The 248,615-nt window shown below is 36.1% G+C and overlaps 10 protein-coding genes, 2 long non-coding RNA genes and 2 other non-coding genes across 24 annotated transcripts; 4 read left to right on the forward strand and 10 right to left on the reverse strand.

Moving 5' to 3' along the window:
* The first annotated feature begins 12,149 nt into the window (after positions 1 to 12,149).
* LOC117329307 lies at positions 12,150 to 32,276 on the forward strand. Its single transcript, XM_033887201.1, has 13 exons — positions 12,150 to 12,485; positions 15,155 to 15,257; positions 16,479 to 16,577; positions 22,692 to 22,838; positions 23,849 to 23,976; positions 24,262 to 24,370; positions 24,845 to 25,119; positions 25,565 to 25,694; positions 26,157 to 26,310; positions 26,621 to 26,750; positions 27,849 to 27,941; positions 31,327 to 31,474; positions 31,783 to 32,276. The coding sequence occupies exons 1-13, from the start codon at positions 12,355 to 12,357 to the stop codon at positions 31,978 to 31,980; spliced, it is 1,845 nt and encodes a 614-aa protein (XP_033743092.1). The 5' UTR covers positions 12,150 to 12,354; the 3' UTR covers positions 31,981 to 32,276.
* Positions 32,277 to 36,444: 4,168 nt separating this feature from the next.
* LOC117329308 (mitochondrial import inner membrane translocase subunit TIM9-like) lies at positions 36,445 to 45,645 on the reverse strand. The gene is made up of 3 exons (XM_033887202.1): positions 45,452 to 45,645; positions 42,019 to 42,114; positions 36,445 to 36,932 (listed from the first exon to the last, which is right to left on the reverse strand). The coding sequence occupies exons 1-3, from the start codon at positions 45,512 to 45,514 to the stop codon at positions 36,753 to 36,755; spliced, it is 339 nt and encodes a 112-aa protein (XP_033743093.1). The 5' UTR covers positions 45,515 to 45,645; the 3' UTR covers positions 36,445 to 36,752.
* Positions 45,646 to 45,923: 278 nt separating this feature from the next.
* Positions 45,924 to 61,688, forward strand: LOC117329309 (arfaptin-2-like). Of its 2 annotated transcripts, none has more exons than XM_033887203.1 (6): positions 45,924 to 46,003; positions 47,217 to 47,482; positions 50,921 to 51,334; positions 53,073 to 53,166; positions 54,619 to 54,793; positions 55,704 to 61,688. In XM_033887203.1, the coding sequence occupies exons 2-6, from the start codon at positions 47,245 to 47,247 to the stop codon at positions 55,854 to 55,856; spliced, it is 1,074 nt and encodes a 357-aa protein (XP_033743094.1). In that variant the 5' UTR covers positions 45,924 to 46,003; positions 47,217 to 47,244; the 3' UTR covers positions 55,857 to 61,688. The 2 variants fall into 2 exon arrangements, with proteins under 2 accessions (XP_033743094.1, XP_033743095.1); XM_033887204.1 differs by having other exon boundaries at positions 47,217 to 47,395.
* A 20,670-nt stretch (positions 61,689 to 82,358) lies between these two features.
* Positions 82,359 to 112,475, reverse strand: LOC117329311 (amyloid-beta A4 protein-like). Of its 3 annotated transcripts, none has more exons than XM_033887207.1 (4): positions 112,264 to 112,475; positions 86,060 to 86,272; positions 85,663 to 85,779; positions 82,359 to 84,944 (listed from the first exon to the last, which is right to left on the reverse strand). In XM_033887207.1, exons 1-4 carry the CDS (start codon positions 112,424 to 112,426, stop codon positions 84,604 to 84,606), a joined length of 834 nt encoding a protein of 277 aa, XP_033743098.1. In that variant the 5' UTR covers positions 112,427 to 112,475; the 3' UTR covers positions 82,359 to 84,603. The 3 variants fall into 3 exon arrangements, with proteins under 3 accessions (XP_033743098.1, XP_033743100.1, XP_033743099.1); XM_033887208.1 differs by lacking the exon at positions 112,264 to 112,475 and adding an exon at positions 98,757 to 98,927 and having other exon boundaries at positions 84,532 to 84,944; XM_033887209.1 differs by lacking the exon at positions 86,060 to 86,272 and having other exon boundaries at positions 112,264 to 112,474.
* A 165-nt stretch (positions 112,476 to 112,640) lies between these two features.
* On the forward strand, positions 112,641 to 116,979 carry LOC117329312 (ubiquitin-fold modifier 1). 2 transcript variants are annotated; one of them, XM_033887211.1, is made up of 5 exons: positions 112,641 to 112,743; positions 112,849 to 112,905; positions 113,575 to 113,632; positions 114,075 to 114,147; positions 114,733 to 116,979. In XM_033887211.1, coding segments are annotated over exons 1-5 (264 nt in total). In that variant the 5' UTR covers positions 112,641 to 112,741; the 3' UTR covers positions 114,807 to 116,979. The 2 variants fall into 2 exon arrangements, with proteins under 2 accessions (XP_033743102.1, XP_033743101.1); XM_033887210.1 differs by lacking the exon at positions 112,641 to 112,743 and having other exon boundaries at positions 112,826 to 112,905.
* A 12,339-nt stretch (positions 116,980 to 129,318) lies between these two features.
* Positions 129,319 to 136,648, reverse strand: LOC117329310 (lysosomal Pro-X carboxypeptidase-like). The gene is made up of 9 exons (XM_033887205.1): positions 136,480 to 136,648; positions 135,683 to 135,823; positions 135,064 to 135,165; positions 134,482 to 134,663; positions 133,082 to 133,239; positions 132,578 to 132,750; positions 132,104 to 132,268; positions 131,462 to 131,649; positions 129,319 to 130,783 (listed from the first exon to the last, which is right to left on the reverse strand). Exons 1-9 carry the CDS (start codon positions 136,639 to 136,641, stop codon positions 130,585 to 130,587), a joined length of 1,470 nt encoding a protein of 489 aa, XP_033743096.1. The 5' UTR covers positions 136,642 to 136,648; the 3' UTR covers positions 129,319 to 130,584.
* Positions 136,649 to 136,889: 241 nt separating this feature from the next.
* On the forward strand, positions 136,890 to 144,146 carry LOC117329313 (signal peptidase complex subunit 3-like). Its single transcript, XM_033887212.1, has 5 exons — positions 136,890 to 137,065; positions 138,506 to 138,579; positions 138,765 to 138,841; positions 140,278 to 140,393; positions 140,976 to 144,146. The coding sequence occupies exons 1-5, from the start codon at positions 136,923 to 136,925 to the stop codon at positions 141,103 to 141,105; spliced, it is 540 nt and encodes a 179-aa protein (XP_033743103.1). The 5' UTR covers positions 136,890 to 136,922; the 3' UTR covers positions 141,106 to 144,146.
* Positions 144,147 to 146,143: 1,997 nt separating this feature from the next.
* LOC117329314 (leucine-rich repeat-containing protein 74B-like) lies at positions 146,144 to 161,082 on the reverse strand. Its single transcript, XM_033887213.1, has 13 exons — positions 160,698 to 161,082; positions 157,834 to 158,165; positions 157,468 to 157,679; positions 155,335 to 155,442; positions 154,237 to 154,330; positions 152,832 to 152,881; positions 152,312 to 152,393; positions 152,007 to 152,092; positions 151,509 to 151,703; positions 149,328 to 149,420; positions 148,572 to 148,835; positions 147,949 to 148,034; positions 146,144 to 147,212 (listed from the first exon to the last, which is right to left on the reverse strand). The coding sequence occupies exons 2-13, from the start codon at positions 158,090 to 158,092 to the stop codon at positions 147,041 to 147,043; spliced, it is 1,701 nt and encodes a 566-aa protein (XP_033743104.1). The 5' UTR covers positions 158,093 to 158,165; positions 160,698 to 161,082; the 3' UTR covers positions 146,144 to 147,040.
* Positions 161,083 to 166,700: 5,618 nt separating this feature from the next.
* On the reverse strand, positions 166,701 to 200,463 carry LOC117329315 (leucine-rich repeat-containing protein 74A-like). Of its 6 annotated transcripts, none has more exons than XM_033887217.1 (15): positions 200,264 to 200,463; positions 198,240 to 198,298; positions 185,463 to 185,837; positions 180,124 to 180,335; positions 179,824 to 179,931; positions 176,780 to 176,873; positions 175,394 to 175,443; positions 175,071 to 175,149; positions 174,246 to 174,331; positions 173,563 to 173,757; positions 172,752 to 172,847; positions 172,135 to 172,404; positions 171,833 to 171,918; positions 170,955 to 171,111; positions 166,701 to 168,112 (listed from the first exon to the last, which is right to left on the reverse strand). In XM_033887217.1, the coding sequence occupies exons 3-15, from the start codon at positions 185,728 to 185,730 to the stop codon at positions 167,915 to 167,917; spliced, it is 1,899 nt and encodes a 632-aa protein (XP_033743108.1). In that variant the 5' UTR covers positions 185,731 to 185,837; positions 198,240 to 198,298; positions 200,264 to 200,463; the 3' UTR covers positions 166,701 to 167,914. The 6 variants fall into 6 exon arrangements, with proteins under 6 accessions (XP_033743108.1, XP_033743109.1, XP_033743105.1 ...); XM_033887218.1 differs by lacking the exon at positions 200,264 to 200,463 and adding an exon at positions 198,818 to 198,837; XM_033887214.1 differs by lacking the exons at positions 198,240 to 198,298; positions 200,264 to 200,463 and adding exons at positions 189,175 to 189,213; positions 189,475 to 189,499.
* An 11,475-nt stretch (positions 200,464 to 211,938) lies between these two features.
* LOC117329317 lies at positions 211,939 to 214,196 on the reverse strand. The gene is made up of 3 exons (XM_033887222.1): positions 213,159 to 214,196; positions 212,890 to 213,016; positions 211,939 to 212,631 (listed from the first exon to the last, which is right to left on the reverse strand). The coding sequence occupies exons 1-3, from the start codon at positions 213,330 to 213,332 to the stop codon at positions 212,363 to 212,365; spliced, it is 570 nt and encodes a 189-aa protein (XP_033743113.1). The 5' UTR covers positions 213,333 to 214,196; the 3' UTR covers positions 211,939 to 212,362.
* A 623-nt stretch (positions 214,197 to 214,819) lies between these two features.
* On the reverse strand, positions 214,820 to 220,053 carry LOC117329318. The gene is made up of 4 exons (XR_004533148.1): positions 217,065 to 220,053; positions 216,517 to 216,676; positions 215,941 to 216,140; positions 214,820 to 215,509 (listed from the first exon to the last, which is right to left on the reverse strand). It is a non-coding gene; the product is annotated as an uncharacterized LOC117329318 (long non-coding RNA).
* A 12,163-nt stretch (positions 220,054 to 232,216) lies between these two features.
* LOC117329319 lies at positions 232,217 to 234,852 on the reverse strand. 2 transcript variants are annotated; one of them, XR_004533149.1, is made up of 3 exons: positions 234,459 to 234,850; positions 234,135 to 234,312; positions 232,217 to 232,351 (listed from the first exon to the last, which is right to left on the reverse strand). It is a non-coding gene; the product is annotated as an uncharacterized LOC117329319 (long non-coding RNA). The 2 variants fall into 2 exon arrangements; XR_004533150.1 differs by lacking the exon at positions 232,217 to 232,351 and adding an exon at positions 232,887 to 233,911 and having other exon boundaries at positions 234,459 to 234,852.
* Positions 234,853 to 238,980: 4,128 nt separating this feature from the next.
* On the reverse strand, positions 238,981 to 239,099 carry LOC117330235. Its single transcript, XR_004533309.1, has one exon. It is a non-coding gene; the product is annotated as a 5S ribosomal RNA (ribosomal RNA).
* An 8,822-nt stretch (positions 239,100 to 247,921) lies between these two features.
* Positions 247,922 to 248,040, reverse strand: LOC117330240. The gene has a single exon (XR_004533313.1). It is a non-coding gene; the product is annotated as a 5S ribosomal RNA (ribosomal RNA).
* Between the last annotated feature and the right edge of the window lie 575 nt (positions 248,041 to 248,615).

Genomic DNA, 248,615 nt, shown 5'->3' on the forward strand with positions numbered 1-248,615 from the left:
CACCACATTTTGTGACCATTGTATGATATGTGAAAACCTCGTGACGTCAATAATACTGTATTAGGTGTAATGGGATGGTATTAAAAGCGTAATACATGTACTTTATATTATTGTAGGATAGTAATGGATGGGTAGTGTCGGTAAGTATATGATTTTATGGTGAATGCAAGGGTGTATATTATACCATTGTATGATAGTGAAAAACGTGTGACGTCAAAAATACTGCATGTGTATGTGTACGGTATTAATACTGGAAGGGAAGTGCAGTAGTGTCTATGTCAGTGTATGATAAATGTTATAGTGTATATGATACCCTTGTATACGTTATAAAGCGTAAATTACAATGGATCATACTGTATGTGACACACACCAGTATCGTCATTGAGAAGGAATCTTGTATATCGTGTAATGCAACAACTATGTTTACTAAGAAATACTTTCTAGTACAGACAGACTTACAATGTATATAGCCTAACTATTGTAGGTCACTGGCAGTATTTTCTACAATAGGGATAAACAAATTGAGTTTCTCTTTATTACAAGACCTATAATGGAATAAAAAGGTCTCTAGCTGCTTGTAGATAAGTAAATATGACTTGTGTTCTTACCTGTATGTAACAAGGGCCCAATGGGCCCGAATCGCTCACCTGCAATGCAGTGATCTTTTCATATATGGATCCTGCAAATATTTGAAAGTATGCTACAGGACCAATATAATGTCTCTCGGCACTTTGTCTATTCAGAAGTCATTTAAGATTTAAGCATACTTGACCGACGTGACCTTGAATGTGAGTCAGGATCATTCATTTGAACAAACTTGGTAGCCCTTCACCCCAGCATGCTACCGACTCAATATCAATCCCCTGGGACTCTTGGTTATTGAGAAGAAGTTGTTTAAAGATTTTAGCATTTTTGTCCCGTGACCTTAAATGAAGGTCAAAGTAATTCATTTGAACAAACTTGGTAGCCCTTCACCCGAGCATACTACAGACCCAATATCAACTCCCGGGGACTCTTGATTATTGAGAAGAAGTAATTTAAAGATTTCAGCCTATTTGATCCCTGTGACCTTGAATGAAGGTCAACGTCATTCATTTGAACAAATTTTGTAGCCCTTCATCCCAGCATGCTACAGACCCAATATCAACTCCCTGGGACTCTGGTTATTGAGAAGAAGTCGTTTAAAGTGTTCAGCCTATTTGATCCCTTTGACCTTGAATGAAGGTCAAGGTCATTCAACTGAACAAACTTGGTAGCTCTTCACCCCAGCATGCTACAGACCAAATATCAACTCCCTGGGACTCTTGGTTATTAAGAAGAAGTTGTTTAAAGGTTTTAGCCTTTTTGACCCCTGTGACCTTGAATGAAGGTCAACGTCATTCATTTGAACAAACTTGGTAGCCCTTTATCCCAGCATGCTACAGACCCAATATCAAGTCCCTTGGTCATTTGGTTAAAGAGAAGAACTCGTTTAATTTTTTTTTAACATATTTGAGCCCTGTGACCTTGAATGAAGGTCAAGGTCATTCAATTGAACAAACTTGGTAGCGCTTCACCCCAGCATGCTACACACCTAATATCAACTTCCTGGGACTCTTGGTTATTGAGAAGAAGTTGTTTAAAGATTTTAGCCTTTTTGACCCCTGTGGATTTGAATGAAGGTCAACTTTATTCATTTGAACAAACTTAGTAGCCTTTCACCCCAGCATGCTACAGTCCCAATATTAGGTCTCTGGGCCTTTTGGTTATTGAGAGGAAGTTGTTTAAATGGAAAAGTTGACGCCAGACGGCCGGATGACGGCCGCTGCGCCACGGCATAAGCTCACTTGCCCTTTGGGCAGGTGAGCTAAAAATGTTTAATTTGTGTTCTTACCTGTATGTCAAACAAGATTGTTTTTTTATGGTATATATCAATATATTTATATTCAACATAATCAGTACTAAATGGCAAGCCGGGGTGTCACTTAATAGATTTGGCAATGTTGATCCAATATTTAACCAAATTAAAAAATACATTGTATTATTACATTTTCAATTTTGTATCAGGCGCTGATTGTCTTCATCCGATCAAGTGCTGTTTCATTTAACATCAAATTTCACTCTGCGTCAGTGATAAATAGCGGTTATCTAACAGTGCCTTCAGCAATACCAATTATATTTCACCCGTGGCTAATATTTTGATATTTTTCGCGAGTGCCTAGCAGGAGAGAAAAATATCAAAATATTAGCCACACGAATAACATATATTTCGTATTACTGAATATACTTGAAGATAATCTGTTTATTACATTTCATAGCAAAATATACCGAGGCAGCTCAATCTCTCCCAGAATTCATTGCGGTCCCATTGTTTGCTGGGTTTATCGCACTGTGAACTGCCAGGGTCATTTTGAGACAGGTTCTCCTTTCAGTAGTTAGTGACTACCTCACTGAGCAACACACACTAACGTCAGTAGTTAGTGACTACCTCACTGAGCAACACACACTAACGTCAGTAGTTAGTGACTACCTCACTGAGCAACACACACTAACGTCAGTAGTTAGTGACTACCTCACTGAGCAACACACACTAACCACAACACAGACCGGTCGTTTCTCAGCTTCCTGAGAAATACAAACCAACAGGGGTAGGGGGAAAATGTTAATCCTCACTATAACACATGTACATGAATTTACTCTGAAGATCTACACATAGCCAGAGACATATATCTATGTATGTCTCTGACATAGCACATCCCTGTGATGAATATTACTTAGCTGTTTTTATTTTTCCCAAATCAAAACAGTAAATAATGGTCAATTTTTTCATTTTATTTTAATCATTCAATGGATTACCAAGTACAAAATGTAACAGAAAAAAACACATTCCAAGACCATTATATTGCTCAGTTCCGGTTACTCTATTCTTGAAAGAGTTATCTCCCATCAATCTCAGGTCTCTCAAATTTTTTGTCATTTTCATCCCAGAGCTCCCTAAACTTTTTGACACTGGACCAGGTCTTATCATAACATTTATCTGCACATTCTTTCTGAAAAAATAGAGAAAAGAAACAATTCCTTAAAAATTATCATGTTATGTCTCATTTTAATTTTGCACATACCGGTATATATATTTTGATTACTATATATATAATTTCTTCATATTATCTTGTAATTAAACTATTAGAATTAACATATGGTATTATAACTCGTCAAATGAGACATTATATATATAATTTCACCTGTATGGAATGGAATCCTCAGTTGACATACCTCTCTCTTTGTTAATCTGTCATCATCCAAACGAACCACACATTTAGCAAAGCACTGTTCTGATATATTGTTGAAAAGCAAACATGATTGACGTACCTGCAAAAAGGAACATTACCAGGTATCATAAAATAAGATGCAAATCAATCTGACAGCTAGATTTTCCCCTTCATTTTTATTGAATTTTTTTAAATATTTGTTTGAAAACATGGATATTTTATATGATGACAGACTGCTACCAGTCCACTAGTCCAAAGTGAAACAATTCTATATTTAATACATACCGTACATGTGCATCTATAATGGATCATTCACTACCCATATTAAAGAGTTAGAATAATCAGTTGAAACCTCATTTTACTGTCAGGACGACAACAAAGATACAGCCAGGTACCAATCTGTATGATATATTCTAGGGATAATGTACTAATATCTTTTGCAATGAACTGTCAATTATATAGACACATACATCAAACCTGTCTTCTCCTAGTGGGTAATACATGTAATATTGCAAGATTGTAGCCATATAGTGGATTTGATCTGAAGAAATATTACCTCAATGATATCAAGATATCTTTCTTGTTGTTCCAGTTGGCTCTAAAATGTTCTTGGACACATTTTTCAGACATTGACAGGTTGGGAACATACATGTATTTGGATTTGCGATCACGAGGATGCACTGGAACTCCAATGCGTCCTCTCCATCATTACAGTGGACAGGTGTATAGGTATACGTAAGTAATAAATTAAAGTGCTTTTTAAAAATAACCAGATAAAATATGACATTTCTCATTCACATATATGTACAGTGGAGTGTAAGCTAACATTTACACCTAGTGCACTAGTAGTGCACCACATTTAAACTACAGGTAAACTAGTAGTGCAGAGGTGCAAGAGGTGATGAACAGCAAAACCCGGCCCCATACAGGTAATGGGCAGTACCCAAGCTTAAGGCTACCTGTGATTTTTACCTGTATTGTATATATTTAAGGCCTTGAGTTATTAAAAAGGTTTTGGAAGTTTAGTTAGATGTTATATTTCAACCTTTCTATTCTTGTTAATTATACACTGTAACTAAGTTAAGACATATTTACTTTATAAATCCTTTAACTAAGTTAAATTGTTCAAGCCAAGTTTTATTTATCTTTTGGTACTTTATATTTTGTATTGATTAATCAGTTATATATTTCACATGTTTAATTCCAGTAATTTTGTGTTCATCACACGAAAGTATATAATAAAACATATGCAAAACAATGATCGTTAGCTTGAATATTTTCAATTTGATACATTTAATTTATATTGTAGTATCTTAATTTCAGATTAAATTAAGCAGCATATTCATAATTTCATTTTTGATGTGATATTATGCCTATTAAAACCTAATTCAGCCCATAATATATGTTGTACATTCTATGTGTATACATCCAATGCTTAGTCAGAGACCTAAACACACATAAAGAAATTAATTAAACATTGATTTAACATGTAAAGAAAGAGATTATTTGAATGTACTGGTAATTAAGTGATCATAACAGTTCTACATTTCAAAATTTTAAGTTTTTAAGGTATATGTTACTTGTAATACACCTTCCAGCTTCCCTTACTGAAATAGTGAAATTTCTGTACATGTACCCATGTGCAGGTATCTAATACTTTGAAGATCTAACATATTGGATCTGATTCCAGGTACATGTATCAGTTACAGGTAACACAGAATGAGATAATGGCCCGAGGAAACAATTAATGTCATTTTTGATATGAACTACATATACTGGCAAACTTGAGGAGGGGGAGCTCGAGGGCAACAGTTTTAAGCTTATATAACACACATACATGTTCATGTATCTGGAGCTGTACTTGTCTTACAACACTTGAATTATACAACACTTGTATTTGTTATTTCATAATTTTCTTCTATAAAGTTACCTGCTAACAGATATATTATATACACATATGGATCATGTGGACCTTAATTAGCCAAAGTGTTGTTTTTTTTACAGTTCACGCTAACTAACATATGTTTTTTGCAATATTGTTTAAAAACAAAATTTTGGGATACATTTTGATCAGCATTAAAGTGTTTCCTTATTGAATTAAGAAAATGATTAATTATTAAATGTATAACTGATGGGGATTTTACCTCTTCTTGTAATTAAAGAAAATCAGCATATTAACTATATTTATTGAATATCTTTATTGTGAAGAAAATGTATATAAAAATTAATTATTTTTTGATGATTCACAAAAAAAAACTAATAATTTTTTGAAAAACATCCACAGGTAGATATTATATATGGGTAGTGTTAGATGCTAATTACAGGTAGGTAAGGCAGAGAAGAAGCCTGGCACAGCATGCTATAAATGGACCCCTGGGGGTAATTGGGAACTTGACAAAACTATAGCCAGGTGTTAAAACAGGCACACCTTAAGACTGATCCTCATATGATACATATTAGGTAAGGTGTTATGGAGGTCCACAAAACGATACGATAGTGAAGTGGCCCTGTGACTCAACTGTATACAATGTATGATAAGATACGTATACATTTGCCTAATTTTTACACAAATAGAAAAAACCATACAAGTGACTATTCATTAAATCTGATGCCCTTTTCGTTATAAATGTACAAAAGAAACTTGTGTTTCTACAGTGTATTTCAAATAACCCTACATTCGAGTAACTTTTTTATTAATTAAGTGCTCAAAGTGTAGCGGAACTGGACCGGGTCGATCATCGGCGACCAGGTAGCTCAATCGGTAGCCCGAGTTTTCTCTGGCCCTGTCACCATGTCTGGTGTAGGGCCAGAGCGCACTACTATATGAAAACGTGGAATTATCCGACACCGTTTGGTGTCGCTAAGAATTTGATGCAAAAACAATAAAATCGGGTGTGACATAACACCTACCTTACATATATGGATAAATGAGATATTTATGTACCCCAAAACACCCATTTAGTCTCATATAGGTGTTTTATTCCGTCCGTATAGACCCTCGCTTTACGCTAGTCAAAATTTCATACTTGACTCGACGCCATATTGCTAACTATGTAGGTCGCGGTCCGCCTAATTACCCTAATCTGTGCGCGATGGAGCGAAAAGAAAAAAAAATACAACATTTATTTTTATATATTTTACCGCTTATAATTTATAAATAATGATTTTTTTAATGGAATATAACATCTTTTGGGAAATAATCAACTTAGTTTTCATAATTTAAACTTTGTAAGAAGAAAAACACAATAAATCATATGTGGTCTTTTCGGTCCATTGCGTTCCGATTTGGGTGGTTAGTCGTACTGTCACTTACAAAATGGCGGGTCAACAGTATGAAATTTTGACTAGCGTAAAGCGAGGGCCTGTACGGACGGAATAAAACACCTATATGAGACTAAATGGGTGTTTTGGGGTACATAAATATCTCATTTATCCATATATGTAAGGTAGGTGTTATGTCACACCCGATTTTATTGTTTTTGCATCAAATTCTTAGCGACACCAAACGGTGTCGGATAATTCCACGTTTTCATATAGTAGGGCGCTCTGGCCCTACACCAGACATGGTGACAGGGCCAGAGAAAACTCGGGCTACTCAATCGGCTAATGTTCGGAGGTCCCGGGTTCGAACCCCGGTCTGGCCATGCATTTTTCCACTCCTACTATATTTGGTGCCTGTGACCAAACCTTGTTTCAAGTGAGGTGAATACTTGACAAGGAGATACCCGAACCTGGGTTGTGAGTTGCCAAAGACTTAAAAAAAATAGGAGGGAAGAGTGTAGCGGAACTGGTAGCTCAATCGGTAGAGTGTTGGTCCCGCGTTCGAACCCCGGTCTGGCCGTGCATTTTTCCACTCCTACTACATTTGGTGCCTGTGACCAAACCTTGTTTCAAGTGAGGTGAATACTTGACAAGGAGATACCCGAACCTGGGTTGTCAGTTGTGAAGTCTTCGGGGTTCGAAGACTTAAAAAAAATAGGAGGGAAGAGTGTAGCGGAACTGGTAGCTCAACCGGTAGAACTGGTAGCTCAATCGGTAGAGTGTTGGTCCCGCGTTCGAACCCCGGTCTGGCCGTGCATTTTTCCACTCCTATTACAAAACCTGTTGAAAATGTAGTTTATCATATAAATATCTGTCTGTGAATGAGAAAATGCCATTTTGTCCACTTGAAAAAAAAAATCAAACAAAAACGAAAAAAACGCTATTACTAACATGTACACCAATGTGTCCGGGTTTAAAAACACGTTACTAACTAGCGGGTCCCTCTAATCAGGCCGCACTTTTTTTCTATCGAGAAATACCTTCATGCTCTAATTTTGATTCTCGTGTCAACTGGCTATCCATTTGAACAATAAACTAGGGATATATACTGATCAATAATATTTATCAACTACCGCTAATCACCAATGTTTATATGCATAAACCTTGTCACAACTAAAGAATATAATGTGTACCTGGTGAGTTAGGATCTCGTTGGCCTCCATCTTGGAATATCACTATCGATTGAATGCTTGAATTCAAAATCATAGTCCGATGCAAACATTTCAATGACCACATAATCTTTAGTCTAAATAAAGGTACTGAGTCGGTCTCAATATCCGATTTCACAGAGAAAATAAGAAATATCTTAAGATAAACGGCATAGTTTTAATCCTGGTGGTTATAATGTAAAAAACTACTGGTGAAATAAGTTAACGAACTACATTGTAAATAATAAATGCGCAGTTTCAGCACGGAAACAAAATTATATCAGTTTGAATCAGTTTTGGCGATAATAAGACTTATTCAGCTTGCATTCAATTTAAAAAGGACATCACGGTAAAAACGTTGCAATTTTCACTGAATGTACGCGTTTTGTTCCTTTCCAGTTATGTTTCTGTGCTGTCCCAATGTTCGCAGTCAATCCCTATGTCCAGCTTGACCACTCGATTTAGTTGGGAATCCCCCTCTAAATTTAGCCAGAGACCTATATACTAGTATATAGGTCTCTGATTTAGCGCGGAAATTATTTTTAAATCATTACGTTACTGTTTTGAAATCGTGGCAGCACAAACACACGATAGTTTACAAGGCGATATCTATATTCCATCTGGGTTATTTGGATAACGATATTATACAGTGGTTTAAATGTTAAATAACACGTTAAATTCTGTATATATTACGGCACACATATTTAAGTGTAAATAAGTGTAAACATTGTTCATATAGTATAGTGACAGTAGCGATGTACTGGTACAGACTGTATAAATATTACCGAGTTTGTGGAACTATTACCGAGTTTGTGTTAATATTACCGAGTTTGTGTAAATATTACCGAGATTGTGGAAATCTTACCGAGTTTGTGTAAATATTACCGAGATTGTCATGACCTACTATCAAACAATCAAGCAGAATACGAGCGGCGTCCGTATTACTGCTGTTTTCATGTTTGAACTGTTACAGTTTATTGTACTGCTTCCAAGTTTAATTCTAGGATTGTGTTTGACCCATTTTCCTATTATTCTCTTCATTGCGGAAGCTGTTATCGTTTTCAACCGCAGTCGATTCACATTGGAAGCAATTTTTGTTTCCATGTGTTTTAGTTTGTTGTGCGCATACGTTTATCGTATATGTCACAAAATGTTTGCATATTCAGATTGTTGATCAGCGAATTGTGACAGAGACCTAGATTGTGATAACCTTTTAATAATTGATAATTGATGTTTTTATGTACATACATCATCGAATTCGAATGGTTATTGTTCAGAAGTTGTTTTTTTTTTTAAAGATATACCTAATAATATGATAAAAAATATAAAATAAATATTGGTTTACCGTGAGGTCCCTTTAACTTTGTTTCGTTTTTAACTGTATATCTGCATTTTGCATTGACCGCTACATTGACCAATCACATACTTCATCTTGACCAGTAACGCCACCTGTCGCGTCATATCCGGGGCCAAAACAAAATTAGACGGCTATGCCGAAAAATGTCTACATTATGTATATGTAGTGCATACATGTCGGTTTCTGATTGCCGTAGTCGTCACAGGGCATCATATTATTTTCAAAAACCTATAGGAGATAATTCAAAGGGAATTTAGATGAGCAAATCAAAACTAAGCTATAATGGAATGTGTGTCATTTCATAATGACAGATGCAGTAATCTGTGCATTCATATGCATTCTATAATCATCGCCTAATTAGCTACCCCTTTAGAAACTTATTCTGTGAAAGACGGACAATCGTCCCATCGAAAGGTTATTGGTCCTGCTTATGTACACTTCTAATAAATAAGATATGAATAAATAAATAAATGTATAAGTAAATAAATAAATAAATAAATAAATAAATAAATAAATGACTGAGACACTTTTAAAGTGCGGGGTTCGTGCGTTTTCCGAATGATTTATAAGCCATAATAACTTTTTTTTCGGCAATCGGAAACATGTTTTGACGTTAAGTTGTTTTTTTTTTGCATTTACTAATTGCTACATTTTCAAGATTACTTTTGTTCTGGTTGCTATAAGTTTCAAAACCTGTTCGGAGTAGATACATCAGTTCTGAGACAACAAGAGAATAAACAGCAAGATATTGAAATCAAAGCGCAATCCACATGCTCTTGAAACTCCGACCTGACAATGTATCTATAAATACAATTAAAACATGTCTGCGTGTATTTCCTAAGAGAAATGATAGAATCTTACAAATATAGTCAATAATGCATTTCCTCCGACCATTTCTGATGGCCACACAGATAAAAGGATCCCAGATGAAGAAAACAATCTACAATAGGTTGTGTACCGAATGATAAGTTCAAACTTCGGTTCTTTCGATAAGCATGCATGCGTAGTCTAAGGCGCGCCGTTTTACTATTTGTTCTCATTTGGTGATATCACCTATTCGAATAGGTGATATCACCAAATGGGAATAAATAGTAAAACGGCGCCCCATATACTCACACAAAGCGATGTTGCCTATCAACTGCATTGGAAATTAGGAAGCGATTGGGCGAGTGGTGGAGGTAAATGGTGGCGTCGTTGCCAAACTTATAGGATTACATCCTACGTTACAGCGTATACATAATGTACATTGTTGGATGATACACTAATTATGAAGGTATAATTTTACCCAAGGACGATTTTGCTTTTATCCTGATTGTATTTAATTACCACATCGATTTATGTATTTTCTTTATACATTCATAAACAATCACAAAGCCACAGCATATATAAGTTAACATAACCAAGCATGGTAATGGTCACACAGAAGTTCGTGAAATACAATTAATCATATAGCTGATCACACAGAAATCGTGAAATACCATTAATCATATATAACTGATCACACAGAAATCGTGAAATACAATTAATCATATAACTGATCACACAGAAATCGTGAAATGCCATTAATCATTTATCTTATCACACAGTAATGGTGAAATACCATTAATCATATAACTGATCACACATAAATCGTGAAATGCCATTAATCATTTATCTTATCACACAGTAATGGTGAAATACCATTACAATGTAATCATTTATCTTATCACACAGAAATCGTGAAATACCATTAATCATATACATTTTGTATATCTGATCACACAGAAATCATGAAATACCATTAATCATTTATCTTATCACAAATAAATAGTGAAATACCATTAATTATATATCTGATCACACATAAATCATGAAATACAATTAATCATATATCTAATCACACAGAAATCGTGAAATACCATTAATCTATATCTGATCACACAGAAATCGTGAAATACCATTAATCATATATATCTGATCACACAGAAATCGTGAAATACAATTAATCATATATCTGATCACACAGAAATCGTGAAATACCATTAATCATTTATCTTATCACAAAGAAATAGTGAAATACCATTAATTATATATCTGATCACACATAAATCATGAAATACAATTAATAATATATCTAATCACACAGAAATCGTGAAATACCATTAATCATATATATCTGATCACACAGAAATCGTGAAATACAATTAATCATATATCTGATCACACAGAAATCGTGAAATACCATTAATCATTTATCTTATCACACAGAAATACAATAATCAGATACCGTGTCTGATCAAGCAAGAACAGATGTAAATTCTTATCATCAAATTAAATATTTTCCGCAAAGTGTCCCAGATTGTTTTTGTCGCCCCTTTTCCATATATAGGTACCACAACAGCTTTGTATCACAGTTTATGCCAAGGAAAATGCGTGTAGTTTATAACGTATTAAAACCTTCGATGATGTGCGCCAAATTCTCTCTGGGATCTCATGTACATGTATCTGTCCCCAACATCTCTATAATAATGACTTCCCCGATAAAAAGTAGTTCTTATTCTTTATATCCAAACATTTTTTACCTACTAAAGTATTTCCCTATACATAGCGATTTGATGAATCTTTCCTAAAACGATTTTTTTCTATAAGTTTGTGTTTACTACCGAAACGAATTTTGATGTACTTTATGCAAATTATGAACATTAAAACGTAACTGTGAATATATGTATGCATTGGACATAACCTCATCCTTAATGTAAACAGGTTTGGCGTCAGCTAATTGATAACGGGTACGTGACATTATTAACAAACTTGTTAAAACCAAACACATCTTTTATTCTCCAAGTGATTATACAAACATTTGAAATACATTAATTGGTTTCCATGCATGACGAGCTCTCTTTGAATGTGATATAAGTAAGAAATTCATGGTGTTGTCAAGGTATAATCTTATGTATATATACATGTATATTTAACTGTTTGCAATCACTGAAACGTACTGAACGTTTAATTTCGTTTTCACTTACAATGCAGTGGTAATGTAGAAAAACTTTATATATCTACACTGTAAACCTGTAAAGAACACAGAGCGACAATACGTTCCCTTTAATACCTGTGTGGGTTTACAATCATACATGGAAGTAAAATTTGAATCGCTGAGTGATCATTTTATCCTCCATACCCGTATACTCGCACGCTCTGGTGCACTACAATACAGGAGTGTGGCTGTCATCCTTCAAGGTTACCCGGTCCTTGTAACTCGCCATTTTTGTACGTAATGCTATATTTGGGATAAAACAACATGACCGACTGGGCCATACCAATTGTAATCTGGCCCGTGATTGGAACTTTTCTAGGAGCTGTCCTTTCCTGGCTGTTTTACAGGAAGCTCACACGGAAAGCCATTCCTATCAAAGAGGGCTGCCTTAACAGGTGAGTATATACACTCCTGTCAATATGTCTTAAGTGACTATATATAGTATAAGTGTGTACTAGATGATTCCTGTACCTCAAACAGGCACTTCAGTAAACAGGTATATAAAACGTAAACACGGATTAAAAGTCCATACTATAGGTTGTATTAGCTTGGTAATTACTTCGTTTGTAAAGGAAGGATTAATACAAATATACTTTAGATAATATGTATGTCAAATCATTGCACTCATTCTCGTTATATTGGCGTTGATGTAAATAACTTTACATTTGACTTATCATGTGGTATTGTAGCCAATACTACAATATGTAAGAATTGCTTACTGTCATAGCGATGGAACTGCATGGAATCAAAACATTAATATGACATTAAGCATTAAATCGACTAGGTACTTAATTGTTATATGATGTATGATGCATATAATGACATTGTCCAACCCCAGGGATCTATTGCTATTGTACATAATAATTAGAGTAATAGTTTTAACCAACCAAACTCCTACACACTAGAAATCTAACACATGATCAGCTAGGATTGATATAAACCACAGGGGCTTGGCACGATTTTCCAAATGATAGTCCATATATATACATATATATATGGACTATCATTTGGAAAATCGTGCCAAACCCCTGTGATATAAACGGGTCTCAAAAACGACACAATGTATCCCACCTCCAATTTCTACTGTACTCCTAACAGGAGCATGCCAACCTGTGCCCCATCGTTTAAAGAGGCTTACCCGCAGACGGACCGGTAAACGGCACATCTCCGATTTCTAAATAAACTTCAGTACACGTTTCTATGTGACAAAATTAGAGGCTTTCCGACTTTATTTCTTGAAAACAATTACAGAATATGTATTTAAAAGACGTTTTAAAACTCAACCTAAGAGAGAAATGTTGGAATATAACGGCAAATCTTCTTTGTAAATCGCCGCTGCCTTTGAAGTTATCACTGTGCGGCACTGTGCACGTGCTTGTTTCTTTGATGTGTCAATCAAATTAGACTTATTGCGGGTTGCGATTAAATAAATAATATTTAAAAATGAGGTTTTAATATCACTTTTCAGCGTTTTATAAGGACAATAAAATGAAAAACTCAACAATTCCAACAACCTGTCATGTGTAAAAAATCTTTTTCTATTAGCCAACTTTTCTGATCTCTCTGCGGGCAAGCCTCTTTAATTGATATTATGATAGGTGTAAATATGCAGGCGCGTAAAACGTCATAAGTATTTACAACAACGCTATTTCATTGGAATTCAAATAATGTTATATTGCATTGAAATTCTAATGGTTTTCATAGTACGACGCCAGCAATAGTCATGGGCACATATGATTATGTAACTATATAGTATCGCCGATACCTCAGGCGACCCCGAAATAAAGCGTTTGCCATTTGTTGGTGTACTAGATCAAGTGTTTCACAGGAAAACAAAATGACACACTAATGTTCCATTGTGTGGTCAGGTGGACTGACTGACCACCTGATAGAGTAATTGTTCCACATATCTTTAAGTTATCAATTGTATCCCAGAGTCAACACACTTACAAACTGTACTTCGGGGAGAGGGTTCGGCGTCAATACAACACCAGAACAACACCAGTACCCAAATCAGACGTAAATCATATCAACAGAGGAGAAATAACAATCTTTTATGATAGTATATTATGTATCATTAATCTACAAATACTAGATGAGAAACTATGGGAGTTTTCCATGCATTGTAGGGGGTATTAGCTAGATATGATATGATTAATACAGGAAAGTGTTGAGGTGAGGATAAAATGATATCAAAGAGGATTGTACAAACATTTGAATGAATGAAGCCTTTAAATATGAATTTAGTATGGAGATAGAGGATATGCTGACACATGAAAAATACTGCAACCAACGATCTTCTTGAACTCCAATAGATGGCCAATTGTGTGAAAATTAACAGCAGAATTAGCATGAACAAATATCAAAATATGTTTCCCAAACAAGTTAAACAAATATCACACGTTAATATATTGACATCGAAGGCGAGAGCTATTTCTCTCTCAATAGAGAAATAAAAACGTTCTGATATACTAAAACGAAACATTATCAAATTTATCTGTAATTTACGTGTTAGTTTTGACAAATGATGAATTTCAAAAGCTCCATAGTGATAAAGCAAAACTGTTAATAAATTCTGCTACGTGATGTGTATATAGATCTCGGCTTTCAAATGGTGGATGGTGTATCATGCATACGAAGATCTTTCGGTGGTAGGTTAGAGTTGGTGTATTATGTATACAAAAATAAAGACTTTCCTGCGGTAGGTTTGAGTTGGTTGACGGTTAGCTGCGATAACGTAGCTCTGGACGACGGACGGACAATTTCTGACAGATGGTCGTCGTCAGAGCTACGATTCCCTCCCATTGCTCGTAATGTAGCAAAACAGTGAACCTCGAAAATGCTACAAATAGCGGATATCGTTTAACCTATTAACTTTGAAGTAATAGATCGTATAATTAAACATTTCTGATACAATTTTGCAATGCCGGAGAGCAGTGTAGGCAGGGTATGAATATTCGTTCTAGTGGACGGTGTATTACGTAAACAAAAGACCTTTCTGTGGTAGGTTTGAGTTGGTGATTGGTGTATGATGTATACAAATTAAAAGACCTTTCTGTGGTAGGTTTGAGCTGGTGGATGGTGTGACCTTGTTTGACAACGACCACAGTGAATGTTGCCGCCGGGTCAGGATCGCCCTTCTCGAGAAACACATAACGTTCACTAAGGTAAGACGGCAAAAGTGTAAACATAATTTATGATTCAAATAATTTACTGCAGTGTCACAAATCTCATGTAATGACCGTTAACATATACATGTATTGCATGTGCTATGTCTGCAATGGCGTAGGAAGTTGAAACAATGTGAGGGAGACTTTCTTTTTCCTTTTTCTTTTTGCAAATTTAAATCTAACACTTGTATGTCATGCAGGTGTGTAACAATTGCTTTATTTCTTTATACATATGTACATTGTAGTATGTGTGATTGTCAAATAAATCTTGTCTTCCTTAAGTGATTTTTTCTTCTTCTTCTTTTTTTTTTCTGATTCATTTTTGAATCGGTCGTTATAACTAGAGAATTAAAAATTACAATTTTGCAGAGCAATTTTGATGTGTGAGTAGGATTTTTTTATTATGTTGTTTTGTTTTTAAACCTGTTCACGCATATTGAACGCCAGATAATATAAAATGTGAAATAACCATATGTTATACATCTGTCAAACATGCAAAATTTCATAAACACTTTTCAACGTAATTTAAAGATGTGTAATCATCTGCCTCTTCAATCAAACCAATTGAATGCAACTCTTTTCAAATCTGGAAAACAATGGATGAACATGTTGTTAAATAACTGGAATTAACTTCACTGTTATAGTCTTTTGTTACGTTTTAAGTTTTTTTTATTTCTTAATTACCCTAGATATTTACTAAAAAAACTAATCATTTGGTAGGTTTTTACTTCCCGATATCAGCTCATGCAGCCGATTTACAGGTCCGAGGATTGATATACATAGTACACTAAAGTAACGTTATATGTTATTGTATAAACGCCGGGGTATTCCCCAAGTTCTGAACACCGGTAGACATGATTCATTGATATAAACGATTGAATTAATAACCATACGAGATGATAATGAATTCATCTTAAATTTTACCTTTATTTTAACTGACTGTAAGTAATTAGGCGTATATTAGTGGTAACACAGGCACAACGATACATGTACCGTCAGGTCAAGTTACCATTACGAACATAATGTTGCTCAGATCGAAAATTTACAGATATTTTACCGAAGTAAATGTTATAATTCTTTGTTAAACAAGGACAAAGCACTGGTCTGGCAAGAATGGTAATTTTCTATTTTTTCCTCCAATATTAGGACTAGACTTGAGTATTTTTTATCAGGAGATTACTGCGTCTTAAATGATAATAACCTTTGTTACATTTGTAGATAAATATAGACCTTGCTATTGGGGAACAATATACAGAGGAGTATCTTGCAATCAACCCCAACGGAAAAGTACCTGCTGTATGTATAAGGAACGTTCAGGTGAGGATATCGGTCGAGTTTGCTACTGATTCTCTCATATCATCAACTATAGTGGTGTTTAGTTTCAGGAAGACAGACATTGTCCGTTATGAATAACAGTGACGCAATATATAATCTTACATATCAGACAATTTATGATTAAATCCACAAAACTCAAATATATGTTTAAGAGACGATAGCTGTTATATAGTTCCGTTAGGGCCAAACTTCCAATATCGCTCCTTCTCTCATTCGACCTAAACGCAAAGGAGCAAAGGGGCGAAAACACGATGGCGAAGGAGCGATGGAACTTCGCTCATTCGTTCTTCGCTCCTTCGCTCCTTCGCCATAGTGTTTTCGCTCCTTCCCTCCTTCGCTCCTTCGCCATCGTGTTTTCGCTCCTTCGCTCCTTCGCGTTTAGGTCGAAGGAGCGAAGGAGAGATATTGGAAAGGACCTGTTGCAGGATGGCCCACGAAGGAATTCTTTGTAAAACATTTTATTTTGATAAAAGATGTCAAAATACACATGGAATGGCCTATTATTTTTAATTTTTATATTTGGTGCGATTACAGCGCCACCTTTTACTGATTTCGATCGAAAATTTTACCAAGAGATTTCAAATGCCGATAGTATCTTAATGAAAAAATATTTTCTGCCTTACCATAAACACACTCTACCAAAATGAACTATTTTTTAATATTGTATGCCCGACTTGTGAATTTATTTTGCATAATTTACATAATACATGAAAATGGGTGGCAGACAGGGATCCTTTTTCGTCATTTTGATTTCAGTAATTCAGAAAAATATCAACAGATGTATCTAAAACCCCGAGTGCAGACAGTGAAAGTGTTTTAAAAACATCTTTGATATCCTTGTAAAACATTACAAAAATATCAAGATATTAGGTCCCTGGCAAGTAAGAGAAATATCATGTTTATCTACCCTACCCCCAAAAATCACAAAAACCGGGGAAAATATTCAATGACCGCTAACACCTAAGTGAGAACATATTTTTTACCAAAGATGGACTATAATAAACCTGAATGAACTAGCTTTGAGTATCATACGCCCGACTTGTGAATTTATTTTGCAGAATTCACAATATACAGGAAAATGGTGGCAGACAGGGATACTTTTTTCGTCATTTTGATTTCAGTAATTCAGAAAAATATCAAAAGATGTATCCCAAAACCCCGAGTGCAGACAGTGAAAGTGTTTTAAAAACATCTTTGATATCCTTGTGAAACATTACAAAAATATCAAGATAGTAGGTTCCTGGCAAGTAAGAGAAATATCATGTTTATCTCCCCTACCCCCAAAAATCAACAAAACCCGGACAAAAAATTCAAAAGCTACTAGTACCTTAATGAGAGATTATTTGTTCCCAAAGCATGACTTTCTTCAGCCAAAATGAACTAGTTTTGAAGAAAATATGACAAAATTATGATTTTCTTTTGCATAATTTATGTTTTATTTGAAACTTTTCTTCGTTAAATCTGTGGAATGACTAAAAACGATTCAAGTACATGTATTAAACCCCAAGTACAATTTTTCTACGTGTTTCAAACTTTTCTGTCGTGTTATTGTGACAGAATATGATAGCATGAACAAAGTAAATGACTTTCCAGTGAGAGTTTTCACTAGTTATTTATTTATATGTTTACTTTATATAGTACAAGAGTTCTTAGTGTTGTATAAAATATGTAGGCATTCCATATGCATATTTGTCTTTTTTTCTGATACATACTGGTGAAAATTTCAATAATTAGTTAATAATAATAATAAAGAAAAACAATTTCACTGCCTTTCATAACACATATGTTTCAACACCTCTATTGTCGGGATACTCAAAGTGTATTTAAATTCTAATTTTGTTCCTTGCGTTTTGTCAAGCAATCTCTGTGTTTCTACTGTATGAATGAAACAGAAGATCGGTTATTGGATCTTGATTAATGTTCCTTAAAACATTGAGACGAAAATATGTTTTATATACTATATTTGTGTGGCCATTTTTCGTCCAATCCTTTAACAGAATGTGTATAGGGAATTATACATTTTACAAAAAAAGAAATTTAAATGTACTTTCATGTATCAGTAAACAATAACAAACACTTACACGGTGAAAAACTGATAGGGTGATGTCAAACCATTGACGAATACCGAATTGGTTGTAATACTATAAAGGGTAATGGATTGTACTTTATGTAGTAGAACAGTATCACTACTGCCTTATCACAATGCCTTATTCGCAATGGAAGCTAAATGCATTGGTTTAAACTGCAAAACCTCATTGAAATACAAATATGCAGTTGGCGATAAAAGATATTCTCGATATGTACAAGAATGGATGAAACCCCTGTTGGAAGCTGATGGTATTGCAACAACTGATGTTGGGGAGGCAAAGATGTGCCCAAAGTGTTATACTTGATATTTAAGGAAGCGTCCAAGGTCAGAGCCCATGGTAGATGACTCAAATACATATGAGTCTAAGAAGAGCAACTGCAATCATGTTGAGGAAGAAAGTGTCTCAATCTGTCCTACGGTTGATGACCTCTTTTTCACTCCATCCTCTCACAGGAAATGTTGCCTTTGCCTTTCATATACTAAACAAACTGCCACAATTCCTGAAAAGGCTAGGTTCCAATGGATCTTGTTTCACAGGATATGGGTCTCTAAGTCTGCGAGATCATGCGCATACCACTTTATTGGGAAAGACTTGGATCCTAATTTTCCAATTACTGCTGCTGGAAGGGGAAAGTTGTCACTCTATCTTCCAGATAAACATGAAGAGGTGATCAATGATCTTCAGAGATTATCGTACCAACTTGGTAGTGGAAAGACATCCTTTTCTTTCAATCTGAAAAATATGGATGACCAAGACTGTCTGGCTTGGACTGGGTGGAACATGGAGCAGCTGCAAGAGCTTCATAGCCGATGTGCACATCTAATATCTTCCCAGTGTTTGTCAACAGAAGATTGTCTCCTCTTGTTTTGGGTCAAACTCAAAACGGACATATCCTATACACAGTTGGCATCCCTATTCAACCTGCATAAATCCAGTGTCAGTAGAATATTCCACAATGTTGCTCAATCTCTCGAGGCGACAGTTGTTTCCTTGTATCTGGGATCTGAACATATTTCTAGAGAAAACGCCATCAACCATAACACTGCATTCACCAAGACTTTCTTTAGTGATAATGTTACAGTTGTTTTAGATCTATATTGGAAAGAGTGGCGATCACGAGTTTCAAAGAAAAAGTTATTGCGGGTAGAAAAAAAGAAACTATATTAAATGTATGAGTGTAGTTTTCCCAGATGGATACGTCTTGGACACGGTTGGGCCATTTTTTGGGAGTGAAAATGACGCCACAATAACCAAGAAAATCCTTGACGGAATTGAAAGCCTGAATCCCTCTCCTGCAGCCAGAGGACCATATCATCGTAGATCGTGGATTCAGGGATGTTCTGAAAGACATCTCTGAAGTGGGATATGGACATCACATGCCATCCTTTCTCCAGCCAGGAAAGAGCCAGCATGATTCTCTTGAAGGCAACACTGATAGATGCATCACAAAAACGAGATGGGTTGTTGAGAGCTATCACGCAAGATTTAAGGAATTTAAATTCTTTCAGACAGAACTCTCATCTAATCACTTCATTGACATCATTGCAACACTCGTAAAGGTTGTAACCGCTTCCCTGAACTTCCTCCGTGGTTCTATATATGAACCTTATTCTGAACAGGTGCTGAAAGGCAATGGCTGAACAAATGAAAGGGTTATCAATTAAGGTTAAAGAGCTTGCACAAAGGGTGAAGAATGAACCGGAGTTATCCAAACGTGCCCAATCTTACTGGAAAAAGCTTGAGGCGACTAATGTTACCTTTCCAAAACTCTCTGAGGATTACTTGGAAACATTGGCGTGTGGAACATACCAGCTGAAGTTGGCAAACGGTTATATAACCGAGCATCTCAGTGATGACGGAGACTATCAGGTCATGGTATACCAGCACTCCGATGACCTATTACGCTGTCAGCTAAGGTCACGTCATAGATCACAAACCAAATATAACATCTGGATTTTATATCATGATGCACCAAATCCGATACAGGCATACTACTGCACATGTCCTTCTGGTCAGAGGACGGTAGGCATGTGTGCACACACCGCAAGTGTCCTCTACTACCTCGGAGTTTATAAGCATTCTTCGACCAATCTAAGGAAATCCAGTTTTAAAGAATACATGCTATAGACAGAATTTGATGGGAAACCTTCAATAAACAAAGAACACACAAAACACATAACAGATCAATGAAAAATTCAAAAACAACAAACATTTGTTTCTGCGGATCCAGTACATATATTTGACCATATTGTCGTTATTACTTATAAATATAAATATATATGCACTATGTGTTGTTGATCCAAAGGTCTAGATTTGAATTACCTGTCGTAATTGTACTATGAGAACTGTTTATATATAATATATATGTATATATACACAAAGGTGTCTCTATATTCCAAATCATTCGGCTACTTGGCTTTGGACGAGGAAAAGGGAATACATATCACTACTCAACTCGCCATCTTTGCTACAGTTCAAATCATATGTTTTTCCTTCAAAAGTCATAATTCTGAGCACCACCAACATGAAATTTAACCTGTACTGACGTTATCTTTTTATCATACTGCTTTTTAGTAAAATGGGTATGGTGTTCATGGTGTTTGTAAAGAGAAGAGAGGTATAATGTGGTGTGCAATGTGTACATTGTTTGCATTTGTACTTAAAAGTGAACGGAGATATATCATAGACACCTGATATCTGATGTTAAGAACGCGTACATAATAAAATAATTCATAAATCAACAAAACATCATTCAAGAGGCACTTTATATGCAATAAAAGTAGACATTTTCACTCGAAACTGTAGCATGAGAAAAATCCCGTATTGACTCTCAGTACTTCCAGTACTTTGATATACTCAAAAAAAAATAGGGGTAATGCATCTTTGAATTGAAAAATGGCTCAATGGCCAGGGGTTTAGCTATACAAAATTTTGGCATTTGTTTATGTGATTGGTAAAGATGTTTTTAAAAGTAAAAAGTTGTCTGCACTCAAATATGAACATTGTTGAATAAATGGATTTTAGTATAGGTCTAATTCGCAAAAAGAGCTGTCTTTATATTTTGAATTGTTCTCACATAAAAATGAAATACACTTTTTATATAGTTGTTACGTGTTCGTAAGTGCACAAGATCAGGCTTCAAAAAGAGAGTATAGTTGTCAACATTTTGTCTGAATTTATATATTTTTTTAGCTGTTATTGACGGGTCATGCTGCCATCTGGTATATGCTATTGACTGAAGCGCCACCTGTTGGCCAAATGAGAAAATGGTTTCCAAATGTCAAAAAGTTATGAGGAATTGATCATATTTGATGAATCAATCATTTTTATTGAAAAAGCTCTGTGGGCCAAAATCACTATATAGCTGCAACAGGTCCTTTGGCCCTAACTTAACACCATAGTTATAACATATAATAAACTTACCTGTTGGCGGCAGTACTACTAAAGCGCTTGGAGTCATTATTGTACTAATTACAGTTTTTAGTTATTAGTTTTGTATGTGGACCGGTACATAGCTATATTAAATTAAATGCAGTTATGCACCGAACTTCGTACGTTTATAACAATGTGATTTTACACAGACCGTGCTCCGTTATTATCTTCCCTGTCAGTTTGATATGGTAGATATGCACTTCAATTCTAATTGATTCAGTTTTGCTTTTTGAATGTTCGTTTGATCGTACAAGGACGACTGCCACTGTGTGTTATTTAAGCAATGAATAGTGGTTTAAATGTTGTTATAGTCGATATGGCAGCAGGATGTATGGTGGGCAAATGGCTGGGAACCCGTTAAAACCACTGTTCAATACTTATATTTACGTTGTCTTACCATTTTCGTCAACTTTGAAAAAAACCTAAACCAACACCTTTTTAATGTCACATGACCCACAAGGTGTTACAGCTTGAGGCACTGGGTGTTACAAGAGTATGGTGGCAACTGCCTCTTAGCATTGTGTCAATGAGGAAATGCGGAGCAAATGTATATACATGTATATGTTTTATTAAGGATGTTCCCGACTGTACATTGTACGAGTCCAACGTCATCATCGAGTTTCTGGACACGATGTTCCCAGGAACGAGCCTGTTCCCAAATGATCCTTGGAAGCGCACCTGTGTTCGGATGTGGCAGGAATGGGAACAGCAAATGGTGCAGGTATATCAGTTTATCCACGTACCAACTGTCTCAATCACGTGAAACTATCTCTCCATGCTATATGTTACGTGATGGGACTGACAATATAGTTTATACATTTAATTCAATTCTTTTATTGCCATTACCAACATAGGCGCGCAGTCATATATACACAAAGCATGTAAGTATACAATGTAAACATATTGGCTATAAACATACATGTAGAAACTAGTATCATATATTAATTACGGCAATTAATACTAGTACATGTCTTATATAATGGTCTAAGAGAGACATGAAAGTTACTGTGATAATACCCGATGCATAATTATTTACTTTGATAGAACTGTTTGGAGAAAATATCACATGGATTTAAAATTACTTAATAATGGATATTGCGTACGTTTATTCTTAGGGGGCCGCGGTGGCCGAGTGGTTAAGGTGTACCGACACTTTATCACTAGCCCTCCACCACTGGGTTGCGAGTTCGAAACCTACGTGGGGCAGTTGCCAGGTACTGACCGTTGGCCGGTGGTTTTTCTCCGGGTACTCCGGCTTTCCTCCACCTCCAAAACCTGGCACGTCCTTAAATGACCCTGGCTGTTAATAGGACGTTAAACAAAAACAAACAAATTCTTACGTTACGTGTGGTTCAACTACAAACAACCGACTGTGCATGCACTGTATTGTGTATAGATATTAAAGTCAGTAAGTAATATTAAAAGTGCCCACGACTTATTTTCCATGTACATTTGTACAAGTAAGCATGTCTATAGGCGATGCATGGATATACAGCCATGAACAAGGGAGGTAGCTATTAAAGACAACCTATTTGATATGTGCGAAAATCATCTTTTATCCCGGTACGGTTAATATCGTGTGATTGTACATACAGTAACACCATGATTCGCAGGATAACTAGGCTCTTTTTCTGCTAATTAAGGTTTGCCAGTTGGTTGACGACATTTTCTTTATATGAATATATACATGTATTAGATGTAAATATATTAAGATGATATTGTATTATTCAGGACTACCTGGCGTTGTTCAATCAGAACCTGTTCGGTTTCCTCACAAGACTGCTATTCGGATCAGTCAAAGTATTGGAAGCATCTTTCTGTCAGTCAATCACCACGGAAACAAAAACAGTATACATGAGGTACAAACATTTATACCTGACGAGACAGTGTGTGAAGTATCCCTGGTGCCAGGAACATAGTGAATATCAAAATAGATTATTGTTTTGGCTCCTCTGACCGTTATCAAAAAGCTAACTGCAACGGTAATTATTTTCAAATCGGAAAGATGGCTTTAAAATAAACATAATGCAGAAGGAAGATAAAGCTGTTTGTGAGTCTTAAATCTGTAAATTTCATAAGCATAATTTTTTTATAACATACTAGTACGTATATTTGTCTATTGGTATTTTTGCTTCATATTTCAGGTCCTGTGATGGCACATACAAGACATCCGCCGAACTAGAACACCATGCATTCGCTTGTTATAAAATGTTATTCATGCTCGAGAAAGAGTTGGATGGCAGGCAATATTTGGTAAGTCATGGGTTTTATCGTTTCCTATCTTCATGTTACTTACTGTTTTATCACGTAAGCTATCAGCTAGTACCCCAGAGGGTACGTTGAACACTAAAAGTTTGAATATCCTGGACATTTTTGGTTACTTATGAAAAGTTCGCAATTAAGTATATATGGTATTATTTTGATATAAATATTTGATAATATTTATATATGATTCATATTATACACCATTAAGATGACATTTCTTTATAATGAGAGTGTTTATAAAACAATTAAAAAAATGTATCTGTTAGGCTATAATGGCCCTTATTGAATATCTTCGCTTTTAAATTGTAAAACTGAAACTTAGTTTTACATCAAAGAAATAAAGGATCCTTTATGATGATTTTCATAATTTTTTTTGGATTAAGACTTGATTAAGATTGATATAGTTATTGCAGACTTCGAAATACATCGTGGTCAATGTAAACCCCTAATGATTGTTCACAGGTCGGGGATAGCTTATCAGCAGCAGACCTCGCCGTGTTTCCACGGATAAGTATGCTTCCTTTGATTGGCCTTCCTGTTCCACAAGATACATTTCCAAACGTCACTAGGTACGTACAGGAACTTAAGACAAGAGAGGCCTTTGCCAAGAGCGAGGAAGTGGATACCCAGCGCTTCAGTTACTTCTTTGCAAACTTTGAGCGTTTGTTCGTTTGGATCAGTAACATTCGGAGTGGTGGCAAACATTCCCGTTTTAATGGAGGTGCTGCTCTGTCCAGGTAACTTGGGGAGGTGTTTGATGTGATTTTAATGCAGACTATGTGTGACCACGTATATATGTTACTGGTTTACTGGTACATTCAATCAAACATCATGAACATTTAACTGTAAACAATAATTGTAAATAACAGAATAGATTCGAGCTTTTGCGTCAGCTGCAGTAAGCGGTATTCTGAACACAGTGTTGAATTTTATTTGATACATAATTTATGTTCGTTTGAACTGGTGAATTAGAACATAACAGAATAGGTGTATTGGAAAAAAGAATCAAAGCTACATTTTCCCTTAAATTATCATTTGCCATCAGTACATCTTCTAGGACATGTTCAATTGTGTTCAATTATATCTTGTATGCCATGTCATTTCTTGTCGGTTTGGTAAAAAGACATACTGTCTAACTAACACCATCTTATACATACATTTTGTTGTGTTTTGACCTCACAGAGCATCATCATTGTACAAGGATGTGTCTGAGTATGACGAAGTGTTGGATAGGACAACTAACGTTAGAACACTCACGGAGGTTTCCTTCTCAGCCGAAAACTGGCAGAGCACTCTACTGATGATGGAGAAGGTAGTGTTGTCTAATTGTCAGGTTTTGTTTTAGCGTGTACATGTATATTTCGTTATTACGACATTCATGTAACCCTCGTGTAATAGATAACCTGATACTGATATCCCTACAATACGTTATCTACTTGACATACCTCTTTCAGAAATCCATGTACCTCCTCTACATAAGCATACTACATTCGAGTACCACATACAAATCTACCAGTAAATATATCATTGAAACATTTATATCATCCGCATTAGTGGTTTTTTGGAAACATTCTTGGAAAGACCATTCCCTAATGGGTACACGACAGTGGATATGCTTCTTTGTTGTTTCATACATATAAGGGAGAAGAAACTACAAAGAATTACAATGTAGCTTTATTCGTAAAGTCCTAGACAATGTCCCTGTATATCTGATTACTGGAGTTGTTGCGAGGCTGTGTCCCCTCCCATTCATTCTTTATGCATTCATTTCCAGGAGATGTCGTTTCGACTAGCACATGGTGATGTACTCGACCTGATAGGACGTTCCAGTGGCTGTAATAGGCTACAATGCCTGAATGAGGGCAACTGGACAGTGTATGGACAGATGTCTACACTCGAATATATCGACTGGACTGGTTCGGGACAAAGTAGGAATGGTTGCTAATATCTCTCATTATATGTTTGATGAAATCATACTGATCTTGTGTGTGCATGTAGTTCAAACCATTATTCAATTAATTAATTATATAGACAAATTGCGTAATTCCATTGATATCGAATGACAGGTATGCATATTTTTAAATAGTCGTAGATACAAAAATGTCAATGAAATTGAATTATTTTGTTTTATTATGCAGTAATTTATATAAGCAACACACACGTTTTGTTTCCTTATTTTCAAAATGGTTTTGATGTTTGTGGTCTACCAGATTTTGATCAAGTGTTTTTTTCTTCCAGGTTTTGTGCCAACAGATCCGTTGAAGAAGGCATACGTTCAGTGTTGGCAGGCCTGGGAACAGGCTATATATGTGTCCGATATATATCCCCTCATTGAAAACAAAATTCTGTCTCAAGTACTGGTAACAAGGTATGTCTAGCTGGTATATTATCACATGCAACAGGTTTTTTAAAAATATGTACGTAGTTCTTCAATATAAGGACTCATTTGTGAACGTTACCTATCACACTTCCTCGATCTTACAGATTGGGTGGTCGAGTGGCAACACATTTGCCTTTCACCTAAGCGTACTGGGCTCGATTCCCGGACGTGGAAAGGTTGTTCACCTGGCCGAACATATGGGCTTTCGCCAACAAGCGAAATTAATATAAGTTGGTATAACTTGGTCGCAATTGTTGTACAATAAATAAAGATTAGATAGATCTTAAAAATTACGTAATTTTTTAATGGATTCTAAACTCTTGTATTACACAAACATTTGATGAATAATCGCCTAATTACAGTAGATTAATGCATCAATTGATTAATGTCATATAAATCAAATGCTTAAAACAAGTCAGGCTAATCAATGTGTTTCTATATCAATAAGATGTGATATAAGGACCAAAAATGATTTAACCTGAATCTTTGCTGGCCTCAACAATGAATGTTTGACATTGCATTTGTGTTCACTTACCTTAAACATTTAGTATCAAACCACGTCGACACGAAATTCAGTTTTTTCATATTTTGTTTTACCAAGATTCATGCATAGCCAACCGTATGAATATCCTTGTGAAGAGTAGGACACAATGAATGATACTTTCATTAAGGTTACAATCGTTATATCGTTAGTACTTGTGGCGTTACAACAGATCATTTATATTATTGATGTTTATTTCATACCTGTGCCGTAACAACAGATCATTTATATAATTGATGTTAATTTCATACTTCTGACGTTATAACATATTATTTATATCATTGATGTTAATTTAATACTTCTGACGTTACTACATACCATTTATATCATTGACGCTAATTTAATACTTGTGACGTTACAACTGATCATTTATGTCAAAACATAAACTTATCAAAAGTATTTCTTACCTTATAATCCAATGAAGGTGATGCAGGTTAATCTGGAAATATAACAAACGATTGCTTTATGGGGAAATGGAAAAAGACGATGACAACAAAGATTAAAAGAAGTGATATTTTTACTCTTTATTTCCATTTCCCTGTTAGGTACAAGGATCATATCGATTCGTTAATGCAGTTGGAGTGTTCCCCTACCCACGCCGACAGATTTCCGGTTATAGTCAAGTGCTTCTTATCGGGGTAAGCGTGCGTCCCCCCCCCCCCCCCCCCCCCCCCCCCCCCCCAAAGTGGTGTTTTATATAGCTCTTATGGTATAATTTTATAGTTTCCAACACTTGTTTTTTCAATAAGCGAGAAGTTACAATCCTTTCATATCAGCATTGTGCGTGTGTACTACATACTGTATGTGAATCTTAAACTAGGTTCTTATTATTTTGCTTAAATCATTGTGATTAATAATGAATGCAATAATTGGAGCTTGTTTTGTAGAAATCATTTTGTGAGCGTCATTTCATCATAGCGCTTACCTGTTTAGATTCGACATTGCACTAACTTTGAATACGTTAGAAAGTGTATGATCACAGTATGGACGGTGCAGACGAAGTCTTGTAATACCCTACTGTATGGTATCTGTCTCTCTGTCACAACTTGTAATACCCTACTGTATGATATCTGTCTCTCTGTCACAACTTGTAATACCCTACTGTATGATATCTGTCTCTCTGTCACAACTTGTAATACCCTACTGTATGATATCTGTCTCTCTGTCACAACTTGTAATATCCTACTGTATGATATTTGTCTCTGTCACAACTTGTAATACCCTACTGTATGATATCTGTCTCTGTCACAACTTGTAATACCCTACTGTATGATATCTGTCTCTGTCACAACTTGTAATACCCTACTGTATGATATCTGTCTCTCTGTCACAACTTGTAATACCCTACTGTATGATATCTGTCTCTGTCACAACTTGTAATACCCTACTGTATGATATCTGTCTCTCTGTCACAACTTGTAATACCCTACTGTATGATATCTGTCTCTGTCACAACTTGTAATACCCTACTGTATGATATCTGTCTCTGTCACAACTTGTAATACCCTACTGTATGATATCTGTCTCTGTCACAACTTGTAATACCCTACTGTATGATATCTGTCTCTCTGTCACAACTTGTAATACCCTACTGTATGATATCTGTCTCTCTGTCACAACTTGTAATACCCTACTGTATGATATCTGTCTCTCTGTCACAACTTGTAATACCCTACTGTATGATATCTGTCTCTCTGTCACAACTTGTAATACCCTACTGTATGATATCTGTCTCTGTCACAACTTGTAATACCCTACTGTATGATATCTGTCTGTCACAACTTGTAATACCCTACTGTATGATATCTGTCTCTGTCACAACTTGTAATACCCTACTGTATGATATCTGTCTCTCTGTCACAACCTGTAATACCCTACTGTATGATATCTGTCTCTCTGTCACAACTTGTAATACCCTACTGTATGATATCTGTCTCTGTCACAACTTGTAATACCCTACTGTATGATATCTGTCTGTCACAACTTGTAATATCCTACTGTATGCTATTTGTCTCTGTCACAACTTGTAATACCCTACTGTATGATATCTGTCTGTCACAACTTGTAATACCCTACTGTATGATATCTGTCTCTCTGTCAAAACTTGTAATACCCTACTGTATGATATCTGTCTCTCTGTCACAACTTGTAATACCCTACTGTATGATATCTGTCTCTCTGTCACAACTTGTAATACCCTACTGTATGATATCTGTCTGTCACAACTTGTAATACCCTACTGTATGATATCTGTCTCTCTATCACAACTTGTAATACCCTACTGTATGATATCTGTCTGTCACAACTTGTAATACCCTACTGTATGATATCTGTCTGTCACAACTTGTAATACCCTACTGTATGATATCTGTCTCTCTGTCACAACTTGTAATACCCTACTGTATGATATCTGTCTGTCACAACTTGTAATACCCTACTGTATGATATCTGTCTGTCACAACTTGTAATACCCTACTGTATGATATCTGTCTCTGTCACAATTTGTAATACCCTACTGTATGATATCTGTCTCTCTGTCACAACTTGTAATACCCTACTGTATGATATCTGTCTCTCTGTCACAACTTGTAATACCCTACTGTATGATATCTGTCTGTCACAACTTGTAATACCCTACTGTATGATATCTGTCTCTCTGTCACAACTTGTAATACCCTACTGTATGATATCTGTCTGTCACAACTTGTAATACCCTACTGTATGATATCTGTCTGTCACAACTTGTAATACCCTACTGTATGATATCTGTCTCTGTCACAATTTGTAATACCCTACTGTATGATATCTGTCTCTCTGTCACAACTTGTAATACCCTACTGTATGATATCTTGCTCTCTGTCACAACTTGTAATACCCTACTGTATGATATATGTCTCTGTCACAACTTGTAATACCCTACTGTATGATATCTGTCTCTCTGTCACAACTTGTAATACCCTACTGTATGATATCTGTCTCTCTGTCACAACTTGTAATACCCTACTGTATGATATCTGTCTCTGTCACAACTTGTAATACCCTACTGTATGATATCTGTCTGTCACAACTTGTAATACCCTACTGTATGATATCTGTCTCTGTCACAACTTGTAATACCCTACTGTATGATATCTGTCTGTCACAACTTGTAATACCCTACTGTATGATATCTGTCTCTGTCACAACTTGTAATACCCTACTGTATGATATCTGTCTCTCTGTCACAACTTGTAATACCCTACTGTATGATATCTGTCTCTCTGTCACAACTTGTAATACCCTACTGTATGATATCTGTCTCTCTGTCACAACTTGTAATACCCTACTGTATGATATCTGTCTCTGTCACAACTTGTAATACCCTACTGTATGATATCTGTCTCTGTCACAACTTGTAATACCCTACTGTATGATATCTGTCTGTCACAACTTGTAATACCCTACTGTATGATATCTGTCTCTCTGTCACAACTTGTAATACCCTACTGTATGATATCTGTCTCTCTGTCACAACTTGTAATACCCTACTGTATGATATCTGTCTCTGTCACAACTTGTAATACCCTACTGTATGATATCTGTCTCTGTCACAACTTGTAATACCCTACTGTATGATATCTGTCTGTCACAACTTGTAATACCCTACTGTATGATATCTGTCTCTCTGTCACAACTTGTAATACCCTACTGTATGATATCTGTCTCTGTCACAACTTGTAATACCCTACTGTATGATATCTGTCTATGTCACAACTTGTAATACCCTACTGTATGATATGTCTCTCTATCACAACTTGTAATACCCTACTGTATGATATCTGTCTCTCTGTCACAACTTGTAATACCCTACTGTATGATATCTGTCTCTCTGTCACAACTTGTAATACCCTACTGTATGATATCTGTCTCTGTCACAACTTGTAATTCTCTAATGTATGATATCTGTCTCTCTGTCACAAATTGTAATACTCTAATGTATGATTTGTCTCCCAATTTGTGCCACTTTCAATCATTTTGTACTAGAATGAGGACCTCGGATCACCAGGTGACCGACATGTTAACTAAATACAGTTCCTCAGGAATTCCATCTCCGGAGGAGCAGGGGGAATCAAACGAGAGCCACCGGGAGAATATCTTTAAACGAATAGATTATCTAGAAAACATGTTAAAGGTGTGTACAGCTTGATGTTGTTTTGATAAATTTTCTTATTGTAAGAAAACAGTGAAAATGTGAAGGAACTCAGTCTCAAATACATATATGTGTTACTTTTATGAAAATGATTTGTCAATGAGAGACACTGATCAGTGACAGTTTTCGCAGTAGTAATTCTCTCGGGACCATAAAGTCCCAAATTTCGGTCCATAAAAAATATGTATACAGTAAGTTTAATAATATCATAATAAAGATCGTGGGTTTGGGGTTTGTACAGAGTCCCTGTGATTGGCTATCAGTAATAATACTATACTTGTTTGTTTCAGACACGTGTGTACCTGATTGGGGACGAGGTGACACTAGCGGATATGTGCGTGTTCTGTAGGCTCCAACACTTGACTCTCCTTCATATAGACATAACTGTCGAGAGGTATCCGTCTGTCTCTAAATGGATGGCCAAACTGACGGAGAGGCCGGGGTTTTTCGCCATAGCTGCATCCGCCAAATTACCTCCTCAACTGTAAAACGTGAGCGCTTCCGGGCTTCGTGGAACAGCTGGATGAAGTCATTGTTATTTACGATGATATATTAATGTGTATCTAATGTAATGTGCTCAAAATTTATATTAACAGTTATTTTATCACTTTACAAATCTGCAATATTTATACACCGGTCCTATGTATTTTCTATTATAAAAACACATTAAATGTGTAAAAACATTACTCCTTGATGTGGGTTCCGCCAAGATTTGGAGATTGAATGAACGAGTGAATGATTCCATATGTTTGTATGTACTAATTATTAAAATATGCCAAAGTGATTTTGTTTTTTTCATTTATGAATGTCTCCTGTTTTATTTAATCTGTTCGTGTTTTCATCAAAATGATATCCTAGAATTCTGGTGAACTATAACTTCAATCCATATAAAGCTTCATTAAAACAAAGTTGTCAAGTACAGCAATACATGTATATATTTTATATCTACATCGTTTGCAAAAACATACATTGTTTACGTAGTATCACTTATAAACGGAATTCAAAGAGAAATTCGGGCAGTTTTACCGGTACACGTACTTATTTTAGCACAGTCAAATTATTAGCACACACATAAGGGCAGTCGGAAGGTTCAAATCCGGAAAAAATTCATCTCTTAAATTAGGCACTAGGTCAACATACGATACAACGAACATTGTACAAATATATAAGTTATTAAATGTCTTTATTTGTTAAGATTTACGTCGCGATGCCGTTGTGCTCACAAGTGTCTATATAGCAAGTAGTGCGAGCGTTTGTTTGAAGCGCAAATGTCGGCTGTGGATAAGATAAATCAATTATGGCATATAGGGAGGCATTTCAATCTCCAAAGACGCTCTTCTTAGACACTTTGAAGATCTCTAATCATAGCAAGAGTTAAGCCCGTCTTGAGGAAAAATAGTTCTGCAGAGTTTGGGGTAAAATATGAAGATTTCTGAAATAGCCCAAAACTCCACTGTTTAACTATTTGTCATTCCTCTTACGGTGCTCAGATGTCATAGTTTCATCTTACATTATGTATAATGGGATTTTAAGTATTTGAAATACCTCCCTTTATGTCATATCTGTGCAATATAATTCTCAGACGCCATTTGAATTTCAAGGTCAAAAGAGAATCGACGTTTATGTTTGATAGAGTCAAATCTGGTAAAACAAACGCTCGCACTACCTGCTATAAAGACAGTTGCGAGCATAGCAGCATGCATATGGTTACAGTATTAATATTTAAACGTATTTGAGAGTTTTAAATGTCGCGCGAATAAATTAAGTGCAAGTGAGAAAATTAAGTGAAAGTGAGGAAATTAAGAGCAAGTGAAGGTATTTATGCTAAAGGAAAGGAAATAAAGGTTTTTTTGGGTTACCAGTGTTATAAGATAACCAATAATCTATTTAGTGCCCAACTTAAAAAAAAAATTGACACAAATGTTCTTCAATGTCATGGGGTTTGCAACTGATCTTTTATTTTCCGATCGGTCAGCCAACATGGCCGCCACAGACTTATTTGCCTCTGACTGGTGAAAATTTAGATATTGTTTGATTTCGATTCCCATTGGTATATGGTATATACATTGTATTGGTATTAGGGGACTGCGAATTCCATTGCATGGGTATCATTGCCATATCAAGGCTTCTGATTTGTCGAAGTTTAGACAATGGATTTGGATGCAAAATGGTACATTTTTGTAAATAGGGGAATTCGAATTCAACCACATGGGATTCATTGCCATAGCAACCACATTGAGGAATTCAATCGGTCAATTTTTAGATGCAAATTCAACCTCACGGATTTTCTTGCCATATAACCACGCTGATGCTTATTATTGGTCGAAATATTGACATTGAACGATTTTGATGTAAACCAGGACTCGTGCATGGAACCTCTGAACTCAAGACGGACATTTCTGTATCACCCTCAGGATTTATTTTTTTCTGGCTTTCGTGCTCATCCAGAGTTATCTTCCCTAACTACACTTCATTCTTTCTGTGACACTCCTTTAGGTGTCACCCCACTAGTATGGTTATTTTGTGCAATATGTCTAATCCACGTGAGCTTTCTTTGTAATATGTTCTCCTGAAACTTGCAGCTTACGCATGTTTTGCCGAAATTTACAGGTAGCTTAACAGACTAAATTTCAAAATCAAGACCCATTGATAGCCGTGATAAATATCGACAATTGGTCATGTTATTTCTGTTCCTTTGCACTAGAATAGTGATTTTTATGTATCACTGGATTTTCTATATATAAACGTTAAGGGACATGTTTCTTGTGAGTAGCGGAACTGAACTGGGTCGATCATTGTCGACCAGGTAGTTCAGTAGTAGAGTGTTCGTCTAGAGTTCGGAGGGTCCAGCGTTCGAACTCCGGTCTGGCTGCTACATTTTCTCCTTCTCCTCTTACACTGTGTATTGATAGACGTGGGTATATCGGTTGGGGACACAAAGTATCCTGTGTGTGTGTTTGACAGTTTATGGTTTGTCTCGGTTAGTGCACAGAAAGTATCCGTGGTGTCGATTTGATAAACTTTGGGTTTTCTCCGTCAAGGGACACATTGCATCCGGTGTGTGGATTTTATATACTTAATTTGATTTGTCTCCTGAGAATGCATCCGGTGTGTGGATTTGATAGATTTTGGTTTGTCCCGGATAAGGGACAAAATGCATCCGGTGTGTGGATTTGATAGACTTGATTTGGTTTGTCACCGTCAAGGGACACATTGCATCCTGTGTGTGGATTTGATAGAGTTTGGTTTGTCTCCGTTGAGGGACATTAAGCATCCTGTGTGTGGATTTAATAGACGTAAGTTTGTCCTGGTTTGGCGACAGACAGTCTCCTTGTGTGGGTTTGTCTTTGTCAAGTTGACATAACCATTTCCGTTTAGGACTATGTAAGTAATTTCGGTCTTTCTACTATAGTCACATCTTCGCTAACCAAGTCGTTCGTGGAGTGAAACGTAATCAGAAGCCGTGGCTAGCGAAGATGCTATAGTCATCATACAGAAGAGTTGGATTTATGATCGACGCCTTGTTTTGAAATAGAAGAGCTTCGTAAGCACAATCATCTCGGCAGAGTATGTCAAATATACACTTCAAAGACCAGTGCCAAATGGTCAATAGCTCGTCCATTTCAGGATCACTCTCCAGTTAAATTGGTGAACAAAGATTGCTTCTGTCAAGAATCCCTCATGATCATTGAAGCGTTTATGGGATGGATGTACTCCTATAACATAAGAGGCCGCTGGTCGGCTCTTTTTCTATCGGATATTATTTTGCCGACTGCGTTACACGGCGCTAGTCAAAAGTATCTCGCCGTGTAAAACCTCTAACATTATTGGAGTAGGGATGGATGGTGTTTTCTCAGAGTCTTTTCTTCAATTATATCTATAGACATATTCCAAACCACTTTTCATCGACATTTTGGTCCTGCAGGATTAGAAGAATACTTAAATGTTCCCACGTTTCGCTAGAACGGCTCGTGCTACTCGCTCCGTACGTGTAATAGATCACGTGATACAGGTGAAATAGGGTATCGTAGTAAGTCGAAATATCATTATCTAGCTGCCCACAGTACGTTAACACCAAAACTTGACAAGTTTTGCAATGCACTTGTATTCGTTTTATATATATATAAATTTTTTTATTGTGTACATGTACTAGTATAATTTCCTAATATTTTTTATATGTGCTGTACATCTTGGTGATTAGGGGTAAAACATTTGTTTCCATAATTTTGTCCATCCCGGATTAGTCCAAGGTTTTCCAGAGTTTTTTATATACATATTTCAAAAAGAAAACGATTTATTCTGAAACATACTATTGAGAAAAATATGTTTTTATCTCTGGTTTTTAGCCCAGGACTCGATCTTTAATTTCAATCTCTACAATAAACGTCACATATGAGGATAGGAGTGCAAGTGAGGGACGGGTATATATATAGGTGCGAGGTCATGTTACATTTGTAATTTGCTCAAAATGCAAAATTAAAATAAACTCTGGCTACCGTACTCTACGCGGCAGGCTAGTCGGCAAATGAAGTATTTGTGTCGGAGTTGTTTATAATGGAGTAGATAGAGAAGTTTTATACATTCTCAAACATTGTGTGCATGCAGGTATCTACTATCAAAGAGTCGATTTGACCCATTTTGCCCCGCCCCTCAGGACCCTAGGGGTTGGGGACCATACAGTTCACAATCTTGGTTGACCTATGGCCATGGAAGGTTTCAGCAAAATTTTATTGAAATTAGGCCAGGAGTTTCTGAGAAATCGAACATGTGAAGTGGTTACGGACAGACGATGGATGACGCACAATGCCTAACAAAAGGTTATTAAAATATGTCACTTAATTAGATGATCACTTGATACTTCATCACAGGCGACATAATAAATGACTTTTGAAAAGTGGCATTCTCAGGGAAAACCCTCATCTACTCAAATTACAAATCACTGCAGACATTCATTTGATTTTTACATGAATTTATTGCTTGTTAAAACAATTGTACACATGATATGTAAACAAAACAAATGTACATACAATTTGATAAAACACTCTAACATTCAATCACAATACATCCTAGAAATAAAACAAGCAAGCCTCAAATCTACTTATTTCATTTTGTTTTTACTACATTCGAGTCCCATTTTCATCAATCCTGAACTTACAACAAAATGATATCATGACCCCTTATGTGATAATAAGTTAAAATGTGGTTAGAAAAGGAAGGTGATAAGATCTAAATTTTTCGACTTTTCTATCAAGTGTTTCAGTTAGGTTGGAGTTGTCTGCTCTTTAGATTTAGCTGCCTCCTCCTGTTTCACTTTTTCCATTTGTTCTAAAGCTGCTTTCTCAGCCTCCTTCATTTTCGCCTGGTAGTGCTCTGCGAATGTTGGCATCAGTCTTTGATTATATGATATATATCTATCGGTGCAGTTTTCTACACATGCTTTCTGCAAAAAGGAAAAAGGAAAGAACAATAGGATAAATTCTATCAACATACAAAGAATGAGGATAAAAAAGTTTGTGTCCTTCATGAAAGCTACTTATTTAATTAACTATTAATTATTTTTCAACAACTGCAAAAAAGGGTATGGGTTTTATATAAATCACCCCAATGATGGCAGACATCAAACTTTCTGTGGGAGGAAATTGAGTACCAAGAGAAAATCTGTTACTATATACCGTACACCATATTTAGGGAATCAAACCACTCGGTATAACACTGTGCTACACAGCCATCGCACAGCTACAGCTATGTAGTTTGGTAATGAAGAAATGATATTTAATTGGTTGTACAATATAACTAGCTATACAACATCTGGGGTCTTATGTTGATGGTATTAGTGCATGAATACTCATCTTTCCTAGCCAAGGCTTCTGATTGCATTACATTCCACAAACCCTTGGCAGATATAGTTATGTTCAAACTGTCACATCATGGAATTCCAGGGCATCCAATCAAATTGTGTCTCATATTCAGGCATGGTTTCGCAGTAAACAAAAATTGCGGCGCCCAGTACAAAGCTACCTTGTAACCAATGTCATGCCAGTTTACCAAAAAACCAAGACCTAAATATTTGAAGAAACATTCATGGTGCTCGATCTTTTGATAGAAGTTATTGATCTCATGCCTCATAAAAATTGCACAAGCATCCACAGGTGTATGTAAACATCACTGATGAAGTATATATGTAACGCTTGTTGTGATTGGGTAAAACTTTCAAGTCTTAAGGGCAGAATTTCATGTGTAAAGGGCAAAAATTTTGAATCTCCGCCAGAGGGCGAGAGCTAATGACTATATCTGTAAAGGGTTCGTGGAGTGTAACACAAACAGAAGCCTTGGCTAGCAAAAATGATGAATACAGTGTGATGCAACTTTAACAATAAATGAAATTTCACACCAGCATCGAGCTTGAACTGCAATCTATCATTCATGAAAAAGCCATGCTTGCAAGTGGTAGTGGAAAAGGATAAGTTAATGATAATAATCAGAAATTCCTATGTGCAAAGGGCTATCCAAATCATGATTCTTGTCTCTGGCCTCCAGCACATAGTCCAATATCTAATTAGATGGGACTACAGAAAGGGAAGTTGATATAAGTTAACGATAATAATAAGAATCTCTTAATTGCAAAGGGCAATAACTGCACAAAAAAAACAAGCAAATTTGTTAAATTAAAAAAATATATCTAATACGTTATAAAATTATTTTTTTATTTGTATGTATTAAAAAGGCATTCATATATGGACTAAAAATGTCATTTATTGTCAAAATATTAACAATTTCTTACACTCTGTCGGAGGTGTAGCGTCTTTAAAGGCATTTAACCTTGTTAACAAGTTTGAAGAAAATCCATTAATATTTGTTGCAGTAATTGCTTGAACTGCAATCATTTATGACAAATCCACACACCAAGGTACAAAATGATATGGCAAACGAAGCAAAACAAAACAAGAGCCTAGAGGGCCTGTATCGCTCACCTGGTTGATTTGATTAAACTTCAAAATAATGTTGTTAACAGCTTTATTTGATGATGTCTTACAATGCTATATATGGTTATGGGGTGGGGATCTCAATGGTTTCAAAAGATATAACAAAGAATCCAAGTCCCTAGGGGTGGGGAAAGACCCTAGAGCCTATTTTTCCATCATTGTTTTGTTTATCTCTTGATGACCAAGAATGCTATATATGGTTATGGGGTGGGGATCTCAATGGTTTCAAAGATATAACAAAGTAACTAAGTCTTTAGGGGTGGGGAAAGACCTCAGGCCCCCGGGGGTAAGCCAAACTATTTGTACAATTTTGAATCCCCATTTCATAGTGATGCTACCTGGCAAAAATGACCAATATCAACTTCTTGGTTTCAGAAGTCTTTTATATCATTAGACAAATTAACCCCTTTTGCCCCCCCCTCCTCTGGCCCCTAGGGGGTTAGGTCTCCACCATTTGCACAATTTGGAATACTATCCCCATAGTGATGCTATCATGAAAATATGAGTGATATCCATTGCTCAGTTTCAGAGAAGTCATTTACATCAGTACAGCTATATTTGCCCATTTTGGTCACGCCCCTCTGGCTCCCAAGGGGTTAGGTCCCCACCATTTGTACAATTTTGAATACTATCCCCATAGTGATGCTATCATGGAAATATGAGTGATATCCATTGCTAGGTTTCAGAGAAGAAGTCGTTTATAACAATATAGCTAAATTGACCACATTTGGCCCCGCCCCTCAGGCTGGGGGTCAGCCCAATCATTTGTACAATTTTGAATTCCCAACCAATAGTGATGCTACCAGGCAAATATGAAAGATATCCATTACTTGGTTTCAGAGAAGAAGTCGTTTAGATCAATATAGCCCAATTGACTCCTTTTGGCCCCGCCCCCTCAGGCCCCTGGGGGGTCAGCCCCATCATTTGTACAATTTTGAATCCTCACCCCATAGTGATGCTACCAGGCAAATATGAGCGATATCCATTGCTTGGTTTCAGAGAAAAAGTCGTTAATATCAATATAGCCCAATTGACTCCTTTTGGACCTGCCCCCCAGGCTCCTGGGGGGTCAGCCTCATCATTTGTACAATTTTGAATCCTCACCCCATAGTGATGCTACCAGGCAAATATGAGCGATATCCATTGCTCGGTTTCAGAGAAGAAGTCTTCAGAGAAGAAGTCATTTATATCAACAAAGCCAAATTGACCCCTTTTGGCCCCGCGCCAGAGGCCCCCAGGGGGGTCAGCCACATCATTTGTATAATTTTGAATCCCCTACCCATAGGGATGCTTCTGACCAAATTTGTTCAAATTCTGACCAGCGGTTAAGAAGAAGAAGTCTATTGTTGACGGACGGACAACAGACGATGGACGGCGGACGCCACGGTATGGCATATGCTCACCTTGGTCCTTCAGACTAGGTGAGCTAAAAATACAAGTAAATTATGAGAATTTCCAAGGCCCATAACTCTAGCAAAATCTTGAATATTAACAAGACAATTTCGTCAAGTTAGCTTTTTATAATTCAAGTAGAATCATTGAAACAAGAGGCCCATGGGCCTTAACGGTCATCTGACAAACACTTACAGCAGGGACATGACCCTCAATCCAGCATTATTACCATAAATCATCTATACGAAGCCAGTTATGTTTCAGATCAAATTTGGTTTTTATCCATTTAGCTTATCCAGGAAGAGCAGCATCTTAAAGCAAAATTTTAGCCAAGTTCCCATTTTTGGGGCATGCCCCTCTGTCCCAATGGGTCAGGCAAGACTCATTTATATTAATTAGGATTGCCCTTCCCCAATGATATTTCATACTAAATATGGTTGTAGTCAATTAAGGCATTAAGGAGGAATAGCATTTTAAAGAAATGTTTAACCTAAGCGCTCCTTTTGCCCCATCTTTCTTTCCCCAGGGGTCAGACCTGTCTCATTGTAAAATATGATTGCCGTCACCTTATGTTTCATTTGGTTGTAATCCACCAAAAGGTTAAGGAGGATTAGGATTTAATAGGAAATATTCACCAGCGTTCTCCTTTACTGGGTCCCTGCCCCTCAGGCCCCAGGGGTCATACTAGCCTCGCTTATATAAAATATGACCACCCTTCCCAAAGGATGTTTCACACCATATTTTGTATTAATCCACCAAAGGGTTAGAGAGAAGTAGGATTTTATAGCGAAATTTCATCAAAGTTCCCCTTTTGGGGCCCTGCCCCTCAGACCCCAGGGGTCACACCAGCCTCGTAGGATTTTATAGCAAAAATTCACAAAAGTTCCCTTTTTGGGGCCCCACCCCTCTGGCCCCAGGGGTCAGACCAGCCTCATTTATATAAAATATGACCGCCCTCCCCAAATGATGTTTCACACCATATCTGGTTGAAATCCACCAAAGGGTTAAGGAAGAGTAGGATTTTATAGCAAAATTTCATCAAAGTTCCCCTTTTGGGACCCTGCCCCTCAGGCCCCAGGGGTCACACCAGCCTCATTTATATAAAATATGATCGCCCTCCCCCAATGATGTTTCACACCAAATTTAGTTGTAATCCACCCAATGGTAAAGGAGGAGTAGGATTTTATAGCAAATATTCACCAAAGTTCCCTTTTTGGGGCCCTGTCCCTCGGGCCCCAGGGGTTAGACCAGCCTCATTTATATAAAATATGACAGCCCTCCCCAAATGATATTTCACAACAAATTTAGTTGTAATCCACCCAAGGATTAAGGAGGAGTAGCGTTTTGAATGAAAAAGTTTACGGACGGCGGATGGTGCACGGCGGACGACGACGGACGAAGCATGATGGCTATAGGTCATCCTGACCCTTTGGGTCATATGACCTAATAAATAACCAAACAAAAGAATCTGCAGTCGTTAGTTATCTGCTACACAGCAAACGTCCAGTATGGTCAGTTTAAGTTAAAATCTCCGCTAATGGCTTCAAATGTAAATCCATGCTGTTTACAGTGAGATCATGAGATTGGTTTAATTTGCACTTGCTGATAAGTCAAAGTGGCTTTCTCATTTGCATATGGATAAATGATTAAGATCCCCATTATAATTAATTAAAAAACAGATGGAAAACAAAAGCTTGTATCAATATATAACCAAGGATAGTTCAAAAGGAGTACTGAAGAGCACTTTCATGAAATAATTTGTGAAATGATAAAAAAGTAAACACAGGGCTCAAATTTGAACTCGGACTGTAACCTATTTTAATGAGGCCATGTACAAAGTGATGAAGTGATGTACCGAGAGAAAGCGAAAAAATGTAAGGTAAAGAGTAAGTTATGAGAACTTCCTATGTGGAAAGGTCTGTATCTCCAGCAAAAAAAAGGAATATTGAAACAAAAATGAAATTTGATCTGTTCTTTATCATGATCAAGCCACATTTCCTGTTACAAATTGATAAGGCAAACAGTAGTGAAAAAAGTTTAGGAAAACTGAAGTGTGTCACAACACATGACTACGGACAAAGTAATTCTGAACTGTCCTCCACGCTTCACAGGTGATACAAAAACTCTGAAAATAATTATTGATGACATTACCTCCTGTGCTGACAATTTACTGTCATGTTGTAAAACTGCACAGTTGCAGAAACATCGCTCAGTCAGGCTCGCATACAATGTCAGGAACTCTCGTAACTGTAAAGACAAACACAACAAATTTAATGAAAGATAATGTTTCTACTACAACACTGACCTGTAATGAAGAGTTCTGGCAAAAATATGAAATAAGCCATGTGCATAATCTATACAATGGTTAAGGTACGTTTAAAGGTATCATTAAAGTCACATTGTATGACACATGATTATGAGGACAACAATTAAACATCACAAGAGGCCCAATTCACCTGTATTGGTGACCTTTTATTGAAGTACATGTGTTACTTTTGTTCACTTCACAAAGTTAGGGTATAGATTTAAAAGAAAAGGTCCACGTGCCTTAACGGTCACTTGAGTTCTGAAATATTTCAATCAATTTGTCCCTTTCTGGCCCTGCCCCTCAGACCACTGGAGAAATAGAACCATATAATTCACAATTTTGGTTTACCTTTCCAAAATTTCATTTTAAAAAAAAGGTTCAGGTGTTTCTGAGAAGTTGAAAATGTTAACCGGACGAGGCACAACAGATAAAAATGGATGTCAACTCATATCTCACACTAAACTTGAAATTTGATCAACATCATTTGATTGAATAAAATAAAAAGCACTTCTCAATACAGAAGGCTTATTGTATTTGCCCATATCATCACTCCAGGTCTAATGGTTATATCGTTTTTGACACTGTGATCTTTTAATTATGTCAAGGTCATTAATTTGAACAAACATAATAGACCATTATCCAAATACACTTCTGGATATAAATCATGACAGGCTTTTCATTTATTCAGAAGAGATCAGTTAAAGAACATACCCAGTATTACAATTCATCCATGTAACCTTGAATGTCAAACAAGGCCATTCATTTGAACAAATTTGGTTGTACTTCATATTTGCATGCTACTTTAGCTTACCATATAAAGCTGTATCATGACCTTGACCCTCTCAGTTATTAGAAGGATATTTAGAGGAACAAGAGATCCCAGAGGGATCTTGGCGCCCACCATTGAATGATCTTCATAGGTTCCATGTCAGATTGATCTTTTCTCTACTTTTCCCTTCATTTTACTAATCTGTGCAAATTGAGACATCCCTCCAGTACTTTTCAAACAAGGGAATCCTAGCTATATAAGAAATTTGAGATTTCCTAGCTATATAAGAAATTTGAGATTTAACGATAATGGCTGTTTGTTTGCCAGGTTGTTTTCAGGACAGACTGGTCCAAAAATGCAATACAAGGGACCAAGGGGAACCTACTTATGAAATTTGAGAAAGATCCATTCAGCACTTTGAGAAACAAACTTCAATTGTCAAAATCCAAGATGGCGGTCTGTCGGCCATATTGTTTTCCAATTGATCTCAAAATGCAATAAGCATAACAAGGCACCGAGGAGAACCTCCATTTGAAATTTGAGAAAGATCCCTTCAGTACTTTCTCAGAAATAGTGATAACAAACTTCAATTGTCAAAATCCAAGATGGCTGCCTGTCGGCCATGTTATTTTCAGATTGGTCTCAAAATGCAATATGCATAACAAGGCACCAAGGGAAACTTACATATGAAATTTCAGAAAGATCCCTTAAATACTTTCTCAGAAATAGTGATAACAAACTTCAATTGTCAAAATCCAAGATGGCTGCCTGTCGGCCATGTTGTTTTCAGATTGGTCTCAAAACGCAATATGCATAACTAGGAACCAAGGGAAACTTACATATGAAATTCAGAAAGATCCATTCAGTACTTTCTCAGAAATAGTGATAACAAACTTCAATTGTCAAAATCCAAGATGGCTGCCTGTCAGCCATGTTGTTTTCTGATTGGTCTCAAAACGCAATATGCATAACTACGCACCAAGGGAAACTTACATATGAAATTTGAGAAAGATCTCTTAAATACTTTCTCAGAAATAGTGATAACAAACTTCAATTGTCAAAATCCAAGATGGCTGCCTGTCGGCCATGTTGTTTTCAGATTGGTCTCAAAACGCAATATGCATAACTAGGCACCAAGGGAAACCTACATATGAAATTTGAGAAAGATCCCTTAAATACTTTCTCAGAAATAGTGATAACAAACTTCAATTGTCAAAATCCAAGATGGCTGCCTGTCGGCCATGTTGTTTTCAGATTGGTCTCAAAACGCAATATGCATAACTAGGCACCAAGGGAAACCTACATATGAAATTTCAGAAAGATCCATTCAGTACATTCTCAGAAATAGCGATAACAAACTTCAATTGTCAAAATCCAAGATGGCTGCCTGTCGGCCATGTTGTTTTCTGATTGGTCTCAAAATGCAATATGCATAACTAGGCACCAAGGGGAGCCTACATATGAAATTTGAGAAAGATCCCTTCAGTACTTTCTCAGAAATAGCGATAAGAAACATCAATTGTCAAAATCCAAGATGGCTGCCTGTCGGCCATGTTGTTTTCCGATTGGTCTCAAAATGCAATATGCATAACTAGGCACCAAGGGGAACCCACATATGAAATTTGAGAAAGATCCCTTCAGTACTTTCTGAGGATTAGCGATAACAAGAATTGTTTACGGGCGGACGGACGGCCGGACGGACGGATTGAGGGAGGGAGGACGGACGGACGGACGGAGGCAGGGCGATTTGAATAATAAAATTAAAGCACATCATTGGATCTGGGTGATGATTTCAAATAGAAATTATTGATAATTATGTGTCCGGTTTTCAAGTTTTCTCCAATATGGCGTCAGGTGAAGACTGAACCGAGCGACCGAAAAGGATTGTGGGAAGGTCAGGGACCATCACGTAGACATAGGGGCAAATAGAGAGTAGCCAATCTCTCTATATATCTCTTAGAAACATAATTAACATGAGTAAAATAAATAATGATTATATCAAATGACGTAAATTTAAGCCAACATGTTAGACCAAAACATGAGTTTTAGGGTGGGTTTTGAAACAACTGAAAGGATCCTGTCTGTTCAGGGACAAATACAAAACTAAACTGATCCAGGTGTATGGTGAATAACACCTACTGTACAGTAAGGAGAGATCACAGGAGAATTTGACCAATGGAATTGATATGTAAATCAGATGACTATTCACCAGAAATCTTATCCAGGGAACCAACAGGATTTGACAGTACTCCAACAATGTTTGAGGTTCAACACGGCGAGAAACTTTTGACAGGCGCCGTTCGCCAATGCAATCAGGCGGACTAAGACCTCTTATACGTATAGGAGTAGTTTGACAGGTGAACACATTTACCTGGTCAGTTACAGCTACTGGTCACAACCCACTGGACATGAATACAGTATAGATATTCAATATACATGTACAGGGTATAATCAATCATTTTCGAACATAATGTAAACATTAACAAAGAAACGAAATGCGTCATTACATTTTGCATATTCATGTCAAATGCCTCTTTCTGGGCATTTTCCATCTCTTGTTTTCGGTTCATGATTCGTTCGATACTGTCATCCCTCCGTCGGAACTTCTCCTTCAATAAACGTGCACATCAGTGTCACCGAATTCAATGTTACTAACAGAATTACACACAAAACCACTTGTCCTCAAATCACTGTGATGACCACGATGCAATATTCAGACAAAACTAAACATTAAAACCAATAATTGGCGCGGAGTCAGATATCCGGAAGTAGGTAATTGTCGGTCTGTAGATTGTTAATATTTCGTTAAATTAGGCATATCAATTTTATTTAAGTAAAAACATCATTAATAAGACTCAATCAAACGCTGATACAATACACATAAGTTGGTCTATTGTTATTAATTCGAAAATAATCCGGAGTTTTAGTGTTTATTCACTCCTCTTTGCACTTATATTATCCTAATAGTGTGTCGGTGACGTCAGAATCGACAACTTGTCAGGACACACAGACAGACAAGTAGCAGAAAGTAAATGTCCCGGAGGAATTTAGTACGAAAGGTCTGTTATCTCGTTACAGTTTTATAGTTGTCAAGGAACTAAAGCACTTGCATGAGTATAGTTTTGCTATATTTCCTCTTAAATCAATGACCACATATTCGGCAAGTTTAGATACAAAAAATGCTCAATGTTGACACGACTGCACATGCCGACGTCACATGCTTCTTATTTATTTTTGCATTCGTGGCTGCTGGACCAAGTTTTTGTGTGTGTCTTTGTTTAGAATAAAATGGAATAATTGTTCATGCTGAATCAAACCACCATCCTGTCATTAAGTCAATTTTGCTTTTCATTGCAATAATATTATCCGTTGTAATTGATGTTTTTGCTGATTATTTACTGATGTATATATAGTACACGTCGATAAACGTAAAATAAACAATGCAGTCGTTTTGGCATCGTCAGCATTTCAATTAAAGTTTGACTCTGCAAATGATATAAGAGGAGTTGCACATATAATCTTCTGACGTTCAATATTGACCAGAGACTGAATTAATATATACATAATAAAGTATATAAATCAATAATAACAATCCCTAAAATCTAGAGAAATCCAGATGTGGTTCGTTGATTACTGTATACTTTATGAACATGTACCACAGTGACAACTGTTGGGTGATAATAGTTTGCCTTAATGTAATATAAACTAATGTCAAATTGAATGTTAGTAGACTTCTGACACCAATGCACGGTTCTTCCATTAATTAGGCTCATCCAGAGGTGACTGAATTTGGGATCTCATATATTTATTATAATTAGTAATTATCCTTTATAAATTCTCTTTGTGACATCACTGCACCAATTATTATAATTAGTAATTATCCTTTATAAATTCTCTTTGTGACATCACTGCACCAATTTTGGCCTTTGAGTTGATAATATAAGTTTTGTCTAAAGGCAGTGAATTTATATATATACAAAAGGTGCATGGCAAGTTAATTTTATAAACTCAAAATAAAAAGGAAAAGTATAAATACCAAAATTCAAATAGACTGAATCATGACAACTACGTACGGTACAGTCAGTCCTAATAAAGTTACATCATTAGTACTTCTGGAAAAAATTCAAGGATGAGGAATATGTAGTGGCAGTTTTCATAATTTTACATATTTTTGTAAAATTCTTTAAATTTATTACTTGTTTAAATTTGTCAGTTGGAAATTTTTATTACATAATGTGTAGTTTGAATTAACACAATATTTGCTATTTTCAGTCTATCAATACAACATACTGCGTGAACAATGGCTGACCAGAATGCAGTGCCAAATGGAGGTGGGGACCCTATACAAGATGACACATTCGAGATGGACCTGAAAGAAATTCTTGAGGATGGTCCAAACCTCAATGACATGAGCAACACTGTTCAGAGTGGCTCGCCCAAAAAAATTATCAGTAGGTCTTACAGTGGAAGCTCTATGTCTGCTGCTAGCTTTGGATCCACTGAACCACGACTAACTCGGTCATTTACTATGCCTCCTGGTGTGTTCTTCTCACTTTTTACACTTTCTAAATGAAAATATTTAGTCCTACGCAACAAATAATATATTTGGCAAACATTAAATATTGCAATGCAAGTGTTGTGACTGATTATAACAAGTATTAAATTGGAAGTAAAGCAATTTCATTAACTGAAATATAATTGAAGGAATTATTCCTCAATAAATATTTATGTAGTTAATTAATAAATTCACAAGACTATTAATAGTTCGCAGTTGTCCCAGTTTGACCTTGTGGACTCAATTACATTTCCTAGCTATTGTATTTATTTTCTAGCTTGTTCATATTTTAAGGTGCTTATTTGAAATTATTGAAGTTTAGTTTCATTTGAAATTCGTAATCAGATATTGAATTTGTTTAAAAGGCAAATCTGTCTACAAAATGATTTCATCTTTATTGTTATTTGCTTGGTTATTGTAAAACAAGTTTATTTCTTTAAATATTAGGAGCAGGTGTATAGTTATGGTAATTTCAGCAGATGCTTCTCTTTGTTTGAGTTTGTTGTTTAATCAGTTTAATCATACTACATTTATAATTTATTCATCTGATCTCTTTGTAGTTTGTATATTAACAAAACTTACAAGTATTTTTCTTCATGTTTTTTTCTTAATATTAAACGTTACATTTGTGAAAATCGGAATACCTCTTTGTGGAAAAACTTACATCATTATTGAACATCAATTTAGCATATTATTTCAATGTTTTGAACATTTAGTTTATTTTTACACAGACATGACAAAAAGAAAATACCGGTAGAGCAATTCTGCACCATGGTTTCTTTTGTGTTAATCTTTACTTTGAGCACCATCTGATTTGTATTCATTTTCTGTGCATTGCATTATATTTAGTCGCCTTATAATAATCTCTTCCCTAGACTTGCCTATCTTTGTATATGTACACCCTGTCGCTAGTTTTTGTACCCCTTTACCTGATGGAGGAGGGATATTTATACTCATTACTGTAATCAGTGATTTTTATATGCCCATCAAATTTGACAGGAATATAATAGTATGGCATTGTCCTTTAGTCCATCTGGTCGGCATAAACTTTCCACTGATCTCTTTCAAACTTGGTATACATAATGATCCTGATATGAAATTGTTTCCCTGAAAAGAACTCTGATTTGACTGTTTTTACAAGTTATTGCACTTTGTTTATTTCACTATTTATTTTTTTTGTTTTGTTCAAAGATCTACATTTTTCAACCAAATTCTTTGAAACTAAGAAGGTTTTATAATCATTATATGTTGGTGTGTTTTCCTGAAAAGAATTTTCCTTCGTCAACTTTTTTTTATTTCAGTATTTTTGTCTTGGATTTCCTCCTATATTTTTCGATTGATTACTTTAAACCTTAGATTGCATAATATTAGAGTCATGATATAAAGTCACGTTTCCTCAAAAACAATTCTGATTCAACTGTTTTTCCAAAAGTTATTGCTGTCAATCAATATCTGATGTTGAAGACTTAAATGCTTGTTTTCCTCAAACTTTCAGAAAATTAATATTGACTTCGTAGTGAAAAGTGAGATTGATGGCATGCCAGGTACCCACTCTTATGTGATGCAAATCTTATTTTAATACAAGATACTACATTCGACAAACTTATATTGTTCTACCCTGGCCATGGGGTATCTTGTTGAGACTTGGATATTTGATTCCTGGCTTTCTGTGAAGGGCTCAGTCATGTGGTGTACATGTGCACTCATATTTTGAGGACCCACTCTAGCTATATTTCTTTTACCAGTGGTACTTTGGAAATGATGTTTAGGATTTTCCTGAGAAATTGTGCAAAATTACTGGCAACTGCATGTATATGTATCTATACAAGTAAAAAGCTTAAGCTTGATAGTATTCAGGATACTCCAATGGCTCCTCTACAGATTTAGTAATGATATAATATAGTATCACTTTCGATATTCTACACCAGAGAAATTTTGGTGGTCACTGGTTATGGAATCATTTCTTTTAATGCTTTTGATGGAAAAAAACTTGTTCAGAAAATATACCAGTTACCTCACAAGTATCATTTAACATACATGTATATTTATATGTACATGTATATTTTTTGTTGTTCAATTCAAGGTTATAACATTTCATCCCTTAGACTACTAGTGTGTCACTGTGTAGAGGATAGGGGTTTGGGCTGGGTATAGTATTATCTTTGTGAGCCCTCCTAAATTTGTTTTCATTTTGACATAGCCACCATATCTTTATACCACTCCATATTAGAACTTTTAATTGGTAAACAATCTAATTTCCTGACTAATCGAAATGTCAAGTTATGCATAATGCTGAACTTTACAAGAATGTCCCAACACAGTGCATGTAGATCATTTGACTAATTATTGTAATGTCCCAAATTACAGACTCTGCTAGTATCATCACCTATTATGACTAGTACCATGCATATGTTTTATTCACACTTAGACTAGAATATTGGTAATTTTAATTTTTCTGTTTTGTAATTTATGTTCAAAGTATCTGATGTTGATAAATATATAAAATTTAAAGAGAAAAAGAGATATAAAGTTCACACATGTGCTGTTTTTAGTTGTATCATGTAACAGCTTTTGTCTAAAATGATAAAAAATATTTGATAAATTAGCTATGCTGATTATTGTTACAATGTACACCTACACCAATTCTTGTATATTCCTAAAATGGAGGTTAGGAATCGTTATTAATAACACCTGTTGCAGCAGTGGCATGGAATACTATTACTAATTGTATATCAAATTATAGGGGTCTCTATCATTGTTCAGAAACAAGAGAAGTGAGAGTGACAGTATATGCTGGTACAGGGATATAGATAGTGCTCTTTAAGGCTTTTATCTGTATTTGTATAAAATGTATGACTATGAGCCCAACCTATCTATCTGTTTTATTAGTCAACTTTTTCAATCCTGCTAAATATTTCATTATAAACAAAATAATACAAACAAATCAATTCATGTTTAATGAAGGAAAATCAAGGATATTATATTTACATTGGTGAATAATACTTATTTTTAATATTGATTTAATTTTATTTAATTTTCCTACATGAGGTTAATTATTTAAAAAAAAAATCAACAAAATGGCTGGCACCATGCTATAAGATTTACTTTGAACATTACATTTACATCCAGTTTTGATACTTTTCACCTTATTTATTTATAGAGAAACTTAAACAGTGTTCGTTTTCCTACTTTATTCATGTACAAGTTAGATACATGTAATAGAAATACAATAATTCTGCTGATGGAAAGGTCAACAAAGTTGAAATGGCATCACTTAATTGTAACAAAAACTGGTAAATTTTGTTATATACTGTACTTTATGTGCTAATTTTACAGTCATTAATTTATTGCATTTATGTCATCCGCATAAAAATTGATTTAGGTTGTAGTCCTATTTAACAAAATGTTCATTACTTTACAGCTACCAGCAATGTTCCATTATCTACTCAAACACCAGCCCAAAGTAATGGGGACTTTATTCCGAAGACGGTGTCTGCGGCACAATCCAAACTGGAATCTATACGACACTGGAGTGTGAACACTTTCAAGTGTACAAAGCAGTACTTGGCTGAGAGATTAGGAAAGGGTTCTAAGACTGTAGATCTGGAGCTTGAGACACAAATTGAGGTTCTTAGGGACATGCAGCGCAAATATGCCAACATTTTACGTTTGGCACGTACTCTTACCAATCATTTCTACCAAGTAGTACAGACCCAACGAGCACTTGGGGAAGCATTCGGAGAACAGGGGCAGCGAAGTCCTGAACTACAAGAAGAATTCTTCTACAACTGTGAGACGCAGCGTGCACTGGTCAAGAATGGGGAAACATTGCTAGGTTTGTACTCTGTTACTACTATAGCTAGGATTAATATAAATGGACGATTTTGTTTACCAATGTATGTTTCCCTAATGATATTTTACATATTGTAGATTTCAATTAGAAATCTACCTGTATAGATGATGTCCACAGTGGTAAGGTTTTCCGAAGGCAGGTAAAATTAAATACCTCAACAGTCAGGCCCTCATTGGTAACTTTTTATCCCCACTTTCACTGAAACGTGGGACATTAATTCGGGTTTTTCAATCATGCTTCATTTCCATGCAATAAATGCAACAAATGTTAACGGATTTTTTTAAAACTTGGTATCAAGGTTTAAAACCTTAAGGATCTGGCCAATTTGGATTACCACTTAAAGTTTTGTCTGAATTTATTTGAGTTATGGCCCCTTGATTAACTAAAAAAAAATAATTTGCCATTTCCATGAAATAACTGGAACAGATTAACAAGGTTAAATGACTTATGGGCTCTGCCAAGTTTGATTGGCAGTTAAGTTTTGCCTGACTTTATTTCACAGAGTTACAGAGAACCAAAACATTGTTTTCTGTCATTTCTGTGAAATAATTGGAAAATTTGTGAAAAGATTTTCTTAAACTTGATAACAAGGATGACTTGGCCAGGTTTGATTGCCACGTGCACTTTTGCCTGACTTTATTTGGCAGAGTTATGCCTCTTGTTTAACGAAAAAAAATGTTTCTGTTTCCTTGCAATTAAAATTACTCCCACCAGATTTTCATCAAACTGAGTAAGAGAGTTATCATCTCCTAATTTATGAATAAGCATTGTTATTTGCTGTTGAATTAAACTCCAAAATACTTCTAAAAGTCTGCAAACTTGGGAACACAATTCTGTACATGTGTATAATATTTGGGGCTTAGTGAAATTTATGATAGGGTTTAGTAATGGCAGATGAGAAGAGAATTTTTGCAATGGTGTAATATGGCAGTTGGGGATATAAATTCCACGAATTTGCTTGTTATTTTTACAAAGAAAAAAATCCTAGTATTTTTTCTTTTACAAAGAACAAATTCCTAGTACTTCTTTACAAAATATATTGGCAGATACATGTATAACTCAAGTCAGAGAAAATATTTTGCATGAATATGAGTAAAAGAGTTGCTCTCATGTGGAAATCAAAGTCTGTAAATAACATGTTAACAGCCAACAAACTGTTAAATTTTAAGGTTTTTTGTCATTAATAGCAATTGCAATGCATGAACCAAAAAGAGCTCACTTTGGTCCTTGTTGATATCTTGACATAGTTGTCTGTAAGGATATTGAACATCAATTTAAAATTTCATGTTAATGTCACATGATTATCGGTAATCCATAAAATATCATAACTACTTGATATTTATGAAGAAAACAATAATGAAGTAGAATTTCAGTATTTTTGATTTACTTGTCTGGTTAAGAATAAAAAATGTACCACTCGTGACATGTCACTAAGTCACAACAAAATGAAGTTACATTACATACAGCTGCAACAAAACACACATTTATATTCACTTGACAAAAATGATGTATTTGATACTGATCATGATAGCTAATTAATAGTCTGATGATTCATGATACCCGACACGAAAGATTTAGACATACTCTAATTTCACATACATGTATATGTAAATTATTTTGTTTTGAAGTCTATGTCTTTAAAAACACAAAAATGGTAGTGTAATGCATGCTTATACATGTCAAGTTATAATTAATTTCTCATTATGCTGTTGTCATGTAGGTGCCATGAATTTCTTCACATCGAGTGTCAACACATTGTGTAACAAAACCATGGAAGATTCACTAATGACTGTCCGCCAATACGAACATGCAAGGTGAGACTCTCCCCAAAACAATATTTAATCACTGCCAATTTATGTATAAATTCAGAATTTGAAATGGTGACAAATGTATAGACGTGCTGTCCAAATGATTGATTGTAAATCAAAGCTAGAGGAAAAGGTAGTGGGTTGCCAACATTACAATGGGCCAGAAGACCGATGCATTTTAAGGGAATCCCTGACTCGAAGTAGGGGACGAGCTTATATGTTTTTTTCTGATATAACTGGTACATGTTTGTTAAGTCCATGGAGCCCAGATTACATGAGGTGGCAGGCATAGACAAGAGAGAGTGGACTGTGTGCCATTTTTGAAAAGTCCTATTATAAAATCAGTTCACAGGTCTCTGTACTTTTCAATGAACTACATGGGTATGTTTGATTTTTAGCCCACCATCATCAGATGGTGGACTATTCAAATAGCCCTGCATCTGTGGTCCGTCATCCGTCAGTCTGTAAATAATTTTTCTTGTCGCTATTTCTCAGAAAGTACCAAAGGGATCTTTCTAAAATTTCATATATATGTAGGCTCCCCTTGGTGCCTTGTTATGCATATTGCATTTTGAGACCTGTCGGAATACAACATGGCCGACAGGCAGCCATCTTGGATTTTGACAATTGAAGTTTGTTATCGCTATTTCTCAGAAAGTACTGAAGGAATCTTTCTCAAATTTCATATGTAGGTTCCCCTTGGTGCCTAGTTATGCATATTGCATTTTGAGACCAATCGAAAAACAACATGGCTGACAGGCAGCCATCTTGGATTTTGACAATTGAAGTTTGTTTTTGCTATTTCTCAGAAAGTACTAAAGGGATCTTTCTCAAAATTCCACTGTAGGTTCCCCTTGGTCCCTAGAAATACATATTGCATTTTGGGACTAGTTGGAAAACAACATGGCCCACAGGCAGCCATCTTGTATTTTGACAATTGAAGTTTGTTATCCCTATTTCTTAGAAAGTACTGAAGGGATCTTTCTAAAAGTTAATATGTAGGTTCCCCTTGGTCCCTTGTTATGAATATTGCATTTTAGAACCATTCTGAAAACAACACGGCCAACAGACAGCCATCTAGGATTTTGACAATTGATGTTTGTTATCGCTATTTTACAGAAGGTACTGAAGGGATCTTTCTCAAATTTCATATGTAGGTTACCCTTGGTCCCTCGTATTTTGCATTTTGGGACCAATCTGAAAACAACATGGCCAACAGACAGCCATTATCACTAAATCTCAAATTTCATATATATGTATAGGTTCCTCTTGTTTGAAAAGTACTGGATGGATGTCTCTCAATTTACACAGATTAATAAGAGTAAGGTAAAAATAGAGAGAAGATTAATCTGACATGGACCTATAAAGATCATTCAATGGTGGGCGCCAAGATCCCCCTTGGATCTCTTGTTCATCTGTATTATTTCATATGTTTTCCTTTCTTTTCTTTCTCGTCAGGTTGGAGTATGATGCCTACAGAAATGACCTTGAAGTACTACAACTTGGTCCAAGAGATGGCAGTACTGTGGCCAAGATTGAAGAATCCAAGCACAAGTTTGATGACTACAAAGTGAAATTTGAACAACTAAGAGCAGATGTTACTATCAAACTGAAATTCCTAGATGAAAATAGGGTATGTTAATTTGGCCAATGTATGACAACTATTTACCCTTAACAAAAGAACTCATTTATACTTAGACTGTAAGAATACTATTTAGCCTGTAAGAAGACCTAAATTTATTTGTCTCTCATCCCCAAAAAACTGTCCAACAGTACAGGGGAAGTAACTCTATTAAACCTAAATCTACAAATTAATGATGCAATGGTACCTTTTATCTTGATATAGTATATGATAGTATATGATTCTTAAGATAACATTTATCAGTATATTTTTAAATAACTTTCTGTGATATATTTATGTCAAAATACTGTTTGTCTCTTTGGTAGCAGAATCTATTTCAGAATCAAATTATGCAAAAAAACAAAACAAAATCCTGTAATCCTTTCGTAAACTGGAACAGGCATTTTATCTCAGTCATTTTTAGCAATTACATTTATGAAGCAGTATAAAAAAACTGTTTTAATAAACAACACCAGGAGGAGAAGTTAAGAATACAAAATCCAACAGCAAAGTTAATTAGGTATATTAACAAATTTATTTAAAATTTACGGGAACAACAATGAGGAACTCATGCTGGTCTCCCTAACACATTTTTCCTAGCCATAGGTTTATCTGAGGCCAGCCATATAAAGTCAACTCCATTGAGGAACTATGCTTTTTTGTTTGGCTCCCCTTCCTGTCATCATTTAAAGCCTGCACTGAATACATGCCATATCATCCTTAATCCATTACTCTAAAACATAATGTACATGATTAAGGAAATACAAACACCAATTGTCACATTTTGAAAGTTTGGTCGAAATAATATGTGTTGTATCATAAATTAGGTAGGTTGACGTCCTCCCTCCAGAAATGTAATGACAGGACTTATTACAAGATGCTTAATGGAAGAAACAAGAATGTTTTAACTTTGTCATTTTAGGTAAAGGTGATGCACAAACAACTTCTACTGTTCCACAATGCTGTGTCTGCGTATTTTACTGGTAACGATGCCGCCCTTGAAGCCACCCTGAAGCAGTTCAACATCAAACTAAAAGGAGCTAATACGGAAAAACCATCTTGGTTAGAGCAGTGAAAATGACTCCTAGAGCATGCCTATATACAGCCTCATATCATCACACTTCGTAGTCAACTTCATTGGTTCAGTTGATTTTATTTATCAAGTCTAAATAGTAGTCATAATCATTGAAGATGTCACATATTGTGTTAATGACAAATGTTCTGAATTTAAGTAATTTAATATGACTTTTACCTTATGGTACTTATCTATCAAATAGTTACTTTCGAGGAAAAAAATCTTCATACGTAGTGTTTTCAACAGTTTAACCAGTTTAATATCTTAATATAGAAGGATTTTCATTGAAAAATCAGAAAAGGTTGCACAAATCAAATTAGACTGGTTATTCTTGATATTTTACTCCCATGAGAAGACATAATGTACACCTGTTAAGAAACCAAATGTATAATTTAATATTGTTGTTGCAAGGACAAGAGCAGTTAGTAAACTGTACATGTATTATCAAAGGAGATGAATCACTAGTTTTTTAATTGAATGATCATAATTAACCAAATATTTGATAAGAAGACTTTCCATCAATCTGGTTAGTCGGATCTTTCACTTCAAAAGAGATAACAGGTATCCTGAATTTTTTGGTTTTTGGAAATTTCAATGGGAATAAATGTATTTGGTTCTAGGGGAAAAAATTGAAAAATCATTTAGACTATCATCAAATGTAATACAATTTATACACATGTACTGGGGTAGTAGAATTTTTCGAAAAGGATTTTGCCTTTTTTTTTTGGTATGGGAATCTAATGCATTGTATTCTAGCTTGTTTCTTATATAACTTGCTTGGCTATGTTGAAGTGAGGGAAAGCAGAATGAATGTTGAAATAGGCAAGGAACATGACTTGACTTACTAATAATTAGAGTTTTTGATGTACAGATGACAATATCATATTAATTCACAACAGATATGGGTGATGAATGTTGCTTTTAAATTACTAGCACTTATCAATCAAATATTTGTGAACGATTGATATAAGAAGATATTTTTGATGGGGGTATTGGTTAAAATCAAGTCTCTTTAGTTGTATTAAAGTATAGCAGGGCTAAAACCCTATTGAAAGTGCAGCCTTTATCCGATGAATTCAAGTTTATCATATGTGATAAATATGGTAGAGCCATAATTGTAAAGTTAAGAACAAATTAATCTAAAATGGTGACCTTTATTGTGTGCCATGTTTGTATACATATGATGTCTTTAACGAAACACCATAGGGACCAAACTCAGAACAGGCAGTCACATTTAATTTGTATAAACAATGTGTATTGGTATCTTCCTGAATGTTTAGTTTTCATGATTAAGCAGGTTTTTTAATGCATATTTGAATCTGTTAAATTGGACATATTGTTTTGAACATGAAATCAGAAAGTGATAAAAGATAGTTGCACTTCCTATACTACTTGGTACCAGTTTGTATTTATGAGTGTATAAAAAGGCCTAATATACAAGTAATATATGACACATATCTGTTATATTTGTTCGCCAGTATCAGAATGACTGCTTTCGTCCAGTTTTGTGGATCTCATAATATTGAATTCAAAGCTTTGCACCTCAGGATTTTTGCATAATCAACTTTTAAATTGCGTCCATTTCTGCTGCATTAGAAGAAACATCAGTGTTGAAATACTGTATAACATTAAATGTTTTTCTTTTTTTTTCATAGTTTGGTTCAAATTATTTCGTGGATACAAACTGTTGTAGTTTAATAGCCCATTCCAAGATACTATAACTATAATACATACAACAATATTTGTTGTATTTTTAATTTGTAGCTCTATATAGTAACCATGAAAACTTAAAAAGTTTATACACAATGAACATTTCATGTTATATAGTATTGAGTGATTGTCTTTTTTAACACAATTAGCAGAGCTATTAATTTGATGTTTCATATTTTGTAAAGATCTCCTTTTGGTATGAAATTTAAAGTCTTATTATGGCTGGACAATCTTTCTATTATAGCTTTTGAAATATCCTTTCTGTTCTTTTCAAATATGTCGTGAAATATTTTAAATATCTTTGATACAGTAGATTAAATGAGTTAAAGATCTTCCTGTTAGGTACTTTTCAGTAATAATTAATAAATTAATGTTTTGTTATCATTTTTTATACTGTTTTTTTTTTGTTCTGCAATAAACTTTATCGAAAATATTATTTTAATGTTGCTAAGATACTGCCGAGAAAAAAAAGACAGACAGTACCATGTGTTACTGTTTTCAGACAGTACCAGTAATGAATTAATGTGTTGCTGTTTTCAGAGAGTACCATGTGTTACTGTTTTCAGACAGTAACATAATGAATTAATGTGTTACTGTTTTCAGACAGTACCAGGAATGAATTAATGTGTTGCTGTTTTCAGACAGTACCAGGAATGAATTAATGTGTTACTGTTTTCAGACAGTACTAGTACTGAACTTTCATCCTAATGTGAATTGAAATCTACATCAGGCATCAATTCACAATCTGGTTGTGAGTTTCTTTTTGTGATACTTGTATTCATTAATGTATCCATATACTTGTGTGTTTATGTAAATATTTTTTTAACACATGGTAAAGCTGTAAATTTATTGTCAGGAGTACAGGCCATTATGGCCCATTTTAAGTGCATTTTATATACATATTTGTGACATTGAAATCCTCTGTATATAATGAATCTGTGCTACATGTGCAAGTCTTGTTTTGGTTGAGATTTTAAGATTTCCTCAGTGTGTGAGGGAGAGAGCGAGTGAGGTGATTAAAGTTGTTACTGAGATTTTTGTTTTTCCTTGTCCAAGTGTTTGAGATAATCATTTGTATACTTGAATTAATGCAACACTTTTTATGTTCAGCATTGTCTTTGGTTTGTGTACATTTGGCTGTTTTTGTTGAATTTTATGTTTCAATTAATTTCTTCCTAAAATATGTTATTTAATATAAGTACACCATTTAGTCACTGGCAGTGTGTTGCCTTATGCCCAGATCCTTACAGTGGGCTTCCTATTTTCACTTTGCTTGCTAATTATCACTATGTTATTTAATATTGTTTAATATACACATATTCTCAAATATTAACATGCTAATGCATGTCTCGAATGGCTCACTTCTGATCATCAATAATTGTCAACAGATTCTGAAGAAGAAAAAACTAGAATTTATGAAGTTAGTAGTCAATAAACACTTAAAATGAAGAAAAAAAAAATGACTGAGAAAAATACGATGGGTTGAAAAAAATGACTGAGAAAAATACGATAGGTTGTCATATTGTGAAAGGAACATATTATCCACTTTGTAAAACATCTCTACATGAAGATATTTTGACTTTTGTTTCCTTGTTTGCATTGTGACTTCGGATTATTTAACCAAAAACCCAATACTTGTGGACTTTTTCTGATCATTCAAAGTACATGTATTGGTTTAAATTATTAGAGCTGAATAAAGAGTATGCATCACCCAACAGTAGAGTAGACTATCTGTGTAGCAAACCTCCCATACAATTCTGTGCAATATTTAATGGTGATGTTTATTTCGTCCAACAGATTTTCTAGAAATTGCTGGGTAGGTTGTATCCATTATCTACCATTTACAGCTAGATAATGACTGTTTGTGTTGTCCTCTATTTGGTATCCACTGAAGGTGACGGTTATACTCATTTAATTATCAATTATTTTGTTCTTCCTTTGTCTATATTGTTAACTACAAAATACTGACACTTAGGATACTGTGTGTGATCATTGTCTTTCAAGATGCCTTGTCAAAATGGCTTTCTTTACATGTAATAAAACTTACTGTATCTTTGAATTTCAAAATAAAATGAATACAACAGTTATGTCATTAATACTATGTAAATATCAAGCAAGTGTATTTCTTGTCATTTATTCTATAGAAGTCTAGTTTCATTTATGTTTGTTTTGTGTACATTTTACATATTGAAAATATCAAAGCTTATTTATTTAATGGATTTTTTTTTTAGCATAGACCATGTCAACTAGGTTTAAATTAATTCTCTATTGGTAACCTTTAATACATGTGTTAAGTGTATGTACATTTCTCTGTGGATGTGTATCCAAGATACTATGTAATTCACCTTTTGTAACGTGTCATTAATCAACACATAAATTCATATCGTCGGATTATAATCATTGCTGTGTTGGCAAGTCATATATGGGACCACTGGATATGTTAATCAAGTAATATAATTATATCTTCACATTTTCCTTTTAAAAAGGAATTTGTTTTCATATTTATGCGTGTATATATACATGTACATGAATTTATAATTCCATTGATTTATGCAGCCAACTCCCCTTTCCCTTATATTCTATTTACCTGCTCTTGATATCTGTCACAAGTTGAATTGGTGCCAGTAATTAGGTAACATTCTCTCAACATGATTTTCTTCTACACTTCATTAATCTTTTTCCTTATTTGGCTGTTGCATCAACTCTTAAGGCGCCAACAAACTAAGTACATTTTCTTGTGATGTGAAAATCAGTTTTTTTTTTATAAAATTTCCATGAAAACTATGAGTGGTGTCTCTTTATGTATGATGTGTTATTATTAACAGTTAATCAGGATAGAAAGTATATGCTGTACTATTTTTTTAGTGGTAATGTACTCTACAGAAATTATCCTGTACACTGACAGTCTAACAATTCAACTTCAGATAGCCTCTACAAAACAGATATTTAATCTATTGAGTAAATACGACAATGTGTGGCCATTTTATGTGTTAATGTGGTATTGTATGGCCAATTGTTCAAAGATATATGCGAAATGTATTTTTGATAATTTCTCAGTGGATTAAGAACTTTTCTTTTGTTTTTATAAACCAGACAATGTTTAAGAGTGATTTAATGGTATATACAATGTACCTGCATTCGATAGCTTAGGTATACCTATTTGTCATGGTGTTGGTTGAATATGTATCGGAGGAAATAGCATATATATGTGTTCTAGTCCAGATTTTAAGTGTGTTTAGTCTTGGTTTCATCAGACTGACAATAGTGGTTAGATTAGTGTATGCTTATTATCCACAATAATACCATGTAAATGTGGCAAAGGAAAGTAAATTAATGGTTTGATTTCACTTGTTAATCGTCTTGTTTGTGTTATTATAATTACTACAGGATGAGGTTACATTACTTGGATTTCTAATTGAACTTATTGCACTAGTGTCTAGATCATAGCAAATATATCGTGTTCAATGTAGCATTGTTCAACTATGTATACACGCGGTGATACATTGACATGTAACTGCATTAAAATAAACAGATGTAGACCATTGTAAATGATTTAGTATCAAATTGGCTGGAATTTTTAAAAGGCAAGATTACTTTTAGTTTAAATAGTTTGGTACACTCAGTTCTGAAATAACATGAACAATGCAAGTAATTTCAGAAGGCTACAACAACATGGATGTTGAATGAGGTTGAACCATTTGCAACAACTGTGCAATACTGGCACCATATGACTATCATTTATCAACCCTTTTATCAACATTACATTGGTTACCTGATTTACGATAGCACAAGGTATCCACCTATGAACATTTAACACTATTTGATATGACAGGATGGTTGGCTCTCCTATCTTTAATAGTTTGACTTACTATGTGCCCATTTCTGATAGTCATCAATCGTCCTGACTAAGTTACTTGTGTGCATACATACATTCAATGTATTTGGCCATGGGGTTCTCCGGCTCTGCTGGTACACAAAAATCACTTTGCTGTGCTGTACTGTACATGTATTTATAGATGCTTGTGAACTATTGCTAATATCACACTTTCCATATGTATAAACCATCCATGTTATTTAAGGTCTGTGAAATACACCAAATGAATAAAAATTATGAAAAGAAAACATTTTGTGTTTTAGTTAAAATAGTATGTGTACTCTAATCTCGACATATTTTCCATTCAATTGGGTAAGATACATGTGGTCATGAAAGGACAGGTGTCATGCATGTTACTGTTTTTGGTAAATTATGTATATATGCACGTACAATTCAATGTATCCATGGTCGTTAGAATATTTGATTATACACAGAACAAGAGGCCAATCGGGCCATGACAGTATTTTTTTTTGGAATCTTTTCAGGCGAGTCCAAAACACCATTTCCAAAAAATTTGCCAAGTCAAAATTATTATGGTAAGAGATGGAGCAAAGTGGGAACTTAAAATGTCTGAAAAAAAATCAAAGAGTCCACCACTCAAATATCTGGATCCCTAAAATCACTGGCCAAGGGGTATTTTTTTGACATCATAAACTAGTCTACATGTACACCAAGATCTAGACTTGGCCTTCTTGGTACATACTTTGATTATTGTAGAGAAAACTGGTGTAGGGTTCTCACCAGCCTTCTCTAGAAGACTAATGAATGCTCCCGTATCCCAAAACCCATACAATACAGTGACGAGTACTCACGTTTAGTGGCTGTATGTGTGCATTGCAGGGTTCAGGATCAAAGAGACCGCTCTCTGACACCCCGCGGGATTTTATACTAGCTCACGTGCGGAATGAGCTCCAACCAAGGGAGATAACTCCCCCGATTTTCACTACACTCCTCCCTGTTTTATGAAGGCCCCCTCCTGGACTCTGTACACTCCCTGGGAAGAATTGGTGGGTGTCCTAGCATTCATGGATCCAATGGCATGGAGGGCTCCAGATTCTAGGGTTGATGATCTTCCGAGGGACGACGAGGGTGTGGGCCTCCTTAAGCTAGATCTAATCCTATGTCTGTTGTCTAACTCCCATGACTGGAAACGGTGCACTTTGGAACCGTTACTCACATGGGAGATTCTTTCAGAATAGCCGAGATCCTAATTTCTGAAATTCTATTTTTGTTTTACTAATAGCAGCTATGTATATAACTGCTGTGTTAGACGACGGTCAGAGGGTTTTTATCCTCAGACTTCCTAACTAACATTTAACTCTGAGTATATATTTAAATATCCAAACTTAAGGGAGTTGGGGTTGTTCCGAAGGCCCCAGCCTGAGAAAACCCAGGGGTTCCTTGAACAACCATTTACTGTTTTATGTGGAGGGATTTTATTGAGGGTTAATGCAACTTACTTCATGAAATTATACCTGCTGAGATGAAGAATAACTATTTGTGCAACTGATATATGTACAATATTTACATTCCCCTATGTGAGGAAAGGCTTTAAGTTGCTTGTTAAGTCCCAGCCCTACTCGGATGAGGGTTCCACTACTAAGTGGTAGGTCCCAGTACCCGACGGTTCTATGGGCAACACTTAAGCCATAACTGATCCTATATACATTAGATGTATTTTGACCAATTAAACCAAAACTGATAGTTTCATAGGATAAAAATACTAGGAGTGTAGTCACTCCATTCCCTCCCCCCTTTTATTGGAGAGCACTCTTGATAAAAAACTACTTATACTAGAAGTGTACTCCATTCCTTACCCCCTCTCTTAAGAAGAGGTGTGGTCTCTGTGACCAATGGCTATCTGATAACCGGATTGATTTTTAATTATGTATTAGTTCTCAGGGGAGGGTCTCTCAGGTAAGCTATATACCTGTCTCCACAGATTCCTCCCTCTCCACCTGAATACTCAAGGGGGGAGCCTGCGGTGACCTTGAGAACTTGTGCCGGAGGTATAGAACCTCACAACTTATCAATATCTGTTGGTGTTGTGGCAGCGTGCACACCCTCCGAGGCTCTCGGACCCACAAATTGGGGAGAGATTTCTGGCTGACTGCACGCCCCCCTTGAGGGACTTAAAGTTCCATCAGCACCAGAGTGCCTTGAACTCTAAACCCTCCTTCCGAGAATTCCGATATTTCATCAAGTATATAAATATCAATTGGGATGCTGCCTGCTGAGGTTCCACTGGAACCCCGCGGTGCACATTACTGGTTACGTAGACTTTTAAGACTTGCCCCCTTGAGGTTCTACAAATAATTTGGAACCCTAGGAGGCATTTCTCTATTTTGGATATTTAGGGGCTCCACCGTCACCTCCCGCTCCTATAAAGCGGTGGCAAGGTGGCTATCGGGTTTGGTGTTTTAGTGGGCATCCCCCCCGAACGTTTCAGGGGGAATGTTGTCGCCCTCAAGGTCCGTCTTCTCTGGCTCTGCCAGGGGAGCACTGACGGGCCCTGGGGGCGAGGAAGTCTCCGACTCCAATTGAGGAGTCGGATTTGCTTACGTTTTGGACTCCTCCGTCCCTGTGGACGGTGGAGTCCCTGAGGGAGAAGTCCCACCCACCGGCCCTTTGGGGGTCGATGGCCATGGGGCTTCGGGTTCTAATAACCCTTGGACCTCCCTAAGGAGGTCCTCGAGCCCATCTTCCCGGTGGTGCAATTCCAGAATGTCCATTTATAATCCTGCAACGGAATTGACTGAGAGTTGCATTGTATGGATCGGAATAGTAGCATTTCCTATCTATATACTCCTATACACCACCTGCATTTGTGCCTACACACACCACCTGTATTCGCTTGCCTAACTTACCTTCCCCCCTCCCGTAGTGTAACCTAGGGTAGGAAGTAGTTGTCAAATCTACGGGGTTGTCTGGTTTGTCTCCCCGTACGCGTTACTGGTTTATTCTGGTCCCCCCTCAAAATGCTATCGGGAGAGCCAACGGTATTCGAGCGGTTCGAGACCCCGGGGCCTGTTGATGGTTTATTCGGGGACACCACACTTGGCGGTGTGTTACTACCGCTTCCGGGGTGTTCCCCCCCACGACTCGCCGTCGGAGCGTCACTGTCCTCCCCTGAACTCGCGTTACACGGGTCTATGTCCTCCTCGTCCGAGGGTACTTCGGTCCGCGAGGAATCATCGTACGCGGCCCCCGGTAGGAGGTTGCGTCTTAGGCGACGTAGCCATATGGGAAATGTATCCCCCGCGTAGAGCTTTAAGCTATCGTGGTGACAATACTTGGCCCCTAGTCCTGTATCAGCACCTTCCCAATGGACCTTAATGTCCAACTTATGGGGATTTTTTGTCTCCCTGTATAGGAGAGTGATATAGGGTCCCCATTCTTCCCCTAGACTGCATGAGTAGGTACCCCCGGACATCCTCAGCGGATCCTGGTTCTGTTGGCGCGAAATCCCACGACACTGCGGATAGCGGCCCTTCAGCGCGTTCTCGGGTACTCCCGACATGTTTGTAAGAAGCTCTGATCCACCTCCTGGGTTCGGATCATTCTGGGTCTTCCATGACACGTTTCTGTTGGAATGGGCTTCTCCTGGCGGCTCAGTGTGTGGTTCCCTGACAGGAAAGGGCATATTGGGCTCCACTGTCTCTATTCTCATGACGTCCTTCCCCCTTGCAATTTTGAAGTCACTGACCACCTTCATAATGGCATGATCCACCCCAGAGGATACCGATGTGTTGCCAAATAATGGCCCCACCGCACTGGAGTTGGGCTGGACCATGACCGGCTGCCGGGTGGTCTCGTTCCAGCTGACATCACAAAATCCTATGGAGTTTGAGGGAATAGTGGTGGTCTGAGTCGCCGACACCTTAGCGGTATTCTGTTTGTTCTCCCTATACGGGGTGAAGGGAATTATCTGATCTGCCATCAGGAACCTCCCAGAGTTCATATCCAGAACGCAGTTGTTTTTGGCTAAAAAGTCTACCCCCAGCAACATGTCGTCGGTAATCGGTGCTTCACATACCGTCCAGGGGGTTACTATGTCTCCCACGCCGATGAGTAGATCTTTTATTTCCCACACGTTCTCCACGTTGCCGGTGAACCCTCGGAGCTGTACGGGCTTTCCAAGTATTAACGGCCCGTTCAGATGGTCCAATAATCCTCTCCGGATCAGTGTCATGGTGGCGGCTGTATCTACGACTGCCCTTATGGTTGTCCCATTCAAGGTCACGGGTATGGTTAGACTACTCCCTTCCGAGACTACTAACTTTATTTCCCTATGAGGGGATGAATCCCTTGATCCCTTGTTCGTGGGTGACGCTGAGCTGGACCGCGTAGGAAAGCTTTTCTGGCGTTCTGGAGACATGGAATTGTTTACCGGGACGCGGCTGTCTTCCGTGTTGCCCTGGCTCCTACCATTACTCCATCCCGGTGGCGTAGAGTTACGTCCTCGGTCCCACGTCTTCCGGTCAGCAGTAGGGGAACGATCCCGGTCCCTAGGCAGAAATTGACGGCTGTCATTATCCGTTGACCGTTGGAAGCGCCGCGGGGAAATGTCGTACCCGGGAGATCGAGGTCTTCGGTCGGGATTTTGATTCCCTTCGCGATACGGAGGATACCAACGTGGATCCCCCGCCGGCGGGTAATACGGAGATACCACCTCACCTCCACCCTGATTATGGTATGGAGGTGGGGGCCGAGGCTGGTAGTACAGTGAGTTAGCTGTCCCACCACGCGTAAGCGACCGTTTGAGATCATTTACCTCATCGCGTAGCATTTTAATAATCTCCTGCTGTGTCTCACCGTCCCCGGGTTTGGTGCCTTCAGCGAACTCCACCTGTCTACTCGGAAAATGTGATGAGCGTGTGCCAAATAAAGCGCGCTGGTTCGCTACCGAGGCCTTTATATATTTAAGGGCCTTATGAACCGTCTTGGGGTTCTTTTCCATAGCTTTTTGAGCCGCCACCTTCTCCCGGCATCCCTTTAAGAAGGATTCTGTCGCGATTTGATCTTGGGTGGTCTCATCAGCATAAGCATACCCGTCATTGGTAAGCGTTTGGATACGCTGAGCGTACTCAGCAAGGGTCTCCGTTTCTTCCTGCTTGGCATACTGGAGCTCGCGCCTAGCTACTACAGGTACATCCTTGTCACTAAACCTCTCCTTCATCTTCTTTTTTAGCCGATGAAAGGAGAGCGCGCCGGGTAGTTTATCTGCATATTCTAGCGCGTCCCCGCTTAGACAATCAAAGAACCGGTTAATTGTCTTACGCTCTGACCATGCGTTGTCGGCTACTATGCGGTCAAATTTTAGGATGAAGGGTTCCCATCTATCCTTACCAGTAAATGTTGGCATCTTGTGGCGCTGCGGGCTTTTACTGCGATGTCGGTGGTGGCGGTGTCCATCTCTCCGATGTCGGTTGAAGTTGTCACTGGATGACTCCACATTAGGCTCCTCCTGACTCGAGAAATCTAAGTCAGATGGTTCACTGTCCGATGAGTCGGCACGGCGGTTTTCCACTCGGGCACGACGCGGATTGCGGGCACGCCTATTGTCAGCGGCCCCTCGATCGGTTGAGCCGCGCCGAGAACCGTGGTCGTCCCGATTATGCCTATCATATGTGTGCCTCCCCCCCCCTGGGTCTCTATGGTATATTGACTGTCTACTGAACCTCTACGGGTATACTTAACAGCTGTATTCCCCACGTGGGTCTCTGTTCCCATATTGGGAGGAGGTTTACTATCCCCCGAGTTATCCGGTTTAATACGGTTTGGTATACTGAGGCCATCTATGTACCCTAATAAGGGAGTTTCTGCATTGGGCCTACATACAGGGGCTGTGGGCACGTCATGTATCTGTGGGTGTGGTATGGGTGTAGACCCCCCATAATCATTTGGTGGTAAATTGGTAGTAATGTTACCACCATAACCACCCAGGTCCCTGGAACATAAAGGGTCTAAGTCAGCAAATGTCTGGACTCCAGCAGATACTGGGTGCCTGCCTGTTACCTGGGGACCTGGTTGAAATCCATAACCTTGACATGGTAGATGGTCCCCAACATAGGATCTGGTAATGCCCATAGATACCGGTGGCTGATCCACAGAACTGTTCATGTTGTTCTGAGGTTCTGGAAAACCCCAAGATGTTTTAATTTCTTTTTGTTGAGGCGATATCTGTATCCCCCATGTATTGGCTTTAGATTGGGGAGGGTATGAGGTAACTTGATCCCTTATGTATTGACCATCCCTAGGTAGTACATTTATGATGCTGTCCAGATAAGGGTTACCTGTGGAAGGGTCCCCGACATGACCAACCCCCTGGTGCCTCCCGTTGTTGGGTGGGTTCCCCCATACTGGGCCCTTCTATTCTCATGACGTCCTTCCCCCTTGAATTTGAAGCCCTGACCACCTCAATGGCATGATCCACCCCAGAGGATACCGATGTGTTGCCAATAAGGGCCCCACCGCATGGAGTTGGGCTGGACCATGACCGGCTGCCGGGTGGTCTCGTTCCAGCTGACATCACAAAATCCTATGGAGTTTGAGGGAATAGTGGTGGTCTGAGTCGCCGACACCTTAGCGGTATTCTGTTTGTTCTCCCTATACGGGGTGAAGGGAATTATCTGATCTGCCATCAGGAACCTCCCAGAGTTCATATCCAGAACGCAGTTGTTTTTGGCTAAAAAGTCTACCCCCAGCAACATGTCGTCGGTAATCGGTGCTTCACATACCGTCCAGGGGGTTACTATGTCTCCCACGCCGATGAGTAGATCTTTTATTTCCCACACGTTCTCCACGTTGCCGGTGAACCCTCGGAGCTGTACGGGCTTTCCAAGTATTAACGGCCCGTTCAGATGGTCCAATAATCCTCTCCGGATCAGTGTCATGGTGGCGGCTGTATCTACGACTGCCCTTATGGTTGTCCCATTCAAGGTCACGGGTATGGTTAGACTACTCCCTTCCGAGACTACTAACTTTATTTCCCTATGAGGGGATGAATCCCTTGATCCCTTGTTCGTGGGTGACGCTGAGCTGGACCGCGTAGGAAAGCTTTTCTGGCGTTCTGGAGACATGGAATTGTTTACCGGGACGCGGCTGTCTTCCGTGTTGCCCTGGCTCCTACCATTACTCCATCCCGGTGGCGTAGAGTTACGTCCTCGGTCCCACGTCTTCCGGTCAGCAGTAGGGGAACGATCCCGGTCCCTAGGCAGAAATTGACGGCTGTCATTATCCGTTGACCGTTGGAAGCGCCGCGGGGAACTGTCGTACCCGGGAGATCGAGGTCTTCGGTCGGGATTTTGATTCCCTTCGCGATACGGAGGATACCAACGTGGATCCCCCGCCGGCGGGTAATACGGAGATACCACCTCACCTCCACCCTGATTATGGTATGGAGGTGGGGGCCGAGGCTGGTAGTACGGTGAGTTAGCTGTCCCACCACGCGTAAGCGACCGTTTGAGATCATTTACCTCATCGCGTAGCATTTTAATAATCTCCTGCTGTGTCTCACCGTCCCCGGGTTTGGTGCCTTCAGCGAACTCCACCTGTCTACTCGGAAAATGTGATGAGCGTGTGCCAAATAAAGCGCGCTGGTTCGCTACCGAGGCCTTTATATATTTAAGGGCCTTATGAACCGTCTTGGGGTTCTTTTCCATAGCTTTTTGAGCCGCCACCTTCTCCCGGCATCCCTTTAAGAAGGATTCTGTCGCGATTTGATCTTGGGTGGTCTCATCAGCATAAGCATACCCGTCATTGGTCAGCGTTTGGATACGCTGAGCGTACTCAGCAAGGGTCTCCGTTTCTTCCTGCTTGGCATACTGGAGCTCGCGCCTAGCTACTACAGGTACATCCTTGTCACTAAACCTCTCCTTCATCTTCTTTTTTAGCCGATGAAAGGAGAGCGCGCTGGGTAGTTTATCTGCATATTCTAGCGCGTCCCCGCTTAGACAATCAAAGAACCGGTTAATTGTCTTACGCTCTGACCATGCGTTGTCGGCTACTATGCGGTCAAATTTTAGGATGAAGGGTTCCCATCTATCCTTACCAGTAAATGTTGGCATCTTGTGGCGCTGCGGGCTTTTACTGCGATGTCGGTGGTGGCGGTGTCCATCTCTCCGATGTCGGTTGAAGTTGTCACTGGATGACTCCACATTAGGCTCCTCCTGACTCGAGAAATCTAAGTCAGATGGTTCACTGTCCGATGAGTCGGCACGGCGGTTTTCCACTCGGGCACGACGCGGATTGCGGGCACGCCTATTGTCAGCGGCCCCTCGATCGGTTGAGCCGCGCCGAGAACCGTGGTCGTCCCGATTATGCCTATCATATGTGTGCCTCCCCCCCCCTGGGTCTCTATGGTATATTGACTGTCTACTGAACCTCTACGGGTATACTTAACAGCTGTATTCCCCACGTGGGTCTCTGTTCCCATATTGGGAGGAGGTTTACTATCCCCCGAGTTATCCGGTTTAATACGGTTTGGTATACTGAGGCCATCTATGTACCCTAATAAGGGAGTTTCTGCATTGGGCCTACATACAGGGGCTGTGGGCACGTCATGTATCTGTGGGTGTGGTATGGGTGTAGACCCCCCATAATCATTTGGTGGTAAATTGGTAGTAATGTTACCACCATAACCACCCAGGTCCCTGGAACATAAAGGGTCTAAGTCAGCAAATGTCTGGACTCCAGCAGATACTGGGTGCCTGCCTGTTACCTGGGGACCTGGTTGAAATCCATAACCTTGACATGGTAGATGGTCCCCAACATAGGATCTGGTAATGCCCATAGATACCGGTGGCTGATCCACAGAACTGTTCATGTTGTTCTGAGGTTCTGGAAAACCCCAAGATGTTTTAATTTCTTTTTGTTGAGGCGATATCTGTATCCCCCATGTATTGGCTTTAGATTGGGGAGGGTATGAGGTAACTTGATCCCTTATGTATTGACCATCCCTAGGTAGTACATTTATGATGCTGTCCAGATAAGGGTTACCCTGTGGAAGGGTCCCCGACATGACCAACCCCCCTGGTGCCTCCCGTTGTTGGGTGGGTTCCCCCCATACTGGCGGAAAGTCAGGAACTGTGGGTTCTAAGGGCTGGGGGTCTAGTGGTACCTGGTCATGGGTGTACTGCGCCCCACTAGGGGTGGTTAGTTGAATTGTTCCCGGTTGTACCACCTTACCAGGAATTGACCTGGTAACAGCGGACTCCTCCTTCAAGAGTTCCGCTGTCCCCCTGTCTACCATAAATTTATCTAATTTTCCCCATAACTCTGTAAACTTGAGGTTCATGTCCCTCATTGCATCGTCCTGTTTATCCAGGCGACTTTCTAAATGTTTCCCAGGGGAATGGGACCCTCTCAAGGAACTGGGTGAATGGGGTGGTGAGGTTGGTCTCAGGTTCATACCTGTAATCCTCCCCTGGCATATCCAATCTAGCCAAGTGTCTTTACTAATTCTTAATTCCTTTAGGGAAGACAATGTTAATTCTTCCCTCCCCCTGATTTCTATTATCTTCCCTGCATAGACTTCCCCTATACCTGGAAGGGAACAGAGTTCCTCCTCTGTTGCTTCCCTTAAATTAATACAAGGCATGGTTATATCACAGGAAAAATAAAGAAGGCAACACAGGTGGTGTAAATAAAGAACACAACACAGTTTTTGTATGCAAAAGGGGTGGTGTAAATAAAGAACACAACACAGTTTTTACATGTGTTTGTAAGCTACTGTTGTGTGGTGCTATGTAAAATAACACCAATAATACATATAATTATATCTAATCTATGATATCCTAATACTAACTTAACACTAATTTCCTATAACTAAAAATAAGTTTCCTAACACTAACTACTCTAACCTAAAATACGTGCGATTATAACACACCTCCTCCGTACGCCGCCAAAATATAATGGGCGGCCCACAGCACAGGTGCGTAGCCGTATAAAAATAACTACCCTAACTAATTTCTAATTAAAAAAAACCTATGTCACTGTATAATTGTACACTCGGCCTTTGTATGCCGCCGATATGGGCGGCCCACACGATCAAGTGTACCAGCAAAAACACGAAAAAACAAAAAATGTTTGTTGGAACGACAATTAAATCGTTCCAACCTACCCTAACCTACAAATAGTTAGCAAAAAAAACCCCTAATAGTCCGACAGAGTGTCGTTCTGCTCCGTAGGCAACATGTGCAGGTCAAAACAAAATGGCGCTGACACGTGCTGTCCGGAACAGGACGACACTAAGTTGAACAAACATGTAGAAAAAAATAGAATTTGGCGTGAAATTCTCACACACTCTGACACCAGTGTAGAGAAAACTGGTGTAGGGTTCTCACCAGCCTTCTCTAGAAGACTAATGAATGCTCCCGTATCCCAAAACCCATACAATACAGTGACGAGTACTCACGTTTAGTGGCTGTATGTGTGCATTGCAGGGTTCAGGATCAAAGAGACCGCTCTCTGACACCCCGCGGGATTTTATACTAGCTCACGTGCGGAATGAGCTCCAACCAAGGGAGATAACTCCCCCGATTTTCACTACATTATTATGTGCTCAGCTTTTAATATATGGAAGGCATCACCCACCACTTGTATATTGAAGACAAGTGGATAGATACATTTCAAGTCTTATGATATGCATGTTGGAGTTGTAGCGTAAAAACATTTCAACTACAACAGTAGCTTATGTTATATGGTCTTCCTAATACCATGTTACGAAGTTGTCAAAGGACTCAAATTGATCCATAATTGGTCGCAAATAAAAAACAGCAAAATTGATGTGCACAACATAGTATAACATATTTATTTGTAGTTGTGAAACAAAATTAGCTACTTCGACAGGAAATTAATTCAAACAGTTATCGCTGTTTGAAATGATGTGCGATGATCAGCTCCTAGATGTTGCTGTTCAAAATGAGAATTTTTTATCTGTTCATAATCAACATTTTCAGTCCTGTGTAACATCAGGTTCGGGTATTTCAGTGACATTACAACTTGTATGTCAAATTTCAAACATATCTGATCCCGATAGATAACATTCGTTCATCCAAATTAATCATCTATATGCTGTAACATATTGCATACACTCGACACAACTAGATTCGAATTGGGCCGTTCCTTTGCTTCGCTTAAAAACAGTCGATTATATACTAGGCTAGTTCAATCCAAAGTCATCTCGCTGTCTTGCAGGAAACCAGTACTTGGAGCTCTAGCATTCGCCATAGTCCGGTTATTTACAAAATTTGCTGTGTCCAGAAATCGCTCTACACAATTCACCAGGCAGTTGTTTGTACGGGAGTCCAGTTTGTTGCTTGGTTTGTCGACACATTTGTCCCAACATTTCTCCGTCAGTTCGTGAACAAGTTGGTTAAATCTTTGTCGCTGTTGTTCTTTCATTACAAACCGTTGAAGTGACGGATCCACCATACCTTGATTTGCCATTTTTCTGTTTAATATTCCAGCTACTGCAGCTGAAAAAGCACAACGATCTTGTGGCAATCACGCAAGATGACACATGTGTTGCTGGCAAACGACCTTGACCTTTTGAAGTCATAGTTAATCAAACGCTTCCCCTTTAAAGTATAATTTTAGTTCCAAAGTAGTAATTAGAATCAGGATAGATCGTCGTTTTACAAAGAAATTCGATGACAAGCAACAAAACTGGACAATAACACAAATGATAGTTAAAAGATATCAGTTTCCGGTGTTACGTGCTTTACCTCTAATGTAGCTGATGCTTTTTTATACATTGTACGAGAGTTGACTCCCTTACACCATTCTCAAAAGGAAAACCGGTGTTGTCTTTAACAACCTTTAATGGTTGAGGAAACAGTTAACGAAAACAGACAACACGTGTATAAAGTCACATGGTAATTTTGTATCGTAGAAGAAACAAACAATTCCGTATCTACCTCCTGTTTCCGATATGGTCTGTAATTAAGTAATGCGCAAAAATAAGGTCTCTTAATTATGACCGAAGAACAGTATATTTCGATGTATAACAAAGTGCTGAAAACTATGGGGCGCCGTTTTACTATTTATTCCCATTTGGTGATATCACCTATTCAATCAGTGATATCACCTATACGAATAGGTGATATCACCAAGTCATTTTTCAAATAAGTGATATCACCCATTCGAATAGGTGATATCACTTAATGAAACGAATAGGTGATATCACTTATTCGAATAGGTGATATCACTCATTCGAATAGGTGATATCACCACTTGGAATAGGTGATATCACTTAAAAATATTCTTAAGGGATATCACCTATTCGAATAGGTGATATCACTTATAAAATTCTTAAGTTATATCACCTATTGGAATTGGTGATATCACCTATACGAATAGGTGATATCACTTATGAAATTTTATAAGTGATATCACCTTTTCGAATTGGTGATATCACCTATTCGAATGTGTGATATCACCTATTCGTTTCATTAAGTATATCACCTATTCGAATAGGTGATATCACCTATTCGTTTCATTTAGTGATTGCACCTATTCGAATGAGTGATATCACCTATTCGAATTGTTGATATCACCTATTCGTTTCAATAAGTGATATCACCTCTTCGAATGAGTGATATCACCTATTCGAATGGGTGATATCACTTAATGAAACGAATAGGTGATATCACTTATTCGAATAGGTGATATCACTTATTCGAATAGGTGATATCACTTAAAAAAGTTCTTAAGTGATATCACCTATTCGAATAGGTGATATCACTCATTTGAATAGGTGATATCACCTATTTGAAAAGGTGATATCACCAAATGGGAACAAATAGTAAAACGGCGCCCCATAGAAAACAACCCCGAATCATCACTTTCATATACCTGTAGTATTATTTTGACAAAGCAAATCATGTTTACAAATCTAATTATGGATATGAGATGGTCTATTAGCTCACATTTATTGAGATATCGTACATTTGTATCTCTGAAGTTGAAAAAAAATATTGTCAGCACAAATATTTAGCAAATCCATAGTGTTTTGGATATATAATTTGGTGACACGAAAACTACACTCTCAAGTACATAGCGAATCATGACCTTCACACATTCTTCTTCTTAATGGTTAACTAATTCCGTCAGAAATGACGATTACATTAGCATTGATGTCTTGGAGAAATATTGTAAAATCAATATCTAGGCCCGCACTGTGAGAAAGTTTATCCTAAATTACTTGAAATGTTGATGAATTGCAATACACCAACGCAAAACTCATCCCGAAATGAGAACAGGTTAATGGCAACGAAACCGACTGGCATATATATCAACGAACACACAGAAATGCATAGATCACACCAGGAAATGTAATATTTCCCAATTAGGTCACGATCGCTGTCATAAAACATTAACATTGCCCTAATCAATTACATCTCTCAGAACTCGAAGTTGTTAAATTACGTATTCTGATAATATACGTCAATACTTTCATCCTCATATAAAACAAAAGAATCTGGCAAGAGAGCGATATTATGCAATAATGCACTGGAAAAAAAACTTGCCACCAAGATAAGTTTTTTTTATTTTTTTTTTTAAAGAAAATGTTCTGTTAAGACGACGCTCATAAAGCTTGGAATGCAACATACCAATGTACCGGAAGAGATTGTTTTTGTTTCAGAAGTGGATGTTAAATGTAACTGACCAATAGTCCTAAACAGTTATTCAAAACTCAGATTCAACGAATTCAAGTTCTGGGGTAGGCATTGCTACAAAACGACTGTGACCAAGATTTAAAACAATTATGAAACATTACTGTGAATTGCAGAAATAATTTCTGAAGATAGTGTAGATAGAGCTAGAATTAAAACAACTGTTTAGAAGGATTTTTCTGAAGTTTCGAAATCATGTATATATATATATATATATATAAACGAAGGAGGTCCGTATCTTTCCAATAAAACGGTAACCTGAAAGACTATGACACTTTTCAAAAAATGGCTGATGACTGTCTAGTATTTCCTTATAAAAATAGTAGTTAAAACATGAGAATCGAAGTATTTCGAAAGGATTGTGCATATGCGAATTCAGTAATAGACACGTGCATTCAAAAGATAAATATAAACCTTTATCATACAGCTGTTTCGTGCTTCTAGGACTCGTAAGGGACGCTAGGGACATCATACAGCTGTTTCGTGCTTCTAGGACTCGTCAGGGACGCTAGGGGCATCATACAGCTGTTTCGTCATTCTAGGACTCGTCAGGGATGCTAGGGGCATCATACAGCTGTTTCGTCATTCTAGGACTCGTCAGGGATGCTAGGGGCATCATACAGCTGTTTCGTCATTCTAGGACTCGTCAGGGATGCTAGGGGAGTCATACAGCTGTTTCGTCCTTCTATGACTCGTCAGGGATGCTAGGGGCATCATACAGCTCTTTCGTCCTTCTAGGACTCGTCAGGGACGCTAGGGGCATCATACAGCTGTTTCGTCCTTCTAGGAGTCGTCAGGGATGCTAGGGGCATCATACATGTATGACACGTCAGTGATGCTAGGGTAACAGCTGTTTCGTCCTTCTAGGACTTGCCAGGGATGTTAGGACATGATACAACTATGACTCGTCAGGGATATTTGGAACACCATACAGCTGTTTCGCTCTTCTAGGACTCGTCGGGGATGTTAGTAGCATCATACATGCAGCTGTTTCGTCCTCGTAGGATTCGTCAGTGATACTAGGGACATCGTACAGCTGTTTTGCCCTTCTAGGAGTCGTCAGGGATGTTTGGAACACCATGCAGCTGTTTTACACTTCTAGGACTCGTCAGTAATGTAGGGACATCGTACAATTGTTTTGCCTTTCTAGTCATCGTCAGTGATGCTTTGGGCCAAATAATTGAGTCTGTCTCAATTTAACAAACTGTTACTAATACACTGTATCTACCCAATACAAGTCTCTCTCTATGTTAACAAACTGTTACTAATACACTGTATCTACCCAACACAAGTCCCTCTCTATGTTAACAAACTGTTACTATAAATAGTATCTACCTGACACAAGTCTCTCTCAATGTTAACAAACTGTTCCTAATACATTGTATCTACCTAACACAAGTATCTCTCAATGTTAACAAACTGTTCCTAATACATTGTATCTACCTAACACAAGAATCTCTCAATGTTAACAAACTGTTACTAATTCATTGTATCTACCCAACACAAGTCCCTCTCAATGTTTTGAAACCGTTACTATAAAAAGTATCTACATGTATCTAACACAAGTCCCTCTCAATGTTAACACGCTGTTACTATAAATTGGATCCAACTAATAATATAAGTAACACAATTCCCTATATTACACTTTCACTAATATTAGTGCATGGCATTTGTCGTTTACACGTATCATATCATGCCAGTTTATGAATAATCTTAAACAAATTTATAAAATTTGTGTAAAACGGAATACTTCAATAATTGAGCATATACCACGTACTTAATACTATGTAATTGTTTTGCAATTAAAGTAGAAATGTTGATGACAAATGACATTATAAGTAGGAAAGATCATCACGCTAATCATATATTTATATAGGGCCTATATGTGTTCAGTGGTAAACAAACATGTTCTCAGTCCTGTTGGTAAATACAGAAGTTACATATTTATCTGGGATCCCCAAAAGATACAATGCACTACACTAGAGATCTTCAAGGCACATATACACAATGCAGCCCTTGATGATCTCAAACACACACCATAAACACACCCTCATAATGTTTTATCTTATAGTTTCCACAAAAAAAAATAATTTAGAAAAAAAAACCCCTCTCACTGGTCCCAAATCCCTGCACTTTTTTAATTCTTTTAAAAGCATACAACGATCCTTCCCGCAACCGTAATCGTCATTTCTGACGGAGGTTTGTCAATCAAAGAAGAAGACGAAGAGACATGGCGCTTTCATAGTGTAATTGTATTTTTTCTGCATTACAGCCTGCTTGTTTAACAATAAAGCGTCATAATTACTGTCAGTAAACAATTTAGCTTGCTTATGACTTGGTCCGAGAGACACCAATGTTAAAATCAGCTGACACCATTAACCTTCGGGCTATGTCCGTTGATAGTCTCTGTCAGTAGGTAATAATTTATGTAGTGTTTGGGGACAGTACCGATTGACCGATACTTATTTACAATAATGATCGTTCTGCTGAATTGTACTTAGGCTTGTGTTCTACGTTTTCGATTTTATCTTCTACTGTTTTCCTTTCTGTGTTAGTGTCAATGTTCACTGCTCTTTATTCCGTGTCTATAGATGGTCATTTGTAAGGTAGATTTGTGTCTAGAGGTACCTATCGCTGCTGTCCCCGGGTTTAAATAAACAAGTAGTACCTGTAGTATGATACACTCCATTATAGCCCTGTGTAAACTCTGTGTGTTTTACTGTTTCTAATTAGGTAAAATGACACGGTGTATAAACAGTCACACCGACCAAACAATAACAGGAACTTTATGCCAGTGGTAAGAACAGCAAATCTATAGAATAGTTTAATACATGTGAATATTTGCAATTTTTATCATATTCCTGACTTTCAGAATCTTGCTGTTTATTTGTTAAACCAGTAAAGAATCTATCAAAATCCCCACTCCTTCAAAAACGTAAGGTGAAAACTTGTTCCAAATGACTGTTTCATTTTTATCTTATTTTTTTTTAGCCAGTCGTAGTTCCATGTATTGCCCCAATCACACTTTAACTTAACAAAGAGCAAAGTCACACCTGTATGTGTTAAATTAGTGTACGTCCCCATATATATACATTTAGTTACAGTTGTTTAGGCCGAGTATGATTTCCTAATGGACATCCAAACAGTTGGCTCCTTGCATCAAAGACGAAGCTAAGGTCGAAACAGTTTATATGACACAGTGTTAATCATTCCTCGACATATCTTTCTTCTACTAATTCCATATTAAAACAATATTTACTGCTACATCTTCTACAAATCACTTAAATATATATTCAAATGCTTTTTTTTTAGTTTTAGTCTTTGTGCAATTGTTCTTATCTTAATGAATGACTGACTACAATAATAATTAAAATACTTCATGCAAACCTCCTTCAGGTCATTTCTCTTTATATGTAGAGAGTTATACATGTGTTGGATTAGTACAAGAATCACAAAGTAACAAGAAGTATCCAGGTTTAATGAAATAACCGTTACATGTACAAGCTATATAGGTAACGGGAATTTCACCGTAAGATACTGGTTTTATCAACATATTGTATTTATATTTACATTTACTTAACTATTTGTGTATATGTAGTACATGCACCAAAGGTTTGACCTGTTTCTACTGTAATCTGGAAATATGTTATCTATGGCCAGGTAGATACAGAAATGAGCGTTGGGAGATATCGTATCCTGCACCAGGCGTCCCCATATCTCTAAGTAATGGGCTCGAATTATACACATGTAGCGGTAGCCGCCGGTACCATTGTGCGTGCATACAAACCTTGATAGCATTCACGGTGATCTATTGAGAAAATTTATGAATTACTATACAGCTATTTGTTTTTGGACTTCGGTTTTTAAATTTAAAGTGTCTTCCCGCAGAGCTTTGTATTTTAACATCCAATTCCTAAGTAGAATGATCCGTTTCCTATTATATAATGTGTACCTAAGGGGTTCTCGATTTTAATTCCAAGTGATATACCAAGATAAAAATAACAAACGACACTATGATATTTAAATGTTGCCGATTGATTTACTTTCTGGTAGATTCAATGATATACGATTTTATATTATGTTACTATGTCAGCATTTATAAACTTGATGGATAGCTGTATAACCCGTCTGACAAAGATAACGATTACAGATAACTACGGGACTAGATCGTTTATCATGGATACGAGATGTATGCTGTATCATGATATCATTATTACTTTTGCATCATTTGTTTTGTCTTGGTAGGTATACAATAAAAATATTGAATATTGTGCTATGTATCAGCAAGGAAAAGGTAAGTAATTATTGGAAATTGAGATCAAGACTAATGTAACGATATGCATTTCCGATAGTCTGGTGATAGCGTCACGTTCGCTCTCTGACTGTAATCCATAAAGTGTTGAGGGTGCGATATACTAGTACACAATATTTACCAATTCAATCTTTCTTCTCATTTCCTCCTTAACAGTACAACAACACATTACTATAAACAACACTCACTTATAACGTAATATACATAAATCAAAAGGCAAGAACACTAGTAAGGTTTTATTTCGATAAACGTATATTTAGATGTGTTTTATACAACTGTACAATGTTAGGAAGCTTCCAAAGAGTCTAATACAAATTTTCTACAGTTGTATGGTAATGTTAACAAGCTTCAGCTGATTACAATACGTTTATCAAGTGTATATATCAACGTCATAATTATCTGCGTTCAATGTAACGTTCTACCTTTTCACATTAAAAACCAACAAGTTTTACGAAAACGTCCAACATTATTACGATAACGTCAAAAATCTTAACGTTTATAAATCTAAAGATTATATCGTAAAACAGTAACATGAACATGCCGAAGCATAATTCACTTCACCTGCATCGTTCTTTTTACAAAAACAATAGGGCGTGAATGAGTGCCTTTCTGTGGACTATCTGTCGTCAGTAGGTATATGTGGCGTACAACTGTACTTGTATACATCGACAAAGTAAACAGAATTTTGTTAAATGTTTTCGAATGTTTCTTTGGCATTAATTCAATTATATATACCAGGCACGATGTATTATATCAAATCAAAAGCTAGAGAGATTTGTTATAATATGTCATCCCTTCATTAATCTGACTCGTTCAATAGTAATTATGTATTTTGATAGAAATTACAATACAATATCACGGAATTGTGTTTTTCGTTTGAACAAGGTTCAAAAATAATTTGTTAAATGTTGTCGCAGTTACAAAGGGGAGATAACCTATTTCTATACTATAATGCCGCTTGCACAGAAAAAAGAGTATATTACACCATCTGTTATTTCACTGGTCAGCAAAATTCATTATGTGACACAAACAAGGCACTATACAGATTTATATGTCCCAAATAAATCCTTCACACGAAGATCACCTCACCTTATCAGCCAATTTATTTCGTTAAATTTTGTATGGCAGAATACATATCAATAAAAAATTACATAATGTATAATGATACGAAATATCTATCATTAACAGAGGCCGTAATTTCACCCTCTTCTATATGGCTAATTGATGTCGATATATTTATTCGAAGTAAAACAAGTACATCTTATTCTATATTAAGTTTTACTGCCAAGTGATTTAAAACAAACAAGGAAACAAAGATATCGACTTCCCTTAACATTTCCCAGTACGTGACTGTCTCCCTTAGTATTCCCCCGAACGTGACTGTCTCCATTAGTATTTCCCCCGAAAGTCACCGTCTCTTTTAGTATTTCCCCAGAACGTCACTGTCTCCTTTAATATTTTTCCGAATGTCACTGTCTCCCTTAGTATTCCCTCGAACGTGACTGTCTCCCTTAGTATTTCCCTTGAACGTGACTGTCTCCCTTAGTATTCCCTCGAACGTCACTGTCTCCCTTAGTATTCGCTTGAACGTGAGTGTCTCCCTTAGTATTCCCTTGAACGTGACTGCCTCCCTTAGTATTTCCCCCGAACGTGACTGTCTCCCTTAGTATTCCCCCGAAAGTCATCGTCTCTTTTAGTATTTCCCCAGAACGTCACTGTCTCCTTTAATATTTTTCCGAATGTCACTGTCTCCCTTAGTATTCCCCCGAACACCACTGTCTCCCTTAGTATTTCCCCGAACGTGACTGTCTCCATTAAATGTAGTATTTCCCCGAACACCACTGTCTCCCTTAGTATTCCCCGAATGTCACTGTCTCCCTTAGTATTCCCCCGAACGTAACTGTCTCCCTTAATATTTCCCTTGAACGTGAATGTCTCTCTTAGTATTTCCCCGAACGTGAATGTCTCTCTCAGTATTTCCCCGAACGTCACCGTCTCCCTTAGTATTCCCTCGAACGTCACAGTCTCCTTTAGTATTCCCTCGAACGTCACTGTCTCCCTTAGTATTTCCCCGAACGTGACTGTCTCCATTAGTATTTCCCCGAACACCACTGTCTCTCTTAGTATTTCCCCGAACGTCACTGTCTCTCTTAGTATTTCCCCGAACGTGACTGTCTCCTTTAATATTTCCCCGAACGTGACTGTCTCCCTTAGTATTCCCTCGAACGTCACCGTCTCCTTTAGTATTCCCCCGAACGTGACTGTCTCCATTAGTATTTCCCCGAACGTCACTGTCTCCCTTAATATTTCCCAGGACGTCAATGTCTCCCTTAGTATTTCCCAGAATATCAATGTCTCCCTTAGTATTTCCTCGAACGTCACTGTCTCCCTTAGTATTTCCCCGAACGTCACTGTCTTCCTTAGTATTCCCCCGAACGTCACCGTCTCCCTCAGTATTCCCCCGAACGTCACTGTCTCCCTTAGTATTTCCCCGAACGTGACTGTCTCCCTTAGTATTGCCCCGAACGTGAGTGTCTCCCTTAGTATTGCCCCGAACGTCAGTCTCCCTTAGTATTCCCCCCAAATTCACTGACTCCCTTAATATTTCCCGAACGTCACCGTCTCACTTAGCATTTCCCCGAACGTATGAAATCAAATTTTTGAAGTTTTTGTGGCTATATGCTATCGCAAAGAAACAAGATAGCATATTTTGATTATTAACCGACATCTTATTACCTTATGTTTATGAAAAAATCACAAACAATGTGAATTGACGTAATTATAAAGAAATCATATGTCTAACGTTAGCGAAAAGCAATTTTGCCCTTCGATAGATATTAATCAAAGAAAGTTCACGATTGAATGAGTCGTGTTCAATGATATAGAAGAATTACACGGAATAGAAAAAAATAAGAAGAATTGACAAATTCAATAAAAACGACTTTTTAATTTCAAATAATGAAAAACAATATGCCCTTTTGACGGCTGAATTAAATAATCACAAGGTTCCAGTCAGGGATAAGGATAATAATATTTCCAAGAAACACGATAGAAACAGAATACGTATTTGCTATAACACGAAACCATTTTAGAACTGATGAAAATTATTGAGATAAATGATGAAGTTGAACACTGTTTCAAATATACATTTTTTGTATACATCAACTTATTACAAATCATTAATTGTGCATTGTCGTAGATAATGCATTGCATATAGGGTTACATTCATTAGAAGAATGAATGGAATATAACAATGGAATGGTAGTTTGGCACAGGCAGTTCCATATAGATATAAACATATAAAGAACAATAAGATACCCGACAAAGATATCAAGACATAAAATTACCCTATATCCGAGGTTAAGTACACTTATCAGCGATACTCCAGGGGCTAAGTTCACTTCCGCTCTCTGTACAATTGGAAAGTGGCTTGCACATTTGCACATCATACCATATTGTGGTTAAAACAAAAATGCTGATTTGTCGAGGTCACCATACCTTTGAATTGACTGGCTATGAAGTTCGTTGTAGCTGCTCTGTAATCCTAAATATTAAAAAAGCACCAGCTTAGCGATTGTTCGTGGTTTATTCCTGACACCATTTAAACATATAGTCCTGTTCCTTCAACCTAGCCACGACGTATTCCAGGGGTGCAGAGAGTGAAAGTGAACTAAGCCCACGAGTATCGAGGATAAAGCTCAATGTACAATATTGATCACACGTAATTACTAACATTATCAGGGCGTGTAGTCAAATTTACAGAAAATGCAATTATGAAAGCGTTACAACAAAAAGGAAACCAGTAACCGTATAAAACATACACCTTGGTAGTAATATTTCCAGTGAATATGACCATGCATTTTTGTACATAATGATTCTGCTGGACACACGCTCTCTATAAAATGCAGATGACACTACAATGCAATTTGCGTTGTTAAAAGCCACATATCCAAGTCACTAATAAAATGAGGATATCCTTTTGAAGTGCCATATCCACAACTATGAAAACGGAATAGCTTTTGAGATCTTAATTAACAATGAACCACTGTTGAACAGAATTTGGGACTTTTAAAACAAGCGAGTTTTAAGTATTTATGACATAATTGGTATTGCACTTAGTTTAATCAGTCAAGAAGATTCGGTTCGTATTTACAGGCAATAGAATAACAGTTTCTTTTCTATAAAAGTGGATTGGCGCTCTCAATATTGAAACAAAATATATACTATGCCCTATTTCAAGAAATTATTTTCAGTCAAAGTCTCACACTGCAATAAATATATATTACTGACGCTTAATTTTAGCTAAAACGAACTGTGAAAATCCCAGTGATTTATTACAGTGACGTCAATTATACACCATACCAGAAGAGTTTACTTGTTTGAGAATGGATATTGAACGACAATCAATATATTTACAGCAAGTGTCACCTTATCAGGAAACCGTTTCTAATATCAACGAAACTAATTTTATACATGCTGACACACTCACCAAATCTCTCGGGCTCGCATTAACTATTCCTAGTCGAACACAAGATGATCGAACAGAATAATTGCTCATATGTCGATTTGACAACGTATGGCTCTGTATCTCCTATTAGAGTTAGACCTATGCCTCAATTCACTCTCAGATGAAACCGAAACTGATATATTGTTTACTGATAAATACTATATTACGTTGAAGTCCCGTACTACATCAATGTATCGTTTGAAGAATCAAGGTTAAAATTAATTGGCCTTTTGTCGAAAGAGATGAATCTCTGTACTAACCACAACAAGAAACATCTTAACGTAAGAATAACAGCAATACATTAGCACCAGTTTGAAAATATATAAACTATGTAAGTAAAGTAGTTCTTTTAACAAAACTATATCATCATTTCGAATAAATATGCTAAAGGGGACAGACTTTTTTACCATTTCGTTTGTGTTTATGGTTTATCCACATCATATCAAACCGTTCAATAAATTCTGTGATGATGTTGATTGCTGCAATAGAATACGCCTATAAGAATAGCAGCATGTGTGGCATCACATTGATGCATCCAGTTTTATCAATTGAACATTCAAAATCCGCCACCTGATATATGATAACAGCATCAGTATCATTTTCACTTTAATTTCAATGAATGACATCGAAATCGTCATTAAATCGAAACATGAACTTCGAGTGTGTTACTTCGCGCATGCATCCTCACAATCTGCCTTTGACAGGAAGTTGTTACCGTTTCCGCGACAGCCACCGTATATAAATTCCTCACACTCTTCCGTTCTGATGTTGTAAAAGTATCTGGTCTTTCTGGATCGGCATGGTCCGGTGAATTTGTCAAGTGAGCACGCCGCCTTTCCTTTCTTGAGGTGAAATGTGTGTGATTTATACTTGAGTGGTGTAATTACGAAGTCTTCGATTTTGCTTTTCTTGCGATCTTTCAATTCGTTAGCATACACGAGTTTGGTGTTCATGGTAGATACTGCCTCCCGTTCTGGTTCCTTTTCAAAGATGTCGGCAAAGTCATCTGCATTGTACAAACGTAAAGGATATCAGTATAATAGGTAATTGAATGTAAAAATGAATAATAAATAAATGAAAAATAACTAAAACAAGCGACAATAACGAGATTCGCAATTAACATGGTCATATAAGTCCTGAATACAAGTTTGAGAATCATGTAGTTCTAACTAAATGTAAACAAACTATACAAAAATGTGATATTCCTATGCAGTATAATCTACCATAAACATCACATCTTTGCTATTTTCATTACGCTCCCGAATCAGCCCTCCATCAACGACGAGTATTTCAAATCAGCATATCTAGGTTGTAGCCAGTATGACCTATTTGTCCACGGAATGTTTTTTTCTTATTAAAATCGGTTTAAGTATTTTTTTAAGAAATCGTAATTTTAAATTGTTTATGAACGCATGATACTCGACAGATTACAACGGACAAAATTCAAGAGGTCGCTATTATGTATGAATTTACATAAAAGTAAACCTTGAGTACGTTTACAAGCGTATGATTTCAACTAGATCTTCGCATGCTACCAACAGTTTACATGGCTACAGATTAGGAATTATTTCATCTCTCTAACTTATTATATTAAAAATCTAATTATGTCTACAGTATTATATACAACGTAAAATGATACATTTCAATGTATATTGACCAAACCAATTGAAGAAATGCACAGATGGGCAACATTTATATAAGGTGAAGAATGATATTAAACTGACCTTTGAGCATCTTGGGTTCACCCATGTCTACTAGAAGATCTGGAGAACGATTCTGCCGGTCATGCATTTTTCTGATACTAAGGTTATCACGCTTTGGTTGATCAGTGGGTGACATTGCTGAAAAACAGAAAGTTTGCTATTGTGAACAATTTTTCATAATGTTCAACATAATCTGTAGACTTTGCGAATAGATTATTTTGCAACTACATAACGTTATTATAAATGCTATACATATATGAAGTTTTATATCTTGCAATAAATCATTAACTATGAAGCCATATCACATTAAGAAACCAATATATATTCGAGCGTAACATTTGAAGACAGTTTGCATTTGTAACATTTGTCACTCAAAGAACAGAAATAATGATTTAAATAAAGTCAGTGTAATACGTACGATGACATTCTGGGTTTTGCCCAACAACATTTTCCCACCCTGCCATTTTTTTAAAAGGGTTGGGTAAAGCCACACAGTAAATCTTCATCATTCCTGTAAGGAAATACCCAGGATCGCATTGGACTATTATGTAGGAGCCCATTTCGTAATCCGTGCCTTCAATAGTGGCGTGAGCGGGTTCCCCTGGGGTGGGACAAAAGTAACGTTCCTCATCTGCAGTAGAATGATGTTAGACAAGTATGAATAAGACGAAGCAATAAAGATACAACGATTAAATTGTATCATAGTTACTTATAAAATGAATTGTCAATAAGCCATTATATTACAATGAGTGATAAAGAAGTAGTTATTATGTTAAATCTGTTCTTAGATATACACTAGACAAAGGAGTTCTTTTTCACATGTAAATCCAATGTTTGTTTTGTTTTTAGGTTTCTAATGTCCTCGAAACAGCCAGGGTCATATGGTTATAGGCTACAAAAAAACAAAGTACAGAAAGACATTAACGAGGAAAGAGAGATCCCAAGTAATGCAATGGGGGCAGAAGATCTGTTTTGGTCTCTATCAATGTCCCCTAAGTTAAAGACATGGGAGAAAATTCCCGATTCTTACAGGGGCCTACAATAAGTCGCCTCTGACTACATGCAGTGTGATACCGCGGACATATTCTTTGCTGCTACACGGGGATACATCCTGTGTACCGAGGCTCCCTATGATCACTCTTTATGGCATATGTTCAGAATGTGTCAAACTTGTATGGAAGTATAACACAAATCCTTATTGGATACACTGTACAATGTTTACAACCGATACACACGGGATAAACAAACACTGGCAACAGCAGAATGTTAAGTTAAATGGGGTGGACATCATCACAGGAAACCTAGAAACTTAAAAGAAAAGAGCGCCTGGTATATCTTTAAGTTAACAGTCGACGAGAAGTTTTTATTACATCTACTATGGAAATAGTATTCTTAAGATTTAACATAAAGGTCGGTATGAAACCTTTGGTAAGTGGGGGTATACATCAACCCAGGAAACCCAGAAACCGAAAGGAAAAGAGAACCTGTTATATCTTTTAGTTAACAGTCTATCTATTATGAAATACATGTATAGTATTCTGAAGATTTGATAAAAAGATCGGTATGAAAAACTTTGGTGTTACAGTGTCGGAACCACACAATCCTCACATGTATAAAACAAGCAGCCGTTCCGAGTAAATAATTTTATATCGACATTTCATGACAGTTTTAGTGACAGGTGTATAAGCTTCTTTGTGGTAATGAGTAATAATGAAAATATGGGTGTGATAGTTGTACCAGGCCCGAACTTACAGCGGACGGACGGACAGGGAGATGGCTGACACTTTAACGACTCTAGTGACAAAATTATACGACTTTGTCTGACCTGGATTGGCAACGCTCTTCACACAATACCCAGCTGTTGAAGTGTATGGCTGTGGCTCAGGTAGACATGTCTTGTTTGATTTAAAGCTTATAAAGCATTGACGGACTGTTTTTATACAGGATGGGCATCTGTTACATGTATTTTTACAAGGAGGGATTCGTTCGCAGTACTGGGGTATATCAAATGAGGATCCCTGAAAGACAATGGGGAGGGTATCATTCACATTTGTCAAGATAGATAGATGTTGTATCTTCATTAAAACAAAGATTATCTGGACGATACATTGAATTCGATAGTCTAGCAAGAACTATGAACTTCTTAAGATTTAAAACGTTTTTTTTTTCTATTACGATGTGACAATGATGATGATGAGAGTTATATTTCACCTATCCTTTGCTACACCTTGTCAACTCTTAGCCAATTGTATGCTTTAATATACTCAACCAAGCGATCAACAACGCGTCGCTGTGCATGGTACAACACCGTACTGCATTCTAGTAGCCCGGTATATAATAAAAAAGAAACCAAATACATTTAATATTTTTACGAATATTTTAATATCTTTATTATTCTTTATTCATAACAAGCCATTTGATTCTACATTCTTTTCACGTTATGGCATCTATGAAATACTCTTCAGATACCCCGCAACTGTAAACTTATGACTGAATGATGCGAGTCCGTACAATGAATGTCTTTACAAATGCCTCATCACAATCGCCTTAAACGTCAGAAAGCGCTATTTATGCATAAACCAATTTACACACTGCATTATGTAACGAGACCAACGTTTAAAATGTTTTCAGCTTTCATCAAATAGCCGCCAGCCCTACCTAATTGAAAATCACATTCATCTAAGGTTGCAGAACCCCTCACTGTCAAACTTATAAATGAGGTATTAAAATATTGAATTTTATATTGATAAATCCTAGTGCGAACCACTCACTTATAAATATATTCAACAGTACTCAATCTATAAAGTTGACAATTTGCAAGTTGAGATGAATGTTTATAGAAAACAAAATAGCCAGGAGTTACATGGGTGGCCAATCAGAATAAAATAGCTTGTGTTTATATGCACTTATTATATCATTATGTTTATCGACTATTAATGGCTAAGCGAAGTTTTCTATGTCGTACGCCACCGGAGCATGGGTCATGTACTAGATGACCCGCTCGGCCTGAATAGCCTATCGGCTAATGACTGACACCTAGAAGTATTATATATTTGCTTTCTTGAATATCAGATTGTATTCGAAAATGAGATGGGCGGGTATATTTATTTTTGACAAAACATTAGGGGCACTTAAGTCAATTGATTTTTCTTTAGCTTTTTATACTAAAGTGTCGAAAGGAAGAGTGTATTATACCTCCGACTGTCAACAGAACTACAATACGTGTGTTTTGGTCGATAAATATTACAAAACTAAACAGATAATCACTCAAGCCGATTCACATTACACTTGGTATCATTAACGATCATTTAACGAATATTTAATATACAAATATGTATATGCTTTTCCAGTACTGTACTATTTAAAGCAAATTCTTCCATATTCTGTATTATTTCATAGCAAATTATTCAATTTTATTGAATGATTTATAAGACTACCATTTTAAAGCAAAGCTTTCCATTTTATCGAACTATGTACAGGACATTTTATGTACACGAAATACAGTAAATGCAAATTAGTGGAAACGAGAAAGTAAATCATTTTCAAAGAACATTTTCCCTTATTTGAATAGGAAAACGTTAATTATGCAATTTACATCTTTAATAGGAAAAACATTACGAACACTTTTGGCATGGTATATTGTTTTGAATTAAACCTAATAATATACTATGGCAAACCAATGAGTAAAAGCTACACATTTGTGTATTCGTATAGACCATATCAGCATCACATTACCTGACGTTTTACCAACATTTTGTCATTGTTGCGATCGACACTGTACAAACATTGCATGATTAAATGATTTTAAAGTCTTGACATATGTTGCCGTGTTAGGTCTTACATCAAGTTTTTTTTTATTATTTATTATATTTTTGAGTTGGAGTGATTTTATTTTCTGACTAAAATGGCTTATAAAAACAAACCACTCTGTCTAATTTTATCAAATATTGACGGTTTCCCATGGTAGTAATATCATTAAATCGCGATTCAGCAAGATATACCTACACACCACAAGGTATTTCATAGTAGCCGTTCGTTCGTTCATATGCATTTTAAGAACGTAATCATAACAAATTCCTATACAAAAAACAATAATATTGCAAGTATATGTTTACATTTCTTTTTTATTAGTATAATCACATATAATCAGAGCAAAGTCTAACGGCAATGTTAGCATACATTAATCGTATACATGTATGTACGTAAACAGACGTATTGGCCAGGGAACACCGGAAAGAGGGGTCAAGCATAATTCAAGTGTTGAAAGTTCAAGGTACCTCAACAGTAATTATAATTTAGGTTTTTACTGTCGCCGACTTGGGCAGACATCACGATCAGGCACAGGGAATTCAAATTTCATGAATGATAAACTTTTTGTGTTGCAGTTCAATTGCGCCAAGTGTAACGTGATAACAATTGAGACCTTTGAAGATAATTTAATCAGTAATTTTCACCGATTCAGTACCAACACCGACAAACAGGGTATCTTGAGCCACAAGGCACCATTAGGTGTAGACACAACAAAAACCTTTCCGAATTGAAATCGGATCGCACAGATCTGGGCCCTGACTCCATACATATACACGACCAGTGCCTGTCACAGACGGACCATCACACGTCCCCAAGACCCTTCTGACCAAACGAATACTCACATTCTTCATACAACTCTACTTTAACAATGAAGTATTAGATATACAGCTAAAAGTGTTGTTCGTTCAATTACGATGAGTGTTAAGTCAATACTACTCAGTACTAGATAGGGGTAGACACCACCTGTTGATAGGGCGCTTTTACTTGACCTCATAAATAATTCAAGTTATTTTCGTAAAATAAAACGATTCCCAGACCTAACCTGTACTAGGTTTCCTTTTGTAAAACGATACATTATAGAAGTTCATTGTCACCGTTAAATTAAACTGTTCATTGGTATAAAGAAAAGCGTTCTTACATCGCAATGTGTCTGCATATTTATAAGGGTACTTGATTACCAAACAATAAAGGGAACCTAATTGCTGGATGATAATTTGAAAACAATTTACAACATGCTTTTATCACGTCAATCACTGATTTTCATAAAAAGCATTTTTTGTTTGTTATTATAGGTGATCACATACGACAAAGGGTGATATCGGTCCTATATTGTAAACATGTATGTACATCATTTCAGGAAGTTATTCTTTATCTTTCGAGGAAGCTACAGATGGTACACAAACCTACAATTTGAAGGGGACAGGATAATGTTATGGATGGTCTATTGTTTCCTGCTTGTTATAGATTATTATTTTTCTTGATTTTTTGCCAATTCTGATTGAATGAAAAGAGGTCACGCGACCACCTGTAAAAAGCTATATTGACCCCTGTCTCCGGGAAAAGTTTATATAAAAAAAACTATATTGCACGGTTATTTTTTAGAAAGCATCTATATCACACGAGCGCTTAGCGTTTTGTACGTACATTATTTATAAAAGCGTTTGAGCGACCTGAATAGAGTGTTAACAATCAAAGATGGCAGACGACAACCGTTTCCCCAATCTGTCTGAAGACGATGTCAACAATATTCTTGAAAATGCCGACGCTCTTAACACAAAGCGAGCTACCAATACAGCTGTGAAGCTTTTTCGACAGTACCTTGCAGCCAGGAGCATGCAGGACAACTTCGAGGCATATTCTGATCTTTATGGAACTGATATCTAGAAACCAAATGGTAATTACTTTGAACTAACTTTTAAGTCGATATCGACCGATATAAAGTTTTTTCATCAAATCAAGAAAAATAATAAAGCAATTATAGCATTTAAAATTCAGTCGATACATGGTTATATCGACCAAAGAAAAAATATTGACCTCGGACTACGATATAACAATGTTTCGACCTCATTAAAATGCTATATTTGTATATTATCATAATCACAATATTATAATAACATATATGTATTTCAAATTCATGAATAAGTGTTTATGTTCGAGAGATGCTGGTTTATGAAGATCACAGGGAAGGCTTATAGTCGATATCACGATCCCATTTGGAAGTATCATGTATCGTTGTGCGATGTAAAGTCACACGTTTTCGATGCATGTCGAAATTGTGGTTCCGTTATCACCACCGTAGTTCTCATTTTGAGAATGCGACTTAACTCGGATTTGACCTAGGTTAGAAGACGCTTATTACCCGGAACATCTGGTCCTATTATCTTTGTACTGTTTATGGTCTTTATGTAAATCTTTTTTTTTTTGCTCATAAGTTACCCTTGTTTTTTTTACCTGAGTTTCTTATCATGCTGATATTTTCTGTTATTTTAACAACTGAATGACTTACTTTACGCCGAACCCTGCTAATATCGTAATTTGTACGTAAGCCACATGCATATCCGGAAACCAAACAAGGCATAATTACGAATTTTCATTATGACACATATAATAATTGCGTTTAACCGAGTTGCCATACAATGATGAAAAGTCATTGTAAATCGTCGTTGCGGTTGGTGCGTACATACCATCGACCTTCCTAAGAAATAAAACGAACCGTTATGGGCATTTAAAACACACTATGTCATTATTGATTATGTAAATTCTCATTAAGAGTGAAGATATCCTTTCAATACCTTACTGATTTTAATTCGTTAGTTAACTCCCCCCCCCCCCCCTTAAGTTATATGAGGTGCCAATTATTGAGTATCATTATGATCTATGATCCTGATGGTCATGAAGTTTAATTGATATCTAACCAATAGAGTAATAGTCTAAGATGTAATTGTTTACCTATAACAGACACCCAACGGACAAAAAGTGACCACAATAGAGACACATGTGACTTTAAATATAACATGATTCAAGGAAGTTGCTATACTGGTAACCATATACAGTGTATAATGCAATTATAGGCACAACTAGACTAGTCCTAGACATCAAGTGCAACATATTCTTAAGTATTTGGTCACACCCAAACAGGCAGTGCAAACCATATATATTCTTTGGGATAAGTTTGATAACGTCATCAATCTGCTTCACAATGACCGACTATAGTTGTACTCACAGCATGGAAATATAACCAATTATCACCAACTGAGCTCAAGACCGAAAAGTAAACAGCACCACTCTGATAATTACTTCATCAAACAAGGGGAGAAGGGCCGACTAGACGCCGATATATGCACGACTCCTCAGTGTCGGTCCACACCAGGCCTCTACCTCCCTCCTAATATTTACCAGGGTTTAAAATCGACGAAAACAACCCGGTGCCAAGTAATCCTTGATTGAATCATTAATGTTTCAAACTAGGACTTACATTTTCATGTCAGCATGCAAAGTGAACGGTACCAGTTTCGGATAACTGTATACATCTCACTGTTTAAAGTAAACGTCTGGTGACATTGCTAAACATGCACAGTCTTATCAAGGAATCATCATTAAACAGCACCATCATGATTTAAATGAGTGTGTTTAAAAAAGTCAGAAGTGGTCAGAAAGAAAGTTTATTGATTGCATAGCGTGCGTTCTGGTATATCTAAATAAGTAGCAACAACGGAACATCTTGAATGTATCCTACCAATAAACTGCATGACTCTACACAGTCATGGATGTTTACTTGTCAAGAACAGGTGGTTGTCACGGCCATGTGACACTCACTGATCATAAGGATTGGCAGACTACTGCAGGCCAGTTTTGATATTCCTAGCGTCCCTTCCGGATTTCCGAACGCTTGTTCCTAGAAGGATGAAACAGCTGTATGATGTAGTTTGTGTTCATTATTCGGTATATTTTGTAATAATTACTAAATTCATACTTAATCTTTTATTTGCGAATGTGTCTTTCATACAATACTTTTGATGGTTCAAATGCACGTGTGTTTGAAAATGAGCCTCATAAGGCCTGTATCGCTCACATGAATATTTCAATGGGAAAATAAACCTGCCACTCCGTAAAATACTCATTTGTTAACGTTGCTTCAATTTAGTTTAACCTTAACCTTATCCACAAGCAGCCAGGATCATTGTCACAGATTCACCTTGACCTTTGGACCCAAATGACCCTGACCTTTGACTTATGGATCTTGATATTTGGTGAGTTGACTCCATGTTTAATTAACTTTGCTTCATAGTGTCATAACAAAATATTCATCAGTGAAAAAATACAAAATTTGACCTTGGCCGTTTGACATAATGACCTTGATTTTTGGCATCAGTATGTATTTTTGTGAAATGACATCTCGACCATCTCATGGAAATATGTCAATAAATACTGAAGTTAAAAGCTTAGATCTAGATTTGTTGATGGACAGCCAAACGAACGGCCGGACAGACAGAGTGATTAATATATGACACCCGTATCTCCGACATGGGGATTTAATTAATACAAAAACCTGTCATTCCTATAAAAGAAAGATTTTAATGAATTAGCTAGATTTTCCCTATTATGCCCCACCCCTCAGACCTCATCGAATCGAAACAGACTGATTTAAAAAACAAATTGCAATATTTTCAATATTGGGCCACACCCCTTTAACCCTTGGTGGGCCAGCCTCATCGCTTATAAAAATAGATTCAGACCAAATAGGGGAAATCCATTCATTCCTATAGAAGTAGCATTTTAAAAAATGTTCTATATTTCCCCATTGGGACCAGCCATCAGTTCCCTGGGGGCACAGCCCAATAAATTTCATACATTCAGATCCCGATGTACCTCGTGATATTCCATGTCGAATTTAGTCAATATTGACCCAGTTAATTCGAAGATTAAGATGTATAAATACTATAACATAACAAGTAACAATATTGACCAATCTCCACTACCTTGACCCCCAGGACCCTTACTTCATTAAATTCAAAAAGCTCGTTGATAATTATAATGAAATGTGCTATTACCCCTCTGCTACTTAGGAGAAGAGAAGATGATCCCATTTTTTTACATGTTTGGTCCATCCCTCAACTCTCTTGGGCATAATCCAATAAAATTCATCAATTCAGATCCCCACGTCATTTTCTAGTGATATTCAATCTCGAATTTGGTCAAAATTGACCCAGTAGTTTCTCAGAAGATTAAAATGCATCAATAAATAATTACATAACAAGCACACAATAGTGAACCCTCCCTACAAATTGACTTCTTGACACAGGGCAAAAAATTCCATAAATTCAAAATCGGGCTAGTACCAATGTCAGGATTAAAGGACGACAGACGACGGGCACGTTGGTATGCCGTAAGCTGACATGACCCTTCGGACCGGGTGAAATAAAAAAGAAATCAAGCTGGTTAATTCTATTTGCGTTGTACATATTTCATTTTATGTACAGGTAAAGCCACATTCAAGATGCGTTTCATACTAGGCATCGATTTGCAAAATCAAAAGTACAAGTATCAAAACTTGTAACCATATGTCTCTGTTGTAACTAAATCAAATTTTAATTGAAATATTAGTAAGACTTGATCCAGTAAGTAAAGGTCAAAATGCAACGCATAAACAATGAGTTTATAATACTATTGTTATTCTCACCGCTCCAGTACAATTTAACTAGCGGTATCCGACTGCATATTATGCACACAACACTTTGATCATATAAATCCGTACCAGTTCACGACAACTGATAAAATCTTCAACAGGATATTTTTAAACGGCGAACATATGGCTTTACTTTGAAAAGAATTTAAAGATTCATAAAAACAGATTAAAGTATAAAAGTACAAGAGATACCTTTGAGCTGGCATGTGCACTATTCACATCTGTTAATTCGCTTGGTGTTTCACCAGTGGGGCGAACACAGACAATAACAAACAATCTTTTACACAACTGCAATACTTGCCTATTTTCGCATTAGTCTGAATATGTACTTCGTGGAGACGAACCCGAAAACCGTAGGAGATATCGAAAAACATAAATGGCCATTTCATAGGTATTTCTTTTTTTTCTGTGGAAACAAAAGGGGGTATGTAGAATGGTGGCGATTGGGTGGCCCGGGATCAGAACGCGCGTGGCACTGACTTCTGCCTGATTAACTCTGTAAGTATCGTCTACACTCGATCTGTATAGTTGAGTAATGGTCACTGTTTCCTACACCATCAAGTGGCACTGTTTGACATGTATTAGGTGACGCGGGGATTTGCTAAATCAAATTAGACAACAAATAACGCTTAACACCGCCGGTATCTAGGATGAAAGACACCCTTGTAGTGGAAACCGCTGGGTTTGGTTGGTGACAGCCGGTGGACAATGCGTTCCAATACATACGCTCCCTACAAGTGTTACATTTCCTTCTTTCAACTACCAATAAATATTATATGCACCACCTCCGTTTTCAACACTAAAACGAAGAAAAGTTATAACCATCTAAGAGACATTAATTGTGTGAAATATTACACATCTTCAAAGAACTTAATGTTTCTCCTGAAATCCTCTAAACTAAATTATGGTTGGTTTGGGTTTTAAAATTTATTTGATAGGTGGCACAACTAGGTGTGCTGTCAGATAATACACATGTGGTAGCGCGGTGGAATGAAGTGAAGCAATGGGCGTGATTGAAATATGTTATAAAGTGTAAACAAGAAACAAAGTATCATTCCGAATGTTAAGTATTGCCATAATTGATAAAATAAACCTTCCTAGAAATACCTGAATTATGAATTATAACCAAGAGATCGTTCAGTGTCATTTGTATTCGATATGATTACTTAACTGCAAAACATGAGTTTCCGGTCTAAATTAGCAAATTAGTTCAATCGTTTATTTTCAAATCAGACATTTGTTGTACAAGAATGTTTTTTTATTGATCTTATATACTGTTGCGTACTCGCCTATAATGTATATCTCTCCTGTATCTAACTTCACATTTCATTTTACTTCAATTAACGATACACTCTATGTAAGCATTTATCTGATCACACCTATTTGCTAAGCTGATAATGATGACCTATTTAACAAGGGTCAATATGAATGATCCAACCCGGTACCGGTCTACCACTCATGCACAGCAGGATAGAAATCACAGCATCAAAACTAAAGGTCGTATCGAAATGGTAAATTATTTCCGGACGTACAATACAGGACAAGGGACGCTCCGTCAACTGATGTCATATAAAAAAAGGAATGTCGCAGTGTCTGGCCCGGCAAGTCCGACACAAACACTAGGGCTGGGGTGTCATATATACCAATGTGTATTATACTGGAAGGTAGTTGAAAATCATAATGTGTTATTGTGTACGGAATATATATGTATTAGTAGTTGGTGCCCTTTAAAGATCCGTCACAATTGCCTGGGATAGAGTTACCCGTATTGTGTCATACAAAACGTACGTGTGACATGGAAGCAGCAGGATTTGTCTAGAATAGTGATAGATCACTTTCCTCCCTGGGGAATGATTAAGCAGAAAAATAGCATACAGGTGACATTCCAACAACTGAGAAAATAAAGTTTAATGATTAAAGTTATGAATGTCTTCAAGGTATTTTGCTTCACTTGAATTAAGCATGATAATTATGAAATTATATTAAAACAAATTCTTCAAAGTATGTTTTTAATCTGCAGAGCTTTTATGAGACCAGTGACAGTAAAGTGACACCAAGTAATCTTTGTCGCAGGATGTGTTCGTCTGTACAACTTTCTACACAGTTATTACGTCCGTATCAAAACTCTCTATAATCCGTCAAGGGAGCTTTCGTTAATTGAAAATACGAGAATAATACGAAATACAGAAGTTCATATAATATGATTTGCATTTACAAATTTTCTGGAATATATAATGATAAAATAATCAGTTCACAGTACTTCCGTTAGCCAATAGGATTAGCTCATTTATTTATATCAACATCGATATTAACTCCCTGCGAAAATAACCAAGTTTACAGTATTCAGTGTATTTCACATTCATCTGTGTTCTGACACTATATCGCTAAAACACTTTTATGAAACGCTATGTACTGAACGGTTTGTCAAAACAAAAAACAGAAAGTGCCTCTGACCTCATCAATCTACACATGTCCACCATTTTCGATCCAGATACCATCTTTATCTTTTCGGCTGACCCATTGGTGTACGTGTATATCATTTCCTTTAAGAACTCACTAATCCAAATTTTTTAAGTGTACACAACCTCTGGAAGATAGGGGAATGCTTAACCTAAAAGTTGAGAAGAAATATACTTGTGGTAAAATTTATTTTACTGGAGCCACTTTATTTCTTTATTTCCCTTGATTTTGACATATAACTGTTATTAAGGTCTGAATAGTCCAACCATGAACTATTAGTGTTATCTGATAGAAATGATTTATATAGTTTAAACGTATCACCCACTACGAAGACAGATATGCTCCCCTAAACATATCTCAGTACTGACAATGTACAGCTTTATATCTACATCTATTAGAGGTCTGTCCGTTCAATAGGTACAAGGCACATCCCATATCGCACCTTAAACAAACTTTATGAACAATCTTCCCCTTTATGATGAAACAACCACTAAGTTATGGTATGGGAGTAACTTCGTTCTCTGTCTCTAGAAAGATAGATGATGTGGGTTGACTGAAATGAGACCTTTAATGTCATTCATTGATTGTAATAAAAACCGATATAACGTTCTATTTTAAGTGTGATAAATGTTGGTGTTTTATCGGTATTTGGTGACGTTTTAATACTGGAATCTAATATGGCAACATTTCTCCATGGCCCAGTCTTTTATATACAGAATTTGAACAGTTATCTTGTTTATGTACTCCCTCGCAATTTCCCATGTCCGTTTTCAGGATAATTATTATCAATTTTGATTACATGATAGTCTCTGAAATGTCAGTTTAAAGAATATAAAAATGATATATTATTTGATGATTGTTTCCAGGACGTAAATATTTAGTTTAAAGGGATTCCAGCACTTCTCAGGGAAACAGGTTCTATTGGCACTGACCTTCCATTATCCAGTGTCGGTTCTTTAATTAATTCCAAACTATTACATGTATATTTATATTATATGATGCTATTCCCTGACATTAGTAAAACGTGAAAGGTCAATTGATTTGTTCTGACGCAGTTAAATGAAAATTAAATATCAAGAAGGATTTCAAACTATCACCTGATTCACAATATGGTCAACAGTCAATATATCCGGCCTCTACCTCTATAATCAATACGTACCTTGTACTTGTACTGCTGGACACACTGCAGTCTGCAGTAGACATGCAAAAATGACCACTCGGAAAAACATGATAAAATACCCACTAACAAGTCAGAAGTATTATAAGAAGGACGGTCTTAGAATATCTTAAAGTCTTTCACGTCAATGACGAAATGCTGATAAGTAAGACTGAACGTGACGTCTTGGGAGACAACAGGTGTTTAGAGCCCTGTAAACAAGTCTAAATGTGTTGTGCAATTTGTTATCACTTGAATGTTATGCATACCTACAAAACTTTTAGTATTCAAAACGTTAAATATGTTTTCTTTAACAAAAATAATATATAACCCTTTTAGAGATGTTATCGTATAATAATGTAGGTAGATTTCATTGTTTATTCGTAACAACAGATATCTTGTATGTTTATTCATAAGGAAAATATATACATATTACGTTTTCTTGAAGTGTTCTTTTCTGAGTCAAATAAACACTTATATGAATTATGATTTAAGCATTAATATTCACAATGCTAACTCATTGACTTCTGGAATGCAATCTATTTTCTTTTACAGATGAAAAACCCCGTTCATTCCTAACATATAGTTTTCAACAAATGTACATAGAGGATATCTAACAGTGTCTTCTGTAATACCAAATAATTTCATTAGAAAAAAATAAATCTTTTATAAAATAAACAATTTTCGATAATTCATTTATGAAAACGTAATAAAATTTACTTAATTTTGTATACATTGCAATGGATAATCATCAATAAAATATATGAGCATCAACTCTTTATAGAATCAAGGTATAACTGCGTAATTCAAATGATTTGAAATGTGTTTTGATCCGCTTCAAAATATATCAAGACTTAATGACACGAAAATAGAGATCATCAAGATATTATTTTACCCAGGGTGATGCGTGTCCTGCTTGAACCCACCACAACTATATATATGTCTACCCGGTCAGGTCAGAAATTTGTCATGTGAATGCAGTAGAAGTTTCGTAAATGTAAGTACAGCATGATACTTACCATTTCAATTTAAAGTTTTCTTACTAAATTTCTCATTAATGATAATTCGAAATAATCGTGTTTTCGGAGTATTTACAATATAATATATATTCAATATAAAGGAACAAATATGCTTGAATGTGTCACTAATTCTTCGCGAAACAACTGTATGATGTCCCTAACATCACTGACGAGTCCTAGACGGACGAAACAACTGTATGATGTCTTTAACATCATTGCCGAGTCCTAGACGGACGAAACAACTGTGTACGTGATGTCTCTCACATTACTGACGAGTCCTAACGGACGAAACATCTGTATGATGTCCTTAACATCACTAACGAGCCTAAACGGACGAAACAACTGTATAATTCCCTAACATCACTGACAAGTCCTAGACGGATGAAACAACTGTATGGTGTCCCTAGTATCTGTAGCTTTATGATGCAATACTATATCCATCATTCGACATGCAATATATCTATCTATTACCTCATTCATATTTAAAGGTGCTATTCACTTCTGCGTTTTGTAAAAATCCTCTGCTTACATGCTTACACAATAAGACCCTTCTCCAGTTATATGGGGGACAACTTAGTGACAGACCACTGCACACCGAGTGTTGACTGCATTTGATTGACCACAACAATACCCTAGTACACTTTCGCATTAGTATAGTGTTGCAACTTGAGCAATCAATTGTTGCATCTGGTAAATGTTTTCAACTCACACTGGTTTATGAATTGGAGTAAGGTCCAGTCTGGTACAGCGTTTCAGAAATCAATTACGGTTTTAAAACACATAATCGTTCTTTTTCTAGCAGCCCCGCCTACTTTTTAATGTGACCATAGGTTTATGTTAGATGTTCTGTAAACTTGTCGGGTGTGTTCAGTCAACTCTGGGGGTTATGTCAACATTGACTGAGTATAACTTCCAACATCTAGCTATTTCAAGATATCCGCGTCATTTTAAAGTGAAGACATTGCCATCCAGTTAGGAACCTCTCAAAACCTCTTTATCGACGCATTAATTTACTATGACAATGTAACTGGGTATAAGTACGACTATATTGATAAAGGGGAGTCTTTTGCACTAACCTAAAACGTCAGTATTGCTCTTATTACAATAGCATTTCATTTCTAATCCAAACTTAATATCACACACCTCTTTGATTACAATTAAGTCACCCTATGCTCATATAAGCATATACTTGAACAGGGGCGTAACTGCTCCTTCCCGTGAACATTTTCATTTCAACATTTGACTTTGTCCATTGTCATTTCCTTAAACTTTTTTTTCCAGATTTTTTTTTTTTTTTTTTTTTACATTTTTGGCAAGACAACTCAGTATTCATCGTTTACTGTATCAATGACTGTATCTGCATGTAAAGGTGGTATTCACGTGTATGTCTTCCTTGTTCAGTACTTATAATCTTTTTAATATAAAATGTACATATGATCAGTACTTACAAACAGTAGCAGCGGATTAGGTCATGGAGATATTAAACATAGTTTAAACGTATTTATGCATATCTGATTTGTCTTTACAACAGCGGGGAACGTTTACAAACGAGACTCGTAACTCTCTCATGCGTACATGATATAATGACGTGTTGCACAATGACCAGCAGCTCAGCTAGCATACAGAAGTAGAGATATAATCGGGTACAAGGTCTGACCCTCTATCACCTTCAGTGGTGTACACGGCACGTGTAGCTATTATGAGATAAAGTTCTCATTGAAAATATACACCTCCATATCACAGTTTTCTAATATTCTCATTCAGCGAAGTCCTGTAGTCAGTGGGTTAAGGGTTATCCTTACCTTCATATCAGCAAAGTAGATCACAACAAAATCAACTTTAAATGGGAAATGTGATTGTATTTCGTAGCATTACCGAGGTATTGACAAAGAGAGCAATAGTGTGTCGGAGTTATGTTGCTACTAGAGTATGCTTTATGCTGATATGGTTGTTATTGAGATAAAACATTGTCATTCTACAAACTTTTGCAGCAACTCTGCATGCAACGTTTATATATATAACACCTGAAGTATGATTAATCATACAGTGTGTATTCATTGCTAGAAATTACCGTTTACACACCGTGATGTTCACGCGTTGTAACAACATATATAACATCAAAACTAATGACACGAACTCATATGATTTGCAGAATTGAATTTCGCATAAATAATCAGTGATAATTCTAAAGTCGAATGTTGATGATAGTTATTCGAAAATACATAATATAATTGAACTGAAATAAGTATCACATTTCAACGACTCTAATTATGGCTGTAGTATTTCTAATTGTACAAAAACTGAAACATAAACTCATATTAAATATAATATGATATAAATTGATGGCTTATGTGTGTAAAAATAATTCACACCAATGAATCAGGGAGATTCCAATGAAGGACATGATGCATGAGTAACTTCTTATGCGTTGCAGTTACAAATAGCATTGTATAAAGTAAATTGTGGTTTGATGGAAACATTCAAAAGAAGACACTTATTACGACATAAGTAAACATCATTCTATCATGTAGAGAGATTTATAGCGTTACTCATCCTCATTTTAAAACAGTCAACGATACTGAATGGTATGAAATAGTCAAAGGTGATATTTTTGGGGTTTCAAGGTATAGTTGCATGATACAAACATTCGAAGGCATCAAGTACAAACTATTATCAAACTAAAATCGGTGACCTTTTTCTTGGTCCCTTACCAATCAGGCAAACCGCTAAATAGTATACAAAGCGAACATTCTCTGTTATACAATTCGCTGTAAAGTCTATATTTGAGAATGTAACAACGTAGCATATATAATCACTGAACAATAAAAACAGGACTATTTTTCTACATGTTATACTATTTGATTTTCCATAATTTATGTTTCGCATATGACTAGTAAATCGACCAAGGACAATACGTTCTTCTTTATCCATGATATTTCGTCAAAAAAGACACCAAGAGTATTCGGATCGAAATATGAAACATCCACCTATGACACAATGCAATTTAAACAATCAAACACACGTATGTTTCTTGGCTTTACCTTAAAACATCAGTAAACATATATACAATGTACTTATATACTGCAACTTTGATTGTATCACATAGACAGAGGAATCTCTTACATAAAATATGCTCTTTCCATAAGAATGAACGCGTTAATCAAGCAGCTAAAACTACCTATAAAAATGTATCTAGAGTACATCAAAAGACCCATCGTAAATGTACCCAATTAAACCACAGGAATGTGACTGCGGTAACCAACAGGCTCAATGTCATTCCGTGAATATAACGGGTAAACTTGCGCATTCAGGAGAACATGTTAGAAATATCACAGAAATCGTGTACACGTATTTACAAAATTAAAACCTATATTAGTGGATGGATTCCTGAAGCACATTGTTTGCTTAGTAAACAGAACAAACTGACTTTACAGTTGTGGTAGCTTATCTTGATAAGAGACCATGTAGTATGTATAAGACGTCGGATCGAAGTACCACGCCCAAAATTTAACAATTATTTATAGCGATGAGAGCAAGCCGGCGTGGTAGATCATTTTCGGTTGAAAAACAATGGCAATTTTAATCATTTTTCATGAAATTTATGGAATTACAGGGCTATTGCTTCTCAACGTCCAGGTTTGGAATTTCCTTCGGCCTATTTTGAGTTTACTTTTTCACTTCCTAGGTATCAACACATTAGGCCATAAACATCAATGTCGAGAACCAGAATGATAACAGTCGTATGGCATTTTGATTATACAGCATCTAATTCTTAATATGTCGAATCTTTTACACTTTAGGAGCTGATAATCCCGAGTTCTTATGTACATATATTATTTGGTTCCCCGTGTGAAAGCGATCTGCTACAATATATCGTATTTGTCTCGCTCTGAGACCATTGCATAACACGTATATCACAGTTCACATTTAACTACGGGTAATTCTAAACCCAGATCGTTTGACAAAGCAATGGACGGCATTAACTAACCAAATTTCTCTTTTCAAAATTTTCTTTACGACCATAATAAAAATGTTAAAAGACCGATTTTTGAAGATAGGTTTGTTCAGTCGCGAGGAGAGGTCACAGAGCCGATTTTCAATTGCCTTCAGTTTAACAGTCAACTGAAAAAATGAAAAAAATAAATCCGGGTGATATTCTGTTTCATTTAAATTTTGTAGTGTAGCGAGAACGGGGACGGGTAGAGATGTCTCCGTGTACCGCTCTCCTGTCACCGCGCGGACTCAATTGGTCATTAGCATTTTTCACTTTGTGGTTTTGCACAAAAACGTCCGGTTTGGCGCTGTGACATTGTAGTGGCTCCGTGTGGACCCTAGGATACCCTGACACAAACTGTATAGTCATCGGCTAGGGTGTCCGGACGCTACAGTGGTGGCACTATAATATGGACCCACATTTTCTCTTCGATTATATTCACCAGAATTTTATAGTCTAGATTTTTTGTTTGAAATATGAGGCGCGATTGTTAGTTATATTCACTGAACAAGGACACAAAATAATGTATTCGAAAATAAACCCCTTATCATATTACTGATAATGCAAAAGCTCTTCGTATCAGAGAAATATATGGAGCAATATGACAACAAATGTACAGTTTGATACACTTCACATCTCCTATAGTATGGATTTTAATCCGTAAATAGGTGAATAATCGGTGGGTTAACATTAAGTTCATTGTTGCACGTGTTTAAATTTTTTTACAATGATGTTGAAATAACCATAAGCAATATTGAAACATTATCAAACATCTACGAGGACGAATCATTAAACATAACTAATCAGACCGCATGGCATTACCTCACTTTCCTCTGCGAACGATGGCAATTTACCCTTGTATATAACCCTATGATTACAGCTGTATTACCTATGTCATATCTTTGAAACAGGTCATTGTGTCAAGTAGGCTTAACTAATGTCTTTGTAGTGTTAACATAAGCAATTAACCTTAGGCTCCAGACACAAATGCGTTGAACCTTGCATTTTTTTCAGTGAGTTTCTTTCGGATGACCGAATTCAATTACGTGGTTAAATATCGAACAATCAAAACAACACTTGAAACAGCAGCTTAATATAGGATATAGTTCAGTTAGCTTTTTTTCTCAGAGAACCCTTTCTAATATATTTAAGTAAAAAATAATATTAACAAAAATCTACACCGCTACTGGACTAAATAAACATCTCAATAGCTCAAAAGTTTAATAGACTTCTATACTGAAAGTAAACGATGGTATGGAAAAAGATTTGTAAGCTTACATCATAGCATTACATCTTAGAATGATATGGATTATATATGGATATATTATGATATGGATATGGATTTACTTGATAAGTTGAATGGTTTATAGTTTACTTCGGAATATTATTATACACGTGTAACTTTTATAACCATGTTAGCGATTTTTTTTTCAAATTTGTAGAAGTTATCAGCACTACAGATATTCTTTATTGATATAAACCTAAGTTAACAAAGATTAAGAAAACAGGTATAATTTCAATTAAAGTTAGCAATTACATAAACAAGTTTAAAGTTATTTACATCAATGAGAACAAACGCATATAATATTGATTAACCCTATTCTGCGTGTGTCTTTAATTAGAATATGCACGATATGACCGATTCAGAAAAGTAAAAAAGTAAAGCCCACATGAAGAATCATAAACAGGGAAATGTAATATCTTATGCACCATTCTGAGATCAACATGCATATTGTCTTTCGCTTTCTTTTTTTTTATCTCTGGAAAAACTACCATGGATAAAATGAAACTTTAAATGACATTCGATTCAATACAAATTAATGTTTTATTGCATTAAGCTTTACAGCTCATCTGCATACAAATTCATGTGGTGTACGTGACACTGTAATTAATGGAGAATGGACATCATTATTTAATGATTTTTCTCAATTACTTGTATTATAAACAAACTTACTCAACAGATTTAACTCTTTTACATTTGTAGTATTTAAGAGCTGGACTAGTTCAAATACAGATGACTTTTCCCCAATAGTATCTTTTCATACACTTCGTTCTTATACCTTGGTAAACTGGACACACAAGACAAAATGAAATTCGTCCTCAATACTTAGTATCATGATGAGGATCACAAAATTAGCATAGACGTTCACACCTTTCTATACTTGATTCCTGATTCAATACACAAATTATGTTCTGATAACTTCATTTTTTTCAATACAATAGGGTTTTACTTTGGTATATACATGTACTTGGTCAAATACTGTAGTAAAACAACATCCATTCCCATCCTTGAACATAATTCTCGCACAGAGCAGTTAGAGCTCTTAACGGATTGCACAAACACACACCAGTGGTTAGCATATCTAAATATATTTAGCTATGCATCAAATATATAAGGATGTGCTCTGTTTGTATAAAGGTTAAAATATAACAGACACCGAGATTGAAAGTGAAACAATGTCATTTATTTAAGATATAAAGTTCCTCTTTACTTTTTTTTGTAGTAATTGTAAATTAGAGTACGTCGCGTACGGTAAATGAAACCACACTATACAGCTGTTCCATCCCTACAGGTCCTTTCGCCGATATGAATGAGGAACTATTATAGATTATATATTTAAAATCAATAGTGCGTTGTAGATAATCGTGCCATAATGTATATATCGTTCGACAGGTTGTTATATCAGGAGCAAACGGACGTCTAAAGATTACACCCTCTCACGGCTCTTACGATTACACATCGTTTATCTTCATCGTAAGATATGTGCATTTTTAATGTTGTGTTTAAACGTGTGCCAGATTATCTAGCAAACGTATGGTAATACATTGCTAACTAGTCGATGTCTTCATTTTTACAGTTTAGTATACAGCTTCTATAAATACTCTAAAACGTCGTTTCGAAGCATTTTATACGTTGCATCACCTCAAATGATAGCTCCGCATCAATTGTTGCTACTAAAAAGTAGATTAACATGTCTTTGTATTTCAATATACACCAACAGCTTAACAGCTTATTTTTTATACTATTTATACTGTACAAAAGTACTTTAATATGCTTGCGGGGTTTCCTGATTTAATCAAATTCAGTAAATTTACATATTTAAACGCCTATGCACTCTTTCGTTTCTGCTGTGTCACTGACACAGCTAGGGCCGTTTTACACTTCTGACATGAAGATCGAAGCATGTCACCATTTAGGAATTCAATTACACTTTAATGCATTTTTTTGTATTTTTACAATTAAACAACATCCTATAGACTGATATGTTAATAACATAATACAAAGCACAAGAGGAAAACGCAAACACAATTGCATATATTATAAAACACACTTGTCTGCAAGTTTCAAGCCCCTAGTTCTTCCTTAGGTCAATCGAATTTAATGGAGAGACCCACGTCAGGAACCCCCGTTAACAATTAAGAAGACTGGTATTTCGTACAAATACTAGTATAATCCGTTGCCTTTATAAAAGGTTTATCAATGACCACGAGTAAGAAACTCTCAAGTATAACTAGTCCGACTCTTTCTTATCATCATTGAATGTATCTAAATACAAATTATGAAAACTCCATTATCTCGGTTTCTATAGTAACTGTCGTATTATTGACTATCAATTGAAGATTCCACAAAAGTTCAAATTCAGCAGCCTCTGACTAATTCTTTTTTTACATTGTGACACATTTGGAAAAAATAAACTGAACAAAAAACTTTGTTATATAATCATGCTATGCACTTCCAACAGGAAAAATGAGGGAGATAAATCTGTACTAAGAGACAATAACTCAGTATTTTTTTGGACATCTACACAACAACACCCTTCCATCTACCGTGGAAAACATGTGGAAAACATCCAGCTTGTAGCTTTCAGTGAAGCTACAGCTTATAGCTGGATGTTAGCAGAAAGGAAAAAACTGGCATATCTGTATGACCATATTAAAATAGTCAAAAATTCAAAGTATGCGGAAGGAAAGGTTGCAAGGTGATATCTCGCTTTCCAAACTTCATGTAAATGTAGGAAATAAAGACATCTACCAAATCAATTCCGTACAGTACTAGTCTACATCGTTGTTGTTATTGTTCTAAGTCTTATCAAAAATCATGAGAAAGAAACACCGAAATATAATGAGTCCGACTTTTTCTAATATAATCACTGAATGCATAAATTTTAATTACAAATTATGAAAACTCCGTTTATTTTAGTTTCTTTAGTAACTGCTGTCATATTGCCTATCAATTTGAGATGTCTTTTGATCCGAATTAGTACATTATATAACTGGCCTAATATCTGACCCTAAACACAGTATCTGTAACAAGCGGAGTCACTATCGTCCGTTAACATCAGTAGGAGATAAAACTCTCGATACGAACATGCAGCTGCGACAGGATATCTCTAGATTGTTTTACTTCCTATATTGGTCACTTTAACATATACTCTACGAGCACAATATCTCCAGATTGGTCATGTTTACACATACTTTAAGAGCACAATATCTCCAGATTGGTCACTTTAACATATACGTTACGAGCACAATATCTCCAGATTGGTCACTTTAACATATACTCTACGAGCACAATATCTCCAGATTGGTCACTTTAACATATACTCTACGAGCACAATATCTCCAGATTGGTCACTTTAACATATACGTTACGAGCACAATATATCCTAGATTGGTCACTTTAACATATACGTTACGAGCACAATATATCCTAGATTGGTCACTATAACATATACGTTACGAGCACAATACCTCCAGATTGGTCACTTTAACACAAACTTTACGAGCACAATATGTCGTAGATTGGTCACTTTAGCATATACGTTACGAGAACAATATATCGTAGATTGGTCACTTTAACATATACGTTACGAGCAAAATATCTCCAAGATTTGTCCATACAACAAATAATCTACGATCACAAAATATCCTAGATTTGTCACTATAACAAATACTTTTATACTCTACGAGTACAATATCTCCTAGATTGGTTAATATAACATACTTTACGAGTATAATATCTCCTACATTGGTCACTATATTATACTCTACGAGCAGAATATCTTCTTGAATAGTCATTATAACATACTCTACGAGCATAATATATATCTCATAGATCGGTCACTATAACATACTCTACTCAATTGATTGTTAATATGTTCAGGGGGTGTATCGAATACACAAGTATCTTGATTGTTTTACTATAACGAACAGACTAAACGTCTCAGAGTTTTTTCACTGCAATTAACGAACAGAATGCATTAAACGTAATCTAGAACAGAGTATAGCCTAAATTGTTTCACAATAAAGTACGTGTTTTATGATACATATAATTAATGTGCGAAATTTTAACGTTCACAAATTACTCGGCAGTCCGCAAATGATCTCTACAACATGTCACTGTTAATACAAATAACGAAATTCAGTTTTCTTATACACCTATACTACCCAACACGAGATTAGATTGATAAGAGATTAGGTGATGACCTGCTAACTTGTTCGACTGATGAAAATGTCTTTATATCAGGACAACGGCGGATATCCTATGAAAGAGGCCAATGTATATTCCACACCTTGAAATTGAAGATGGGTCAGTTCTTTTAGCAATATAAAGTAGACGATTATAGATACCAAGGGTGTAAATGATCATTATTAAACAATGACAACTGTCAACTCACTATTGTTGTTTGTCTGTTTGTTTGTTTTGTTGTTGTTTTTTTTTGTTTTTTTTTCATTAGTAACATACCAAACTTCCCTCTAATGCTACTTATTCAATGAACTACTAAATCGAGGTTTTCGATCAGTTTAAATCCAACCTGGAAACTGTTTACGAATGGTGTTCCGACTTTCATTATAGTTAAGTGTTAAATCATGAATGCGTTGAACTGGGTTTAATTTCGATTAATTTGTCTTCGTTGCTCATTTATGATTTAAAAAATATATAATTTGACGTCAAGTAGACGTACAAAGATGCATAACATTGAACAAAATACATTGGATGACTTAATGAATTGATGCTTTATACTGATAATTGTCAGTTTAAATATTGGCTCGTATTCACTTGGACATTGCTTGCTTGTGATATATTGTCACCAATAATTTAAGTGATCTAGGGGCCAGACTCTGGGGTTAATTTGTCATGTTTGTCCGTAGGAAAGTCCATGTGTGTTTGATGGGGGTGTAGTTGAATGGTGTATGTTACGTTGTGGTGGTACGCGAACAGTAATAGCAGTAATACTTCCGGATAACTGTTTTCACCTTCGGTGTACAGATGTGTGTAGGGATTATAGTGATAATTCTGCTTTGACGGCCTTTTGATACTGAAGTGGGTTTCCCCCTAAACAAACACCTACCATGTACTTCTATCAGAACCATCCATCAGGTCGTTACACTTCCGAATTGGACAATCTTTTAGATTTTGTTTTTTCGTCGATGTCTTTGAATTTATCGTTCTATATCAATCGCACATGAAACAAATATGGGGAACAGCCATGACAATATTATGTGACTCTCCGTCTTTCATTAACCTTACTCCATAGGTGATACATGTAACTTCGTGTAAATATATACACATTTAAACGGATGATTATCCACCTCTTATGATGTTTCCTTTTAGGTTAAAGCTTAAATAAAATTCCACACAAGTTAAAGAGAACATTACACACGATATATTAACAGATTTATTTGACAATATGGTTTCATTTATAAAAGGCAGTAAAAATCTCGTATATCATACAGAAAGTGTAGCATATTCGTTACCTGGCCAGATGGATCGGTGGCGAGCACACCTCGTCAATAGGTGTTATGTTCACCCGGTGAATATCTATATAGCTAGTGATAGACACGACCTTATATAATTACTGTTTCTTGTAGGTAATATTGGGTAGGGTCTCAAGGAACTCTGCTGATGGACATTTTTTGGTAGGGTCGCGAATTCTCAGGTCATTGTGACTGAACGAATGAAAGGGGTATGCAATGCGTGGTAATTAGTTTACCTTAACAGGCCTATACATTAAAAATCATTCAGCAATACCCATAGTAATTCTAACGCAATAAAGATTTCTCTTATTATCTTACCAACTTCCCTGTGGTTAATTAGCTGTTTTTCTTACAATCAACGAAGTATTGATATTTTTTATTCATTTATTTATTTATTTTTATCTGCTGATATGTTAATTACTAAAACCATTTTTGGAGCAGCTGTTTTTTTATATGTCTTGGTCTACAGGAGCATTTTTTGTTTAACAGGCCGAATATACGGTAATATTCAGCGGAAACTTACAGGGTAGATCGTATCAGAAAAAATGAACGTGAAAAAATGACGTGAAAACAGAGAATGATATAAACGTATTATGTATATGTTGTTAAAATCGAACCAAACTAAGGCAATATACCACATGGACTATAAGAACTTAAGTAATCACGCCGCATTAAGATATATATCTAATTGAAACATTTTGAGCGAAGTTACCACCGCTTCACAATTGAATAGTTCCAGTTATCTAAAAGAGCAAGAAAAACATGGAAAGCAAGGAGAAACTAATGTGTGTTGATGTGTGGATTTTAAAAGCAAGACCCCGCCAGATATATTGATATTATTGTTATGTTAGGACTCCCGTCATTATCCGCACTGATAATGGTTGAACAAGTCCTGGTAACTGTAAAGTGTTTCTTACTATTTCCCCCTTTCATTAACATACTACACACTATTGTTATTGTTGATTTCCCCTTCAAACCACAGCCGGTGTACGGAGATCGAACTTTCATTTTAAGATAAAGTATACTTCAGACAATATTATGATATGTAATAGAAAAACACTTGAACAGATCAATATGTAATCAAATGAAACGAAAAGAGCCGATACTATCCGATAGACTCCGATGGTGTTTCCGATAGTTATCAGCACAGGCAGATAGTACCGACGGGTGACATTTCTGGGGATCAGAGGTGGCTTCTCACCCTTGTACACATATATAACTGATCCATATATTTCATAACAAGTGTTACAAATGCAAACTCTATAAACAAGGTCTATCTAAGTTTTAAGAACATTGATTAATTATTTATTGATTAATATTGTACATGTATTCGTCCATCATACTACAATTACATGACAACGTAGCCTGTATATTTTTTTACTCTTTAAAATCTACATCTTGATTATTATTAAAAGCTATGACTGCAAAATGCCAAAACATTTTTTTCGTTATCCTGTATTTCCTTGCAAGCTCAGCATTAAACATTTCGTATAAACCAATTCAATTTAATACTGCACAACCTTTTCACGTTTAATTTAGATTATAAATAAAACTTTCTGATTCGACTAGTTTAAATTAAGACATATGTGTATAATATTCTCCAAGCCATTAACTTATGTTTTCTAAACATGTTATAAACAAATTTTAAAACTCTTGAAAGCTACACACTGATAGACTTTGAATGAGCAGCTTTACAACGTGTGACACACCTCCCCGTGTGAAATAAATAGACTTGTACCTTTGAGTTCACTCTGTTGGAGTCCTTCTTCCTCGTCTGCTTGTCTAGTTTCTTCTGCAGTCCCTGTGAAAGTTGGTAATTTGTTATTACTTAGATTGTCTGATGCATAAATCACAGATATTAACAAATAACACACAATCGCTAACACTCGGTATTTTGCCATTTCGGACCGTCTGCTCTTCGCGGTATAGAAAATCCAACTAGCACCTGTCACATGATCCGGGCATTAAATATAGAATCATAACGTGGTGTTCCCGATAGGTGGCGCCACAGTATCATTTGTTTATCGGGTGTCAATAAAATGCGACTTGAAATTGATTAGGTGTCTACAATTCAACGTTAGAGAAACATTCTAGTTGAATATTCAATGAGAAACTAAAATCCATCACCGCCTTTCCTTTTCACATGTTGATTTTTACGTCATTTTAGGGAATTCCACTTCCGGTATTGCGTGTCAGGAAAGCCGGTGTAGTTCAAGATGTAAGCATGCTAAACAATATTGGTTTTTGATTTTTTCCCCTTCGTTGCTGTTAACATATTTGTATGATGACATTATATACGTATGTGTTTTTCTAAATATTTCAGGTCTAAAGTTACATTCAAGATAATTCTGACCTCGGATCCAAAACTGCCGTATAAAGTGTAAGTTACTGTCAAACAGAATATGCTGACTCCATATGGTGATTTAGGTCATTCAACAGTTCCAGCACAGGGACATATCTAGTCTCATATTTAAAAAAAATAGCCAGAAATGTCAGTATATATAGGTAACTCTGGCTATTTGTAATGTCCCTGTACCAGTGTGGTTAAAGTGATGGTTCAATCCACCGTGCTTTCTTATATACAATATCTCGATCGTCTATCATTTACACAGAATACACACACAGTACAGCTGCAGTACTAGTACATTCTTAGTGACTATTCGAATTCATTGCTTTTATAAACGTGAATATCAACATATCGTGGCTAGATTCTTCATTCTAATATGGACGGGAAAGCTATATATTTATGTCGAACTTGCTTGTTGATAAATTCAATTAGAGTGAAATATGTGCACGGTTGTACTTGGTCAAGTTCCCTCTGCCTCTGCGCCTGACATGATGATGGTCATCATGCTACTGTAGATTTTCCGATATATCAGACATACATATTCAAATGTCATATAAAAGCAGGTGTTGGACCAGAAAACTTTGGTTTGGTTACCATATAAACATAAGTTAATTAAGTTGAATCATATTCATAATTAAATTTGATATGTGAAAAATATAAACCACAAGAATGTTTAAATTAGTTTTACAATTTGTGTTGCAGCCTAAGTGTACCAGAAGGAACGCCTTTCACTGCAGTACTCAAGTTTGCTGCAGAGGAGGTATTATAATCATCAGATAGGTGACCCCCACCCCCCAACCCCACAGTCCTCCCTCCAAATCAGCAACTGTAATACATTAGTTCAGGATTTCTTCTGGTCCCACCACTAGAAATAACACATTTTGATGAACGATGTTCTAATGTGGAGCCAGAGCATATTTTATCATACTCTACTCTCTGTAAAAGATTTTGATGCAGACAAATTAAATTTCATATTATAATCAAGAAATGATTTAGAAGTTATTATACATATGCACCATCCTTTTTCGAGATTTACCCTGTTCATGATTTTAATAAACTGGCTAGTTTGCTTATTAGGTCAAATAAGGTAATGGATAAACATGTATTTCCCTGTACTGTTGTATGATGATATTTTTTTTTATAACTTATATTTTTATTCAGTTTTGTATGACAATATTTAATAATCTGTTAATATTTTTCAGTTCAAGGTACCAGCAGCCACTAGTGCTATTATAACAAATGATGGAATCGGGATCAACCCAGCACAGAGTGCTGGTAAGGCTTCTGTTTAATGTCCCATTAACATCCTGGTTATTTAAGGATGTTCTTTAACAGCTGTTGACTCATTATTAATAATACCTTCTAAGAAATAGTGTGATGACAAAGCATCAAATTTACATTATTGGTAAAATATATACAAGTGGTAAATATCCCATCATAGCTTTTATATTTAATGCTGTTGATACCAGGACCTGTTATAAAACTATACAACATTATTATATCAATAACAGAGTTGATATCTTCTTAGAATGCTTCGTCCTCCATGATTCAAAAACAACTTGTGTTCCCTTAAAAGTGCTTCAGAATTCATAACATGACCTCTTTTGATGGCTTCATCTTCCATGTAAAATTAGTTTGTTGTACATTACACATTATTAATATTGAAATTATCTTTTACAAAAGAATGCCAATGTAAGGACATATTTTTCGGTTTTATCATTAGAAACAATCTCATTCACCATTCATTCAACTGTCATCAGCTTTGATAAATCAAGTGAAGTTTTCATATTTTACTTATATAAAGAAATTAATAAAAGAATGTGTGAAAGTTGATTTCTAATGTGCATTCCTTTTTTTCAGGAAATGTGTTTTTGAAGCATGGATCAGAATTGAGACTTATACCCAGAGACAGAGTTGGATCTATAGAAAAATGAAATCATCTCCTTAACTTTAGATTTATTAGAATTTGACAATTGGATATCCCCAGAGTAAACAAGTGAAGATAAACATGATGATGGAGGATAGATCTAGACAGTTATCTGGCGTCTTATACTCTTTTCATCTCTTCAAACCTACCAGGTTTTGGCCAGAACAGATCAGTCAATTAAAAAATCTTGTTTTCCAAGGAACTGTACAATTTGTCACAGGATTTCTCGTCCAAAAGGATTTATTTTTTATTCTTTTGAAAGAATTTGCAAATATTTCAATGATTTATTGAAATTTAAAATTATGCATATTTTAAATTTTGGGGATGAGAACAAACAGTCAATATTTAATGTTTTTGTATTGTAAATTGTAAATGAAGCTAGCACAACTGAAAGTGGACATGTACATAAACATTTATGTATGGTTTGAGCAGGTATTCTACACACCATTCCCTGAAGTTTGACACTGCAGATGTCTTGAAGTTGTAAATTAACATTATATTGACATTTTATGTGAAGAGCTCATATAAAATGATGTAAATGGCAAATGTCAGGTAGTATAGATAAAGATGTAGATTTAATAAGTTAAACCAACAGAAATGTATGTGTATATTGAGAAAAAAAACTGTAATCATATTGAAAATATCTGGAAGTATTGGTGAAAATAGGTTTGTATGCTCTCAAAAGAAAATAGTAGAACTCTAGCTGGGATAGATTTTACTATTCAGGGGAGATAACTGTAAAACCTTTTAACTGTTTTTAATTTATTCCATTTCCATGTGATTATGTCTGTTAAATCACACAAGTGCAATCATAGTATGTATGTTCACAATGATATTACACCAACAAAATCAATTTGCCTTTCATTTGTGTCTATTTTGTTTGGCAAGGGAATTCAATCAATTTCATCATGGAGTTCTGTAGCTGGAAAAAATTGATGTCAAGCTCTTGACCACAGAGACTTAACATATAGTGATTAATTACATCTACGGTATATATTTGCCATCTGTGGGCTAGGAGTTTGTGTCAAGACCCTGTGATTTGGACATTATAAGACTGCTAATGTTAACATTATTATATAAAGTTTGCAAATTGTATATCCTCAGATGTACATGTATGACAGTTTAAGCAGTAGGTTGACCCCTACCCCTTAAATAACTCAATGTTGAGGACAACATACACTGGTACCAAATAGCCTAATATATGTTCAGAAGTATTTTGGTTAATGTAATCATGTAATGCTATTTCTTATCTTTGAGAGTTCCTGCCAAGGGATATCAATCAATTCAAGCATTTGCAATTTGAGACCATTGTTTTTGAATTTTGTACACTGTAGTTGCTTTGATTCTAGTCTATACTTTTGATGCCTTCTCCATATATGCGATTACCTGGGAATGGGAGGAGGTTACATTCATTATCAAATCAATTTTTATACTTTGTAAAATGCTTTCTGACATTTAACACAACTCATTTCTGTCATTTTTATCAGATACTTTTTTCAACACTTTTTTCTGTTGTAAATTTATTTGCTAAAACTTCGAGACTAAAACAATAAAAAAAAACAAAAAACAGTAACATTGTTCATTGATACTGTTTGTTCTGTGTTAATGATAATGCAAGGCATATGGTCTCGTTGCTATTAAGGTGTATTCTTTCATTATCACAAAAAAACAATCTGGATTAAAAAAGAACATTCTTTCAATGTCAGCAGCACTACAGTATTTCAAATAGTTTTCTAAATTTTACATATTGGTTGTTTAAGTACTTTAGATTTTCTTCAGTAATTTTTTAGTATATAAATGATTTCATTATGTCAATAAAAGGAGAAAATACCATGCATGTATGGTAAACTTATAATGATAGCAAATCTCACAGAGACTTGGTATAAATTCCCATCCCTTCAGTTCATATTTATATATAACTATGTATTATTAGGATCATTAGATATAAACCATTGGATTGGGATATTTGTGTCAAGTCCCTGTGATGTACTTCAAATTTTCGAAATACAATGTACATGTATCTGATTGAAATGCCACATGTATGTAATGATATAAGTGATCTGTTATTGAATCATGGCTAAAGTGTTTAAACATGATTAATATGTAATTATGGAATATTAATACAATTCTTAAAAAAAATTGTCTTCTTATTATATTGAATAAAATAAATTGGTAATGTACCCTCTATGTTGAGATTAGTTTGTTGACGTTGAACTTGTGGAGACAAAGACTGTTTATATGTACAGTATAACCATGTTTGACATAAGCTCACAATGAGCATGGATAAACTAAACTGCTCTGCTTGTGTTTATCACTTTTCAGTATATTGACATATACCTTTTTTTATTAAAATGACCTTTCTTCTCAAATTTGGTGTGAAACTTCATTTGGGGAGGGCAATCATATTTTATATAATGAGGCTGGTCCGACCCCTAGGGCCAGAGGAGCAGGGCCCAAAAAGGGGAACTTTGCCAAAATTTTGCTTTAAAATCCTACTCCTCTTTAACCCTTTAGTGGATTTCATCCAAATCTGGTGTGGAACATCATTAGGGGGAAGGCAGTCATATTTTATATAAATGAGGCTGTTCCGACCCTAGGGGCAGGGGCTCAAAAAGGGGAACTTTGCTGAAATTTTGCTTTAAAACCCTACTCCTCTTTAACCCGATAGTAGATACATGTACCATCAAAATTTGGTGTGAAACATCATTTGGGGAGGGCAGCCATATTTTATATAAATGAGGCTGGTCCGAACCCTAGAGCCAGAGGGGCAGGGGCTCAAAAAGGGGAACTTTACTGAAATTTTGCTTTAAAACCAAACTCCTCCTTAACCCTTGGGTGGATTACATCCAAATTTGTTGTGAAACATCATTGGGGGAGGGCAATTATATTTTACATAAATGAGGCTGATGTGACCCAAGAGGCCCAAGTGGTGGTCCCCAAAGGGGGAAATTGAGTGATTTATTGCTTTAAAATCCTACTCCTTTTTAACCCTTGGGTGGATTACATCCGAATTAGGTTTGAAACATCATTAGAGGAGGGCAATCTTATTTTATATGAATGAGGCTAGTGTGACCCCTGGGGACACAGGGGCGAGGCCTCAAAAGGGGAACTTAATCAAAATTTTGCTTTAAAACGCTACTCCTGAATGGATTACAAGCAAATTTGGTTGGAAACATCATAAGGGGACAGCAATCATAATTTATATAAATGAGGCTTGTGGGGCCCCTGGGGACAGAGGGGTGAGGCCCCAAAAGGGGAACTTAGCCAAAATTTTGCTTAAAAATGCTTCTCCTTCTTAATTAATGCCTTAATTGATTACAACCGTATTTAGTATGAAACATCATCAGGGAAGGGCAATCCCAATTGATATAAATGAGGCTTGTCTGACCGATGGGGACAGAGGGACGTTGCCAAAATTGGGAACTTGTCTGAAATGTTGCTTTTAAGATGTTGCTCCTCCTTTTTCCGACATACCGGGTAGACAAAAACCAAATTTGATCCGAAACATAATTGGCTGCGTATAGAAAATTTATGGTAATGATGCTTGATTGAGGGGTGTGTCCCTGCTGTAAGTGTTTGTCAGATGACCGTTAAGGCCCGTGAGCCTCTTGTTAATTTCACTTTCAGATACATACATTTTATATGTTAACATAGAATAGCAGTTGATATGTTGACCCTAATAATAAGATATATATAAATGATACATGTTATTGACCATTATAAACTTGAACACTAAAGCAGGGAGACACCACGTTTTTCGATACCTGACCCATAGGGATAATATATTATTGTATGATAACCGTGTAGATTTAGATTTCCCTTGTGAAAACCTTCCCTATCTTGATAGTAACATCCCTTCTACAAACAACGAAGTTAAATGTCGCAGTAAATTCTCTTTGCAATTAAAAGGTTGCGTACGATATTCGCGAATAATTGTTTGAGAACGTAACCCTTCAAAGATGAAGATCAATATGGCGATTTCTGTTGTGAATGTCGTCTACTGACTAACCCGAGTTTTCAAATACGCGGATTGATAAAGACCGTGAATAGGTGTTATGACCGCCATTATCAGTTCATTGGGTAAAAATCTACTTCCTTATGAATGTAGAGATTGACGATTGTGGTGCTCTGATATACATCCTCTGTTTTCCACATCATTTCCTTGGACCCCTCTTTGAGGGCGTGACATTCCTGTCTTACCTGAAGAGCGTATTATGTTGAAGCAGAAGAATCTGTTCTCATTGTACTTCTTGAATTGTTTTCTATACAAATGTGTTTATTTCGGTAATGATTTGCTCTTGTTTTACTCCGATCTCAAGTTCTAATATTTTGCCGTTATTTACGCGTCGTTATACTTTTCTTTTTATAAACTTCAAACACTATTTACATAAATACAAGTTTAAAGCGAGATATGGCATTTAGCAAACTTACTTATTTTGTGACAAAATTTACTAGGTTCTCAATACATGCCCGTGTGGACAATATCAGCGTTTCAGTTCTTAATAACATCAAAAAGCCTTTCTTTTTTACACAAAATTAATAATACAAAGCATGAAGATGTGAACGGGCACGTTGGTATTTTTATTACTTCCACAAACATTTCGATATATTTAATTTGAAATAAAACGAGTTGTTACCGAAAGCAATATAGTAGGAACCATTATGTCTGAGCAAATGACTACATTATAAATCAAATCTCACGTCTGTTTTCCTTCATTTTCTTTTTGAATTGATATTCCACAAACATTAAATGTCGGAAAATAAACACATATAAATTGGATATCTAAGTGCACATTTAATAGCTTAATCTCTTCGGCAATAACAAATCATACTTTAAACCAAACAGTTGGGCGGCGTAACTGTATCTCTGTCGTAAATCTGGCCAATAAAAATATCTACAATAGCCATGGGACCCCAGGTTTAACCTAGGGTGACACTTTATTATTTGTAGTTTATACACGTTTTCGAAAGTTTACAAACAATATCACTGGCAGTGCGAGCGAGTGTTTAATTAAGTATCTGTGACATGCTGAAAATATGAATATGAATGGTATTTTATGATATAACTGAACTTGGAGAAAAACACGATTTTTTTCGTTGGGGGCATTACAAGAATATAGTATATCTTAATTAATAAATCAATTAATGATTAATAAAACAAGAGAATCACGAGCCTAAATGCTCAGCCAGACTCCTTTATTTATGAAATATTGGACCTCCTCAATGATGTTTCAAACAAAGTTTTGTTGAAATCCGCATTGGTAAAGTGTCTTGCCCAAGGCCACAACCACGACAGCACAGACCGGCCCGTTTCTCAGCTTCTCGAGACACACATGCCGCCCCGGGTAGGAAGTGTCGTACTATGAACCTCGGATCTCCACCTGAGGTTACGTCCGCGGCCCCGACGGTCAGATGACCTTATGATATATCGTGTACGTATTGTAAGATGTCTTGGAATGAAGACTGGGTCGACGTTGCTCATTAATAAATGACAATTTGAATTGCCATCTTCATTGCATTTGGTATACGTGTATTTTATGCTTGAGAAATTTTCAAAGTGCTGTAATGATTTAAATTAATAAATGTAGTATAAAAGTGTAATGAATAGTCATAGCAAACTCTTCTGTATCGACACAAAACAAAATAATCATATTGATCATGTAACAATCGATTTCAACAACCAACAATATGATGAAGGTAGGCCAGAATCTGAGGAAGTTAGTAATGTTATTGACACATGTATATCTCTGTAAGTGTGTTTAGGAACTCAATGGACAACAATTTGGTCAGCATTTGTTTACCAATTATGATCTCAAACTAGAAATATTAAGACAGATATATCCAGTGTTTTACATATTTATGAAAAATGTTCAATGATGGAATCGGCTGATATAAGAAATTTCCGAGGAACCTTTTAAAAGATTAAATGTCAACCACTATATTTCAAAGAAGACGCATACCCTTTCTGAACACTTGGTCTCGTGCTTTTTCTGGTCTCCGTGCATATTGATTGATTCTCTTTTCGTATGTTACCATCCTTAATCGATATTGAGTTATATGCTACAACTATTATAACCACGATATCAAACGCCGATGGCGTAGTAAAAGATCACCCATTTATGTAAAAATATATTTATTCAATCTCTCTCATGATTTAAAATTGTGGAATTTTGTGAAATTTATAATTATTCTCTAAATCACAGGTTTTATAGATACAGGTTTACAAACAATTCCGAATTGGTGATTTTAAGTTCCAAATGTCCATGAGAAAGATGACACGTTATCAAATGTTAACAAAGCTATAAATAATCCCATATATCAAATAGATCAAAATGGTGTTTTCTTTACACGAAACTTATTTGAAATTAAAGGAAATAAAACCGAAAACGGAAGAAAGAAAAAGAGGGCGTTTTTCATTTACAAAACTGGCACCGTTGTGATATATTGCGATACTTAAAACGAAGGTACAATGGAGAAACAGGCACGTGATATAAATAATGTAAACAGACGTAATCGGCAGACTGTTAATACGATCATACCAAGAACACGGACATCAAAGGACTGGCACAAACATGGATAGAGTTTAACATATATACGCAATAAAATCTCTTAATAATTCACCTGGAAATAGATAATTTGTCAAAATGAAACTCCTTCTATATTTTCGGCGTCTACAATGAAGTATATATAAAGACATATATCGTACATGTATATAGAAAGACTACCAGTATATTAAAGGCATTTCGAAAACGAGCCAAAACTGGGGATTATGCTAAATAAAAATGTTTTACTTCAACAGACGGAAGGTTGAAGATAAAATAATGTACCCTTTTCTGGTAGAGTTTAGGAGAAACTATATATTTCTCTGTGTCAACCCATCAAACCTGTCCATTCGTATGATTTGCTTCCTTTAATTGGTATGACGAATTGCCTGAAGTACATGCATTATTAGATGTACATGAACTCATAACATTTCCATAGGAATATTATTTCTTAGACGATAAGATACAAATACTCCTGTTGTCTGAGGTTTGTTTTATAAGGTGTTGACTAATGTGAGGAACTGCTGTGCATAGACGGGACAACAAATAAAGTTGAGTCAAGAAGGCGATGAAGAACACCGAACCAAGAGAATACTAGAACGTAGTTGTACAACCTGTGACATCTCTTGGGTCGTACCTGCTGAATCAGGGCACGATTAGTGAACATATGAGCTCGTCTTACTCTGCATGGATCTACAGGTCTGTTTGTGTTCTAGCCCATATTTAACTATTACAGGTTTAATTATCTCCGAATTGATTCGGGTAAAAACTCTGCAGAGGAAATATGGAGTACCTGTCCGTACCTGGGACCCTGGTGTTCGCGTGAATGGCACTGCACAGTTTACCTGGCAGGTGTGCTCAGGTGTGTTGAGAAGTGCTACCTCACACCAGGCAGGGATGGAACGTCCAGGCGAGCTAAGACCGGCCATATCACATATGTTGACACTTTGATGAATGGAACCACTAGAAATGACATGATAGTTATACTATAAACCTGATCAGTTGTGATTTAAGTCGGTGATATTTATTTTTGTAGTCGGTCACAGGCATTTATTTATGTATCAAATGTGTTTCTTTGAAATGAACACCAAACAATCACGATCATCTCTAGCAATTAATTCAGTATTAAAAACGCACCTGCTTTCTATCACGGGTTTCGCCTAAAGTGTTTCTAAATTTCTCATTGATAAATGCTTTTATATTCATATTTATATTGTTTTCCTTTCAAACTATGGATCAGAATTTGGTGCTTCATATTAAAGAAATTTATATTCCTTATGTGCTGTTCAATTAATCAAATCCATGGTCAAAATAGAAGCTTTTTCACGAGTTTCCTCATCATAGTAGCTTTAGGAAACGAGTCAATACATTTTAATTCTACTTTTTCGAGCCTCTAGCGATAAACACAAAAGATAAATATACATGTATAATAATTAACAGGTCCCTTGAAAAAATGATATTCAATAAATTTAACAGGTCCCATGACAAATTAATATTCAATAAATTTAACAGGTCCCGTGACAAATTAATATTCAATCTGGGAAGTTTTCAAGACTTTGAACATCTACTACAAACAATATATTATTATAAGGGGGGGGGGGGGGGGGGGGGGGGGGGGACAAAGCACACCAATTAAGAACCAATTCAGGGATCCATGAACATTGTAGCCACTCTTGTCAAACCATCATTCCCACTTACACTAAAATCTTGACATCGGAAGAACAACACATAAAAAGACAAGTCAAAGAAGCCATCGCTATCAAACAGAGACAACCATCACTTGACAGAGGCGAGGGGCTGGACCTACCACCCAATTCTCTACTAGTGTCACGTGATTGTCAATCTGCACGTGACACTCCGCAGAGCTGATCACTTATCAGCGGCACAAAGACGAAATATCCAAATAAGTAAAAGAAATATTCTCTGAGTAATGGAAAATTCTCACAATACAGGTCATCCTCTTGTTTTTTTAATTTACCAGCACCACGCACGTCTTCATATGATGCACTTTATAAGTCATAAGTGTTTGTGTTTAAAAGTTCAGATTGGTTTTGATTTTTTTAGGTCATCTGACCCGATACTCATCATGCTTCGTCCGTCGTCGTGCGCCGTCGTGCGCCGTCCGCCGTGCGTAAACTTTTCACATTTCAAACATCTTTTCAAATTCCAATTGTGGGATTGAGCTGAAACTTGCCTGAAATGATCTTGAGATGGTCCTGACCAAGTGTTGTTATTTTTCAGGTCGGTCAGAAATCCAAGATGGCCGCCATGGCAGCCATCTTGAAAAACACATTTTAAACTTCTTCTCTAGTTCCACTGGTGCCATTGAGCTGGAAATTGGTGAGGATGTTAAGGAAGGAGAGCCAACCGCCATGGCAGCCATCTTGAAAAACACATTTTAAACTTCTTCTCTAGTTCCACTGGTGCCATTGAGCTGGAAATTGGTGAGGATGTTAAGGAAGGAGAGCCAACAAAGTGTTGTTATTTTTTCGGCATCGTAAGAACTTTGATATGGCAGCCACGGCGGCCATTTTGCAACATGATTTTCCTGAACATCACTTATTTCAAACTTCTTCTCAAATTCCACCAGTAAGATTCAGTTCTAACTTACCAGAAATGATCCTGAGATAGTCTTGATGAAGTGTTGTTATTTTTCGTGTTGATCCTAATGCCAAGATGGCCACCATGGCAAACTGGTTACAGAGAATGCATACTACAATAGTATAAGGGTCTTTAATTTAGAGTCAGAGGACCGTTAAGGCCCTTGGGCCTCTTGATTTTGTACATACAAAGTGAACGGCTTTGTCAAATGTGTAACTCTTAGTTCTTTATATTGGTACATGTAGTTCCCAGTCAGTTGTAAGCATTTCGTTATTGTGGCATTGATCTGTTTTCTAGCAATTTGGCAGTAATGGCAACATTTTAACATCAATGATCAAGTCGTCTGAAATATGTTTGTTACGTCACTGTCGACATGACCTTCACGTCTTTCAAGTATATATTTATAACTTTGAATGACCTCTATTTGGTAACCTTACAATATTGTCTTTCTAGTTTTAGACTCGAGGCCGAAAATGTTTTATAGGATAGTGTTTTTCTATTTCCTACAAGTGACATCATAAGAATTAGTAATGGGCTATTAAACCAGAAATGGTCGTAAAACGGTGTCTCTGGACCATAGCCAGTAAAACAAGATCCACAGCTCTGTATAGTAGTCAGAATACAGAAAGCATTATTTAGACAAATGTACAGTGTTTATTGCATAAAATAATTGCATGTCTGATCACGTGTTTAATACAATACTTAGCACTTGTCTTTTATCAAACATCATGTATACTACACACAATAAAACAGTTAAGGGTATGGAATCACGTACAGAAATAAATAATAGGAATGTGTCGGAGGTTTCTGTGAATTTTAAAACATGACAATAGTTTTCAACAAGCAATAAGCAAGTATCTGATAATCTTCATTGACTATGGTACCACCACTGGCAAAGCACGGAGTAAATAAAGCATGTTGATACACTTGTACCCGCGACACATACTCCTTATACCATGATTAGTATTCAAATATTGTGTGTGAACGATACAAGCTTGTTCTATGCCAAGAAAAGTATTCAAATATCCTGGGTTTGAAATACGTCATACTTCTAAAACCAAGAATAGCACTCACACATACCAGGGTACAAGTGTTAGCGATACATACTCCTCTTACCACGAATAGCACTCCAACATACTCATGCTAGCGATACATGCTTCTTAAATTAGGAATAGCACTCAAATATGTGTTTGTTATATGTCCATGTTAAAACCAATGCTTTGTACAAAAGACTTACAACATCTTAATATGAATTTAGTAACAAACATTATATCCCTATATAATTAATATAAAATTGCACTATATATTAACATTCACCTTTCTAGATCTCACCATTGATGCTGGAGACATCATACAGCTGTCTCGTCTCTCTAGGACTGTCAATGATGTTAGAATAAAGACCAACCGATCAATCAATCAATCATATAGACACATACTTATTGCATAGGAGCTTACAATCAATCAACCATGCACCATACAATAATCGATCTTTTAGAAATGTACTTATTGCATGGGAGCTAAATACAATCAATCAATCAATCAATCAAATTCACAGACATGTACTGATGTCATACATATGATAATATCACTAGTTTAGATATGGAGTTTTAAAATAATGTTCATGTAAACAGGTGTAGCCAGATTAAAACATGACTGTGTGTTGGGGATTTCTATTAGAGGTAGTGCTATCTGGACTGTCAGGAAATGATAATATAATAGTATCAAAACTTACCCAGTCAGAACGTAAAAGAGAATGTAATCAATACCATGGGATATAGGTCAAGGTCAAATATATTGACTATAGTCTTTATTTGTGAAACACTGATTTTTTTTTATATATAGTACCATGTGCATGCAAACATGAGTTCCAAATGGCAAATCAACAGGATCATGGCAATTGATTTGGTGGTTTAGGTGTGGATGGGGGATATGTGTTACATGTAGTGGTCAGTAGTGGAGATTAGTTTTAAAAGACTGGTTCAACATGATTTCTTAAGGTCTGCTCATTTTTTTTCTAAAAAATGCAGTATTAACAATAAGCTTTAAGCAGATCTATTGGAAAAAAACTATCTATACCTATGCTGACAATACATTAATTACAATTGACCAGGAGTATGTTAAAGTATTTCAAGAGATTGTTTACATGTGTAAAAGTTGAGGAATTTATAAACTTTATTGAATAGATTATATGGTGACTGTCTACTTACAAGTTACGACTGTATTGTTCGATATACCGGCTGTTTATACTATTCGGAATTCCTTAGTCATTTGACAGCGGAAGTGTTCCGAGTACAGGTAATTTGGCGCGAATATTGCACGTGCGGATTGCCGCGGTTGTCTATATAAGCCGGTACACCTGTGTAGTTCGCCAGTCAGATGGAAAGTCTTTGTAGGACTGCCTGGCCCAGCTCTCCCCGACTCACGTAGTCAGATGGAAAGTCTTTGTAGGACTGCCTGGCTCAGCTCTCCCCGACTCACGTACTCAGAATGAAAGTATTTGTTAGACTGTTATGGTAACACTCACTGTCAGTAGTTTTGTGTACTATCGTTATAGTATGGCCATGTAGCCGCTAGTTTACTAAACTACTGTCATGTTGTCCTATAGTATGTGTGTGTTGAGTGCGTGACAGAATTGTATAATTTGTCCCTGTGTCTCTGTATATTTTTACATAGTGTTTAGTGGTATCCTAATAAAACTACCTGAACTTTATATATCTTGAGTTTGTGTTTATTTGCCAGACTTCACGTACAAATTATGACCCAGAATGTAAGACCCTGACGGACCCAAGATCACCGAACCTGGGTATAAATATTTTAAAGGTGTCGGTTTGAGGTGAAAAGCCGATCCTTTTACATTGGTGCCGTGACCAGGATCTTGGTAACCCGTTTTGGGCATTTTTGAAATGTTGGTGCGATAAGATTTGTAAACCTGAAGTGAAGCAATGGCAAATAGACTTTATTTGTGTGTGTTTACTTGGAGTGAGTGGCAGTTTTATAAATAAACTTGGTATTTCCGGTAAAATTCTGATGTATACCGGAAGTATGTCGAACACAGAGACCCGTCTTTAATCTGTCGTTGGAAAAGTTGTTATAATTGGCTTGGTTGAATAATATAGAGTTTTCCTTTGTTAATGCTACAGGGTATGGTGAAGGTATCTGGTGGAGTGTTAGTTTAAGTTTAAATCTATACCAAAGGCTAGGAGGCCAGAGTTGAAAAGCAGAAGTGATAATGCTGTACTCAGCCTCAGGTGACAGGTTAGCAGTGTTTGTGGTTTATATTAAACTTTATAAGGATACTTTTGTTGCTTGGTTGAACTACTTGTGTAGTTAGTAGTGTGGAATTCTTGGAGTGATAAGATTTCCTGTCTAAATATGGAAGAGGAATCCATTTTAGAATATGACTCTGAAGGAAAGGAGTCGGGTCAACCTAGAGCTAACTATGGGTGTGTGAGATTGTCTCAGTGCTAGCTGACTAGTAACCTCACTTAGAGGTTGTAGAGGTATGTCTATCTCATAGTACAGTGGGTATAGTGGAACCAACTATTGGAGTAGCAACTAATGAGTAGTAAATGACTTTGTGTTTTGCCGGAAACTGTGTTTTGTGCGAGTTGCTTTCATTGTGTGTACAGCTTAAAATACTTTATGATTTGGATTCTTAAAAGTTACTGGAACTGGATACTTAGTGTATCTTGCCATTATTTAGTGATTCTGTACATATTGTCTGTGGTTATGTACAAAATGAATCTGATGTGGCAGAGCTCGAGATAATCAAGTGCTTGTTTTGTTATGCATTTTGTCTTATATTTTATTGTATTGTTATTTTGTTATACAGGAAATTGTTTTTATTGTGTTTATGCTTCTGAAGAGTGAGCAACCATGTAGGTAGTTTTGGTAAAACGCAATGGTTGACCACGTTACCCTGGCATGGTAAGTATATTCATGGAAAAAAAGTTTACTGGGCACTTTGAATTATGCTCTTGAAGCTATTAACACAGAGAGAGGAGTGTGCTGTGTAGTTCTGTGATTGAAGTTCCATTTTTATATTGATGTTGTAACATACATGAAGTAACACTATCATTACATTTTGCAATATAGGTTTCTAGGGGAGTGGATATAATGATTTAAGTCATGTTTGTGATTGTTGTGTGTGCTCAATCTGATTGTTTAGTGTGTACTTTATACGAGTGTTGTGCAGTGTATGGAATGTAGGTGTTCGATTTCTGGTTGAATATGTTGTATGAATTCATGAATTATTTTGAAGTAATGGATTCTATGCTAAATTATGTGATTATTTTTGTAACACCTATAATGTTTGTTTACATGTTTTTAGAAGAGTTCGTGAGAGGGACGTATTCCTATTTTTGTTAAATGTTTTTGAAGATTGTATCATGTGTTGAATCAAATATATATGTATGATCATTGTTTATAGGTAGTAAGTTGGCATCTCCATCAGAACTGATCGAAGCCTTAATTGTGTACAAAACTTTGTGAAAGTATGTTTGTAGTGACGTTGTACTTTGAAACTACAATTGTATGTTAAAGCTGATGTTGTGCAGACCTGTGTAGTTTTTATACGATCTGCTGAGATATATTTCTTTGTCATCAAAGTTTACAAATTATGTACATTTTGACAAAAAGTTGTAACTTTTGTCTTAAGGGGGGAGGAGTGTAAAAGTTGAGGAATTTATAAACTTTATTGAATAGATTATATGGTGACTGTCAACTTACAAGTTACGACTGTATTGTTCGATATACCGGCTGTTTATACTATTCGGAATTCCTTAGTCATTTGACAGCGGAAGTGTTCCGAGTACAGGTAATTTGGCGCGAATATTGCATGTGCGGATTGCCGCGGTTGTCTATATAAGCCGGTACACCTGTGTAGTTTTTCCAGTCAGATGGAAAGTCTTTGTAGGACTGCCTGGCTCAGCTCTCCCCGACTCACGTAGTCAGATGGAAAGTCTTTGTAGGACTGCCTGGCTCAGCTCTCCCCGACTCACGTAGTCAGAATGAAAGTCTTTTTTAGACTGTTATGGTAACACTCACTGTCAGTAGTTTTGTGTACTATCGTTATTGTATGGCCATGTAGCCGCTAGTTTACTAAACTACTGTCATGTTGTCCTATAGTATGTGTGTGTTGAGTGCGTGACAGAATTGTATAATTTGTCCCTGTGTCTCTGTATATTTTTACATAGTGTTTAGTGGTATCCTAATAAAACTACCTGAACTTTATATATCTTGAGTTTGTGTTTATTTGCCAGACTTCACGTACAAATTATGACCCAGAATGTAAGACCCTGACGGACCCAAGATCACCGAACCTGGGTATAAATATTTTAAAGGTGTCAGTTTGAGGTGAAAAGCCGATCCTTTTACACATGTTTCAAAGTTCTATATTAATGAATAAAATTACCTTAGCAGATAAAAAAACCCTTGGACATAAATAATAAATATCATTCAGATCTACAAATTTACACTAGCCCACAGGTTAGTCACAGCCATTGAATGACTAGCTTTGTATAAAAGTCATCAGTTCAAAGTGTCAGATTAATGGAGAGTACAATTGGCAGGTACAACCTGCACAGTGGAACATTTGTAGTCACACAATTACAGGCCAACCCAGTGATAAATCTACATGCGAGTCCTGTACTTTATTTAGAATTTTGATGGGATTCACAGAATTTCTGAATACTGTACCGGGGTGATACCAAAATTTAACATTGTGGAACTCATAAAAATGAATTATAGATTGATCGCTGCTATTATCATCTGTATATCACTACTAACTGTACTCATTTAATACCTTGATAGATTTAACTTTTCTGACATGACATGTATATAAAAGATAAAGATCTTGCATAAATGCAAGGTTGTATATAAAACACACTAAATGATAATCTCCATATCCTTAATCAAAGTCAGCTTTCTAAACAAAACAAAAGAGCATAAAGTTACGCATACATGTAAAAGTCTATTGATTACATCTAACTATTGGTTAACTCTATATCACAGTCATTTTGTCACTGATCTGTACTATCAGATGTCTACATTCAATATCAAGATTATTGAATGTCTAGACCATCATGTTTCTCAACTAAACTCGGAGTACTCATTTGTTTTCAGAGATGACTAGTTTTAATATCCACATTTTAGGAACACTTCATGAATGGATTTGTTAGTTACGAGGACAGATCTTTGAAACTTTCACCAAGCAGCCATCACAAGAAAAGATTCTATATGTGGTAAGTATGAATAAAATGATATATGTATAAGGGATGAGGGGGGAACAAGGGGTACTTACAGGTTATGACATATCACTTGGGGAAGGAGGGTTTCCAGGATATCACAGTAATCATCTACATTGGCATTGTCCCCCAGGAAAAAAACAATACAGAGGTTAGCAAAATAGGGTATGTTTTCCCCTTATAATTTTTTCAGGAATATGATGTATCCCTTAATGAATTGTTCTAATCATCTAAGTTTACTAAAAACCGGTCAAATACACAAAAACCTAAGTGTAAATGCTATTTATCTGGAATGAGTGATATTCATTTTTTCTCATTTTTTTGGTATCAAAATAATAAATTTGATTCTGCATAAAATTCACAAATTCCAAAAGTATGCACTATCATCCTAGCGATCTTATGAGTTGTCTCCCTTGACCCATCTTTGAATAATGTACTCCTCTGTCTGTCTGGCCTTGGTGATGTCCGGAGTGTCGCCAGGGTTGGAGCTGCGAAGGTCTACATGGTGAGCTCCATTGGGAATGATGATTACGGGCAGACTGGATGACATAGACTTTAAGACACCACCAGATGACCAGGGGTCAAGCAGACCATTACTGTGAACCAGTAAATTAATTCTCATTAATTACATGTACATCATATGCATGTACAATTGTATGTATAAACATGTGCTTCCAGGTCAAAAATGTCTTCAAAAAAGAATATTCTCTTATGTACTTTAAATAAATACATAGGGTTTGACACAAAGAGGATACAGTTTTTTATGGAAATTGTTAGAAATCATACTTGTCTCTAATAATTTCATTGTCAAAATATTTCGGTAATTTCCCAGAGTTTTTTTTCCTGGAAAATAGAAAAGCTAACAGTCCTTGATTTCATCAGCTTTAGCAGTTGATTATCTTAACATCTTCAAAACTGTTTTGAAACTGGCTGTACAAAGTTGTAACTGGTATGGGAATCTACAGTCAGCTATACAATAGCTATACAATTGTATACAAAGGTAGCAGTATCGCACAACAATAGCATGGGTTCTGTGAAACACATTTTGTTTTTAGAACATTTGGAAACTCAATATTTTGCCTTTTCTGTAGATATCATGTTGTGTACTTTGCATAATAAAATTGATACTATATCTTATGAGGTTTTGGAATTGAAGCTTTATGTCTGGTAGTTAATAAATCAGATTACCTTAGATTTGAATTTTTTAACTCAACAAAGACCTAAAAGAATCTGTTCATATCAAGATCTTGGCTGGATTTTCAAAAGCTGTTTACCTGAATATTATGTTACTGGCAGTTTTGAGATTTTTCCCGAGATACTCAGTTATGACCCAAGACTTCCTTGGTCGGATTTTGAACTGCTTGAAGCATGCATCAGAGACCAGGCTGAAGTTGTATGTAGTAGGCTCAAACATGTCTGTGACACCGTTGGAACAGGAAGGCATCACCATCTCAGTACAGGCCTATGGAAGGTATAATGGAATGAAAGGTTTAATGGTATAAACAGTACTAATGTAATATGTCCATGTAAAGTTTAAGGGGACCACTATTGAATAGTTAGTTTAGCTTCTATTCAGATTGATGGAAATAAAATTAAAATGTGGGAACTAGAACATAAAATCTAGCAAATACGGATAAAACTAGTTATAATGTTAAGTAGTTTCAATTTCTAAAGACGAAATATTTAAATTATCTTGTTCATCATGCAAATTTGAAAGTGTTACAAACTGTCTGTGTAGTATCTTTTTATCTTACCAGTATATGTGTGAAAACTGTTTATTGAAACTTAAATCAAGGTAAATATGATGGATCGTAGTTACTTTCACAAATTCCATTTAAATTATAAAGTGATCTCAGTTTGTTTGAAAAAGACCCCATTTATGAAATATCCAGCGCAAACCATCCTTGACAGCTTACCTGGTAGCCCCAGAGTTGATCGCCCAGACTACCCACAGCATTCTGATTGACATTCAGACACTTGGCCTGACCGGTGTAGTTGTAGTACACCTTGACGGCTGATGACAGAGCTTGTATCAGGGGCACACCATCCATAACTTCAGTGGATAGAGGTTTACACACAGCCTGTAGAATTACAATAGTAAGACGCAATGGTAAATGTTCATAACAGCATGTAGACTGTAGAAGTTTGTTTTTGCATGGAACATGATCCCTCTTCGGTGAATCTTTCTCCATGCAGTTGGATCTAAAGTAGACGAACAGTGTGAATGTTGATGCCTCTATGCCTACCTTAGCCCCATCTAATCAAAAGATATCGGAGTAACTAAATGGACTTACTAGCCAACAACTCTTAGAAAAGAAAACTTTAAAGGGCTTGATAAATGGGACTTGGCTGTACATGTTGTGATAATTGTGAAGAGATAAGCTCATTACCTTGATAGGCCAGCCAGGTAGTGGCTCCAGGAAGGAGGCAGGATAAGGATAGTCTACCATTGCCAGGTTAAACATGATATCCACTAGCCATGACTTCAGGGCATCTGTATCCGCACTCGTGTTCAATAGTGCACATAAATCAAATGAGGTGGAAAGGCGTGCCCTCCCAGAGTCTGAAATATGTTTATGGTTGGTTAATATCTGGAGCAATATACAATACATACATGATAATAATAAAATGAAGATTTACAGTATTATATATATCATATGGTCAGTAGTAAACAAAATTAAACAAATACTGCAAAATCAATTAAACAGTCAGTTTCACAGTGTCAAACACATCAGCTAATATTGCAGGGCACCTGTTGAAATGGGAAAACAAAATCCTATTTTGACCAAATATTATAGATGAGTCAATATGATGATATTTATTGTAGTATTACAGCTCAGGTTTAAACAGTTTAATTCCTTTTCTTAGTCTCTACACTGAAATATAACAGTTACCTGTAGCCCCCATTGTGTTGATGATACCCCATGACTTCCTGATGTTTTTGATACATGTCTGAGATTCCCTCTTGAAGGAATTGGTGACAACCTGAAGCTGTGCCTCACAAGGAATCTGACCTATAAAACTCCAGATAGGGGCCGAGGCAGCCAGCGATCTGCAAAGTATTCACACATAAACCTACAAATTATGTAGCACATAATACATCAATAAAATTTGTTATTTATCATCATACAAGCTTCTTGAAATTTGTAATTTATCATCATCCAAACTTCATGAACAAGATGTATCAGTGTCAAAATATGATACATTGTAAAAATCAATGGCATGGGCTTATAGGTGGGTAAATATGGAACATTGTGAAATCAATAACATATAGCTTGTTGGTGGGTAAATATGGAACATTGTAAAATCAATGGCATGGGCTTATAGGTGGGTAAATATGGAACATTGTAAAATTAATAATATGGCTTATTGGTGGGTAAAAATGATACATTGTGAAATCAATAACATAAAGCTTATTGGTGGGTAAATAAGGAACATTGTAAAATCAATGGCATGGGCTTTTTGGTGGGTAAATATGGTACATTGTAAAATCAATGACATTGCTTTTTGGTGGGTAAATATGGAACATTTTGAAGTCAATAGCATGGGCTTATTGGTGGATACATATGGAACATTGTCAAATCACACAATGCATGTGACTGCTCATGTAGGACTATTTTCATATTCTTTATTATGAGAAATATAAGAGATGAAAACTACCACAACAGCAGGAAGAATGCCTTAAATGTTTACAAAGGACTGGCATGAACCATCCTCTATACTCCAGGGGACTTGTTGCATTCACTTTCACTCTCTGCCATGGCAAAACCAAAGGCACACAACTAGCTGTTAGATTGGTGTCAGGAAATAAACCTGATCCAGATCACAGAGGAGTGGCAATCAATCTCATTCAATTCAACAGAATGGTGATCTCAAGATTTTTTTTATGTATATCAAAGATGGCACCAATCCTTTTATTTAATCCCATAGGTGATAGTGACTGAGCCTTCAATTTAACCATGAGATACTTCAGGGGCCGGATGGGATAATGTAGCTTTGGATGACAACGGACAATTTTTGACAGATGGTCGTCGTCAGAGCAGTGTAGGTTGGGTATGAATATTTGTTCTAGGGTACAGATGGCCAAAACAAATGTAACCCCTACGGTATTGAGGATGGGTATGAGCATGCAGGGGTCAGAGGGCTAAAAGCGAATGTAACTCCTAGTATTGAGGATAGGTATGAGCATGCAGTGTGAAACAATTTTGTAGTCATTGGTAAACAAAGTATCAAACAAGTGGGTGCTGGTTGTAGTCAAAAAGTACATCAATATTCAATCTGATAAATGCCTTACCCATCTACAACATTGGGGTATTTGATCCTGAGCCAGGCAGCCAGCATTCCCCCATATGATCCTCCAAAGGCTATCACCTTACTGGACTGAGCCCCTGGTTCATTTGCCTTCAACTCTTGGATCAGTATTGCAAAGTCAGCCAATGCCTGCTCAGATGTCAGGTACTGTAATTTCTTAGGATCCTGCAACAAATAATGAAGTTCATTTTTAACTGTTTGTTGGAAGCACATCATAGAATAAAACATGTCTAATTATGTCTTAACATTGTTGTTTGACATTTCCCCTTCATACCTCTGAAATAAAACTGAGCTGTTATGAGAGTACCATTCATACAATTGCATTGCAATTAGCAGACACTACATTGGGGAAACATCTGATATCATATAACTGGCCTGATAAGCAAATCTAATCCATTAAATATGTATACATTGACAAAAAAAGAAAAGAAAACAAGATAATTCCTTTAAAATGAGCTGTCTACTTTTCTAACAGGAATATGTACTCATGAACACACTAAGAAAGTTCTGGTTACAATTACCAGGTCACTTCTGGTGTATGACTGATGAGCATGTTGTCTTTTACCTTGACAGCATCAGGACCATAAGGCAGGGAGGTACCGTAGTATCTATGCTCAGCAAAAACCAGCAGGGCCTTCAATTTCGGTGCCAGCTCCCACATAAATCCCTGAACAGGAAAACAAAGACTAATTGCTTAGATGTGAACTTATTGCGGCATAAATACTGTTTCGATTAATTCAAAGCAATGTATATGATAATTTACATAAGGCTTTCAACTTTGTCATAGTTAGAATTTAAAAATATAGTTCCATCAATTGCAAAACCTGTATTTACAATGTCATATTTATACTTTATTTATCATGACATTTTCTTTCCAGAGAAAATATCTAAAATTGTCAATAAAAGAAACAAGATCATCCAGGTGGTCTCCATCAAGTTTTTTAAATTTACAATGTCAAAAGATCTTGATTGTCTTCACTTTTTGCTCTTTTTTTTTTTTTAAAGATTTTCTTTTTTTTTTCCAAGGGGGGTGGGGGTTGTTTGTCTAATGGATATATGAATATCACATAATTTGTCATTAACATGAAACTTCAGTGCTGAATATAAATACATAGAATTAAACAGAATTTACTTAGGACCTAACATGACAGCTGATGCATGCCCATCCACGGATCCGGACTTACAGTATTGTTACAGAACCAGGTAATGTCTCCCTCATTGCCAGTGTAAAAAAATATTGGTCCGCCATTTTTGTCCCAAAACTGGTCAGCTATTAGGTATCTCTGCTTATATGTATCATCATTGGCAAATCCATAATGGTCAACCTTGAAAATATAGTAATAAAAGAAACTTATTATGAAATAACATTAATTAATTTCAACACATACATAAACATTTTAGTACACATGGTAAATATACATATATATTCAAATGCATTACTGATATACAATAGGTAACCTTTGTCATATACATATATAAATTATAACTGTACATGATGTGTGTTCATTAATTATAACAATTAATATACCAATATATGTATGTATATTATAATCACACAGGTTTACACAATATATTCCGGCCTTTAGAAAAAACATACAAATAAAATAGCTAAATAGAAATACACATTTGTAGATATGTAACAAGAGAACTGAATAAAACATGTGTCTGATTTAAAAAGATCTCGAGGTTGACTCATTATCATGAGCCAACAGTCCTGACAAGATCTATGGGAGGTAACTCCAGCAAAAAACACAATACACAACCGACCAGTTCGTCAGAAGTTTCTTTCGTGGTTTAAATCAAAAAGTAAATTGTAATGGTTATATAAATCACAAAAGTAATACGATTACATTAATTCATTACTCTAGTCAAAATAGTTATCCCTTAAACAAAATTAGACATTGGTAGCCCTAAAACTGGAAGCGGGGATCGCCCCCTTTCTGGATCTCCTTCAATCCGACAACGTATACTGTATATTTACCTTCTGTTCGAAGTATGCTGTCTTGTAATCGTAAGAAGTATTGTCGTTCTGTCTTATTTGATGACGTTTATAATGTCCAAAGCCTTGGTATAATGACTCACAGCATAAAAATACACAAAACAAAAACTGACATAACACAAACCATTTTGACTTAGCCGCCATGATAACATCATGTGACCATCATTTAATCTAAAATTAATTCCACAATTCCGGATTATAAACAGAAACAAAAACTGTATTTTCTTATCAAGATGAATATATTTGTATATATAAATATATTTAATTGGAATAAAATATTATGGAAATATGAGGTATATATGTATTCGTAAACGTTTAAATTGCACAAACATGAATAATAATTTACGGAAATCCATCCATATCCGTTTATTATATATTACTAGTGTAGCTGACGAGCACTTCCGGCCAACGAACCACAAGGAAAGATGAACACATTTCTGTCCAGATTGAACACAATTTTCGCCTTCACACTTAGTGTGATGGCGGGATTGACGTTTTGCTGTTTCCTGACGACTGCTTTCAACGAACATAAAGCACCTGTATATATTGGAACGGGAAAAGCAATAGTGTAAGACAGTTTTATATGTACCGGCTTGAACGGTTGAGCAGTGGCAGCCTGCCATCTGTCAGCAACCAAACATCAGTGACTCGCTGACACCGAACAGTGTTAGAGTGTTTCACGTTTACTAAAAGGGTGTAGTTGCTACAGTGATTGTGATTGATTAGATACCATTTGTCTTGAAAACAATATGTTACAAGAAATTTTCAGGAAATAGACTACGTATACGAACCCGTCCCGGATAAACAGATTGTGGAAAACCACGAACTTGCTTATTAAACGTAACCTTGCCTATTATACGCCAATGATCGAGGTATAGTTTATGGCTTAAAATAGCCCAAATCATCCAACTTTACTTAATTCAAAGAATAAAAAAATGCAATACTTCCGGTATATTAACATCAAGTCTCTACTGTATATATATGTAGACAATGTTTTTAGTAAACATTTTTTAGAAAAATATTTACCTTGTCGTATAAGCCAGGGTTTTCAATAAAAATATTTGTAAAAGGCTACAAATGAATAGTAGCAGGTATACATGTATCTGAGGATTACGATAATATGTTTTTAGACATTTTTTTAAAAAGTGAATGAAGTCATTTGAACCGGCCAAAACACCATTCTAACCGGTCAATTTGGCCGGCGACCAGTTCTAAATGAAAACACTGATAAGCAATTCACCATTAAATGATCTATTGCAAAATGTACTGTTTAAGAGATTTTGGCTATGTTTAGTAACAACTTCATACTCCAACTTGTGTATAATACATGAATTTGCATATTACATGGCGGTATATTCCCCAAACTGATAAAACGCACATCTTTGTACCGCTATACGTGGGAGATTTTTTTGGCGCATATAATATTAAGACTGTCAGAGCAGTACATGTAGCTGTCAAACATATATTGATTTAGGTCAAGGTAAATATTTTACTAAAAGATTTTTACTGAAAGCATTAGCTACTTATATTATATATATTTAGAAACTTGATGATGCTCCACCGGAAGTATTGTCTGAACTCTTGGTACTTTCCCACATGCAATGAAATTCTATTGTTACATTTGTATGATATTTCATGACCATATTGAAATATACGCGACTTAAAGTCTTTGATGAAATACTTGAAAAAGATAAGTTTCAAGTGATTTTGGTTATTTTTAATAACAAAGCTGTACCTCAACTTGGCATATAATAGGCGAGTTTGCATGCATATTATAAGCAAGTTGGTGGTTTTCCCCAACCTGTCTATGGGTAATCATATTTACAGGAAATGCAGATGTTACTGCAAATGTTCTTGTGACTGATTTAATTGATGGATTTAAATTCCAGTGAATGCGCGCAGCTTATATAATAATAATGTCTGTTCATTATTTTATAATCAAGTATCCTGATTCATTTGTACTTTGTAAATACAAAGTAGTATGATTAAATACTTCTTGTTTTTGCAGAAAAAATGTCCCTGATTACAGTGCCACAAGAGAAAAAAATGACCTAGGATTTGTTGTGTTCGATATGCAAGCTGATATCCTTTTTAGAAATATTGTTCCTATATACAAATTATATACCTGTATCATTTCATCTGATTCGTTTAGTTATAAATACAGTAATTATTTTGCATTTGTTAAGTTAAAATAATTATGAAAAAGAATGTTGCATATAATTTAATTTTTGATTGCTTTAAAATCATGTTTTCTTTAACTCACAAACATTTATCAAGAATATTTAACTGGAATGTGAAGCAGTTATTCCTGTATTTGACTGCAGAATATGAGACAAAAGATCATGTAAGTAAACCCTAAGTAAGGGCTGATGATGAATGGTGTCATTCCCATTGAAATTCATGAGGAATATTCATGTAGGATGATAATATCTAACTATTTGAATGCCATAATTGTCATAGTTTGATGGATTACATTGATAATGATGCATGTTGTATGAATTCAGTCTCAGTCATCCCTATGTAAAGTGGTCACTTTTACTCTCAAAAGGGACTTTTAAGTGTGGGGCCGGGGTGGCCAGGTGTTCCTACCCTGGTTGTTAATAGGACATTAAACAAAATAAACCAAATAAATTCAGTCTCTGTAAAGTAGTCGCTTTTACTCTCAAATAGTCACAAGTATCATCCCTAATATCACAATGTTATTGTAGTCAACACTATATACACAGTATGGCTTAGGCAAACTATGATTTCCCATTAAGAAATACTTGTTATTTTTTGTTGTTCACTGGTGTATGAATGGCATTTTTTGACAGATATTTTAAATGACGGACTGACGCGCGTCAATGTTGAAATATTTTTTTTATATCTGTCAAAAAATGCCGTTCATACACCAGTGAACAACAAAAAATAAGTTATTTCTTATATTTACATTTCAAAATTATTTTTCAACGTAATCTTTGAAAAAAATCATAAGAAACAGTATTCTACGTTCGTTATACGTAGTGACGAAACAGCTGAATGATCGATGTAACAGCGTAACAGATAGTTCCAATTTGGTGGGAAAGGTAATTAAGTACACAAAATATAGTTCCACACAAATTCATTATTTTAATCATCATGAAAGAAAAAAATTGAAATGTCTTCAATTTTACAATTATTAACAAGTTTTAAAGTTGATAAAACATTATTTCATGTGTAATCAAACGTGATTTTATATTCACACTTCTGCATTCTCAATGTTGACGTTGGCACCGTCAACAATGTACTGTATGTATTCATACGCGGCAGGTTAATTGTTCACCTAGGAATGAACGCTAATTTTGTTAGTACCTTCATATAGAGAACACGCAGTGGAAATGTAAATGTTACAGTTTGAATTGTAAAATCAAAATCAAATTTAAACTTTGCCAAACTTGAGAGAATTCACGTTTAATATTTCCAAAAAATAATAATGAATTAACAATTTCTAAAAAGCAAGGAAAGTCGGTCCTCCTCTTAAAATGAATATATATTTAAATTATGCTGTAATACGTAATTATATGTACGTTGTAGCATCTGTCAGCCCATGGTACAAATATGGATAGCCTGTGATTTAAACTACATGTTTCTGTGTATTATTTATATGTTTACATGTATAATACTTGTATAGTAATGGGCAGCAGGAAATAAAAATATTATGGTATTACACATATTTTCATTACTGTTGACATATAACATGTTAGGCTGCTTGTTAATTTTGGCCAAACATGTTTAAAATGTATGCATTTGGTATTTTTTCAGGTCTTAAATCAAGTAGTGATCTGGGACAAAATCATAAAGAGGGGAGAGAACTCAGTACTTGACTACCGCAGCAGTAATACCAAATATTATTTCTGGGATTATGGAAATGGTCTTAAGTAAGCAACTTTATGTTATCAGTTCAGTAATGTTTCAGTCGAAACGGAATATGTTCTGTATAATTCCCTATTTTTGGTGATGAAGTTTCTGAAATTTGAAAATGTTGATCCTGGTGAAAAAGAATTAATGATTGTCAAAGAGTTGGTATAAAGAGAGTTTTTGTTCAACATTAAATTAAATGACATGATAGTAAATTTCTATGGTTTGATAAGGTTTTTTGGGTATTATATACGAAAATTCCATTGAATCAGTTCTAGAAAGGAGGTTTTTGGGTGTTAGATACGAAAATTCTATTGAATCAGTTCTAGAGATGAATTATGAGCATTGACATTTTTGTACACATTAGTAAAGAAGTCTACTTTGATATCTAACTATATAATAAAGAAATAATCACAAGATTTGATTATTACCATATGATAATAGTAATAAGTGCTAAAAGGTTAATGACTCTTTATTAGCTTTCTAATATAATGAATTACACTATTTTCTTTACATATGGTATATAAACATAGATCATACTTGGTTTGTAATTTTCTATTGTCTCTGTACTTTATATAGTTGTCTATTTTATGTGTTTGTAGAGGAAACAACAACGTCACACTGACTTTATCATGGAATGTCATACCAAATGCTGGAACATTGCCGAAAATCAGAGGAGAAGGATCACACAAGTTCAAGTTTCCCAATGAGTACAGCACAAATAGGCTTTAGAAGATCAGACACCATAAACAAATTGTGTTATAATTTGGGGGTTTGATTGGAACCAAATATTAGGGAAATGCCCTGCCATGGCCAAGGGAGTTGAATATGATTTAGGGGTTTAATTGAAACCAAAAATTAGGGAAATGCCTTGGTATGGTCACGAGGGTGGCATATAATTTAAGGGTTTAATTGAAACAAAAACTTAGGGGTAAATGCCTTCATATGGTCAGGAGGTTTTGATGTATAGTATTCTGTACAGTATTTCTATACAACTTGATACTTAACCTTTTATGGAAATGAGGATAATTCATACAAGTCTGTTATTGTTGATATACAAGTAATTAATCAATGAATTTACACTTCAATTGTTTACAAAGAATATGTCTTCAGTATATCTGGTAAAAGTTTCATTTATCCTCCAATGGTTGCTATTAAGAAAGCACATTCATTGGAGATTCATGGATTTTCTGATTGAGAAAAGTATATAGATGCAAAAATCTTAAGGTAATTGTCCTTGGATATCTGCCACTGATTTAAAGGTTCATTTTGAGATTTGTGTCAAGATAAGATAAATATTCATATACCACTTATCATGTACTAATCAAAGCAAGAAGTTTTGTTGGGGTATTAACACACTTGCAGCAGATCATTGAATAGAAAACTTGATAATATTGAAAAAAAATTAACATCAATTTTAACTTGCTATTCAAATGGACTGTGTGACATCTGTTGGGGAGTAATATTTTGGTGCTCAAGTCTACATCATTTGTAGACCACAACAATTATAAGATTTTATTCTAAAACCCTTAGATTACAACAAATAACTGCTAATGTGTTAAAAGTGCTACTTGAGTAACTATACTACTGTTATGACTAGGGACGATACATTTTTACATGTATTTATATGATACATGTACTTTAATGGTCAATATTTTTTGTGAAAATGGTATTAAGTCATATTTTGATAATTAGATTTTGTTCATCAGATTTGTTTTGTTATGTAGTTGGTCAGATTCAAGTTTATACCAGTGCAGGAATATTTGATGTATCATACAATGAGTCCTATGCCAGAGTCATGGGACGGGAGAGCAGAAAAAATCATGCGGAATATGTGGAATCATAAATGATATATTTTATCAAATGGCTGCCATAGACAGACTATTAAAAAATACTTCATCATTGTAAATGTTCATTCATTCTAAATAACTTGAGGTGGCCTAGAATGTGTGAGTGGGGAATTGTTTTATAGATGATGATTACTTACAGATGTGTATGTCTGCTTGTGGACATTTGAATTGTCTAACAATTCGGCACTTCCTCTCAGATCTGAAGTACGATATCTTTGATTTCTTAATTTATCTTACAACATCTTAGTATATTGTCATTCAAATGCATTGCTATTTATATTAAGTGATATCAAAAGATGTTTGCAATGGATGTGAATTGATAAGCGCAGCTGTATTGAAAATTATGATTCATTGTTTTATGAGCATTTGTAAGAGATCTTTTTACATTTGACATACTGTATCATTGTCATTTTGAACATAATTGTATAGTAGAGTTGATTAACAGTAGATTTTCAGTCTATTTTTATTTATGTAAGGTATTCAAATGCTGTTGAATGTTGTTATGAATTCAGAGTTATTGTTTTTGTTCTGTTGATTTGCAGAACAAAATCTTACTGCACATTGTAAACCTCTCCATTTTAGAGGCAAACGAAGAACAGACACCAAACTTGATTATCTCCCTTAGTTTGATATCTACAGTCAATGCTGTTTGACAAAGAGATGAATAGGTTAACACAATGCTGCCACTATGTAAATTACTTGTACATTCTTCTACTCATTAACTTAATGAATTATAGTAAATACATCAAATTTAATTTCAAATTTAAAGTGCACAATGAATAAGTTCATACACGTTTTCACATTCTGATACAAACAATCTTTATTCACTTAAATTTCATTTAACTGGTATGCAGAATGTTTTTCTGGGTAGAGATAAAATGAAACAGCAACATGTACATTTTTTTTCAGAAGAGATTATGAGATATTTGAAAACGGTAAAACTGTATATGGGAAATGCAGATGTACATGAATAGTGACCTTACATATATCAGCAATGAATGGTGTTTCAGTGTATGTAATGTTGAATGTTTGGGTAACTTTCCATTGATACTGTTGTTGTTGGTAGTGGTGTGTTATTACTGGGGAGAGTGTATGAAAGGGACTTTTGATTATACCTTGTATCAATAAATACCTTCCTGTGGTATGTTAACAAGTGTTGGATGACAATAATTTAATTAGATTGATGTCACTGACAACAGGATTGTCGATGTGTTTAGTGTTCATTTTTGGACGGGGACGTTAGGGATAGGTGTTAGAAAATAAATTTATTATAAATTCAGCATTGATTTTACTCTCCTAAGCACGGTTTTACTGCTGTAAAATATTGTAATTGTACAATTACTTCTTTAAAGAAATGCATCTTTAAGTGTAACAGATTAATAAAGATGTATGTGTTGCATGTTTCCTTTCAATATATGTCAAACTGTGTACTGTAGTAATATGAATATGGTGCCAGTTTGAATTTTCAGCAATTTTTTAACAATTCTCATTTCATACAATGTTATTTTCTTGAACATCATATTTCCATATCTAAATGAATTTCAGTTGTTTAGGGTTAAATAGATGGGTTCAAAAATAGGTCTTTCCAAATGTTAATGTATTGAGGTAAATATGTATACATACAAGATTCTTTAATTTTGACACAGAAATACATGTATCTTGTTCAGAGGTAATATTTATTAATGCAATGTCTTTATAGTTGTAAAATTTCATGCTTTACGGTTAGGATAAGATGTCTTTTAATATTGATTTAGCTTCGATCTTTATAATCTATATATTATGTCGTGATCGTGGAGATAAAATTGGATTAAGGGATTTACTTGTTAATTAACAAATTATATCAAACATTTCTAGTGCATTGAAGTAAGAGTGATTTCTTGATATAGTAAGGATGTGAATGAATAAATGCTATTTCTATCAAAATCTTTTATTTTTCTTTGTAAAGAAATAATGCTGTAGTTTATCTTCACACAGGACACTGGAAGTGATATCGTAACATTGCTGCTCAGTGCCTGTATTTTGTAATCAGTTAAAACGTTCTTTTTCCACACAATGCCACTTGTTAGGAATCTGTTATAAAAGATGCACCTTCTATTCCTCCATAATAGAATATACCAGACAGTTCTTCCTGTGGAGTTGAATGTTTAATTTCGCTAAAAATCACGATAGTTTGGTCTTTCTAGACAATGCTTCTGTGGAGAAGTTGAAAGGATTTCAGAATAACCTTGTTTCTAACCAATATCTCAGTGTTGTACATTTATCATAAAATTCATTAAGTGTATCCTTGGAAAGTTTCTGACTAAAGTCGTGATGGATGTTCTGTGTTTAAGGAACGGCTCGACTGGTTTAACTGGTATTTTGAGATACTTTGTTTATGCTATAGGTGTAATCTGTTAGTTTCCCGTCGATCTTGCTATGATACGTTGTGAGCCGCATATTGAAAGAGGTACTCAAGGATGTTCTTTTTAAGTCCTACTATTCTCTGACTATAGAGGGCTATGTACCCAAGGACTGGTCTCATTTGGTTAGTTTATATCGACGAGGTAGCACTCTTAAGTAAACAAGACCAGCGGCTTTTGCAAAATGGACTTAATCGGTGAAAGAGCAGCAGTGACCAATATTTGCATAAAAAAGGTTTGACACCAAAGGATATCCATGCTGATATTGAAGCAACACCAGGGAAAGATGCCCCTTCATATATGCTACAGTGAAAATGTGGGTTTCGGAATTTAAGCGCGGCTGACAGAGCTTTGAGGATGACGCCCGTCCTGGAAGGCATGTCAATGTTGCAACCCCAGAAATGGTCAGTAAAGTTCAGGATATTGTTATGACTGACAGACGAGTCACGGAAAGATGTATAGCCAGTAGAGTTGGCATTTCACAGAAAAGAATACATTCCATTCTGACTGAGGATCTTGCAATGAGAAAGCTTTCGGCCCGATGGGTACCAAGACTTCTGACAGTTGATCAGAAGCACACCAGGCGCACATTATGTTAACCATTTTGAGGAAGATCCTGTCAACTTTCTTCAGAGATTGATTTGTCACTATGGATGAAATATGGGTCCATTATTTTACCCCGGAGGCCAAACAAACAATGGAAGCACCCTGGCGCTTCCCCGCCAAAGAAGGCAAAGACTGTTCCATTAGCTGGGAAGGTTATGACCTCGGTTTTCTGGAATGCAGATGGTATTCTGCTGATAGATTATATCCAAAAGGGACAAATAATCAATGGCACATAATATGCTTCACTTCTGAGGCAGTTCTGGGAAGATATTAAACTTAAAGCTCACTAAAGGTGTATTATTCCATCAGGACAATGCTCCTGTTCACACGTCTGTCATTGCCATGACTTCAATTCACGGTTGTGGTTTTAAATTGATTGAACATCCGCCTTCTATTCACCTGATTTCGCTCCATCAGACTTTCGTGTATTTCTAAATCTGAAAACAGCTATTTCAGGCACCCACTTTCAGTCCGATGATGACGTCATACATGCAGGATGAATTTATTCTGAACAGCCAAGAAAAGGAGTTATATACAAGTGACATTGGTGTATAGATATTGAAGGGGATTATGTTGAAAAATAATACAATATGTCCGACAAAATTCAAATCCTTCAATATGATGCTCACAGCATATCAATCAGCCCTCGTATCTAGAAATGCTCAAACAGAAACTGTGTGTTGATGTGTAGCAATATCGACCATTTGAAACGCCGGAATCAAACCGGCAGCATGCAAGAATCTTGATGCGTACTTTTGTTAAAACAAGCCTTTTATTTTTAAAGAACCATATTTTGTTTCTCCAAGCCCCGTCATTTCATTGTTGAAATCACTGGACGTATCCGATACAGATGCCTATTGTTAAATTGACCGTATCCTTAAGTTATCTTTACAAATAAGAACATTAACGCATATATACATTATTCAGCAGCTCACAAGAACGATTTATTTGAAAACAAGTAAGCATATGTCATAAATTAATTCGTTTGAGGAGATTCGCTTCTACACCGATATATAGCAAGGATAACGGACTGCGATGATGTGCCACAGCGAACTTATTGTACATAGTGTTCGTCTCCAAAGTAACAATTCTATTCAATTTAGTAGAATGATATACACAAAGGAAGACATTTTGAGCCTCTACCACCAAGTCTTGCTGAGTAAATATGTCGCAGTCTACCTCCAAATGAGCCATTGATAGTGCGCATGACTAAGATATTTCGCTAGTAAAACTGAAAGGCCAGAAACTAGAGAACTCTTTAAGAGTGTGTGTTCTACAGAATTTAACAAATCGTCAAGGATTACACACGCATGAATAAAACAAAGTAACCAAGTATTAAAACATAAATTAATATTCAGTCTATTGTCCACATACTAGCAGTTCAAAGTTATGAGTCCTTCCAACCAACGTACTTAACGCTAATTATATAGTGCTCCTAAACGGACCGCTCACATTATCACATTTTGTATCCAAAGTTGGTTGAGCGTCGGTGTGACGGCTTGTTCACCAGAACATAGTTATTTTGAAGACAACATCAGACATAACATAGTACACTGTAAATTCCATCACATAATTACAAGAGGTCGTTCATGCCTAGTTTTTCACATATATAATATACTTACACAGGGACGTCCATATACGTCCGACTTCTACTAGAAACAATACTGTACATCGTATTTGCAGAAGTTGGCCCACCGTAAACTGCCTAAATTTACAGTGCATGCAATCAAAGCTCCCTAGACAGGGACTCATATTATTTACAATAGTAAAAGTGTATGTAACAACAATAAGAGAACACATGCACTCGTCACGTTATGTGGCCTTATTTGGCCTTATAGTGACACTGAGGGCTATCTTGAGTTTGACGGCCTCTCGAATCTGCTCCAGTTTGTCAAAGCTCTTGTAGTGACTAAGACTTTCGTCAGCCTGAACACGCAGTCTCATCGCTCTTCGTACGTATTCCTTGTGTTTAGCAGCGAGTTCTCTGCCGAGAGAAATATTAGCTATGAATGAATGTAATATTGCAAGTAAAGAGGCATAACATTACTATGCTATTTCAATGTACACCATTAATATAAAGCTTGTTCAATATGGTATAGATTTTTTTTGCAGCACATGTTTTACTGTAAGTGTATGATAGGCACATGTTTGAAACACGACTCATTGGAACTTGTCGCCCCGGTTTATATTGGTGAAGATCCTTAAGATATGTCTTTTTTTTTTATAACCCCAGGTTACTAATGTTTTACATTTTCTTTAGAGGCATGCACGGTTGCCCTTCGTGATGGCTTACCTTTATGCCCCTCAGTTCTTTTGTTTTTGTATTGATGCCTCGTTATCTAATTAATTAAATGCATTGACCACGTCTCGATGTTTTGTTTTCATACAAGTAATTCTGATACCTGTTGTCTTACATTAAATTTCACGCCTACTTGATTCGCCCTTATCGATTTCCTATTTTTATGTCCGGGTCTTTGACATTGGATTTTATTTTATTTATATCATCTATTGGGATATGCATGTACGTATATCGATATCCAATTTATTCAACTACTTTTTTTCAGTAACTGTTTAATTAAATTAAAACTCCTAGAACTCTTAGAAAACAACAACAACAAAAGAAAAAAAAAAAAAAAAAAAAAGACGATGCATAACTGATATGTATATAGGCGTGAACTGTTTGTATAGGGTATAACGAAAATATTTGAAAAGTTCCTTACTCAAATGTGATGTGTCCATCACAGTTTGTGTCCAGACGTTTCATCAAAATGTCCAATGATCGACTGCTCAACGGTATGTCGTTATTCTAAAATACATCAATGAATCATTGGAAACGTGCATTCGAATTTTAATTATCTTCAATCTACTCATCAGCTGATTAAATAATTTAGGAGTTTAACCTTAGTTGTTTTAACATTTCTAAAAATACACAAAAACTGTTAATGTAAAACAAAAACGAGTCCTTCACACAAAAGTGATTTTTATTCAATGTGAAACTTTTCGCAATAATTCAAAATAACATAACAATACCCTGTTGTAGACACAGTGCATGAAAAAAAAATCATAATTTAGCTAAGTCTATCATCATTTAGACTGGTCCCTTGTCTCTAGAATATTAAAATTATAAATTAAATTGAGGTTTATGATTTTGGTCGCTAGGATATGTCTGATTAGAAAGCTAGGGGCAGATAATCTAGTATTATAATTTAGCTTGGCAATTCTTAACGAAAAGAACTTGGGGTCTGGTGGTGGCGTCTAAATCATCATTATACGCAGAAGTAATTTTATTTGATATAAATATACAACAACTATACGTAGTTGTTTCCCTTGACAGCCTACTCACCGAAAGTCCCAACTGGAGCTCGTCCCTGGACAATGTCTCGCTGTTGTCCTTGTCGAGGTTGTGGAGAAGATCGATCAGACGTAAGTTTTTCTGCTTCATGTATTCAAACAAGATGGCCACAGGATCATCACTGTCCAGCACCCAGTTTGAATTTCCGCGGCGTATCTCGTCGTGGCGTAACAAATTACCGTACGTCACTTTCATTTGTCGTTGTTTCTGAACCTCGTGTAGGAGTGATACAAAGTCATTGTCGACCGAAACATCCTGTTTAATTTTAATGGGAAAATGATCAAATTAAAAAGAGATATTATTATACGTAAAAAAAAACAACAACAACAAAAAACAAAACAAAAAATCGGAAATTTCCCCCTTTTTATTCAATGGCAGAATAATGTTGATAATTAACCAATTTAAAGATGATGGAAATACTATATAGACGATCAATAGGGGATCTAGAACTCGATCATAAAAAGTGCCATATAGTATACATGTTACTTTTTTGAAATTCAGTGTAAATACATGTTCGAAACACCAAAGGTTAGTAAGTGAAATAACTGCCGGAAAAGCATATTATAATTATGTTTATCAGTCTGAAACGAAATCTAGACATTGCATGTCATTCAAAATCTATCATGCAGGAATGAAATCAAAATGTTGCTTTGCTTTTAGCAGTATGATTTATTGTTGCTAATTTAATCGGACCAGTAATTGAAACACAAACAAAAAAGCAGAGACATCTTTAAGATATGTTACTACCGTCATGTCGATCTCTGTCAGATTGGAGTCGGACGCACACACTGATCGCAGGATGGCTGTCGCACCATCAGTTGTTATAGGGTTTATACCAATCTTTAAAAAACAAAAACAAAATATATTAAAATCTTAATTCATAAAAAAAATTCAACATGTTATGTAATCGACGCACATTAATGTACATTTATTTCTGGAAGTTTGTTTAGCAATTAAGATCAAACAAAGAGCGATAAAATGTGATTGATTATATGGACCATTCTTTGGTCTCATATTTGTTAGTAAGTGCATATCTCGCTCTATATAGAACGAGATATGAGTTGTTTACACATATTTAAGTGTCAGTAAACAAACGAGTTATTAATGTACAGGGAAGCTAACATGTCCTTTATTTAACAAAATTAAATAATCATAATTCTCTACTCGAGTATTTGATCAATCTTATGATGTAATTGATAGTTTTTTCAGAATGATCTATTCTTGATTCCTCGATACTGGAGTACACACAAACCGCTGCAAGAGATTTTCAATAGAGGATCAAACACAGAATACCTATATGGTAACCAGACAATAATTCAAACTTGATTGATAGAGGGACAACATAGAAACAAGAATACAGATCTGCATTTACAAATTAGGGTTTAATTTTTGTTATAGACAGAAAAAAGAAGATGGCTCGCCATCTCATCTTTCCTATCCCTCACTCGAAATACACATTGCATTGGATGGAATGGAAAGATAAAGCTAAATGCCTGCCATCTGTTCTATTCTGTTGATCCTGCAAACAACCTCGGAGATATTCACACCATTGACTAATTTACCTTTTTGTAAACTGACGCATGCCGTTTATATTATGTCTTGTAATTGATTTTAATTTGTAAGATATCTAAGGCATCATTGACTTCTATTCAAATTATCATCTGGACTTTTTTCAACATCAGATCCGTTACTCGGGTCTGTTGACATGTCTGACAAAGGTCAAAGTTCAGGTCAGTTTTAAAACAGTTTCGTCAGAGCACGAGATTTTATTGTGGGGTATGTTTATCTGTTAGTTGTTATTCGGTTAAAATCCAATGGTGGCTGCAGAATAAAATGACTTGCCTGTTCTCGAAACATTTTCTTCATGGAAAATCGAAATCAATACGAACACTTCAATTCTTAAAGATTAGAAATGTACATTGGAAATGTCTTGTTTGATCTATTCTAAAGACCACAGACAGTGACCTATACATATACAATGCATAAAATTTTCAACGCATATCGATTAAATGCTTAAAAACTTTTCCTACATGGTGTTGTAAGAAACATGATTTCGCACAGAACGACACAATATTCTGATGGGAGAATCTTCTACAGCGAAATCGATCGTTAATGTGATAGAAATGTTGTATAATGGCAGAGAAAAGATTTCAAAGAATTAATTCAATATGCCGTAAAGAACATGTGACTAATGACTATGTTGGTTTCATAAACAGTTTGCGCACACCTTGCAAAGAAGTTTTTTTTTTTTTTTTATCTCGTTCATGGTTTTCAAATATCGATATGTAGATGCATAGAGATCAGTCGCATCTATAACACGTCACAAGTATGAAGGTGTTACATTGTTATACTTGTTCTATCATAGAAGTATTCTAATTGTTGCGGTCATTTGTCTTGTTCTAGTAGGTTAAAATCGACATATATCTTTCATGAATAAGTTAATACACTTGTTTACACCGATCATAAACATTAGTATATATTAGTGAGATTTGTAAACTGCTTCCATGAATATTGCAGTATTGGTTAGAAATAGTTAAATATATGTTGGAAATGAAGGGGAAATGAATCATAAGTTCTATTTACCATCGGAAATGTTATTGTGAGCCAGTATAGTCAATCTTTATTTATATAGCATTTATACATTACATACTTGCACATAAAAAGCGAATCGAAATGTAGCAGAAAAGCACATTGCGTAAATACATAAACTCAAAGCGCATGTGTACACTAAGGTGGTCGAAAAGGCCAACGAATACCACTTTTCCAGTACCTGTTTATAGGTGTACGTAAGTCCTACGCCCCATCGTCTCGATTTAGAATGGATCTATATGTTGCAAGTGATTACAAACCGATTTTGTCGGTTTTCGGCTATATTTGAGATTTTGAACGTCATCCAGGTATTATCCAAATATATGTTATATATCCTACCCGAATAGTTCGGAGTTTCCGATTCCTGACGATTCCTCGAAGAAGTTGGCGGAATGCGTCTAGTCCTATCCGATTAGCCGTCAAGTCGAGTTCTGTCAAGCCACGATTCCGCATGAGTACTTTTCCCATCTCATGGCAGCCTTCCATTCCAAAGCCATTCCACGACAGGTTGAGGGATTTCAATGTATTGTTACTCTGAAACCATAATCATCTACATAACATCAATATCAACAAGAATGGTATAGATACAATCTATATTGATATATTCAATATTGATTATCAAAGGTTTAATTTGTAAAGAAGAAGGGGGGATATTAACAGCAAACATAACAATGAATCAAATGAATCCTAGTTCATTTTACTTCACGAGGAATCCCCTTTGTCTGATTAGGTATTCTATTGTTTATTAATTCACAAGTTGACATTGGCACTGAAAGTTAAAGCTCGCGTATAAACCTACTTATACTGAACATGGTCAACATTTGAGTAAGAACGTACATAAAGCCCCCAACATATAGAGACAGCTCCAGTTTGTCGCAGGTGATTCCATCGCAAATCTAAGGATTGAAGACTTGAATTTTCTTCTGGAATGACAGAAGGAAACATCCTATGTCAGATACAAGTATATATCGATTATACGCATTGATCAACATCAAGTACATGTTTAACACAGAAATTGGGAATCAAGACAATATTAGCCGAATCGTGGAGTTATTGAAAGGAAATAAAGACATAGATCCCACAAAATGGAGGAGGAAACCGTAAACATGTGCTATAGAATTCATTATCTCGCGGGTACTTGCCCAATGCTTTGCCGAAGGCTGCACCACCGCCCTCCGAAAAAGTATTGTGTCCTACAGACAGATGTCTCAAGGTGGAATTATCCTGTCAACAAAATTTGTTTATTTAAATAGTCATCAAAATATCCAATTACAGAATATTATAGCATGATAAAACGTTTACTCAAAACGTAAACTGCTGCGTAAATATCACAGTACATAAGTACATAAATATAATTTTGGTTAACGGTAAATTGTTTAATACTTTGTTTTATTTATTTGGTTTTTTTTTTAATCTTTTTTTTATTGTTGTTCTGAAAGTACTGTTATTGTATGAAGAATATTACAAAGCCGTAATATGCATGTATCAGTGATGGAAATAGCACCTTTTAATCAATACTATAAACGCTGATGAATGAATACAGAAAAGTTGATCGATTACCATACTCCACAATTAGTTCATTAACCAGCTGTTGTACAGATTAAATGTACTATGACACAACACCAGGCCTAGAACGCATTCTATGTAATAAATGGAACTTACTATGAGTAAATCAGCAATTTCTTCGGCGTCCTTTTCATTGAATCCATTAGCTGAAAAAACAGTTTAAGGGAAGCATTACTTTTAATGTTGCTAATTGAAGAACTCTCGTGCTGTTTTTAAATCTTTTTTATTATGAAAATGTTTTGACACAAAAGAGCTTTAATACTTCAGAATTTTCATAAATGTGTTCACGGATCACATAGGAGAGCCATGACAAAACGTATTATTGTCCTGAATTATGATTATGATATAGTAGATATTGATTGTGTTTAATGCAGTTGATCTATGGCAATAGACCAACTCGCTGTATTCATATCATAGTGTCAATGATATAAACAGACAAACTTCAAGTCTCAACAAAACCTCTTACACACTTTAATTGTAAACAATGTAAATATTCAATGGCGATATCACAGCCAATTGTTTGTACACGAACGCATAACAATGCTATAGGTGACATTTCTATGACCTACAGGGTCCGATCAATGCCTCACACTCGGAGTAGCACAGTGTCGATTTCAATCAATTAAACATTGACCGTTCTGCCAACTAATGCCTAATGTCTTGATGAACTGTCATACAAGATGGTTATTATTTCAGTTATCATCGACGATAATGCCTGGTTCCGGGCAGTCGCTTCATACTCAATACTTATCGTAGTTATATATCTAGAATAGGAAACAACCTCAATTATCTCTCTTCTTGAATAATTGCTGTTCACCGCATCCTGTTATTAAAACAGACTATTAAACTCATTAATAACTAGGTCGAGATACTAAATCAACTTTTTTTATGACATCGACCAAATCTGAATACCATGCAAACACACATTTTCAAATAATGCAGTTTTATCATTTCCATATAATTCCACGGCAATTTATCAAACGGCTATCACGACGGACTTAAAAAAAACTTTGTTGTGTCCTTAAACTTCAAATACAGGTACAATAATCAACATCTCTGAGCATACAAATGTATATACTTTCCGCAATCTATAACCATGTACACTATAGACTTGCAATACTGAACTTTCGCTTTCTTGATAGTAACATCCACAATTTCCTCTGAATACATATTTGTTGCCGACCGCCATATTGCAGCACAGGGTTTCGGGGCAAACTTCCTAAGGGATGTTATAGGTTTGATGATCACAACCATAGTCCTATTCATATTTATATTTCCTGTTATGACATTATATGGAGATGACTGAAATTGGATTAATGGGCGTTGTGAATGAAACAAAGAACGAATACCTTTCCGGAACACCGGAGTACCTATATCATATCTCCATATATATGTTCGTAAGTATCCACTTACAGCTATATCAAGGTCGCGCTGCCTGTCAATTTAAATGATGACATATTTCGGTTGTTTTCTTTGAATGAAATAAAAATCAAGGCTTTACCTGATATATCTAAACTTGTTAGATAGCGATGAGAAGATAAGTCCTCCTTAAGCATTTTCGCGCCAGCGGAAAGTAATTCATTTCCTGATATATTCTGAAAAGTAATGAGACATGAAATATGATGATATTGAGTTTTTAAATGACTTTGCTAGCGTTCTAGTGTATTGCGCAGCACTGGAGGTAGACAGTTCACACACTCATCAGAAATCACGCATTTCATGTATGGTTGTTTAACAGATATTTTTACGCAAATATATTAAACATACATTTCTTTAATATGTGGTTAAATGGCTGTGTTACATGAATAATATTCAGATATATTTCATGGCTAGCAATGTGTTTTCTAGAAATGAAATCTATACTGTACGAACGTGTATGATACATTTTCGTACAGGTTTTTGACGTATATACTAAGTTAACTATAATTTCGTATTCTTTTCTCGGTTTCAGTTCAGGTAGGATTTACAGAGGTTATAAATAAACCATTCGATATATAACATATAGCATTAAGCGTTCGTTGTGTATTACATTTGTTGCTGTCAAAGAAAATGGATAAAACTGATATACATGAAGTTGTTACAAGTCACAACTATTTGCTATACAATGGTATTCACAAGAATTGGTATCAAGAAACTATCTAACCACGACACAATGTACCTGTAACACAGTATAACATCACAGAAAACATCAACTATCAGTTTGAAAGTTGGTTTTACCAAATTAACATTCTTTATATTTAAAGCAGTTTTGTATCAACAAATCAGAAGTCATGATATTATACCTCAGCTATGTAAAAGAGATTTCCGTAAGGAATACTGATCAAATGACAGAGTGATACCCCTCACGAAGTAAAATTTTGTTTATTCGGAACATCTCTAGATAAACCCGAACAAAATTTAACTTGAATTCAAAGTGACTAAAAGATCATTTGTATTTTATTCATGTTCTGGGATGGTATAATAAAAGTATGTAGCACTATTATTTGTCATCAAACTGAAGCACGAAGACGATTTAGGATGCATCGGACTTTTCTACCCCCAGAAAATAGTTCCATACCAATGCGCATTATAAGAGAAGCATGCGCAAATGTTTACTCACCAGCTCTTTGATTGAAGTATTACCAGACAACATATCAAGTATGTGAGCTAATCCTTCGCTTCCAATAGCATTACTGGACAGGTCAAGCTTCTGAATTGACTGGTTTGGCTGGAGTTAATAGAAAAGTAGATCTTTATCACTAGATAACAAATAACTATTCTTCAAATAATCATAAGTAACACGATAAAATTTATCGGAAAATTGAATGCTGAGCATTGGTGACGAATGCCAATTTCACTGGAAAACAAGTGATAATGCTTATGACAATGTCAAAATAGATTGCTGAATTATGGATAATTTCATTTTGGTTTCAATAATGCTGAATTTTCATACTGAATGAAGTCGATCAATATGCTTTCTACAATCAAGAGACTAATGTTTGGCAAAGATAACGGCCTTCAAAGACAAGTAGGTGAAGGATCAAATTGTGCAATATGTTGAACACATGAATTGTTGTAAAAGAATACCAAATGGTGCACATTAAAACTAACATACTCATAAATGGAAGTACAAGCATCCTGCACTACTGTATAACTATGGGAGATACAACGATTGATAAAATCGCCACTTGGAAATAACATAATAAAAAAAAACTACTGCATAGACTGTGTTTTTCTACATAAAAACAGATCCTGTTACACAAACGTGGATAATACCACATATGAATCAGACACTACCACATATCCACCAGATACCACCATATATACAAATGGTTCATTGCCATTGCCTAATGTGTCGCTATATCCGTATGCTAGAAGCACCAGATATATCAATTACCCAGACAAAATAGCCTTGGTCCATTCACATCAATTAAGGTTTTTCCTTAATGATTTTTCAATAGGAAAGCATCTTAGCCATGGGGATTTTGTTATGCTTTTCATGGAAAAAGTGAAGGAATTTCCTAAGTTAAGGAACGTTGATGAAATCGGGCAGGAGAAGAAACTGATATAGTTATTTGATCCAATGCCACGTGTCTGCTTAATTGTAGTACTGATTCTGTTGGCTATATTCAATCTTGGAATAATTATTTTCTCCATTCAGATGGTAAGCGCTAAGAAGCTGTTTGGAATATTGTTATTACGATTTCAATCTCACAGTAATACAAATTCTAGGATTCTATAATGCAAAACCGGTAAATATTGCGTGGGTTTAATGTGTCTGCAGTATAGCCAAACTGACGCCCTGGAGTATATTCATGTAAATGCAGCAATTGATATATTCTAACATTATGAATACTAGTTTGCGTTGTTTAAATGGCATTCATCAAAGAGCAAATAAGGATAATTATGGGTCATTGTTAATAATCGAGATAGGTTTATGCGATATTTACTTCAGCGGTCACGTATTGATTTAATTTATACGAGTCATTGTATTCCCGTCTGTAATTAACTGTTTGCCTGACCGTTTACAGTCATTTTGTACTTATTACCTCAGCATTTCTTCACTAAGTCATACATCTATACCTGGAAACCTTTCCTCAGATATATTTCCATTTACATGTTTCGTTTGATGATGAAATGATAAGTTATTGTAGTTTTCTATTAAATCAATTTATTTAAGGATAAACAAGCAAAATTGTGATAGAAATAGGAGTTTTGTTTTTATTTTTCCATTGTACATGTAGTCCATTGTTTGGGTATATCTTTTATTGTTGATGAAACTGTAAACATCGCTTCACTTCTAAATGAAGATACTTGTTCATCCTTTCAGTTTTAGTTATGGACACGGCTACCGTATTTGTAGAAAGCGGAAGAGTTAATCCGTAAACAATTCTTCATTTGACCACTAACGTCATATGAGTGACATGACATCATTATATCGGGTGATCGGGTGGCACATTGGAAGCACAATTGCCTTTCCCCTAGGTGACTAGCTATATAGGGTTCGACTTCTCGATCGGACGTGAAAAGGTACGGGGTCACCTGTCCGAGCAGGTGGGGTTTCTCCGGATACTCCGGTTTCTTCCCACACTGAGAACCCCTGCACGTTTCCATCCGGACCAACAAGAGTGATTAATATGTGTTGGTATAACTTGTTTTGCAATTGTTATAGGATAAATAAAGTTCACATTACATCATTATATCTGAAGTCAAAGATACTGATCTGTTTTTGCTTCATTTTCCTTATACTTACTACAAGTGCAATGGCTACGGCCTTGGCTCCCCGTGGCCCAATCCCATGGTGGGGCATAACCAATGCAACATCGGTCAAGTGTTTGAAGAAATAAGTTGAGGGGACAAGACCCAACTTCATACATGCCTTTGTATATACAGTCTGTGAAAGACTAACGGATGGAGCTGGTGAGATAATGTCGGACTCAGAGGAAAAGATGCTAGAGTCTAAATCTGTAAAAAAACGATATTGACATAAGCAACTACATACATGAAGGCATAAGCCAAAAAGACGGTTAAACACACGTTTTTTTTTTTTTTTTTTTTTTACATCTACACATTAAGTTTCTTCTTTAATGGTGAGGAATATGGAAATATTTAAACATACCATCAAAAATTTCTGGAGCTGGATCCGATGGGGACGAATAAAGTATATTTTCTTTCTGTCCAAAATCATGTTCTTCATCTTCTCCCTTGTTTGATAACACCGTGGACTTCCGGTCTCCGGCTGTGATAAAGGCCGGTTTCCACCTTGAATCACTTTTCCACGTGCCATTTTCATTTTTTCCGTTAAAGTCTATCTCTGTTTCTTCCTTATCATTATTTAGTTTGGATTTCTTTCCACCTTTTTCTTTATTCTTACTCATTCTTCACAATCCATTTCCATGCTAACACTTTGAAAATGTATGGAATCCTTGGTAAACCGTTGACGTGATGTGTCTGAAGGATATATATATATATATATATGTACTTATATAACTGTATTACATTAAATTTCTTTGACTAGAAAATATAGTTGTTTGATTAAATTAAAAAAAGAAAGTCACTTCGAATCATCAAATATATTTCATTTCTATCTAGTCAATACTATCGCATTTAATATTTTGAATATAAAGAATTAACATGCTTACGAAAAAAAAGATAAGCATAAAATGTTTTGCTGTAATGTAGAATTAGATCAATTTCGGATATATTCGATGACACATGAGTGTATGCTTGTGTAGAATTGCTACACACATATATCACATATGAATATGAATTTAGCAATAGGACGAGTAATAAATCAAAACTCTATCTCGCAGCTGTTTCGTCCTTCCAGGGCTTATCAGTGATATTAGTGGGATAAAAGTGGGGAAATCCCGAGGGGACATAATGGAAATCTAAATAGGTCTTAACTAGTGTAGGTAGGTTAGTAATATAGTTCACATCGACCCCGAATGCAAAGAAACTTATACGGATTGGGATATCAGCCTTACAAAATCCATACTTATTACATACGGTGTTACAACAAGTCAATCGGCAATCTATGCCTAGACTGAATTCGATCAGCTCTCCAGACGTACTAGAGACCAACCAACCAATTGTTTTCCCATAGACCTTAGTGTTAACGTTTTGGATTATTTCATTCAAATTCTTGAATTGAATATGACGATTATGGTTTATAACAAAAGTTTAGGATCTGATATAACACCTAATCAAAAAAAAAAGTTGGGTCCTTCAGCTCAAATTTTCTCCAGGGTAGCCATTTTGAAAATAGGTGAATTTCGCAGTAAAAATTCTCAAAAATCTTAAATGTTTACCTGTTTACTATTATTACGTGAACTTTTGGGAAAAAAACCAATCGGACTTAAGAAATTTATATCAACATTTCTTATTGATAGTTACCTATCAGGCTACATATCTATTTTCTCACTTCATAACATACTGGCCAATCAGTGGCTGCCAGACATTTTATCCTTGGCTCAACGTTCTATACACAGGGGCTGTTTCAAAAATATATTTTTTCAATTGATTGGTTGTTCCCTACTATCATTAATGAATCCTTTGTAAAGTAGAATTATCAGTCAGACATGATACTTTATATATCATATATGATGCATCTGGAAAAAATTGAACCTTAGAAGAAATTATACTCTAGATGTTAACGGACCAGTATAACTTCAGGGACATGACGGGAAGCTTTGAATCTCGATGAAGGGTTAAATGTCGCAATAAAAAATCTTGAATCATACTTCACTTGTTCAGTATGTCAAGTTACAGTTTTACAATATAATTATGAATTATGATTCATTTAAGGATATTGAATGACAAACATAATAAAACGACAATAAAAGGTTTTACGTTTAACGTACAAAAAGAGAAGAGAGTGACGTCATCAAGGTATGTAAAATGTATTCAAACAAGAGGCGAATTTAGGACAACACTAATTTGTCAATGATAAGGTCTGACTTGAGTTTTTAATGGGTGACTGGATTGTATACAAAAAGGAATGAGAGTGGACAAGTTATTTTATCATCGCAATGTTCAAATTACCTAGTGGCTTAGTAAATAGGTTTATGTTTTCATAAAATATTTATCAAACATGAACTTAATTCGCCATTATTTAATCTGTATCTGAACAAAAATCTGCGGATTTGAGGAGAGTAAACCAAATATCTGTCCACAAATAATAGTTAATTATTCTATACACTAATGGTTTATCAGTATGTGTTTTGCCTATTTGTTAAGAAGTTAGAAAAATTATGAGTGATGGTGGAAAAATTATAGTGTTCAATATCGGAAAGAGTATAAAAGGTATCAATCGGTTAATGTTGATAAAAATAGAAATATTTATTATTGACATTTGTTTGTTTTACGCAACAGCATGAGTGAAACAGGTGGTACCTAAATTGTATATAAATATTACAAATAATATACTCTATTGCTTTAGAAAAGAATGAAAGGTATCAGTTACACTTCAATAAAATGAGTGATAAATATATTGATTACATTTGATATTCATTCAACTCATTGTAAGAAAACGTATCGTGTATACCTCAAACATAACACAACAGTTATTTGAATTTCGTTCAAAATATTATTTAGAAATGGTTCAGTTTAAAAGACGCTTAAGATATTGACACTTTTCAAAACAAAGTGAGAGTTACACATAGTAGAGCAAAAATGAATTATTTTGCACCACACAGCCGTTTAGTCGTTCTTGGACTCGTCAGTAATGCTAAAGGCTTAAAGTGTTGATGATAGGAAATGACCAAAGCAGAACTCGAAACAGATCAACAGAAATTTCAAAATCAGAATGCAGAGGCGTAAATGAATTCAATAAATTTCATCATTTTGATTAAATTACATCAATTAGATAAGTCATAATAAAAAGAATGCGATATTATATTGGCTTATTCACACTTGTAAAATAATAATACGTGTCATATGACCTGGATTTTGAAATATATAATTAAAAGAATATATGCGTACTTATCACTTTCCTGTCGGAATCCATGTACACGTTGTCTATATGGTAAAGGCCATCCGTACTAGTAGATCAACTGTTTACAGTATTGACTAGATCCCTTTCTCCCAGCACTGACGTAAGTAGAACTGTCAACACTAGGCAGGTAGAAATGTCTTCACATCTTTTATAACCAGTGGAACAACACTTATCCCCAGAGTACCCGCTTCTCGAAACAAGGGAGATGTATAAATCAAACCAAGTGTGGATCAACAAGGGTAGATAATACGTTTGTCGTCAGTAGATCAGAGTAAATAAAATATTAGCATTATACGCGAAGCCATTAGCGAGCCTCTCTGAAGTGTCCTGCGAATCGATGGTGACAGGTCCAACATCAAGTAATGTTCTCCGCGACGTCGGGTTTACACCGTACACATAAAATGCATAGTAATTATTACCACTATAAAAGTTTCCCAAGTGGATGTAATCAATTTGTATTCAGGATAAAATTACTTTATACCGCGTTGCTGCCTGGCGATCCATACATTCCATTACAACCGGATCTGTCATTGTTTACATCATAATGATTTTTACATAATTTTCAAAACCTTTTCGAGGTAAACGCTATTTGTAAAGTAAACAATGAAATATGGCTATTAGTTTATAACGAAAACACCACTTTACCTATCAATCAGGTTTTGTATCATTTTTATCGTATCACAAAAAGTTGCTTAACAGTTTTCTCTAGAGTGTAGTTGAAATAATTTAAATTTACTTTTAGCATTTCAGTTACGCTTATCGATTGTGTTCTTTAATCTAAAGTACAAGAATAGAACTTATCATGATACAAAACGAACGCGACAATATCCAATACAGAAAAATGGCCATAAGTTTCCTGAATATTACTTAATTTTGTAAACTTTTGTTGTATGCATGTATGTATCAATGTCTTTCAAACGTTTACCCGTGGTTGTTAATTGACAATTTTACAAGGAGTCACATGTTGTTAACACCCTAACAATTAAGACACCGGGTCGATATCTCAAAACGCCTTGAAGTATCTAATTCAAAGAAATAAACAGTTGCTTTTATAAATGCATAGCAAAAAAACAGTTATAAGGACATGCATTATATCTAACAAATAAGAAATCAATTACAGGGCAAATGCAGATTCTTTATATTATAAAGATGCGGGAGTAATTTAATTTTGCTAGATTTACGGTCATTTAATATAATGCGAAAATAAATACCAAGCGAGTAGTTATACGTTCACTAGTTAATGCCGCGACGACCGTGAAAAAGAAGCCGCGTGGAATTTAACAAAAACATATGTAGTTCGTGATAATAGGAAAGCATTCAATGGGGAAAAACAATTCCCGTCCTTACAACAGTCAGATGTCTTAGGGCAAAAAGATGAAAGGAAAAATATAGAACCAAAGATTTTGTTGTTGTATTTCGTTTTGCATCAATGTCAGTCATTTTTGTGTTCAAACAATGATCAGAACCTTGAAGGCAGTCCTCTCAATGTAATGCTTAAAGAACGGGTTTTCTTCGTGCCAATAATAAACCTGGAGCGATAAGCAGTTACAACATAGGCTGCTGTTTTACTTGATATGTTATTGTTATGCGGGAAGTTTGTTAATTACCTTTACAGTTACTGCAGGGCTTTTGTTAGGCGGATCGGAATGTATCAGTAATCATATCTAAAATGATACGCAGGAAAGGAACCGGGAGCGACATGAAAACGTTAAACCAATACAAAAATAACCCTCGTAGCAAAACCGTTTACAATTGTTTTATTGGGTTTTTTTAACAAGAAAAATGCCTGCAAAGGTAACGATGTGAAGTCTGAATAGAGTTAAATGCAATCTACGGTAAAATGCATATTTAAATAAACAATCAATCTAGTTAAAACTAGATGATCCTACGGAGTTTCCGGAGTGGATAATGAACATCTGATTTTGATTAGATTGACAAAAAAGGTTCCCTCACATCGTATTCCTTTATGTCCTATGGACGGTTTTATTTCATCAGCTCAAATGTATCTATTTCTTGGAGGTCAGACTCAAATAAAGCATTTCCGAATTCTCTTGACTACGATTTCGATAAGTTATATCGTCTTTTCGGGCAGCACTATGTGTGGAAGCACATTTAGGTTTGTTTTATATATATACAGGAAAGTGTATAAAATACGTGGGACGAATCGTTTTATTCTCCACAATGTAGTTATCGTACCTTAGTACACCGACGGGAAATACGCTTCAGGAATTTGATAGAATCTGAATCCCTCCCGTCCGTCAGATCGATGACATCGTTAGCTACCTTGGGTTTTGGTAGGAATGATTTCCATCCTATTTCATAAATACTCTCCCACAGTGGTCTTTATAGGTTAATGGGTGCCGCCGGAAGTCATATCTATACAAGGGTGAATTATTGTACATGACGGAAAAATAGAAAGCCAAGCCAGCATAGAGGATAATTATAGCGCACTACAGGGACATTTACATCAAACAGTTCATCTCATCTGGCTCCGGTAGCCATTGATTTATATAACGATTGAAGTGTCCATTGACCATACACAGACCATATTCATATGTGCATCTATCTTAACTGAACGACTTTTATGTCTTGAAATGTTTGAAATAACATGACTATATAGTGTTATTGCAGGAACAAGTACAAATGATATGTATTTTTGTATGTTTGTTTGTGAGAGAAGCATTTATCACCTTTTCGACTCAGTGATTGGGGGTCTTGAATAGTTCGTTGTGCTACCTTCGTTCCTGTTGTTAGCATGCCTTATTGACAATGAGGTTTTGTACATGTGTGATAAGCCCACAGTCGTCTCCAAGCTTAATGTTCAATAAAAGTGGATTGTATCTGGTGATAAAAATAATATTCTTGTACCTGCCAATATCTGCACCATATCAATATTACATAAAACATGTTCTGTAAATGTCTAATACACGGTTATTGGTAAGTCTTTTTCTCTGGCATGAAGGAAAATATGGTCATATATCGTTTTTCAATAGGTTTTCTTAATTATCATGCAAGCATCAACTGCGCTAATTAATTTTTGGTAAGGTACTATAATGTTTAAACATTGTTCGATAATTAATGGATGGTAATGTAATATGAAGATGATATTAGTGAAAATACAGGACAGTACTACAACACTAAGAGTAAATTAGCTTACGTGAAATTACGGGAAACTGTAAACTGTCATTGATGACAAATTGTAATCCTTGAATACTAAGTATTATTTACATAACTCCATAATGCCATTGGTATATAATCGAAGTGGAAGTTTCACTAAAACTATCATTTTATTGACTATGATGTATGGAATATAGAGTAGTATATTGAAGTGTATGGTATATTAGAGTAAAATCATAGATTTTTAGTTTCTGTTATTGAAGTGTCATGTTTTAAAAGTTTAGTGTAACAAAAATGTAGGTCACAGTTAAGCATCTGGTCTATTTTGACATAAAATACTTCAGAGACATGACTACGAATTTACATTAAACATCAGGAAAATCAAATTTCAACAAAAATCGTTCACCACATGGTTATCATATTCTTTATTTGGCGAATTTCTGAGCATCAAAGGCCTTAGAGGCCTAGATGCAGAACCACGAAATAGGTCAGGTAGTGTATTTTTAGATTCAATACACTTCTTCCATAAGACCAGAAGCCACCGATGTTGATTAAATATAGCAGTAATGATCGTTGACGCGAAGCGATGGATACATATGCTTGTGAAGTTTGTAATACCTGACCTCAGGGGCCAAAGAGGTGAGGTCGCATAGCGCATTTTCATCACCCACAACATATAAACCACTGTTTTGTCCAAACTAAGTAGCAATAATCAATAACAGTTGTGAAAAGAATATACTTAACAATTTGATCATCTCTCTGAGGGTCGGGGGATAGACAGACCTCAAAAGTGTCTACACTGCATTTTTGTATGTTTTTTCCCAGACATATAATGGCATGGTAACATGTAGTCAAAAAAAAGAAAAGAAATATAAGTTACGTGAGAGTATCATAAAATCAAAATTAAAAAAAGGAAAAAATAGATATCTGAAAGACCTACATTTAGTGTCTTAATAGGACTCACATAAAGATATTATTGATCCTAACCTAAGTCAACATACTAATTGTGTGCTTTCGGTATAATAATGAGAATTAGTATTTTTACTGCATTATGTTTGTTTGATCAATGACACTTGTGGTTACCTGAGGTAAAATTGATACCCTTTTTAGATCTCTGGTAGAGACCTTATACAATAGGCAAATGTATTTTGTGAACTAGAAGTGCTATCTTGTCAACAAAAGTGCTTGAAATCTAAAAGAGTTCGATTGTTGAAATTTGAGCTGGTAAATGCCATGGCGAAGAGAACACCGATAAAATTTGTTTATCGTAGGTATATCCGATATTGACAAGTATATTCACTCTCCCTCTATGTAATGTATGCAAGCCTCCACAGCGAAAGCTATGATTATATGTAGATACTGTAAGCTATTGAAACTATTTGCGGTGGGGAACCTCATAATGAAAAAAATTGATAAATAACACATCAGGTTTTGTATGTAATGTATTTTCAGCTTAACTTGATGAATAAAACATTTGACCAGATATTGTTAGCGGTGTATATCGATATCAAAAGAAGAAAAAAATCATGGGTTTTCTTGCAATTATAGAAAGCAAACATACGAGACCACTGGCATCTTGTTCACTTTACGAACTGAATGTCAATCATGTAATAATTTTGCTCCAATAATTTATTCAATTTGGTTTCCGTTTTTTGTTTGTTTGTTTTTTGTTTCATTTATCACTTCTGTAGCATATAATCACATACCAGGTATTTACTTGAATGAGGTTTTGTCGTTTTGAAACACTAACAGACTCGAAATAATATGAATTGTACGTCAAGACATTATACTTCGATCAAATAAAAATCAAAACAATGTTATAAAGAGGAGCAACCTCCGAATCAGTCCATATCCAACTATATTAACAACTGAAGGAATCTAATAAACATTATTTAATTCGTAGTTAGTTATTTTCGTTTTCCTTTTTGACATTGAATATACGTAGATACCATCTTAGTTTACAGAAGTAGACATTACTTTCGGAATCCGTTATGGTATATCATATTTTGAATTAGCCTTTGAGTTATCTCCCTTATAATGGTTCTTTCAGAATTACACTTCCCTTGATCTGATTGCAATGAAGATAGTCACATTATATACCATATGCAATCAATGTTGTTTAATTTAGAACAGTCGGACCGTACGAAGCCCGGAAAACAACATGCCCTGTGTGATCATAACTTAATTTATCGACAACCACAATGATGACAAATACATTTTGTATGCAGATATATTTGTCTTAGAGGATGCTTTTTGATACTGTTTTAAGGAACGTGTATTTTATTTGTTGAATCGTTTTATTGTTTGCACTCTGACAATCGACACTCTCACAATCGAAAATTGATAGTTCAATTTTAAGACAATACATTATTTTAGACCGAGTTAAATTGAAAATAGTTACATCTTAAAAGATAAGTTTAATAAAAAGCTGAAAAATGAAATTTTTGATTAAGAGTGGGATTGGCGAAAATATAACCAGTCTTTACAGTTTGCAGATAGGATGCACAATTCGTTAATAATAAATACCACTTTTTATCGTTGCTGTCCTATCATTATTTTTGTTCTCAGCTAATTTGCATTTGTGATGTGTATTCGATGTTCAAGTAAATTAACAATTCTATGTGTGGTAGATCAATCAAATTTAGTTTTTGCGCCAACTATTCTATTTTCTTTTGAGCATATCAGCAACTAGTGCTTAGTATTCAATGTCAAATTTCGAACGCTGAGCAACGCATCTGAATACATTGTTATGTTCGAGATATATGGGATGTGGTTTTGGAATTTGTACTAAATGTATATCTCTAAAATGTTACCATTATCCGGTGAACTACAATATTGGATCAGCATTAAAACAAGAATATCAATAAAAAGGATTGAGTGAAGTATGTTTTTTAATGTCTTAACGGACGTCAGAATACATCCAGGAACAGATATATTTATCAATATAAAAAATACATCCAAGACTTCATATATAAGTAACAATATGAAACAATACAACCAGGAACTTAGATATATGCATTAATATAAAACAATACATACGCCGGGAGTGATACAGATAGTAAAGAATTACTAGACCGTTCACAGCTATCTTGGTTGTGGTTGAAAAACACATGATGGAACTGAAGATCAGGTAGTTCTTGCGATCAGCGATGGACACGTCCTACGGAACATCAGAAGGGTGACATGCTGTTGAGAGTATTTTCTTATTCTTGATGGGGAAAAAATCAACGGTGGAACATGTCCTACGAAACATCAGAGGGATAACAATTTGCCGAGTGTTACAGTTCTCCTCTGATTCTTAACGGGACAATTCAGCGGTGGAACATATCTCATGGAACATAAGAGGATTAGCAAGTTGCTGAGAGTGTTACAGTTCTCTTTTTATTCTAAATGGGACAATTCAGCGGTGGAACATATCTCATGGAGCATCAGTGGGTTAACGTGTTGCTGAAAGGGTTACAGTTCTCTTATCATTCTTCTTGTTCTAAACACTGTACCAATCTGTCTGATATTTTCAAACTGTTCGGTGTGCATACACATTTTAACTACTGCAGATTCCAGGTATTTTAACCCAATTTCTTTCGAAAGCAAGAATACGTATTCATTCTGATATAAAAGCTTGCTACCTACTTCTCAGTCATCGGTATTCACAAAAGCCTGATTTTAGTCTAATCATACCGATATTGTTATTTGGTACACAGTTCGTATGCAGAAATTCTCCCTATTCGGAGATGTCCGGTTTAGTCAGTGTTTACGTCTGGATTTGCAGATTTACAAAGTAATTGTGTTAATACCACCTGATAAATGTCAAACTGTAGTTGTTGATACCCCCTCTGATACATAAAAATCTGTTATTGTTTATACCACTTCTAATACATGTAAAACTTATAATTTGATGAAATTATGAACGGAACAAATGATCCCTTGAAAATGTATTTAAACGTATAAATGTCTGTCTTCATGTTGTTCGGCCGTATGTTACGACTTCATATCACCAGCTTTCCCAAGGAATTGTTAAAATACATCAATTGACCAATTTCACCCTTTTTATCTTCTTTACTAGAAGGCTATAAGCTCGGTCGTTATTCTATACAACTTCCTCTTCAGGAATCGTATGTGGGCTTCCGGCAATGTCTGTTTTCATAAGTTGTTCCAACAAATGCACAGGGGATTTTTTTTCCTGTTGCTCACTGGACGTTGACACCACTGGATCCGAAAATCTGCGTGCGTTAGACGCTTGTCGTACAGCACTATTCCATGCCAATGAAAACCGTCTTGCGGCAGCCTGTGAAATTAACGTCATTTATGTTAATATCAACAATCATAACTGATCAATGAGCGATGTAGGAATTAACTGGACAAACTATTTCTCAAAAGATAAAAGACAACACTTATGAAAACGTCAATAATAGGTTATATATTTTCGAAAAAATATAAAATCTTAACAGTTATGATTGGTTATGAGACACTGGCATGTTATTTGATTGTATATTTAGATGAAACCTGATATAAATGAAGAGAATGTTTTATAAAGAAAAAAAGTGAGATACTAGAAGTGAACTAGTTTTTATAACTACATGTTTCAGTAGTACAAGCTGTTACATCGGTAGTCTAATGCCAATTCATATCACAATCTCAAGCAACAACTTAAAAATCTGTAATGCTAGTGAATGAGGGAACAGTGAAGGATATATAAAACGTGATATTCACTGAAAAAGCTTAAAAAGGTAACAAAAATGTAAAAATATATGCAAGTCAAATGTATATTATACAAAACACGTCTTGTAAAATATACATTATATTCAAGAACCAGTATATATATATATATATAGTATATGCAACCACATTTTTGCGCTGGGATTCCGTTACGACAGCTGAAACAGGTTTTAGCAATTGACATTTGTTATTATTCTATTCAATTATCATTAATAATAATATTTTATATGTGATTACTGACATGGAGCTATATCTGCAAATTGGAATTATCTCCCTTCCTCTATAAAGTGTATGTGACACTGTTAACAGCACTTCAAAAAATCAAATTAGTAACACTCCTCGCATATTCACATTAAATTGAAATTAATAAGCTTATGAGCCAACGTTGTTGTGTGAAAGTTAAATCAAAACACAAATACACATATTCTTAGATATGTAATTACAATTTCGTGCTAGTTTTCTTTAAAATTATACAACATTTATATTTTTTGTAAATATGCTTATTTAAATTGAATAGCATTATTAGAAAAGACATAGCCACATCAAATCAAATACCAAAACAATTAAGTACAGCAATTTTATCGTTACACTACGTATATTTCATCAGTTAAAATCAACAATGATTAAAACAAACAGAATTTTAAAAAAGGGTTTCGCGTGAAAACTTCAATATCTAAACAGTGAATTAAACGGGATTGGAATTGAAATGTGCCAATAATTTGGTATTCAGTGATAAATTCAATGCGTGACAATAACACTTTACCATATTTAAGTACTTAAACTTGTTGAACTTGTCTATTATTAGATTGCCTTTCCATTTTTTCCATTGCCTGTAATATAATATTATCTTGGTTATATACAAAAAAGTTTCCAGGAAAAGGATACCACATGCAAGACAGACCAAAGGAGAGGTTAAAAGTGTAAGATATATTTACAAAACCTACCTCGACATCCAACTGGTGGATCATCCTCATAGCTTACCTCGTTCTTTGGCATGAAGTAGAATCTTACGTCATGCGGTATGGTATTAAGTCGTATCGTAGGTAGAACATGCGTTGCCATCACCAAGTTGTGTAGCAATACCATCCAAACCATAGTGCTTACAGCGATCTACTTGTTCAAATACTGCTTAAACAATACTTTCATTCAAAAAGCCAGCCTAATTAATGTTTCTTGTGGTCGCATTCGCAACAAATGTAATATGTGTAGTGATGCTGCTGCTAAAGAGTTCTTAACATGCTTGTTCACATGCATTCCAAAGCCACACAAAAACAGGTTTTTTTGTATTATGAATTAACCATTGACATGTTATGGGAAACCTATTACCGCTTTATCAAAGCAAACATTGTCTTGATCCGTTAAATATGTATTTCATTGTTTTAAAATAACATGATGGAGACATATGATGACACAACAAAATTTCTCCATCATTTCAATATTTAATAAAATTGCGAACATGTATGTAGATGTTGTTTTAAAGATGTAGTTTAAAAACAAATCAGTAAAATGATGCAAATGCATCATAATTATATAATCAACACCTCATGCCATACTATCTTATATACCGCTCAAAGGAGACATGGAGAATACATCAAGGGATAGATGGTTAGTAATGTGAATTCCACTGTTAGTGCGTAGGAAAATAAAACAGGGCAGGGTTCTGTGTAACGACAAAGAAAGGTACAGATGATTTCAATCTTTATTATAAAAAGACGAAAAAACTTTACAACATTTCAGTTAGATATTGTAACCAAGGGTGATTGCAAATGATTTTTGCTATCATAAAACAACACATAAAGAAATGCACCACTGTTCATGTTGTGAATTGTATTCAAAATGTTTTTTTAAAGAAATGAATGGGTGAATTAAGTAGCGATTACTTGATAAATGGTAACATATATAAGAAGTAATTTGATCCAGATCACATCAAATAACGTAGCACAATAAATGTTTATGTATGCCAATAGCAAATACCCTGAATTATGTTTCATTATGTCTCCGTGATCTATTGGAAGCTCTTAACAAATAAAACATTAATTCTAAAACAATATGTAACGAAATAAATATATATAATTTCATAAATAAAATATAAAACAAAATATAACAAATACATATTACGGATAGTGTTTAAATCAAAGTGAGCATCTGTAAAAAGCTTCAACTATTTGGAAGAAATATTGTGTCCACAACGAAAGGAACATCTGAAATGTTGATAAATGTTCCGCTCATGCGAAGGTATGCATTATAGAACTTCCATATATCTATCACATATTCTATAACTACTACTAGTACTAGGATGCAGGTTTAGTTTTACCCTTCCGTATAAGAACAGGCTTAGTGACAGTCAAAGATTTGGTTTTAGTTGCTACACGTGCTGTGTTAGGACCCTGGGAATCACGCGTATTACTCGCCTTTTCTTTATTTTCTTTGTTTCGTTTTTCTATTAGTTCCTTAAGAATTTTTCTGAGCCCTACGAGCCCTTCGTCGTCTTTGCCGGTGCGTCGCCTAGCCCTTGTGGTCCTGTTGGTGATCTGACGCTGAACCTCTCTTTGGACAGTCATGAATTCTCTGTCGACGTGGAAATGGTAACGAATAGATATTGAATTTACAATCCCCGCATTATGTCATTCAAGCAATTAAACCCAAAGTTTGCGCACATGAATTTGATATGAATTTTTTTTTTTTATTTAGAATTTAGTACGGCTATTATACGATCACGTCAATTCGAACTAAATATATTAGACAAATGCTGTTTAAAAAAAAGAATATTCGGTGTCTTAGACTATATTTCCATTGCATAAATAAATATGATTATATGGAACAATATGCATATCAACGAACTGGACGTCAACAACCAGAATCCAGATGAATTCAGAAGCGATTCCTTGTCCTACAAAGTGGGTTAAGTTCGGCAGACATAATCGATAGTTCCTCTCATAGAATAGATCAGAAAGCATGCGAGTAATATTTTGGCACTACATATACAATTATGTCGATAGATACAATTAATTTCAAATGACTCTTGACATCGCGGATCCACCCGTCTTTTTATTTCACTATACTTACTCTAAATTCACGTATCCATCAATCACTTTTTTCACTATTCTTACTCAAAATCAACCTATCCATCAATCTTATTATTTCACCATACTTACTCTAATCGACGTATCCATCAATCTTTTTATTTCACTTTTCTTATTCTAAATTGACATATCCATCAATCTTTTTATTTTACTATACTTACTCTAAATCAAAGTAATAGCCCTTCTTTTTATTGCACTATACTTACTCTAAATCCACGTATCCGTCACGCTTTAAATCGAGTGTTTGCATGACGATGTCCAAATGATGTTCTGTTAGAGGTATCCTGAGATTCTGTATAAAGGTAAAGGTCAAGATAAAACATTTCAAAGTTATATTGAAATAATAGAAATAGTATAACAAGGTGAATTAACAATATAATGTAAAACGTATAAGAAGAAAAAGAGTATATGCTACGGAACACTTTTAAACTGTAATCGCGAAAACGAGCGAAAGAACAGTTATTTATAAGACATCAGATATCTAACTAATTGAAGCAGGTAAATTTACCGCTACTCCATCACGAAAATCCGTCCTCGAAAGCTGTTCCCTATTTGTTGTATCAAGATATTGGAAAAAGTCTATAAGACGGAGATTGTCTATGCGCATGTATTCCACTAGAACAAGAACGGGGTCAAATCTATTGAGATCATGAGGGTCGTGCTTCCGTTCCTTTATGTTCATTCCAGAAGATAGTATATCCCCGTGAATTATCTTCATATTCTTTGTATCCTGGAGTTTGGCTAGTAATGTCATGAATTCATCATCTACGGAAACATCCTACAACAAAGAGTGAAAAGGGATGAACTCCGGCATACCTAGACATAAGTCTAGCATACCTCGACGTAAGGAAACATCTGCTTTTATAATAATTTTCTAATACATAGAATATAATTAATACGTTTACTCATTTCCTAAACAGGCGTTTAAGTATGTGTTACAGTGAGACGGATACTAAACAATACTCAGCTATTCTATTAAACCAGAAATTTCTTAATATAAGTTTTATGAGCTATCACAATATATCGGGAATAACGAGAACTAACTAAATTATTTTTGTACTAATGGGACACCGATGCCCTAATATGAGTATACATTGTATCTTCAGATTGATAAAATTGACTTACTTCTAATATCAACTCCTGTATTACTGGTTTCTTGGAGGACTGCAAAGCACGCAGTATCGCTTTAGCACCATCTGTAGTGAGAGGGTTCCGACCAATCTGTCCAACATATTACGTTAGTATGGAAATAAGATTACGATAAAATAAAACATCATTATACCCATACAAAACATAAAAGAATACGGTAATGTCTCAATGTCATGTTTTGTTCAAATAGACAAGACAAGAGCTATAAAACACCATGGGTGCAACCACGACATTATATACTTCTTAAGTTTTTCTATAGAGTATTTATGTCTGGTACATTAATATAATACGATCATACTGTTAAGCAAGTTAGCATGCAAGTGAATGGAGCAGCTACACAGAGAGAAACATAGTGCTAAATGTCTTGAAGTGGTCATGTCGTATTATCATCAGAAACCTTTTACAAAAAGGTAGGACAGGATTTTTTCTATCATATATTTTAGCAACATCACTTCTTTCCGTCCTAAATAACGCAGACTATGGGTTATCTAAGACTACATTGAGATAGATTAATGCAAAGAGGCATCATAATTTTTAATCTTTAGTTTGAAAATCCAATCAAGAAATGTTTCAGCAAACATTTATTTTAGTAAAGATAACATGAGCGATATGCCATCTATCAGATATTTCAAAGTTCTATTTCCATAAAATCGATAAAACAACTGAAACAAAAACAAAATAACAAAAAATAAAGGTGGGAGAAACATAAAAGCCATGGTAACGTATAAATGTAATGTTATGAATATAAAGAAACCCTAATTATTCTTATGTAATTTATCTAACATACCCGAACACACTTGAGACACGTGTTGTGGACGAGACCATGAAGTAAGAACCTGAGTGATGTTGTATCTATTCGGTTGCTGTTCAGGTCAAGGTCTTGTAGAGTGACGTTTTTAGGCAGGGATCGACATAGGGCGATACACCCCTCCTTCCCGAGCCCGTTCCAGGCTAGATTTAAAGAATGAAGACCCTTGTTCACCTGAATCATATATAAAGCTTTTTATTTATGGATATACATGTATGTATTTGTTGGGAAAATATATCCCGAATGACGATAGTTGAGGATTTCTACTTTAGTAAACCTTTGATAATCAGTTCATTTCTTTTGAACAATGAACAAAAATAAACATTTCAACATAACAACATGATATCAGTAAAAGAAATATCATGATTACAAATATATATAGTATATATTAAAAAGTAATTAGAACTGAGAAAGACAGGCCGGAATCGAGTTTGATTTAGCATTATATATATGTTATATTGCTATTTTCGTGTTCTTTTTAGCAATCAAATTACAATCAGCTAATTAAGTTTGAATTTCAATTTTGAATTTGAATACATTAAATTGAACATTGACAAAATGTCTTTTGTATACAGAAGAACTATATATATATATATATTTCGCTATTCACATATTATATAGTACAAGGATATTACAATGTTGTCATGACAAAGAGCCCGTACCGCTATAGCTTTGCACACTTGCTTGGCGCTGTCTCGTCGGATATGATTCCACTGCAGGTCAAGTTTCCGCAACGTGGTATTACTTTCTGTAACCAATCGTCAGCAAAGATAGTATTTTGTCTAACGTCATGATACTCTTTTTAGATCAAGCATTATAAACATTATTATTCAACCAAAACACATATTATGTATGAAGAATTTTTTTTGGTAGACTGCGTACCAAAGGACTTTATAATCGTAAGGGCGGATTATAAAACATTCTATTCTACCTTTCAAACTAATATGCATGTTATATAATTCCAAGCACATTATAAATGCATGCATTATGGCTACACGTCGATCCTTTTTCCATCTGTCTAGTGTCGGTCGTACAGCCATATGTGAAAATGCAGACATTCCCGATGCATCACAATTACACTTTGCATTAAGTAGGCTATCAATTTACAGTAGCATGTGGATATTTAAAGTTGAGCTTTAACAACGGTTTCCAAACGGGATCAAATTTCATGTTTAGCAAAGAACCCATGCAGATAATGTGTAGCTTTAGTTTCCAATGTTCGGATGATTTACAGTGTATATATGCAATTTCACGAGCTGTAACAAACAGTGGCTTGCCTTTTAAATTACGTACTTTTGTAATATATAAAGAAATATTACGAGTTTATAGAACATGCCAAGTAACGGAATTGTAAGCATAAATCCCAAAGACGATTTTTTCAGACATTACGGGGATATCCTTTACACAGACGGGACACTTAATAATATGATGAATACCAAGTTCACCGGTAGCTTTCTGCTTTCAATGTACACTTAATGTTGACATACCTATTGCACTTGCTAGGGCACTAAAGCCCTGATAACCGAGAGAGTTGTGTCCAAGATAAAGCTCCTGTAACCGCACATTCTGCAAATAATCGTCAAGGTTGGTCATAAATACACAGGGGCAGACTATCGAAAGGTGTCGATATCAACACAGCTATGATTGTCGGCATACGAAAAATGGATGGTCAATGGCATACAAATTATTATTCTTTCATACAAAATAATTATTTTACAATTCATGATTAGATAAAACCAGATTAGATATATATTTGGTATTACATATATATTTCTTCGTGCAATATCCAAACAGTATTCGATGTTCTTACCTGCATTATGGAAACGATATTCTGAACTGCAGTGTGTTCTATATTATTGCCTGAAAAAATAGTACAAAGATATATATATATATATATAATAATAATAATAATAATAAGTTTACCTTGTTATTTTCATATTTAAAAAGTGCATATAAAAGTGTTATTTAGGAGGTCAGAAAGGCAAATGATCCCACACGATCTGACTAGATTCTAGCAGTTTGGTTTGCTTGGTGTGACAATATCATCGAGTTAAATCAGCAGTAATAACGCGAATCATTCAAATAAAAATCATGTTTAGATGTATTACTGAGGAAGATTTTAGATAGAAACAAACTGTATCACTAGGCCTACAGTCACAGACAATTGGTGTCCCTAGGTAATGCAGTTTGAAAAAGACACTTTCTCGTTTCAGGCATGACATGTCTTAAGGTATGACAGTATGATCGAATCACTACCTCGTTTAAGACATGATATTTCTCACATACTTCACAGAGTTGCTAGGGAAAAGATTAATAGAATCTTTCACCCCCTTGGGGTGAGACAGGGGAATCTCAACCCGAGGGTTGCCAAACACGAGGCTTGCCGAGTGTTTGGCAGCTTAATTATCTTACCCCGATGGTTTCCGAGATTCCCCTGTCTCACTTCCATGGAGGTGAATGATTATTTTTCTCTTACCCTGTTACCCTCTTACGTATCTACTAGTGACGTGGCATCAATGCAAGGAAATGTCAACGTGACGTGATTGAATTGTCGACGTGACGTCATTGTACTGTTGCCGTGACGTCATGGCATTGTTGACGTGACGAAATACAATTGTTGAGAACGTGAGAAGAGCACGTGTAGTTTGTCTTTTCCCTAGGGTGAGATAAGATAATCTCAACCCGGTAAAACAGCGGATATCCCTGTCCATAGTAAGAGAAAAATCGATCTCACACAAAGACAGTCGGCCGCGCTATATGACGCTGCTCACAATAACGTGATGTCATCATTTTACGTTGAGTAACCAAGTCGTAAATGATGACGTCATTAATTTTGACGCACATTCCAAGGAGCAATGAAGATAGCACGATGAAAAACATTTGCTTGTAAGTATGTGAGAAAAATAATCAAGCACGGGGCTGTTCCGCGTACAAGGATATCTCAACCCTCGTGTAAGAGTTTGGCTGGCCAACACTCGGCAAGCCTCGTGCTGACTGGCCAAAGTCTTACACTCGGGTTGAGATATCCCTGTCCACGGAACATACCCATGTTAGATTCGTTTAGTTTCTAGGTAAGATAGTGCAGGTATGATCAAGGCACTTTCTCGTTTTAGACAACTGCATCCCTAGGTATGACACTTTTTTTCTAGACACTTCCTTGGGGCAGACTAGCTGTCCCTAGGCGTAGCGATATTACCTTCCAGCTTGAGAATTTGAACAGAAACATTGTATTGCATCGCCTCGGCTAGAACCTCCAGACCCTCGGGACCAGGGAAGGTTTCAGACAGGTTCTGTAATAACAAGCACAAGGTCATCATATTTAAGAGAAGATTGAGTATAATGGATTTTGAGAAATATCCTTTCAGTCATATGTACATGACATGTTCGTATGGATTTCATATTACATTATTTTCCTACTTTGATTATGCGTATTTCAAAAGAACCAATATTTGTGAACAAAGCCATCGTGCACGTGTATTAATTCTAGGGATAGATATAAGTATATCGTTTAAAAGATCAAAGAAAAAATAATTTCATTTTACCCGAATGGTGAAATATACAAACTATTGTTGCATCCCCGTAATTCAATAAGCGGAATTATACTGTTGACAGTTCCTAACATGCTGTACACCCTTTTGTGATTAAAGTTTACAATGTCAGCATCGACCAGCAATTAGTATTTTAACGTAATAAATCGTTCAGCTGAGGACAGGTAACTATTCTATGTTTAAACTAGATATTGTCATGTAAAGTACGGCTTAATATTGAATATATTTCGGCTCCCTTTGTCTGGATATAGATCAGATAAGTGCATGGCCATGTTTGCTTTTGTAATCGATATGTATCTGTAAGGATATTGTTTGGCGGGGTAGGGGTATGTTTGTTTCTTCATTAACTTCCAGTAATCCTCTGTCATTGCATCTATCTGGTATAATGGGACGGAGCTATTAGGATGAGCCGGTTGACAATACGGCGTTATGCAAATCTGTTTACGATCAGTCATAAGCATGAAAGAAATTGACTACATACCTATATTGTGAAAATAATTCTAAAGATAACAATGGACGAAGGTATCAGTACCCACAGATCGATATGTAATCGTCTGTCTGTTTTACCTATGTCAATATACCGTATCTATATCTACATTGTACACGTTTCATGATATGAGAATGCACCAATGATGTTCTATGATACCAATATGATTTATATCTGTAAGGATATCAATATTAATGGTTCTCTCGTAAAGAACATGTCTGCTATTTAATTATCTGCAAGACGCTTTTTACTGTCATCAAAGTGTTCAGGGCTGTATATTTAAATACGTCAGTAGTTCTACAGAAGCAATAAAACTAAAGGCCTAATAAATAATGTAAGTTTTTATACTGTAGTCTAACGTGTATGATATTGCGTAATATTTCAAGACATATCTGCTGATTCATTTATCTAATATCCTGGGTATTAGAAAAGTGCAATTTCACACCTAGCAAAGCGTATAATCATGACAAAACAACAGATAATACCAACATAGTGATAAAACTGTATTTCAAAATCGATTAAATGAGCGCAAAATAAGGCCGAATTATAGATTTTCTTTGAGACCCCTGAATAAATGCAAGGAGATTAAGACCAGGGGTTCTGAACCGTCTTATTTTAGTGAAGACATCCGCCTTACACACTTGAGGTCAAATCCAGGTTAATTCGCATTCCCAAAATTAAAACAAGGTTGGTGACAACAGAATCGCTACCAGCAAGCACCGATAATGTCTGACTTCATATCAGACATGGGTATAGAATACCTCCAAATGGCTCCCATGGTCTTCATCAATCTTTATATCTCAAAAGATTGTGTTCTTAATTTTTTTAATCATTAGTCGACCTCTCGCACGGTAATTGTTATAATCGGAAAAGGCCCTTTAATATCGAATCAACTGGGACATTTAAACATCGTAGGTATGGAAAGCAGCAATGTTTCTATCTTGAAATGTAGCAATTAATCATGGGGAGAGATTTGAAATCATCACGCTCATCATGCAGGCTAGTTGTAAACTATCTCTGTTAGTTATGTTTGAAGTAAACACCGAGGACAATAATGTTGCTTAGCAATCAACAAAGTAATAATCTGACGTAAAATAATAAAAGTATGAAGTCGCTATTCAACGACCAGGTATATTTTGCCACGTTAATCATCGTTATTTAAGAAAGAAAAAAACCAAACACACACACATACAAAGAAACACACACACACACACACACACACACACACACACACACACACACACAAAACAAAGAACAAAAACGAAAAAACATAAAAGCAAACAACAGCAGTATGTCAACCACTAAATAACTGTTGGTATCAAATGGAGTCAGATCCGAACAATGCCTTCAAGACAATATTATCCAAACCACTGAATAATCCATAAATGACGACTATGAAATGTTGTTTTATTTGAAATATTTAAATACTACTTGTCATGCAGAAGAAAAGGTTATCTTTGTATGGTATTGCGCTGAAACCTATATAACGGCCAAGATTTTCTACAACCTGGAGTATCCCTTACACTATCATTTCTAAACAAGGATTGTTATGTTATCTGAGGACATCATGAATTTCGCTCGTTACCAATACGATTGTTATATTGTACACTCATCAATAGTGTTGTCATACCAGCCCATGAAGTGTTGAATCTCATATTAACATAATGATATGTTATCATAGGTGTTACGAACCACACATTTCTATATCAGGTGGTTATTTTCAATCTTACATCGTTACACTTTACAGGTGTTCATAACAGTATTTTGTCTGACATTTCCAATGTCACAAGGATGGGGTGGCGGGACGAGATAATCTAGCAGTTAAAAACTCTTTAAGATATTTCATATTGCATGAATGTTTATTGTCAATACGATATGACGAAGCTTGATAACATCTAATTTACTTCACATGATATGTCCTTGTCCTTTTCATCCACGATGCCCAATTTGGTATTCTGATAAGTCTGTCGAAACACATTTATCTGTAATTACGTTGCCTTTATGTAATTATTCAATGCATTATAAAAATGTCTTTGGCGGTTGTACGGCCTATTGTGAACACCATCGAAACTAATAAAAATTCAGACAGCAGTTGGGATATTATATAATGACATTCATGTACATTTACTTAACATGTTGACATTGTTTGTTCTTCACAAACCTTGGTGCATTCACCTTACTGTTCAATCGTGCATAATTACATACCAGTTCCATTAACGTATTGTTCCTGACAAGCATTTCACTTAAGTACATGACTCCTAGGGGGCCAAGCTTATTGTTTGATAAGTCAAAAACGGTGATCCTCTTATCTCTCTGAAACATATCATATTTAAACGTTTGCATTTAGACAGTTGAAGTGCAGTTAATACTTCAGAATATTGATATTAGCGAATGCAATCTAAAGATATAACAAACATCCCAATAGTTTATTGCAAAATTAAGACAATGGAGCCAGCTTACTCTGTGTTCAGGTTAAAGATAGAAGGAAAATACTATGAAACCTACCACGAGTGAAACCGCTATTGCCTTAGTATCCGAGGCAGTGATTAGGTTGTTGGCAAGGTCAATGGAAGATGATGTGGGTACTTGAAGTTGACGAGTGTAATTTGACAGGGCGGTGACCTTGCACCGTTTACATGCCAATAAGTACATATCGGCAGTCTTCGTCGTTTTCCGTCGAGGTGTAACGAATGTTTTCACATCCTCAAGTTTCACATCTAAAAGGATTGAAGAAAAATCAAACAAGTTAAAGCAAAAATCTTTGATTATTAATCAAGTAAATACAGTGTATGGTAAAAACAAAAACAGAATTTAGATTACTGTAGCATTAAGACGTTTCGGCGTTTTAGAATTCATAATGGATGCTAGAGGGCAAAAGTGTGGATAATAAAGAAAGGGAAATGGGAAAGTCAAAAGGAGCCTAAACTAATGTTCAATAAACTGCTCAAACGTATTTGGTATTTGCCGGATATTTGTTGATTTTTAATGGTAAGAAAGAAAGCGACCTCATAACGGGACAACAATTCAAGCTAAACATTGATTAAACGAGGGTAAAATATGAAATAAAAATATAGATTTACATTGAGAATAATAAAAAAGTAAAAGGGGAATAAGACCAGGTGTCTAAGAGTAAGCGTCTTCTGCTTCATCGAAGACATTCACCATACAAATCTAGGTCAAATCTATGACACCCGCCAAACAAATTTAGGTCAAATTTAAAGGAACGTGTGTAATTATTCATAAGGATTAAGTTATGGCTTGTAAGTATCGATATAACCCCAGCTGAGCTTGCCTACTAGCAATCTCAAAGCATGTACAAAAGATACTTAAGTGATATCACTGGTGAAGTAAGTGAGACACAATTGACTGATTGTATTTCATCAGTGATATTTACTGAAAACATACTTTATTTGGCCTACTCAGATTTTAGCGCTTTTTCGAATCTAAATAGATTAGCACGCTAAAATAATATTACCGCTAAAATATGTACGTTTACAGTATTACAGTATATGGTGCTGGTAGAGAGACTTCAGCTAGAAGTAAAAATGAAATAAATACTGGCTAACAAACAGGCACAAAGATAAATATAAACATATCGAAAAATATATTTTTTTAGATAAAACATAACACATAGACACAGTTTTCGTCCTATATCATATTTTCTGGTGAGCCTCGTTTAATATAGTCATAAATGAAGTCCATAATGAAGTCCAAAATGTAGTCCATAATATGCCGTCATACACTTACAGGCTACTAGGAATATGATACTGGTCAGTCATGCGTGGGTAAGGTATCGTATCGTAATTGTACATGAGAACTGAGATTACTGCACTGTATAAATTTGTGGCTTATTACACGTTATATATACAATAAATAACAAAGAGACATCGGTGATTAACCTGTTAAATGACGATCAGTTTTGGTTAGCAAGTGCCACATGTTAATCCCTAACACTACACAACGATTACAGTACACTCTGAGTACGCAAGGGGTTAAGCATACAATTGACCATTCAGATCGTTTGATCGATTTGTATATATATACATGTATTCAGGTAGAATTAGAGAGTTTTCAATTGATCAATTAGTGTATATATAAAGATGGAATGAAGGAGTTCCCACTTGATCAATTAGAATGGATGTCTTCAGAGAGTTATCAAAATACGCAATAGTGCATTCACAATTCTTTTGAATGAGCAATTAAAGATGAAGTCATAAATAATAGCTTATTGATGGAAATTTAATCTGAAATACGTAGAAAGGACATTGCGGTTTAAAGCTTTAATGCTGTAAGACAGCTTCAACTCTATGACATATGCAGTCATATATATAATTTTGTCTGCTTTTGAGGTGCGACTGAATGACATCAATAAGTAGAATGAAAACACGGTTTCCTGCTATTTGGAGCACCAGGTTAGACGGAAACCCTATATTGAGAAAGATCTGTATTTGTCAAAACAGAAAAATGCGCATACTTGTCTCTAACAAATCAACACTTTTGAATAAAAAATAGTATATGAATCAATCAATCAATCAATCAGTCAATATGAGCACAAAATAAAGATCACTTAATACTTTAAGACATGAGTTAAGAGGTAGGCTCCCTTAAATTAAATCCTTTATTATCATATTAACAATTGTTTTGAGCACACATTAGTTCAGATCGAATATTTATAGAACAAAAATATACCTTACACTCAATTTGGATAAAATTTCGTCTGACTTGTAAATATGTACATATAAACAAGTGTGGTAACGTATATATAACGTAATGCCCATGAAACCTGCACGTTGCTCTCTTAGATTTATCTTTGTTTACCACTAATTCACACCATACCTACATGCCTAATGTGGGACGATGTCAGTATCCTTCTACTTCTTATATATATCAATGTAATCGATTAATTAGAAGTACAATGGATCCGCACTTTCAACTTGTGTACAATGTGTACGAACATTTTTATGTTCAATTACTAGGCCAGGTTATGTTCATTCACGTGATTTTCCCAATGTATTATGACTAACATCAACCATCAATGATATGTAATGGCACCCTTGTACAACTATAGGACAATAGAAAATAATAGTCGGTATATAAATCAGCCATTTCCACGTTATTGAAGTAACCATTGTCTAAATTCTATACAGACCGAGGAATTTTTTAAATGCATATTTCACACAGAAACCGTATTCACTGTGTATTTATATCGAATTTAATTAAATAACTATAATGAGCAATAGCTGTGACGACATCTTAAAAGGTCAATGTACGGCAAATAATGATAATGATATTAAACAATACATCTACAGTGTATTGTAGTAGAATATTAAGACTATAATTTGCTGATAATAGCTTAAGGAGTATTTTGTAGTGACCATGGGTAAATGAGTTAACGTAAATGACATTGTACTTCGTGGTTTCGAAGAAATGGCTCTTAATGTCAGCATAACTTAACCTAAATGAAAAGTTGCAATATTTTCTTCATCGTACTGATGACGGGGTTCTGTCAAACAGTGATGTTTTTTCTCTCAAAATAATTGATTGTTTAGACATCTGATTTTGACAGTGACCATGTATTTTATCTATATTCTTGATAGTGAACGCTTTATTATGGTACGAGACTTGGAAAGTTGTACTGGGATATGAGTATTTGAATGAACTCAGGACAAAGGTGTGAGTATTAAATAGTACGAGACTATTGTAATAATTTGATTGCCAAATAATTGTCTAGAATAGTGTTGTTGTATTCGTGTGTAAATGCAAAAATAATTGATACGAGACACGCATTTTGCTTTATTTATTAATCGAATATAGATAATTGGCCAACACGGATGGTTTTTTCTAAAAGCACGCTGCGCGAATATTGAGATCTGTTTTCTCTAAAAAGCACAGTAAAGATAACGCTTTGCAACTCAATGTAATGCAAGTACTAGTTTGATGTACTGCAATTAGGACGAACATCGGTATTAAATATTACAAGTAGGATGAAAATAATTTGTCATAAGTTGGACAAGAAACATGATCTTACATTGAAAATAGGTGCTGAACTATATCTTGTGTTACTTTCTGTAAAACTTTAAACTATATTGACGATTCCTGGATGGTATAAAAATGTCGACGTGAGGAGCAAATTCAATATCACAGTTGTGGATCGGCTAACACGTATTTTCCATTGATCTAATATATATCAAATTTAAACTTGTTACATTACAATGGCTAACAAATTAAGTCAGGTCACTTTGGGACACTTGTATGTAGCAATGCTGATGACTATTCTCGAAACATCAACGTAGTTCTATGTGTTAGCCTTCGTAAATATGTAAGATAATGGTCAAAAAGAGCAATACAAGACAAAGAATAGCTAAGATTACACTTCGCGAAGTATTTTAACGTTTGTGGCATGTATATAACCTGTATATATTCACTCTGTATTTATATCATATTTAAAAGGCATCTTTGATCTTTGAAACATTCCCCTTCGTTATATATTAATGATTTAACTGATTGGGTCATTGGCTACAGAAAATGAAAGTAATCAACACGCGGTCTGACAGCGGCCGTTATAGGTCACTCTCCAATTAACGGAACATAAAGGAACTTTAACCAATTAACTTTCACCTGGAATATAGTACTGTATGCATGGTCAGCTAAGTGATTTCTAAATGGTTATGTGAACTGGTTATGTTGTATGGTTTCAAGTAGATAGTTAAGTGTTTAAAAGCGTGTGTTTGGTCGTATCCGAAGTACAAAGTTGATATCAGCTTGATCACTCGATAACCCCTACATCATAATTTGACGCCTGAGTATGTAAAATATACGTCACCAGGTCAAAGTAAGTCACAGTGATCTGAATTTTTGATTATGTACTACCTCTTAGAGCAGGGTTGATCTTAAGATACTTAAATATATTGAAAACAAGATATAAAAATAACAATAAAACAACATAAATAATGGATTTACTGTTATACATTAAAATGTTTATATAGTAAGAATATAAGAGAAAGATTTTTTAGTCTTGCTTGTATCTCTTTTTTGTGTGTGCGCTAGAAAAATGCATAAAAACATGAACGAAAACCATTAACATACATCGCAAATTGAACGAGAACCAGTATCATATATCATAAATTAAACGAGAGCCAGTATAAAATGTCATACGTTGGACGAGAACCAGTATTACATATCACAAGTTGATTGAGAACCAGTGTTATGTGTAACTAGTTAAACGAGAACCAGTATTACAAATCAGAAATTGATCAAGAACCAGTTTTATATATCAAAGAAGAATGAGAACCAGTACAATACATCACAAGTTCAATGTGAACATGTTCCATATGGTACACGTGACTGTGAACTAGTATCAAGTATTGCAAGTAGGACAAACATCTGAATCATATCTTACTATTTGTATGAAAGCGAAAATCATGTGTTACAAGTTGGACAGGAAACAATCTTACGTTGCAAATACGATGAGGAGTTATATGTTGTGTATATTTTATGTAATACTCTGTTGGCAATTTTATAGTTTGGAGGCATGCTATCGATTCCTGGATGGTCTAAAAAGTCATTGAAATTTCGACCTGAAGAGTCAATTCGATATTACAGTTATGGATCGACTAAGACGTGTTTTCCATTAATGTAATATTTATCAAAGATAATCCTGTTACATTACAATGATTAAAATATTAAGTCAGGTCACTTTGGGACACTTGTATAATTACATATGTTGATGAATATGTTCGAAACATCAACGTAATTTTATGTGCTAGCTTTCGTAGACATGTTAGATAATGACCAACGAGAACAATACAAGACAAGATCAAATAAATAAGAATTAGATTGATTACCTTCATTTGCGTCAAAATCATAATCCTCTGAGTTTTCTTTCCTTAGGGTTGGTGACATGTCGTGAATGACCGGAAGTGGTGAAACGTCCAGGTTAGACACAGCATCTCCATTTAACACGTTATCTCCACTCCGTAAGTTTCCTATTGATAAACTCTTTGAAGAAATTTTAGATATTTCCCTGTTAAGACCTTTCGGTTTCCTAAATCGACTTTGCCGTTCATAAAACGTCCTTTCCCTAGTGTCCATACGGTACATAACCTCATCCATATCGGCTAAGGTTTTGAAGTACTCTTCCGGTGGGATTAGTAGCCTATGACATCCAGCCCTCACATACTGCCTCAGTCTCTCCCATCGGGCCAATGCCTTTGCTTTACCTGAAAGCCATCAATAATAAATTCCATAACAAATCAGCCTTACATATGAAACTTCCATATCACGTGATTAGGTCACTTTAGAGCTCGCTGTATATTACTATGATAGAGGATTAGCGTATTGTGATGTATACTTGTATGTTTGTCCCTTACGCCATCCGATGTTACAGGTAACTCAGTTGGATACTGTCGCATGGACGGTTTAAGTAGAATATAACGTAATGTACCATAGCGTTATAGTGACAAGACTAAGGCTTTACCACATAGTGAACATCAGATCTATCGTGACGGGCTATTGATGATTCCCACCTTCGATTGTCATGGCACGTTGGCCTGTTTGCACAACCCTTACTGACAAAATTGACATTTAAATGTCCACCCTTTATGTCTCCTTCAAGCGGCGGAATATACAAAATGACTTACCTCTCATCAGATATCTATATAATATTTATTTTATTTTATCTACATCTCCAGATTTTATCTTTAGAAATCTGATCCATTAATCGTTTTTGAATAACATATTTTCTTCTCCAATGGTAATTTAATTTACAGACTGATTATAACAGCATCCTGCTGTTTATTTTGGTTTATGATGTCGTCAACCAATCACTTCTTAAATCCTCTTAGAATTTAATAATCGAAGTCGTGGTATCATATAACTATAAATAAATATTATCCTTATCTATATTTACGGGTCAATTAAACATTTATTTAATTTAAGGACCTTTACATGTACTTCACAAGTTATATCAAATATTGCCATGACCATAATGTAATAATCATCAGCCCTAATTCAAAGGCATGCAATACGGTCCTGGTGATGTTATTTTAGACGGCGTGAAAGTCTTAAGTGGGTGGCTAAGGTCTGCCCCTGTGTAAGCAGTAGATAGGATGGCTGGCACCACCATACAAATACATGCCTACAGTTTAATTTCTACTGTAAATCGTATTTATTAATTCTCATATACAGGATTATATTCATAATCCACATTATCATCAGTACCTCTGCCTCTACATAAAGAAAAACTTCACCATATACCAACATTAGATAAAGCAAGAACTATCGTCAGGTTTCTCATATATAATATTTTGACACCTGATACTATTAAGGAATCATCAGTGTATTCCAGACAATTAATAAATAAGAACATATTGTTATTCAAAAGAGTGGATATGGTAATTTAACCTTGAAAACTAATAACTTAGAGACTGGTAAAATTACTAGTCATATATCGAGTGCATGTCACTCTGAAGTCTTGTTTGACTAGCATTGACATGTACTCTGTAGGACATGTCTCTTGTTGTTTGGAAACCTACCGCTTACGTGCACAAATATGAAGTCGTAGATTGGTATGACACTTTAGAACTGTTTAACCTATGTGGATATCCATTATCCTTCTGCAAAAACATGTAACATGATCATTTAAGTCAGGTAAATACCACATGCTTACAGCTGAAGATTTCTTTGTGTATATTTGTCATGTCACTTGCTTTCCAGGTACGTTTACTTAGCATCGATTAATTATGAAAGATGTTCTTATAGGTTTGCAAAATACAACTTTTCCATAAAATGGATAATTCATAATAACACGTTGATATTTACATGCAATACAAATACTAACCGGGCGGTAGGTAGTATTTAACTGAAAAAAACCCAGTCATTTAAACGAAAATAGGCAATACCAACTCAGCGTTTCCTATCAAATAAATCATTATCAGGAAAAATATACATTTAACTTTAATGGATTGCTCTTCTCTCACACCATATCTAAGTTAAATGCCCCGACAACATTCATTTATAGATTTCTTGTTTATATGTGTTAGAAGCAAAAATTGACACCTGTATTATTACTATTTTTTATTTATTTTGCATTATCATGGCTGACGCACTTCAATTAAGTTGGTTCACGTCAACATGTCAAAGAATAATCACAGACGTAAAATAAATCTACAAACATATGTGCGCTCGGTTATTGAATATGTAAATATGAATATTTCATGTTATTACACAAAATAATTATATAATAAATGTTTGTACTTACTTAGTCTCATATTGGCTTTTAAATTTCCGAAGGAATTATTACGACGGAGAGATATAAGAAACTCTTTGTCATCCAGGCAACATGGTCGGCGTTAGATATGTACAGTTTACTGTAGGGATAATAATATAGAAACAACGGTCTCAAGTAGGCACAGGTCCACCTATATATGCATTCATTGCACCTTAATACCGAGTAAACTTCTAGCAGTTCAACTAAAGAACAAAATCAGATTATCGCTTATTAACAATTTCTATATATCGTATACCTATTGAGATCATAGTATGTTACCTGCGAGTAAGTAAATAGTTAAAGCATAACGTGTCACAGTAAGAAAGAACGGGACACGTTTGGCATATATTACCACCCTAATGATTTATTCAAGGATTACTTCGCAGCGGATCCGTGGCTTTGTACGTGCAATTCATCGGTATGAATAAACTCTTGACTCATCGCAAATAGATTCTCCAATTAGCACCCAGGTTTTTCTATTTTCGATAAGATTTGTTGAATATGCTGATGAATAGAGCTAAGGGAAATACTAAGTGTATGTTTTAGGTTCTGAATATTAAAAATGGCTGTTTTCATTCATTCTCGAGGTCAGTGTTGCGTTTATTTATCACGATGAAACATATGCAATGCCAAATTAATCCTTTATAGATGTGTACTTGCCTTTTAAGGAGTTAACATAATACCAATAAATTACGGACTTCATTGATGATATTATACCCGCTGAAATCAACAACAACAAAGTCTATGGAGGCACACAACCAAGCGGGATGACATCAGATCCAACAGGTTTTACTCGTACTCATTAAATATTAAGTCGTTTTCATACTAAACCCTAGATTTTGCTCATTCGAAATCACAGTTCGGATGATTAAGAAACCTGTGTCGTTAATATAAAACATCAGGAAGTGTTCAGATTCAATTATGTTCACGTTTGTTTTGACTATTAACATTTTCCACTGCATGACTATCAAAAGATCTTGTTGAACCACAAGAAAGTAAATTTAATATAAGATTGACTAGAAACATTACAATACCTTCATAAAAAGTAATCACATTCCGATAGATGCATACAGTTATGTCAAGTGTTATGTAGATAAGTAAAAAAAATACAATATTTGATTAAAGAAGCGACTAAGTTTAGTTAATTGTTTATTTTAGTAAATAAGTTAACAAATATACAATTTTAGTAAATAAGTCAGTAAGTATATCACTTGAACTATTAATTCAATAAGTATACCAATCAAGTAATCCTGAAATGGTAATTCACTGCTTAATGTATACGTACTTACCAACTGAAGCCACACCAAATGTGCTATAAGACTCTGCAACTGTTTGTAAACATATTCGGTCACAATGATTGTGATGGATATAACATATTGCTAAAAGCGGTTCGTACTAATATCATTCACATAGTAAACTTATATTTCCGCATAATTTCATTGATATTTATAGTTTCGAATCTATTAATGTGTTGATTATCCGATTGATTATGTCCATGTCTTTTAAAATATCGGTCATCCCTTATACCTGATGTTCCTCATAACAGACACCAATAATTGTCTTGTCTGACCAGGTAAGTTATAGCTTACCTGTGTTCATGGTGCCCAACACCTGATCAGGTAACACAAATATGACGTAACGAATGGGACACGAAGATATGCAAACTATACCTCTATCCATGATAGGCAAAACATATTATTGATTAATAGCGGGAGGTAAACTGTTAATACGTGCCTGTTATATCTTACTGAAACCCTTTAATCTCTGGGTATAAGGGGGTTTTCACATCACGATACATACACATATGAATGACACAAGATAAAACGTGGCGGATTTTACTATGCAAAAGGTTGATTGATGGCATGATGGTGGTGACAGCGGAAACCATACTAATAATACCAGATAATTCCTTTACCTTAAATTTCTATTGCTACACACATATCTGAATATAAATCTAAAGTAACATTAGCCTTATCAAGACATGCCTGCCATAAAATACATACATTACACCACACTAACAAGAATAACAAGAATGTGCTCACATCACCCTTGCTATACATTGTATATATCATATGCAATTCATAATCTATATGTGATATTGGTGTAAGTAAAAAGTAAATACAGATATTTATTACATTTTTACCAGTGAAATATCAAAAATTATTCATTCTATAAAACTGAAATATTATTGAAAAATATCACTTTTGCTGATTTGACCAATCAAATTAATGATTAGAAAATACCAAAATAATTGACCAATCAGAAAGCCCGACATATATGTCAGCACCTGGACAGGGGTAAACGTATGCAAACTTTCGCTGTAGGCCTAGTTAGCATACGGGGTAGGTTTTTTGTTGATAAAAATGTAATAAACAGAATATCTAACAGTGTCTTCTGTAATACCAAATATATTTCACTCGTGTGGCTAATATTTTGATATTTTTCACTCGTGCTGCGCACTCGTGAAAAATATCAAAATATTAGCCCCACTCGTGAAATATATTTGGTATTACTGAAGACACTATTAGATATCCTCTATGTATTGATTCATTTTATACAGTGAATACTGCGCTAAAATATTGATAATATATTACATGAATATATATCTATTATCCTTTTCTTTCAAAATATTGACAGTTCATTTATTGATAATCACTTCTATGTGACCTTTTAAAGGGCTCTATTCAACATTCTCATAAGACATGTTTTACTATATAAAATATTTATATATATAAAGCTGATATAGTCAACGCCATGAAGTGTTTATGTCGAAATGGTGGACATGAAAAAATAAATCTTATGATGCAAGCTACAAATAATGTCAGGTGAAATACATACTGTAATTAATTGATGATATACAACACCAGCTTTAATATCTCCTCGTCCTAATTCGCTGAGCTGTTATGCCAATCTGATAGATTACCTATATTAAACAGGGTACACTTACTGCTGTTACTGATGGATGTCTTCTTAATCGACAAAGTGTCCTTTTCTTCCCGATATCGATTATGAACAAACAAATGTAGTTTATCTATCGGTACAGATCACACACTCAAGAAAGACAAATGATATATGAATATTCATATATAACAGATTTATTATTATTTCTGCACTCTTTAATCGACCTACCTACTGCTGACGGTCATTTAAAGGACTAACCTTGACACTAAAACATTCTTAGCATATTGCCATCCTTTTTATACTAATGATCTTTCCTAAAACATACTTAGTGTTATGCCCTTTTAGGATAGAAAATCAATCAATCTCTGAATAATATGTGTGGATATATAAAAACCATAAGTTCACTTGTGAAATGAAAGACGAGTGATAGATAAATTCCAAAATGAACTTAATTGTGAGGTTTCAAATCGAGCAATGATGCTTTGATACCACAAATTATACCTATATCAAAAGTTCATTTCAGTGTGAAGAGTATAACCCTGGGCAAGTTTTCTTATTTCGTGACGGATTTAAATGCTTAGCGATACTATCTTGCCTTTATTAACATATTTTCCTTGATAACATTTATTATTTCACATTCGATTGATAATTCATAATAAATGATGATGGCTGGTAGAATTAACAGCTTTTTGCATGAAATAACTCAACATGTGTATTCATTAGTTTCTAATTAGCCATTAAGTTTACCAAAAGGATTTAAGATTACGGAGGTGAGGGCTATGTAACGAAAATTATATTAAATGAGTTAGAATTAAGGTTTATTTAATATGTCGATATTCTCGGTTGTTTATAAACAATCCTCTTAGTTGTCACTGTCCGTTTAAATTGACTGATAAGCATTTAGACAGTCACTAGTAAGGGTTAGCAATTACACGTAAAATTCGTGATACACAGCGTTATAGTTAATGGTAGAGGATTTTTTGTCATGCACGGTATTAAAGGGCTATAATTAATGATGAATGTCCTTGTGATACACGTAGTCTTACAGAGTTATAGTTATTAGTTTATGATTTGGTCATGCACATGTAGTCTACAGGGTTCTAGTTAATGGTTAATGATTTGGTCGTACACATGTAGTCTACAGGATTCTAGTTAATGGTTAATGATTTGGTCATGCACATGTAGTCTACAGGGTTCTAGTTAATGGTTAATGATTTGGTCATACACATGTAGTCTACAGGATTCTAGTTAATGGTTAATGATTTGGTCGTACACGTGTAGTCTTACAGGGTTATAGTTATTGGTTAATGATTTGGTCGTACGTACACATGTAGTCTTACAGGGTTCTAGTTATTGGTTAATGATTTGGTCATACACATGTAGTCTTACAGGGTTATAGTTATTGGTTAATGATTTGGTCGTACATAATGTAGTCTTACAGGATTCTAGTTATTGGTTAATAATTTGGTCATACACAATGTAGTCTTATAGGGTTCTAGTTAATGGTTAATGATTTGGTCAAACACAATGTAGTCTTATAGGGTTCTAGTTAATGGTTGATGATTTGGTCGTACACATATAGTCTTATAGGGTTCTAGTTAATGGTTAATAATTTGGTCATACACAATGTAGTCTTATAGGATTCTAGTTAATAGTTAATGATTTGGTCGTACACATGTAGTCTACAGGGTTATAGTTAATGGTTTATGATTTGGTCGTACACATGTAGTCTACAGGGTTATAGTTAATGGTTAATGATTTGGTCATACACATGTGGTCTACAGGGTTATAGTTAATGGTTAATGATTTGGTCATACACATGTAGTCTACAGGGTTATAGTTATTGGTTAATGATTTGGTCATACACATGTGGTCTACAGGGTTATAGTTAATGGTTGATGATTTTGTCATACACATGTAGTCTACAGGGTTATAGTTAATGGTTGATGATTTTGTCATACACATGTAGTAATACAAGATTCTAGTTAATGGTTAATGATTTGGTCGTACACATGTAGTCTTACAGGGTTATAGTTAAAGGTTAATGATTTGGTCATACACATGTAGTCTACAGGGTTATAGTTATTGGTTAATGATTTGGTCGTACACATGTAGTCTACAGGGTTATAGTTAAAGGTTAATGATTTTGTCATACACATGTAGTCTTACAGGGTTCTAGTTAATGGTTAATGATTTGGTCGTACACATGTAGTCTACAGGGTTATAGTTATTGGTTAATGATTTGGTCGTACACATGTAGTCTTACAGGGTTCTAGTTAATGGTTAATGATTTGGTCGTACACATGTAGTCTACAGGGTTATAGTTATTGGTTAATGATTTGGTCGTACACATGTAGTCTACAGGGTTATAGTTATTGGTTAATGATTTGGTCGTACACATGTAGTCTACAGGATTCTAGTTAATGGTTAATGATTTGGTCGTACACATGTAGTCTACAGGATTCTAGTTAATGGTTAATGATTTGGTCGTACACATGTAGTCTACAGGATTCTAGTTAATGGTTAATGATTTGGTCGTACACATGTAGTCTTACAGGGTTCTATTTAACGGTTAATGATTTGGTCATACACATGTAGTCTTACAGGTTTGTTGTGAATGGTAAATGTTTAGTTGGTATGTATATGCACAGATTATAAACGTTTGTAACAAGTACCTAATCTAATGCATATTTAGCTTAACATATATAGCCCACTCGGAACACCTCGGACGATTCTCTACGGTCATCGTTAGGTATAGCCTTGACAAATGAGAAAATTATTACAATGTTGTTCAAAGATATATCAGCCGAATTTTAAAGTTAATATTTCATTATCATTATTGTGAACATTTTTATTTATGAAAGTTTACTGGCCTCGTAACATTTTTGTGTCGTTTACTTCTTTTCATGTAATTGTGTTTTACTTGAATGCTGACACGGGTGTCTGAATGGCGTTTGTTATAGTGTATTCTAGTGTATTTGTGCATTCAGTTGTTACGTGGTAAAGCATTTCACAATTGTTACCATCGATCTGGTACTGAAGATAAAGGCTGTAACAAACGGAATTGTCCATCTTTATACTTGATCGCGGACACAAGACAGTGAAATGGCACGTGATACAAAGAGCGGAATATTTCCCTCACGTATAATTTACCTAGTTTAAAAAATGCTATATGCCATATTCGACGCCTATTCTTAAACCTTACATTGAGAAAAGTTTTGACAATATTAGCAAAGCTGATGACTATGAACTTTTCTGCAGTCTTTTATGTTTTTTTAAAACATATAACTTTACCTTACTGCAGTGTATCATGGGAATAGGATCTCGAAAGTTTGATTTTGTTTATTTTCACTGTTTCAGTTCAAAGTTCATTTTTTATTTGACACTATATGAAAGCTTCAATACTGGTTTTATCTTAAAATCACAGTCACAGCGAACCATTTTACAGTGAAATATGGTATTTTTTTCAAAAATCTTTTGATAAGTTAACTATATTTCGGTACCAATCTATTGAAAATGCTCGTGTCATTTGAATATCAAATCGAAAGTTTTTCATAAAAAAAATGAAAATTATAGATCGGTTCAATACACGGAGGTCGTGTAAATATGCCAACTACAAAAGTACTTCAATGTATCTTAGAAGAGTGGAGATGTTTGTCTATGTTACTAAGCTATTAAAGAGTAAACCGGATTGATCGTTCATTCTGCAATACTTCATTTCATCATTTTTTACAACCGTACGTTTGTTTAGCATGAATAGGTCTGCCATATATCAAATATGATCATGCAATGTCTTTCATAGTGTACGATCTTTATAGTTACCGTGCAATAGATTAAACTCCCCTAATACAATACAGACAGAGAGTAATGGCCGATAGCCCTCCGGTCTACTTTTAAATTGAAAGGAGAACCACACTACGGTAAATAATATATGACACAAAGTTCATGTTTTATTATCTAAACTTTTCCCTTAGGTATCAAAACATGCCTTTTATTGATAATCTTGACAGATGATTCTACTTTCATGCAATACGTGATTACATTGACAGATTATTCTACTTTCATGAAATAAGTGATTACATAGTGCAATATGTAGTTATATGTATGATATATGTCCTGCCAACCGAACTGACCTGCTTGTGCATACTCTCATCAAAGTATAATACAACAATCGAATCCAATGGGTTTTTAATTAATTTCGTTTTGTTTGTTGGTACAGAAGACACGCAGATAACTAAGTCTTGTTAATAGAAATTTATGAAGAACACGGTACATGCTGGATAATATATACAAAACCTCGTCATACAGCTGATTCTTCCTTTAGGACTCGTTAGTAATGGAGTAAGATCCAGAAGGAAAGTAAAGAAAATAGAAATTGATATAAAGAAGGCATAATGTGTCTTAAATAAAAAGACAATCATTTTATTAAAACTACCTGGTCTAATTTTCCTCTTTTTTATTATGAGTTTGAATCACGCTGTCATGTAAGTGTCAATATTCTGTTTTCTATTGTTGCCGTCAAGAATTATCTTTCTAGAGTGCAGGGGAAAATACACTTAGAATTGTTTTGTGTGTTGTTATAGTTATTTGGAAGCGAATCTATAAAGGCCGGGCCAGATTTTTAATCACATATCAAGTTAACATGAAATGTTGTAATATATACAGTGAAACCTGTCTAATCCGACACCTGACTTTTCCGACATCCTGTCAAATCTGACATTATACCGTATTTCCGTGATGCCAAGTGTAGTCAACAACAAATACCTGACTTTTGCGACACCCTGTCTAATCCGACCAAAAATGGCACTCCCACATGGTGTCGGATTAGACAGGTTTCACTGTACATGCATTATTAAAGCAAGTTATGAAGCTAAATGTGTTCACTGACCATGAACCATAATTGAGAGACATTCTAAAAACCGGGATCACCACCAACTTATCCTATGAAGCGCTAATTGGCTAGTGGGATAACCAGAACGATGGTTTCTTGAGGAATAAGATCATTCCAATTTGGAAAACATCGTTTGAAACACACGAAACCCTGCTGTTGTCGTTGTTTGAGTAAAGCGATTACAGTCTCGTGGGTTTCCGACACATGTACGGAAAATATAGCAATATCAAAAGAGTTGTCATACAAAGTTTTCTCACGAATATGATTACTTGAAGGTACCACGGCATGCTCGCAGACATCATTGTTAAAGTGACGTAAAACAACCACATACAGGCTAGCAGACTGTTTAATAGGAATTTATTACAAATTATATTATATGTGAACATCGAATTAACAAAACCTTATAGCCGTTTCATTCTTATATGAATTTTCAGCGACACCAGGGGCTAAATGTATAGAAACCTAGAACGGAATTGATCAACAGCACAGCCTGAACACAATCCTCCGACTTTATAAACAACAATCTTAATGGTCTTATCATAACTGTAAGTAAATACCAAAGGAAGGTTATCCAGACATATGTATATGTTTTTATAAGAGAGTTATATCTTTCAATAACAACCGGCTCTAGCGAGTAATATTTGTCCATATGGGATCGTTAAATATTTACTGCAGATTAATACAAGAAGGTTTAGTCTGCGATTTAAACGCCTGCTTTGTTATCACATAAGGTCATATAATAACATAACTGCATATTACGGTAGGGTAAAAACACCGTCAAATTAATCAGCATTAGCATATGAAATTTCTTTTTTCAATCGCATGTATAATATATTATAACTGAAGATCACGGTAAGGTAGAATAGTCGATATAAAATAGATTGTCGTAATCGGCAATATGAACTGTTCCTTACTAATCGCATGTATAAAATCTTCCATCCGGGCCAACAAAAGTGATTAAAATAAGTTAATCTCAATTGTTTTGCAATTTTTAACAGGAATCGCGTTGATTAATATCTATAGGAATATCTAATGCACTATCCTAGCATTCGAGATTTTTGTTATTTCAAAGCAAAACGCATGAATCAAACTAATCCTGTTCCGATATTCGTAATGTGAGTGAAATGGGGACACTTACATTATACTTAATACAAAGGAAAGTGATGAATTAACAACAGGCAATAGTCTTCATTTTATAAAAGTTGTTCGTTAGGATAAACAAATTTAACAGAAGCATGCCTTCGTTAGAACTATGGTTGTAGTAAAAGTGTATCTCTATGCTGTGCATGGCGTACTACATTGTTTGGAATAGATTTCCCCGGACAGACCACTGCTTAAGATGACCCCGGCAGGGCGGTGATGACTTCCACTTGTATATTGGGGTGTTAAACAATTTGGTAAATCAAACAAATGCCTTAGAACCACTTGCTGTTTGAGACTGCTGTGTCAACACAACAAAACAGAAGCTGTTTACATTGGCCGCGAAGTCATGTAAACACACAGCCTTAAGTGTTATACGTCCACCTTAAAATTAAGAAAATATTGACAATGAAATCAAGACCATAGACGAAAAGGACAGTACGTTATTTGGCCTATAGCCGACTTCGATCGATATCCAACGACATATCACCTTTTAAATGCACAGCGATTATATTTACCAACCATTCCATACACAGAATACAAGATTAACTAGTATCATAGAATTAAGATTCCTAAGTGCAGTATTTTCCGATACCTTCTCCGATGATATTTTAAGTATATCAACTACCAAATCGTATATCATCAAGCTCGTATTAATAGCTACATATAACTCTTTTTGGTACGTTGCAGAGTATGCTGACTCAATTCATTTATGGTACATAACATACTGACAGTCAATTCATTTACGGTACAGAACATACTGACAGTCAATTAATTTGCTGTACAGAACATACTGACAATACATTCATTTGCTGTACAGAACATATTGACTGTAAATCCATTTGCTGTACAGAACATACTGACAGTAAATTCATTTGCTGTACATAACATACTGACAGTCAATTCATTTACGGTACATAACATACTGACAGTCAATTCATTTTACGGTACAGAACATACTGACAATAAATTCATTTTACGGTACAGAACATACCGACAGTCAATTCATTTACGGTACAGAACATACCGACAGTCAATTCATTTGCTGTACAGAACATACTGACAGTCAATTCATTTGCTGTACATAACATACTGACAGTCAATTCATTTGTTGTACAGAACATACTGACAGTCAATTCATTTGTTGTACAGAACATACTGACAGTCAATTCATTTGTGGTACAGAACATACTGACAGTCAATTCATTTACGGTACAGAACATACTGACAGTAAATTCATTTTCGGTAAAGCCCGTGCTCGCCCTTACTCACTAATGTTTGGTAATTTGCATGTAAGCTCTTTGTTCACCAATGTGTTTTTCTTGTCATAGTAATTAAACAAATGAATTCAAAGTCCTTGTGTTATCAAGCCCAAGTCCCTGTTATTCAATTCGCAATCTACGAGATGAAAATGGTACTTACCTTATACTGGCCGATGGTTCATCTGCTGGGGATAGAAGTTTATCAACGTGTGCGGATATCTAAAACGAATGAAAGCATATACTTGTCCGTATTATTGCGTATAGAAAAACAAATGTATTGAAGAAATAGTAACATCAGTGATTTAAAAACTTGATTTGTTTGTCCAGGATGTCGTTAAAATACATATCGAACGCTGTAAATTGACACACTGGAGGACCATTGATTTTGATGAGTTTCTGTGCGTGACAATTCAAAAGCCATGTTTAACCAACACTGTGGTCAATTGTTTAATTAGCATACGTTTTGTAACTAATTACACCGAGTGAAAACATGGAACACCACTTAGCATCGAAGACTAGAAGCATTGAAATACTGATTGCATTTGGTATATATCCGAGGAGGGTATGTAAGGACTGTACAAACGATCCACAAGGTTTTAACACCTTTCAATACAAATTGTTAGTACAAGTTAGATATAGCGGAGCTAAACTGAATTAGATTGTATCATATAGCTGGTTTGTCCTCCTAGGACACGTCAGTTATGCGAGGGTCCTAAAATAATTTAAACTGCATCTTACAGCAGCTGTTTCGTCCACCAATGACACGTCAGTGATACTAAGGACCTTTTAGGACATGTATGATATAATAACACGTGTCAAATATGATTAACAGTTTACTCATGTGGAAAATTCAATATGTTTATTAGAATGCAACAAAATACCCTAAACCAACAGTTCCTTGTGATGTTAGAAGTAAAATATAGTCACATGCCAGTTCTATAGTTTTTCTTGTGCTAATGATCAATCAAAGAAGTTACTAACTACAATAATGAATTTCAAGAATAAACAAAAAAGAATACGCTGGTTTTGTTGAGGAATGAATGCCAACATAGAATTTTGCTAAAAGATGAAAACTAATGTAAGAAAAACGACCATTCTGTTACTCTAAGATCAACGCCTAAACTGATTTATTGCACGATTATCTACGAGGGAGAGAATAAAGACATTATGAAATATTTTGTTTACAACATCCTAATTATGGACAGCCGAAGATTTAATACCCTTGCTGGAGAAGGTTTACAAACATAGGTGTGAAGATTTGTAGTGTTATTTGGTCAGATATGCACCTTCTCACCTGTGACTGGTGATGACCAATTAAATTACATTATGCGATAGAATGAATTTTAATGTGGCCGGGTAGAGGGTACAAACCTCTCTACACACTCTGTCGGTGTCATGGATGTCTGTGATGTGTATTCCTAGACAAATACGTGGGGATACAACCATACAAGGTAACTAGGCATCGGGCGTTTATCAGCCGAAGGAATGTTAGGGAGGGTAAGCCAAACCCCATGAATTGCGTTTATTGCTATTTGAACCCGTTTAGTAGGATGTTACTAGTAGTTTTAGAATACCACCGTTGAGGACATCGCATGTCCTTGAGAATACATATTAAGACAGGAAAGACCATCCATCTGGCAGATTTATTATCGGTTGAGTAACGGCTGGTTCATGGTGTCCTATACTGTCTATTTACTTTATAATCATCCGAACTGGCTCGACGAAAATCAGGAGTGTGATAATATGTAGTTAAATATGATGATTTATTTTGTCGACAATTATGAAAACACATCCTTTTTTAAAAAATATAATGATTTGACAGGAACATGCATGTTGATTCTAAAATCAGCCACCACTAACTATAAATCACCAGTACGTAAAGAAACAATTAGGACGGCCCGTGATCTTGATATGCCAGGAAAAAAAGATCAGATAACTACCTATGTATTTATGTCGTAAAAAATCAAACTCTGTCTGATTTATGTCAAATCCTTGCAATTACTAAGTTAAACTTAAGATGAAAATATCACGATGAGACATATTTTAACAATTTCATTGGTATTTACTTAAACAAAATTAATTATTTACTTAAATCAAATCACCAAACGTTACGCTTATATACGTTTGTATGTAAATTTTACTAATATGAATGTTTAAATTATCAATATTAGTTTAATGACTTACCGCTACAGCTCTCCCAGATATATTAGATCATATCTTTATCCGTCCCTTTAAATGTCCGGCAGCTATGGATTCCACTGGGATGACTTTATAAGACTCAGCGCTTTATAAGCGTGGATTCTGTTCGCTGATCCACGGCATACCCACTCTGTCAGGTATTTGAATGATAGTATAGCGTGCCTTCCCGTGTAAACATCGTGATCTACTGCCATGTCTCTACAGCTGATGATAGGCCTGGACAGCTCCACATATTATCTATGCGGGGATATTATTTGATATACGACTTCCTGCTTTTTAATAAAATGTGACAAATTGAAACCTTTACAAATTATTCTTGGGTAGATATAGGCTACTTGGTGTGATTTGGTGTATCTTAATATATGATTTTACGAGAATGGTAAGATTTTAACGACTAATTATTTTGTCTACATTATTTGTTATAAAAAATATGCCATTTGCGTATTACGTTGATAATAAAATGATTAACAAAACTGAGTTTAAAAAAAAAAACTGTGTACTATTTTGTTTGCCAAAAAGCACGCGACCATGTTCCGGCAGTTCCAACGACTGACAAAAAATCTGCTGTCGGTAAGGCGGGAATTATGATTTTAAAATATGAATTATAGCATTTAAAAAAATAAAAAAAGTAAAAGGAATGTAAATATAAGCGTTAAACTGTTTTTGTATGGTATTGATGATATATTTGAATGCCAGAGCTTTGCAAATAAACAAATCATAATGTGCTTAACGCACATCATGTTGTTTGCTTGCAAAGCTCTGATAATCAAATAGATACCGTACAAAAACAGTTCAATGCTTAAATACAATGGATGAAAACTGATATATATTGAGCTCTTTTTCGGTAAATTGTTTAAGTGCCTAAGCTTAAATTATCAAATGCTAAAAATGACACAATGTATAACCAAGCTTGTCACTATAGGTTCAAGCCTCAAACAGATATACGTTTTTTTGAAGATGATTGAAAACAAAGAACTGCATATATATCATTTTATTACAGCAAACACATATTCGAATTCTGTCACACAAATTAAAGATCGTGTGCTTCCTCAGAACTTTATTGTCTGGATATTGTTGAGGAATTGATATCCTTAAACACAAAACAACCGCTCTTTATTATAGATATACTTCATTCAATTTTGCTATTTACTCTATACATCAATAAGCCGGAGAGAGCAAAAACAGAAAGCCACGTAAGTTCCTTCCACTTTACTCTCCCGACACATAAATGGTCTTAGATAGAATTTTACTCTTTGAATAAAAAAGAAGGTATCGGCCATGGCAATCGGTTACGTACTCCTAAACATGAAATCACGGACACTAGAAATGTCCTTAGTGTCAACACGACATTATATCTGTCACAGTGTAAACACACAAATATATTATATATACCACAGCGCCAACACACAACGACATAATATATACTACATTGACAACAAACACCAACATTATATATACTACACTGACAACAAACACCAACATTATATATACCACAGCGCCATCACACAACGACATAATATATACCACACTGACAACAAACACCAACATTATATATACTACACTGACAACAAACACCAACATTATATATACTACACTGACAACAAACACCAACATTATATATACCACAGCGCCAACACATAACGACATAATATATACTACACTGACAACAAACACCAACATTATATATACCACACTGACAACAAACACCAACATTATATATACTACACTGACAACAAACACCAACATTATATATACTACACTGACAACAAACACCAACATTATATATACTACACTGACAACAAACACCAACATTATATATACCACACTGACAACAAACACCAACATTATATATACTACACTGACAACAAACACCAACATTATATATACCACACTGACAACAAACACCAACATTATATATACCACACTGACAACAAACACCAACATTATATATACTACACTGACAACAAACACCAACATTATATATACTACACTGACAACAAACACCAACATTATATATACTACACTGACAACAAACACCAACATTATATATACCACACTGACAACAAACACCAACATTATATATACCACACTGACAACAAACACCAACATTATATATACCACACTGACAACAAACACCAACATTATATATACTACACTGACAACAAACACCAACATTATATATACTACACTGACAACAAACACCAACATTATATATACCACAGCGCCAACACACAACGACATAATATATACTACACTGACAACAAACACCAACATTATATATACTACACTGACAACAAACACCAACATTATATATACCACAGCGCCAACACACAACGACATCATATATACCACACTGACAACAAACACCAACATTATATATACGACACTGACAACAAACACCAACATTATATATACTACACTGACAACAAACACCAACATTATATATACCACAGCGCCAACACACACCAACATTATATATACCACAGCGCCAACACACAACGACATCATATATACCACACTGACAACAAACACCAACATTATATATACCACAGCGCCAACACATAACGACATAATATATACTACACTGACAACAAACACCAACATTATATATACAACAGCGCCAACACACAACGACATCATATATACCACACTGACAACAAACACCAACATTATATATACCACAGCGCCAACACACAACGACATCATATATACCACACTGACAACAAACACCAACATTATATATACTACACTGACAACAAACACCAACATTATATATACCACAGCGCCAACACACAACGACATTATATATACTACACTGACAACAAACACCAACATTATATATACTACACTGACAACAAACACCAACATTATATATACCACAGCGCCAACACACAACGACATCATATATACATGTACCACACTGACAACAAACACCAACATTATATATACGACACTGACAACAAACACCAACATTATATATACTACACTGACAACAAACACCAACATTATATATACCACAGCGCCAACACACAACGACATCATATATACCATACTGACAACAAACACCAACATTATATATACGACACTGACAACAAACACCAACATTATATATACTACACTGACAACAAACACCAACATTATATATACCACAGCGCCAACACACAACGACATCATATATACCACACTGACAACAAACACCAACATTATATATACCACAGCGCCAACACATAACGACATAATATATACTACACTGACAACAAACACCAACATTATATATACAACAGCGCCAACACACCACGACATCATATATACCACACTGACAACAAACACCAACATTATATATACCACAGCGCCAACACACAACGACATCATATATACCACACTGACAACAAACACCAACATTATATATACTACACTGACAACAAGACCACAAACATTATATACCACAGCGCCAACACAAACGACATAATATATACTACACACAACACACATAATAACACCTGAAACAACACACATTATATATACCACAGCGCACAAACACACAATAACACGACAACATAATATATACACACTGACAACAAACACCAACATTATATATACCACACTGCAACAAATACACGACAAAATATATACACACTGACAACAAACACAACATTATATATACTACACTGACAACAAACACCAACATTATATATACCACACACAACAAAACACCAACATACTATATACTACACTGACAACAAACACACAACATTATATATACACACTGCAACAAACGCAACATAATACACAGCAACAACACAAATATATATACACATGACAACAAACACCAACATTATATATACCACACTGACAACAACAAAACATGACACAAACATAAATATAACTACACATGACAACAAACACCAACATTATATATACCACACTGCAACAACAACACCACATTATATATACCACACTGACCACAAACACCAACATTATATATACTACACTGACAACAAACACCAACATTATATATACTACACTGACAACAAACACCAACATTATATATACCACACTGACAACAAACACCAACATTATATATACCACACTGACAACAAACACCAACATTATATATACCACACTGACAACAAACACCAACATTATATATACCACAGCGCCAACACATAACGACAACATAATATACTACACTGACAACAAACACCAACATTATATATACCACACTGACAACAAACACACAACATTAGATATACTACAGCGCCAACACATAACGACATAATATATACTACACTGACAACAACACCAACATAATATATACTACACTGACAACAAACACCAACTATTATATATACCTACACTGGACTAACAAAACACCAACATTATATATACTACATCTGACAACACACAACCACATATATATACCACACTGACAACAAACACCAACATTATATATACTACACTGACAACAAACACCAACATTATATATACCACACTGACAACAAACATCAACATTATATATACTACACTGACAACAAACACCAACATTATATATACTACACTGACAACAAACACCAACATTATATATACCACACTGACAACAAACACCAACATTATATATACTACACTGACAACAAACACCAACATTATATATACTACACTTACAACAAACACCAACATTATATATACTACACTGACAACAAACACCAACATCATATATACCACACTGACAACAAACACAAACATTATATATACTACACTGACAACAAACACCAACATTATATATACTACACTGACAACAAACACCAACATTATATATACTACACTGACAACAAACACCAACATCATATATACCACAGCGCCAACACACAACGACATAATATATACTACACTGACAACAAACACCAACATTATATATACTACACTGACAACAAACACCAACATTATATATACCACACTGACAACAAACACCAACATTATATATACTACACTGACAACAAACACCAACATTATATATACCACAGCGCCAACACACAACGACATAATATATACTACACTGACAACAAACACCAACATTATATATACCACACTGACAACAAACACCAACATTATATATACCACACTGACAACAAACACCAACATTATATATACTACACTGACAACAAACACCAACATTATATATACTACACTGACAACAAACACCAACATCATATATACCACAGCGCCAACACACAACGACATAATATATACTACACTGACAACAAACACCAACATTATATATACTACACTTACAACAAACACCAACATCATATATACCACAGCGCCAACACACAACGACATAATATATACTACACTGACAACAAACACCAACATTATATATACCACAGCGCCAACACACAACGACATAATATATACTACACTGACAACAAACACCAACATTATATATACCACACTGACAACAAACACCAACATTATATATACCACAGCGCCAACACACAACGACATAATATATACTACACTGACAACAAACACCAACATTATATATACTACACTGACAACAAACACCAACATTATATATACCACACTGACAACAAACACCAACATTATATATACCACAGCGCCAACACACAACGACATCATATATACTACACTGACAACAAACACCAACATTATATACATGTATACCACAGCGCCAACACACAACGACATCATATATACTACACTGACAACAGACACCAACATTATATATACCACAGCGTTAACACGGATATGTGTAGGTATGATCTATAACAAGAAAAGTTATTTTGTTCGTAACTCAAGACATCCGAGTAAAAATTATCGTAAGTCCTTCAGAACAATACATTTTAAATATGACTAGATCCTTCAAAATATGAGAAAATGGAATCATAAACGAATAATCTATATCATAATTTACTTGTTACCAAATTATTGTATATGTATTATGACACAAATGTTTTTATAAGGCAACTGTTTTACGATTGTTATGAGTACAACCAATCCTTATTAAGGAATTAAGATTGGCCTAATTATAATTGTAGACAGGGCCATTATAGGTCAGTGCGGTATGTATTTTAGTAAGCGTAATTAATCTTATAGGGATTACTCATTGATTGTGTATGACAAAAGTAGATTTAATCTACATTTTATAGTATAAAGTACATGTCATTTATGTTTTAAGAATCAAAAATAGAACAGAGAATTGTACATTATACAAACATACAAAACAGATTGCTTTTTTAACAATAAGAAGTGACATAATGTCTTGATTGTGTTGATTATACTTCCCCCAACTACAAAATATTAGTTATAGAATTCGTAAAGGAGGCTTTGTTGATTATAAAATCCTCAAAAAGGACTTACGTCAGCTCAAACTAACATATCAAAGAAGTTCATTGGATATACATATTTATCAAACATTAGGATTGTACAAATTATGCACAAGTGAATACCGCATACTTAAAAATATACATTGTACACAGATAACGGTCTTTTTCAATATGCAATTAATGATAGACATAGTTTATCCAGAGCAGCGAATTATATTAAGGTTAATTTCTGTAAATATAATCCGGTTGATATCGAGTCTAGGCGTTATAGTCTATGAGTGTTTGGTATTATGGGTAAGAATTAGAGATTTACAAATTAAATCTGACATCCAGGTATTCATACGCAATATTGAATTAGTTTTATTCATGTCGGTATAAAATATGCATAGATTGATGTAGGGAACGATGATTTGATAATCAATGTTTGTATTCAAACTTTTTATTTCACACACGATATACGGGGATTGATCTTGGTATTAATTCTCGACATAAAATCAATTCTTTGAACTTTTATTTAACAACTACATGCCCCCATGTGACGTTTTAACAAATAATATCAATATATTCCACATCTTTTGACCACGTGTGTTAAGTCAAGTTTCTTATTTGTATTGCATGTTAAAGTGACAAATGCATGGCTAGCTTTACGTTCACGACGTTTATATGTTGTTGTCTTCTTCCTCATCGACATATCAAGAGTAATGACACTATTATCGAAAATATTATCACTGAAGATAACATAAAATTATATTTCAAATATTTCAAACTGTATGTTTACTGTTGACAGTATACCCTAGGATATTTATGTTTCCCCCAAAAATTTACATACAATTGTTAAGCTGACAAATGACTAAAACATGTCCCTACAAGGAAAGGAATTAAACTTAATGTCGTCCATCGGTAAATGAGAGTGCTCCTTTGACGTGGAAATAATTATCGAGGACATTCAAATCGAACTGTTTAGGGAACGCCTGTGTGATTTCAACAAGCTGGTAGACCATGATGGTGCTGAGGTGTTAACATATAATTATAATATAACATGTATACTAAAGTACTAAAGGCCTGGCATTGAATACAAATACGTAACACTTGTACACATATCCCTGTATAATTAAAATGGCGTGAACTAAATATGGGAAGGTTCGAGTTTTTCAATACACGTCGAAAATCACATTTTATCAAAGTGAATGAAATGACTGACACGCAGTTGTTGATTTGAGAGTTAAGACTTGAATGGACACACACCATTTATTTGAAAAGAATTCAGAATATTATGAAGGTTTTATTTAAAGATGTAGGTGTATTTTTAGTAGGTACCATTTATCGATCTAATAATTAATGAAGACTTTATAGATGACACATCAAATAAGATATGGAATATACAAAGTTATCACCTTTGTCTTTCTGTTTATTGATAACAGGCATACAGTGTACAAGCAATACAATGTACAACAAGCCATGCAATGAACAACAAAGACATACAATGTACAACAAGCCATACAATGTACAAGCCATACAATGAACAATAAAGACATACAATGTACAACAAGCCATACAATGAACAAGCCATACAATCTAAAACAAGCTATACAATGTACAACAAGCCATACAATGTACAACAAAGACATACAATGAACAACAAGCCATACAATGTACAACAAAGACATACCATGTAAAGCCATCGTCAAAGGATGTCGTGCAACTCCAATGTTCTATTATCTATATCACAAAATAAACGATGACTACGATATCAACTGATAATATGTTCTACATGGCATTCTAACCTGAAGCCAAACAGTGCATGTGTACATGTACCATGTGGGAAATCAGGAAATATAAACAAATAGTTGAAAAGACATCGAGACGAATCCACATCAATATCAAATTACACTTAAATTTTACAGTTATAATTATACACTAACACTTTGCCAATTGATGGAGTTTCATACGTAGTTCGAAATGCATGCATGACCTTTAGATGATTACAGTCAGTCACCTTCATCAGACAGCAACCAATCAAGGGTTTTTATATCAACTAGGTACTGATGTTTAAAGCGCACGGAATTAGAAATTATTGTAGACGCTATGCTTGAAATATTCAATACATTTTATTATATATGGGAAGAATTTTGTTTTGTAAACTTATACAAACATCAAATAAAAGGCTTATACTTGTATCAACTAAAATAATTATGTTTAATACGCAAATTAAGAAAAAAAAATGCCACGAATTAAAGAAAAAATCTGACATTGTATATCTAAGGGTTGAAAATGTAAATGTATACGGGGAAGCTAGCTTTGAACATTAGAGACTTGTATACACGTACCTTATATGCCAAAGCTGGCTCTCCATCTTTGAGTATACGAAAACATTAAAATCAAGAAAAAAACGTTATTTGACTCATTCCTTGTAAATCTGTATCTAAGCGCTCTAAGTCAATAAGTATATACATTCGACTGAGGACGTGTGCTATCGTCTATACTCAAATCAATAAAGAATGTTTATCTTTCAAATCGAACAACAGAAAGTCAATCAAATACTAGTCCTTTTAAATATTGGACCGAGCAGGGCTGTTTACACATTAATCTCGGGACGATTCTTTAGATCAACAATTTGATTAATGGCCAGTTTGGTAGTTCACGGCGGTACGCCGAAAGCTGACTTTTACTTCGCGGTGGTAATTTATATAACACCATGGAATCTAGTAGCGATCTTTCACATTATCGTGGCCGCCCACGCTTCTACAGTCACTTCAATATTCAATTACTATGATTATTACTAAATATAAGTGCCAATTGTTTCTGTAATCATATAAATGAGGATTCACTCAACGTTATCAGGATTCCAGTAGTTTCTCTGCAGTTGTGTTTTATAATAAGTAGAGAAAAATACATATTCAAAAACAATAATCATCGATAAAGAATTCAAGTTAAAGTTGGAAATATAACCTTTCAATTTCAGATTTAGCTGTCATTTCTTGAATGGCATATATTTAAGGTTACTGACATTTAGAAGATATTTAAAGCGACATTCCTTCGTTTGAATAAAGTTGAGGTCGTAAACAGTTTAAGTCTCAAGATAAACCAAAGTTCTTCGAGTTTTAAGTCCTGAAAACTCTTAATTCGACCTGAAGTATTACTAATTACCGCAAAGACATACACTATTTGTCTACAATACGCCTTTCCCCTGTACATCTCGGCGTTAATTTCATTACTTATAGGCACAGACACTCATATAATCATCGTTCGGACATATATTTCATCACTAGAAATTGTGTATGTTTCTAATGTCCGAACGAAGGAATGCCCCTTTAAAAGTGCTAGGCTTGGTATACTAGTTAAACTATTTCTTCAAATGTTTCTGACGTATATCAAAGAAATATTGAACGTTATTATTTTTTTTCAAACTACTTGAATATTTATGATACTATTGTGGAATAATGAATTTTCTTCTACAATGTACAGTGTAATAGTTCATAATTCGTGGTTATTTACATTGATAATAATACAAATTTAAAAAGTAGGTATTGGATATTGTATTAATACTTTAGTTAGGAGGAAATATATTATTTGTATGTGTCATTAAATACATCTTTCAGTGTAGTTTCTATCATTCAGTCATATACAACTGCAGGCATATTTTATGAACTGTCCGCCAACGAAGACGAAATGAAATGTATTTAGCTACAGTCTACGATTTTCATAACCATATCCGTTATATTTCACACATTATCTTTCAACTTTTAACTTTATTCCTTCTTTTGGCATAAAATACAATGCTTATAGATAACAAGTTTACAGCATTTAACACATACAAAACACATATATGGAGGACAAAGCATTTCACTCTTTAAACAGCCAAATGCTTTACAAATCGGAATAGCAGTGTGTGAATAAAATCCAAAAGGATAGGATGTAGTAATTATATCTGAATCTAGTGTTTTTCCAAAATATGGAAATAGGAACAACTGTATATTTCGTTACGGTGATTGGTGTCGAAACACATTTGCAATATAGAGTTACTTCGCCTGAACCTGAAAGGCAGTTCAGATTTCTCGGAGCACGTACAATGTACGTCAGTTCCTTCCTGTGATTTCAACCGGACATTGAACACCGACAAGGTAAAAGACTTTTTAGAAACCTCACACGTCATGTCTTTCACTATACTATACATGATGCAACCTATCGCTTTTTGGTAAAATCCAGTACTTATGAGAGCTGTGGTCATGATAAATATAATTTCAATGTTCTTTCTTGGATCTCTACCATTTTACGAACGAACACTTTTCATGGAACAAGCATGCTGCATACTAGTAATTAAGATTAGGTGCGATCATGCAAGAGTCATAAAGTATAACCCGACTCTAAAGGGTCTTTGTTTTAACCACCAACTGTTTTGTCACCTGCCTAGTGATCGAATATAGATGAATGGATTTAATAAAAGGCAGAGGGCCTAGTAGAGGTCTCTGACGAACCCCCTTCAGCGCTTCCAGCTAGACACTGCATTCGGAGCCAATCTTAGAGTAGATCATACTAACAGAGTTTTCACTCATACCGTAGGCCTCCAGATTCCTGATCAAAAGTTTACGAGGAAGTCAATAAAAACCCTTTGGCAGTTCCATCAGTAGAGTGGCAACATACTTATGCTTATCCAGAGCTATACGTTAGTCCTCAACAAGTCGCAGCAGAGTTCATTGACATCCACTTCCCCGTCTGAGGAATGAAAACAATACCGTACTTGTCATTATAAAAACTGAATAATATGTTACCATGACTGCGAAAATGGTGCCAGACGAGAAAAAATCATCAATTGGGTTGATTACATTTTCAGAAAGCCTATATTGTGAAATATGTAAATCCAAAATATTAGTGGTCTGTCTTACAAGTCGTTCCGGCCCCTAACCGGTCCGGCCCCTTAGTCATTCCGGCCCCTTAGTCGTTCCGGCCCCTTATTCGTTTCGACCCCCCCATGTTGTGTTTTTTTATTATCTTTTCTGGTGTTATTTACATATCTATACATGTAAATACATATAATTTTACAATTTTATTCAGTACAGGTTGTCGCCCCTTAATCTGAATATTGTATAGCGTGAGTAAACGAAGCTAACAATATATCGTGTTGTTTTCGCGGTGTTGTGATTGGATCCGTGATATCATCCTTTGCCTCATGTGGTAAGTGTTTGATATTTTTTATGATGAACTGACTTTCAGTACTATACAAAAGATGGGGGGTGGGGGGTTATTATAAAACGTCACCGTGTATAACAAAGAAAACTAGAACAAGAAAAATTCAATAGATGGGAAACATATTATTTATTTATTTTGTTAATACATATAGTTTGCAATCATATTTTCAACTTTCAACTTCTTTCTCTTCACAAATTTACCGATGTGCAGAAAACATATTTACAACAATGTACAAAAGCATATATATATTTACAACAAAGTACAAAAGCATGTACAAACCTGACTTTATTGATTTATAAATATAAAATACTTTAAACACTTATTTAACAATTATTTCACAGTTCTACCGGTATATACACTTCTCATTCTGAAAATAACATTACATAGATATTTACATACAATAAACAAAGAAGAGATGAAAAAAGGACATAAATCAGCACAAATATATATTTCCTTAAAAATACAAAACTGAAACACATCTTTCTTCTTAGCAATGTTCACAACGTTAACACTACAAAGTTCTATACACTATATACAGTATATATATACGCGTCTACTCAGGAAATCCTGGAGCACAAAGCCTCGAGATTCCCCTCAGAAATGCTGACGTTTGCACTGTCTGACTCTCGTAGTCGTTCCAAAGCTGTTCCACCTTGGTCTCGCGGAGACGGTTCTGTGTGCGGCGGTGACGGGTGATGGTCTGCTCCTCCACCAAACGCATGGTCACTTCGATGGAGTTGGCTTCCTTCCTCAGAAGTGGAACTAGGAGGTAAAAATGGAGTATGGCCCGGCCTGCCTTGCCATTCAATCGTCGGTGCCAGCCTGTTAAAAAAACAAAAACACATTGTGAGATATAGAGTACGTCTTCTTGGGTATTACATATTGCATTTCTTTTTTTGGTATGATATATTACATTTCTTTTTTTGGTATGACATGTTGCATTTCCCGCTAAATGACATATTATCGCTTGAGTACTTTTTTTTTTGTACGACTTTGCATTTTAGTGATTTTTAAGTTTAACATTATGACAACATTTTTGTATTCCATGTGCAATACCAACATATGATTTGTATAACCTACCTTCGCAGTCGTTGTTCGTGCGGATGCTCTGGCGGAACACACTCCATTGACGGACACTCCAGTTTGGGTTGTGCAGCCAGGCGTTCTCCAAATAGGACACCAGGTCCTCTACCTCTGGACAAGGAAGCTGAAACAAAAATTAAGATATTTTATATATTTACACACCAAAATTGTGATGAAGAGCTACCTTAATCGTATATGATTAAACTTAATACATATTGCTTTATCGGAAAATTGCAAATCATTTTCAATTATATCATCAGTTTTACCTTAGCGGTCAGGCTCTGGAATGCCCTCTCAATATGTCCTGGCGGGAGGTACGGAAGGCCGAGCAGTTGCTGGATGAAGACGTACAGTCCCTTCTTTTCACAGTAGGTCGTCTTCAGTCCAAGGGACTGTACCTTTCGCATTACTGCCTGTGCCCAGTGAAAATAACATCCCATGATGTCCACATCCTTGTAAAGAGCTTTGACTGCTGACCACACAGCTAAAACGAAGAAATACCACGTTTCAACAAAGTTAAATAATTTCTTAATTATTACGTTTCAACAAAGTTCAATAATTTCATAATCAATACGTTTTTTTACGTGACTGTATTCAACATTACACTTATTAATAGTATTCAATATATTTACATCTCTAAAAGTAAATAAATTATTTGAACTAACAAAAAACAGTTTATTTTCAAAGTTCGAATCATACACTCATACATTTTATACCATAAAGGGAGATAATCCATGTGCACTTCCTTAAATAATATCGCAAATTGAGATTGCAATTTTGATATTCTTTAACATTCTAAATTAAAAAAATTACCAAATGTGAGGAAAAGACTTAAAGAACTTGTAGCTAAGAACAGTACAATACATTCAAAAAATCCTTTTGCGTAAGTAATTACTAAAAAAGGCTCGGTTTTACAAGGGGAGGGTGTGGAGGGGGGCATTTTTCAAAATCATTAATGATCATATACATATTATGGCTGTGTATAAACTATAATTAATTTAATATCTGTACTTCATTAATAACCCTGTAACACTCATCAGGGTAGACTAAAGTAATGATATGCAAGATGAGCTTTAGCACCAGCGTAATATAAAAAGTTTCACTCACAAGAATTATATACAACAAAGGGAGATAATCAAACATGCTAAGTATGAAATGATGGTACAGTGAAGTGTAGTACACTATAAGACTTTTTAAATTTAAAATTGTTTTAATTGTCTGATGCATCAACTGCCAACATAAATAAAAAAATATTTCAACAGCGACTAGTATAAAGTGAACGATTCCTAACAATTCAATACAAACTACATGTAAAAACATCCCGCATATCATTGTTACTATTGCATCGTCGTATTCAGAATTTAGGCATAGAACAGATAAATCAATGACAGACAGGTATTTTTCTTTGCATTTTTCGATGGAAGATATGTAATTTATCGTTTACTTTTTCCTTATTTTTTCGGCGGCCTCGTGCATCAAAACAGTAAACAGAACACATATTGGTTTGTAGACTAAAACGTGCACATTTTATTCTTAGTTATGTATACCTGAACGTTTTACTTCACCTGAGCACCTGTATAAACAATGGGATGATGCGTAACCGACAGCCGGAAACTAATAATAGGCTCTGTTTACACCGTTACGGGTGATCGGTCACACTCGGTCAATCAGATGAGGCCAGAAAATTTTACCTGAGACAGGATGACGCCTCGATGTTCGATACAAAAATGGAAATTTTGGTATAGTTTAGAAGGGAGGGACCACAAAATATATTCGACACAACCGCAGTATTCGATTCAACAGTGTTCGAGTCATCCGTGCTTAATTTACTAAGATAAAGAAGGGAAAAAATCGGGACCGAACGAAACGTTCGACTCATCCGATGTATTCGATTCAACCGTGTTCGACACAAGTGAGTTTTACTGTATATCAAAACATTCTTTGGTTGTCAAACTTTTAGACATAGATATACATGCTGCTTGCATCAAGATACTGTATATGCTAAGCGAGCAATCAGCAACATCATCTCAACAGTAAACCTTTTCATTTGCATGGAAGACTTGGTACTTTGTCAATTTCTTTTACTAGGTCCACTTCTGATTTCGGTACAGTGGGTTTAGGACATGTAATGTTCTGTGAGCTTTGTGTCTTACAAAATTCCCTAATGCTGTCATACAAATACCACTGTCTTAATGGATCCAGTCCTGCTGACACCATGTCTTCTGGTTCATCATCCACAGACGGAAGGAAGTCCTTTCTCTTTAGCAGGTTGACAGACACTGTTGGAGAGTCATTAAGTTCCTTGCATAACACTGTCCCAGACTTGGTAGTATCAAGAAGAAAATGGTGATATTTTGTGAGATTCTTCAGTGGCTTGAAGTTTCTGCTTTAAGTATGACTTCCAGTCTCTAAGTTTGTCTTGATCTTTCTTCAACTGTGGAATGTTATGTCTATTACGGGATGAGTTTGTAACTGTCTGGGCAACCTCATCTAGGGTTTCAACAGTACTGGATCTCCAGTGCAATTTCCACACACCGAAATGCCAGTCAGGATCAAACGTTGTGTGGCCAGCAATCATTTTGGATCATCATGGAGTATTGAACGACAATATGCAGACCTGAAAAATATCAAAATACACATAAAACACTTTATAGTCAATGTTGACTTGAGAAAGAAAAGCAAAACATGCATTGAATTTTGAAATGCCTAATCTACAGATTAAATGACAGTGTCAATAGCTATGAAAATTAAAGTTGTTTTCCTAATCTGAAACAAAATTGCTATCAGCATAGAAAAATAAATCATTGTAAGCAATTAAAAAAAAAAAAATCTAAATAGAATATCAAATTAAGTGTAGTTATCTTATATCCAAAAGTGAAATGTATACAGCACACGCAGCTGTATAAATGGGAACAAAAATGGTGGGAAGCAACTCCAAGAAAGGCTCCAGCTGTCTCCCTATGACAGACTCATGCAAGAATCTTAAACTAAACCCAGCACAATATATGTGACACACTGTAACTAATAACTTATGTACTTGGTACTTACCAACTAAGACTCTCCAAAGGGCATACCACAACACAATGTTGTTCGTATTCTATCCACTAAAGTTATCAAAATGGATGTTGGCAATCCTTTCTCCATGTCCATAATGCTGAAATAGTGATGGACCATGCTGACAACCAAGTTAGCTCCCTTCCCTATTCCAGAGTTTTCAGCCTCATCTACTAAGTAGAAATGTTGCTATTCTGTTAAATGAAACATTATTGAGTGTAGATAAGTAAGAAAGCCTTTATCATACACAGGAAGTTGTCATTGTAATAAAAATAGCTTATATCATTGTCAGCCTCAATTACAACCTTGACATCATACTAGCACCACATTTATTTGTACCTTAAATATGAAGCATAACAATGACCAATTAATATTATGCATGGTCCAAGAGGTTTTATATTTATAAAGCTTACAATATAATAATTGATTACTCTAAATGTCAACACAGTGCTATTTATTTCTAAATGTAATATACATGTACACTCTACCTGGATTTGATCTTGTACTTTAGCTCGCAAGTCTCACTGAAATAAAATATTCTAAGACTATTGAATGTTTTCTATCAATTACCTGAGCCCTCTGAGCAGTTTCCGAAGACACTGCACTTCCGTGGGGTCTTAACGAAGATGGGACCAACCCACCAACCTGCTGAGCATGATAGGGAAATGAACTTGCTGTGCAAAATCCCAGGAGTAATGGAAAGCTTCATCGACTGAACAGGGCAAATTACCTACAAGGAAATAAAGACAAAATTTCAGTTTTATCGAAATTCCTTTTTTTCAATCTACATTTTAATCCTTTAATAGCTTTATTAAGCGATACACTGTGCCAGGTTATTTCATAATGCTAAATTTTTTTTAGTAAATACATAATTGTCATTTTTACATAATTGTACATGAGCATTCTTTTCCAAATTTTTAAACAATATGTTTGGGATGTTAAGATAAATTCAAACATGAATAATCTTTTATGTGTTTGTATTGGAGTTGTTAATTTACTGCACTTGAGGTCTCAAAAAACTAGCAAAAATACACAAAAAATTGAAAGGGATATATCATCTTTTGCGTAGTTATTTGCAATTCAGAAAATTTTACTTAAATCATTGTTCAATTAATTACTTGATATTTTCTTTTCTTATGGCAGCAATTTGAACTTTTCTTTACTATCTGAACATTGTTGTCTGTATACATCGCTCTGTTGTTTAGCATGGTTGACATGGTTGCTATACTCCTCCAATACTTGTTTCTTCTCATCATCATTTGCAGTACCAGTCACAGAAGGTTTATGTGAACATTTTTGACACAAGTTGCACAAGTCTGTACATGGTTTCATGACTGTAATGCATGAACTTAAATCATGCCATACTCTCTGAAATGTACGAAGACTTACTCGTCTAAACTTCATGTCAACAGCCAGGGTTTCATACATTTAAAAAATGTCCAAGGCAGTTGTATCTGAGGGAAGAAGCACTTTTTCTGACTGGAGATTTTCCAGAAATACCATGTTTTCTTGGAATCAAACCATGAGTATCCAGCGACTTACTAATTGCCTGTAATTTGTTCTTGCTTATATCACGTATAAAACAAAATGCAGTTCTACAAACACGGACTCCATGAAAATAATACTCTTCATACGGTCGTTCCCTCTCTTTTACCTTGTGCTTCTTTGACTGGGTATGATCACCAGATCTCCGGTGAGCAAATAGCCCAGCCTTCACTGTTATATCAAGTTCATCGTGTGTTAATTGGTGACTTTATTCTCTGAATTTAAATGCTGATTCCAGGTCAATTTTTACACTGCATGGCGCACCACTATATAGTTTAAATTTACAGGTGTCATTGCTGGGTTCTGTTGAAACGAATACAATACGATTCCCATCTGAAGATTCATCTGACTCATAATTAAACTTGTCACTGCTGGAATCGGATGAAAGATCACGGAAAGCACCAGTATCATCCGATAATGCGTAAAGTTTTTAATAATAAAGCTGGTCAACAGTCTCTTTTTCATCTATGAATGGTTTGTCCTGATTTAAAATGATTTCTGTAGGAATACTACAACAGCTAGAGTTTGTTGCAACTGAAAGTTGACTCATAGTGACAGTGCCATTAATAACATGTGTTACCTTGTATTCAAATCCCGATATCTAGGACATCATGATGATTGAAATGTTCGCGGTTCACAATATCGCGAGATTTTAAGTGAAAGTAAAATATTACTTACACCTGAACGTTCACACTTCATCATAATCACAAATCACATCTTCCAGTCGTGTTTTTCATAGTAATCATCACTGCAGTTTTTGTGTAAAAAAAATCAAGAGAATAGGCTAATGTTAACTTCGTGGAACATCTGTACAGCAGTTAGGTAATGAGAGTGATCTCCCGTTCCATCGGGTGCATTCGATTACATAATATATATATATAGATACCCTCATTTTGCGATTTCTATACGCAAAAAACTTTTTATCTGATGACAGCATCACAGATCGTCAAATAGACCAGACTGACATTTGATTCATTCACAATATATGTAAAAAAAAAAGAAAAAAAAAAGAGATATATATCTCGCGACTTTCGACGGCTTTTTCTCAAAATGAGGCTGGCCGCATCTGTACTCTACCCATTTTCGTAGTCACGGTCAAAATTATTTCGTTACACATGTCATCACAAGAAGGTAATGAATTCCCATCTGTATCACGTGAACAATTTATTGTGATGCAATGTTGCCACTCTAGTTGAAAAAAAAAAAAATCATATCTGCAGTCCACTTAACTATGGGTCATACAATAGCAGAATTAATTTTTTTTTTTTTTTTTAACCTTTTCTAAACTTTGTCCCAATCCCTCATATCTATCGTAATCAAAATATTACCCCTTAGCTATGTCCAAAGAAAACATTTGCAACTTGTTTTTAATCTGATAATACTTAGACATCCGGTTTAACTACCACCCATACGATACAACTGAGAAAGTTTCTTTTGTTTTATATTCAAATTATCCTGGCAAATGTTGGGTTCATTCACACCTTGTATATCAGGTTTACTTCTTAGCACAATCATTTATTAGACTAAAAACTGCATAACAAGCGTCTTACACAAATTTATTTAAACATCCAAACCTCGGGGCCTTAATTGAAATGATCACTGCCATTTTTTGTTATTACAAAGCAATGATCACAATAGAAACATTACGTGAAAACAAAAATAGAAAAAAAATATAGATCTATATGACTTTTAGATAAGCGCCATTACTATCTTTTTCGAGAAAAACAGCACAATCATTATTTCTACTTCTCCAGTAATCATAAAAATTTTCAAAGCAGATACACTAGGAGTTATGCTATGTGTCGTAATACCTGTGCGATCTAGTAAAGATAAGGTAGTATTAAACTTATCCCCTGTAACCAGGCTATCTATCTGAATGTTCAAAGGTGTTTTTCTACCACTCACTGTATTAGGTGCATAAACATTCACAACATTCTATTCAATATCGTCAACTTTAATATAATACGTAAAACTCTTCAATGATACTCATCAAAACCATTTAGCCATTTAAATAGCAACACATTTTATGTGGTCATAATTAAGTATCATTTACAACAATACTAACTTATCACATACGGCTGTCTTGATAGACAAAAATATCAACCCAACAGGTTTCTTGTAACCATACATATGCATCTATTTTGCTGAAAATGTTAAAATTAACTTAAAAGATATTAAATACCTTTACGTTAATTGATGAAATAGTGAAGTGATTAGCGATATCAATAATGTCTCGCACACTAAAAATGGTGTCCGAAATATCACGACCAATCACACAACAAGACTGACTCTCTGAAATAATTGTAGGTAAAACAGATTTGAGTCTATTGTACATTACTCGGGCTAGGATTTTGTAATCCACATTGAGAAGACTAATAGGTCGCCAGTTTTTAAACATGGACTTATCTCCCCTTTTCTTATAGACAATGTAAATTACTCCTAATCTCATAGTTCTGGTCAATTTCCTATCATCCCGGATACTCTGAATAACACGAGAAAATATACATTTTAATTCCTCAAAAAAAGTGACAATAACATTCAACAGTAAGTCCATCTAAGCCAGGACTTTTACCTCTTGACATACCAGACAAAGCAGTTATCACTGAATCACATTTAACTCTATCTTCATCTGTAACAGTTTTATTTTGAATTTTATAATATTCCGACCGACGCTTCATGCTACGGTCTTTACCATACACTTGCGAAAATTTCTTTATCTTATTTTTCAGATTATCCCACCAAACCTTGGGTTCATCCGTATATAAAAAACACCTCTTAGCACCATTAATCATAGATTTGATTTTATCATTAAACTCATCGTCAAGCGAAAAACAATTGTTAAAAATCCATATGACTGGACCTTTACTACCACGATCACAGTCAATTTTCATAACAACAAAACAATGATCACTGAAAGCAGTATCATTATAATACACATTTTGAAGTCCTTTAAAAAAAAAAAAATAGTCAATGCGACTTTGAAATAAATTACCATTACTAACATTTTCCGAGAAAAAACAGCACAATTTTCATTTTTGTTTCTCCAAATATCATACACCCCACATGTAAACATTAAACATTTCAATGCCGACACACTGGAATTTACCTGGTGTGCAGTATGATCTAGTGTTGAGAGAGTGGTATTAAAATCACCCTGTAATCAGGTTGTCCGAAAATGGCACAAGCCAATCTTTCAACTGATCAAAACATAGGTTTTTGATCACTTACAATATTGGGCGCATATATATTAACGATATTCCATTCAACATCCTCTATTTGGATTTTAATACGCAAAACTATTCCGTCATAATCAATTAAACCATCTTTAAAAGTATTATTAATTAAAATCACAACACATTTTCTGTGATCATTACTAATATTATATATAATCTTTCCTTGCCACAAGTGGCGTATTAGATTAACAAACATATCGTCCCAAAAAAGTTTCTTGTAATAATACTACTTGATAATAATAACACTGACAATATTCAAATAAATTCCTAATTTTACCAACATCTCTTAAACCGTTCACATTTAATGATAAACTATTTTTGGTTTGGTTTTATTTGTTTAACGTCTTATTAACAGCTAGGGTCATTTAAGGACGGCCTCCCGTGCGTGCGACATGCATGCATGTAGTGAGTGCGTATGTGTGTTTTGGGAGGCTGCGGTATGTTTGTGTTATGTCTCCTTGGGATAGGCCGGAACTTTTGCCGATTTATAGTGCTACCTCACTGAAGCATACTGCCGAAGACACCCAGCAGGACACCCCACCCGGTCACATTAAACTGACAACGGGCGAACCAGTCGTCCCACTCCTAATTATATGCTGAGCGCTAAGCAAGAGTAGAAACTACTATTTTTAAAGACTCTGGTATGTCTCGGCCAGGGGACAGAACCCAAAACCTTCCTCACAGGGGCGAACGCTCAACTAAAGGCCAAATGTAAGGCGTTGGCAAGGGAGACATTACCCCTGCGAGATGATATTCATGAGTTCATGAATGTTCATGAACTCATGAACTTTCAAGAATACTGTAAGTTTTTGATTCATGAAAAAATGTTCATGAATATTCATCAAATACCTCTCATGAACTCTTCATGAACTTTTATGAATAATTTTACAAATTCATTAAGATTCATGATAGTTCATCATATGTGATTATGAACTATTCATGAACTTTCATGCATAGATGATATTCATTAAAATTCATCAAAATGAATGAAATAGTAAGAACAGTTGATAATGAATTTTGAAGAACTTTAATGAATGAGAATTTTATGTGATTATGAACTATTCATGAATTTTCATGCATTGATGATATTCATGAAAATTCATCAAAATGAATGAAATATAGTAATGAATTTTGAAGAACTTTAATGAATGAGAATTTGACCTTAAAATTGAACATTTTCTTGAATAAAAAAAAAGTTTTTAAATTTAATTCCATGTCTATATTACAATTTTGATGTTGGCTTAAAGAAGAATAAGGAAACAATAAGAAAACTTCAAATTTCCCGCCAATTTTTTCCCGCCCAAAAACTTCTAGCAGGAGAGTTCCAATACATGGCAGCCATGAGGCTTTTCTCACAGAGATGAATAACAGGTTATTTTACAAATGAAGATAAGTATTTATCTTTCATACCTGCTTCATGATCAATACAACACTACCAGGAAATGAAATATTCAACTCTGGAAATATGTCAACCTGTTTATAGGTAAGAATTAACTTAAAATCAATCACCATGCATGTGACCTAAATTTACATAGTGCACATAATATTCAAATAGCTTTGGCATTTCTTAAATTGCATTGCCCATTTAACTAAATTGTTCAAACACACATCATATGTGCAATGAGAATTAATGCAATAATGAAAATAAATCACTCTTATCTGAAGAATATTAAAAGGATTTTCCATCCAAATGATTGTGTAAATATACTCATTTCAAGCAGTTATGAATTTTGAAACAAGTGATGGATCCATTTGAGTGCAATTTTTAATGGAAGGACTACAAGGATATTGTCAAACATGCATAGTGATACAGTTCATGACAAACTTTGATGAAATTAAGTGGTAAAATGCATGCAAATTCATTTTCTAAATAAGTTCATAACTCATGAATTAATCATGAAATTATCTTGAATAGAATAGTTCATGAATATTCATGAAATATGATGATTTTATGAATGAAAATCTTGATTTCAGGATTAATGAATGTTCATGAAATATTTCATTCATGAACATTCATCATAGTTTTAAGTTCATGAATATTCATGAACTAATAATGAATTGTCATGAATGAAAAAGTTCATGAGTATTCATCATAGTTTTAAGTTCATGAATATTCATGAACTAATCATGAATTGTCATGAATGAAAAAGTTCATGAACATTCATGAACTATGATGATTTCATGAATGAAAAAGTTCATGAACATTCATGAACTATGATGATTTCATGAATGAAAAACTTACTTACATAATTCATGAATATTCATGAACATAATTTGAAAAAAATGTTCATGAAGTTTTAAGTTCATGAATTTCATGAAAATGTTCATGAATAAATCAAGAATATTCAAGAATTTTGTTCATGAATAATTCATGAACTATTCATGAATGTTCCTGAATTATTCATAATCGTTTCACAGGGGTAGGAAGAAGAAAGTTGTTAAGAAAGAAGATAAAAGATGAGATCCCGAGTTTAGTCGCCTCCTACGATCATGCAATGGGGGCAGCAGGTACAATTTGTACGCCCTACCTGCAGGGCAGTAATGATAAACACGTAAACATTAAAGTAAATAAAGACATCTTCACCATCATCATCGCCTGTCTGTGACATATCACTACCAGCATGTCCAGTCTGCCTTCCCCACGCACCTGATTCCGCGTCCTTCAGGTTGGCCCATGAACAGTCGTACCGTCCACATTGGTCACACAATGTATTGACATGCCCGACTACCCGCGAACAGTCACACACGTATTTCACGTCGCCACAGCGAACACATGGCTGTGTTTTACAGGCCTTGCGAAAATGCCCCTGGTCACCACAGGTAAAACACACAAACTGCGTAGGGACAGTCTCTAAATAGATGGTCTTTAGAATAACACAACGAACACACCTTCAGCTGATTGTCATGTATAACATGATGATATTCAGTACCGAATTTCCTCGTGTACGCTAGTGACTTCAGCGTTTGGGGAAGCTTTACGCGTACATACCTCATACCGTCCGCGACATTAGTTCCTCTATAAAAACAACGTTTGATTGGGGAAGCAAGTTCAACCCCAAGCTTTTCAAGCTTTTCCTTTATTTCCCCGTCGTCAATATATGCATGAAAGTAACCAAAATAAATTTCTTCGTGACGTCATTACATTCGTACCTTTTCCCATCTATTAACACACCGTCTAATAAAAGGTTAATCCCCGCACGCCCTTCTAGGGTAACCTCATACAAATTCCCAGATTTCGGAACAAAGGCAAAAACAGCCCCATCACAACACAGTTCAGTTATAACATCAACCACTTTGTGAGCTTTTAATGACTTGTTATCAATAACATCAACAATAACAGTATTGTCTTTCACATAACGTCTCTTGGCACTAGGAACGGCCTGGGAGGGGCCGGCGGCTGCCATCACCCCAGTAGGTACCGGCCGATTGGATATATAATGGATATATTAATATCAGCAAAATCGAAGATCAAGTCACATTTTCAAAAGTCTCATTCAAAAAAATGTCTGTAGTGATAAAATATCACACCAAGAAGGTCTCGGACCCTTCCTTCCCACCGATGTTAGTCGATTTCAAAACAGCTCATAGACAGGCGTCTATTTACTTCAAAATCAAAACCGAAATCCCCACGAGAACCAGTGTTTTCAACGTGATATGACCATAGAAGTTAGACGACTAAAACTATGTGTACTGATACCTAGGTTCCTGGATGTACACATCCGTTGTACGTCCGTAAGGTAGTAAGATGTGAAAACGGGATGTCGCCTCCGCCTCGGAAATTTAGTGAAAATGATAATGAATTAGAACTTAAATAGTCAAGATGTCCACAAGGTTCAAAAAGTAAAGAAAAATAAAATTATAAAGAAAAGAAAAAGTCTACGACACCCGGTATTCCCAGGCGGTCACCAATCCAAGTATTGCGCTTGAGCGGCGTTAATCGTCTCCAGAAACTTGAGACAAACTTGGAAATATCCAGCATTTCTATTGGTCTACAGCCCCTCATATCTTTCCAACTTTGTTCCATGAATCAGCTTGCTGTGCGCTGATTGGTCAGACCCATTTCCATGTTTCATTCAACAGCCAATCAGGACGCAGCATACGCTCCGTGTTTCGAGGCGACCGTATTTTGTTCCAGCAGCGTTCGCCGCTTAGAAGATTAATTTGGAAATTGCGTAAGTTTTTAACAAATTCGAACACTGTCTTTTCTCGAGCATCATTCATAGATGTCACTTTAGCCATATGTGTGGATCTTTGGACAGATGCAACCATACTTTCTCGTATTTTTAGCTTAATTCTGAGGTAAATAAAGTTGCCAGCTTCACGTGTGTTAGCCGACATTGACACATTGTTTATAGGTTTTCAACATCAATGTTTACACTTTAAAATCACTGTTAAGAGCTATATATGAATGAGCATCAAATCACGTGACCTTCCGACGCAGACTTATGTAACAACGTTTACAAATAACGTTAAAATGACCTAATAATACCGCTTCAAAGTGGCCGCGTCAGACACCTGTCGTAATCGACAACAAAATCTGTAAGCGTAGGGTGGGGTAATCAAATTGCCTCTTGTCACTTAACGGGACAAACCGAACATCGTTCTCAAATTTAGTCAAATATGTTATCTACAGCATATAACATTGATACTGAACACATGGCATCGTATAGTGCAAGAAACTGGCTGACCTTCCTGGAATTTTCCACCACGGGCGCCGGTTCAGCTCGTCACAAATGTAAACAATCCAACAAAGTCATAGAAATCGGAATTACATGCACACACATTTCACACACTTTGACAGAAAACCACAGATTACAATCGGCTTGCTGAGAAACCTGCAGCACAAGATGCATTTGTGTACAATTCCATTGGGACACAGCTAAAAAATCCGGTTTTACAATGTAACAAAATAATACACTGCACAGGGACCTGTAGCAAAGTTCCTAACTGAAGTGGGAGGGGTTTGTCTAGAGTATAATAATTGTAACTGCATGGTCATTGTATTCAATACTACATTAAGTCACTTATACCACAGGGACTTGTACCAATTAATTATTGTTAGGGAGAGATGATAATTGTCTAGTATACTATAATTAGATTAAACAACAGTGCCACAGGGACCTGGAACAATATTTCAAACTTAGGGAACGGGGGCTTGCTAGACTATAGTAATTGTTGTTATATATAAAATATACAACAAGGTTTTGAAACTGTTATGCATGTCAAACGTAACAATGAGGCTAGGGGGAGCTCTAGACTTGTCTAGTATATTATGACTTATTCCAAATACTGCCGCATGGGAGTTGTAATGATATGTTCCTAGGTGGAGCTGCTAATCTATTATATATGATTTGATTAAAATACTTCGATCATCATAGGGACCTGTATAGCAATGTTTTTAGGGGAGAGGCTTGTCTGGTATATTATGATTTAATCCAAATACTGCATCACAGGTTCTTGTAACAATATGTTTTTAGGTGGAGCTGCTAGTCTATTATATATGATTAGATTAAAATACTTCATCATAGGGACCTGTAACAATGTTTCAAGGGGAGAGGCTTGCCTAGAACACTCTATAATATATTATTGTTTAGTATATGCTGTAATAAGTAAATCATATAGTATGCTAGACATTAGAAAACTCCTTCCCCTGGAAACATTGTTACAGGTCCCTGTGCTAACAGTGGTTTACTGTTATCATATCTGAATATTTTACAAGTATGTGGCAGTTATGTGCACATACTTTTTATGCAAGTAAGAGTGACCTGATCAGAATACAGAAATTACAATGTCCCTGTTATCTTACAGATTATGCAGCGACCGAACTTTAGAGTTGGAAAGGATGGAATGCTTGTGTTAAACTAAACATCAGAGGCCAGGGAGATGTATGGTACGAGGATACCCCGAGTGGCAAGTAACACCCTGATGCCCTTGAGGATGAGGCAAATGAGAGCGTTAAAGGGAAGACAGGAAATGTTGTGGATGCTGGACAGCTAGGTCCTAGCAGACACAACACTCCAGGTTGGCCATTTTCAGTGTCAGACTTTTTGATGGGTGTGTGAAAATGCCCCGAGCTATTCCGGCTGGTTTCTGACCATAAGATGAAGGAGAGGCAGAGGCGTGTGGCCCAATCTCACCAAAGCGCACAGTCATCTACCCCAAGGTCACCTTCCTGAAGGTCACCCTCCCCAAGGTCACCTTCACCTAGGGCACTGCAATCGAAGGTCAGACGCGACGAGTCTACCTGTTCACCATACATCCCTAATGTGGGAGATCTGGGAGTCTCAGCGTCGTCATGTGGCATGTATACAAGATGTCGAAGGCCAACAGCTGTACACTAGGACTGGCACCAAAGTAGTGGGTGGGGTGTCACTCCCTGTCTATAGATGTGCACGAGGATCAACATCGCTGGAGTCCTTCCACCTCCATCTCAATCAGTTCATACCTGGAAATAGTGCCAGTGCCCTTCACTTTCAGGCCTACCTGTTAGAGGGTCTGGTCCGGTGGAATGAAGACAGGGCCAGGGCAGCAATGGACACCACTGTCAAACAAGATCTCCACACGTACAGCGGTCTGATGAGACATGCCACCAACCAGTTGAGCGAGGCGGTATTTGGAACAAAGTTATCTCCTAACTACGTCGCCCCACGGTCCTTCACGGGAGAACTGATCGGCGTAGAGTACTTGTTCCATCAGACTGGCAAGGTGCTAGAACACGCCAGAGAAGATTTCGGCGACGAGTCGAGCGATGCAGGTGGAGACGAAAAGGAGGACAGCAGCTTTGATGAGGAAGAAGACCTGGACGAGGGATTTGACGAGAACACCGTTTTTGCTCTCCAAATGGAGAAGCCGGCTATCCAAGTACAACCTGTCAGTGAAGTAACACGGTCAACCCCACAACGCCCCTTGATTCAAATTCCGACGGACAAAGCCTTTAATGACATTGAAAAAGGTGTCGGGTAAGTATCTTGTTTGTTAGCTTAAGATACGAGGCATGCAACACTGTAATAAGGGTTAAGCTATCAGATGAAATACATTGATTTTATTATTAGTTTATTACTGTCAATTCTGTATTACAGATTCTCGCCCGACGCTTGCCTCTGTGCGACGCAGTCTGAGCTTTCAGAAGAACAATTCTACATCCGCCTCAACACAACACAACCTCAGAGAGATGACAAATCCATAGACGTCCCCAGCAGTCCGTCCTCGAGTGTTACGGATGATGATGCATATAGTTCAGCATCATGTTCTTTGCCCCAGGGACCAGACAACTCGACCTCAGAAGACCAAGATGAGTTTCCTGCATTAATATAATAATTAAGACTATGTATGTATGCATGTTGTATACATGTATGAATGTATGTATGTATGTATGTATGTATGAATGTATGTATGTACCGTATTTATTCTAATAAACGCCCCCCCCCCCCCCCTTTTTTTTGGAAAAAAAATTCCTCAATTCGAGAAAAAGAACTTACCGTGGCACAGTTATATATCCATCCACATGTGTCCAGAGGTTATTATTTAAAGGATATCCAACATAAAACTAACACAAACCACAAAACAAAGTTTCAGTAACTATATACACAGTACCACTAGTATATCGTATCAACAAATGTTAATGTCCCGGGCTGTCATACGCGCCACTGTCCTCGTTGTCATAATCACTTCCGGTGGATTCACTTTCACTTTCACTGAGTTCAACTGCACATGCACCTCCCATTAAATTTTCCAGTACATCCTCAGCTTCCTGGACGTCACTGGTCAAATCCGTCAAATTCATCCCCACTGTCATGCTGGAATAAGTCGTCCTCACTGCCGTCAATGGCATTCGTGATTCCGCATTTTTTGAAGGAATGCTGGATGGTAGTTGGGGTGATACTGTCCCATGCAGCTTTTATCCATACGAGCATTGTAGCCTTAGAGGGGGCTTTTCTATTCCCACCTTTGGTTTTCTCAACGGGACCGCTAAAGCACCACTCATCGTAAAATTCACTCAACTTTTGTTTGAATGGTTTGTTCCATGAGACATCTGCTGGTTGCAGTTTACAGGTGTACCCGCCCGGAATCACACACATGTCTGTGTTGTATTTGCCTCGGAGTAGGGACTTAACATGCTGAGTAAGATGTCCCCGAAAAGAATCCCACACTAGCAAACGTTTGTGGGTATTATTGACACCCCAGATTTTATTTAACCAAAATTTGATACTTTCTTCGTTGGCCCACGACTTAGCTCCGGCCCCGCACATGTAGACGACAACCCCGCTGCGTATATCAGTTTTTGGTAGGGGACGAATACCAGGAAAATGTACAAGTGGAGCCATTTTAGTTCCGTCACCATACGCTGCAAGTGTTACAGTTATTTTTTGTTTGTCGTGACCAGTACTGGTCACACGGACCTCCTTTTCACCCTTTAATGCCAATGTTGATTTCCCAGGCATATCGAACCATACCGGGGTTTCGTCCATGTTTGCTATATACATATGACGGTACTCTCGTAGCCTACGCATTCTTAGAACGAAATTAAGGAATCTGTCAACACGGTTATCAATTAAGGACACCGAATGTTGGGCGACATGTGTGGATCGGCGGAATGAAATGCCGTGTCGTTTTTTAAATTTTGTGAACCATCCAGCGGAGGCCTTAAATGACTGGCTGCCATTTTCTTTATGCATTCGCAGGGCCTCGTAGCGCAAGGCTTTCCCAGTCACACGGACACCTGCTTCACGGCGATCTTGAAGCCATTTCATTACTTCCGTGTCAATATTTTGGAATTTTACTGGCCTTCCTCCTCCCTTGCATCGTTTTGATGATTTAGAAATGTTTTTTAGTTTTTCTTTGTTTTGGCACCAGTCCCGCACTCGTTTCCGGTCAACTCTAAACACAGTACTTAGCTGCCGCATGTTTTCCCTTTTGCTCGGCGTAGTTTACAACTTTCAGTTTGAAATTTACCTCATAACTTCGCTTCAAACCCGACATGATTGATAGCAGATATGATAAACTACAAGTGATGAGAGTAAACTGGATCGTGACCGATTTATGACGCAATTTAACACACTCGACCGCGTGTTTCAAACAATGTTCATGTATAATATATGTTATAGATCTACGTAATGTACAACTACCGTAGGTATAAATAACAAAGTTTATATTTCTTGCAATTTCATACACGGGTGTCAAAATGTTTGTCACTTAGTTTTACAATGTTTTGGATACATATACACATGTTTCATGGTGTGAAATGAGTACATACAACAGATCTCACAACTTACCGACTCTGAAATTTTGATCTCCATTAAACGCCCCCCCTTGGAAAAATTTCACGCCCCCGGGGCGTTTATTAGAATAAATACGGTATGTAGGGGGCCGCGGTGGCCGAGTGGTTAAGGTGTCCGGGGATCCCGACACTTTAACTCTAGCCCTCCACCTCCGGGTTGCGAGTTCGAAATCTACGTGGGGCAGTTGCCAGGTACTGACCGTAGGCCGGTGGTTTTTCTCCGGGTACTCCGGCTTTCCTCCACCTCCAAAACCTGGCACGTCCTTAAATGACCCTGTGTGTTAATAGGACGTTAAACAAAAACAACCAAACAAATGTATGTATGTATGTATGCATGTATGTATGCATGTATGTATGCATTTATGTGTATTGGCATATATTTTGTCTTTCAGGAGTCTGATTGACCAGACGGCATACAAGGCTACAGTGCTGTAGAAGCCCTTGCAGAATACCTGGAGTCACTCAGGAATCAGACATCAGCCCTTTCAAAAGGACAAGCATCTGTCTTGGTGGCCCTCTGGAATGGGCTCCATCCATACGACAAGAGACCCACCATCTTCTCACCTGGTCACCGCAGCAGGGCAGCGGGTCGCTTTAAGGCGTCAAAGACAAAGGTGCCCCCTGGGGTGGAGTCGACCAAGCGTTGTTTCCTTGGCCCGAATGCGGAATCGCGGCCCAATGGCCTGACTGTTACAGATATGTGGAGGCCATCATCATTCGCTTGTGTAACGCCTTTCCTTCCCCGGTCAAGCAGTAAGGTGTCACCAATACAAGGTGGACCGTGATCATGCGAGCCTACAAGAGTATAAGGGACAAGGTGCTGGGTAACTCGCAGGTGATGTCGCACACAAAGATCCAGCTTGTTGAGGTTAACGTAACCACACTGACCTAGTGGTAAGTATAAAAATTTAAGGGAGTAAGAGCTAGGGAGTAAGTTCATAAAAAGCATCCTAGAACAAGGACTTTGGATTAAAACAGCAGACGAAAGGCCCCCAGCTGCGAATCCTCCTCCCACGACGAGACCAAATTCACCATTCAGGGTCCCAGTCTCCTAGCAGCATCGTTTTATCCAACCCCCTGCCCCCCCTCCCAACACTGCTAGCCTGTCACCCACCAGAAAACAGAGGCAGCACACTAAAGTTTCACCAAAGAACACCACACAGGCAGTCAAAAAGTCCTCTCAACGTGAAACACCACATCCAGTTCCGGTACCAGTTCGGATACCATCGCCATTTCCGGTACCGGTCTCCATATCAGTGACACTTCCTGTCCTGATGACACTTCCGGTTTCTGACCACTTCCGGTTTCTGTACCACTTCCTGTTCCTACACCACATATGGTACATGCACCAATTCCTGTTTCTGCACGACTTCTGGTGTCTATACCAATTACAGTACCGTTCCTGCTTCCGCCTCCAGTTCAAGTCCCACTTCCTGTCAAGTCCATCTATGGTTTGCCAACAGTACAGCTACCTATTTCAGTCACCTGACAGCCACCCAGGTATCTCGCCAACCTGCCCGGAGTGTCACAGCAGCCACCTCTGCAGTCCGCCATGGCCCCCAGCTTGAAGTCATATTACAAGCGCCAGAAGGAAGAAGTTGAAAGGGGCAGGGTGGTTTGACGGTATGTAAGACAGAGGCCGATACAATGCAGGAAATGTGGACAGGCGAGAGACAGCGCGACACACACAGTTTTACGGTAACTGGTTTTGCACCCAGACAGCCCAGGTGCCTTTTGACGAATGGAGGCAGATAATGCAGGCAAGAGGTTATCCCAAGAAGAAGAACTAGTGAAGCTAGCAACACTCTTTTTGTTTGTTTTGGTGATGGGAGAGTTATAGAAATATTTTTAATGCTGCCTAGCATAATGCTAGAAGGTGCCAAGCCCTTGTAAAAGCAGAGGGGAAATATTTCAAAATGCATTAAGAAATTCAACCAAATCAGTCTGAAATCAAGTAGTGCTATATAAGTTCCTATAGTGAAGGGGTTTCACACTTGCTACTATGTTGCAGGAGACCCAGGTTCGACTCCTGGTGGGAATCAAAGCACGAAAGATTTTATAGTGTTTTCTGTTTTAAAGACTATTTAATTTTCAGTCAAATTTACTCAATTTTATGGTTTAATTTTGTCATTGAATTTCATTAATGAATTTAAATACAAATTTATTCGTTTCTTACTATATTTTATATTAGAGAAATGAAAAATAAACAAAGCAATGAAATTGAAAATGAAAATTTATTTTAAAATACCTCCGTCGACGGGAGTCGAACCCCTACTGCGGGTGGGACACCCCGTTGCACTGCGACGTAACACAAACATGGAAATCTCTATCCCGAACTGTGGCGTGGGGCCTGTAATCGTAATCGTATGGTGTTCCGTTAGGCCCAAATTTCTAAATATCACTCCTTCGCCCTAAACGCGAAGGATTGGTTTGGTTTGGTTTATTTTGTTTAACGTCCTATTAACAGCTAAGGTCATTTAAGGACGGCCTCCCGTGCGTGCGACATGCATGCGTGTGTTGAGTGCGTATGTGTGTTTTGGGAGGCTGCGGTATATTCGTGTTAAGTCTCCTTGTGATAGGCCGGAACTTTTGCCGATTTATAGTGCTACCTCACTGAAGCATACTGCCGAAGACAACCAGCAGCACACCCCACCCGGTCGTCCTACTCCTAATATGCTGAGCGCTAAGCAGGAATAGAAACTACCATTTTTAAAGACTTTGGTATGTCTCGGCTAGGGGACAGAACCCAAAGCCTTCCTCACAGCGGCGAACGCTCAACTAAAGGCCAAATATGAGGTATTGTCAAGGGAGACATTAGGAAGAAGAAAGTTGTTCAGAAGGAAGAGAAAAGATAAGATCCCAAATTTAGTCGCCTCTTACGATCATGCAATGGGGGCAGCAGGTACAATTCTTACGCCCTACCTGCAACGCGAAGGAGCGAATGAGCGAAAACATGATGGCGAAGGAGCGAAAACAGGATGGCAAAGGAGCGAAAGAGCGAAAATACGATGGCGAAGGAGCGAAAACACGATTGCGAAGGAGCGATGGAACTTCGCTCCTTCGTCATCGTGTTTTCGCTCCTTCGCCATCGTGTTTTCGCTCCTTCGCGTTCGAAAGTTCGATGGAGAATAATTGATTGATTGATTTTATTTGATGTGATGTATGCGTAAGTATTCGAAATGATTTTGCAGCTACCGTACCTTGAAGAGACGTTTAAAGAATCTTGGTCTCAAGAAACGGGGAAATTGGAGTTTAAGTGAAATTTTCACCGCTATTAAGGTTAATATACAATCTCTCCAATAGTATGTTATAGTATTTCGACTGATCCTATTGTATGTATATATGTATCTTATCCATCTTAAAGTTGAAACTGGTTCTATGAACTGAACTATTTATAAAAACTTCTCTCCGCCCACACTTCATTTAACTTGCAGTTTAATATACTTAGTAGTTATCTTATTACTGTTTTCCATTTGGAAAAATACATGTACCACTGAAATTTTTGGAAAACACCTTTTTTTGTCTATGGGGAAACTGTACTGAAGTCGACAGAAAAAATAGGGCTAAAACTCACTGAATTGAAAGTGTTGATTAACCATTTTTGAAAATTGTAGAATCTATATGATAAAACAACTGTTTATGTAAAACTCTAACAATTTGGTTGCCTGGTAAGGTATTTAAGGCTTCATTTATAAACACTATTAAATCTTGATATTAAAAGGAGGAAATCGAAGGGAGTGGACATGTTTTGAGATGCGGGAGCATGGCATAGCTGCTGGAAGGTACCTTACACTACATAATCAATAATTTGTTATAGTTGCAGGGGATATATATACTTATATAGGTGGTGTTATTCTGAAATGATTGTTTTCCAACTTTCTGTTGGCGTCACGTGACTAAGTCAGTGTTTCTAAATATAATATATGTTATTACTATACATGCAAGTAGATTAACATCTTTAATTAAGGATCAAATCATAGATAGAAAAGTAATTTTTCTGAATGTTTGAAAGCTATATATATATATATATATATATGTATTTCATTGTGGTGAACGATTACATTTTGTTCCTGTTCTTTGCAATATTATTCTCATTCAGAATCAAAGAGTCGAGAACAAAATTAATTTTGAACCTTCAGTTGTGTAAATTGGTAGTCCTGGTAGGTCAATTTTCCAACTTTGTTCCATGAATAAGCTTGCTGCGCGCTGAATGGTCAGACCCATTTCCATGTTTCGTTCAGCAGCCAATCAGGACGCAGCATAGTTCCATGTTTCGAGGCGACCCTGTTTTGTTCCCGGCCACGTTCGCCTCTAAGAAGATTAATTTGGAAATTGCATAAATATAAGGCCGAGGTACGATATTTTTTTCAAATTAGGCATGCGACTGTAATACATTAATTTACTCGTCTATAATGAAACATTTGAATTAGAAATATCATAATCATGTCCACAAGTACCTGTGGTTATGCTGCAAGCTAAGTTACCTAGCTGTAGAGCACGTGGATTGGTTCACTGTGGAAGTCACTGTATCTCACCACGGGTCGCTGGACAGGTCAGGATAAGGTGATGATATAGCAGTCGAATACATGTCCAATAGAATATACACTAGATATCTACTGGCTTAGAGTCCTAGCTAAAAGCCCGGAGCACTAAGGAAACTGGCACTACTTACGTAGAGATATACTGGCTCCGTTAAAAACAGAGGACGTCTAACACACGTGTGGTCCCGCGGCCGACCAGGTGTGAAGAGACGCTTACACGGTTCACGGGGTTGATCTTTATCTGACACGGGCCAGTTAACCGTCACGCACTTCCGGCGGCGTAAACAATCAGGTCAACTCGGCCCGAGACACTACAGAGGTAAACAAAGTTGCCGGCATCACGTGTGAGCCGACATTGACACATTGTTTACAGGTTTTCAACATCTATGTTTACACTTTTACAATCACTGTTAGAGCTATATATGAATGAGCACCAAATCATATGACCTTCCGACGCATACTTTTGTAACAACGTTTACAAATAACTTTGAAATGACCTAATAATACCGCTTCAAAGTGGCCGCGTCAGACACATGTCGTAATCGACAGCAAAATCTGTAAGCGTAGGGTGGGGTACTGTAATTAAATTGCCTCTTGTCACTTAATTAACGGGACAAACGTAACATCGTTCTCAAAATTTGTCAAATATGTTATATTCAGCATGTAACATTGATACTGAACACATGTCATCGTATAATGACGACAGAACAGCACACTATTAAAAAGTGCAAGAAACTTGCTGACCTACCTGGAATTCTCCACCGCCGGTTCAGCTCCACATCAACACAAATGTAAACAATCCAAAAAAGTCCTAGAAACCGGAATTACATGCACACACATTCCACAAACTTTGACAGAAAACCGAACATTACAATCGGCTTGCTGCGAAACCAATTCAATGGGGACACTGCTAAAAAAAATCCCGTCTTACAATGTAAATAGTGCAGCGCACAGGGACCTGTAGTAAAGTGGGAGGGGTTTGTCTAGAGTATAATAATTGTAACTGCATGGTCATTGTGTTCAATACTACATTAAGTCACTCATACCACAGGGACTTGTACCAATTAATTATTGTTAGGGAGAGATGACAATTGTCTAGTATACTATAATCTGATTAAACCACAGGGACCTGGAACAATATTTCAAACCTAGGGAACAGGGGCTTGCTAGACTATAGTAATTCTTGTTATATATATAATATACAACCAGGTTTTGAAATTGTTATGTATGTTAAACATGCAGACTGTACCACAGGGACATGTAACAATGATTTTAGGGGGAGCTCTGGACTTGTCTAGTATATTATGACTTATTCCAAATACTGCAGCATGGGACTTGTAATGATATGTTCCTAGGTGGAGCTGCTAGTCTGTTATATATGATTAGATTAAAATAATTCATCATAGTGACTTGTAGCAATGTTTTTAGGGGAGATGTTTGTCTGGTATATTATGATTTAATCCAATTTTAATACTGCATCACAGGTTCTTGTAACAATATGTTTTTAGGTGGAGCTGCTAGTCTATTATATATGATTAGATTAAAATACTTCATCATAGGGACCTGTAACAATGTTTCTCCTGCAACTGCCACCGCATTGTCGGAATACACCCATCATATATATGGTCATTGTCTTAAAATATAAGCTGTATTTTTGGCTCGGGACACAACTCGCCAAAATACAGCTTATATTTTAAGACAATGACCATGTATTCTCTATTTCCAGGGGAGAGGCTTGCCTAGAACACTCAATAATCTATTATTGTTTTGTATATGTTGTAATAAGTAAATCATATAGTATGCTAGACATTAGAAAACTCCTTCCCCTGGAAACATTGTTACAGGTCCCTGTGCTCACAGTGTTTCTGTGATCATAACTGAACATTTTACAAGTATGTGGCAGTTATGTGCACATACTTTTTATGCAAGTGAGAGTGACCTGATCAGAATATAGAAATAACAATGTCCCTGTTATCTTACAGATTATGAAGCGACCAAACTTTAGAGTCGAAAAGGACGGAATGCTTGTGTTAAACTAAACGTCCGAGGTCAAGGAGATGTATGGTACGAGGAGACCCCGAGGCGCAAGTAACACCCTGATGCCCGTGAGGCTGAGGCAAAAGAGAGCGTTAAAGGGAAGACAGGAAATGTTTCGGAAATGCCCCGAGCTATTCCGGCTGGGTTGTGACCATGAGATGAAGGAGAGGCAGAGGCGTGTGGCCCAATCTCACCAAAGCACACAGTCATCTACCCCAAGGTCACCTTTCTGAAGGTCACCCTCCCCAAGGTCACCTTCACCAAGGGCACTGCAATCGAAGGTCAGACGCGACAAGTCCACCTGCCCACCATACATCCCTAAGCGACAGGTTCCAAACCAGGCGGTGCCTTCAGCCTCGGTCCACCATGTGGAGCCAACACATTCTGGTAAGTCAAATGATTCGATTGATGGTGGCAGTTTACTCTCGGCCATTGAACAGCTGGAGACTGACCAGACAAATGGTAATAAATGTTTTTTAGCATAAAATTATGCAATGTCACCAGGCAGGCTATGTCCAGTAACAAGCCCATGTCCAGTAATAAGCCCACCCCTGTAACAGCAGGAATACACTGCTAATGATTTTATCTGGTAACAAGCCCACTCTCTATATTGTTCAGAGTTTACTTTACTTACAGAGATATTTTCATTTGATTACAGTGGAACCATTACCCCGGGAAAAGACAGCCCACAGCAAATCAACCCATATTCTGTCCGAACGCAAGTCCAAATCATCATCGTGCATGATACCCAATATTTTGTAGGAAATCAAACCAGATCCCCAGCCCAGGAAACCAATGCAGCCACAATCACGTCGGAGTCAAAGATCCAGCCAGTTGAGGTAAACATTAACACACTGACCCAGTGGTAAGTATAAGAACCTGGTGGTAGACCTTTTTTTTCAAAATCATGACAACAAAATAGAGTTCGAAAAAAAAAAAAAAAAAAAAGAAAAAATAATAAAAAAAAAATTAAATAATTTCTATTCATTTCATTGTTACAGGTTCAACCGACTGCCAAAAATCAAGAAGCCAAAACAAAAGCATCCTGGAACAAGAACAACAGATCAACACCAACAGTGCTGGCCAGTCACCAACCAGAAAACAGGCAACACCAAGAAATACCAAGAAACACCACACAAGAAACACCACACAGGCAGTCAAGATGTCCTCCTCCCAAGTTTAAACACAACTTCCAGTTCTGGCCTCTATACAAGTGACATTTCCGGTTCTGATTTGACTTCCGGTTTCTGCTCCACTTCCGGTACCATTCCTGTTTCCTTGTCCGGTTCAAGTCCCACTTCCTGTCAAGTTCATGCATCATTCACCAACAGCACAGACAGAGGCCGGTATATCGCAGGAAATGTGGGCAGACAAGTGATGGTGGACACAAATACAGTTTTACAGGCAAACAGCCCAGATGACTTTTGAGGAATGGAGGCAGATGATCCAGGCCAGAGGGCATTCCGAGAAGGAGAATCGCAGACTGACAGACACTGATTTGTGTGTTATCTAATGATGGGGAAGTTGTAGAAATATTTGTAATGCTGCCTAGCATAACGCTAGAAGGTCCCAAGCCCTTGTAAAAGCAGAGGGGAAATATTTCAAAATGTATTAAGAAATTCAACCAAATCCGTCTGAAATCAGGTAGTGCTATACACATTCCTATAGTGAAGGGGTTTAACACTTGCTACTATGTTGCAGGAGACCCAGGTTCGACTCCTGGTGGGAATCAAAGCATGAAAGATTTTAGTGTTTTCTATTTTAAAGACCATTTGATTTAATTGTCTGTCAAATTTATTCAATTTTGTGGTGTAATTTTGTCATTTAATTTCATTAATGAATTTGAATACAAATTTTATTTGTTTCTTACTATATTTTATAATCGAGAAATGAAAAATAAACAAAGCAACAAAATAGACAATGAAAATCTATCTAAAAAAGCATCCGTCGACGGGAGTCGAACCCCTACTGCGGGTGCGGACACCCCGTTGCACTGTGACGTCACACAAAATTGGAAATCTCTATCCCCCACTGGCCTTGTAAAAAGCAGAGGGAAAACATTTCGAAATGTATTAAGAAATTCAACCAAATCAGTCTGAAATCAAGTAGTGCTGTACATATTGCTATAGTGAAGGGGTTTCACACTTGCTACTGTGTTGCAGGAGACCCAGGTTCGACTCCTGGTGGCAATCAAAGCACGAAAGATTTTCACACCTATTTCAGTGTTTTCTATTTTAAATACTATATTTGATTTAATTGTCAGTCAAATTTATTCAATTTTGTGGTTTAATTTTGTCATTTAATTTCATTCATTAATGAATTTAAATAAAAAAATTACTTGTTTCTTACTATATTTTATCATCGAGAAATGAAAAATAAACAAATTATAAAGAAAAGAAAAAGTCTACGACACCTGGTATTCCCAGGCGGTCACCCATCCAAGTACTAACCAGGCTCGACGTTGCTTAACTTCGGTGATCGGACGAGAACCGGTGTTTTCAACGTGATATGGCCGTAGACATTAGACGACTAAAAATATCCGTACTTATGCCTAGGTTCCTGCATGTGCACATCCGGTGTACGTCCGTAAGGTAGTTAGAGGGCCCCGTACAGTGGGCAAGGGCCAACCATGGCGACGGATTAGATTCCAATGATTGTTTCCTATAGAATTAAACTAGCTGAATGCTTATAGGAAGATCCACGGGGAATAAATTAAGTGTCCATGGAGCGGAGATGTGAAAACAGGGAATGTCGCCTCCGCCTCGGAAATTTAGTGAAAATGATATTGAATTAGAACTTTAATAGTCAAGATGTCCACAAGGTTCAAAAAGTAAAGAAAAAATAAAATTATAAAGAAAAGAAAAAGTCTACGACACCTGGTATTCCCAGGCGGTCACCCATCCAAGTACTAAACTTTCTGCAAACATGGAAATATCCACCATTTCTATTGGTCCACATCTTTCCAACTTTGTTCCATGAATAAGCTTGCTGCAGGCTGATTGGTCACCATTTCCATGTTTCATTTCCATCTTTCATTCAACAAATACCTTCAGCCAATCAGGATGAAGCAGACGCTCCATCTTTCGAGCGAGCCATCTTTTTGTTTCAGCAGCGTTCGCCGCTAAGAAGATCTACTCGGAAATTCCGTAAGTTTTAGACAAATATCAACACTGTCTTTTCTCTAGCATCCTTCAGACATATTTCTTAAATCATGTGTATGGATCTTTTGACAAATGCAACCGTACTTTCCTTTATATTCAGCTCGATACCAAGGTAAACAAACTTGCCGGCATGGACTGTATGTGTATAAAGCCGACACTGAAACATGTTTGTTTACAAGTTTTCAACGTCGATGTTTACACTTATAAACTCGTTGTTTTGGCTATATATGAATGGACATCGAATCATGTGGTCTTAAAACGCATTATTGTTTAATAATTATACAAATAACGGAAAAATGACCGAGTAATACCGCTTCAAAGTGACCGTGTCAGACGGCCCTCGTGTATGACAGCAAAATCTGTTAGCGTAGGGTGGGGTCATTTAATTGCCCCGTGTCACTTAATTAACCGGTCAAACAGAACGTCATTCTCGAATATAGTCAAATATATTATCTATAACATGCAACATTGATACTGAACACGTGTCATTGCATGATGACGACGAAACAACACAATTAAAGTGTAAGAAAGCGACTGACCTACATAGAATTTTCCACCGCGGGGTCAGCTCCACACAAATGTAAACAATCCAGAAATACATAGAAATCGCAATAATTAACATGCACACGATCTGCAACATAGGTCATTGCACACACTGTTTATAAATCTTTGACAGAAAACCGCAGATTACAATCGGCTTGCTGCGAAACATGCACCGCAGGATGTATACACGTGTGTACAGTTACACGTACATGTACATGCATGGGACACAGTTTAAAAGTAACAAAACAATGCAGCGCACAGGGACCTGTAGTAAAGTTCCTGAGGTGGCATGGGTTTGTCTTGATTATGATAATTGTCACTGTATTTAATTGTGTTTCATACTACAAGGTTTTAATTGTTATTTTTATGCATGTAAACTGTTATAACACAGGGACATGTACCAATTTTTCTAGGGAGAGATGCTTAATTGTCTATAAGTACATACTACATGTTTAATTAAGTTAAACCACAGGCACAGGGACCTGTAAAAATGCAACTTGGGGAGAGGCTTGCCTAGTCTAGTGTAATTTATCATTATTTTCTATGCTATAATAGGTTATAGTATTATATATAGTATTATATTATGTTAGACATTATACAATATCTACTCATGGAGACATTGTCACAGGTCCCTGTGCTGAAAGTGGTTTACTGTAATCTCAAATGAACAGTTTACAAGTAAGTGGTAGTTATGTGCTTATGTTGATATGTAAACAAGAGTGACCTGATCAGAATATTGAAATAACAATGTCCCTGTTATCTTACAGATTATGCATCGACCAAAGTTTAGAATTCGAGATGACGGAATGCTGGTTTTAAACTACACAGCGGAGGCCATGCAGATGTATGGTGCGAGGAGACCTCGACTGTTGAGTAAACACCCTGATGTTCTAGAAGCCGAGGCAAAAGATTCTGTCAGAGAGAAGGGGGGAAATGTTGAGGATGCTGGACAGGTCCTGGCGGAGACAACACTCCAGTTTGGCCATTTTCAGGGTCAAACTTTCCGATGGGTTTGTGAAAATGCCTTGAGCTATGCCGGCTGGGTCGTGGACGATTCCAGGAATGAGCAAGAGACACCAAATTGCAGTAACCTCACAGCCAATAAGGTAAAAAAAATTAATAGTATGTAAAACATGTTGTCGATTGTTAGTTATTGTTAATATTTACCCCATTTTACAATTGTATACCTGAAAAATTACATACATATACATACAATCAACACGATAAAAATATATCTCATATTTGTCATTCACAGGTTCGTTTGCGACGATATCTTCAGCTATTTCCAGAGGGAAGAAAAATCATGGACCATAAGATGAAGGAGAGGCAGAGGCGTGTGGCCCAATCTCAACAAAGAGCACTGGCATCTACCATGAGGTCACCTTCCCCAAGGTCACCTTCCCCAAGGTCACAAGCCTCAAGGACACCAGCCCCAAGGTCACCAGGGAGGAGCTCCCAGACAGCTGCTCTGGCAGCGCTTGTTAACACAACTAATTTGTCACCCAGGGCATTGAGATCTAAGGTTAGACGCATCACATCTCCAGACAAGTCAACCTGCTCACCATGCATCACGAAGCGACAGGTTCCAAACCAGGCGGTGCCGTCAGCCTTAGTCCAGCATATGGAGCCAACGCATTCTGACGAGTCGAGCGATTCAATTGATGATAGCGTTTTACTCGCGGCCATTGAACAGCTGGAGCCGACTGACCAGACAAAAGGTAATAAATGTGTCTTGGCATTAGATTGCTCAATGGCACCAGGAATGTTATATTAAGCCCATGTCCAGTAATAAGCCCACCCCTATAACAGCAGGAATATGCTGATTATGTCCAGTAACAAGCCCATGTCCAGTAATAAGCCCACCCCTTTAACAGCATTGTTTACAGATTATGTCACTTACAGAGATATTTTCATTTTATTACAGTGGAACCGTTACCCCAGGAAAAGGCAGTCCAAAGTAAACCCACCCATATCCCGTCCAAATGCAAGGCCAAAGTATCGTCATGCATGCCGCCCAATATTTTGGAGGAAATTAAACCTGATCCCCAGGAAAGTGATGTTGCCACGGTCATGTCTCCCCCACAGTACCAGTGTCCACTATTTGAAGGATGGCGACGTACCTTGCGCGAAGCAGACCACCAGTGGGTATCCAAGGCGTTATTTAAGGTCACAAAGTTGGACACAGTTGAGCTGGACATCTCCAGGTGTAACAAGCTCTGGTTTTACCCACCACCCCCTCCATCGATCACCACACAGACACCAAGGACAGACAGGTATTTTGCATCGCGACTTCTCCTCTGGATGCCCAGACGTCTGTGGCAAGTCCGTCTCTATTGCCCGCATGCCACCTGCCACAAGAAGGACCTCCTCTCCTCTGGAACCTACCAGCGTGTGCGACAGGTGCTCGACATTGATGGTTATTACAGTCTGGCCGCCGAATATCTCCAGTGTCAATCCTGCCACAGGAAGGTCGTCAGCTGGAAGTCCAGTGTAGTGCAACAGTTGGATATTGGACACAGGCTGCAGTTCCCCGTAATCATGACACAAAGATATGCCTGCGACATCCGCGTGATCACCATGCTCCGTCAGCGAGGCCTCGGAAACGGCTCAACCCAGCTTTACCAGAAACTTGAAGAGCAACACAGTCAGGAATACCTTAGACGGTTGACACTGTACCTGACAGAGTGTGAGGGATTTGCTTCGAGCTCCCTACTTGTGAAGCCCACTTTCCAACGGCCTCCGGAAAAGCGAACGCTGCCCAAGCCGGAGTGGTTGCTGACCGTCTACTGCCAGGATGTTTTACTCCGTCTCGACGAGGTCAAGGCCTCCATTACCTCCACCTTTGGTCACATTCTAAAGATGGACTCAACAAAGAAGATGGCAAAGAAGTTGGCTGGCCACAGTTTGGGAACGGCAGCCTGGGTGACCAACGTGGGCAATGAAACCGGACAGGTGCTAAACAGTGTCCTCACAGCCAGTGAGGGACGGGGCTTGACAGAGCTGGCAAAGGGCCTGGTAAGACGCTATGCACAGGCAGGTATCCCGCCACCGGATCTTCTGTACGTCGACAGGGATTGCTGTGGACAGTCCTCCACCAGGCGTCTCTTCTGCGACTGGCCCAACCTCACCATACGTCTTGACATCTGGCACTTCATGAGGCGCTTTTCAGCTGGCTGCTCCACCGACGCTCATCCCCTGTACGACACGTTCATGAGTCATCTCTCACAGGCCATCTTCCGGTGGAGTAGCCAGGACTTGGAGCAACTGAAGCAGGCCAAGCGGGCAGAGCTGACTCTAATCGAGCTGGGAGGAGTGTCCGACTTCACGGTCGAGCGTCACATTTCAAAGAAGGAATTGTCAGCCCACTGTCGACGACAGACTCGGGGAACAGAGGAGACCACGGCTAAAATTCTGGGTCTGTTGAAGGCTTTCGATGGGGATCAGGGTCGCGACACCATGGGAGTGCCCCTTATTGAATCGACTAGGATGTGGGAGATCTGGGAGTCTCAGCGTCGTCATGTGGCCTGTATACAGGACGTTGAAGGCCAAAAGCTGTACACTAGGACTGGCACCAAAGTAGTGGGCGGGGTGCCACTTCCTGTCTATAGATGTGCACGAGGATCAACATCGCTGGAGTCCTTCCACCTCCATCTCAATCAGTTCATACCCGGAAGTAGTGCCAGTGCCCTTCACTTTCAGGCCTACCTGTTAGAGGGTCTGGTCCGGTGGAATGAAGACAGGGCCAGGGCAGCAATGGACACCACTGTCAAACAAGATCTCCACACGTACAGCGGTCTGATGAGACATGCCACCAACCAGTTGAGCGAGGCGGTATTCGGAACAAAGTTATCTCCTAACTACGTCGCCCCACGGGCCTTCACGGGAGACCTAATCGGCGTAGAGTACTTGTTCCATCAGACTGGCAGGGTGCTAGAACACGCCAGAGAAGATTCGGGCGACGAGTCGAGCGATGCAAGTGGAGACGAAAAGGACAACAGCAGCTTTGATGAGGAAGAAGACCTGGACGAGGGGTTTGATGAGAACACTGTTTTTTCTCTCCAAATGGAGAAGCCGGCTATCCCCGTACAACCTGTCGGTGAAGTAACACGGTCATCCCCACAACGCCCCTTAATTGAAATTCCGACGGACCAAGCATTTGACGACATTGAAAAAGAAGTGTCGGGTAAGTATCTTGTTTGTTAGCCATGCAACACTGTAATAAGGATTAAGCTATAAGATGAAATACATTGACTTTATTATTAGTTTATTACTGTCAATTCTGTATTACAGATTCACACCCCTCGCTTGCCTCTGTGCGACGCAGTCTGAGCTTTCAGAAGAAGCGTTCTACATCCGCCTCTGCCTCCACCCCAATCAACACCACCAGCAGAACACAGCCTCGGAGCGAGGACAAATCCATAGATGTCCCCAGCAGTCCGTCGTCGAGTGTAACGGATGACGATGCATGTAGTTCAGCATCATGTTCTTTGCCCCAGGGGCCAGAAAACTCAACCTCAGAAGATCAAGATGTGAGTTTCCTCGAAGGCATTAGTCTTAATTATGTATGTATATATGTGGTATGTTTGTATGTATGTATGTATGTTGTATGTATGTATGTACATGTATGTATGTATGTATGTATGTATGTATGTATGAAATGTATGTATGTTGTATGTATGTAATGTATGTATTAATGTATGTATGTATGTATGTTGTATGTATGTATGTATGTACATGTATGTATGTATGTATGTTGTATGTATGTATGTATGTACATGTATGTATGTATGTATGCATGCATGTATGTGTATTGGCATATCTTTTGTCTTTCAGGAGTCTGATGGACCAGACGGCATACAAGGCTTCAGTGCTGTAGAAGCCCTTGCAGAATACCTGGAGTCACTCAGGAATCAGACATCAGCCCTTACAAAAGGACAGGCATCCGTCTTGGTGGCCCTCTGGAATGGGCTCCATCCATACGACAAGAGACCCACCATCTTCTCACCTCGTCACCGCAGCAGGGCAGTGGATCGCTTTAAGGCGTCAAAGACAAAGGTGGCTCCCGGGGTGGAGTCTACCAAGCGTTGTTTCCTTGGCCTGAATGCGGGACCGGCCCAATGGCCTGACTGTAACAGATATGTGGAGGCCATCATCATTCGCTTGTGTAACGCCTTTCCTTCCCCGGTCAAGCAGCAAGGTGTCACCAATACGAGGTGGACCATGATCATGCGAGCCTACAAGAGTATAAGGGACAAGGTGCTGGGTAACTCGCAGGTGATGACGCAGACAAAGATCCAGCTTGTTGAGGTTAACGTAACCACATTGACCCAGTGGTAAGTATAAAAATTTAAGGGAGTCATTTTTAGAGTTATGACAACAAAATGAAGTTCATAAAAACAAAAATAAAAGAACTAAAAGAAAAAAAAAGAAAAAAAGAACAAAATAAATAAATAAAAAAAATAATTGTCATTTCCACATTATACCAATAAAAAAATATTCAATTTATTGTTACAGGTTCAACCGACGAGCAAAAAAAACAAGACAAAAGCATCCTTGAACAAGGACTTCGGATCAACACAGCAGATGAAAGGCCCCCAGCTGCGATTCCTCCTCCCATGACGAGACCAACTTCACCAATCAGGGTCCCGGTCTCCCAGCAGCATCGTTTTACCCTACCCCCCAACACTGCTGGCCAGTCACCCACCAGAAAACAGAGGCAGCACACTAAAGTTTCACCAAAGAACACCACACACACAGTGAAAAAGTCCTCTCAGCTCGAAACACCGCATCCAGTCCCAGTACCAGTTCGGACCCCACTGCCCCTTCCGGTTCCGGTCTCCATATCAGTGACACTTCCGGTTTCTGCACCACTTCCGGTTCCTACACCACATATGATCCACGCACCACTTCCAGTTTCTGCACAACTTCCGGTGTCTATGCCACTTACAGTACCGTTCCTGCTTCCTCCTCCAGTTCAAGTCCCACTTCCTGTCGGGTCCATCCATGGTTTGCCAACAGCCCAGCTACCTATTTCAGTCACCTGCCAGCCACCCAGGTATGTTGCCATCCTGCCCGGAGTGTCACAGCAGCCACCTCTGCAGTCCGCCATGGCCCCCAGCCTGAAGTCATATTACAAGCGCCAGAAGGAAGAAATGGAAAGGGGAAGGGTGGTTCGAAGGTACGTAAGACAGAGGCCGATACAGTGCAGGAAATGTGGACAGGCGAGAGACAGCGTGACACACGGACAGTTTTACGGGAACTGGTTTTGCACCCAGACAGCCCAGGTGCATTTTGATGAATGGAGGCAGATGATGCAGGCAAGAGGTTATCCCAAGAAGAAGAACTAGGGAAGCAACACTCTTTTTGTTTGTTTTGGTGATGGGAGAGTTATAGAAATATTTTTAATGCTGCCTAGCTTAATGCTAGAAGGTCCCAAGCCCTTGTAAAAGCAGAGGGGAAATATTTCGAAATGTGCTAAGAAATTCAACCAAATCAGTCTGAAATCAAGTAGTGCTATACACATTCCTATAGTGAAGGGGTTTCACACTTGCTACTGTGTGGCAGGAGACCCAGGTTCGACTCCTGGAAGCATTGAAATAGACAATGAGAATCTATTAAAAAAAACATCCGTCGACGGGAGTCGAACCCCTACTGCGGGTGGGGACACCCCCCGTTGCACTGTGACGTCACACAATCATGGAAATTTCTATTCCCCACTGGCCTTGTAAAAGCAGAGGGAAAACATTTCGAAATGTATTAAGAAATTCAACCAAATCAGTCTGAAATCCAGTAGTGCTGTACATATTGCTATAGTGAAGGGGTTTCACACTTGCTACTGTGTTGCAGGAGACCCAGGTTCGACTCCTGGTGGCAATCAAAGCACGAAAGATTTTCACACCTATTTCAGTGTTTTCTATTTTAAATAGATCTACTATACATTTGATTTGATTTAATTGTCAGTCAAATTTATTCAATTTTGTGGTTTAAGTTTGTCATTTAATTTCATTAATGAATTTAAATAAAAAAATTACATGTTTCTTACTATATTTTATAATCGAGAAATGAAAAATAAACACAGCAATGGAAGAGAAGATGAAAATCTATTTAAAAAAATATCCGTCGACGGGAGTCGAACCCCTACTGCGGGTGGGGATACCCCGTTGCACTTTGACGTCACACAAACATGGAAATCTCTATCCCGAACTGTGGCGTGGGGCCTCTAATCAGGCTCGACGTTGCTTAACTTCGGTGATCGGACGAGAACCGGTGTTTTCAACGTGATATGGCCGTAGACATTAGACGACTAAAAATATCCGTACTTATGCCTAGGTTCCTGCATGTGCACATCCGGTGTACGTCCGTAAGGTAGTTAGAGGGCCCCGTACAGTGGGCAAGGGCCAACCATGGCGACGGATTAGATTCCAATGATTGTTTCCTATAGAATTAAACTAGCTGAATGCTTATAGGAAGATCCACGGGGAATAAATTAAGTGTCCGTGGAGCGGAGATGTGAAAACAGGGGATGTCGCCTCCGCCTCGGAAATTTAGTGAAAATGATATTGAATTAGAACTTTAATAGTCAAGATGTCCACAAGGTTCAAAAAGTAAAGAAAAAATAAAATTATAAAGAAAAGAAAAAGTCTACGACACCTGGTATTCCCAGGCGGTCACCCATCCAAGTACTAACCAGGCTCGACGTTGCTTAACTTCGGTGATCGGACGAGAACCGGTGTTTTCAACGTGATATGGCCGTAGACATTAGACGACTAAAAATATCCGTACTTATGCCTAGGTTCCTGCATGTGCACATCCGGTGTACGTCCGTAAGGTAGTTAGAGGGCCCCGTACAGTGGGCAAGGGCCAACCATGGCGACGGATTAGATTCCAATGATTGTTTCCTATAGAATTAAACTAGCTGAATGCTTATAGGAAGATCCACGGGGAATAAATTAAGTGTTCATGGAGCGGAGATGTGAAAACAGGGGATGTCGCCTCCGCCTCGGAAATTTAGTGAAAATGATATTGAATTAGAACTTTAATAGTCAAGATGTCCACAAGGTTCAAAAAGTAAAGAAAAAATAAAATTATAAAGAAAAGAAAAAGTCTACGACACCTGGTATTCCCAGGCGGTCACCCATCCAAGTACTAACCAGGCTCGACGTTGCTTAACTTCGGTGATCGGACGAGAACCGGTTTTTTTTTATCTTTAAAATATACTTTTAATTTTCCCAGCAAATAGGACCCCCGGGGTTGGGGCCCCGAAGGCTCCTCACAGTGCATATTATATATATCCAAAATTAAAATTATCAGAATATAATCAACGCATTATCAC

Source organism: Pecten maximus, chromosome 6 (genome assembly GCF_902652985.1).
Source record: "Pecten maximus chromosome 6, xPecMax1.1, whole genome shotgun sequence".
NCBI classification, from domain to species: Eukaryota; Metazoa; Mollusca; class Bivalvia; order Pectinida; family Pectinidae; genus Pecten; species Pecten maximus.

Excerpts from the sequence above, each read along its gene's own strand:
- LOC117329307 (XM_033887201.1), top strand. The coding sequence starts at position 12,355 with ATGACCGACTGGGCCATACCAATTGTAATCTGGCCCGTGATTGGAACT. Across the intron at positions 23,977-24,261 it reads ACAAAAACAGTATACATGAG|GTCCTGTGATGGCACATACA; the intron begins GTACAAACATTT and ends TTCATATTTCAG. Across the intron at positions 25,120-25,564 it reads GGAGGTGCTGCTCTGTCCAG|AGCATCATCATTGTACAAGG; the intron begins GTAACTTGGGGA and ends TTGACCTCACAG.
- LOC117329308 (XM_033887202.1), bottom strand. The coding sequence starts at position 45,514 with ATGAACCGAAAACAAGAGATGGAAAATGCCCAGAAAGAGGCATTTGAC. Across the intron at positions 42,115-45,451 it reads TTGACATGAATATGCAAAAT|TTACGAGAGTTCCTGACATT; the intron begins GTAATGACGCAT and ends TTGTCTTTACAG. Across the intron at positions 36,933-42,018 it reads GTAAATTGTCAGCACAGGAG|AAAGCATGTGTAGAAAACTG; the intron begins GTAATGTCATCA and ends TCCTTTTTGCAG.
- LOC117329309 (XM_033887203.1), top strand. The coding sequence starts at position 47,245 with ATGGCTGACCAGAATGCAGTGCCAAATGGAGGTGGGGACCCTATACAA. Across the intron at positions 47,483-50,920 it reads GTCATTTACTATGCCTCCTG|CTACCAGCAATGTTCCATTA; the intron begins GTGTGTTCTTCT and ends ATTACTTTACAG. Across the intron at positions 51,335-53,072 it reads GAATGGGGAAACATTGCTAG|GTGCCATGAATTTCTTCACA; the intron begins GTTTGTACTCTG and ends GTTGTCATGTAG.
- LOC117329311 (XM_033887207.1), bottom strand. The coding sequence starts at position 112,426 with ATGGCAAAATACCGAGTGTTAGCGATTGTGTGTTATTTGTTAATATCT. Across the intron at positions 86,273-112,263 it reads CCAACAGAGTGAACTCAAAG|ATGAGGAACGTTACTTTTGT; the intron begins GTACAAGTCTAT and ends ATTCTACTGCAG. Across the intron at positions 85,780-86,059 it reads GCAAAACCCAGAATGTCATC|CAATGTCACCCACTGATCAA; the intron begins GTACGTATTACA and ends TCTGTTTTTCAG.
- LOC117329312 (XM_033887210.1), top strand. The coding sequence starts at position 112,826 with ATGTGTTTTTCTAAATATTTCAGGTCTAAAGTTACATTCAAGATAATT. Across the intron at positions 112,906-113,574 it reads CCAAAACTGCCGTATAAAGT|CCTAAGTGTACCAGAAGGAA; the intron begins GTAAGTTACTGT and ends TTTGTGTTGCAG. Across the intron at positions 113,633-114,074 it reads TCAAGTTTGCTGCAGAGGAG|TTCAAGGTACCAGCAGCCAC; the intron begins GTATTATAATCA and ends AATATTTTTCAG.
- LOC117329310 (XM_033887205.1), bottom strand. The coding sequence starts at position 136,641 with ATGGCGGCTAAGTCAAAATGGTTTGTGTTATGTCAGTTTTTGTTTTGT. Across the intron at positions 134,664-135,063 it reads ATGGTCCTGATGCTGTCAAG|GATCCTAAGAAATTACAGTA; the intron begins GTAAAAGACAAC and ends TATTTGTTGCAG. Across the intron at positions 130,784-131,461 it reads GCCAGTAACATAATATTCAG|TAATGGTCTGCTTGACCCCT; the intron begins GTAAACAGCTTT and ends ACTGGTTCACAG.
- LOC117329313 (XM_033887212.1), top strand. The coding sequence starts at position 136,923 with ATGAACACATTTCTGTCCAGATTGAACACAATTTTCGCCTTCACACTT. Across the intron at positions 138,580-138,764 it reads TGTGTTCGATATGCAAGCTG|ATTTATCAAGAATATTTAAC; the intron begins ATATCCTTTTTA and ends TAACTCACAAAC. Across the intron at positions 138,842-140,277 it reads AATATGAGACAAAAGATCAT|GTCTTAAATCAAGTAGTGAT; the intron begins GTAAGTAAACCC and ends GTATTTTTTCAG.
- LOC117329314 (XM_033887213.1), bottom strand. The coding sequence starts at position 158,092 with ATGAGTAAGAATAAAGAAAAAGGTGGAAAGAAATCCAAACTAAATAAT. Across the intron at positions 157,680-157,833 it reads AGCTCCAGAAATTTTTGATG|ATTTAGACTCTAGCATCTTT; the intron begins GTATGTTTAAAT and ends GTTTTTTTACAG. Across the intron at positions 152,093-152,311 it reads AGCCTTCGGCAAAGCATTGG|AAGAAAATTCAAGTCTTCAA; the intron begins GCAAGTACCCGC and ends CTGTCATTCCAG.
- LOC117329315 (XM_033887215.1), bottom strand. The coding sequence starts at position 186,029 with ATGCGACAGTATCCAACTGAGTTACCTGTAACATCGGATGGCGTAAGG. Across the intron at positions 176,874-179,823 it reads ACAATACGTTAATGGAACTG|AACCTGTCTGAAACCTTCCC; the intron begins GTATGTAATTAT and ends TTGTTATTACAG. Across the intron at positions 172,405-172,751 it reads TACAGGAGTTGATATTAGAA|GATGTTTCCGTAGATGATGA; the intron begins GTAAGTCAATTT and ends TCTTTGTTGTAG.
- LOC117329317 (XM_033887222.1), bottom strand. The coding sequence starts at position 213,332 with ATGGGATGTTATTTTCACTGGGCACAGGCAGTAATGCGAAAGGTACAG. Across the intron at positions 213,017-213,158 it reads TCCAGAGCCTGACCGCTAAG|CTTCCTTGTCCAGAGGTAGA; the intron begins GTAAAACTGATG and ends TTTTTGTTTCAG. Across the intron at positions 212,632-212,889 it reads CACGAACAACGACTGCGAAG|GCTGGCACCGACGATTGAAT; the intron begins GTAGGTTATACA and ends TTTTTTTAACAG.